A 288,358-nucleotide genomic window follows, 5' to 3' on the forward strand; every position below is an offset into this window, starting at 1 on the left:
CTGGAATTCTGCAGAGTTTAACTATGTGAGCTCTGCCCTCCCCTAGTTAAAAATATGAAATCAATACTTACGATGCTGAGTTACAAATACTAAATCTATACTTACATATACATTCACACCTTCATGCTTTAAGCTTGTCGATATTCCACCTGTGATATTGCAGCAGGGCGATATTTTTGCGCATGCTATCCTGGCGTACAACCCATGGGGCACCTCCATTGACATGCATTTAACCAATATCCATTCACTTAACAGTTCTTCAACTATCCGTGATTCCAAAACTGCACCAAAAGCATTGACTTATTATTGGAAGACCTGCGATCTGTATATTTTATGAACAGTGGTTTGTGAAACAGCACAGTGATTGTGAACAATGACTGCAAACTGTAGGTCTGGTGTTTACTAGATGAAGTGGTCTTGTGTGGAGAGATTTCTGGTTTGTGTTCCTTGTTCTAATTTGTAGAGTGTGACAATGTTAAGTTATTATTAAATTTGTGTTTTTTTTTTAAAGAAATAATCCTGAACTGACATTTCAACATTATTATGGCTATAATGTCTCAGTCTTCATATCAACTCCCATTCATTGCTCACAGAAGCTACCATGTGAAACTCAAGCTTGTTTAAGAGGCCCAACTCTCTGACACACTTTTCAACAAAGGTCCCTCTCTGCCCTGCCTTGCGATGTCTCTGTGTGTGGGTGTGAATAGAGTTATAAATATGAAGTCATGGTTACTTCTATGACGAGATCGTCAATAGTATCATGTTGTAAGACTGAAAGTCCTTCTTGTGAGTGCCTTGCAGAACGCTTGCCATTTGGTTTCTTTTCTCTCTGCTTGATTCCCTCTTTGCTTCACCTCTGTCTTCCAGCTACACCCTATTGATTTCCAACAGAATGGCAACTATGATCTCTGTCACAGATGGAGTCTTCAAACTGGGGGATGGGCTCCTCTAGTTGGGCGGCACATGATCCTGGGGGTGGGGGGCCAGACTCTGGCCAAAATAAGCATTGTGCTGGTAACAGGGCTTTGTTTAAGCTGAAAAAAAATGAGCAGCAGTAAATTGCTTTGTAATGGGCCATTACTAATATGTTTTGTCAGTTATATCCAAGCTCGGAGTTTGTGTCAAAAAGAAAGAGACTCCAAATACTCTTGAAAATCCCCACCCCTAATAATCACACTGTTGACACTTTTACACGGTAGTTTGGCCTGCCTGACCAGAACAGCATGTTTGGTATAATTTATTTGATTGCATTTTGACAGGGCAGAGAGATGTGGCTCTAAAATAACATAACTTAACTGCAACGTTTAAATATGTCTAGACATATTAAAACATTGCCAACTTATTAGATTAACTGTGAAAAATTTGGAGGGGGGCCCTAATGATTTTTTTTCTACTGGGAGGGCGCAGCTTTAAAATGTTTGAAGACCATTGCCCTACAGTTACCCTGATTGGAGGTGCCTGCTTTCTTAGTGAGTAATCTACCATACCTGGCACTATAGAATGTTGCTTGGTTGGGGGCAAATACTGCTACTTTGTCAAATGCACAACCTCTTTGCACCAATAAACCTCTGTCCAGTTAAATTTTCAGTTGAATGCAATTCAAGTTTTATTTTCATTTAAATATCAAAACCACTGTGTTCAAAAAAGTAAAAACAGTTTGTTAACATTTGGGTTTCTGGTTGGCAGAGGTATGTCCCCTCTCCGAACAGGAACCACAGTCCTAGTAAGTAAGTCACATACGCACCCTAAAATAACCTGTGCTCACCCTATGGTAGCTTGACGCAAAGCAGGCAGGCTTAACTTAACAGGTAAAGTGTAAAGGATTTGTGCAGCACTTCACTCAATAAAACAGTGAAAACACCACACAAGAAAGTCACACCTGGTTAGAAAAATGGATCTTAATTTAATAAGCAAAACAAGTCCAAAGTAAAATCCAATAAGAAGTCAAGATATAAATTTTTAAAGGATAAACTTAGCTGTAGTGCATAAAAGCCAGAAGCGCCAACTAGAGATATCTTTTCACACTAGACCGGGTCAAATTTGAAAAGTCAGGCCAACCAAGGTGGAGCGCAGGTTAGAGACAGGGACCAGCCTTGGACTGCTAAAACAGAACCTTGATTCTGAGTTATGTCGACGTCAAGATCAAGATGCAAGCAGCAAAGGAGGTGATGCTTTGGCATTGATCCCGAAGATGTAGGGGATGCATCAGCTCTGGGTGTGCAAAGTTGAAGATGCATCAGGAATGGAGGCAATGTGTCATGCCATCAGCAATGCAGTGTTCCGGAACTTCACAGCAGTAGTGATGCGCCAGCATCGACGGTGATGTGATGTCCTCAATCCTCGCAGTGATGCGCTGGCATTGATGGAGATGCGCCAGTTCCAAGCAGTGTAACAGTATCAATGTGTGGATTCTGGACTGAAGCAGCATTTTTTTATATCCACTTCCAAAGGCCCATGACAGGATTGGCACCACCTGGCAGGGCAATACTCTCAGATGGCAGAGTCCAAGTGCTGAAGACGATGAGTAGGAAGTTTTTGTGTCCCTGAGACTTTAGAAGAACTGGAGGCAAGCCAGCAAGGCCTTGGAGTCACTCTGGTTCTGGGCTCAAGTGCTGTGGGTCCATTCCTTCTCACCCAGGCAAGGAGGGCAGCAGGTCAGCCCAGCAAGAAAGCTGTTCTTTCTGAACAATAGTCCAGCACAGTAGCAACCCTTGTAGCAACACAGCAGTCCTTCTTCCTGGCAGAGTATCCACAGCTTCAGAAGTGTACTGAGTTGGTAGGGTCCAAATTCCAGTCCTTATACCCAGTGGTGCCTTTGAAGTGGGGGAGACTTCAAAGAAGGGCTCTGAAGTGCACAGAGGTCCTCCCTTCCTGTCCTGGCTCCAGACTCACTACAGGGGGGGTATGCTGTCCTTTGTGTGGGTCATGACACAACCCATTCATGTGTATGTGTGAGGCTGTGTCCTGCTCCTCCCTCCTATTCTGTCTGAGACGGGAAATCAGGATGTCAATGGCCATCAGTTGCACCTAGGCTCTCTTTGTGAGTGGCTGTCTAGAGGGAATGCACAAGCCCACCTGTTGCCCCATCCCAGACATGTATTGGAGACAGAACGCAGGCACACAGAGCCAACAGCAGGAAAATGCAAATTTTCTAAAAGTGGCATTTTGAAAATTTTAACAAAAAAACTGACTTTACCATAGAAAAAGGTTTATCACTCTAATTACATAGGTACTAAATATGACAGGTCTACCCCTTCCCTATCAGGAATTACACCTTATAGAATGTAATGAGGAATTCCCAATGTTATCCTATGAGAGGGGTAGGCCTCACAGTAGTGAAAAATGAATTTTAGAGTTTTTCACTATCACCTTGTAGAACATCAAAGTATAGGCCTGATTACAATCTTGGCGGATGGGCTTACTCTGTTACAAATATGACAGATATCCCATCCACAAATTACACTTCCATTATATCCTATAGAACCTGTAATACGGCAGACAGAATATCCATCGCGTTAGTGACAGAGTATTCCATCCGCCAAGATCATAAGCAGGCCCTATAAGCCCTGCCTTTTAATTACATAGCACCCTGCCCATGGGCTCCCAAGGGCCTACCTTAGCAGTGACGTATGTGTACTAAAAGGGGTGCAATGGCATACTTGGGTCATGTTTTAAAGTGCTACGTAAGTGGCACAAGTAGTGCTGCTGGCCCACTAGCAGTATTTAATTTACAGGCCCTGGGCACAGGTAGTGCACTTAATTATGGATTTATAAGCAAATTAAATAATCCAGTGAGGTAGTTACCAATCACACAATGTTTTAGGAAGACAGCATGTGCTCTTTAGCAGTCAGCAGTTGTATAGTGCTTGGTTCTAAGGCCAAAAAAAGAAAGTAGCAAAAATGTGAGGCAAGCAGGTAGAAGGTTTGGGGGAACACCACCGTAAGGCTGTCAGGTCTAACATAGTTCATCAAGAGGATTATACAGGGATAAATTAGTAGTTAAGAAAGTAATATTAGTGGTAGTTACAATAGGATGTGCAGGATCAACCAGCCTTTAAAGATGCAGAAAGCCTTAGCATGCAGATACGAGCTCCCTGTATTTCCATCTAGCACTGTTACAGCCTTCTGCATCCTCTGAGGAAGGCATTCTCCCCATCACTTTGTCAGGATTTATCTTTCTCAAATGTAGATGCTGGCTACAAACAGCTTTAGCTCCATGTTGGCAGAGCTATTGTTTTAAATACATATCATAAACTTAGTGCAGGCATGATTGGAAGGTTTTGCTGTCCATCTCTGGTGTCTGCTCTTCATTCAATGGATTTCCTTCCTAGTCATGGGTTTGTCGTACCTACAAGCATTTCAGTCTCACTGCATTCTGAATGGAGGAGTTGTACCCTTCCATTCCTACCTAGAGATGACTCTTTCTTCTTTATGTTTCAGCACTCCTGATTCATGCACTTACATGTAGATGGCTCTGCCTTTTTTGCAGCTGAGACCTATTGGCTTTGCCAATACTTGTTTGCATTGCATGCTCATTGACTGAGCTTCAGCAGCTATATTACGAGATTTCGTACACCAGCAACAATGTTAGGAGATGTCCTACTGTCCTGGTTAATCCTTTTGTTCTGCGCTCATGGTAATCTCAGGGGCTAACCGAGTCATGAAAAACGCATTCATGTTAGAAATAAGGTTGCAAAGGGCATAGGACATGCAAATTCATTTTCTCTTATTTTTGATCAATATAGACAAAATAAGCCCTTTTTCATGCTTTCATTTACTCTCTTGCATAACGCGATCCTCTAACGTTGACAACCTTCGTCTACACGTCTTCATCGTTGATTTTAGCTAATATCCAACTTTTGCTGAAGCATTACTTCACAGTAAGTATATCTAGGCCGGTAGTTGCCAGGGTCTCTGATAATGGTGTTCTAGAATGAAACGGGGTGTGGTGCTCCCATCTTTACAAGAGCAATGCCAGAGTGGTAGAATGGCCGGTCCAACCTCAGATGCATGTCCAGAATCTCCAGGTTCTGGGACACAACCAGATATCATCAGCTGAAGCAATATTTTTAAAAAAACATTAGTAGACCCTGGTGACCTCAGAGCAGGATGTACGTTTAGTTTTTTTTAAAAAATATCGGAGGGGCCCAAACTTTTCAGAGGACCCTGTCACCAATGCATATGTTATAGAATACCAAACGTGTTTTTCTTTACACTACCTCCTGTCCCTTTCATCCATAACTCTCCACTTAACTGTCTCTTCAACTCACTTTTGCAGATTATTTTTAATGGTGGTTTTCTCTCTTTGGCAGGGTGCATTCCTCTTTCTGCTCTTCCCTATTGCTTACTCTCTCCCGCCTTTCTCTCTCTCTCTCTTGCTCTGCGTCAAAGTATGATGATGAAAAATTAGCCCCAGCCTCTAAAAATGAGTACAGGTGCCCATCATCTGCAATAATCTGCAGCGAAGGAATCCAGATTTCCCCTCACCCACAAGGCAGGGCGAGCGGGTGGGGTCCCCGGAGTCCCAACAGGGAAAGCATGAACTTCCTTGGACAATATCAACAGCTGTGGTCTGTAGTTCAGCCAGTGTATCATGGGTCCTAGTGCAAGGAATGAAAAGGACCGCTGATTGCTGTTTGAATTATAAAAACCGGTAATAATCATGGTTCAACGAGCCCCTCGTACCTCTGGCCCCGGTGCCATTGCACCTGCATCACGAATGGAAGCTACACCCCTAGAAGTCCAGCTTGCCAGCAACAAAGCACCCTGTTTTGTGTGACACCGCCTGGCAGAGCTGTGCCAGGTTATCACTTGGAGGGTAGAGAGCACGTCAAAGATAACCCCTTGTCTCTTTTTGTCTTTCTCACTCTCTCCGTGGTATTATTGTCTTTTTCAATCCTTCCTCCTCTTTTTATTGCGTAATTCTCCTCGTCTTCCTCCTGCCTCTTCCTCTCCTTCCACTTGGAGCTTATCCTCTTCCTTTTCTGTTTCCTTCTCCTCCTTTCACCTCTTCGTCTTCTTATCATCCTTCTTCACCCTCATACACTATCACTGCCCCTTCTCGTTCTTTGCTTTCTCGTCAAATTGCAAATCTTCCTCCTAGTCTTCACTTTTGATGGCCAATTCGAAGCTTTTATCTGTGTGCGTCTCCCACTCCCCCCACTCCTTCCTCTTCTTCCTCCGCTAGCCCCCCTCCTCGCCTACCCTTCCGCCGAGTCTCTTTGGCAGTCTGCGCGCGTGCCTCGGTCCCCGCCTCGCGCTCCCTCTCAGCAGCTGCCAGGGCGCACGTGTGCCCACGGTAAGGCAGTGAGTGCGCAGGTGAGCCGCCGCCGGCTGAAGGGAGGCGAGGAGCGAGGTCCGGCAGCGCCGAGGGAGGACTGCAGGAGCCCCGGGGCGGACACTGCGCCCGCAGCATCCCTAGCTCACCCGAGTGGGTGCCGGAGCGTGGGGGGGGGAGCCTGGAGCCTCCGTGCATGTCTCCAGTGGGGCTGCAGAGGCGCGGAAGGGAGGCACCGTGCACCCCACAGACCGCACCTATCGCGCTGCATGAGGGGAGCGGGAAACCCCCATCTATCCCCACAACCCTGTGCCCTTCCGAAGTGCGGCCGTACTAGGGTGTAGGGCGCCCCTAATGCATACACAGAAAGCCTTCTTCACTGCCCCGGTGGGGTGGGGGGACCCCATAGTCTCTCACAACACCCACCCCCGGTCCTGACGGGAGAGCCTACTGGCCCACAGCACACACCGCCGGCAGTGAGTGCGGCAAAGTGCATTGGCTGCTCTTCCTTTAAATAACGGCATCAACGCAGTGCCCGGTGTCGCTGGCACTAAGACAGACCCTCTTGCCGCCCAACCCCCGTCACCTTTCGCCCTTGCTGGCGTAGGACCCCCGTACCCCCAGGCGCGAGTGAGGACGGCTCAGAGGCGCCTGCGGTGCCCGAGGCACAGTCCGTGGGTCTCTAAAGTCAGGAGATCAGACAACGAGAATAGAGGGGTCTGTACGGAGCTCGGTGTGATCCTCGGCGATATGCAGGTGACACCTGGTGGAGGGCTGCGCAGTCACGTCACATCGCTCCGTTGCATTAGTCACTAAGCCAAGGTTGCGGTGCTACCGACTGTAAAGGGTTACAGCGCCCTGTCAGAGGTAGTGGGCGCCACATAACTATCACAAGCTCCCCACGTATCTGCTTCTGCAACCAAAAAATGTGGGGAGTAGGAATAATTTCGGAACCCCAGTCAGGGGCATGTGGATGAAACTCAATGACGTAGCATGGGGAGGAGGGGTTTGGAGTTCACAGGTAAAAAGTTCACAAGTATTACCTTTCATTTTGGAAGGAATGTAGTCCAGTGGGTGGGTACCAAAATGGGTGGAGACAACATACACGGACGTATGTGTTCTCCCGTGCCCAACTCCCCGGTCTGGATATTCCACAGCTGTCACTGTTCTGTATTTGTGACAAACAACGCAGCCACCTGTCTAATAGGACGGCGCTTTTTATTACTAATAATTAGTATCATAAGCATAATGGTCGTAGTCCCGCTTCTTCTGCTAAAAGTCATTGTTATTATTACTAACAATACTAATTATACAATAATATTTCTGTTTTGCTATGGTTCGTTTTCCGCTTTCCCCTGATGCCCTGCCCCCGCCCCACTAAGTGTCCTAAAACGCCAACAACGTCTAGCAGTAGGGCTATTTGAGCCTTACTTCTGCAGGAACGCATAGTGCCATCTCCGGTTCGGACTGAGCTTTGAGGAGGGTCACAGCGGTTGCACAGAAGTGCAAGAGGCGCCGGGAGCTTGAGCTCCAATGTAGCCAGCGCAAACTTGCCTCTGTGAGTCGTGCGGAGGGTGGATATGGGTCCGTCGTTGACATGCGAGTTTGGCGGGGAGATGGTGGGTACCGTACATTTTTCAGCACCTGTGGAACATTCCGGCAGTGCTGCCTTGGGCTGTCAGCCCCGACTTTGTCCTATGGAAAGGTGGCCGTGGGTAGACAAGAGGTCTGTTTTCACAAGTCCTCCTCGGCACCTAACGCCAGACTGCTCTTTCAGGTGCGTGGTAGACGTATCTGCATGAAATCCTAGTTGGCCAGTTATCATCCAATTTATACCGTGACCGCCTGCGTCAACGTGTGTTCTTGGACATATGATTCTGAACTAAATGCGACGTGAGTAAAACGGCAATAGTACAGGATAATAATGCCTACGTAGAGTCTGCCAAATTAAAACTGTTTTCTATGGGGAGTGGGGTGTAGTCCATTTGAACAAAAACTAAAAGATTATGGGCACGCGAAAAATAGCTAAGTTCTGTGAGCGCTTCTTCCCGTGTTTCGGAGCCTCTGACAAGAGATGAGGCGGCTCTGACTTCAGACAGACTGTGTGTGGGGGAGGGGGGGAAGGGGCGGGGAGGCAGCGGACGGGGGTCCCCAGCAGAGGAGCCCTCCTCCTGCATCCCTCCCACCACCCTCACTCGCAGAGCAGCGTGCGGAGGAGACAGGAGCCTCCCCCAGCCCGCCAGCGCCCCCAGTCTGAGGCCGGAGGAGCCCAGTGCAGGCAGCATCAGCAACAGAGTCCGGGAGGGAGGGAGGAATAGGAGGACCCCCCATCCCACCACCCCTCCTCTGCCGCCAGGATCCCTCCCCTGCCCGAGGGATGCGGGAGGCCCGGGGACACAGCAGCAAGGGACCGTTCTCTCCGGTAAGGGGGTGTATTTGTTGTGCTTTCAGACTGTGGTCAGACCTGCAGGAGGACAAGTGCGCCTTGAAGGTCACCTCTGGCCATGCACCGTGGCAGGGACACTTCTGCGCTCACAGCGCTGGCTGCTGTTTCTAGTTGTGTTATCTGGTGTAGGCTGGTGCTGAGCCCGCCTGGGACTTCCAAAGTTGGATCGGAGCTGTGCTGAGATGCAAGGCGCGCCGTGGTACCCAGTGTGGGCTGGAAGCTGGCTTCCCTGCAGGCGCAGAGGTTCTTGTTGATGGAGTTAGCATCTGATCTCGGCGCACAGAGGGCACGTAGACTTCGCACTGTGTGATCTTGCTGTACTTGTCCCTGTGACTGAGCAGCGGTGTTTCATCTGAGGTGAGACCGGCTGCCGGATCGGCTGTTTGTGGGGGTAGAGGGAGTGCTGAAGGGGTTAAAGCGAGCTGTGCCAGCCTCCTCTTGATGTGTGGGGATGCCACACCAGTAATAACCCGAAGGGTGTGAAGTGAGTGGAAGGCTTGCAGTCGGGTGCTGCCCCGCATAGGGAGTGCTGGTCCCCCTGTCGCACTCTTAAGTTGCAGGGGGACTGTCTCACCGTGCCCCCCTCCTCCCCCCCGTAGGTCACCCTGGCTGCACCGCGGGTGCCGGGACCGTGGTAGTGTGGTCTTGTTTTTGTTCCAGGGCACCGGCCCTTTAATGCCGCAGATTAGAGCCGCAGCCTCGGCTGATCCGCGGATTGTATGTCCCCGGGAGACCAGGGCGCCGGGATGTGACATCTGTACAGCGCGGCAAAGTTTCCTGCTGTAAGTGGATGCGGCGGGGGACGCGGGGATGCCATTATACGGCGAGGTGATGCTTTATTTATACTCGGGCGCATGGATAGATAGAAATAGAGCACAGAATCGATAACACAAGAGTGCTGAGACTGGAACACACACACGCAGGCTCTAGCACTCTTCCTCCTGACGCCTCCCCTCTGCAGTCCGTCGGCGTCTTGATGTGAGTAGGCAGATGGATGGATGGAGAGATGGGTGAATGGATAGATATGATGTTAATTGTCATAATCTACAAAGAGCAGCACACACTGGGTATTCATCTCTGTGTCGATACAATCTATATAGCCTGTTTCTCAAATGACCTGCTTGTATCTTATTTGCTTTCTTAATGTACCTCCGTCTTCTTAACCTTTTTTTACCCCTACTCACACACTTCTCCAGTTCCGCCCTTTCTTTGGGGGTGCCCTCCTTCCCGTCACCTCATTTTTCACTCGTCCCTCTCACTGGAGGAGTGAGAGTATAGTGCCACACGCATGTACAGTCCGCGCTATGCGCTAGACAGCTTGCGGCTAATGCACCTGCCCTGCGGTGGTCTGTCCCGTCGCTGTATGCAGGAGTCCTTCCACTCCGAGCAGGTCAGTGGTCACCCACTGTACAGTGCAGGGGGGCCTGTCTGAGGTGGGCCGTGCAGAGGCTCACACTTTGCATCACATAGGGGATCCTGTACAATAGGGCTCCTGTTAGCCCCCGCACAATAGAGGGAGTCAGGGTCACCGCAGAGGTCGCCCCACGCGTTTTAATTTTCCGGTTGAGGGGTAAATCAGTCCAGTTTAAAGACGCCCCTTTCTGGGGGTACAGTGACATGGTCACCCTTTGTAGTACAGTGGGGTGACCACTAGCGCATTTCAGTTTTGAGGGTGCCCTGTCGGAGGGGACAGCACAGAGGTCCCCCATTGCAGTTTAAAGGTGCTGGCACAGTGCCGGGGTCACCCGCTGTGGTATAGGGGGGTCAGCGCAGAGATCGCTTCTTGCCTGCGGGGGTCACCCGTTGAGTGCGGCGCAGCGCGGGGGCCTTTTGGTGCAGTCCCGGCTGCGTTCTCAGAGCCTGCAGCGTCTGGCAGCGACTGAACTAACGGATATGGCTAGAATTAATGTGAATTGCTTCTATATCCCGGCGCATCTGCTTGTACCTGAGGAGGTGTGTGCGCGGGAGCCGATACTTAACAAAACCGCTCAGCCCTTGCGGTTGTGGCATTGTGACTACAGCTGTCAATATTGCGCTAGATAGGTGTGCGCACTTACGCGTGACAGAGCGAATAATGTTGTCATGCTTACGTTAATACGTTAAACTTGAAAGTCGAAATATTGGCTGCATAATTATTTGGGGGTGAAAACGCCGTCTTTGTTTTAACATGTATAGTAAATTATATATGAGGAGAATACGTGTTGTGGTGGGTGGTGGTACGCCGTGTGTGGATGCCCCCAGCTGTACGGCTTGCTGTTTTTGCCTGTAGGAAGGGGCACATCGGAGCGGGTGGTGTGTATCCGGGCCACGTGTTGTTAAGTGCTGGTCTGTCTCCTCCAGCTCTTCGGGCGGTGTGTGGGAAGCGCATCGCTGCCCTCACGTAAACTAGTTTGTGTCTTGGCGCGCAAGCAATAGGTGTTCACCTCACCGAGCTCGGTGATAACTATATCATGGACGCAGAATGTGGAGCTGCCCCAACAGGATTGAAACCTGTGACCCGCTGGTTCTGACCCCACTGAGCTGGGCGTGCTTGGGTGGCTCTTGGCGCGAGCGAGGAAGTTTGCCTAAGAAGCTAGCAAATAAAAACACGACTGGAAGGATGGAGGGCTCTGGCCTAGCCCCCTTTCCATATCAGATGGAGGCTAGGGGGCGCCCGCAGCTTCTCCAGCAGCGAACAATTCCTGGCCTGTGTGGCCCTCGGCGACCCCTCGGAGCTTCGGGGGGTCACCGGCCATTATACGTCTGAGGGAGGGAAGTTACCATTGATGCAGCAGGTTCAGTGGCGCCCAGACATAGAGCCCTAAAGGGCTCATTAAACCCAGACAAATATTGTATTTTACTACCCAGAAGCAGCCAAACGGTGAACTTTCTTTCATCGCATCACCCCACCCCACCCCCTCAAACTCAGTGCATACTTGCTGAGCTACTGTAGTCCGGGGTCCCATATAATCACCCAGGGTCTGCTCTCCAGCAGAGCTGAACACGCTGGAGGGGCGACAAGGCGCACCCCCAATAGAGACTACGTGAGTCCCGTTCACTCCACACTAACACCGTAGGCTGTGCACGAACGTTATTGGATCGAGGCATGGGCCTAGCGTACAAGCGTCCGTGGGGGTACGGCCCGTGTGCCCTCTCTATAAGATGTCTTAACTGAACGTGTGATTAATGGCAATTTATCTCACATCACAAGTGGCTGGGATTTTGCTCCCCCATAAAAACACACAATCTATCAGATGTGCAAGGCTCCTCGTAATTTTGCATTAAACAACGGGAACCCCGCAAACTCCTAAGCACCGGCCAGTGGCATATCCAGTGTGTCACAGGCATTAGTGCCTGGAAGGAAATGGGTCCCCTGGCCGCTGTTTGGATTGTCAGCTACAGTAATAATCTAGGTTCTCTGGACCCTCCTCTGACCTCTTGACCCCGGTGTTATGACCCCGGTGTTACTGCACCTGCTACACAAATGCTAACTGCACACAGTGCCACCGTCAAGAGCACAGTTACTGTTCTCTGTCTCTGTGCTCACATTTTTGCGTGGAAGCTTAGAGAACTCAGGTACATACCTGTTCGTCAAACCCCCTCCGAGGAGCTTTTTCTTCGAAGCTTCCTCCCCGATAGCCCTGTCAAGGTGTTCTCCGAGCACACTCCACAGTTACACACACGCAGACACATAGGCAGACATGGACACGTGCACTCACGTGCCTACGCTGGAGCTACGCACGCATACACATAAACTGCACAGAGTCCCCCTCACACCCCATGTCCTGGGAAGCTGGACAGTCTCTCAAAGCTATGACGTTTCCCAGGTCCATGTCTGACTAGTTGGGTCGTCTGATTTTTTTTTCTTAAAATTCTGGGCCTTGTAGTCGTTTTTAACACAGTAATAATGCTGGACTACAAGTTCCAGAATTGTAAGAAAAAAACAGGACTGGATTATAGTCTCGCATGGACCAAGGATATTTGGCAGTTTCCTCACGCCAGTCCCCTTTAGGGCAAGGGCAGCTTTATCGTGGCTTGGGGGCTCTTGACAAAATACAGGCTCTATTACAGTGACTGTGGAGGGTTTTATCATCCTCGAATCTCGCTCTCAGCTTTCGATTTTGTGCTTTAGAATTTCAATTAGGTTCCGAATCGGCGCTAATCTCTTAACTAATTTAATAAGCGCCATCTATAATGCACAGCTCTGCACATGCAGCAGGGTCTGCGCTGCGGCCGCTGCGAGCCCACAGGCAGAGCCTGCCTGGCGAGGTGAGAGTGGGGGGAAGGTGCGACCGAAAGTGAGAGGGGGCAGAGCTAGAGAGAGGCTGCCGGGAGGAAGAGCTCGAGCGACTGAAGGGGTGGGATTTGGGCTAGAGTGGGAAGAGAGGAGAAAGAACGACGGGGGAGCTGGGTTAGAGCGAAAGTCTGCCAGCATAAAGATAGTAAATTGGGGGGGGAGGAAAATGCGGTACCGAGAGAAGAGAAGCGATAAGTGGGAAAGGGGCCACAGATTAGAGATGTGGAGAGAAGCAGGCACGGTGAAAGGAGAGACAGAGAAAGCAGGAAGTAGGTGAATCATGACAAAAAGACAAAGTGTGTAGGTTAACGCGGAGTTGAGACGACAGGTCCCGTGCCACGGGGCTGTGCAACTATTGTGCAGTCGTGTGGTGAGGAGCAAGCGTATACCTTTTTCTCTTCAGTATCCATAAGGATAGTCGAGTGATGACTTATTTTCTTATAGCGCTATATGCCGCCCGATTCTAAGCACCGGTTACAACATCTGGCACTGTTATTCAAGTTAATGATGCTCAATTTTCCGACCTCGAAATAACGATCCGACCTACCTACTTTGGAACTCGTGACCTGCAGGTCATAGCAGATGTCAACAGTACTCACCGCGGAAGTAACCGAACGCGCCCTTGGGGGCTTCGCGGAGCTGCGAGGTGTGGCAGATGGAGCCACGCCAGACGGATATGAGAAACACGAGCACCAGGCGCGTGCTCACAAGGCCGCAGTACTCACAGAAGCTGCTGCGTCTGCACCACATCACATCTAAGCACGTCCCTCCCGAACACATGCAGACAAGTAGAGCTTTGGAAGACTTTCTGGTCAAAGAGGCTATGACCTTAGAATGAAGGTCTGACAAGAAATTCACGGGAGGAAAGTGTATCTGTGTTCTGGTTACAGCGCCAGCCTCAAACAGCAGTTGCTGAAGCCTGGACACCTTGGCCCCGGATGGTGAAAAACTAGCGCGGTGTGCCACTTATTCACCACAAGTGTCAGAGGCTGCATCATAGTTCAAGCAGGAGCATTTTAAATATCATGTTTTTTTGTTAAATGTAGGCGACTTATGGCAGTTTTGTTTTTGAAGTACAACGAAATGCCCAAAGAGTCATCAGAACCTGACATCTTAAAATGACTATTGAATAAAAGATGCGCAACTTTTAATTCCCAAATAAGATGCCGCTGCGCATTATGGAGTTCCTTTCATTGGCATCGTTTACAATACTGAGAATCCTTAATTGTTGAAGGTCGACGGGGTCTTAACATACAATTGAAGAGTAACTTGAAAGAAGCACAGGGGAACGTCATGTTGCTTATTCAGACATTATTTAAAAAACGGAGGTCAATTTTGAGGTAACACATTTGCTCCGAGCTATTAGACTAGAGAACACACTAGAGGGCCGTTCCTGATTATTTATAAATCAACTCCACGAGGCCAACATAATCACAGGATTTCTGAATACAGTTACACATGAACATACACTGGACAGAATAGTTAAACTGGTAACTGACTTCTATGATATTGCTGAGTGGGTTTCTGCTGGTGCTGTCCCTGCCCTTTCTCTTGAGATCAGTTCAATTAGGTAACTATAATTACAACAAATAAGAACAAGTCTTCCTGGATAGAATACAAGCCCTGAGAGACCCGGGTCGCTTTCAGCTTTTGATGCAGCTAGCCACAGCACCGCTTTCATCAATCATTTAAAAAATGTGCACGACCACCGTTTCCCCTCTCCACCCTTGAACTTGAGGCCCAACCTGTAAACCCACTCCCCTGGCCCACTGTCGGGGTTCTTAAGTGAATGCACCGGGCTGTCGAGTGGTTTGCAGCAGCTTGTGAGTGGTTTGTTCAGGCGATGAGGTGGTTGCGTGGTTTCCAGTGTACGTGCCCCTGCGTTGCCGAGGTTACGCAAAGAGCGTCCGTGGATTTATGGCCTAGTTTATCAAATGACATTTGCCATTCAGCCTCAGACGTCCTTGGAAGAACTAAATAATAAGCAGTAGAGACTGCAGTGTGCTGGAGATTCCGAGAAAGGTCACATTTCTGTAGAATGTGTGACTCGAGTACCGCACCGTGCACACAGTCGGAACCACCAATCCAGTCGTCTTCCGGTTGCTCTCAGCCACTGGTGGATCTCAGACAGCGCGGTTGCTAGTGCACCCCGCACTGGTAGGGAGGTGCGGTGCGTTCAGTGGTCTCGGAAGGTCACGTGTTAAGATAAATCTGGAGACATCAAAGGACCATGGCCTGGGACTGCAAACAGAGTAACACATGTTCATGGGGGCAAAGGTGAAGCTGACTAGGAGACACCATAATTTCAGGAAAGGTGGGCTTTAATAGAATATATGCTACAGGTGGTAATATTCAGAATCCTGACATCTGTCGAGGACCTCATGGGAAGTTAATGGCTCTTGTCTATGGACACATGATGGTATTTGCCCTGGTCAGTGGGTTGTGGATCATATTGGCTCTGGTCTGTAAATGATTGAAAGTATTGACCTTGGCATGTGAATGTGCATAGCAATAGCACGAGTCACTGGACTAGGCCTGTCTTTTCCTAGGTCTATGGATGGGCGATGGCATGATTAATTGGTCTATGGCTGACAAATTATGGTTGATGGTACTGGCTCTTGTCTGTAGATGGAGCATGGCACTGGCCTATGAATGGGGTGAGGTGAAATATTAATTTTGGTATCTGTATAACATATGGTATTGACTCTTCTCAATAGGTAGACAATGGTACCGACCAGACCTATGGATATTATCGGATCTTGGTAGTGAGTCTTCTCTATGGCTAAAGAATGATATTGGCAATTGCTTCCAAATTATTAATAGTGCTCACCCAGGAATGGGAATGTGTAGCAATAGTAAGAGTCTTTGAACTGGGACTGTATTGTCCTGGGTCTACAGACGGACAATGACATGTTGACACCTTGGTACGTCGATAGTGGTCCAGGCCTATGGTGGTGAGGGGGGTTATTTAGTGACTTTGGTCTATGGCTGGTGCGTGGTATTGTCTCTTGTGAATAGATGGAGAATGGTACTGCCCTCGCCTATGGAAGGGGTGGTTTCTTGGTAGTGACTAGAGGATGCTATTGACCATGGTCTGTGGCGGGGAATTGCCCGCCCATTCTGCGGGAACCCTTAGGTTGCTTCAGACCACGTCAGGACACTTGCCCTCGGTTCGCTGACATAACACCTTTTGAAACATGGTGTTCAGCTTGCTTACAGCAACTATCTTTATTTTGTGAACTTTCACATAATTTATTTTTTGTTTCTCTGTGCATACAGCATCCCAAAAGTGTCTTAAGAGGCCCAAAATGTGGTATTTTGACTGGCTATATAATACCCAAAATAATAAACATACTTGTTTTTTACACCAGCCACTCATCTAGTCTCCACAGTTTTCTCTCAGACAAGCACCTCCACTCCCATATATGCTCGCCAACTAATGCATAAATGTCGGCTCGGCAGTGGCCACATGCACATGTGCCCTCACAGACTTGAAAGCCAGCCACTAAAGTCCCAGATTTTGGGTGATGGTGCATTTTAAACTCAATTTTCTCTTGTGGGAGCTTTTACGTTTACAGATTTTAAATTGATACTTTAAACATAGTTCCCAAATGTATAGATTTAATGCGCGAGTATCTCACAATGTCATGGTTTGCGCACTTTGCATTCTCAATTTTTTAGTTTATCCCATTACGATTGCTAATAACATTTGGCACTGGGCGTTTTGAGAGACTCTTTACATTGAGTTATATAGTGGCTGTTGCCCCTGTCAATTAGTAACTTCATGTCCCTGCCTATCATAGTGCCACAAGAATTAAGGGACCCCATTGAATCTGTGCAGTTATTACAAGCCATATAATGCACAAGACATCATATTTTGGCCCAGTAAGTTATAATCATTACAATGGACACTGTTAGTATGAGTTAGGAGATAGCGCAGCTGTTATCTTTGCTCATCTATCTATCTTAAGGCAAGCAGCATTGTAGCTACATGTTCCACGTATTCTAAAACAAGCTGAAGACAACTGTTGGATACATCAAACCATGTCTGCCCCAAATGCTAGGTTGCAGATTGCTTTATTCCCAGTTTAAATTCCATGTATGTTGTACATATCTGCGTCCGAGGCTTTTTTAGACCAGAAGGAGAGACACCATATATTAAATTGTGTATAATGATGAGGATATCCATGTATGTTAAAGAATAACATATTTTGCAATATATATTATAAGGCATCTTGGTGGTATGTGACCTTCAAAGCAAAGTAAAATCGGGTCTGCTTCCTTTATTTGGTCAAGAAACTATGCTGTATTTGCAATGTTTAAATTAAAGTAAAGCTACAATGAAATTGTCATCCTTCCTGTTGTGTGACAACACTAGCAGAATCTCCTCCCACAAAGTCGTGAAACAATATCCACAGGCTGTGCCACCTGAAGCATTCACCTCACTCTAGTATCTATTCAGTCAGATGACAGTCCACTTAGGATACTTGCTCCCTGTTGACGCTGTTGCATTGTTGACTTAATGGTTGTGAATGGATATCTAGCCCAAGAACCTATGTCAACATGCCCACAGGGTTGTGTGTGTGTGTGTAAATGGGTACGCGTGTGTGTGCATGAGTGGGTATGGGTGGACCGGTGCTACCTGAGTGACTGTGCTTGAGTGCGTCTCGTGACAAGTGCTACTCAGTAGTCCTTAAGAGATAGCTCAGCACTATTTGGCATTAACCTTTAGTCGGAACTTATATCTCAAGGGAAGTGTGGGACAATCTGCACACTGAAGGGAATGTTGAGAGTAGCACAGTCAATTAGATTCCCGGGAATGCAGGCTTTGACTAGACAGACTCTTGACAAGAACAGCTCTCCAACAGAGAACAGGCATGTTAGAAGGCAGGCGATAGAGGGCATGAGGGTGGCAGAACTGCAATATTCGGGAGATAATAGGATTCGTGGTCTTTGGGACTGTCAATAACACTAGTGATTGCCCTTTGACCTCTGCTTCCCCAATGGAGCCCTCACCTGCATATCGGGCACCACAAATCAAGTGATGGCCAATACCTAGCATTATTGCCTAGCTCCTCCATCAGCAATGCTACATAACTGATGAAGTAGTTTCATAAACTGTAGATGGCATTGCAGTAGGGTACCACTGGCCATTCTCTAAACTTCTCTTTGGTTTAACCGGATATATCTAATATAAAACAGACAACATACTTCAACATCTTGCACCTCAATATTTCGCCAGTAGCAGACAAAATGTCTCAGCCTCTTTTGAGCAGCCCGAAAATCATTGTTTTGGGCTTCTGTAGAAATTAACCATAATTTGTTCTTGTGTTAGTTGAAAGTAAACAGTGTCTGGGTACGCTGCATGATGACAGCGATTTGACACATTGGATGCTTGGCTTCCTGCAGGCGCAACATTACCACGTGCAACCAATCACATTCTCGGAAAATCAACACTGTCAACTCTCTCGACAGGCATTAACCGAATCTATCACATTTCCGCCCATGTAATCCGAGGGTGTCTTTCGCCCCAGGCTTCTTGTTTAAAGAGAAGAGGCCCGCCTTTCTTCTCGGAGATCCAGCCCTTCTGGGGCGTCATAAATTACAAAACTGCTCCACATTCAGCGAGGCCATCTGTCGCAATATTTAAACTCGTTCGGCTAGTTTATATTGGACGGCCTGTTTCTGCTCACAGGAGCGTCTCTGGTGGTCGGACGCTTCTAGTGTATGTTTTAATTTCCGTCAACCGTTGGAGCCACCTAGTAGCGATGTCTGGCTCCCCCTGTGAGGCGGCTGAGTGTGAGGCGAAGCAGGACGAGGCCCTGGCCTCGCCCGCGTGGGTGAACGGCCCCCACAGGCCCACGAGGAGAGCGCAGGCCTTATTTGGGCCCAAGAGCTGCAGTCCGCAGCGGGGAGGAAGCGCTGGGGAAGGCAGAGTATGTTATGAATTGAAATTCTTCAGGCCCCTGGCACTGGAGGTGAGATTTAAATGTAGTGCGGGCTAACGGCATAAACCATATAGGGAGGAGACTTAGACTATAATCATGGCTCCCTGACTTGATCAAAAATATGCAATCCTGGGCATCTCGCTTTACCCTCCGATGCTTGAGTTCACAAGACTGCGAGCGTCGCAGACCAGGCCGGGCACAGGTATTAAGCGTGCCATAAAAGTGGGTACTACTACAATGCCACCTTCTGACACTGAAACACGAACTATCTGAGTCTTTCTTGATTGCGCAGTCACAGGCAGAAAGCTCTGGGTTCTTTGAGGTAAGGTCCAGGCCTGTACCATGCCACTGTCCTGAGGATGACTCACTTAGTAACTCTGCATGCAGTGGCAAAGTGCCATGAGCCTTGGGGCAAGGAAGTAAATAACCCATTGCCCAGCTGATATTTAAATTGAGAAATACAGAAACAGTCAGGATTCAAGGAGCACTGTAGGCCTCAGGGCCCCAGTACCACTGCACCTGCTGCACCAAGGGAAGCTACTGCACTGTCTGTATGTTCTTGGCTTTTATACATCCAGCTTTATCCGGTGGCCCAGTTGTCAGTTCAGCATTACTTCTGGACCTCATACTCAGCCAGTGTTTCAATTCTTTATATACTACCCTGCCTCTTGCCCTTTTCCTGGTTGCATACTGCCAGGACAGCTTTCAGAGCAGTCGAGGGTCATGCTTACACCACAGGAATGTATATATCTATAGTCTACTTTTTTTCTCCAATGCTTATAATCAGCGTTTAGTCTTCTTCAGTTGCCCAGTTTTTACAAAGAATGGAAATGAGAACCAGGGATGTTAAATCATGTATCTAAGGTCACGAGAAATAATTAAGCACCGAAGGATGTGGTAGGAGTAAGTAGTTGTAAGAATGTCACCTGACATTAATAGTTTGTCCTAAGTAGCGTTTACAAAAACATGACCTCAATAGAGTTAAGACGAAATGCAAGCCCAATGGGAGATATGTTTTAATTAATATTTAGGAAACACAATGCCCGACAATGGTTATGTGTACAGTTTTCTCTCATAGGGCTTGCAGAAGCCAGAAAGTTTAAGGACGGGGTTATAGAAGCAACAAGTTAGCCTCTACAAAATATCCAGATTCTGCAGCAGCTGCTTTTCTCGCATAATTACTTATTTGCCGCACTTGCCGCATAATTCATTATCTGCTACATAATCTGCAGATTTTCACAAAAACGTTGTTTCTTGCTCAAACAGATCAAAAGTTAGTAAAAACTTTGTAAGGTGGAAGGCCCTTCGCAAAGTCTAACGGTCATCTTTCATTTGCTTATTTCTGTATTTGGTTGTTAAACCGGTGCAATGAGGTGCTACCCGGCCACATAATTTGGTGGTACCCTGTCCCATAATTCCAGTGGCCCTGTAAATTTATACATTTTTCCAAAATTGTAAACTGAGAGCAAAGCCTTGCAGAGTGACTTGTTGGTTATTACCTGACTTGCTAAAGAAAGCGGCACGTGGCACCCAATGCAGATTGGCAAGTGGTCACTAAAATAGCCTGCTGTGGGGTGGGTCTTGATGCGGGCGTAGGATCAGCATGGTGCGCACTGCTGCTGGCGCACTGGGCAACGCAGATGGCACTTAAGAGACAGAAACTTCGGCGTAAACAGAAACACGACTGCTCAATTAAACCGTAATGAAGGGGAAGCGCCACTCTGCATTGATATGACGCTCTGGGTGCTCATTTAGCCATCGAGTGCGCCTTCCCCTCCATTATTCAATTAAAATGCAATTCTAAATTGTTTACTGTACACGCCTTTTATCTGCCTTCGTGTGGCAAAATGATTGTCTGAGCCCGGTAGAAGAACCAACCAGAGCATGAAAATGGCTGCACTGTGCTGTAATTAAGAAGAGCGCGACTGCGTCCATGACATGGAGGAGATCCGTGGGCCGAGAAGAGCGCCACTCCTGAATGCTAACCTGTGCCTTGTGCGTGGAGCAGGCAACTCACGTAGGAAGGGCGAGGGGTGACCTGCTAAGTAACATAATCTGCTCAACCATAAGTGTGTCACTTCCAAAAAGCTTCACTTTTAATGCCAGTTTCCAGCTTGCAGAGAGTGCTAGCGCCTAGAGTTCTCAGTTTTCAGGTTCAGCCTCCTGCCAGGTTGTGGGGCCCTCAGTTTTACTCCTAACAGATATGGTCTCCTGTCAGTGTCTGGGCCCTCAGTTTTAATGACAGTGTCTTTTTGACCTACTTTCAGAGTTTGGGAACCTCAGTTTCAAAAGGCAGTCAGGTCAGAGTGCTATCAAGGGCCACGGGCCTCACTTTAAATAAGAGTTGATTTTATCTTCTGCTAGGGACTAGGCCCTTGTTTTCAATGTCCTTAGTCTGCTGTTTGAGTCTGGGGCCCTGACTTTAAATGATACTGGACTTTGATAATCTGGCAGTGTCTGGTGTGAAAAAGAATGACTGCAGCAGGGCCCTCTGAAGTGTGGCACCATGCATGTGAGGTCCTGCCAGACTGTATGTAATGGCCCAAGGAGGAGTCTTGGAGACACCCTCATAGAGGAACAAGTATAGGATAAACATGTGGCTTCTGACCAATCAGAACTCAATTAGAGGCACAAGCAACATGAAGAAATAAACCCACCCGCAATGCAAATGAGTGTTTCAAAATCGGAGTCCTGATTGAAAGTTCGGTGACTGTGCCACTTGGACGAGGTATTTCGTAAGGGAGGGTGGTGAGAAAATGAAAGAGTGACAGGAAGGGGAAGGGAGGGAAGGTTGGGCGGGGCTAGCTATCTGGCTATTCCCCAATGCCTCATAGAATTCTGCTGAAGGTGGTCACCTTACACTTCACTGTTAAAGTCATAACTAATGTTCACCAAACATGGTGTAAACAAAATCAAATGGTACTAAAATGTAAGTGTAGTACTTTCTAGTAAGAGACCAATCAGTAAAAAGTCTCAATACCCTAACAACATAAGCAATTTAAATACAACTCCTTTTCACATTTGTCAATTTTACGGGCAGATTATAATGTGAATCGAAAATAGACAACATTGTTAATCAAACCCTTAAACATTTAGCCCGTTAGCAAACTTGTACAAGTTAGTCTTGCTTTCCTGTTACCAACCATCTCACCTGGCCCATGGGGATACAGCGGTACCCAGCAGGCAAACACTCGAGGCCCTCTCCTCCATTTGACAATAACAGATGAATAGCTGGCACAAATACAGAACACACCTGCAACAAGACTGGCGGCAGATTATGATGTATTTACAAAGCAGCTAAGATCATACTCTGAGGGCTGTCAGGTCTCTGCAGGCCTGATTAATCACAGGACACACAGCTTAGGGTTATACGTGCTCCTTTATTCCGGTACACTCTTCATCTGACCCCCGGCCCTTTTTCCTCCTCCCTCATCACCTCCCCTTCCTCTGTCCCTGTCCAGTCCATCTAATCTCCCATGAGAGGGGTGGATATCTCTCCCCCCTCTCTGTACCATCTAGTGGTATCCCCCGGTACTGGTGACGACACCACAAGGGCATACACTACATTTCGATAAAAAGCGCCATAGCATAATATTGCTTGATTCGAAATGTCGGTAAACCCTGATATTAATCCACAATGATTTTGACAGTGCTTTTTCATGATTACCTGTGCTGCGAGTCTCTTCTGAACTTTTCCTCTGGAGTGCAGATTAATACTTCTTGTTGACCCTGGCTTATGGGTGAGCTCAGACTTAATTGACAGTATTGGTCCCCATCACATTCATTTAACGCTCTGCTGCCAGAGGCGAGCACCATGCCATGCATCTATTACTGGGGTTGGGACTCAGAACTTTAGATTGGTCGTCTTTTTTGACGATCAATGCCGCTGTAGTTTTTTGATTGACCTTCTGCTTAAGCAAAACTTGCGCAATGATTTAAGATTCTCCAAATCACAATAGGCCGAATTCTTACAAATCCAACCTAGTTAGGTCTCAACCGCATTTTGATTTTATTTTATAAAGGTAATTGATAGAACACTAACCCGTCTGCACGGAAGGGTAGAGCACTGTACATTGTAAAGGGGATTTAAGCCACGCCTGCAAGACTACCATGCAGGCTAGTGCACATACACAATTCCTGGGACACACACGTGCGATAGGACTGAATTCCTTCCCTCTAACCAGGGTCAGACTGGAACAAAGGACAATGTGCTGTGCCAGAAGGGATGGTCTGACAGAAAAGTCTATGGTCCTTATTTTTTGGCTGTTTGTGGTTTCTTTTTACTGTTAACCACTTTTATTTGGGTTACTGGGCCTATTTTCTGTCCCAATGGGACCCTGTCTCTGACCCATACAGATTAATACAAACTCTGAACAATTCATGCCAACCTCAGGCAGGTAGCAAACCACTCATTCTGCTTCAAGCAGGCCACGGTGACTCACTAGAAAAAGTGCTAGCCTTGGTTGAAATAGTTAAAATAACAAACACTCCAGAGTGCCTTGGCAGCTCAACTGCAGGTAAAATTTAAAACTACTTAATGTTTGAATGAATCGCATATCCAGAGACAGATTGAAGCTTATCAGGAGCGCTGCAAAATGAAATCTGATTAATGTGTTTGCCAGCTAATCTAACAACCGAAAATTACTAAATAATTCAAGCACAATCATCAGCACAGCTTCCTTATTTTTGTGCGGTTCCTGCTCTTCCCTGAAGCATAATGCACGCGTTGTAGCGTTCCACCGGTTAATTGGGTGCAGGGTCGCTGTGTGGGCTGCTGGTGTGCACTGTTGGTGCGTGTGCTTCGTCAGTGCAGGAGTAGGCCAGTGGCACGCCAGACAAAAGATCACGAGGACATAGTGATTCGGGAATAGTGTGAGCTACATATGGCACTGAGGCTTGAATGTATTGCTTTGCTGAATGTGACAATTATTGTGTTTTGCCCAAATGGCCGCTTCACCAGTGTCATTTGTTTCCTGGTGGACAGAGGATGGGATGAAGGCAACCGCACATTTTCATGCCAGGCCCTCATGTGTTGTTTTAATTTATTGAAACATTCAGGGTTCACATGCTGTTGCAAACAAAATCACTCCGGGCACCTGTGGCAGGGGTGGGATAACATACACACACAGGTCTGTCAAGTGTTGACGCTTCAATTAAAACCCCAGGTTCCAGAATGAGCAACTTATCCACTATAGCCGCCTTCCTCACCATGTTTAATACTGAAGCTGAGGACCATTTCTGGGTGACACAACTTGGTGATAGATTGTTGCAAATGGGTAAAAGTATTTGTTGGTAATATTGGACACTTGCTTCAAGAAGCAAGACCCTACAAGGTAAGTTTGTTGTTCTCTTTGTACCCTTATCACCACCAGCATCAGTTAAACTTCACATGGCCTACATGTTTTTCTGAATATGGAGTGGGTTAAGTTTCTCAAATCCTGTTCGACTTTGTTTTGCGTTCTTACTTTGTGCATTTCAATGACCCTCCATTGGTGATAGCTTGCTTACTGGCCTTTGTTGGAAACATTTATACATGTTATACAGCTTACATTTACCTATTCAATTAGATAGTTACATGTTTTGCAAAGCGTAGGCATAAATAGCAGCCCATTCGTATTCCTAACTGTACAGTGCATGTATATCTTGGCTAGCCCTGTCCTCTCCCCCAGCAGAAGTATTTTCATTGAACAAATAAAAAGCAGTCGTTAAGTTGGGCTGGGGTTTGCTGGTGCCTGGCACTGGTACTTATTTCTAAACACAAGTAGTTCTTTATGATAGACCACCACAAGGTGGCAATGTCTTGCTTTAGCATATACTTAAAAACATAAGGAAGTTGTGCATCTAGGCCATTGCTGAATCTTGAGTTGGCCTGGAATTGTCCAAAATAACACACTTGTATGTGTGACGGTTAGGATTTAGCAGTGGAATTATCATTTGGCATAGTTTGCAAGGAAAGAGGATGGTGTGAGCTGCAATGGCTTCTTGAGAAACACATTGGACCACAGCACTTTCATGTTTACAGTTTTGGCACTAAAAAGGATTTACCAAAAAGTGACTTTTTTGCTCATTTCAATAATTGTTTGTGGCGTGATAGTAAGACACCTTGGGGCATATTTATGAAAAAGACACGCAATGCAGTAAGTAACTTTGCTGAGTACACCTCATGACTGCGAAACTGCCGAAATGTGTCATATTTAAGTCAATAAAGTACATTCCTGCCTTTTGCCCTGCACTGGCAACCTTTTGGCTGCCTTGCACTAAAACAGGCACCCTTGTACCATGGTGTAGGGGTGCCTCCGTTGCAAGCAGGATTGTTTTGGGCAGGAAGGGTTACCTTCCTGCACAAAAAACAATCAGCCGCAGCATATTCCTCTATTTATGTTTGCTGCAGAATGAAGCATACAGAAATAGGAGGTAACGAAGAGAAATAAAGATTATTCTCCTCGTTACGCCTCCTCTGGGAAGGCATAGCATTTGGTGCATTTCCAGGTATGCTAGTTTTGGTAAATCTGGGCATGCGCCAAAATCCATGGGACACCCAAACAAGGGAAGACTTGCAAATTGGGCAATGGGGATTCAGACAGTGGAAACTCCGCATCCTGATGGGGAAAACAATTGTACAGAGAGTGACTGCCCTAGGGGCTCACATGTGCCCCCTCGCGCAGCATTCCCTCCTGTTAAGCGTAGATGTAAAAGGCAGGTTTCAAGCAGTCAGCAGCCAGCTGACGCTACCACATCAGCTCCCCTTCCCGCGCAATCCCCTATGACAGATACATTACAAGTGTCTTTAAGCGCCAATACAGAGGTCCCTCCCGTAGAGCAAAGAGCAGTACCTACACTCGAGTTAGGGGACTTGGCAATCTTAACAGACATTCGGCAGACACTGTCAACCTTAACTGTACCACCTGCAATGGCAGTAGTCCACACTGCAGCACCAGTCCAGGCCGCAACACCAATTGTCTCCTCCCCGGCATTGCAAGGACTGGCCAGTTCTACTACCCGGGTTCCTACGCAGGATGAGACCATGCAAGCACTGCTGGCAGTGGCGCAGCTGTTGTCCATCATTAATGCTTCATCTACCACCGCTTCACCTATTACTCCATGGGCCACAAATGATAGGCTAAAGAATTCAGTGGCAGAACTCAAACTCCAGGTTGAGGCAATTGCGGCGGGGCGCAGTGCTACAGCAGCGCCTTGTGGGGCAGCTGGTCCGAGTGTCATTCCGTCACCGGGCGTGCAGTCTCTTGCCTCTAACAGCATTGACAAAGGTAAGATCACTGAGAGCAGCAATTATACATCTGGGGGTGGTACTGCGGCAGTAGTAGCCGGGCAAGACATGCTATTATCCTGTCCAGGTAAGCTCGTGGCTCACGTTGCGCCTGAGGTAAAAGAAAAAATTTGGAAGGGGGACTTAGTTGATATTTTTTCCCTCATTAGAGCAGAAAGAAGGGAGCTAGAAGTCAAAGACAAGGATGGGAATGCATCATACTCTAGTGATAAAAAAAAAACCAGAATGGAAGAGAACATAACAAATTGGTTGTTTGGGTTCAATGTGTATATGTCATGCTGGAGAAGAAGCCTGACGTAGCAATATCAATGATTTTCTGCGCCAATAGGATTTTGAGAGTGCACCATATGTTTGGGGGTAATTTGGTTTTTATAAATATGTTTTTTGAAGATTGTTTTTGCAGATGGGTTATTATTGTTTGTGTTTTTTTATGAAATAAATTTGAAAAATATATGAATAAAATTCCTTTCAACAAACAGGTTTTGTCGGTCTGCGTGTGGCAGGTGTCGGGGTAAGGGCTCTCTGGTGGCAGCCGGTTTCTACGAGGTTGATAAAATGAAGGCCATTAAGAATAAAGACATCTCTTATTTATAATACAAAAAAACGGCAGATGACTTGGGTATCAAGCGTTGCACTACCATTGATATTAGCCGTTGCTGAGGACCACAACAGGGGGGCTGGGAGTAGAAAATTATATATCTTGCCTTCCTCGCTGCTTCAGAGTAACATGCGCCTCTGTGTCCCCAATTACACGCTATTGCATGCACTGAAGTCTAGTCGACATATTCATACAGAAAGAAAGATTGCGTTGATGTGTTGAGAAAGGGGGCTGCTTTGCTGCTCGAATGGTTGCTATTCGAGCCTGGATCCATTCTATGCTTCTTCTCGCCCGCAGTGCTGAGGGAAAACTTGTTTAGTAAGGGTCAGTAACTTCCCTGGCTTGGAGGAAGAAACGTATTATTTCAGTTCGCTGAGCCCCACCGCTAAGTGCCACACTGAAACCTTCGGAGGCGATGGTAATATTTCAGTTTCTGCAGGGCTTTAAGTGGTACTGCTCTGGAATACATTGATGAAATCATTCTTTACCAGCAGCATAGAACAGGGTTTTGTTGTTTGTGGTGGAGAGCAGGCTTCTGCCCTGAGCATCCCAAACCACCAGTGCACACTGCTGTCTTTTGAAGAGGAATGTAAAAATAAGGGAAATAACTTAATTGAACTGTCAATGCAGCAGGTACAAAAACCCAGAGGACTTATGCACTGTGGAAATCTAAGTGTAAACTGAAGGTACTGGAGATTTGGAAATCTGTCTGTAACCTGAAGGTACTGGAGATTATTAAGATTTGTGATCAGTGCCTACATATTCACCCCATAGCTTGTGCTTCTAATAAGTGATATTCCTTTGTGCCGGACATGTGACTGCATGGTGGCGAGATCTCTCATTTGCCATGAACTATGCCTTAGGTGAACTATTACTTTCACTGTGTCACTTAATGTCACCTCGTGCAGAGATTAGTTCTATTTATGGATGAAATAATGACCGGGTTGCTGCTAGAAGGGGTTCTGCAGTCATGAAATGAGGTGGTACTTCTATTAAGAGAGTAGGAGGGCACATGCCAAAGCATATGACTCACAGGACTGATATTAAAGTAAGCCACATCCATTGTTCTTCCTCAAACTAGGACTTAATTCACACAGCCATTCAGGAAAGGACATCAAAGTGACTTGTCTGAGGTGACCTTCACTTGATGAAATCACACTGCTGTGAATCCTACGACTTTCTGGCTTGAGACAGCCCTGTAATCTCCTTTTTATATGTTTACATTAATTTTCTCTCCCACATGGGTGGTTTACAGGAATACTTTTGGCAGTCTGTGCTTTGCTGTTAGAAAATAAAAATTTAAAAGCAAAATATTTGTGTGTGCCAAGAATGTAGAATTAATCCCCCACACACCAGGGTAGTCACAGCTCCCCTGCAGATCAGAAAAGGTACAAAGATATATTATTTCAAGATGCATCTGAACCGAAAATGACTACTATTGCCCTTGTCCCCTGTTGCTGTCAGGTAGGTTAGCACTATACACATATAAATACATATAATGCTGACATATTTTTAGGTCTGGCGTTAACCTTGGCCTTTTGCTTTCACTAAAATTGCATATATAACATATTTACCTATGGATAACTATCTTATCTTCAGAAGACTACTCAAGAGTTGACTCTTTCCTTCATAACCACCATACTCAAACAGCAATGGACTGCGTATGCCTGTGTTGGTAAATATTTTTAATCTGATTATGTGTTTATTCTAGATATGTATAGTTCTTTAGGGAATATGTATTGCTACTATGTCACAACAATAAATTACACACATACTCTTTAAACCTGTTTACCAAATGTATATTTACTCACAATTAAATATGTATATGTATGTGAATATACATATCTATGTATATATATATATATATATATGTGTGTGTATGTGCGTGTATAAATAAAAATAAATGAAATAAAATCTATAAATAATACTCAAATTATAAATAAGTACATTAAAGTAAAACAAATTAATAATGAATAAATAAATTAAAGAAAAATAAAATAATGATTAAAATACATATATATATATATATATAGATAAAATTATAAATAAATAAACATAATATAAATGTACTCTCTTGTAAGCTTTACTGTGTCTGCTCATCACCATTAACATGTCTCTATTAATCTACTCTCCATCTCCACTCTGGCTCATCCCAAACCCATTCTACTACTTTCATCACCAAAATAACGCTCCCTAAGCTCTTCCCTCCTCTTCCACATCTAGCTCACCCAAACCTCACTTTACTACCATGATTTCCCAAACAACCCTAATAAAATCTCCCTCATTTATCTCACCTGGACTCATCCAAAACCCCTCCTGCTATTATGATCTCCCTAACCCTTTTCACAGACTCTTCCCTCCTCAATCTCTCTTTTACTCATCCCAAGCCTCATCCTGTTACTATAAATTCCCAATTAACGCTTCTAGATCTTCCCTCCTCTATCTCTCCTTTACTCTAGTCAATCCAACTAATAAACTCACATATCCTTTGCTCAAATTAACTCATAAAAATACTAAAACTGAACCTGTATTTCCCTATACTAACCCAACACTAATTCCTCTTGGGCTCCGTAGTAGCGCACTACTCGCCAAAAAGCGCTTCGACGCCTCGTCAGGGGTAGTAAGCTCGATATAAATACTATTACAATACAATACAATATGGGTTTTCAGACAGCCCTCTTCACCCATTACTCTGTTGTGTCACTCATATTTTTCTCTGTACACTACAGTGTACTGCATGGGGCTGTGACCCAACCTATTCCAGCCATCAGCTAACTTCATTGTGAGTGACAGCATTTTGCCCTTTCAGAAGGAGCACATATGAATAATAAAATAATTCCCTTCAGTGCCAGTGACAACTGTGGCAATATGAGCTTTTTCAGACTAAATATATTTTTGCTTTTAGTCATTTTTTATTGGCAAGTGTCATGCAGCTCCCACAAGAATAAAGTTTACAAAAACTAGGCATATCAAAACAAGCAATGACAAAACAAAAAATCTGGTAGTTAGTGCCTGACCTATTACTTTTGCCAATGCTTGTTTGCAATGTAATTGTGTTGGCTACACTGTAGTCCTAAAGCTCCACTTCTGTCATCTGTGAGTGGTAAACAAGGCTTTAAGTGCTGATGCCGTACCTACTAAGTGCTTTCAATCATAGGACGCATCCAATTTAACCCCATTGCCTTAATTGTATACCAGAATATTATAGAGAAAAACATTGCCTGGCATCAGTATTGTGTCCTAAATATTGTTCACAAAAATATTGTCCCAGTGTGAGCAGATTTTATAATATTAATTCCAATGAAGCAGTATTTTTTACAGATGATATTTAGGACACAATATTTGAAGATATTCTGACAATGATGTTTTCGTACATCACCCATGGAGTTTATTCACCTTTAGAATTGCTAGTTTCTATCCAGTTTCTTTCTACAAATGCACTTATAGGCAGCCATCCCCTTCATTTTGTACTTGTGACGTTTTCAGACTTAAGCGAAAAGAGATGTGCGAGAACCTTTTAAACTTCATGTGGAATTATTTTTAACAAGGAAATCTCACAGGAGCATATCCAGTGACAGCCTGTCACCACCTGCAATTGAAGCCCTGAAAGCCACAAGAAGAACACCTTTAAATGCCTCTCGTCGAAAGCTCTGGTACAGCGATGCCCCGGGAAAGCTACATACAATGAAGTATTTGAGTCCTCAGGGGCCATGGAGAAGACCCAACTGGGAAAAAACATGGACGGCACAGGCGGTGAAGAGAGGAAGAACTTTGAGCGAGAGACTGCTCTGAAATGGTCCTGGCTAATAAAAGAACACAATGGCAAAGATGAACTGGTGTCTGGCGAACGGCACCTCGAGAACGTGCTGCTTGACACCAGTTTGCAGAGATGCGGACATAACTGATGGCTCCATATTGTGCTGAGTCAGCGGAATTTTTCTCTTTCCCTTTATCCGACCGTTCATCATTGACTTGCAGTTGCAGGATTGTCAAAAGCGCCATGCCCCATAAGTGCCGGTGCATGAAAAATGTGCACTTTGTAATGCGAAAATTGTGAGGCTTACTACTTCACGCATCCTTCAATAGTGGATAAAGCACGGAGGAGTGAAGTAGGCCTTGAGCAAAGCAAGAGTTAGTGGTCATCTACTGGGGGCTGAGGTTGACAAATTGCAGTAAAAATTATGTTGGCGATCTTGGGTAAAGTTACTGCCAAAACACATCATTATCGAGTACTTTGACATGCTGATAGTGAGGAAATGTCGGTATGCTCAGGTATTGGCTGCATCATATGCTTTTAACGATGACAGCTGTGAAGGAGGTTGATCTTACCAGCGAGTCGCACTGTACCATGAAGACATATATTTTTTAACCTTATAATGGAGTAAGCACAACATTTAAATATGATATCTACGTTCCATGTACCGTGCTTTTTTCCCCTTCATGCACCAGTTGATGAATTAACAGTCGTGGCTGTGTGCCGCCAACATAGTATTGTGGAATGGAACTATCGAGGAGAAAATATCAAAACCGAAATATTCAAAAGTATGTATAGATTTTCTCTGCCTAGCTTCACATGTATGTACTTCGAGGATATATATCTCTTCAAGATACATAGATGTGAAGTTAGGATTAGTAAAACTGTACTCCCTCTAAGAAGTACAGTTTGGCCTCAATCTGTACCTTTTGATATTTTGGGCCTTAGTTTTTTGTTCATGATTCTTATATCAGGATAATTCTATGTCTGATATTCAGTAGTTCAACCCAGAAGATTATTTGTCTAAGATGTCTTTGTCCACAAAAAAGGTATCCTTGGCCGGAACAGATGACAGATAAGCAAGTGTTTTAATCAAATGCCTTTCCATGCCCTGTTTAAGAAATTCAAGGTGATCTGGAAAGTCAAAAGACTTCAACTAGGCGCTCATAAGACAGATGATTTTCTGTTGAACCAATTCGCATTTGGCATGGGTGTCATCAAAAAAGCTATTACAGAGCATGGTAGAGGGTCTGTGGCACGCAGCAGCTGGTTGACACCCTGCAACTTATGTCATAGGTATCAGTGAATCAGTGAATAGTCGGGGGGGGGGGCACATCTAACTCTCCAGCGAGGTGCAAAACGTTTAGCTAGTGAAATAGGAGGTGGAAATATGTCTGTGCACACATTTAGGAGGGGCCCAGGGGAGACGCATCTAAGGTAGGCTCAGTGGGATTCAGTTTTACTATATTTAGATTTTACTATCAGTAGAAACATTTTATCAAGACTAGGTCAAATAATAAATGCTGAAACCATACATGGTCTGTAGGTAAATCCCAGACAGAAGAGAGAAGAGTGGAAGTCCCTGGAGATACTCTCCAAACCGTTAAAGAGAAGAGCAGGGCACGTCATAGACTAAATCGGTGAAGACCACCAGATTGTAGACACAAGGCTCCTGTTAGGTGTGAAGGTGGAAAGGAAGATTCATGTTGGTAGTTTATGTGGTTGGCCACCTTGCTACGGAGTCTCATATTTGCTTAGCTAAACTACATATAGTTTTATTCTCAGCAGCATAGCATGGGTGCCACGGGTTAAGGCAGGTAAGGAAATCGGGCCTCCAATCTCCTGGTTTGGTAGTGAGCCCCTCACAGATCTGGACCACGGTGCCACTGCATCTGCTTCACTGTTGATTGCTCTGCCCCTGCGTATTCTACCAGTATGAAGTGTCAAATAGTTCCTAATTTGCCAATCTCTAAGATGTTAATATTCATCAATTTATATACATTTTGGAAAAAAGCACCCATGAAATCCTCCCACTTCCCTTCCTGTTGTAGCTCTTAGGGACACACATTGGTATCTATCTCTACTGTAGTGGACCCCAGTTGTGACCAGCCTTCATTAGTCTGGCTTTCGAAATTCTGTTTTTGTGCTGGCACCACTCCAAGACATCTTTCACACTTAATATCTGGATCACATCAACTGTTCCTTCTCTGGGCCTTAAAGCCATCTTACGGAGAAGTGCTCTGTGCAGAGGTCGCTTTGCACTTTACAAATGCTACAAACGATGCAAGAGCTGTGCAATCAAGGGCAGGTGTTTGATCAAACGCTGGTGAAAAAGGGGTCGGCTGTGATGCTTAGCACATAGGTGAACATACAAACATGTATAATGGAAACCAAAGAAAACAGTATGCAATGTTAACCATCCCTGTTGCTGGAGACCAATCAACATAGGCTGCTCTACCATTGGCTCAGGTAGCATGTGCGCGCTAGTATACTTGGGGACAACAGGCAGACCCTCAACTCATCAACTACCAGCTGTCAGCCCAGAACAGGCTCCGTCTCCACTATTTTGAAACTTGAATACCTTTGTCTCACTGTGCTGCAGCCTCTAAGGGGGCTCGCCTTCTTGCACACCTGACTGAAGAATCCCTCTCAAACCCCTGTGTGCAACCACCTCTGTGGTCCAAACTGCACCTCTTAAAAGTGCTTGTGCTGCACCCCTTGAGAAGCTACTGATAGACTACTGTGCATACGCATGTCTGTACACCAGAGGCCCAGTGTGTAGTAAGTGAGGGGTAGACGTATGACTATGCATGTAAATACACTATAGGCCCAATGCACAGTAATGGGGGGCAGGGGGCGTATGGTCATGCATCCACTATGCTTGCATACCCTGCTATGGCTGATCTCCGCTGGACAGCTTACCTAACTGACATCTAAGCACAATACCGGCTAACCCAACCGCCATCTTACTCCAGCAGCACTTGACTGCATTAACTGAAAAGGTTACTTTCGTCACGTCTCCTCCCAGGACAGAATTTCTTTTGTAGCATTTCATTGTCGTCAGTTGAAGTCAAAAGCGAACCACAAAGCCCTTTTGACTTGCGACCAGAGGGAGCGCAGCGAACATGACAGGCTTGACTCGAGAAAGGCACAATATGCATTGATGACGCAAATCAATATTCATTAAACCCTTTTTGTGCGCTCCCGTCCACATTTTTCAACAATGTATTACGTCCGGTCCATACCCCACCTGAGGAGCGGAGCCGGCCTTGCCATTCACTGTCACCTTCCTGTGATCAAGGCACAGCGCCGGTGGCTGCTGGCGCGCGGGCTTTGATGCGCCCGTGCGTCTGGCTGGCTCCGGGAGGGCATGGGATCCTTTTCATCACAGCGCGGTGTCCGTTCCGGTCAGCGCGCGCCAGTGCATGAGAACTCCTCGTGACCGCACACCATCTTCCTCGTGCATTGCATTTGAACTCGTTTCATTGAAATGCAATTGCAGAATCAAAGGGTTCGGGGGCAGCGGGGTTAGGTGATGGGACCGGGAACAAAAAGCGACTTGGTGCCGACCGCGCTCAAGGGCATAAGGCCATCTACTTATCTGTGATGATAACCTTACTGCTGAGCTTTGCATCACAGAACGCGATGAACACACACCGCTATTCATCATGTAAGGCACGGAAACACTTACAACACAGGACCAGAACAGACTAAAACCTCCAACCACACACCCTACATGGTTGTAGCTTGCTAAACATGTAGCCAAACACTTCAGTGCCCCACACAGGTGCAGTAAACACTATATACATATTGAAATACGTTACCAGTACTCTCGCCAATCTTGTGATCTACTCTGTGGCAAACTCAATAGTATTTCTTCTAATTACCCTGGGTGGTTGAAAGCCCAGGCCATCCTGTTATGAGTCAAACCCACAAGCTACATGCAGAATGCTGATACCTGAAAAATAGAAATTAACTCACTGAGCCATCTTACCATAGACTTAAGAGAGAGAGGAAAAAGGAGAGAATGCTTGTGGCAGGCATGTGTGTGTGCGCATCTATGATGTAATGCTTCTAATGCAGAAAAATCATTTATGTCCAACAGTCTTTCAGTCTCTGTAGGATTCACTCTCTTTTCAAATGGTTGCAGGCCCTCTGGTTTTGGTGAAATTACATCATTGGTCTGGTGTACGCTATTATCATTGTAACACAGACCAATTCATAACAAAGTGTCGTGTAGTTTCTTTTGCTAATTTCGTAGTTGCAGAATGAGATGCCCCTGAAAGCTCCTTGGTTACGTCATTAACATAGACCGAGTGGGTCCCTTCCAGTGGCCAGACCCAAGACATGAAACACACCCTCTTCAATTGCTCAACTACTACGACCACTTAAAATTCCATAAACCTTTAAAACGTGGGATGTTTAGTGGTAGCTAAGCCTGGTAAATGGAAGGACTGCCCTCCCAACGCATTATGCTTGCACGAAAGACCTTTATGAAGAGCAAGCATCTTCCTTGGCTGCTCCTGAAGCTCCTCTTCCTAAATATTGTTGGGAAAAAGAAAGTCTTGGGTGGAGCTTAATAAGAAATAAAGCCCTGCACTGATGGGACTGTACGGGAGAAATGTTGTGCTACCTCCATCATCTTCTTTTCCACCACCTTCCTACACGTCCACTTGTTGCCCAGATCCTTACTTTCATCTTTTGAGGTCTGGTGCTAGAGAAGATCTTTAGAAATTTGTAAAACAGTACTATAATATTCTTACTTTCAGTGGCTTCAGCCAGCCCTCTTCATTCAGGGGACTGTTAGTGCGTCATTCACATTTTTCTTCTGCCCTCTACAGCATAGGGCAGGGAGTCAACCTACTTCAGCCATTGGCTAACTTCACTGTGAGTGACAGTATTTTGAGCTTTCACAAACAGCACATCCACCCACAATAAGGTTCGCTCAAGTACCAGAAATTGCGGTGGAAAAGTATGCATTTTCACACCAAGAATATTTTTACTTTTAGACATTTTCTATTGAAAAGAGCACAACGGGTTCCACAACAATGATGTTTTGCAAAAAAACATGCCAGAATGAAATAAGCATTGACAGACCCAAAAAGCTGGTGGCCACGCCCAGATCTACTGCCTTTGACAATGCTAGCTCGCTATACCACATTACATTCAAACCCGAGGACAGAGCCGAACAAATGCATTCCAGGGAGAAACTAAGATCTGGATTTTTGCAGCCCACCTGTAATCCCTCGTGAGTACTGAAATTGTGATGAAGACTATCTTTCTGGACCCCCAACGCTAGTTAGATTGTAATTCCCCACGTTTCCTTTTCTCATTGATTGTGTTATAAAGCGCCCTGAAACACTCAAAAGGCAAGGCACGTTGTTGTAGACAACCTCTGAATAACTAAAGCAATAACAGATAGTGTGTGCCAGGCTGTATTCTGACAACCCCGTTGTATTTGCATGTTTGATGGAGAGAGACGCTGCAGTGCGTTGCTGCCAGTAATGAGCTGTCTGTATTCAGCGGCACGTCTCAGAGCAAGGGGGTGACGTCTGCTGCGGGGCTGCTCCAGCACGGTTCATGGAGCACAAAGCTTACAGTCGGAGCCTGCGACCTCTCTGTGGGGTGTCACCGTGTCCCTTCTGCCTAAGCTCCACCTGATGCCACCAGATGAGGAAAAAAGCATCTGCAGCAGCCCTCCAGTGTGCTCCTATCACAAGAATGTCGCCGACAGTCTGCCAGGTCCCACTGCATTAGCAATGCCAATGCATTTCCATTGTTTCTTTTTGTGCACACATCAGGGAGAGGCGTTCTCTTCTGTCCCTTTGAAGTTCTCGGCCCTTCCTCATATCCAGTGCTTAATTTGTGCTTGTTGTTTCCGGTGCTGAGCACCTGAGAGGGCCGGGGCTTATTCTTCAGCCTCAAGCAATTGTTGCGAGCAAAAGACACATGTGAGAAAGACGGAAGAAGGAAAAACTGAAAAGCGTCATTAAGGGAGAAAGTAGAAAGTTGCAGGATGAGCTGAAGGGGCAGGGGTGGCTGTAAATGGATTGAAGAGGCCCGAGATGGCTTCAGGATGATGCGGCCTCAGTATTCAGTGCTGGCACATTTAATTAAAGCAGTCTCCTGTTTAAGAGAAGGGCTTTGAGCACCGGCACCTCTTTATTTACAAATTAAGCACTGCTCATATCCCAAGTGATATCCTCATACTTTACCATGTGGGATGCACAGGACCAATAGTCCTCTGCATGGCTTTAAGTGGGATGAAAAAAGCCGTAGGGTTACTAAAAAGGGCATAGCCTAAGAAACGTAACTAGGATTCTTTTCTAAGAGACGTGGCGTGGCTTAAAACTTGTAAAGTGAAATCCTGTGCTTCTCATGGCGAACCAGCTGTCCAGCATTTGGGTGCCTCCTTGCGAGTTTTGTGTTATTGCATCCAGACATATGTCACACAGGAACGCATGCACGGCAAACATACTGGCTTTGCCAATGCCTTTTGCAGTACCAGGAAAATGAGTAACACCAGTGATTTTGTTGTGAATAACGAGAAGTGAAAATGTTTCAATTCCAAAAAATTTGACTGTTAATTAAACAATACTAAGGTCTGTATAAGGGTTACCAATCTTCCGCGTGTCTTCGCAGCACTTGCCTATGCACTCGCTGTTAGATATTTAAGCCCTTCCTCCCACATCATTTTAAATTCATCCATTATCATACCTAATACCGCTTCTCTTTCTTGTTCCACTCTCAAATGAATGCATTTCCTTGATTTTCATTCAATCCACTTCCCCCATACTCACCTAATGCACCCACTCACATGTAAGCACTGCATTTTCTTTCACTTTCACCCTGTGTTTTGACAACTGTGTGTCTTCTTCACAGACTATTGTGTAGCATAACAAATACAGTTAGCATATGTGATCATTGCTCTGCAATTTCCTGAAAGGCCAAGGAATTGATGAACATATATTTTGAAGACATTTATGGCCCACTGGAAGGCGCTATTTTCAACTCCAGAACTCTCAATCTTAATGGCCGGCTATAAATACCTACCCACAACCTGAAGTTACCCAGACACCTAGAGGTGACTCAGTTTACAATATGCACTAGACAAGAGTAATATGCTGCATGAAAAAACGAAGGAGCTGGAGAAGCACAGCATCCTGGAAAAAACAAACACTCGTCGGGAATGCAACATTTGGTAACACATGTGACACATTACACACAGCCAATTCTCATTCATTCAATACTGTGTATGGCAAAAATGGATCTGGTGATCCACAAATGGTTTAAGAATGCCTTTCTTTTCCTTCGTCGAACTTTCTTTCTTCCTTTCGTTCTCTCAGGTGAAATATATTCAGAAACTACATTGCTGACATGGATTAACTTAACAAGTTTTACACTCATTACTCAGAGTCCATCAGTGCTTTTCCTGCAAAGTTAAGAGCATGATTATAGGGCCTGAAAGGTACCGGTTTCAATGTCAGTCTTTAAATACTGCTGTGTCTGAGACCCAGAAGGACCCACCCCACTTAAAGCCCTGGTCCTCTAACTTTACCCTTGCTCTTTCTGCCACCTCTCTGTATATTCTTTCTAATTTTCCCGGATTCTGTCTTTTATCTCTCGCCTCAATTTATTCTTTCCTCTTTATGAAATATCATAAAGCTCTAAATCAACTCACACTGGGCCACTAAAAGCACAGAAATCACAGGAAAGGAGGTACCAGAACATAACTGGGTTAGCTAGGTTCCTAGAAGGCAAACAGTTGCTAGACTTCAATAACCAGAGTCAGTTAATTCTAGGCTGACTGCTAGGCTTGAATCTATTCTTTAGGTAGATGGGAGCCGGCCATCAGATCCGGACTGGGAACCAAATCCAAACCTGACAAACATGTTCAAATCAGCTCCACATTGCAGCATGCGAGGGAATGCTGCAAGCGAGTTCCCTTCCAGTGTGTTTGGGATGCATGCTCCCTGATTTCAAGACCTGGTCATGGCAGCCCACCTGGCCATAGAAACAGCCTCCTAGCTTTCAGAGCTTGCAGCTCAGTGGGGAAATGCCAGACTGCCCAAAGGGCTAGTCCTGCTCTGCTGTCTATAAAAAGTCTTATGACCAACTATCATGTAATTAAATTTGAGCCATGACAGCACTGACAGTCAATGCAGTCTGCAAGGTACAGGGGAGATGTGTTCTTATCTGGAGGTTCCTGTATCCATTCGCAAAATGGACGTTTGCAACGCTTGTGCTCAGTGCTTAATTTGTAAAAGAATTAGTGCAGGGGCCGAAACTTTTGCTCAGAAGCTTATGCTATTGAATGTCATCCCAAGGCCGCGTAGTCTTGATTCCTCCTCATGCCTATTTAATCCACCACCAGAGAGTCCCTGCTTCTTTATCTCTCTCTTGCTTATTCTTTTTCATCCCAGCTTACTCTCTTTGTTCTAGGTTTTCCATCGTTGACTTCCTTCTTCTTTTCTACTTGTGAGTTTTTCTCTCCTGTGTCAAAGCCTGTTGAGTCCCCAAAAATTAATGCCAGTGGGCCAATTTGCAACCTTGGCTTTTGGACATTTCTTTTTGTGCTACTGGTCATAAGAGCTTTGTCGTTGTTGATTTTGGCCATCACAATAAAAGTTTGGTGAGACTCTGAGAATAAGATGTGTACTCTATAGTAATATCAAATACAGTAGGCATCTAGTTATTGAAAAGGCATCAAGCATTGGTAAAGCCGATCACTGGCCTTACCAATGGTTTTTAGTGATGCTTCTCCACATTGCTGTGCAGCATGGTTAGAGAAGAATAAAAAAAGCCTATACCCTGTCATTTTTTAGCCTGTGGTGCGGGGGCTTTGTTTGTATTTTTATTTACCATGTTTGATAAGTAAATTTTAAAAAAGTGTGAAAGCTGTTTTTTACAGTTAATTGGGGAGTAAAACGCGGGATGGAAGCAACATAGAGAATCGTAGATCCTCTTTCCAGGGTAACATGCTAATTGGTAGAGTGTGGCTGTCAAACGTAACCAAATGTTGTTTGCAAATAAGTATGACCCATACTTTCCAAAGTTTACTTGTTGGGTTGCCAGTATCATATTTTTGGAGAGAGTTGTGGGGGAGCGGTGATCCACTTCTCTCCACTTCACAACCTATAAATTCATATTTATAGAACTGAGTAAATGAGTTGAGGGTCAATAGAAGAAAACACATTGCAAGGAAACCCTACATATGACAGCCCCTAGAAATATTGAACTCATATGTGCACAGGTGCTGGCATCCCCTCAAGTGACAATATTAGGTAGACTTTTGGCCATTTGTGATAAATTCTGTCTCTGTGGCCAAGACCCACACCCCTCGCTGTGTAGACTATAAGGGTTGGAGTCAAAGGATTGGTAGCGAGGTCATTGCACCACAGAACCCAAATGGGCCTTCTTCAGTATCCACAAATGGCAAAATCTAAACCTTCCAGACAATTCCATCTCACCCACATCATTCTAGACTCACAATCAAAGGAATCATTACCCGAAAACATCAAAATTGTCCCAAAAAACACACTTAGGCACGGTATCAAGAAAGTGATACATACAGGCCACCAGTCCAATCACATTCTGGTGGCAGCAAGTTATGGTAAATTCAGGTTGTCCGCAGCGGTTGGAAGTGACCTAATGACAAGAAACTTGTGCCATTCATTGAGGGAGCTCACTTGAGATGCTGCTCCAAACCATGCTATTTCCCAATTCGTGGAGCAAATTTATTGAGTATATCCCCACATCTACCACTCTGCACCCAAGCACCCCTTCCTGAATTGTATGTATCCTTCACCATCTCTCATTCATTTCACACTTGGGGAGCAGACAAGGACCTCCAGGACACACAGTAAGACTGTTTCTCTCCTAGTCCACAGTGGAAAGTCTTCCATGCTTTTGTCAGTGCTGTAGCTCTTCCTATCTCACTGCTGGCCTGTTTTTTAGTTCATGTACAGTTATGCTTTCGCTACCCCTACTGCCAGCCTGTGCATTAATGGCACTTTTCAATTAAGATTTCCAGGTGTTACTTCTGGACCTCTCCCACCTCAACAGTCTCATCTTGTGACTTCGAGTTCTAGTAGACCTAAAATTTGTCTCTTGTTTTGTGTCTGTCATTCCCTACACCAATCACTGTAGGTAAAGACTGGGTTGTAAGTCCAGGAATCAGCTGCGATCTATTGTAATTAGCGAAGTTTATAGAGATTAACAATGCTTCATTTGTGCTTCTTGTTTCCAGTGCGGAGCACCGGCACTTATTTTTGAGGACCGCCACTTATTTTTCTGCCTCAAGCATTTACTGCTAGCAAAAGACACATATGGGAAAGACGGAGGAAGAGAAAAAACGATAAAGCGTCACAGTGGGAGAAAGTAGAAAGCTGCAAGAGTGAGCTGAAAGGACAGGAAGTGGCTGTAAATGGATTAAAGAGGCCCGAGATGGCTTCGGGATTAGCTGCCTCAGTATTCCGTGTTAGCACATTTAATTGCAGCAGCCGCATGTTTAAGGGGAGGGATTTGGCCACAGGCACATTTTTATTTACAAATTAAGCACTGGCAGGGTATGTAACGATTATCACGTTTATTGCTGGGAAAACATGGATCTCTCAAGATTACTATGGGTCTCTAGAAATGTGCAATGGCTCTTTGAGGATAGGAACGGTAGTGCTGGCACAGATTCGAGACTGTATATTTTTATTTATGGTAATTGTACAGTGTAAATTATCACACGTTAATAGAGCCTCTAGGCGCTATTAGAACACCCGGACCCTACACCGTTGACAGACTTAGGTGGTTTGAAAGGTTTTCAGTGATAAAGATTTGTATGCCTGTTTTTATACAGAATATACCACTACGCACCACCGAGAGGCCTGTTTCCTCAACTTAGAAATGTGTTGTGCTTTTAAAAGAGATAAGAGACGTTCCAACGAAAAGGCTCATATCGAATCGCGCAGCCTGTTATCAGAACATGTTGTTCTAAGGCCAAAGCACGCAATATGGGAGTGGGAGTAGATTTGCTCAGTCCAAATGGAGCGGGGTGCGGTTGTTGAAAACGCAGTACATTTCTAAGTCAATTCAAACAAATATGGAGCCAAGAAGGAACCACAACAAAACAGTGATAGCGGCTGACCCCCAGACTGCCAGATACCCTCAGTGGGCCTGGCAGGGATGTCCTGGGCCTTGCCAGGTCCGCTGATCAAAGACCCGTTTGGTATCTTCAGCCAGGCAGGCCCCGTGTGGGACCAAACAAAAACAGGCCTGGCATTCACATTCCAGACACAGCAATCAAAATCGTCCCTTTGGGGCTGGCCAGGTTGAGGGTGTCAAGCCAGATAACTTGTTTTATAGACAGCGCCGGATGCTGCGAAAAGAAGATATGAGCGTCCCCACCCCAGCTGTAAAACGAATCTTGGAGACTAACTCTAGAGATGGGGGTCTCACATCACAAGAACAGCAGAAGACCTGGGCTTGTGCAGGTGGGAGGGTGCTGCGCAATGTGAACATTTTCCCTCCTCCCCCAGCCCCAGGGTGATGTTTTTAAGCACTCCAGATTTCTGCAGCAAGGATCGTTTACAACTAGACATAAAGTGAAGTCGTCCTTGCATCCTTGGTCCCCCTTGTACCACAGTTGACAACATGAAGAGCAGACCTCAGGCTCTGCCTCCAGATCACCAGCAGCCCCACAGTCCACTCCACAGACACCTGTTACGAGACATTAACCATACAATGAAGGTGCACTTAGGAGCTATGGCTGCGCACATGTTTGGTGTGTACCTGCGCATTTGGACATCATGCGTGGATCCTCGATTCTGTGGTGTACTATCGCAATAAAACAATGCACAGGCTTGGAAGTGTGATTAACATAACAACAGAAATACTACTGCTCCTACTAAAAATAATGATTAAAAAAACCGCAAAAAATAATAATATTGATAACTTGTTTCATAAAGTGCCTAATATCTCATGTATCTGTTTCTTAGCGCTGTACATAACTGGTGTTACCCTTAACTTGATTAATGGCACTAAATGTATGAAAACAAAAACAGAGGTGGCCTTGTCAGCTTTCTAATTTGTGAAATTGCCAAGCCATGTGGTGACATCAGTGGCATAGTCAAAGAAACGTGAGCTAGTTTGACCCCATCGGAGCCACATTGAATTAAAAGTAACCAGAAATTGACCTGGCTCATTCAAAATGGTGGACCTATGAGATTCTTGCAGAAGAAACAACCTAACTGCTTGTTCAAGGGTGAGGTCGTCTGGAAGATGTATGTCATGTTATTGAGTACTAAAGTATGATGATATCACAATATAATTGTCAAAGCACAGACAACTAAAATATCGAGGAGGCAAGCATAGTTTGGGAAATATACATTTACTGTTCTTAACTCTACACGTATGTTGATATATAGTTAGATACATATATCTGGAGTTAAGCATAGTAAATCTGTACTTTACTTATAAATGCTTATCTTTATGATATTTTGGTCACAGTAGGATCTTCCACTACCATATTTCTCAGAAGGGTGAGTGCATGCTATAGGTGTTGACTACATTAAAGATTTTAGGATCTACGTCAAAATAAATAAAATCTTTACTATTAAATGGGTTGCCCAGCCCCAGTACCACATTTTTCACTATGTTTGTCAACATAGCTCCTTCACAGCCCTTTGAGGTTTAACCCATGTCCATTTAGCACCTCTCATATTTATGGCTGTGATCTTCTTGGCAATTTTTGTTGGTGTCTTGGTTATGGGTTTGAAAGTGTCTCACTGCGATGGCCTTCGGATAAGCTTCACTGAAATGCAAAGTCCTTTTCTGAGAAGGGGACTCAACATTCCGTCCATCGATATTCTGATCATGATATTTTCACCCAATGATATTTTTGCTTCGATATTCCGTACCACAATCCACCTGAGACCATGCACGCCTAGTGCATGCACGCCTCGGAGGTCGGTTAACTGCACATAACCCTCTATATTTCTGTCTGGCTTCTTATTTTTGTCTGGCTCTACTTTTGTCTGGCTTTCTGATTTTATCTGGCTTTTTATTTTTGTTTCGCTTTCTATTTTTGTTTGGCTTTCTGTTTTTGTCTGGCTTTCTATTTTTGTTTGGCTTTCTCTTTTTTTCTGGCTTTCTATTTTTGCCTGGCTTTCTGCTTTTGTTTGGCTTTCTGTTTTTAACTGGCTTTTTTATTTTTGACTCGCTTTCTATTTTTGTTTGGCTTTCTGTTTTTGTCTGGCTTTCTATTTTTGGCTTGCTTTCTATTCTTAAGCTTCGTAGTCATGTTAGTTTGTTGTACATCAAATATATCTATAGTGCTACATTTAATGCATTACTTTACGACCAAGCATTAACATGCCCACTTGAAAGGTGGCGAGGGTCCTTCCGTAAAAGTAGCAACGGTTTTCATTCACGTGGGCTTGGGTGATAGAACTCACACACGGACCAGTCCTCCGGCTTGCTCATTGTTTCTGGTTGCTGTGTTTTTTATGCCAGCATCCTTGACTAGCTTAACACCGAGAGCTAGCAAAGAGATGAAATATGCTAATGCGAGCGCCGTTTTGTCGTGCTTGAGAGGCAGAAACACACATTTACATTTGAAAAAGGAAGCTGATAAAAAGTATCCTGGCTGGTGGGTGGCAGGTGACAGACAGCCGAGCTCCGCCCACTCTGCGAGGTCAGAATATCGTGACAGCTGGAAGCAGATTCCCGTGCGTGAAAGAAAACAGCACCCAGGTTTCATAGCCTGAGTAAAAGTGAGTTTTAAATTACGGTGGGAGGTGGGAATGGGGCTCCCAGCACCCTACAGCCTCATAGTAAATAGGGGCCTTTATTGGTTTACATTTGCTGATAACACTAAGGGAGGGAAAGAATCAGAGAGGAAGACATCTTAGTATAGAGAGAGACTGGGAAAAAAAAACACCCAGAGGCAGGTACAGAGGAAAACAAACACGAATAAATGCAGACAAGCCGAGAGAGAGTCGTTGACTGATGCAGACAAAACAGTGAGAAAGAGGCAAAAACATGGGGGGGAAATCTGTATAAATATGTAACATACCAGTTTTGATCACCACATAGGCCCCTTAAATGTAAACAGTGACAGCTTAGCTCTCAGAAAATGGGCCTGTGCGAACTAGAAAGCCCAGGTTCTTTTACATCTTTGTACCTCTTTCCTTTGTCTGAAGAAAGCTGTTGCTACCCACAATGTACACAAATAGATATTGGAAACAGCCATACACTGTTAGACAAAACAAAAATCAAAGCTGGAGATGAAACGACCAGTGAGGCTGAAGCACTGTTGTGAGAGATTATTTGTTTCACAGTTGGTGAAACGTGTCTGCCTGCGTGGCATGTGGGGCCGCACCTCCAGGAGGCAGCAGCTTAGTGCAGCATTGGGCTACTCATCCCTTCTCCCCCTGCTTCGTTCCCCTGTAGGCCTCAAACCTGGAGAGACAACAAATCCCCCGCCGGGTAAGTCACTTCCGGGACAGGAAAGAGTCCCTTTTAATACATTACAACATTCTGGGTCCTCCTTTCTGGTCAATGCATTGTGCTACTCGATATTTCCCCTTGGCAAGGCCATGTGGCCTAGATATGTTATAGAGGTTGTAGTCCCTGTGGCCATTCAGAGGACTGGGATTAAACCAATTGGGGCCAGTAACAGCATGCCACAGCTTAAAGAGGAGTCCTACTCATGTGCCCTGCCCTTATGGCCAGGGGATCTCTGTGGGGCTATGAGCATCCACGGTTCAGGGGTCATTTTGGGAGCATGCCGTGCCAAATTCAGCACGAAGAAACTAGGCAATAGCTAAATTTGGACTCCGTGATAAATTGGGGATACCTGCTGTTGAAGGGTGATTGAGCAATGAGGGGTCATTGTAATGCTTTTAATGTAAAAACTGAAACTGTTCGTAGGGAGCTTGTTCAAAAAGTTTCAAAACTACAAATAGGCCACCTCTGTCCAAAAGTTGTATTCGTTATCATTTATGCTTAAATATTAAAGAATATTCATGTTGCATTTTAAATTCATATCCCAACGTGATATAGATGCACAGTTACAGTGATTTCTAACACAAATCTTTGACCACTCAAATTCAAAACAAATGTTGACCATAAACCCTAATACCGGCCAAACGCCCAATTATTCTTGAGGGACCAGGAATGGGTGAATACAGGAAGGATGAAAGCTACTGCCACCAGATAATCAGAAAACATCCCAAACTCATTGCTGCCAAATGCAATCCCCTCATTATCTATGGGAGCGAATATGAACTCGAGTTCCAGATGGATCTACCGGCCACAGACGTTGTAGTGTAGGCAGACAAGCCGTATGAGTCAGGCATTTCCAAACATTGCATTAGGGCTTCTCTAGAAGTGCCTTCGACAAATATTGTCTTAATATAGGAGGAAGAAAGTCTGTTTATCCTTTTTTCTCATCTCAAAGGCTTGAAAAAGAGGAAAAAATAACATTAGCCATTAATTCAAAGAATTTCATGGATTCCGTTATGTTTAAAAATGGATTTGGAGTTTTGAGCAGTACTCCTTAACAGTAAACAAGTTTTTAATTTGTAAAAAAAAAAAAAAAAAAAACACGTATGGGTGCCGAACGCCGGGAGCCTGTCACCAGAATTGTTGATAAATTCTACAGCTGCGCAATGCCAGAGTTGCTCAATACCAAAATACTAAGGCTTCCTTATCTCACTTACAGGTTGATTTTCAAACCCTTCCTTCTCCTTTCTTCCCACTTCTTTCTCTATTTTCTTCCTTTCTCAAAATTGCTCAGGATCAAAGCCTGAAGATGAAAAATAAGACCTAGTCACCAGAAATTAATGCTGGCACCGGCACAAATTAAGCACTGAATATAGATGTGTATTTTTTTGTATTTAAATAGCATAAACCTATTTGAGGACAATGCAGCGAAGTACATGGGGGCACCATGATGAAAGAACTTAAGTCAGGGTTTCAAAATTGTGTGTAGGATTGGAGTTAGGGATGTTGAGGTATTGGGTAAATGAGTAGCACTGTATGAGGTCCTTGCCAACAGAGTGCCGAGCGAGCTATAAAGTTTTAAGTATCCCGTTGCAATGTGGCCTAGGTCGAATTTGCAGACATATTACCTCCAAATAACTAAGCAAGGTACAAGGCTTTCTATATTGAAGGTGAAATTGAGAAATGTATCTATAAGGTGAGTTGGTGGTGCTTGGAAGGAGGTGATGCCTGACAACCAACGAAGCCACTTGTGTGATGAGTTTAGTCTATTCTTCCCCTATGTTCTGTTTGTCTGGACACATCCTGAGATCAGTGTGTAATGCCAAATGATTATGACATTATCCTCAACATGAACGTCATTTCACTGGTAATAGAAGTAACATGAAACGCCATTTGACCTCCAATTTCACTCACACACACATACTTACACGTACACATGCATCGCGCTTACACACATTATCTCAGATAAACACATTCTCACAAACCATTTTTTACTTTTTTTCAGCTACATTGGATGGGCATATTCCAGCTAGTTGCACTCATTTTTTATTATACTAAGAGTGACTAATATATTCATATTCACTATTAGTGTGATAAATTGACAGAAAACGAAAAGCGCAGAGTCCCACCTGAAGAACGAGCTGCCCCTGTGTCCCTGACAGTGAATTTGCCACCTCTGAGGCCAGGGGTAGCAAAGGCAGTGCCAGGGGTAGCAAAGGACAAGCCACGGGGTCGCAGCTGCGACCCCTAAATGACGTCCATGATCCTCGATGGGCTACTTGACTTAAACCCTGTTCCCTCTCTCTAGGGTGCAAGTGCCATCACTCCTGTAGATATGCTTCCCCCAACAGAATAATGAGCCAAAAGACCAGAGCATGTGCAAAAACAAAAAAACAGAAGAGACAAAAACACGTTGCTCGCTTTTGCTCGCTTCTTACTTGGCTAAAGGCGCATCGAAGAAAGTTGCTATGACATCCCGGCTTTGTCAGCTTCAACAGCCTGGCCGGAGGAGCTATTCACCCCACCATGAAGACGCATGCCTTCCCAGTGAACATTTCAAAAGCTTGGCCATGAATTCAAGCTTTGCAAAAGCGACTGCCTATCCCCCCGCCCACTGGGATTGTGCGTGTCTGTAATTTCCCGCCAGGGGAGGCATCAGCGTCACCTCCAAGGTTTGAGTAAGCCAGGGCCTCACAATGCAGATGATGAATAGCGCCGCCGTGGCTGAGTCAATTCAAATACCCACGAACGGGCCCCGCGTGATACCTTTTCTTGTTCCCAAGATGCCTCGTCCTGATGACCTGGCTGGGTCTGATGGTCTCCGAAAGGGTGTCTCAAATTTTCCAGAAGCGACTTTCAAGCGAGAAATCCACTCTCGCTTGACACATGCAAAGCTTTTCATTGGCTGCATGGTTTCCACCAATGTGTTGTCTTATGGTGGCCTGAGAGGCTGCCACTTGAACAATCTGCACACTAATGAGACTAGCAGTTGTCGTTTCCGGCTCACTTTATGCTGGATTTCACTTGTCTAAGCTGAATAGAATGAGGAATTTGTTGTCATGTTTTTTTTAAATCTGGTTTGACGAGAACGTGCAAGGCATATTTTTGAATCACTGTGGGACCCAAGAACTTTGGCCTTTGCTGGTGACTGCCGGGCTAGCGCCTTAAATCACATGTTTGTTGCTTAAGTCTGATTGCTTGTCCTTCAACAGGCTTCTGGGTGTTTTTGCCAGATTTTTATGTGAATACACTCTACTGAAGTATTGCATTTCTAATTTGCACAGCCAGTCATGGACTAATCTCACACTTTCAGGGGAATCTAGATGCAGTGCTTAGTTTATGCAGGTGGTGGATGCTCTCATTTTTAGGGACCATTTTTTTTTTTCATCTTCAGAGTTTGACCCAGAACAAGAGAGAGAAAGACACAAAAGAGTGAAAGAGGGAGGAAGAGAATGGCAGGAAAACAGTGACAAACGAAAAAAACTGAGTTGAAAAAAAAAAAAAAATTGAGAGAAAGGCAGGGGGATGTTGGGTGCTGGAAAAAGACATGAGGCGGACTCGTTTTAACAGCATTGGCCAGGGCTTGCCAAGTATACGTTTGAGCGCCTACATTTATTTGTTTCCTCCAAATATAGTACTGCCTGGGCCCAACAATCTTAAGGCCGCTGGAAAAAGGTGAAATGTCCATCCACGTCAAAGCGACAACAATAATTGTCAAACTCGTGAAATAGGTGCTGTCGTGTATTGTTCTTTCTTCAAAATGCTTTAATTGATGGACTGAACGATTTCAATCTCAAATCGTTTTTTTAAATGTAGGGAACCTAACATGGAAAAACTTTGTAAAACGTGGAGAATTTGCCTTTAGATCATCATGGCACCCCCAGAATCAAAGCACAAAGAGAAGCGTCTTTATGCACATTTCTAGGGTAGAAATGGATGCATTCCACAAATCAGACCAATGTCAATGTGCACAAAATGTGTTTTCAGAGTCCGAGAAATTGGTACCTGTCGCTGCCCAAAGGGGATTCTGCCACAAAATAACCGACAAAAAATAGATATTAACCCCAAAGTGAAACAAATCTACTGTCCCCATCTATCTTTACATCTAGAATCAAAACTTTTCATAAAAAACTGTGTGACAAGCCTGTAATATAAAACAAATATTAAACATGCTGGTATAAGTGAAAAAAAAGAACAATAAGTGACACACACAGAATAAGCTAAAATACTTTTTGGGCGTTTCTGTATTTTGAGGGCTATAAAAAACTGCCCTTATGCATGTTTGGATGTAACCCCCTAAAATATGACGCACCACCTTAAACCCGGACTGACTGAGCGCACAGCTTGGAGCTGTGTTTGTACCCAAGAGAGGGTGAGTTTCGGTTCTGGTAGTGACAATTCAGCCTTTCATCCTTGAGAAGGTAATAACATAAAAACCATTGAATTGGGCAATGATCTATATTCAATATTTATAAGACCGTCCAAGGGGGGCTTCATGTCAAACTGCTCACTTGAAGTCTAAGTTTACCTTTGTGAATTTTGCCCTTAAACCTAAAGTCAAAATTTCAGCTCTAAGTTGACCTTTGGGCCCTCTGTGAGCATCCATTGTTCTGGATGCTGAGGGAAGAACGTTGGGGAGATGAGGTTCAGAGCTGAAGGCCTCAGCAGCCGGTGATCCAGGCTGAGAGATGATGACTGTTATAATTGTCCATAGAGATGGCATCTTTGTCTGTTTCTCGGTAACTGTTCCTTCTGCCTCCCCTTTGTCAGGTGGTTCTCAAATGTGATAGTTTATTTATTTAATTCGAACATTTATGTACCTGTCAGTGCAGAGGCAGAGAGAGTAAGCCTCCCTGCCTCTTCCCCCTGATCTTCCATTGAGAGGAACATTCAGGCATTTACCGGTGGCCTCCACAGTCCAGCCAGTGCGCAGTAAAAAAATCAGACGGGCAGAGAAGACGTCTCTACCCTCCCTCTGAGCTCTTCCAGTGCAGGAAGGCAGAGGTGATCTTCCGGTCCCTATCTTAAGTACCATAGACAAACAAATAATGCCCTCAGCCCTCCCTCAGAAGGCAGATAATAACTGAGGCGGGCGAAGAGACCTCCCTGCCCCACCCAAATCTTCCAGTCCATAGAAGAACTCAGACAGGCACGACATGCAAAGTAGGCCTCCCTAGCAGTACAGATACTGCTCCCCAGTACATACACATATTAAGGCTGGTAAAGGTGATCTCACTGGCCTACTCAGAGGACAGAAAAACATTCAAGCAGGCAGAAAATTCCTCTAAACCCATCAAGCACAGAGAATAACTCAAAAAGACTTATGTGGAGAAGATCTTTCTGTCCCCATCTCTTTTAGTGCAGAAAAACAATAATTCAGGGCAAAGCAACCTATCCACCCCTCCACCTCCCACAGCAATGGAGTACTCAGGCAGGCAGAGAAGACCCCTCTGCACCCCACCAACTCTTCCAGTCCAGAGAAACACTCCCTCAGACAAGAGAGCTTCCTCAGGCCCCTTCCGGTGTAGCAAATCACTAACGCATTGAGAGGAAAACTACCCCCCCCGGCCACACACCAATCGCCAGCCACATTACAAGAAGGTCAACACAGCAATGCAGACCTGGCACCGAGGACAGAAATACATTTGGCTAAATGGTTGTTTCTTCCTTTCTTTCTTCCTAATCGAAGAATATTGAGCAGTTTTATTATATTTTTTCATAAAGCACACTGGGAGTCATGTGCAGGGCGCGTAGCGTCGCTCGGAGGAATTCAGTCAATAACAATGCTTAACGTGAACACAGAGCTTCTTGGGATGTTTCGCCTATGTGAATGTAGAATGTGTGTGAATAAACATTATTTCAAATGCGACAATGGTGATTTAAACTTCGAATGGCTCTTCAATGGACCCCCTTAACCCCACACAGAATGTAAAGATGAGCCCCTGAGCCTCCCATGTCTCCCACTGGCCATATGTTGAATGAGGTCAAGGCCTCCCTCCTGCACCTCAGCGGGAGCAGAGTCCTGCGTTAAGCTCCTGGCCTGTAGGGGAGCTAGTGGAATGGTTGCTTGAGCGCTCTATATTAACAGGACATTACTGACCAGATTTAAGCTCAGATTTGCTAACATTGTGCATCCTGGGTGTGGCACTTTTTATGGCACAGCCACAAAGCAAAATGTATATTGGGATTTACAAAGCCATGCAAGGCTCAATTTGCGTCGCTTTGCGTGGCTTTGAAAAAATAAAGTAACATAGCACTGCTTTGCGTTTCTTTGCACCAGGGAGGCATTCCATGTGTGGAGCCTGGGTGTTCCGTGCATCCACTCAAGTATTTTGACTGAAACCCAGATTTAATAAAGTCTTTAAACCTGAGCATGCATAAAATTAGTGTCTCTACCTAAGGCCGGCATAACCAAGAGAAATATCCTCATTTGTCCTCATTAATTCCCATCTGCAACACCTCTGAGGATAGTTTTCGAGTAGGAATGTACACTTTCCTGCACAAAAATAATCCTGCCCACAACGCAGGCACCCTTGCACCATAGCGCATGGGTGGCTGAATTGGAGCTTGGCAGCCACAAGTGCACAAGTGCAAGGAGAGGGCTGTACTTTGTCAATCTTTGTAAATATGGTGCGGTTCAGCTTTCTCACACTCATGCAACACAGCACAGCAAACTGGCTTGCTGCACAGCATTGCATGAACTGTTAGTAAATCTGGGCATTCGTATGCTTCATGCAGCAGAGTTCTGTGTGAAAAATTGCAGCTCTGGATAGTGCGGAGGACACAAAATAGTGCACCAGAAGATGTTGTATAAGTAACCTGTTGATGACATCATTGGTGGCGCTCACGCTAAAAAAGGCTGTGCCTTAGAAGGTTCAGCTTTGGGCTACAGTGCAAAATCAACTCAGCAATGTCTAGCATAGCATTAGAACACGAGATCTAACCTCCAGTACAAATTCCTGCCTGTAGACCACCACACCTTGTAAGATGCATGCTCTGATGTAAAGTGCATATGTTACACCTAGGTGTGTTAAGTGATATACTGGCTGACCCCTTGATTGCACCTGGTTTCATTTGATATTAAGTAGATGTGTCTGTGTGCCAAAACCTATGTTTTTTTGTGCTCTTCAGCCCACATACGCCCCCTTTGCAGAAATTAAGAGGAGATTGTCACAAAGCAGTTTTGGCACTTTGTGAGTGTAAACTTTTGGTGCAAAACTGTTTTTGCACAGGAAAGTTGATTGTCGCTGTCATTTGAGTAATATTGCATTGCATCAATGCAAACATTCAGTAATTCAGGGCTCATGTTTCCAATTCAAATGTAGCCCCTAGTATCACCTGGTCTTGCATCATTGAAAGAGACCAACAGACCAGGCCTTAGTTCCCTATTCCTGCTTGGAAGTACCCTAGAGTCGTGCAATTAGTGATGGTAAACAGCAAGCAGGAATGGGGCAACAGACCCAAGTATGGGCGCATGCAACCCAGCACCCTGAATGCAAGGCATCCAATAAACAACATAATTGCTACAAAGTTACTTTACCAGTCCAGTAGCTGCATATTAATAGTCCCCTCTCAGAAGTACCCAGACACTGAACCACTGTGCCAACACTACTCTGTTTAAGTTATTCAGTGCAAGAAATGAGATACCTATAATTCTTCTGGTACATCTAGGGTGGCACCTGGCATGCTGTTATGACAAGGGAGAACACCAACCCCGACAAAGGGAAACAAACCCACCTGGTACCAGTGAACCCATATGGTTGGTGGGCCTCATAGTCATGGGGGCCTGAATATCTTTAACATTTAGGGGATTATTACAACTTTGGAGGAGGTGTTAATCCGTCCCAAAAGTGACGGTAAAGTGGCGGATATACCACCAGCCGTATTACGAGTCTGTTATATCCTATGGAACTCGTAATACGGCTGGTGGTATATCCGTCACTTTAGCGTTACTTTTGGGACGGATTAACACCTCCTCCAAAGTTGTAATAACCCCCTTAATGTTCTCCTCCAGGATCATCAGTGCTATGTCAAATGTCAGGTCAGCATGAATCCAACTTCTGGAACTAAGACACCTTAGGAATTCACCCACCTGTAGGGCCGTCTGGGCCTAGCATCCACATGTCTAACTCATGGGATCTTCGTTAGGACCTGTCTCACCGCAAGGTAATTATTCTCGGACACTGCCTTCCCATGGCTGATCCACCTGCATAACTAGAGGTGCTCTATCTCTCTTGAGTTCTCCACAACTAACTGTCTCACTCCCCCCAAAATTTGCCCTCTGGCAGGCTTCAGATACACAAATCCACCTACCTGCCCTATGGTTCCCATGCAGACCACCATTGTGTTGTAAGAGTTGTATCTGTCTATAAACCTGCTATCACTAGGTCTTGTGCAGTCATTCAATGTATGCGACGAAAAGGAGCATGAACCCAGGTCACAATCTACATCCTAATATCAGTATGCACACTGCTCTTATAGGTGCTGCATTCACCTCCTCACTCTCCAAACACACTGGGTTTTTCTGTTACAAATAAATGTTTGCAACAGCATGGATCCAATTAATTCAATTGATGCTTACCAAGTCTACAGCTCCCACATCACCCTAAATCACTAAATGAAACTTCAGAACTGGAAATATATACTGGGGGAAAAAGGGTAAAGTTGGCCAAAAAAGTTTGTTGCCATTTTAGCGCCCAAAAGTAAATTTGGCTCCTGCCCATAGCAAAAACTGCTGAATGAATTTATGCCAAACTTGATATGAACGTAGCACTTGATGTACATCTGTTTAGTAGTCTTTGAATCATTTGTAAAAGGTGCTGGGAGAGTTTGAATATGTTAACAGATTTACATATCTCTGTTATTTTGACTTCCAGTTTAGTGATTTTCAAATCATGTTGATCATATTTAAATTGTTTGGCAAATGTGATTGGTAGATGAAGGTCTCTTTGTAGAATTTCATATCACACATTTGATGCTGTGGGAAAAAACACAGGAAAAGGGGTGCACTATTAAATAGTCTTTTGCCTAAGTTCAGTTGTGGGATGACCAGAGGGTTGGAAATCTGAAGTAACACATCAGGAAAAAACAGAGAAAATTGGGTGATTTGTGACTCCAAACATGATTGTGATAGACACCGTTATAAGTAGTGGAATTGTCAGCCATTTTGTGAAAAGATTCTGAATCAGTTTTGATTCAAGACTTTCAGAAAAGGTTTTAAAAAAGGAAAGACAGAGAGTATATAAGGCTGACAGATAAAAAGAAAAAGATAGGCAGAGAAAACATGACAGAGAGGGGAAGACCCAAACAAAGAGAGAGAGGAACAGACGAAGAGAGAGAAAGAGAGAGGGGGGTGGGAGGTTAAAGGACATCCCCAGCAGGGTTTCTGTGCTGCAGGGAATGGGTACAAGCAGCGGGTTAAGTACAGGGCCTTACCAGAGACCAGGACCTGCAGCCAACACTTGCTGCACATGGTCGAAGACCATGCAAATGGAGGGTTGACACCCTTGGTGGTTGGCACAGTGCCTTGCTGCAGGCCTGGCCCTATGGCCAAACGTTCCGGCACAAGGCCAAAGGCCTTGTGTGGCGACAGTGGTTTGGGTATAAGGCGTATCTTCTACTACCAACCACCGATGTGCACAGCTGCAGGAGTTTGGAGAAAAGTGTATTATGAAAAAATGAAAAAAAACTGTTAAAAACTGACCTATGATTCTGGCTCAAACTCATAAAACCATTGAAATTTGCCAGGTATGATATGCGATGCCCACAACGCTTGCTATAACTAACAATGCTATATAAATCTGTGTTAACATATTACTTACATTCAGAGATGGGTGGATGAACAGACAAAAGCAGGAAATGTCTGTGTAGTATATTTGTGTGACTGAATCCTCCAGACTAAGGTGCGAAAGCTGCTCAAACCCAACAGAACTGGAAACACATACTAATGTCAATACAGTGCTCATAAATCTGTGCCTCATCCTCCTTGAACTGCTCACCACAGGCATACCACAAACATAAAACATAAACAGCATACCTATCGTGATTTAATCATACACAGCACTGCAGCAGGAGGTGAGGTTTGGAAAGGTCAGGGTGGAGGAAGATAAACAGCAAGCAATCATTCTTTGCAAATCAGCCATCTCGTGAGCCCTGGTATTCAGTTCTGCACACCTCCTGGTAACAGTGGAATAGCTCATGCACTCTAGAAAAACCATCTGCAGGTAGGTTAACAGACCAATGGGGGTGCCCCGCTCTCAAGTGATGCTAGCACACGGTCATTGTCTTATTCTTGGATATGTGTTATATTCAGTGATATTGGTCATGCACCGTGCAGGTATGAAGATGCACATTCAGGCTGAATTTGGATAGAAAAGGAGCCTGATTGCCTTGGGCAGGTGAATAGACTGGTGTGGCATTTAATTGTGTAGCTTGATTAGTGAAGCTGTGCTACTGCACGACCATTAAGACATTTTCACAAGGTATTCAACAATTGTTTCCTAGTTATATTGTTCCAACATCTCTAGCAAGCAACAGAAATGGTCTGATAGAGCTGTTACAATCACCGCTTGAGGCACCTTTGCCATTCTAGTTCACATCCCATCTCGTATCAGTTCCTTGTCCATTTAAGCTTCATAAGCTCCAGGTAGACTGTTTCCTGAGTACATTGGATGCCTTCCATAAGCCCATTTTTGTAACCAGATTCCATCTCATTGAGCACGCAGCACAACACTCCTGCCCTTGGCAATGTCCCACGTGGTCAACTTTCCACATGTCGGCTGACTCTTTTCTGTAAATTTCACGCCCTCACTTCTTTTCTTCAAAAAGCACTTTAAAGCCCACAACCATTTTGAATTTACACTTCATATACATCAGTGGGAAGTTAGTTCAGAAAGTTGAGGTCTTGTTGCGTGTATGGGCTACAGGTAAAATTATTCAACCTTGATGGTCATTCCATCTACATTTAGATAAACATGGTTTCTGCTAGGGCCAGTTGCTGCCCAGGGGTTTTAGATCCTGGGCTATTTATTTCAAAAGCAAAAAAGAGAAAATGAAATGGACAAATTAAACGACCAACTGAAACCAATACCAGCAGACAGAAATAACCAGTCACAAAATTCACTAGACCCCAAAAGCTCACGTGTTCTAAGCTTTATCCAGTTGACTCCATCTGTAACAAGACAACTGGGTTTTTGGCCAGGGTACTAGTCGATCCCATTCTCCACATCACGTGCAAACGCCCCCCTCCCCATGCTGGAATTATTTCACTCGCCATTTTTAGAGTATGAGTTGGGTTTTTTGTATACAGATTCCTGTTACCCAGTTCTACGCACTGATTCCGCAGCTGACAGACAGGAAGGGTATTTTCAACCCGACCCGCAAGCAGAGGTGTATGTCAGCAATGATGGGGTTGCTTGGAAATAAACTGAAACTATAAACCCAACCTCTGTAAGAGTAAAAAATTGTAATAATGTCTGCTTTCTAAATGGCACATTTCAGAAACAGAAAGTAACAGGGTAGGGAAGAGAAAGCGGAAGAAGCAGAGTGAAAAATATAATGGTAGGGAAAGAGAGACAGAGAGTCCTGGTTCGATAGAGGGGAAGGAGAGAGGAAGAGTAGAGAGAGGGAAAGTAAATGTTATGTGAGGCGTTACAGAGAGAGATTAAGAGATCGAGAGAAAAGAAGTTGGAAGACAAGAAAGAGAAGGGGAAAGAAAACGAGGCCAGAGATTAATGCTACAAGAGATCAAAGAGAGAGATTTCAAGGGAAAACAGTGTGGAAAAGAGGCAGATGGGGGGAATACAAGAAGAAAACAGGTGACGAAAAAAGAAGGAGAGAGTGTGAAATACAGAGAAAATGAAAACGAGATATAGATTGAGAAACACAAAGAAAGCTAGAGTCAGTGAGTGAGAAACAGAGAAAACAGAGCGAGGAGTTGCATAGGTGGACAGATACCTGAGAACAGAAAGCAAAAGAAAGAGGGATGTTTGCCAAGACAAATAAATAAAAATCACGAGCTGTCAAAGCTCAAGTGAAAACGAGATGTGTAAAAAAACCTTCCCTACAAAATAAAACATGTTCGAAAGGAAATGAAAATAGAACATGAAACAATTATGAATTTAAACAACATTCTCTCTAAAATGTTTGGGAGCATATTTACAAGAATCTGATGCATCACCATGGATGTTTCAGATTTCTTGTGCTGCCCTGAGCCCCTCCTAATGATGCCATGGTAGCTCTGTATTTACTATACAAAGCTCCATTGTGCACAGTGTCTACAGATGCATCAGAAATGTTTAGGCATCTGTGGCGCTAAACTGATGCATTGCTGGACTAGCGTCAAAAAATTACACTATTCCAGCAATGCCAGGAGGCCCACATTCAAAAAAGCCTTGCATCAGTTTAACGCCTGATCTGGTCTGTGAAGACGCAGAACGACGCACTGAAATATTGTAGACGTCACTGCACCAGTTCTGCGTGGTTTCTAACAGGGGAACGCCTACCATGCATACACTGTACCTGGTACAGGTATAATGTGGCGCAATGGTACCATTGTGCCAGTTTATAAATGTGTGTCACTGTGGGGAACAGCTTCGTGTCACCACTGCATCAAAAAAAAATGACGCAACTGTGGCGCAAGGGGCTTGTAAATAACCCCCTCGTGGGAAGCGGGAGATAAAGTCTACGTGCTGCTTGTTATTGGCTCAGGAGGCCCTGCATGCACTATTACTCATGGTGTCAATGATTTAATTAGGCGGCTGCAACACACGCTGTAAATCCAAGAATATGGAAACTACCTTCAAAGCAGGAGGCTGGGAAGAAAAGGGCAGTCTCTTTCTGGGCAAGAGACATTATAAATGTGCATTTTAGCTTGGGGGATTCGGTGTCTGATCAGCTCCGGCTGTAGGTATGAATGATGACACTGACGCGCAGGCAAGAGGCATCAGCTCAACTTCATTCTGATGTTGGCTACCTCAGGCGCTTATAAATAAAGATTGCCTTGCATCCAGGCTTGAAGTCTGATTTAGAACTGGTGATAACAGAAAGTCCTCCGATTTGTGCAGGAAATGGTAAATTCAACATTTACGACTTCTGTGCCAGTGGAGGATTCTTGAGCAGAGTACCCTCTGGTAGTTTAGTCCTTAAAATATGCCTTTTGTAAACTAGAAAAGAGCTAAATGAGGTCTGGGTTGTTCAAATGTTGTTATGTTAGGAGCAATTGGCTAGTTATTTAAATTATTTGAAAGTGAACAATTATCATGGGATAGGGAGGCTAAGAGATAAACATGCTGCCCAGTATGTAATTTCATGTTTGGATGGAAAAACATGTTTAAGAAGCTTCAAAGAAACAATTGATTTGTTCAGGGATTAGATTAGGGATCTCCACTTTTGGTGATCAAGAAGGCAAAAATGCATTCCCCCATCACACTTTCCGATTTTTTCGAAATCACAAACGTTCTGTGGAAAAAGAGCAAATGGTTTCAGAAGGAAATCAATGGAGGGAACAGTTTTCTGAAAGAAAGACCGTCTGCCATTAATGGCTTTATGGGAAAAGCAGTGACTTTTGAAACTGAAACACTTTGCTATAGGTAGGTAACATATCCAATGCACATGCGCAGAGATTAAAGCATGCTCGGTAACTAGAGAATACGGCAGGAAACAGGGTTTTGAGCATTCTGGGGACGAGAGATCTGACAGGAAAAAAGTTTAACATACAAAGTTTCAGATTTATTGATAATTTGTGCTTATGCAAAGTTCATGCGAAGTGAGGAAAATAGGTGCAAAGTCTTGATAAAGTATTTACTTTCAGGCGCAAAACTTTTTACAATGGAAAATTGCCCTAAAAGTAATGCAAATAGTGTGTTGTGCTACTTTCTGTCAAGGGGGCATCCCATGGGTAGTGCATGGGCATAACCACCCTACCACCCATGGTTTTTAATACAACGCTCTTTGTACCACAATTGGTACACAGGGCTTTGTACAAAAAATGAAACTTTGAGGCAGGTGTTTACAAAGAGAATCATTTTTATGTCTCATAAATTTTCACATTCTGCTTGTCTGCTGCACTGAACAGCACACATCTAATGACCTGGAAAGGTTTTAAGTTTGTCTAAGGATAGTACTTTGTACCTACCGGTACAAAAACTTTGCTAGAAATCATACCACCAGCTTTGCCCGGGTGCAAAGGTTTATGTGGCACTAGGCAGCCTGTTTGGTAGCTGTGCTACGCTATGTTTTTAGTAAATATGCACCAAAGAGGCACAAAACCGACCACAATCTGCAGTCTCGTAAGCAAGAGCTCCAGCACACATCTTTCTACTTGGTGGTTGGGAGCCCCCCAAGCAAACTAACATTTTGCTTTCTGGAGCGCTCCCCTAACATGCGAGTAGCTTCCATTCTGCAGCAGGTATAGTGGCACCGGGACCTGAGGTGCCCAATGACCCCTGATTGATTATTGCTGTATTTCACAGTTCAAACAGCAGCCAGGCCTCCCATTTCCTTCCTTGCATTATGGCCCATTACTCAGTTGCTACGCAACTGCCCCCAAACACAGAAAAAAGGCGTTTCTTCATTCTTTTTGGGTAAACAAAATGAAGACAAAATCGACACCACGAGAACGTGTGTAATTGACACACAGCTGGGCCTGACTTTCCGTATCATTTTGAAATAAAAACGTGTCTGTGAGATATGCTTTCTTCCAACATCCATAGCCGAATAATTGTATTTAAATGGGTAATAATGTTAATTTCATTTAATGGGTTGCTTTTGTCCAACATAGTTCTGTCTTTCCTTCACAATGTCTTAATTAGACTGACGTTCCCTTGGCTGCATTTTCAGAGGCAGGGGGGCTGCATTATCAGAAGCGCCTTGACAGGTAATTGTTCCTGGTTTCTTAAGGCATTAGAAAAGCCGAATCTTAACGCGAATTACAGTCCCCATAAATATTTTACCGTGTACTTGATTTCTGTGATTCCAGCTGAGTTGTTTGAAGATCAGATGCAGGCTCCTTGTTCGTATTTGAATACATAATTTGGAACTACTAAAAGGATTAGCCGCCCTCTACCTGTCACTTACTCTAAACAGTGAGGTGCCCCGTTTTAGTCCTTATTTTATGCTGATTTTTTTCGTTTCGGTTGAGAGATTATTTACACAGCCCTGTGTCCCCTCGGATCTGTAATTTGTGAGCTGCCAAGAGGCAGCTGGCGTGTCAGATCGTCCCCGGGCCCGCTACTCGCAAGGCCGCGTTCGCCCTCTAGCGGCTGGTTGCGAAAATCAGCCGATTGCGCTGCAACAGTAAACTCGCAGGGATGGAAGAACCCGCACGTTTTACACTTTAGTGGCGCGATGGATCACGGGTACAGAAGGAAGGCCATCGCAGGAACATAAAGGAGGGCCCTGCGCGCCTCAGGCCAACACTTGAATTCCCCCACCAACTCCCTCTTCAACCACAGGCCAAAGAATAGCTCTAAGGTACAGGAGACTGAGGGCCCCATTCACAGTATGCAGTGAGTGCCCTCCATTTCGTGTTACGACACTGAGCCATTGTCTCGCAGCTCAAATGAAAATTGGCAATTTCTGAGGCGAACAATTCCAGGATCTTTGTGGCTTTTAAAAATGTAAACCCAATCAGTCAATGACTGATTAAATTCTTAGACTGGCCGTGAGAGCAGGAGCGTCGATCGAAGCGTGCCCCTTTTGCACTCTTGCTGGTTCCGTAAAAACTTGATAGTCTAATAAAGCGCGAATACAATAACAGAGAAGTACAGACCGAAAGAACAGACGCAAAATCCCGTCTGCAAGAGTATATGGGGCAAGATTTAAGGAAACGTGGCACAATGTGGTGCTGAGCCGTATTTAAGTGAATACAGCACACCCCTGCGTTTCCCCCTGCACTGGCGCTAAATTTAGCTGCCAGCGCCAAGGCAGGTATCCTTGCACGATGTCTGTGTTGAGGGGTGTGATTGTTTATGTGCGGGAAGGTGTCCCTTTCAGCACATAAACAATCTCTAATGGCAGCTTCCCGCACATAAACAATCATATCTGACATTTTGCTTTTTCTATGTGTGCTGCAGAATGCAGCACACATAGAAAAAGCAAACAACAAGGAGGAATAAAAGTATTCCTCCTTGTTACGCTCTGCTAACGCCACCCCAGAGGGTGGCGTTATATTTTGGCGCTGCCTCAGGTTTACGAAATTTCATAAATCTGAGTCAGCGTCAAAATGCAATGGGTGTTGGTGTGGCACGCCCACAGCAACACCCATTGCACGCCCCTTCCATGCAGAGTGCTGCATGGGAAGGGGCTGTATTTACACCACCTTGTAGATACGGAGCAGTGCTTAGCGCCACAGGAGGGTCACAAAAAGTGACACTCCTGTGACGCTAAGGGCCTATAAATATTTCCCACGGTACATACATTGGCTTGTTTGCTTGCACTGACGGCACATGTAGGTGTGATCCATTGATGGGCAAGCTTATTGGTAGAGAATGCCTACCAGCTACGATGAATACACTTTTTTAGTCCAGGACTGGCATGAAAATTAATATCATGGAAAAACATCTTAGGCTGGTAGCGTAGGTCAGGAGGCTGATGTGCCTGCTGCAGAGATGAGTGTTTAAATTGATGATAACAGATAGGAATCAGTCATCAACTTTTTATCGCTCTATAAAAACTTTTGTTTGTGTGTCTTATCTTGAGTCTGTCAGAGAACAATCCTTTATGCTCTGTTTTGGCCCTCTGCAAGATGGGAACCAAAGCCCAGTTAAACTATGAAACAGTCAAGAAAGGGGTCTCTCGAAGGTGACTGTCAGGCTAAACAAGGAATATATGTTGTGGTAAGGTTTTTTTTTTTTTTTACCAAGTTGCATTTGATATTGAAAAACGGTTTTTAAATTCTCCTCCACAACCATTTTGTCCCCTGTGTTGGTGAATGACGACACAACAGTAGACTCTTCCTTTCCTCTGCGCCCTATTAATCGCCCCCTACTATGTTCCAGATTTAAGAAAAGTGGCGCTTCACATTATGAAGCGCCACTTTTGGTGCACCCCTCTCCACCACCCCCTAACGCCAACATGTGTGCACCGTATTTAAGATTCAGAGCACCATGGCGGTATTAGAAAAATAGTGTCAACATTTTTTAGGGTCGAGCCTGCGTTGCATGCGCTCGCGCATGCGTATCGCAGCAAGACGCTTTAGGGTTTAGAAAAGGGCTCGGAGCCCTGTCGACGTCACGGCAGTGTTTTTCATTGGTTCGTGGGCTTGCCTATTAAAATCTGCTTGCTTTCATTAGTCGAAGGCATGCATGCGTCATGCCTTTTCCGGTGGCTTGGCCTCCTCGAGCGCATCAACCAAGTACAGAAAACTTGCGAGGCTCGCTGTTTTCTGTCCGGCTCGTGAACTACTTTTTCTCTATTTTACCAGCGTGATTTCACTTGGCAGAAGTCGAGCGCTTTACACAGTTAATTGCACTTTTTCGGGTTAGGTACATAAATGCACTTTTGCCGATAGGTGAAAAGTCGGGTTAGGAGTTTACAATGCTATCGGGTCTAACATGAGCAAACGCGAGACCCGTTGCATTGCAAATGCTTGTTATTGTTTTGTGGTGCTTTGATCCACTAGCGTCAACAATACTGATGCAAGTGGAGGAAAGTGGAAGGAGGCCTATTGATTCTTAAAGCAGGCGTTAAAAATGATGTCAAATATGGCGCAATGAAATCTTGTTGATTTAATTACATCATTTTTGTGGGCCTCCTTGCGCCAGAACACCCCCTTTGCATACATTATGCACGGCCCACGTACACTGTGGTGCAAAGGGTTGCAAAGTGGCACAATGCATGCATTGCGCCACTTTGTACGTATGGTGCAGTGATTTTGCAAGCCTAACGCCACATTAGTATAAAAAAAAATGACGCTAATGTTGCGCTAGGCCTTCTTAATTTTGGGTCTATGTCTGTTTAAGATAGAATGCAAAGACAATGCAAATACAAACACAGGTACTTTGCAATTATTCAAACACACTTTTGATAAACAGGCCATTTTACGGCTCTATACTAAATGCCAATATCATTCTAGTCGCTGGCACCCCCAACCTCTGGGAAAGGTGCTGGAATTTTTTTTTTTTTTGCAGTTTTATATAGCGCGAAGTCGACCCGGGTATTGTGAAGCACCTTCCATGAGAACCAATTACCTTACACAAGGACACATTCATTTTGGTAGGTACAGGGAGATTAAGTGATTTGCCCAGAATCAAAGATGTTAAACTGAGGCCCAAACTCTAACCTTGTTCCCCAGCTTCAAGGTCAGTAGTTTTGGCCTTTACGCGGGGTTGTAGCATTCTGAACACCGATTCAGGTCCAGTTTGGAATCTGTTTCAGTGGGTTTGTGAGTGCCCTAGTGCTCATGCTGTACAAAACAGATATATGCATAAATGCACACACATGGCATATTGCAGGGATTACGTGATAGAATATGTTTGTGATTCAAGGGTGGATGCAGTCTTTCACATTCCCCTGCCGGCTACCTGAGTGTCATTCGTTAGGAGGCTGCGCCATCTATTGGTCAACCATTTGATATTTTGTTCATGGCATCAAGCTCGAGAAGTGACAGCCACGCATAACCCCTGAATTCCAAGCAACAGTATTCGTAACGTCTTTAAATACACGCCGCATGGATAATTACCACAGACCCCCCTCCCCCCATCCCTCCCTGCTTATCTATCACTTCCCTCAACATAAACTCTTTCCGTATCTGTTAAATTGTGGAATCTCAGGGGCTCCAGCACCATGTTCAATACACCATTTTGCTAAATGCACAAACGAAGAAGTCCTCTTGTATCCAGCAACTCTGTGAACTAAAGTGCTTCAGGGCCCCTCTGGCTTAGTGCGCTGACACGGAAGGGTTCAGAAAAGGGAAATAATACCTGTTCTTGGAGAGGTGCGTAGTCGCGGCAAGGATTCTACTTTCTGTTGCTGGTTCCCATGGCCTATGCAGTGTCCCCCTCATTTTTAGATGCAGCATGATTGGTGGAGCTCGGGTAGGTTTTGGCTGCATCTCTGCAGGCCTTTTCTGTGGCCGCAGTGTTGTGTTTTGTTCCCTAAGTATTTCTATCCCCCGTCTTTGCATTTTTGAGGTATGCAGATCAGAATATACAGATTAATATTTGAAACAAACACTGACATTTGACCGAAGAAATGCGCCTCTAGACTGCTGCACCTTAAAATGTTGAATGGGGAGAGGTAAACTGCAAGAGAATATAACAGTTATGACGCAGGACAGCAGTGACGTATGAAAAGGCTACTTGCTCCCACCCTCAATAATGTCTGCAAAAGTAGTGTGTGATGTTAGCAGCAGTAGATCGTTGCCTTCGCCCCGAAACCGAAGGCGAGCACCCCCCGTTTTTCTGAACATTGATCATTTTCTGTATCTGGTCATTACAATCCTAGGGCCAGATTTAAAGAAAAGTGTCGCAGCGCAGTGCTGCGCCAAAATTCCCTGGGCTGCGTCACTTTAGAAACGCAGGGATGTGACGAATTTAAGGGAATACGGTGCACCCCTGCGTTTCCCCCTGCGCTGGCGCTAAATTTAACTGCCAACGCAGGCATCCTTGCACCATCGTGCAAGGATGTCTGTGTTGAGGGGTGTGATTGTTTATGTGCGGGAAGGTGTCCCTTCCTGCACATAAACAATCACTAATGGCGCTTTGGAACTTCTGGGTGTGCTGCACAATGGAGCACACCCAGAAGTGCCAAAGCGTCATTTTCAAATGATTGTTTATGTGCAGGAAGGGACACTTCCCCACATAAACAATCGTTTCTGGCATTTTGCTTTTTCTATGCATGCAGCAGAATGCAGCACGCATAGAAAAAGCAAAAAACAAGGAGCAATAAAAGTATTCCTCCTCGTTGCACCCTGCTAACGCCACCTCAGAGTGTGGGAATAGATTTTGGCACTGCCTCAGATTTACGAAACTTCATAAATTTGAGGCAGCGTCAAAATGCAATGGGTGTTGCTGTGGCACTCCCACAGCAACACCCATTGCACGCCCCTTCCACGCACAGTGCTGCATGGGAAGGGGCCATATTTACAGGGTGGCGTTAAGCCACAAAAAGTGGCTTAACGCCACCTTGTAAATACAGCGCTGTGCTTAGTGCCACAGGAGTGTCACAAAAAGTGATGCTCCTGTGGTGCTAGGGGCCTATAAATATGGCCCCTAGTCTTTCATTGTCATTAGATGCACACTGCAGAACATGTATCCATTAATCTAGTAAAATCATAATTATGAGACTTGAGAAGGCAAATAAAGCATTTTATTGGCACCTGGCGCTGCAACTTTTAAAAAAGTAAGGGGGTGTGGATGCCTCCTCTCTTGTGGTGGCCCGGCATGCCCTTGAAGATAGCATATACTTCAGAATTTCTACCAACACTGTTTTATGGCTCAGTGGCCCTCAATCCCAGATTGAAGCATAAATACTGTCAAAATGGGCGGGGACTTGTGGAAAGGGGTATTGGGGAATACGGAGTTGAATGCTGTATGATTAACATGACCAGACATTCTGGATTTGAGAGGACCGGATTTTTAACATGATTCTTGCAAAATTTGTTTCAAAGTACCATATGTCACAGTTTTCAAGGAGGAAAGACGAGAGGCCAGATGTCCTAATAATAGTTTTTGCGATTACCAAATAGCAAATTTTTGTGATTTTGCTATTTGGTAATCACGAACATTAATGTACTAGAGAGTGTTTAACACTTTTTGCAATTCACAGTGGGTCGCAAGTAGACCTATTTCGTGAATATTAATGAGGCAGGTCTCAGTTTGCGACCCAATAGGAATCGCAAAAAATCACAGATATGGTGGCCTGTTGAGGTCAACAGGCCACCATGTCAGAGATTGCTTTTAAATAAAGCAATCTTTTTTTGAAATGCAGTTTGTTTTCCTTAAAGGAAAACAGGGTGCATTAAAAAAAAAAAAGAACATTTGTATTTTTATTCTTTAAGAGTAGGCAGTGGTCCATGGGACATATTGTCTGTGGGAAATAAAAATACTGGTCCGTGGGAGATAAAAATATATTCACAACCATTTTCAAAGGGGCAGTACCCTTGGGGATCCTTCTCATTTGTAAATGGGCTACCACCAATTTTGAGTTGGTGAAGTTTACATGTTTTGTGACAGCATTTCGGTTGCAAAACAGTTGTACAGACCATTCAGATTCTGTATTAGGAAGGGATGCCCTCAACACCCACCTCTTCCAAATACTGAATTGCGAAACCCAAATAGTGATTTGGTAACATGTTACAGAATTGTAATTTGGGCTTTTTACATACCAAAAAGCATTTATCCGGTCGCAAATGGCCCGATTCTGCTAATCGGGCTATTTACAACTGAAAAAATGCTGTCTACATCTGGGCTTGATCATTTGTTTGGCTTTCAGCCTCAACATAGCACCGAACCTGCACTGTTGGTGACAACAGAGGAAGTTAGATGGACACTAGGTTGGGGCAGAACTGCTCTTGTGATCTTTTTAGATTATAGGATCTTAGATAGATGCTGGGCAGGGGTGTAACCGCTGCAGTGATCTTTTTAAATTTCAGCATGGTTTTTGACACTATTTCTCCTAACATCCTGCCGAATCGTTGGATTAGGGATAATACCCTGACTTAGTTCAGCTCCTTTTTTAAAGTTCTGAATTCTCAGATCCTGCACAAACCCTATTTTTCTAAGACATTTACAACTGAATGTGGGGCCCTCCAGAGTTCATACTTTGGCCTGACTCTTTTTAATATATTTGTTTTTCCTTTGTCAGACTTGGTAGAGTCTTCTTTTAATTCTACTCCATCCTCATATACCAACTTCACTCACAGTGGGACAGATTTACTAAAAAGTGGCACAGCACTGTGCTGCGCCAAAATTTGCAGTGCTGTGCTGCATCACTTTAGAAACACAGGGAAGTGCCATATTTACTAAAATACGGTGCGCCCCTGTGTTTCCCCCATGCCGGTGCTAGATTTAGTTGCCAGCGCCAATGCAGGCACCCTTGCACCACAGTGCACCATAGTGCAAGAGTTTCTAGTTTGAGGGGATTGATTGTTTATGTACGTCACAAAAAGTGACACTCCGGTAATGCTAGGGCCTAGTATTTTCTCTCTTCCCGGAATATGGAGGCACTGCAGCACACCCTCAGTTTTGCCTCCTGGAAGTCACCAAATGATATATTGTCTTCAGCTAAGTGGAGGGGAAACAAAAGTGTTGGTTGTGGGCAATCAGCCAAGACTCGGGTCTCCAGCAAAGCATTGTTCAGGAAACACCTCAAAACATGGTTCTTTTTAGTCAAGATCACTGGTTAATTTGTACTGCATTAGCACTGGGAAGCACTAGTTGGGTAGCTATGCAGTTGATAAAAACTGAACATAAACATAAAATCATAACGGGACTGGAATCTTCATGTGCACCCAGACAGGATTAGTTAGAAGCACTTATAACCAGAAAAAAATAAGTGACATTATTAATGTTTTAAAGTCGTTTTTCATGTTCCCACTGTAATTACCACAAGAATACCCAGATTCATAAATTAGCATATCATTGTTGTCCATTTTCTATGGTGGTTAGAGCTGTCAATCAAATCATCCTGTGCCCCTCTTCTACTGCAAAAATGTAGTTTTACTTCTATATCTGTAGTATGTCCTATGCTTGGGCTTTACAATCTACCTTCCTAGGTTTGAGGCAATTAAGTTTGAATCAAGTCTTAAGTCAGATAGGGAATGACAATGGGGGCATGCATTATGTATGATTTCAAGCCATGGCAAGCACCTCCTGATGCCCCCATTACATTGATACATTATATACAGGATCACAGGAAATGAATTTGCTGACTTTTGAAGACATAGGGGGTCATTCTGACCCTGGCGGTCCATGACCGCCATGGCGGAGGGCGGCGGAAGCACCGCCAACAGGCTGGCGGTGCTTCCTGGGCTATTCTGACCGCGGCGGTAAAGCCGCGGTCAGAAAAGGGGAACCAGCGGTTTCCCGACGGTTTTCCCCTGGCCCAGGGAATCCGCCATGGCGGCGCTGCTTGCAGCACCGCCATGGGGATTCCGACCCCCCTCCCGCCAGCCTGTTTCTGGCGGTGTCCACCGCCAGAACCAGGATGGCGGTAACGGGTGCCGTGGGGCCCCTGGGGGCCCCTGCACTGCCCATGCCACTGGAATGGGCAGTGCAGGGGCCCCCTAACAGGGCCCCACAAAGATTTTCACTGTCTGCTTTGCAGACAGTGAAAATCGCGACGGGTGCCACTGCACCCGTCGCACCCCTGCAACTCCGCCGGCTCCATTCGGAGCCGGCTTCCTCGTTGCAGGGGCTTTCCCGCTGGGCCGGCGGGCAGCCTTTTGGCGGTCGCCCGCCGGCCCAGCGGGAAAGTTGGAATGACCGCCGCGGTCTTTTGACCGTGGTGCGGTCATTCGGCGGTAACTGCATGGCGGTCAGAATGACCGCCATAGTCTCACAACTAAACCATAGAGGTGCCTTTTCTCTAATTCAGTTTCAATTTGGAATGTTGGTCAGGGTCAGCATCCTGAAATATTTCAGGAAAGCAAAGTAGTAAATGGGTTGTATTTGTACACTTTTCTTGCCTTAAAGGGTGTGCACCTCATATTTCATATACCACGTGGACGCACTGACTTCTCTTGTTTGGTATAATCACACTCTTTATGGTTCATGCTTCGTGTATTTGTGCATCCCCACCACCCTGACTCCCCTCCCTGTGTGTATATATATATATATATATATATATATATATATATATATATATATAAGATGTGAAGTTAAAAATAGAAAATCTACACCTCCCTCGCTGCACATACCTTCTCATTATTTTGGCCCTCGATTTTCTGGTCATGATATTGTGTGAGCTCAATACTCCTTCCTCGATATTCCACACTACAATCTTCTGATATTAACGTAAACATTGCCTGCGGAAATCAAAAAAACATGCTGTCTCCCATACCTTACAAATCTCACATCCTGCTGGTCTTAAGAAGTTCAAAACTGTCCAGATTTGTGAACATGACCCGTGTTTTCAGCTATCTGATTCTCTGAGGGAGGGCACTTCATTTTGGTGACCAGGTCCATGTTTTGTCCCAGTCAGTTAAAAAGAGAGTCATAGCATTGCATACCAGAAGTGTCTAAGCAGGGTGCTGTTTTTGCAAAGATAGGATAGAAAACCTTATTCATGGGTTCCATGCTTTCCAAGATGTACTAACCACAATTATTGTGTGAGCCACACCCAATGCCATAAAGAACTTCTGAATGCTTGTATTTTAAAATGAATTGAATAATGCAGATTATGCAAAGGTTTCTTCAGAGATACTCATTATATTATTACTCATTACTACTGTTTATTTGCTACGCATGGCTTCTATTGAAGCCTCTATCATTTACACCAGATTCCAAACCTGGTCGTTCACTGCTATGACATCACAACATTTGCTAACAAAACTCGTTACCCACTGTTGCTATGTCATAAGGGAATTCTTGGCCAGACTGGCAGGACTCTCTGAGGGCCTGACAGTGTATCTCTGGTATGACTCAAAACAGACAGCACAGCTGCAGGAGATGGACAAAAAGCAGAGGTGGTTGTGGGGATTGGGAGGGGTGACAGGTAAGGCATTTTTTCACATTTGGGGTGTGGAGGCCCCCCATTACGCCTTTCCCTCAGCCTAACAGTTTACAAACAGGTGGGGATGGTTTTGCCTGGTGTCTATATGTAATACAAAATCATATATAGGTAACTGTGAGTTGTGGGATGTTTTTCACCTGGAGGTCTTGAGTGACCTTAAAGACAACTTAGGCCTTTTGTTCATTGCCTATTTGAAGCCACTCATAATCCCTTGGTGAAAAACATCCCCAAAACTCACAGTTACTTATCTATAAATCTATATACAAATGATATATAGTGGCATACCAGGGATCCTGCCACATGGTCACTGAAACACAAATATAAAGAAATCAAATAGAGTAGCAACTATGTTAGTCACTGGCTGGTGAGAAAGAATATTAATATTCCTTTATGTACATTCCTGTATTTAAAGTACACTTGAACATAATGTGTTTTATGTCCTTCACAAGACTAGCTTGTTTGGGATGAGTTCTCCTTGAAAGAAGGTTTTTGACTACTAGGGTCATATTTATGATGGTTTTGTGTCCAGGCGAGGTAGCACAAGGGAGACGCAAAACCTTAAATAACATTTATCAAGCCACACAAGGCCATGTTGCATGGCCTCATTGCTTAATAAATGTAGATTAATGCAAGGTACCGCAAGTCACTGCCTTGCATTACTCTGGCCCATGGAGGCATTTAATAGATGTAGCGTTGGTGTTCCCATGCACCCACCCATGGATTAAGGCACATTCCCAGATTTACCAAGAGTGCTAAACGTAAGAGTGTGTCAAACTACTATGTCTTCCAAGGGGATGCATAACAAGGTTCACTGTGCCACTGGATTTAAGCTAGCTGGGCTGATGAGGGGTGATACCCCGAAACCGATTCAAGGATGCTAGTTTCTGGTCCAGGGAGGACCTGGCCTGGCAGTTTGAGCTGGACTGTTTCCATGGGGACACGGTCAAAACTGATTTGCATATGGCTGGGTCCAAACTGGGTGGCATGGTGAGCAAAAGAATTGATGGATTAAACCCAGATCTGTGACTGGGGTGAATGTTTGATTGTTTCCGCATTCCGTCCATCATTTGTGCTTGTTTGCTTTTTTCGCCATAAGTGCGCTGGGTATGCCCAGACGTGGGTCCCAGGCTCACTATGCCACTGGATTCAAGCTAGTTGGGCTGATGAGAGTTGATACCCCAAAACCGATCCAAGGATGCTAGTTTTTGGTCCAGGGAGGACCTGCCCTGGCAGTTTGAGCTGGACTGTTTCCATGGGGACAGGGTCAAAACTGGTTTGCATATGGCTGGGTCCAAACCGGCATGCCATATTGGGCAAAAAAACAATGGATTGGGATGCACCCCGAGCAATTGTCACTGGCTGAGATTAATTCAAGCTTTCCATCCATTTTTGCATTTTATTCCACCAGTGGGCTGGAGCCCTTGGAGAATGATTTTGAAAGCTCAAGGCAACTCCTGTGTGCCTCGTTGCTTTTCCCAATTTTAATTGTTGAAGGCACAAGGAGGGTTCAAAAGAGAGACAGGGAAGGGGAAGGTAGAGAGAAAGTGATCAGGAAGGTAGAGGAGGGAAGGAGAAAAAGAGACACAAGGAGACAAAAGGACCTAGCTGGTTTAAGCACTTTTGTCAGGGCCACTTCTGGTTCCACAGTCTGGCCCTGGCTGCATAGTTCCTTGAAACTCAATGCAGAGTAATGACTTTTTTTCTCTAAAACAACAAAACACCTGCTAGTCAAGCAGAGGAGCCTTACACAAGGCAGTGTGGATCCTCCCCTGACGGTAGGGGTTCTCCCGCAAGTGCTGTCCCCCACCTTCCCCTCTTGTTACACTGATCATTGCCATTGAGAATCAGAGTGTTTCTTCGCTGTAACCAGAAAGAGATTAATTTAATTTGATATTTGCCTTTGAAAACCTTGGGCGCGTGACTTGCTGAAGCGGTCTGCAGGAAGGAGGGAGTGCTGAGCATACTAAGAGTCCCATGTTCCCATATGCCACCGGAGTCGATTTCACATGAGTATAAATGCACGTGCCTATCTGTCTCCCTTTAAAAAAAAAAAAAAAAATCACTTGATAAAAGACAAGCGGCAAAAAAAGGCTGCAACCCACTGCCGCTGAGACACCATAAATACTTTATTAAAGTATATATATTGATTAAATTTGAACATATACCAGATCTGTATTTTTCAAAATTCAGCAACGAGCTCCAACCGATACCCCAAAACAGACGTAACATTAATAAAATAAGTTCAATTTCTCATTGAAAATGACATATTGAAAACAACTCTGAGATGGAAACATCATATGTAAAACCACAATCAGTGGGTAGAATAGCCGTTTAGTCTCCTCTAAATGAAAACCATCATCCCAAGTATCTAGCCAATTAGGTCAGACTTAAATCACAATTTGTTCCTGAACATGTTTCTTTACAAAACTGCACTTTTGTCATCCACGTTTGCTTATTTAACCTCCTCGGTCTTGTTTAGTCCTGTTATTTTTGCAAACGTCAGTTCTTTTTACACACTGATGTCTAAAAGGAAAGGGATGTTTTAATAGAAAATGGTTGGTGCCTCTCTGCTAAAGTTGTAAGCGACATTGTCTTGAGTGCCTTGAAGTCAAGATCTGACTTTGCAGGGCTATGTAGGTGTAAAATGTGTTCGTACAAATGGAGTGGCTGGGTAAAGTACCTACATTTGCAATGAAAAATAAATAATTACACACAGCAGGGAACTGAGTTACCCGGAAGTATTGATGAGTAGAGCATGAGTTCAGGGGGTCCTGGCTGAAGGGGCGCAGGCACACCTGATTTCTAAAACAAACACACCCAGAAGGCCTCTAGCTGCCACCACCACAGACTACTGGTAAATGCCATCTTAAGAGAGTGTGTAGGTTGCCCAGTGCTGGTGTCAGCTCTGAAGGCGGGACATCCTGCAGGAAGATTATGAATAGAAGCACAAGTGCCTGACAGTAGCCCACCTCAGCCCACTCCTTACAGGGCCTTAACATAAAGGCTGAATTTATAGAGGAGATGAGATGGGCTTTGGCCTATTCCAGAACATTCCTGGTTAGATTCTTCCCATAAGAAGCGCCTTCAAATATCTGTAGTACTGCTCCTCTCTGTTTTAATGCGCATGCTCCGTATTGCATTAACACCAGTGATAGCTCAAAGACACAGTGACGTAGTGATTTTACTTCAGATTGTTGTTTCCTTCCATTTTTTGGGGCTTCCTGTTGAAGGCCATGTGGTATTCTGGGCGGTTTGTGGTTTTAGTGCCTTCTTAGGACCTGATTACAGGTTGCACGGTATTGGCAGCACAGAAACCCTGCACCTGCAAACACCAGTACTATGCGGTAACACTCCACCTGTACTATGCAATTAAAAGTAATCCCTATGAAATGGGGAATAACTGCGTGGACCTTGTTCTTCAGGGCGATATTTTGCACAGAATTCCCGTTTCTGTCGTTTCAATATATTCATTCGCCACCTGCGCTAGCGTCTTTGCATGTTTTCGGATAGGTTTATATATAAAAAACAATGTTTACTTCTTGTTGCGACTGAGGCACAACCGTTGATAAATATGGTCTGGGGTTTATTGAGTGGTTATTGTCAAAGGAGCAATGGCTAATGGGTGCCTGCTGCCTTCTGATGCGAGGCGCAAAGGGTTTATATATAGTACGCCGAAGCTTTCCGTTTTGTTGCTCACCTAGTGTTGTCTCTCTGTTTACCTGAGGTGATGTGAGGTAAACGTTTGCGTTCCTAATGTATTCTGTGTAATGGTTTCTTTTGATTGCTGGTGTTTTTGACTGCAGGCTATAATACCGCGTAATTGACAGTTTTATGCACTGCTGTCACTCATTTTTATGAGACAGTTTCCATACTTGGACAGATATGGAGCTACATTGCCTGTATTGAAAGGCATGAAAAATAGCTCCTCCACAGCAGCCATTACCCCAGCGCTAAAGCATCCATTTACTTTAACTGTCAATTGATATCAATACGAGATGATGCGCCTCTTTCTGGCAGTCATTACTGCGTCAGGAAGAGCTGAAATTCAAATCATCTATTCAGAGCCTGGAGTTGTGCTTCAAATGTTAGTTCCACAGCTCCTCATTCGGCTGCCGTCTCCTCGCAGACAGTGGTATAACACAAAATGATGGCCCGCCCTTGCAGAATGAGAGGATGGGCCCCTGACTCTCCCATATCTCACAGATATTCATGGGCTCTAAGCTGAATGGTGGCCCTTGAAGGGCTGCAGGGCTCCTTGAAGTGATGGGGGCTCTTGACACTACAGGGGTTGTAGGGGGCAGTGTTACGCCTATTCCTAATGCCCCACATTGTGGTGCCAAATAGGGAGCTTGCTGTCCAAGCTGGCCATCTCGCTTGCTTCCTATGTTTAGCTTCCAGGCAAGCATCGTTGACGTTGTCTTAACCACCATTCACCTCACATAAGAGTAAATAGCACCTCTAGGTCTACTGGTGTGTTGTTGGATGCACAAAAAACATTATGGTGTTGCCAATAAATGATATGTAAGTGCTTTAAAAACAACATACTTAAAAAATGAATAAGTAAATTATTGTGGGCTGGAAGGATGGGGTGCACAACCCCACGCCACTGACATTATTCCCTAGATGACAAAGTCAGGGACTCTGCCAGAATTCAATAATATAAAAAAATTGTATTGCGTGGAAGGCTTGAATTAATCTCAGCGACTGGCAATAAATTCTGGGGTACAAACTAATTCATCATTTTTAGGTTTTGCATGAATGAAAAGCAGGCATGCTATCAGCTAAATCTTTTGCTTAAAAAAATGGAATATAGCACACCCATTACTTACTAATACTTACCATTGGTTGGCTTCTATGTCTCTCTTGTTTCCTTGCTTCTTATTGGTCATGCCCCATGCTTCCTCCCAGCTGCTTGCTTCCCCCTGCTTGTTTCTTTCCATGCCGTGAATAATAGACCTATCACAACTTCTTGTTTGTGGCCAATGTCCTTTCACTGACTGCGCGCTGCTCCAGGGACTTTTTAAAACTTTTTTGTCATGCACTCTAAAAGAATACATGGCATTGTAGAGTCTCTATCCCCCCACCTCCTCCCGCTGTTTGCTGTTTGCTGGTGCTCCATCTCTCCTCTCATGCATCTCCCTGGTGTTGGTCCTCCCTACCCTCCACTGTCTGTTCTTTCTGTTCCCTTCCTCCTCCCACCCCTTCCAGCGCTTTTTGGGACAGATTGCACAACAGCACAGGCTGCTGTCCAACGCGGCTTAAAGAAAAAAAGCACTATGATGCGGTCAACGCTGCCCATGTCATAGCACTTTTTTCTTTATTTCAAGCCATGTTGCACAGAAGCCCGCACCAAAGCCAATAGATCTTGCATAGGCAAAACCTCTTGCCTTTGCCAATGCTTGTGTTTTTTGTTCACTGTCCCACCCCAAAGAGGGACCAGTCTTATACAAATCAGTTTGTTCTGCTCCACCTGGAACAGCGTTCATTAAGCAGAATAGGCCTCACTTCACACACAAATACAGGCTCTTTTGAGGTCAGGAAGTCCATATGTCTCTTTGCTCCAGCTACCCTTACAAATATGGGTCAACAGAAGCACTCTTGTTCGCGTCTTCTAAACCATGTCATCATAGGTTGTTGTTTTAGTGTGAGTCATAATTTTGAGCTGCCCCATACATAGGCCTTTGCTTGGTCCACTGGTGGGTGTGCGAAAGCATTTACTAAACACAGTGAGCGGCCCCTAGAATGAAAACATATTTTGTTAGCTAACTTACAAGAATACATCAGAGTGCTTAGTGAAGCATGTCACACACCAAACATTGGGTTCCTCTTGAAGAAATTGGCGCCAATTAAATTTTTGGAAACAGAAACAGCTTGATTACCATTTCACAAGTTTTGATCAAATATGTCAGCTAGCTTGCAACACATGAATGAGGTGAGCATAACCAATGAGAACTTACTCCCTTTAACCAATTATTAGTGAATTCAAACTGTGGCTACAGGAAAGAAAGAGGGTGAAGGGAATGTGGAGGAGGGACCCTCATTCCACCCTTTCGCTCTAACACCTTGACACAAGGTAGGCCACACCAACACCTCCATTCCACCTTTTCAATATCTCATTCCCAGCACCTCGGAAACATAAACAAAATGTCCAAGGAACTTCACACGAGACAAAAGGAAGAGGGTTTCATTTTATTTTTCCTGAGACTTCTCCAGTGCTTTAAGAAGGATCAAGAATGTGGTAGTTTGGGATTCCAAAAGGAGTGTCGCTTAAGATGCATATCTAAGAAGCCTCCACAAGAGATGTGGGCTATTTAACTGCGGACGTGGTCTAATTCCTTTGAAGTAGTATCCTGTACTTGACGAATTAAAAAATTGAGTCTTATTGACGAAAAGCAGCTGAAATCACCAGGTAATGGGAACTCATGTAACAGTTAATGTAGCAGCATTATCCTGGGTCATAATCATTAAAGCACTTGACAAGGTACATTTATACTATTGAGTTCCTTGAATACTTGCTGCTGCTAACCTCAGAAAGTCAAGCGAATAAAGTGAATAACTTGGTTATTTAATTGGCATGAAATAGTATGTTAGGCCTCGGGACACCAGTGATAAACTGCAGTACCCACTGTGTCGCTCGTTCCGGGGTCGCAAAGGGGGGCTTCTGGTGTCTTTTCATCGCAGCTGTGATGTGACAGCCAGGCCGGGATTGTATTTCAATGAATGACATTAACAGAGAGCCCCACGGGGCCCTTGTTCAATATCCATGGTTCAGCCCTGTCAGACCTTGGCCCACTAAGAGCACAAGACTCCCCCTTCAACATTACAGTACCAGGTTATGTTTTCATTCAGCGCATCTTATGTCGTTCAGTTGACTCCACTCTGAAAGGTAATATTCAGCCTTGGTAAGTGCCAAATTGTTTTCATATTAAAATTCTCTATGTGGCATACAGGGTAAAGCAACCCAAACACCCCCAAATAGCAAACATACACTGCCTATTCAATCAGCACTGGCCCCATAGGAGGCCGTTGGGCAAGTACAGAATTTCAAAGCACACTGAGGGTCATGACTGGGACGTCATTTCCTAGCCACTGTTGGAGGAGCACTTTCTAGCATACAAGCAAATGTGCATTTTCTCAACTCCCCGATCCACATTGTGGAGTCTTAATGACTGAAAAATACATACGTCTGTTCCTGCAAGCATTCAATGGGCAGTAACTTTGGGCCTAGGGTAGGGCTGAATGATCCCTGTGTTTTAAATCATTTCTCAGAAAGGGAAGTGCACTTACATTGATCCATAATCACTGCCCATCATTTTGGATAGTTTATCAGTGGTGTGCAGCGTGTTGTTAATTAGGATCATACATCCTGGCAGGGACTTTTGCAGCAGGGCGAAACCCATGCAATTAATACACGGTTGACGGTTGATTAGGATGATCTATTTCCTAGAATATGAGGGCAACTTATAGTTTTTAATTAATTTCCCTGAAATTTGAGCAGATAAAGAAGCCATGATTGTTGAGAAATGCAGAACCACACTCCATGCCATCACCATTTCGTAACATCGTGGACCTAGCTAATTGAACGGGAAGTACTTTGGAAAGCATGCCACAAACTTCACAATCTTTTGAATACACAAGACAAAGATGTCTTTCGATCAGAAACTTTGGCGGAATGTGGCCATTTATTTCTGCAACACGTAGCGCGCGAGTAGGGCCGCAACCTAGTCAGTCAAGTCCTTGGAAACCGAACATATAATGTGAGAGGTTTGCGAACTCTCCTGTCATTATGTGGCTTCCACTTTTTTTTATCCCGTCTAATTGAAAAGGAGTGGGCCTCGGTTCCTGCACACCTTTTGATCAACCTCCATCTTCGATCCGGCAGACATCGTTGAACTGGAAGCTCTGGAATGAGCTCGAGCCAAGGACAGAGCACAGGAAACGCAACGAAGGGAGCTCTGAGGCGTTCACGCAGTGCGCTATGAGAGCCCGGCCTTTGTATTCCTGAAGAAGGACAAGCTCACTAAGAATTGCACTGACAGCCATACATCTTGTTATAAGCATCGCTCTTGGCTTGAATATACCCGGAGTGTCAAAATGTAAGGTGTGCATGTAGACATACTTAGAGCAGGGGCATAATGCAGGTCCCGTCAGACCCTCCTGCACAAGGTGGTCCCCAGCCCTTCAGAGGCCCCCATTTAGCCCAAGGCTAATGAATATCTGTGACATATGGGAGAATCAGGGGCCTCTCATTACATTTTGCAGGGGGGGACCCATAATTTTGCATCGCACCACTGATTTAAGGGTAGTGACTGCTATGCGTATTGTACTGCCTGCAAGTTTTGTGTGCTTGCAGCAAATGGGGCAGATTTAAGAGCCGCTTGTGCCATCTAACTACACATTCGCGTCATTTTTAGGGTCAAGCCTGCGCTAGCATGCGCTTGCGCATTTGTATCACTTGTGAGACGCTGTAGTAGTAAGAAAAGGGCTCGGAGCATCATCCATGTCACGTCAGTGTCTTTCAGTGGTTCGTGGGCTTGCCTTTTAAAATCTGCTTGCTTTCATTAGTGGAAGGCATGCATACGTCAGGCCTTTTCCGGTGCTTAGCCATCCTCCAGTGCAGTGACCAAGTACTGAAAATATACGAGGCTCGCTGTTTTCCGTCCGGTTTGTGGACTACTTTTTCTCTTTTTTCGCAGCGCGATCACGCTTGGCAGAAGTCGAGCACTTTGCATGACATCGACCCTGTTACATAGTTAATTGCACTTTTGACAATAAGTTTCACTAAGAGTGAACTGTAGCAAAGCGATCGCGCTCTTTTTTTTCCATTTAATAATGCAAGAAAAGTCCAGTTGGGAGTTTACAACTGCTAATAGCTCTAACTCGGAGAAATGCGAGACCCGTTGCATTTCAAATGCTTGTTTTACGATGAGGTGGCGTTAGATGGCCAAAAATGCTGTACCAGGTCTACAAAGGGGCGCAATGCGTGCATTGTGCCACTTTGTAACCCTTTGCGCTACATCATGCATGCGCCATGCATAATGTATGCAAAGGGGGCGTTCCCCTTTTTAGGGGGGTAAAAAAATGGCACAAAGAAATCTAAAAGATTTCTTTGCCTCCTTTTTTCAGCACTTTGAACGCCTGCTCAGAGCAGGTATTAAAAGGAGGGACACCATTATTCATAAGGGGCCTCAATGGGCTTTACAGGGTTAGCGTTAAAATTGTTGATGCTAATCCTGCAAAGCTCCGAACTAGCATAAAATGTTTTGACACTAGTTCCCTAACTACTGCAATGGTGTGCCGTATCTTAGATACGGCACATACATGGTGGCGTTAGGGGGCGCTAAGAGGCACAAGAAAAGTGGCGCTGCACTAGGTGCAATAGAACTTTTCTTAAATCTGGACCCATGTCTTTAAGTCAGTCGGACTACTGCTTTTTCAGCACTAAGGGTAGTTTTTACTTTGGAGTCATTTAAGTAGCTGTTCCTTTAAGATTCTTGTCATTCGAGTTTTATTCATGCCCCCTCCCCCCCGAATTTTTAGTAGAGGTTATTTAAAATATAAATAAGTACATCAACTGCCAGCCAAGTGAAAGGGTGTGTGCTGTCACTTGCTAAACTCTGCCCTTTGTAGTTTAAGTGACGTGACACCACTTCAATAAGCCTGCTTGAGCTCCTGGGGCCAGGTGCATAAAGTGGTGAAAAAAGTCCAGGAGAGCCCAGAAAGGAAAGCGTTGCGCATAAGGGCGACAAGACCCAATCGAAGCAAAGCCACTTCGGGCACCCCAGTAAGAGTAACAGAGGCAAGCGCTGCTGGAAATCAAATTCAGAAGGAGCCTCCGCCTAGGAGTCCCTGAGAAATAGGTCTAGCTTCGATACAAATAAGAATGGGAACCAAACAGGTCAAAGAGGTTAAATGGCCGCAAAAACCCATAGATAGTGGGATAGTCAGGAAGATAATGGGGTGAAATTGCAGCACTAGAAAATACGGCATCTTTCGAGGTTTAATCACTTTGTATTTTTCGTCCAAACTTCCATAAGTTTATTCATGCTGCCAAGAGCCTGTCGTCCGGAAATTCCCACTCTTCTTAAGGGCTAAGTTATGTGCTCCCATCTGCAGCAAGAAAGAGGGGTTTTTGAACACCCAGCCAAAAGAAGTAAGTATCACAAAACATTTGGCCTAGAGAGGAGCCTTTGCCGCCCGAAAATGCCGAACTTTCGCTGTTACCATCTGACATTCTATCGTGGGACTCGTGGGGCGGGGGTGGGGTTGAAGGGGAGGTAATCTGGGGAATTCCAGGAAGCCACACCTGCCACAGACCTGTGCTCTGAATGTAGTGAGAATTATAATTTTGTAAGAGGTTGGAGGTCTGTTATTGTAAGGCAGGAGAGACAGGGAGACTACTCACTACCTGTAAATGCCCTTTGTAATTTCCCAAATTCAAAGTCGTAAATTATTAGGGTGTATCTGCATTTTGGGAAGTTCTTACCACAGAACACCACAAGTGTGTCCGTTTCAAAATTGTAATCCGTGCACGTCTGTGTGTGTCTTCTGAAATTACCATGGAGAATGGCACTACACGTGCAATACCTTACATCGTGAGTTTAAGTATACGTTTAAAAATAATTCATTGTGCCTGCTTGGATGTGGGTTTTCATAAGAATTTCCTATACAAAGCTTTTCTCCGCCTGGTCCCCTTCGGTTTTTATGCTTTTCTTTGTAGAATTGTTGAATTAATGTAATTACATGCAAGCCACTGTTATTACCCCTTTTCTCTTTTTATTTCTTCCACCCATCCCACTGTAGCAATTTATCAACCCTTTGCAATTTTGCCACCCACACTTGTGTTGAAAAGTAGTAGCATGGCGAATAGCAATGAAACAGAAACTCCAGATATTCCTGCAAATTGTTGAGAATTAGAAGATAATGGAGAAAAAAGTACAAGCAGTTGGGAAGCAACAAACCAAAAATGACAATTCGTAGAAGTTCGATAGAAGCCTGTTGCGGACTGTATTAAATTCCTATCAAAAACCAAGGGGTGGATTTTCCATACAGCACAGCAGGCAACTCCAAGGACCGCCGTTGTCCATAGGGCACATTATGCCAAAAGGAGGGGGTGGTAGATGGATGGTTGGGGAAAAATGGGTTGCGATAGAGCAAGCCTCTGAAGTTCTGGAATTCTTACCCCTGGAGAGCATGTTTGGAGCTACTGGTCACATCAGGAGTCTAGCTCAGCTAGGGTCGCACCGGTACTTTGTGGATGTTCCCCTAATTAGTCGTGTGGTGCTGTGCCACTCAGGCTTCCACCTGAACGAGTGTCCAGTCTTACTCTCTTAAGCCTGGCCTGACCAGCTCTTAACTTAATCCTCACTGCATATGAACCATCTAAGAGAAATGTCATCTTCTATCCATTCAGAGTAGCTCATTCTCTCCCATCCATCTCTGAAACAGCCTGAACAAACACCCACCCCCTGTCCTTACAATGCAGGCCTCTTCAGTTACTCTGCATCCAGTCCATGCCTTCCCTCCGCTGGCCACAGCATTTGCTTTTTGTTGTAAGCACCACATCCCTTGTTGGGAACCTTCTGTCTCACACCTGTACTTACCACCCACCCTGCCACAGTCCAGCGGCCCCAGAAGACATGTTGTCCCTGTTTCTTGCTACCAAGCCTTGCGTCCTTCCACCCTCTTGCCTCTTCCTGCCAGTAGACAATCAGGTCCCCTCAAGATCTGTGTGTGACAAAGGACTCAGCCCCAGACGCTGTGATGGCCTCTTTGACTTAACCTTGAAATCTTTGAGACATTTTTATGAATTTGAACAGGATATTCAGTTTTTGGGTGTGACCCATTCCTGCCTCCTTGTTGTGCACAAAAATCAATGCATCTTCTTAGTCTTTTTAACAAGAAATATCTTGCGGCCAGCTATGTGTTGCAAAGGTAGTTGGTTGACCTTCTCATTTCGAAAAATCGGACTGAAACAGGACACTTCTTTTCCCTCTTTGTGGTCATCGGAGGTGGAAGACAGAATCACGGGATGAAGGCGACTTAGGCAGTATGTGAGGAAGAAACGATCATCCAGAGAGGAAGAAGTAGGAGAAAATGTAAATGTTCAGTTTGTTTAACGTTCCATCTTTTGAAGATTTCCGAATTTTGCAGAAATGGGAGCAGAAGGGGCGATAAGGCTATATGGCTAGCAGGACATAAATATGGATGGATGGGTGGATGGATGGATGGGTGGATGGATGAATGGATCGCAGTGAAAGGGGGGAAAAGACACTGGAGATATAGGTGGTCATTCTGACCCTGGCGGTCTTTGACCGCCAGGGCGGAGGACCGTGGGAGCACCGCCGACAGGCCGGCGGTGCTCCAATGGGGATTCCGACCGCGGCGGTAAAGCCGCGGTCGGACCGGCACCACTGGCGGGGTCCCGCCAGTGTACCGCCGCCCCATTGAATCCTCCGCGGCGGCGCAGCTTGCTGCACCGCCGCGGGGATTCCGACCCCCCCTACCGCCATCCAGATCCCGGCGGTCGGACCGCCGGGATCCGGATGGCGGTAGGGGGGGTCGCGGGGCCCCTGGGGGCCCCTGCAGTGCCCATGCCACTGGCATGGGCATTGCAGGGGCCCCCGTAAGAGGGCCCCTACATGTATTTCACTGTCTGCTGCGCAGACAGTGAAATACGCGACGGGTGCAACTGCACCCGTCGCACAGCTTCCACTCCGCCGGCTCGATTCCGAGCCGGCTTCATCGTGGAAGCCTCTTTCCCGCTGGGCTGGCGGGCGGTCTGAAGGCGACCGCCCGCCAGCCCAGCGGGAAAGTCAGAATTACCGCCGCGGTCTTTCGACCGCGGAACGGTAATCTGACGGCGGGACTTTGGCGGGCGGCCTCCGCCGCCCGCCAAGGTCAGAATGAGGGCCATAATGTCTGCCAATAAGTGTAAAAAATAATTAATTTGAAGGAATGAGATGCAGGAGGGAGAAGAGCATTTGTTGAGGGCGAAGAGGTGGAAGAAGGAGGAGAAAGTAAAGAGTAAATTAGCAACGGGGCCTGCTTGAAAATGCAGATTGGCTGTGATGTGGAGTGAGAGGATGGAAAGCCAGAGAAAGCTGAGTTCCCAAAGGAAGGAATGAGAGAGAACAAAAGCGCAATAAAATTGACTTTTTTGAGCCAATATCAGAGAGGAATCACTAAGTAAGGAGCATAGATATTCCCACATCTCTGTGATTTAGACATGAGACTTCTCTACCACTTCTGATATTTGTTGCAAATCAAAGCAGCAGAGCGAATGCAAACAGATGGAAGTGCGTCCTGGGACCATGCCGCCGCTCTCAGACTAACGGGCTTCTGCTCCAATTAAGCGCGGTGTCATGCACAGGTTGTCCCAGCTGCAACAATCGGGCTCCCCTCAGCTGGAAAGGAGTGCCTCATTATCCACCTCGCAGGGAAGCATGGTTCTTTCCTCAACAAAAAGATCTTGCATTGAAGAAGAGTGGGCTAACGTATTCCCTCTTCTCTCTAGCTTGATGCTTCCAGAAGCGGACCCCCCCACCATGTGTCAATCAAGGTCACATGATGGGACAGTGGGGCTCCTGCTAGGTCTTGCGAACTGCCTTTTCAAAACAGTCATCTTCGCGCCACCATCCTACGCTGTGGAGAGCGACAGATCTATTTTGAGCTCGCTAGAAAGGGATGAAAGGACACCAAAGGATGTCCCCTACAGGCAGTGTTGTCAAACTCGACAAGGAGTGGGCCGGCACAGGATCAGGGTCGACATTGTTTCTGTGGGGAAGTGAAATATACCAAAAAAGGGTACAACACAACAGGGACTCTACCTCGTTCATTCTCTGAATCTGCATCAAGGGACAAAAAAATATCCAGTTCATCCGCATCCTCACTCCTCACTGCCACTATTAATAACATGCTCCTTTCTCACCAACACAGCTCCCTGTCCCTGCAGGGACAGTGGGATAACTTGTAAGCAGCAGGTGGAAATCCTGCTTAGAGTCTGGCATCCGTTCATATTGAGATAACTCTTGACAAATTGTGCGGCCCAGAGTGGCCCACGGGGTAGGCCAGAAGCTACATGTTCGTTCATGAGGTATAACACTGAGGCGGAATCACACAACTGCATGCAACACATTGTCTCATGGCCTAGGAAGGAAGGCACTGCATTGCATGCAGTCACATGATCCAAGTGGTTGAACAGCTGATGGTACAACCACCAAAGATTGAGTACATTGGGGAGCGACTCGTTCGACACACTGACAGTCACTGGGAAATGTGAGCAATATAGGAGTAGGTGATACTGAGATACATACATCACATAGGTTTCAACTGCATATATTTAATTGATGCATTAATCATACTCTTACTATCCACTCATACAGTCCAGGATAGAGAGTGATACATAGTACTAATGGCTCTATTGTTTGAGCTCCATCCTGGTCAAAATATGTAATATGAGGAGCATGGCGCTTAACTGTTTCATATGTGGTTAAGTGTTTTGGAATGTGGAGGACTGAACTGCTGTGAAATTGGGAAGTACTTAATAAAAATATATTATAATAATGAAATTCAGGAGTACTCTTGCCACCAGTAGGGAAAAAATGGAAAAATGGCTGGAGATTTATCTTCTCTTTCACACAACAATAATTAAGCTTGTTGAGTCTCCAAAAGTGTCAGGGGTAGAGAAAGTGACATTGGGAATCATTTGACACACTACGACATTAAAGCACGACCTCTCTTGTCCCAGACTCAGCCACTAATTCGCTGCTGAAAGGGTAGAAGAACAGGGGGTAGAATCTACAGAAAGTAATCGGGGTGCATAAAGGTTTGTACTTTCTTTTTCTACCCCGACCTTCTTGTCTTCTGAGACCAGAGATATCAAGCAAAGTGCTGAGGTTACCCCAGTGCAATGGACAAGGGTGCAAGGTGCCAGATCGCAAGCCCCAGAGACGGGTGCACTATGGATCAGACTGGTCAAAGGCAGTGGCCTATGGTGGTTGCATTTTGAATTTCACAGTCTCCCGTGGTCCACAACGATTGGTGGTCACGTGATGGATGTTCATCAGGGGCGGCAGGACATGTTAAATGATGGAAAGGCTACCTAATTGCCAAATCGCTGGCTGGCTGTCTCTGATGACTGCCAACGTCCCCTTGCCTTACCGGAGTAGCAGTCGCTTACCTTCACTATCTGTAAATGACGTCCTTGACAAAAACGTGAAAACGGTCTGCCTGATAAAGTGCTGGGCTGGGAAAGAAATTTGGGTAAATTCTGCATAAAGTCAAAGTTGCCTTACTGAAGGTAACTTCTGCGGCCTAATATTCTGCTCCTAATTCAGGGTGTTTCTGATCGGTTGAGATCAGGCACTTGAGAGGATGCAAACTACCTGCAGCTTCTTCACTAAAAAGCTATTCATTTTCCTTTTTAAAAAAAAGAAAAAATATTGCTCACTCTGTGGGATTTATGAGTTGCTTTTATACCAAGGCGCAGCACTTAATTTTCCAAAAGTGCAGTATAATCAATCAAATAGCAGAATTAATATGAAAAGAGAACTACAAAAACAGTTTACCAATTTATGAGGTCTGGGCTACATGAATAACGCAGGAGCACATATTCCATTCAAAGTGTTTGTTCTTTAACAGGAGGCTTTAAGTTGTGACTAACTGGGGACAACCATTCGTACCGCAGTGCAATTACACGGAACTGCTTCTCATAAAAGTTTGCGGGCGCTAAGTTAGAAAATTCAAACAAACACATGAAACCTTAAGTGGTGAGGGTCACAAGCCATGGGCCAAGAAGTACAAACAGACGAAAAGTGAGGTATGCCAGAATGGGGTAGATGGGTGTTTAATAGCAGATTCCTACAAATAGAGCCATTCAACCTTTCTTCATTACAAGGCGCATGTGGATGGTGTTTGACAGTTGATTAATGCACAAGGTCAGTAAAATCTGATGATTGAAAAACATTGAAAGCAGAATCCAGGAATACATAGATTGAGTTTCTTAAAGCGACCTCTTTAGGAAATATGACAAAGTGCTGCTGAAAAATATGGAGAAAGGGGTATTGGTCAGGTCAATGTGATGGTGGCTCTTAAAAGTCAAATGCAAAATATTTGTAGCGATGTAGGCTATGTTGGTGTGTGTGAAATACGACTGCAGAGGACAAGGAGACGCGTCTCGAGACTGGAAGACAATGTTCAATGGTGTAGGGAAGCTTGGCATGTATGGCTGTGGATGGAATTGTGCCATGCAATGAATCACCAATCATGTCTACAACGTGTGGTACACTGGCCTCTTGTTCTGAGGAACCTCGCACCACTCGCTTTTCCAACTCTTGCTTTGGTTTGCGAGAGGGTTGTGTTACTTCTCATGGAGTCCACTATGGATGATTTCTCAGTCATCAAGTTTTCATTTCAGGAATGTTTTAAAAAACAGGCATCAAAGATTTAAAAAGCTTAACTATTCTGGATGCCCCCATGTTTATTTGCTAAACTGGTGTATCTGCATCTATTAATGAGAGGTAGGTATACATTCACTGCAGTGCAGTAGAACTAACATTGATACTATTAGTAGTGCTAGCAGTTGACGCATTAGACAAAGCAATAATAGCAGTACATATAGTAAAAGAACCATAAAGTTCAGGACTACCTGTAGACGTAGTAGCTGTAGTAGTGGGACCATCCTTAGTAGTCCCCCGATCGGGAAGTAGAAGTAGAAGTAGTCATAGTAGTTCCACCACTAGCATGAGGGCCAGCAGCAGTACACATTCCACACTTTGTAGCAGTAGGAACCAAAGGAGTACCAGTTATAAAATAATATATAAGTAGTACCAGTATTAGTACTAAATGAGTAGCACTCCTGCTGGTAATAGACGGAGTAGCAGCACTGGTAGTACTGGGAATAGCAGTTGCAGTGCACGGCTAGTATTATTGGAGGGGCTTTTGCTAGTAGCCCCTGTAGCCATTGTAGCAGCATTATTCGGTGCAGTGGTGGTACTCGCAGACAGAGTAGCCTTAGTGAAGGTAGCAACAACAATAGCACTGAAAACAGCATAGCAGCATTAGTGACAGGCAACTACTACAAAATTAGTACAAATACTCCATTGGCGTGTCTACTTCATGGAATGTGATGTTTCATTGTCCATATTTCACCATATGAAACAGACAGAAAAGGTTTAACGAACTGGATCTTCTGTGGTTGTTTTAGATTCAATGAGAGTAGATGAAATTGACGCAGTGAGTTTGGTAGTAGATGATTTTGGACTCTATGATGTGCAAAGATCCACTATCACTACTTGGCTATTGATCCCAAGAAATCAACCAATAATTACTATGAAAAACTGAACCATAAATTATTTTTTTTTTTTACTTGAAGTGTAGATGTTCTTACACTCAGCAGCACTTACTTATCAGCTTTGGAAGGGTGAACGCCCGAGTCAGCCCTGCTGAGGTTGATTCCTTTAGCCTGTCCATTGCAGGCCTCCGGTCACCAATTTTACGAGCAGAGCCATGTGGATTAATTTGCCTCAAATCGCTGTGGCGATAGGTGGTGCAGGCATTCCAACAGTGGCCGACGAGAAAAGACACCAGCCTAACAATGCAAAAGTTCACAGGATGCCAGAGGAACCGCAAGCTTCTGCAGATAGCATCTTACAAGGAACCATATATTATTGCTCTGCACACCGCTCTCCCAATTACAGAGTTCCTACTTCACTGCTAATTGGCATGTCACTTTATGCAACATTAAATCAGGATTCCTCCTTTCGCGCCCGGCACCATCTGTACGACTGCGGAGTCGGTAATGAGTTGCTGCCTCTCTTCAGTACCCAAGGTTGCAATACCTTTACGTCCAAGGCACTTCTGGCAGAGTTAAATTTAGCAACTGCATCAAGAAGTAGTGATGGCGAGGGGCAGGGGCGTAACTCGGTCAGTAAAACTAGGAGTGTGTGAGCTTTTTCTGACAATCACACTGGCATATAATGTTAAAGTACATTATTCGACTAGCAGGGCGCAGGAGAGGGGCTTAAGAGGCCGTGGAAAGGGAGAGGTATGCGAACTAGTAGAAGTATACCAAGGGCCGAATTTAAGAAAAGTGCCACTGCATCCAAAGCAGCGCCACTTTCTTGCGCCCCCGGGCACCTGCCTAACGCCACCAAGTATGCACCATATTTAAGATGCGACGCACCATGGCGGTAGTTAGAACAATAGCGTAAAAATATTTAATGTTATTGTGGTGCTTTGCTACACTAGTGTCAAAAATGTTGACGCTAGTGTAGCAAAGTGCAAGGAGGCCCATTGATTTAAATGGGTGCGTCATTTTAACACCTGCTCTGTGCAGGCGCTACAATAACAGAAAAAAATGGAACAGTGAAATCTTTTACATTTCACTGTGCCATTTTTTCAGGCCTCCTAACAGGGAAACGCCTCCTTGCATACATTATGCCTGGTGCATAGATAATATGACACAAGGGGTTACAAAGTGACTCAATGCATGCATTGCATCACTTTGTAAATATGGTGTGGGCAAAAGGTCACCTTAGCGCTGCCTTAGCATAAAAAGAATGGTGCTAAGGTGGGGCTAAAGTGGCACCTGGGGTTCTTAAATCTGCCCCTAACTGAGAGAAGCACAATATTCTGTAAAATAATAAACATTTTTTAGGGCCAGTAAAACAGACATGAGAGAGAGTGTGTGCGTTTTTGTCAGCGTGCATGTACATAAATGGCAGGTGAAATACGACAGACACCCCACCATACCCGACTGGAAGGAATTGTACCCAACTATTCTGCAGAAAATACATTTGTTAGGGGGGTGTAACACCCCGAATGCCCCCCCCCCCTGAATCTACACCCCTGGTGAGGAATCAACGTAAAGACAGGCATTCTAATATATGCCGAACACATGGTTGTCATGCCTGGCCATTGGCTCTTCGAGAGACATTTGTGGTGGTATTAGAAGCTGTAGGTGCTGGTCTATATGCTCGTTTTAAGTAATTGCCACTTGCTGCCTTTCTAAAACCTTGATGCGTATAACTGCTTATTATAGCTTTGTGTGTGAGCATGTTATTCACGTACATTTAATTGAACATTAATGAACGTTCTAGAGTTTGTTATCAAGAGATAATTGCCCACCACCTAAGTCAATCCTCAGAAGATGGTAAGAGTGCATAATAATGGTGAAGGGCAATCAGCTCAATATTGGTGTCCTCTGGATTGTCTAGTAATGACACTGAACAATGCTCATTCGCAGCAGCAGTGGCTTACATAACCCATGAATATTTTCTTTTAAAAAAACTCACACAAGCTCTTTCTTTTACCTAATCTACAAACTCCGCAATGTCAGTTCATAGTCAATGTTGTGTGACATCATATTGGACGAAATGAGCCAAGCTAACAGAAGCAGCAGAAAAAAGATGGGTCACCTCCTAATTAGCTAGTGAGGTATTATTACATCACAAGCAACAGAGTTGTGGAAGGCAGGCCATTATTTCCAGTTACTGACCTCATTGCAAGAATTCTTACTGGCCATTCTTGCTTTTTCTGTCTTGTTTATTGTTTTGTTTGGTGAGCTCTTAAGTTGATTCATTCTCTGAAATTGGAAGAGTAGTGGTCATACATGCCCTGTACATTCTTTCTCTCCGAATCCAACACATGAGAGGTGCATATTTTAATATTTCAAGTATCAGTCCCCTACCCTCAGGAGTGTGACCCGATCAGATAGATGGGTGGTTCTTAACATTTGTGTTCTGTGGACCCCCACAAATGTTTTGCTGGGGACCCCAGCTAATTATTATTATAATACCAGGAAGTCCCTCGATGAATTATAATTGGAGTGTTGGAACACCAGCATAAGCAATTTCGATGATTTGAACAGACAAAATTACGGGAGCAAGCATTAATCAAAGAAACACACAGATGACAGAAATAATTCAATTCACAAACATTAAAAATAAAAACATTTAATTTTAATAGTAAAGTTGGAGCTTTTATACATTTAATTGAGGCCACCCAACATCCATTGTAGATTCTGTTTGATGCACTTGCACTGCTCCCACAAATAAATCTGAGGATACAAAATTCATTTTAAACCTCTAATTTCAAATTTCTTCACTTTTACAGAACTTTTTAAAAGTTTCGTTTTTTTATTTTACTTCTTTATTTATATACACTTTTAAATCTGTTAATATTATTTTCTTTTCTGAGCAGTTGCGGACCAGTTGAGTACATGTCACTGGCCCCTCAGGCGTCCCTGGGCCACAGGTTACAAACTGCTGAAATTAGTACTCTCAAATCAGGATAAACGACGGGAGAGTGCCTGACCTCTTGCTACATTTGTTCCTGCAATGACGTGCACATCATGCCTTCCGTTCAGCATTGGTAAAAATCATTGGCAATGCCAACAGGTCCCAAAGGGGAGACCTATTCGCTTTTCCAATGTTTGTTTGTGGTTGTTGTCTGTTTCACCGGTTGTGGAAGGAGTCAGGTGTTTAGAAGGAAGGGAATGCATTTTTTGTCATAAGGTTCTTTATTTACAATTTTTGTCATCCTACATTATGAATATTGCAATGTCACATTTTCTTTAAAACAGCTAAATACACATTTTCATAGTATAGATACAATAGCAATGATAATCTAAAATACAACTAATTGTTTCACAAATGATTTCCCACCTTTAACATAAGTGTGCCTTACAAACTGTGTTAAGGGTGTAGAATGGTTTGCAGATGCATTGTGCAATGGGTGCGGGGTGCAGCACACGCGCATCGTGTGAACAGAGTGGCCTGTTCAGCAAGCAGTGGATACAGTCCATGAAGGCTGTGGACTGTTTTGCATGTATCGGACGCATTGTGTGAAGGGTGTGGACTGTTTTTGTGTAAAGGCTATGCAGAGTTAGAAAGATTGCTATGAGTATCTGCTAGTACAAAAAAATAATAATAAAATGTTAGAACATGCCAATAGGGGAGGGCACTGAAAATTAGAGGCCGAGAACAGGTCCTTTTTTATACGTAAGTGGTCACCCATGCTGTCTTGTCTAGGTGGTACCTTGCTTGAAATAAATGGGGGAGCACAGAAAATGTACCTCACACATACCACCAAAATAATTCAGAGATCCACCTGCCAGAAAGTGAGACCTGAAGGTCCCAGACCTCGCCCTTATATTCTTAACCCAAAGATGCTCTGTACGGCTCAGAAAAACAAGCAAGCGTAGCTTGCAGAGTTGCATCTGTAGAGTGGGGCCAGGGCTGGGCATGGATGAAAAATCCAATATCCTACCCTGCTGCTCTGCTTCAGAAAGCGTGAACCTGTGTTTGTTCTCATTGAAGGGCACAGAGTGCTTTGGCTGGAAACGAGAGCCTTTGTATTCCTCCGCGCTCTCCTTGACACTTTTCAGAACATTGCTAAAACTAATTGACCCTGACTTCAATTCCAGAGAGATGATTGTTCCTGAAAGCACCGGCTTTCCAGTACATCTCTTCCCATCCGCCAGGACTGTTAGGGAAAATTTCCCTATTAAGAGCAGTTTGGTGCGGGCCACCCATCTCTCTTCTCATACAAATTCCAGATTAGCACTGCCTGATCACTCCTCCCAGGAAATAAAGGCTAACTCTGGTCATGTGGCCCATCTAATCCCCCAAACATCTCCCAAGGCCAACAGAGATGCTTGACATCATGTACCGATCGTGTAGCCCTCCATGGGGGTCAGCGCGGAGCTTGGCCGAGGACTCAGAAATGGCTTTTTTTCAGAACATGAAAAGAATGCTCACGTTGATTAATCTGATTGTGAAGATCGGTGTAGTGGATTAGTCTCCTGAGGCAAGTAATCTGTCCTTTGTTCCACATTGGCCGCCCCCGCCAGATCAGCCAAGGTTAAGGTTTCTAATCAAGTTACTTGTTACGGCCTTCTACAAGTGCACTGTAATTTAATGCCCCCGGTTGTCCACAGAAAGCAATAGATTCTCTGAAAGAGTTTGTGAGGCATGGTTGCCTTTCAATAAAATAAAAAAGAAACCAAGGAAGAAACAAAAACCAATGCGGCAAGTGTGTGTGAGGTTTGTACTGGAATAGGCTATAACCTTAAAAAAGTGTGTGTGTTACAAGAGGAAATTAATGCTTAATTGTGCACTTGTCTATCATCAATTGCTATTCCCTCTAAAACTACATCACATATTTATCCAAGTCAGTTTATCTTTCACTCGGGTTCTGGTTGCCATTTTGATTTGTTATGGAAGAGGTGAAAGGGCTGCTTCAAGAGTAAAATATTGTTTTTTGTTAAAGGTCAGAGCATCCATTGTTCCGTATATAACATAAGAATCTTTATGTAGCCATGTATATAATATTCAGTGAAAAAGTAAAAATACGAATAAATGAATAAATCATGTGACTCCAGTCTAAACCTATTATCTGTTCAGTTCATGAACCAGCCGTCTCTTTTTAGGGTTTATTAAGGATCATCAGCGAATTTTCATGATGTAGCCCAGGTTTTCACTGAACATTTGATTTAGGAAGATATATTTTGTTATTTGAAAGCAATATGAGGAAATTTCTGCTAAAAGTGCAGGTGTATATTGTCTTCACATAGAGCACAATATTTCAAAGACAAGAAAGAGACAAGTGATTGGCAGGTTTGTTGGCAGAACAACAAGGCCACGCCAATATAGTCAGCCCATTTCCCTGGCCGCTGCAAATCTGCTACTTATTGTCCAGCTTTGCCCTCATTCTTACTCAGTGGTTACAATTCTGTGTCTGTCAATGGTCGTTTTCTTTATTTCTGATGTGTGTTTTTTCTGGCTGGCTGCTGTGCATTTCGCTCTGGGAACTCAGAAAAGGACTCAAGACATGGCTGTTCGAATGAACAGACCACGGGAAGTAGCTAGCAACTCCAGTGCCTAGGAACCCTCACTGGTGCTATGCCACGCTTTATAAATCCTGATTGTTTGAAAGATTGAAGGAGCACTTCCTTTGGTTACTTCCCAGCGCCAGGTTCCTTAGCACCCTTTGTTGTAGAGTAGACCTGGGTCAATTAAACAAAACATATTTAAAGTACCCAAACATTTGTAATGATTTTAGATTTATCAGACACTCAAACTACTTTTGAGATTCAAGTTTGTTGTAGTTGGAAGAACCCCAAAAAAGGTGTTTTGATGCATATTCTGTTGAGAAATCAGCTCTTTCATAGATATGTAATGGCTCAAGCTTATCAGAGACTAAAATGCTATGTCCAAAACTACTCTAGATGCGCTGATATTTTGAAGCATGATCGCCCCTGGTGTTAGTGCTTAATTTGTGCTGGTGATTGCAGATGGTAGGCAGCGACCCTCATTTTTGGGGATAATGACTTACTTGTCATTATCAGACATTAAGCAAGAGATAGAGAAAGCAGAAAAAGGAGAACTAGTGAAAAAGTGAAAGAACCGAAAACAGTGACAAAGGGAGAAAGTTGGAATGAAAAAGAACCTGCAAGAGTGAGATAAAGAAACAGGAAGTGGATAGGCATATATCTATCACTGCTCTCCCAGGTTTTGTATTGATAAAAGTCCCTACTATCTGTCCACGGGTCAGTCTCCAGACTCTCACTGGCCTCAAGCAGATGTGGTCTCTAAAACTGGACAAGGTGCCGCAGGCAAGGCCTCTCAGGAGCAAATTGTTTTTTTTTATTGCTGGCTACACCTTTCCTTAAACCAAGTCATCAGGCCTACCTTTCATGTGTAAGGCTATAAAACAACTGTAAGGTGACGTTCTGGAGAGCATAATACAATGGAACGTGAAAAAGGATGTTGTTCCTATTTCCAAATCCAGTCTACTCTTCCTCTGGCGAATGTCCATTATTTCACTTTTCAGTTTGCACAAAAGGGGAGAAGGACTATGTTCTAATGCCAACTCCATCTCCTGACTAGCGAAACATGGCAGTCTCCATCTTATTCATTGCTTTCATACTGGTCACTGCTTTGGGCCTGCCCCACATCACATTTAGGAGTTTATTTAAAACATTTTGACACAGGGCAGCACAGCAAGGATTCTTGCTTGCCTGCCCTCTGTCAAACGAAAAGGGTATGTATGAAATACGCATTCCTGTTGTTTTCCACTGCATTGATGCACAATTGTCTGCCTTGCGCCAATGCAGGCACCCTTGCACTAAGGTGCAAGGGTTTCTGCATTGTAGGAATGTTTATTTTTGTGCAGGAAGGGACACTTTCCTGCACAAAAACAATCAATGGATTTGTTTTCCTCTTTCTGTGTGCTCCACAATGCAGCACACATAGAAAGAGGAAAAAGAACTAGAAGAAATAAAGTTATTTCTCCTTGTTATGCCTTCTCTGGGAGGCATATTCTTTTGACACATTCCCAGGTTTACAAATCCTTGTAAATCTCGGAAAGCATCATCTCAGGTGTTGCATGGGAGCACCCGACACAAATCCCATGGAAAGCATCTTTGACTCAGAGTATGGCAACACAGCGGCTTGTGCTGTTTTGCCTTACTCCAGATTTAAAAAGCCATGAAAAGCCATGCATAGTGGCTTCGCGTGGCCTTGCAGATATGTGTCTGCAGTTTGCACTGCCAGTGTGTCAAAAAAGCAACACACCATGGGCACAAGCTGCTTGTAAATATGCCCCTTAGTTCTTTTCTCATCGTGCTTCAGGATTTCACCACACAATGTGCCCCTTTAGTGAAAGTTGGTTTAAAGCATTCCGTATGGACTTCATAGGATTATCTTTTAGCAAATTTCATACAAAGGAACTGTGGCAGTTTATTGTCTGTCTGCATTATGTGCAGTCGAATCCTGGGTATGGGGCGGGATTGTTTTCCCCAGATCTCTAAATTAATCAACGATTATGCTCATAAATCCTTGAATGTAAGCCCAAAAGACTACACTCATACATGTTTCTTTATCAAATGCGTTTGGCAGAAAAAAGTTGATCCGCCTGTTCAGGCATCCAAACTATAGCAGCGTGAGCAGCTTTGAGAGCAGCTGCTTGACACCGCGCGGCACTGAGCGCGCGGAACAGCCGCTATTGTACACTAGGTGATGCTGCGGCGGCGGCCATGGCAGGTAACCTTTTGTAGGTTGATCTGTTGTTTTTGTAGTTATCTTTTGCCTCATTTTCCAATTGCTCAGGCATGGACATGACTAGACAGTCTTTGCCTATGGCTTCATTATCACACAGGGGAATATTTCACAGCCTATTGTTAGAGCGTTGAAACAGCTTCTTCACTTAGGATGGCAGATTTCTTACCACTGGGCTGAGGAAAAAAAAAGTGTAGCTCATCATTAGAGCACAAACTAAGTAGTGAATTAGTGTCAGATCATTTCCTTCCTTCCTTCACTCCCCCATCGTCCTTACATCATCCATTCAACCATCCTTGCTTTTCTCCTCTCGTTTTTTTACTCTTTCAATCTTCCTTAACACGCTTTTGCTCCTTTTTATTTTTTTCCTTTGCATCTCTTTTTGCTAATCTATTACTTATATGCTTGCTTCTTTTCCATCTTTTTCAATTATTTTCTTTTGACCGTCCATCAAATTCCTTTGTTCCTTGGTTTAGTCCTTCTGCCGTCCTTTCCTCCTACCATCTATCCATTTAGCAGTTCTTCCTTTCCATATCCTTCCAAATTTCAGCCGTCTACATCCTCAATTCAACACTGCTTGCATCGTTTGACTCGTTTTTCCTACCGTCCCTCTTTTTTCCGTCTCTCTGCCATTTAATTCTACCTTCTTTCTATTACGTGCTCCTACCTTATCTTCTTTCCTCTGAAGTTGTCCATTTCATACCCTTTATATCTCTTTCTTTCTTTTGTCCCTACTATCCTTCTTCCCATCACTCTTCAACTCTCTTTCATTCCATTTGTTTTTCTTTCTTCCTGTTCTATGGGGGTCATTCCGACCCCGGCGGGCGGTGGGCGCCGCCCGCCAAAAGACCGTACCGCGGTCAAATGACCGCGGCGGTCATTCTGACTTTCCCGCTGGGCGGGCGGGCGACCGCCAAAAGGCCGCCCGCCCGCCCAGCGGGAAAGCCCCAGCAACAATGAAGCCGGCTCCGAATGGAGCCAGCGGAGTTGCTGGTGTGCGACGGGTGCAGTGGCACCGTCGCGATTTTCAGTGTCTGCTTTGCAGACACTGAAAATCTTAATGGGACCCTGTTAGGGGGCCCCTGCAGTGCCCATGCCAGTGGCATGGGCACTGCAGGGGCCCCCAGGGGCCCCACGACACCCGTTCCCACCAGCCTCTTCCTGGCGGTGTAAACCGCCAGGAACAGGCTGGCGGGAAGGGGGTCGGAATCCAGCGCCGCCATGGAGGATTCCCTGGGGCAGGGGAAAACCAGCGGAAAACCGACGGTTTCCCTTTTCTGCCCCAGAAGCACCGCCAGCCTGTTGGTGGTGCTTCCTCCGTCCCCGGCCCTGGCGGTCCATGACCGCCAGGGTCGGAATGACCCCCTATATCATTCACTCTCTCTCTTTCCGTTCCTTTAATTTGTTTCTACCTCTGTCTTAACTCTAACCTTTCGTCTTTCTCCCTTTTTCAAACTTTCCCTTCCTTCTTTAGTTTCTTCTTTCTTTTCCCACTTCTGTGTTTTCTGTTTCTCGAAATCTCTCCCTCCCCTCACTTCCTCACAACTTTTATTCTTCCCTCCATTCTTTTCTGAAATTCACCTCTTTTATTTTCCTTTATGAACCCTTCTCTGTTGTCATTCTGTCTCTTTCCTTACTCTCTGACTGATTTCATTGCATCATTACCTCCTTCCGCCACCTTCTTTCCCCCTATATACACCCTATACTCACCCAGTCTGTCTTTCCTTCCTTCTTGCTAGCAGCAGTCTTTTTTCCACTCCATGAAATTTATTCTAGTGTGGGGAGCTCTCCAACCAGCCCTCGCGCCGTCTCCTTGTGTGTAAATGTGCTCATGCATATCAATGGCCCTGTCTTCTTTCCACTGTAATTGTACTCGGGAGATTAGAGCATCGTGTATTAATGTCATGGCGGATATAATAAGAGAGCGCGTTCACACTCTCGGTCATCATTACGTCTTTGGAGCACTTGCTGATTACACAGGCAGTTCTAGGACGCTCTTCCTGCTGAGTGAAAAATGGTTTGTAAAACATTACGATCATTAGTTCCTGATGGCTGCTGGTACATTTTATTCACCATCTTGACAGCACAAAGTCTTCGAAGACACAATTTGTTTGGAGTTTTGCTGCTGTCTTGGCTTCTCGTGGCACTCCTTAGAAAAAATCCACAAAATGGCTGCCCCCGAGGCCCAGCACTAAAAACTATGCTTGGCTCAGATGATATATTGAATGCACATGTATACACCATGTAATAAAAAGGACTTCCCTTGGCCCCATCTGAGAAAACACAAGAGTAAGAAGCTCAGGGTCAACAAATGTTTTGCTACATTTCACAGTCCATTTGTCCAGCTACAAATAGGCAGTTACATAAGGTTTCAGGTGTTAAAATCTGATATGAGTTCCTGTTGATAATATATGTGATTCTGGACATCTATTGAAATGATAGAAAGGAAATCTCAGCATCTTATAATTCTTATTGGTGTATAATGGTGTCTTTTGGTTTCAGTTGGTATTGTTTAATCTGTAGAACTTCCCTTATATTCTTCCTGCTGGACAAATATAGTTCCCTTTTTTAAAGCCCATCTGGCACAACACGATATAGTAGCAACCATTTTCAACCAGTCCAATTGATTTCCCATCAGGGTCATGTATTAGGGACACTATGCACCAACATTCGCTGCAATAAAGCAGGTTTTGTGAAGGTCAAATAAAGCACCAACAAATACACTGGACAATGCAATTAGCAGGGAATCTCAAAATCAGTGCCACAGTCACAAAGGAAGCTGCATCGTATGGAAATCCACATGCCTGCTTCGTCAAGTCCCAGTATCCATGATCTTCATAGTAACTCCGGTCAAGTCCCAGTATCCAAGATCTTCTTAGTAACCCTGGCACTGCCACTCCTAGCCTCAGTCATTATACCAGGCTACAGCACCAACACAAGTTCCTGCACTTTACCCTGCCTTAAAGTTTGGGTTGTAAGACCTCTCGTGCGTGGAATCTGATTTGTGTAGAAGTAAGAAACAGCACCAGGAAGTTTACTTCTAGATTGGGTTTGTCACTGTTATAGAATTTTTTTCTAAAAAACTTACTGAGAATTTGCAGGCTTGATATTGTGCCAGACCATACATGGAGATTATTTCTTTGGCTATTAACCACTCCCCAGGATTATGTTTCTAGCATGGAGCAGAACTACCCCATGGGGACTAGAAGCTTACTGATATGTACTGCCCTCATTCTCAACTGCCTGCCCACACTGGGTACTCACACAAGGAGTAAAAAGTCTGTATTTATGTTTCTTTTATGTTCCCAGTAAGGACTTCTCCTTGTTTATCGATTGCCCATCTGTTGGTCTTATAGCAGCTCTCTGCCTGGGCAGAAGTGCTATAGTCAAGCCTTAGGGTGATAATTGTTTAGAAGGCAGCGCTCACGTAATGCTTGATAGTCCCTTATGTTGTATGGGGTTCCGTTTCTCGTATCAGGGGTTCATTTTAGACTATATTCCTCTCTTATTTCCTAGGCATGGATAGGGTGTGGGTCACATCTCGACCTCAAAGAGGCATTTTCTAGCAGGGAGCACACCAATGAGGTATGGCTGGTCCAGATGCTCCCACCAGTGATATCACTTGATTGGTCAAGAGATGCACTCCAACAGGAAGTCCATAACCTGGTAAAGGCATGATTAGCTTCTTCCTAAAGAGAACACACTGCATCCATGATTCTGAGACCTTGGCCATGGCATGTACATTACGGTGAGAGTGAGACCAAGAGATCATAGAATCATATAAAAGCCAATGTCTAGCAAACAACAATGTTAGATGCTGCCCCACTTTGGATTCAGCTAGCACAATACACAGGGCTGCTTCAATTGGACGCTAGGAGAGAACCATTCTCCAGGCTTTGTTTGGTGGGGGATGTCCTGCCCAAACCATAAATCTCACAACATCTTTTGACTTTTGTGGACCCCTACTGAATCATTACTAGATGCCATGGACCCCAGCTTAAGCAATTTCTATAACATGAGCCTAAAAAAATACATACAAATACAGAAACAAGTATGCAGCAAATCTATACACAAATGATGAAATATGTTATTAAGTTCACCAAACAAATCGAGACTTGAATTTTCAATGGGGAGGCTGGAGTTTTTCCAAATGTATTTTTATTTTTAAAAGATTAAGTGATATGCTAGACTCTAGCAAATAACTAGCTCCTATTTCTGCTAACGCATGCGCTCATTTGATGGTGCATATCAGTGTTCAACTAAGGGCACCAATTTTCCCAACTAGATTCCGTTTGCCGTTCATGTGCTTCTCCACAAAATAAAGACGATACCAACTTACCTTTTTAGCCTCCAATTTAAAACGCCTTCTCATTTACATTGCGTTTAAAAAAAATCAATTTGGCTTTTTTTAGGAATATATACTTTATTAATATGCTAATATTATTTGATTTTATCAGTCTTGGGATCCCTTAGTAGATGTTGCGGACCCCTCAGAGGACATGGACGACAAGCTTAGAACTACCGACCTAAAGCTTCCAGGATACTGTGGAAAAATGACCATAACCCATATATTTTGCTAATTTATTTAGCCTGTTAGATGCGTATATCATCGGCCAGAGGGTGCAACACACAAGCCACGAGGGAGCATTATCATCATATTATATCCGCAGCCATAGTAGGAAGCATTGATGGCACAAGACAAGGCCTCGGCTGCACACAGGTTCATTACTCAATTGCATTATCCCAGCTTATACAAGAGCATTGTAACAGTATGAGCAGCTGGTACATGATACTAATGAATGAGTACAAAGGATGGGGTTGATGCAAAGAGAGCTGGTGTGCAGAGGACCGACAAAAGGTTGTGGTTCTCTGGGCTTTGAACATCCCGGCAGCTCAACTAGGGTCACTCAGACTCAGTCAAAGTTGGACGCGCATCAGGGACTTAGCTACCATTGCTGCAGCAGGTGCAGTGGCACCAGGGCCCGTAATCCTGAAGGGCCCATTGAACCTTAATAATTGCTGTATTTTACTACCACAACAGCAGCCAAAGGGGCCATTTTGCTTGCTTTGTCCAGGGCTCAAATCTTGCAAGCTACGCTTCTGGGTGGCCCACTGGAGGTGTCCATGCTTGTACAGGCACGGGAGTCTGCCTCTGAATGAGACTACCTACTGTACAGGGGCACAGGTCTTTGGCCCATCTAATTGAGAGTGGGGTTCCTTATTTAGAAGTGCTTGATTTGTAAAATAAAAAAAGGTAAGTGCAGGTTCCCAAAGTGTTTTTTAGAGTCTGATGTCATGCCGGTGGTGTTGAATACAGTGACTACCTAGTCCGGATTCAAACTCACGCCTCTTTCTTCCTAGTACCATGCACTTGCTGTCTTTTTAACTCATTCTTCCAGGTTCCTTTTCATCCCTGCATTCTTCTCTTAACACAGTTTAACAGTCTTTTCCTTCTTTCAAACTTTTCTGCCATCCTCTCCGGCTCTGGGTCATAGACCTATGATGGTAAATAACTCCATCACCTCAGAAAAAGGTTTTGGTGCCCACTAATGCCTGTGGCGACCAGAAATCCAAGCAGGGGTTGTGTAGGCAGGCCAGACACGCACATATGCACACTCACTCACAGCTATGCATTCACACATGTGCACACATTCACCCACCATTCACAAGTACATACATACACATAGAAACACACTCATTCACAGCACGCACTCAGAAATACACATGCATTCATGCATATACACGCATGCACCAAACATTAAAAAAACACAACTTACCAGGCTGCATCTGTGATTCTGACTAGAAGTAGGGAAGCGTTGGTGGTTCTTGCTGATTGGGACTTTTGCCTTCTCCCATTGGCTGACCTTGTTATTGGCCAGCCAATGAAAGGAGGCCTAAGCCACTTACTTGTCACACAGTGAGATGGGATCAGTGAGACTGCTGACCCCCACCGCACTCTGTGATGAGCGTCACTGATGGACACTTGACCCTTGGCACTTTGGGGCTTAAAACTGAAGCGGCCAGATCTGAGGCTTTCAATAGTACTCTCCCTCATCATTAGGGGAAGACAACCAAGCACTTTTCTAGGCTGAGGAGTTCAGGCCCACAGGGATGTGACATCTTCCGCCCAGCAAAGTTCAGCTCAGGCAGCCAGGTGTCTGCACGTTTAGGTCAAGTACAGCACTTGGTTTCCTGACCTGAACATGAGGAGTGTCTGTCAGGCTGGCCTTTGCCAAGCCTGACAGACACTTTTCACGTTAGGAAAAGGGTGGTGCTGGGGCCCCTCCATGTCTAAGGATGGGCCACCAGTGCCATCTGCAAACCTTGGCAAAAACTTATCACTGATGTGTAGTCACTTCAATTTGCATCTATCAGGTCTCTGGATTTTGTTCCCTAATCATTGCTACAGATGTATTTGTCTTCTCTGCAAACCACTAGTGGTTCACCTGCCGCAGACTCTCTTGTAGACCCCAGGCTCTTTTAGCTCGTTTATTGGCGCAGCTTCCTTGACCACCTCATGCATGTGCGTCATTTCGTTGCTGCAAGTTGACAATGTCTGAACTTTGTATCTTGCTTATCCAACAATGTAGCTTAGTGGGTTACAACATACTGAATATTATACAGTACATTAAAACCATTGATGTGGCTCGATACATTGTGAAATCTTTGCCAAACATGGCTTGTAGCAACATTGCTACAATGTACGATATAGAGTGTCCTACAATGGTAGTGTTGGGTGTCGTCTGAGGTCGAGAGCGTGGCACCAGTCGTGTAGCTGCAAACTTGGTGCAGATCGTAGGCATGTCTGACATGATGAGTGTCAAATTGTTAGGGTAGTGCCTTACATACAGACAAGTATCGGAGCAATTATTAGCCACCTAAGCAAACAGTTACTAGCCACCTAAGCAAACAGTTACTAGCCACCTAAGCAAAGAATAATTTGTGACTGGCAACTGATTCATCATCATGGTATGGTGGGTTCATGGCATAGATGTGCAATGATCGAGAAGATGGAAGAACCAAGGGCCTGATTTAGATTGTCGCAGATGGGTTTCTCCATCACAACGATGATGGATATCTCATCCACCAAAATATAAATCCCAGGAAATAATGGATTTATATTTCAGCGGATGTGACGGAGTAACCCATCAGCCGACATCTAAATCAGGCCCAAGTCTTTAATCAGTGCTTGCTTATGAGATCTCTATGTGGTTCAAAAGGTTCCTGCTGCAGCAGGGTTGGCACAGCCTCACATCATTTTTTGGTCATCAGGACAAGTATCTTCAGTGTGGTTAAAAATAACACAAGAAACAATTTAGTTTGTGGTATGGGCTACATAGACGGTACATTTTATTTATGGAGACTATTCACAAAGCCGTCTTCGAGTACGCAAAATAGAACGCTTGTAGTAGTATTTTTAAGTACTCTGTGAATTATCCCCAAACTTCTAGAATGGTAATAACTCAGGAGTATTCAGGGAATATTCTTATGCAATTAGTGCAACTGAAAGGACGGTGTCCCCTTCGCACTTTTACTAAAAGATTGTTGTACGTTTCGGAGTCGATTCACAAAGACTTGTAGGATTACGACAAAGAGTACTCCCGGAGTACTACTTCCCTTGCTGGTAAATGCTATTGTGAATAGGGCCAACAGTGCCAATCTCTGCATCAATATTGCTTACTTATCTTTATTATACGCCTGGCCTCTACATGTGGATCCCCCTCAGTTATTTTTGCTTCTAGTGGTCTTTGTTTTGGCTACAGCTCGATTGTATCGTTGAGAAAACATGCACATCTTATAGGTTTTACAGTTCCATTAGTATGTGGATCAAACGCATTCTGTACAGTAGGTTACCTATTTCATGTAAGAAAATAGTTTTGCTACTGTGAGTCTCAAATTGAGAATATATCAGAAACACCCATAAAATTACCCGAGGGGAGAAGATTTCAAATAGTGAAGATTTGCATTTTTTAACAAAATACACGTTAGTCAGTCACCAAAATGTATGAGACAAAATATTTTTCTTTACAAAATAATTATCTTAGGTCCACCTAGGGTAAGAAATTCAGTTCACAAGACTGCACCAAAAACTGTCAAATGTGTGGGCTTTTTTTCCCACTTTAAGACGAGTTGCCCCACATCAGTAAAAAGGATGAGGTGCTGTGATGAATCCAGGACCCAGACATAATGCCAAAACCCAGGCCGTCAAGTCTCCGATGCCATTGATTTTTCTTGAGCGGACTATCTCCCTATCTCCATCAATCCACCTGCAAACCACTCACAATTGATCGATGAAAAGTGAAGTGGTGCTCCCATGGCCAAGACCTCAACGCTTGTGCTTCTTTGCGGCTACATGTTCGCTGGGCACATGAAACGAGGTGAATGAAAGACGGCACCATACCTCATGGCCTGGAACCCAATGTCAAAGGGACATTTTCCCTCCATAGCGTTAGGCCAACATAAAACCCCTGTAGCAGAGAAAATTCTCCTTCAGATTTTGGTCTGTTGTGTTATCAGGGGAATGTCTTCCACTATCCTGCAGAAGACCATCGATCAAACGGTGGGGATCTCCATAACGTAAGCGGGGTCACCACAGTTCTGCTGGAGGCACTGAAGTGTTCCAGGGCAGACGCCATATTTAATGCACCCGCTCAGCAAAGAACTTTTTTTCAAATCAAACTCGCTGAAAAAATAGAACTTGGCTTGACATGCTGGGAGGAGTGGGGTCTTTTCTTTGGTTTCCTATTCCAATCTGTAAAGTTTGTCCTAAGTAGGGCAGATGTTCTGTCGTACATTGATGGATATCCTATTGCAGGCCGATCTAAGAGCAGAGCAGGAGGGTTTCGAGATTAGTGAACAAGACAGCCTATGCCCTTTGGCGAATATCCACATCCACCAAAATCCAAATAAACCCCATACCATTTAGTTCGGAAACCCATTAAAAGCAAATCTGTTTTTAGGGCCAGATGTAGCAAAGGTTTTTACCCATTCTGTGTCTATGGGAAAAAGTGTTCGTACATATGGCCCTTAATTCCTACGCCTTTACCAGTGCACTCAGCAGGGCACGGTTTTAAAGCAATACAAGCAGAGCTATTGCCGTGGTTCTATGAATAATAACAATGATTTAGATCCTTTTATAGAAAGAGCCTTTAATGCTATTCACTATACAATCACACATATAGGTAGGTAGGTACATCTGCCTGACAAAGGGGCTTTGCAAGCTAGCAATTAAGTGCTTCTGTTTGTTCAATTAATGTATCAACTCGTTTGTCTTCTGACAGACAAAATTTGTGGTGTGCTTGGCTAGCACGACACGCGAGACCTAAGTTACATGTGTTGCTTGTTATCAGCTAGTCGAAATGAGTGTACGCGAAGTCTACCATGGCTTGATTATAACCTGCGCCCAATAGGTAGAGCATATCACACAGGAGTCTGGTGCCTGACACAGCTGCGCTGCTAGAATGAATTACTTGAAGCTGGGCCTATTTTAGCATGTGGAAGGTTACGTACGTGATGACTAGTTGTTTACTTCAATATATGGATGTAACCCATTCTGTTCAGAGTAGGTCTCTGCTAGACAGGGAACACGCAGCTGCTACAAGCAGAGCAGGTTGCAGCTAGAAAAAAGCTCCTGCCTTCCATACACAGGTCTGGCTACTGCTACACATAGAAAAGACCTCAGCTAGGCAGAAAAGAAGCAGTAGTGTAACACAAGCCACTGCAGGCCCTGTGGTGCAGGGAGAAAGGGGTGGCCTCAACCCATCAGGGAGCCCCCTTTCAGACCAAAGTCAATGAATATCTGTGAGCTATGGAAGACTTAGGGGTCTCTCATCTCCTGCAATTGTGGGTGGGGGGGGTGAGGGGTGTTTGCGTTTTTTTTTGCGTTACATCACTGCAACCAGGAAAGTGCTAAACACAGGGAAGCCTTTTTCTGGTAGGAAGCGAATCTGCTCAAGAGAGGAAGCAGGCAAGTCTCAGCTATGCTTATAGCGTCGTTTTTTGTTTGCTGAGCATAGCAGCGCACTAGCGCTGCTTTTCCAACATGTTGGTATGTATCTGGGCTTTTAACCATGCCCACTGCACGCCCATCACTATCACTCGTTCGTGGGCTTGCCTTTCAAAAATCCTTTGTTTTCGTTGGTAAGTGCTTTACGTTTGGCACTCCTCAAGGCAGTTTTGTTACCGCCATGGCCATCTACCCTGTTACATGGATAATTGCACTTTTGCCGATAACTTTGACTGCACGTGAACTTCTTTTTCCTTTGTCTCTCTCCTTCGCACTCACGGCGGCGCTTTGAATGGGCTCTTTTATGTCAACTGTTTTTTACTTTTTAGTTTTTAGTTTGTGTGGCAAACAAAGTCCTGGTATGAATTTACAACGCTAATAGCTCTAACTCGAGCAAACGTGAGACCCATTGCATTCCAAATGCTGGTTCTATATATGCAACATATTTGGTGAGGCAGGTAGGAGGCCTATGCTAGACAGGGTGCAGATCGGACATTTTCAAGACAGAGAGCATGTGTCTGTTGCGCAAGGAGCAGGCCTTGTTAGATATTATCCAGTTCCCTAATAATGAGGAAACGGGCCCCTGTCAGACATAAATCGAGACTCTTGTCAGACAGGAGCAGGCTTCTGCTACACATGGAGCAGGTATCTACTGTCTGCAAGGAGTCTGTTCGTCGAACAGACACCTTGCAGACAGGCCGCATGCTTTTTGTAGGCAACCAGCATGTTTCTGCTAGGCCTGAAGCAGGTCCCTGCTAGACACGTAGTAGTCCTCTGCCAGATACAGAGCAGGCCTCTGACAGACAAGGGCCAGGAATCTGTAGACAAGGAACAATCCTCTGCTAGAAAAGAAACAGGCACGTTCCAGACAGGAAGAATTCCTCTACTAGACAAGGCGCATACACCTTCAAGACTGGGAGCCTGTCTCTTGTAGGCATAATTATGCCTCTGCCAGACACGAAGTAGGCAACGCCATGATAGGTAGCGGTTCTCTGCCAGACACACAGCAGGAATCTGCAGAACAGGGAGCAGGCCTCTGCTAGACAGAAAGCAGACCTCCGTCAGAGAAAGAGCAATGCATCTTATAGACACAGACAGTCATCTACTAGACTGAGAACAGCCTCTGCCAGATACAGACCTCTACTAGGAAGGGAGCAGGGTCTGCTACACACAGAGAAGGCCTCTGCCAGAGAGGGAACAGGAAAGTACTGAATATGGAATAGCCATCTGTTAGACAGAGAGCAAATATCTGCCTAACACCCACAACAAAAAATACAAAAGAAAAATGCCCAATACCCCATAAAATATTAGAGAAAGAGATCTTTTAGACTTGAAATTTGCTTTCTTGAAGAAGATTTCCATGCAGCTTCACGTGGACTGTATCGATAATAAATGTCTATATACATACATATCTGGACATGTCAACATATTTGCATAAACAAATCATCAGTAGTAGGCCTTAAATATTTACTAAATAATAACAGGATGCAGAAAAATCTTATGATTGCAGATGAATGTAGTATACCATTGAACTATGGGTAAGATTCAATTATGTGAAAGAGGTGGCAATAGAAAGAAGACACAGAATACACTAGTTTAGGAGATATGTTGTCTATATAAAAGACATGCTGCAGATCTTGTAGAAGTTACCAATGAGAATCAATAAGTTTCATACTACAATATAATTCAAACCAAACCTTCATCAGGACAATACTTACATGGCACAAAAGGCCACAATGTACTGTAAATATTAAGAAAGGAAGGAAACACTGGTTAAAAGATACAAAACACAGTCATTATGACTCTGGCGGTCTTTGTTGAAGACCGCCAAAGCTGCGGGCGCCAGAAGACCGCCAGTGCTGGCGGTCTTCCGCGCACCATATTACGGGTACTGCTGGATTTCCGCCACACTGAAGTGGCAATCCAGCAGTAGTCGTACTGGCGAGCAGAGGCGCTGGGCCAGTTCCACCACCGCCCCCCCCGAAGGACACCGCTCGCCATATTATAAGCAATAAAACGGCCTGCCGGTGTGCTGCTGGTCGGGGGCTGCCAGAGGTGGAAGTGTCCCTTCCTGTTCCATGCCAGACGACCTCCTCTCCGAACCAGGTAAGTTGATCTTCCGACAGGGTAGGGGGGTGGAAGGGTGGGGAGTGTTGTGTGTGCATGTGTGAGTGTGTTTTGTCTGCGTGTGTGCATGAATGTGTGTATGCGTGGTTGTATGTGTGTCTGATTGTAGAAGTGAGTGCGTGTATGCATGTAAGTGTGTATGCGTGTGTGTATGTGAGTATGAGTGTTGTGGTGATTGCGTGTTTGACTGCATCTGAGTATGCGTGTTTGGATGGGTGTGAGTATGCGTGTTTGGATAAATGTGAGTATTAGTGTTTGGATGGGTGTGAGTATGCATGGTTGAATGCGTGCATGAGTACTGAGGTGAATGAAAGTTTGGATGCACATGAGTGAATGCGTGTATGTAAGTGTAGGTGAATGTATGCACGGTGCGTGTGGGTGTCTGTGTGTGTTTGCCTGTATGCGGGGAGGGGGTTATTGTGTCTGGAGGAGGGTGGGGGGCGCTGTGTCTGTAGGGGGGTAGGAGGCCCTGTGTCTGGAGTGGGGGAGGAGGAGGTTTAGTGCTTGTTGAGGGGGGAGTCATCTACCGGTGACAGGAAAGAAATTTCCTGTCAGCTGTGGCCTTTCCACCAGGGTTTTCATGGCGGTGCTACCGCTGCAAAAACCCTGGTGGAAAGGCGGCTCCTGATACCGCTGGTGGTCTTCTGTGGACTGCCGGGTCGAAGATGCACATCTCCGGCCCAGCGGCTACGACCGCCCTGGCAGTATGAGTGGACATGTGGCGGGTTGGCAGAGGCAACCCCGCCACACTCATAATGTGGCGATCTTCACCGCCAGCCTATTGGCGGTGAAACCGCCACCTTTGCCCTGGCAGTCAGGAGACCTCCAGAGTCATAATGACCACCATTGTTATTTATGTGAATGAAAGCCCAATCTATACTTATCCATTTTTAGCTAACTGCTCGATTAATTGCAGTAAGCCAATAGCATGCATATCATTGATCTGAAGCACAAGGAACAATTTCTGTTTTGAAATTGTTGCTGCCTCCTCTTTGAGCAGAGGCTTTATTACAGAGGTCAGCCATTCATATTCTCGAGATAGACACGCTTAGCAATGCCTTAATGAAAACAAAGGGATCTTGATTGGTTGACTGTATATAACAAACCCTGCAATTCTTGTCTTACACCACAGAGAGAGTATATTTGGTGTTCTCCTTTGATAAGTGGTGGGTCATTCTGGCCTTTTCTAGTTTGCCCTAGGGCTCCAGCAGACTTTCCATAGGCGGTTTCCCATGTGTTTCCTCTAACACCTACCAGGTCTTTTCACAGCGGTGTAAATCCATGAATAGAACAAGCTCCAGAGCCAGAGGGAATTTTGAAGAATGCTTGTCGCCTTGGATAATGTCATGAACAAGTGCGTCTAGACTTGGGTTGATCTTCATGTGAAAAGTATGGTTGGATTGATCTATGAAAGCAGACGGCTGTGCTACATACAGGCATTTGATGAGGAGGTAGAAAGGCATGCAGTGTACAGGCTTGATATCAATGATCCATGTCTAGAAACAGACATGGATTTACATTTGTGGCATTAATTTAGAACAGGTTATTGAGAGGCGTTTTGTCCTTTTTGGTATACTTTTATCACAGTTACCCCTTATGACCTGTCTCTGCTTCTCTACCTCTCTTCCCAATAAGAGAATGTGAACATTGGGTGCATTAACTGGTGCACATTGCAATTACAAATGTGGCAATAGCGTGAGACTTTACATAGAGGAATGAATATATAGCCTGGAGTTTATAATTTTAGAAACCCATATTTTCACTTTGTTTTGAGCGATAAGATTTGCAAATATTTGAACATGACTCTGTCCCTGGGATTTCCTTCTTCAGCAGGTTAAGCTGTGAAGGACTGTTCAAGTGCTGGTGCTTGATCAAGTGGGAGTGAATTGATAATTTAATGTCTTTTTATACTAAATGGGGCAGATTCTTAGACCCTGAAGGAGTTCGATCATACAAGTGTACATTACATCACCCAAGGGGCCATACCATTTCAAAAGTAAAAAACACATTCAAATTATGCTCCAGGAGAGAGGGGCATATTTAAGAGCACCTAGAGTCACTGGAGCGTCACTTTTCGTGACGCTCCTAGTGGCGCTAAGCACTGCTCCATATTTACAAGGAGGTGAACACCACTTTTTTGTGGCATTACGCCTCCTTTTAAAGGAGGGGCGTGCAATGGGTGTTGCTGTGGGCGTTCCATCTCAACACCCTTTGCTTTTGACGCAGCCTCAGACTTATGAGTTGACATAAACCTGATGCAGCGCCAAAAAACTAAAGCCACCCCAGGGTTGGCGTTATCATGGCAAAACCAGGAGCAATACTTTTATTACTCCTGTTTTTTTGCTTTTTCTATGTGTGCTGCATTCTGCAGCACACATAGAAGAAGCAAAATGCCATGGATGATTGTTTACGTGCAGGAAGGAACTCCTTCCTGCACATAAACAATCTATCCCCTCAATGCAGACACCCTTCAATTCAATTAATTAATTCAGCATGCTCACAGGGGGAAATGCAGGGGTGTGCCGTATTCCTCTAAATAAAGTGCACCCCTGCATTTCAAAAGAGGCGCAGCATTGCTATTTTGGTGCAGCACCGCGCAGCGCCACTTTATCATAAATCTTGGCCGAAGTATGGAAACTGTTACAAGACATATTTTATTACTTTTCTGTAAAACCTTTTATTGCCCTTAGGGCTCACCTCCCTGTCAGTTTTATTGCCCTATTACCTAAAATGAGGATTAATCAGTGTTTTGTCAACAACATATTTCCTCCATTCATGACAGAGGCTGTATATGAATTTTGTAATTATTTTGAGTTGTGGGTTTGTTTTGAAAAGAAAGAGAAAAGGAAAAAGACAGAAAGAGAAAGGAAAAGAGAGTAAAAGGCAGATGCAGGGAGAGACAAAGGATGTATGTGTGAGAGGGAAAGAGTGAGAGAGTTGGAGAGACAGAAAGAAACAGTGCGACAAAGTGGAAAACAGAAATTAAAAGCTGAATTTCAAACATTGAGTTCAGTTTTGTAAAGAACATATTTTTGGGACTCTGAACTTAAGAAACTACCTTTCCAATAAACATAACACACATGCTGGTGAGCATAGCAACTCACAACGGAGTAAACAGAAAATTCAATTACCCCCACTTCGATCCATACCTCAGATGTCATCAGCTCCAGTGCTTGAAATTGGAAAATTAAAGTGCAGGTGCTCTGTGCCAGAGTACATGCTTGTTTCTGAGAAGTTCTGGTACTCTCCAATTAAATGTATTACGTTTTTCTTGAGATTTGCCCGTACTCTCCCTCTCAAAATAAAAAAGTGCTGGTACTCAGTACTGGCCCATTTAAAGCACTGATCAGCCCTAACCACCCTCGAAGAGGTCCCATCATCCCTCCATCCACCTCTCCAGCCTTTAAGCCTTTCATCCGTCTGTTCATCCATCTACCCACCTGTATACGTTTGCATCCATCCAACGTTTCAACATTTCATCCATCCTTCCTATACCATTCTGTCCAACCACCCTTCCATCATTACAGTCTTCAATTCATGCTTCCACTCATAGTTCCAACCATTCACCCATCCTTTTTCCCATCATCCATCGATCCATCTATTATTTCCCCCTCCTTTTATCAATCCACCCGTCCATCCTTTCACCTTTCAATCCAGGTTCCCATCCATGCACCTTTTCATCAATCCTTCCACTGTTTCTTTTGGACACCCATGCAAAATTTTTACCCTTCCGCTGTTAATGTATATTTCATGATATTTGTATTTTATTTTGTAAAGCAAGCACATTTCTTAATTTATGTTCATATGATACACCCTTAGAAAACCTCCGGAATACTGAGGCCTCCTTTCACCTGTACCCCACCGAGAGCGTCAGTAGTTAACATGACAAAATACCCTGCGTATGCAGTAAGAGCCAGGAATAGCAAACACAGCACACCCTTTTAAAACAATTAATAGGACTTTCTCAAAGAAGTTGCCAGTCAGTAGATCAGTGCTTAACCTGGGCCGGTGGTGTCCGGTGGAGGCCCCTGGCACTTACCTTTGGAACCAGCACTTATTTTTCTGCATCAGATGTTCACCAAAAGCAAGAGCGGGTAAAACAGACAAATCGGGGAGACGGAGGAAGAGAAAGATGGAGAAAAAAAACACAAAGCAAAAAAACAAGATCCTGCAAGAGTGAGCTAAAAGGACAGGGAGTGTCTGATATTGAATTATAGAGGCATGAGGTGGATTTAAGACTCCAAGCTTTGGTATTCGCATATTGACTTTTAATTGCATAGGCTTCTGAGCAAAGCTTTGGGCACAGCGCACTTTCTTTTACAAATTAAGCACTGCATGAGGCAGGTTATACACATAGTAAATGCTTCAGGACTAAAAAGATAAAGGCCTTTTCCTTGTAATTTTCTACATCTGAACACAATGAAGGACTTATGGGGGTGCTACATAAATCTGGAAACCGAGGACTAGTGAGCTGGCGATCACAACGTTGCACAGCAAAGCATGGCAATGGCCACTTTCTCTTCATGATCTATTTTAGCAGTGACTAACCACCTCGGGGATGGCATTTCTGAGCACTAATAGCCTTCTTCCCCTGTTGTGATTGCTGCTCAGTGATGGACATTTGGTACATTGCTTTAATTATCCATGCTTTGTTCTTCTTTTTTAAGGTTGACAGTAGTTTGAATTACTTTTCCGTGTCATTTACTTAAATGCAGGATTATGTAGATCGCAGAAATGTACCTTACCAATCATGGCTCTAGCTCCTTGAAGTTTTCTTCCAGTTTGATCTTCAACTAGCTACATTCACTGCAAGTGTTTTTAAATGTCCAAATTCCATAAAACACTTAGGGGCATAAATATACTCTGTTTGCGCCGAATGTGCGTCAAAATTTTTGACGCACAACTGCGTTGGCGCAGTTGTGCGTCAAAAAGTATAAATATGGGCCTTAGGGCCTAATCTAGATTGCGGCTGACGGGTTACTCCGTCACAACGGTGACGGATATCCCATCCGCCAAAATCTAAATCCCATAGGATAGAATGGGATTTAAACTTCACCAGACAGGATATCTGTCACCGTTGTGATGGCGTAACCCTTCCACTGAGTTCTAAATAAAGCCCTTAATTCCGTTTTTTCCTTTGCATATTGCTTTCTAGAGCTCCCCAATTTGGCAAATCAAGAGTGCCATAGAGATAAAATTATTTGTCCAGGATCACACATTAGGTGCAGAAGGCTGCCTTGGAAATATAGGCCCAGATTCATGGCCTTTGTGGCGCAGGGCAGCACAGCAAGTCCTCTTGCTGCACTACCCTGCGCCACAGGCAAAGGGCAGGAATGTGCCGTATTCATTCAATACAGCTCATTCCTGTTCTTCCCCCTGCGTTGGCACCCCTTTGGGTGCCTAGTGCCACCATGGTGCAAGGGTGTCTGTGTTTGTTGCATGTAGGATTTTTTTAATGCATGAAGGGGCACCTTCCTTCACAAAAAACAATCTTGAGTGGCTCTTTCCTCTTTCTATGTGTGCAGAATGTAGCAAACAGAAAAAAGAAAAAACGAGTAGAAAAAAATACTTCTCGTTACCCCTCACCTGAAGAGGTGTAGGATTTTGGCATATTCCCAGGTCTACCAGTGTTGGTAAATCTGGGATTGCATCAAAAACCATAGGAGTTGTGTGGGAACACCCACACAACGCCCATGGAATGTCTCCCTAGCACAGAGTAAGACAATGCAGCGATTTGCACTATGTTGCCTTACTCCATATTTTTTAAGCCATTCAAAGCCAGGCAAAGGGGCTTTGCATGGCTTCAAAAATATGACTTAATGTTTTACGCCATGCATATATGATGTTGCATGGTGCAAGCATGTTGCAATCCCCTCCTAAATATACCCATAGTTTCCCGGCTCCAGTGCCCACAAATAAGTTGTTAGACTAAGGAGTATATTTACTAAGATTTTGTGCCATGTTTGTGTTAGAAAGGTGATGCAAACTAGCACTAAATCTTTTTTTTCAATTTAATTGCCAGTGCAACCATTTTTGTGCTGAAAATTCTTTAGAAAATAGAGCAAAGTTGTGCCCAGTGCTGCTGTGCATTACTTAGCATCAATGGGGCGTTCCATGGTGGTGCATGAACATTCACATGCAACCATTTATGGTTTGTGATGCAAGACGCTATCTGCTAAAAAAATAGAAAGGGTTTTGCATAAAAAATAGTGCTCTTTAGAAATAGGTGGTATCAAGAAGAAAGGCTTTTATTCCTCCTTTCTTTTCTGACTTTGCATGTGTGCTTCTCCTTACAGCACACTTACGAAGAAAGATAAGTTTTTAAGTTAGTCCAAGCATAGTATTTTGTACTGGAAAGGTACTTTGTCAGTACAAAACCTATGCTAGACTCACGCAGACAACTTTGCACTATGGTGCAAAGATGTGTGCATGGCTCTCCGCCGCTTGGTGGTGTGCCGGCATTAGGTAGAGAAGAGGAGAATGCCATATCTCTGTATATATAGTACTGTCCTGCTCTCATTCTCGTGCAGCATTTTTTACTGTTGCGCGGCACTGTATTGCAAAGTAGTTTAGTAAATACACTTCCAAGTCTTCTCTCACAAAAGCTGGAGGGTGAATTAAATGGGCAATTGATGTTGGTGCAATGAGTACCATTGGTACGCAGTGACATGTTTAACTCCCTCCACCTTGCAGTCATTACATGCCAACCTGACATTTTGGCTTCCATCTTCTATAAGCCTTCCCTTCAACTCCCTTGCGTAACGTCTACCGCAAAGTGCTGTCCCTTCCCACTTCTAAACATGCAGGAGGCTGTCGCCATGTCACATTGCAACTAAAAAAGTTCATTCAAACTGAAGAAATGTAGGACTAAGCAGGTGACAAGTCCCAAAGCGCACGACTCTCTGCGACTCATGGGGCAGCAAATCAGTGATTTATAGACTTGATTCAAATTAAATGAAAAGGAAAGGGTTAGGGAGGAATAAAGCAGCATGTCTGATAGAGGGAGGCTGTACACGTCTCTCTCCTTGGCACAATGCATGCAGTACTGCTTTTGAAGGCCAATTATAAGAATTCAGAGTTGGTCCTGGGGTTTCGTGCAATTACATTTTCTGTCCTACTTCTTTTTGCCCTCTTTGCTGTCAAGCCGCATTACAAGTACCGCTGCAGATGACTAATGTGTTGCCATTGTTCCTTCCACAGATCCGCTGAGACCACAGACAGGCCCCGCGAGAAATAGAGCACGCACGCGTGAGGCTGGATACGGTGGAGTAGGGTCAGCCAACTGAGGGGCAGAAAAGAACAAAGGACTAACCTTGGCTTCAGGATGAGGACTTGCTACTGCTTCCTGCTCTTGCTAGCAGGGGTCAGTCAGACCCAACGAAGCCTTGCAACTCCAGTAGACCAAAGGATTACCGACAGCCTGCTGGAGTCGGAAGAGGACTGGCAGCATTCGGCCGACAGCGGCCTGGAGCTGAGCAGGTCAAAGAGGAGTTGGATGTGGAACCAGTTCTTTCTTCTCGAGGAGTACACAGGATCAGATTATCAGTACGTTGGAAAGGTAAGCAGCATGCATGAAGTAACCGTGCCCTGTCTGACTTCACACACCACTGATGATTTCAGCATTTACCCTAATTGCGGTAGCTAGGAGTAGCTTCTGCTTGACATTGAATGACCTTTGGTAACTCCAGCACTGCTCTTCTTAGCCATAGTTGTAATGGTTATGAAGACCTTGCCCATGGCGAAAGAGATTTTTAACATCGGTTTTTGGAGTGATGTTTACTTTCTCCACACCTTGCCCCATCCCTGGAGCCTCTCCAGCTCATAGGCACTAATTGAGAGGCTATGGGTAGATCAAGGAGTGAAACCTGTGATGACATGAGCAGTTAGAGGGTGTGTGATGTCACATCAGCGACCTCAGGCACTTTGGTGAATTGTTATTCTTGGAGCTGAGTAGATGAGCATGAGGAAAATGCTAAATACTTTTATCTTCAAATCACCTACACATACATCATCTTCCTATTTAACAAAGTAATATGCATATGTGGTTGTGGCGGGTAGATGGCATGATTTGCCAGCACTACTTTCACACAAGACTCTAGGCCGCACACCTACTGACATGATATATAAGTCGTTATAAACCTAGAAATGACCAGAGGTTAAGGTCCACAAGACAGATATTTTATCTAACAGTGTTGTTGCAAGGGTCCCCTGGGCCCTGAAAGAAGCAGGGGAGATGGGTGGTTTTAAAAAAATGATAATTTGGGTTGAGTTTGCCACTCACTCCCTGGATCACATTGCACCTACACGTTCTACCTATAACTATGCCTGTGAGGCCTACATTGGTAGAGGATTCTCACCACAGCACTCCAAGTCCTAACGCTCAGCCTGAAGTACCTTTTCAAATGTACAGACCGTGTTCACAAGTGCACACACAGTGGGAGAAATGTGGGGGGGGGTGGTGTCCAGTCCGTTAAACTCGTGAAATCTTTGTAGTACAGTGAGGGCCACTGTAATTATGCTCCAGTGGAGGACCAGATTAAGTAGCAGGGTTGACTAAAATATCCATCAAGAAAAGGCAGATTATATGGTGTAATGCACCACATTTTGTGATCATATTATATTACATCATTATTTTGGAATGTTTATACATGTTAATATTTTCTGGGCAAAGCTTCTGCCTCATTATTTTCAGCATACCACCCAAATACAGAAGTAAGCAACAAAAACACACCTAGTCCACCTTTGAATAGTGCCTTTCACTGCGCAGCAACACACGTCATTGCGATCTTAGTCACTTTTAATACTTTTGAGCTAGAAACAACCCTTTTTTGTTAAAATCTGAAAATTAGGCAGGACATGATGGGTTATGTGGCAACTGCAGCACGTTATTAATTAGGTGGAAAATGCTGTGGCCGCGTAATGCTTAACTCCAATGGCCCTGGGAATAGTGCAATTATACAACCAAGTATTGTCACAGCATCCTCACACTAGCAACCTTCGAGCAGTACCACGGTGTCATACATGTGGCCTATTGCGTCATTCACACATTCCTCTCGGACACATTTGCTTTCCCATCCAAGGATATCTAAGACATGTGGGCCGGTATTTATACTCCGTTTGCGCCGAATTAGCGTCGTTTTTTTCGACGCAAATTCGGCGCAAAACTAACGCCATATTTATACTTTGGCGTTAGACGCGTCTAGCGCCAAAGTATGGGCAAATAGCGGCATTTTTTTGCGTGAACGCCTTCCTTGCGTTAATGAGATGCAAGGAAGGCATTCCCGTCTAAAAAAATGACGGCGACGCAAATGCGTCGTATTTATACTCCCGGGCAAAAATCACGCCCGGGAGGTGGCGGGTCAAAAAACCCCGCATTTGCGTCACTATTTAACGCCTGGGTCAGGGTAGGCGTTAAGGGGCCTGTGGGCTCAAAATGAGCCCACAGGTGCCCTCCCCTGCCCCCAGGGACCCCCCCTGCCACCCCTGCCCACCCCAGGAGGACACCCAAGGATGGAGGGACCCACCCCAGGGACATTCAGGTAAGTTCAGGTAAGTATAATTTTTTACATTTTTTTTTTTTTTTTGGGTGGCATAGGGGGGCCTTATTTGTGCCCCCCTACATGCCACTATGCCCAATGACCATGCCCAGGGGACATAAGTCCCCTGGGCATGGCCATTGGGCAAGGGGGCATGACTCCTGTCTTTACTAAGACAGGAGTCATTTAAATGGCGTCTGGGCGTCGAAAATAATGGCGCAAATCGGGTTGAGGCGATTTTTTTGCCTCAACCTGACTTGCCCCATTTTAAGACGCCCTAACGCCATTTTCCCCCTACGCCGGCGCTGCCTGGTCTACGTGGTTTTTTTCCACGCACACCAGGCAGCGCCGGTCTGCTAGCGCCGGCTAACGCCATTCCATAAATACGGCGCCCGCATGGCGCTTCAGGATGGCGTTAGACGGCGCTAAATTTTTTGACGCTAAACTGCGTTAGCGCAGTTTAGCGTCAAAAAGTATAAATATGGGCCGTGGTGCTTCCATTTTCTGCTGATAAGAATATATGTAATAGGCATGTGTTGAAGTGGTGCTAACATGTGCTCAGAGCCACTGCTGCACAGTAGAAGGGAGGAAGCTGGTGGAGACGAGAGGGGGTGGGCTGCCAAAGCTTGTCTCGGGGAGCTGTCGCCCAGCACCTGAATGCCGGGGTTGTCAAACACCAAGGATATCTAGTCTTGATTTCACCTCTGTCGTTCCTCACCCTACAAACCCTGCCTTTTACCTCCCTCTTGCAGGTTCGTTTTTTAACCTGCCTTGTCCTTTTGCTTTTGTTTTACCAGGTTTCTCTTCCTTCTATCATTCTCTCACCTCTTTTGCTCAGGACCAAAGTCTGATGATGAAAAATACGTCCCAGACCCCAAAAATGAGTTAATTTGCCCATCTCCTGCATTGACCTGCACAAATGAAGCTTTGATGGGGCAAATAAAGTGGCAGGGTACAACACCAAGGCAGCCCTTCTATTCTGTAGAAGCACCTCAGACTTTGAGTAAACACATGATGTGCTGGGGAAATACATATCATGCTAGATTAACCTACATCCCCGGTCCTCTGACCGAAGGCCCACATCATGCCCGGAGCTACTTTTCCTGGACAGTATAGTGATCCATCCCAGTACAGGCTCACTGTTCACAGAGACAAAGTGGTTTCTACCAGTGAAATGCCACTGTACAAAAAATGTATTTTGACCATCGGTGCAGCAGGTGCAGTGGCACTGGGGTTCTAAGGCCTGAGGGGCCCACTGACCCGATTATTGTTATACTTTATAAATCAGACATCAGCCATTTCCTTCCTTGGCCAAGGCCCTTGACACATTAGTTATGCTGCTGCTTTTAACCCCTTTTTCTTAGACTCCAGTTTCTATTGCAACGTTATGTTACCCGTCATGTCACAGAGCAGATGCTGGTGTGATGGAGCAGAATGGTCATCCCTCCCCTTTTGGACAGTGAGAAGCTGGGTGTGCTGTGTAAATATACCACTGCATTATCTCGTGAGCGTTCGTATGGGTACCCACACACTAGTTAAGGGATCTTCCAATTTGCACTCATCCATAATCTACACATGGCAACAGATTTCACGAATTGTGAAAGATTCCCATTCTACTAACAATTTCTTGAGGGATTGAGACTAATTCCTATAGCGTCCATATTCATAGAAATAGCACTTTGTTACTGGAATCAACTAAATGCTCCAGCCACTCTGACGTAACCTTGTAGAATTTCCCAAAATTCTTAGCATTGAGCAGTTAGTCACTGTGGTCAGTCTTGTGAGCAAAATAAAAATGAGTAGGCATACTTAAGGTCATGTATTGGCTTTCACTAGTTGAGGAAAGACATCAGCCTTGGGCCAAATAGCGATTCTGCCAATATACAATAAAAAGCAATAATAGGCTCGAAAATAGTGCTTTTTGTCAGTGGGTGGGGTTGCTTCATGGGCAAAATGTTATTTTGCCTGATGCACTGAACAGCACTGGGCCGCTCTTTCACAAATTGGAGCTATGGCACTCATCCAAGTCTACGTTTGCTGGAAGGGGTTTAAAGGTAGCTCTTTTGTGCATGGAGATCTGTTGCTTCACAGCAAGCCTCGCCCAGAAACATCTATAGGGAGACAAGTCTGCGGAAGAAAAGAGGACTGGAGTGAACTGAAGTTTCTCCCCTTTGAGGGCACTAACTATCAAAAATCCAAAGGCCAGTAAATTGTACCTGTGTAGCTGGTGGTTTTACCAGGGCAAACACCAGGCAACATATCTGACCATTCCCTCCCACCAATATGTCGAAGGTCACCTAAAAGTCGCACTTTGACCTTTGCCCTCAGTACCACACAGATCACACTGCCAAAAATGATGGTCAGCTGGTAAAAACTTGCATCGTTTGTGCTTTGTACTCTAAGTCTATACAGAAATAACCTCAGGTAGGAATTCACTGTGCTTCTGTTTAGGTTACTGTTAATCCATGACATCTAAAAAATAAATTCAAACTTGTAGTGATTCTTTTCCAGTACAAGCATGGCCATTGGGTTTATACAATTCTGTGGCTTCTATTTTTCCGCATATTTTAGGATTTACTACACCTCCCACGTAATCCTACATTAGCTGCATAATTTGCACAGCTCATAAATTACTGAAAAAAACGCCACACATGCTTCCGCGTACTGGCAAACCTTCTGTAACAGTTACCCGAACACCTTTTAATCATTAATTGCTGTACTTAGATTTTAAACGCGTACGAATGAGGTGGGAATCTTGTCCAGATAGTGTTAATGTATGTCCAAAAGACGAAACAGAATGTGCTGCGTTATGCCTCATATTTGTCCTTTTCTTCCTGCTGCATTAATTCCACCCTGCCACATAATTTGTGTTTCTATTGCTCCACAATCCCAGTGGCCCTGAGAATACCTTTGAACATGTGCGTGCACAGCCAGTGCCAGCTGTTTCAGATCTTGGGCTGATAACTGATGCCAAACTCACTCTGAAGAAACAAATAAACGTGGGGGTTCAGGTAGTTGTTAATTCCAGGTGAACAACCTAAAGTGAATCTTCTACCTTGCCCACTTCACACCAAAGGACCATATCAACAAATGCCGTTTTCGGGGTCCCGGCCGTTTCCATGAATATCATAGAGGAGGGATCCCCACCGGATCATGCACCATTTATAGCGTGTGCAAAACGTCCAGCGAGAGCTATACTAGGGGTAAGAAAAGCCGACTGTATATCATCATCAGACAGCCTTCCCACATTGGTCGCTTCAGGTTTGGTCCACAAAGCAGTTTTGGGCATACTTACAAGCCCGTACCACTGCCTTGCGCCACATTAGCTTCATATTTTTTTAATGCTAAGGTGGCATTGGGTAGGGATTTCAGACATGCCATATTTACAGAGTGGCGCAATGCTTGTATTGCATCACTTTCTAAACCCTTGCACCACATTATGTATGTGCCAGGCAAAATGTATACAAGGGGGGGGGGGGTGTTCCGACACAGGAAGGCCCTAAAAAATGGCGCAGCGAAATCTACAAGATTTCATTGTGCCATTTTACGCACCATATTTTTTAACGCCTGCTCAGAGCAGGCCTTAAAATGACAAACCCATTGTATTCAATAGGCCTCCCTGTGCTTTGCCTCACTAGCGTAAACATTTTTGACACTATTTTAGCAAAGCACCACAATAGCATAAAAAATGTAACACTATTGTGCTAATTGCAGGTGTATTGTAAATATGGTGCAACCATGGTGTCGCTAGGGCCACTGGGGGGGGGCGCAAGAAAAGTGGCGCATCATCTATGATGCGCCACTTTCTTGTAAATAATGCCCCTTTATCTTCTTTTCACGGCCTGGCTTCTGAACAGCAGAGGAATTCACTTGTGTCAGTCCAAGTTGCCTTCAAGTCTCGGCTGATTCCCTATAAATAAATCTCATCCTTTCACACGTCTGCCAGTCCAACCTGAGGCGCCAAGAAGCAGCAGTGTGCAGTAGCTCTACACATACCCAAAACACAAATGAATTTAATTAGCTGACAGTTCGTTTTCACTTCAAACTCTTTTGCAATGTTTTGTTCTGTGGCATTTACACTGCGACAATGCGCCATCTTGTTAGCGATCATTTCTGCAAGGTGCAATATTGTCCTCCAGAGTGCTCTTCACAGCACACACAAAAAGTCCACTCAAATTAAAGATAAAACATGCCAAGCTGGTCCCTGACTATGCCGCCAATCAGGGTTGGAAATGCTCGAGATCCATTCAGATCCCACATCCGACAGCAATTATTGACCCTGGTCCGGCCAACTCTAATGAAATGTGTGAGCCTTGTCCCGGTGTAATCTTCTGACATCAGGACAAATTCAGCAGCTCCTGCTGAGCAGCAACCTCGAGTGGGTGGTGGAGGGCTCTTATTGTAAGCACCTGCTAGGCCCAACCCCTTTGGAAACAGGCTGTAGCTCAACACATTGATGCCCTTGCCATCATGCCCTCAGATAGTTGTCACCTCACTAGTGCCTAAGATGTGTAGATTTTGAAGTTAAGTATTGTACTTTTCAAAGCGTTATAGGAAAGTCATACGCGTGTAATATAAGAATGTCAGGTGTATCTAAATACTATTGTGGCGGGAGGTGGTGGGGGAGGAGGGGGGGTTGCGATTGCATAGGCCTCACCGTAAGGGACCTTTCCCAGAAACAAGAAAAAAATAGAAAGCTGTAAAGTACTTTCGAGTCTCAGCATCCCTCAGAATCATGTGTGCTTGTGGGCAAATCAATTACTTTCTCGGGGCCTAAATAAAACTGAATTTGATCTTCTGCAGTGTAACTAGTGGCCATGTAAATGGCTCCAATACTTTTGAGCCGCATTCACGCTATATAAAGCTACACAAAGAAAAATAATCAGTCAGATTCTGCAAAGGACTGAGCCGTGTTATATGTAATGAGGACTCTTTACATAAAGACATTCATATTCCTTTTTAAATTGGCTTTTCTGCCTTTGTCTAGGACTAGTTATAATGTGGTTTTGCATTAAGTTTGCTTTTAAAGTATGTAATGACCAGAATTAAAAAAATACCAGATTAGGGTGATTTTCTTCATTTCCGTACTACCTATGACTTTAAAGTACTGGTCATGCTGTTTGAAAAAACAACGACCAGCTGCTGTCAAAAATGAAAAAACGGCCAGCTGGACATTAAAATACCGGTCATGCTGTTAAATGAAAAACGCCCCTAGTCAGAAAGGTGGTTGCGGCCGTTTAATTTCACCTTGCCAGCCTGGAACTGCGGTGCTTCTAGTTGTCACCGACTTTACCAGTTCTATAAACTTTCAAATGCTTAATTTAACAACATTTCTCTAAAAGTAAGTCCAATGAGACTAGGCAAATGGTCATCAATGAAAGGGGCAATCCTGGAAGTGGGCCACTTTTTATGGGAGTGGCCGGACCTAATTGTGATCCCAGTCCGACCCTGCTGGTGTTCCCGCCACCAGGTCTATGCAAGTGTCAAAAAGTGAAACTGTAGCCCGCATGCCTCAACGCACCCGTCATGACGTGTGTTAAAGGCTACTCTAACCATCCTCCGTGTAATTTAAATAGTACTCTGTGAAACAATAAGAAATACGTGATTTGTGCCATAGTGGAAATAGAATTGATGGCGAAAACGAATATTTTACCTTGGAATAAATTGACAAAGACAAATTGCCCTTGCTTGTGTCAGTAGAATGCACATTTTGTATGTATAATATGTGCGTCACATGTTCCAAAACCCACCATGAATGGTCTTTCTAATCCAGTGGGCGTTGGAAGCGAACGGAAGCTATTTAGCGCAAATGAAGGTTTGTTTTAAAATGATAGTGACTGATAACACCTGACACAGGGCGCATTAACCGTATTATTGCAAGAGGCGCGCGCGATAAATATTTCTTGCATCTGTGGCTATTTTCGTACATGACGAATGTGAGCGTATTTGAAATGTAATGTGCAAGTGCAAGTCAGGAAAAAGGTAAATTACAAAAACTGCATGCGAATGTAAATGGGGTTGTCAAAGCTGGGTGTTTGAATTTCCAAGTATTTCAAGGCCGAGATTTGCTAGCAGAACCCTTGTACCGATTTATTCGCAAGCGACAAAGAAATTTGACCGCGCTGCGTGTAGAAGAATCTGTTTGCTCGTTCTTAATTTATAATTAAACATTTCAGGGGAAAAAATATGCATCCTCCTTCCCGCGGCATTGTTTTTAATGTTTAACTTAGACGAGGACTGTCGCTTCAATGAAGGCAGTCGCTGCCCTCTAGCGGTGACATTTAGAATGCTTTTGGTTCCAATTATTTCAAATCCATTGCGGCGAGCACATCCTACCCTGAAAAACATCCTCACTGTTATGACCTGAACAATTGAAATGTGCAAGACTTTCAAAAGAAACTGATGCCATTAAGAGAAGGCTAGAGGTATCTCCTATTGCCCTTGGCGATGGCAAAGCATATTGTTTGGTGAGGACATTTAAAGGTGCCGTCTTAAACTTGTGAACACGTAAAAACAAGTCCATCTGAGCCCACTAACATATCTTGGATTGAAAGTTAATATCTCTGGAATTAAGTAAGGACTGCCTCTGGAATTCCCAAGCTTCATATGACAGAGGATCAGGAAGTCATCTTTCTCTGGACATGCCGAAAGCTCTAGAAACTCTCTGCTCCTCTCCAGAAGGAATGCATACTCTATCAACATCTTTAAGACTAAGCTCAAATATTATTGCAGAGTAAACATTCTTTGTAACTCAGAGGCAGCTTTTCTTTTGAGGGTTTTGAAAGTTTTCATGGAGTTCCCCGCACATTTAGAGGTTACTAGTATCAACTGTAATAAATAAGTGTTTTTTACTACTGTTTTCTGTGGCCACAATGCTGTTTTACTCAAATGGATTGCCCTAGTACTCCCTTTTCACACTTCAGTCCTTTAGGTAACTTGGCTGCTCAGCCTAAGGCTTATGCAATGACAAGGAAAGGATGGTGATAGACATAAGGATACCCTGTCACACAGAAATGAGGATAAAAAATGATAACTATATGTTTCTAAAACTTCCTTGTCAGAGATAGATCCTCAAACACTATTATAGCTCCTAAGAACTAAGCGCTATAATTTCAGATAATATGCAGTCTATGCCTATAAGGTCCAATGAAAGGTATTAGTCAGGACTATTGCGATGCTGTGCAGGGCAAAGGAGCCAAGACTAACGCTTCTGGCAGTTGGTTAATGCAGAAAACACAGTAGCTCAATTGACAGTTTTGAAAAGATGCCCTGCAAAGAGTGGAAGTTTACAGTGCTGCACTTCAAATACAAATAGCAGGTTCAGCGTGTACCTTACAGCGATTTCCTCTGTTACCCCTGATGAATCTTGCTGAGTTTTCAATGCACCTGTCATATCACCCTTCCCAACCCCCCTGGACTAATGCAGACCCTCCACTCGAAGGATAGTGTCCACCCCCAACTTGGCAATCGAAAACAACTGATTCTGAGTGACATTGGTGATGTCTTGTGCAGTGAAGGGTGTAGGTTGTCCAGTGCCTGGTGTGATTGACACATTCTGCTGGGATCCTCCAGCCGAGTAGCCACTCGATCACATCTGATCAGGGCACCAGCACGCCTCAAATACCCTTTTCTAAGATCTAAGATGATGGTTAATACATTGACCTGTGCCTCTAAACCCACAATTTACAGTCAATATTTTCTGGTGGTCCAGGGGGACTAAATATGGCCTTCGGTGGTGCCAAGAGAAACCTGGAGATTAGTTTAGTATGGTGGTCCTGGGTTGGGGTTCAAATAATATATTTCTTTTCTGCGTGGGCTATAAACAACATTCTGAAAGTAAGTAACCCAACAGATCTAGAAAGAAAGGTACAAGCTCACTGAAGAAGGCTATGAGATTCCTCTTCTCCCACATGTCATCATGCAGCTCATTTTTTGTTCTGATAGGCAGACTGAAGGTGGCATCCTCTTTCAGGGCAGATGCAGTCCACCTGGCTGCCACGCATAGGTCCATCTTGGCAGTAGTAGCTGTCCAGCCCTGGTGGTCAGTACCTCCCTCTTACAGCCAAAGTTCAGTTGATTCACAGCTATGTAGGTTTTGTTCACCACATAATTCAGCAACAGACGTACTTCCAGAGACTTGCCTGAACCATCTGCATTCGAGACCGAGGCCTCCAACAAAGGCCTCCCTCCCTGGATCTTCAAAAATTTCTTAGCTGTACTGGTGCACAACTTCTCCTTGGTAGCAAAGTAAAATGCTGTTCGCGTGTACCAGTGGTGTAACAATAGCACCCGCAGCCCCTGCGGTGTGGAGGGGGCTCTGAGCTCCAGGGGGTCCCCGGGCACTGTGCACGGCTGCTGGCCTGAGAGCTCCTGACTGGATCTGGAACGTTGGGCAGGACCAGCTTTATGGTAGTTCCCACTGATTCCTTTCTTTGCAGGACCACGGACCTATCTTTGTGCTCGTAGTGGTGGCTGACGCTTCATGACATGGATGACCAAGTGTCATTCTAGCCTGGTACCGACAGCCATGAGAAATATCTGCCCAACGTGGGATAACAAACATCAAGGTTCTTCATGTCCATTTGGTCATTATCCTTGGGAGGCCGGATGTGCTCTGGCTCAGGATGTAGCCGAGATCAGTGGCTGCTCCATGCACAAGGTTGACCCGAAGCAGTGCAAAACCAGGTGGAGCACAGTAACATAGGGAAGTGCTAACAGGATGAGAGAAGCAGCTGCGTCTTGGGTGCAATCGTGAACATAACCTCTAAACAGCCAAATCAATTGAAGGCCCAGGCCTGAAGACAGTATGTTGAATTTACAACATAAAAGGGGAGGTGTATATCACCCTCTAGAGCTTGGGCTTATACCATAAACAGAAATCTATTGGAGGGCTTTAGCCGGATGGATTTAACGTCACTGTCATTAAGATGTTAGTGTTCAATAACTTATAGCTTGTTATTTTGAACACCAAACCATTTCCATGGATTGTACCATGTGGAAATTACAATTATTCGTGCTTATCATAAAAAAATCTTTATGTATTTGTTTTGATTATTAAATATATTTTATGTATGTCTGCATTGAGCTATACAATACAGTTGGGAGTACAAAGAAAACTGAAAAATGTAAATTTCAGTCTATACAAGGTATTCATTTCACTATGCATAATAATGAATATCCCGAGAGATAAAAAATTTTTTTTTTCTCCAGTAAGTAGTTGAAGAAGCCATCAATTGAGCTTGGTATTCTCAATAACAAGTTACAAGTTATAAGAACACTTATGACGGTGACGTTAAATCCATCCCGCTTGACCCTCCACTTGATTTACATTGAAGACAATATGTTGGTCACGGACATCCAGATGTCTGTCAGAAAGACATGGTGCAACTGGTGCATGTAAGCAGTGGCGTAACGAAACTTGAGGGGGCTCCCCCACAAAGTACCTGGAGGGACCCCTCCTGCAGACTCACTCACGAGCTCTCAGGCTAGGATGTGGTGCTGAAAGCCCCCCCAAAAGCTCAGGCCCTGCCTCACCACGGGGGCTGCAGCGGCCTTTGTTATGCCACTGCATGTAAGACACCAAGAGCTGATAAAAACTAAGGCCAGACTAAATTTAAAAAGTGTTTTTCCAGGGATGAATTGGCTGTTGGGAACAATATGTCAAGAGCCTAGCATTAGGAGCTGCAGAGAGACCCTCCTCTTTCTGAAATCTGGTACCACCCTGCCGACGGAGCACTACATGGTCTTGCTAGATCGTCACCCATGAAGATAATGAGAAGATAACTATGCATTGAAATGAATACTACCAAGCTGCTCTCCCTTGTGGATATTCATGAGAAACTAGGGGCTTCATTTATGAGACCCTAGCAGCACACTGCGCCACCAGAATGTAATTGTTTGATGCATCGGTAGCGCAGTGTTCCAGCCTATATTTACAAGGCTACTCAAAGCCACCTTCACCTTACTTGGCTTTCCACGGCCTTGTAAATATGGACCCCTTTTACGCATAACACTGTGTGAAAGGGGCGTTCCTTGGGTGTTGCTTGGGGTGCTACCACACAGCACTCATGGAACCTGAAGGAATCCGACGCATTCCCAGATTTACAAGTCTGGGAATGCATCAGATTCCTACGCCACCTCAGGGGTGGCATAAGAATGATGCAGTGGGGAGAAATATCTTCATTTCTCCCCATCATTTCCTCTTTCTATGTGTGCTGCATTCTGCAGCACACGTAGAAAGAGAAAAACACCTCTTGTGTGCCCCTTCCTGCACAAAAACAATCGTCCCCACAATGGAGGTGCACGCATGATGGTGCAAGCGTGCCTGATTTGGTGTGTGGCAGCAATATGTGTGCCCGTGCTGGGGGAGAGAACTGAAATGCACCGTATCTTGTAGATATAGCACATTTCTGCCCTTTACCAGTGCCACAGGGTGGCGCACCAAGACACTTGCTGCACCACCCTGCACCACGGGCCTTGTAAATGAGGCCCCAGGACTGTTCAGTGCTGCTAAGGGGTAAGTGGCTATTCAAACAATGAGGTAATTCATGCCATGTTGTATGGTTTTATTATTTTGTGTTGTGTGGAGCATGGACAAGGACGTCATTGATGCTTCAGAGCGCTTCCTGAGGGAAAACAGGAAGAGGCTAGTCAAATGCTTAAAGAAATAATAATGCTATCCGTTAAGCTCCGAAAAGCCTAATTTCCGGTTGGAGACTGTGGCAACCAAAGAAACAGTGGACTGCCAGCGTAAAGTCTGGTGCCTTTTGAAATCATGGAAATATCAGTTGCCTTTCATAGGCTTATCTCAGGGAGCGGGATTGTTTCTATTCTAATAAGCGCTGTGCAGCTGGCCTAATACTTAACTTTGAAGCGTGTTTTGTTAAATAACATGCAAGCCGCAGATTTATCACGACTGCACCAGTGCAAATTCAAAACAAGTGGCACAAACTGTTGCTGAAGGTTGATATAATACATACTTTCCATCATAAGTGGTTGTTTGAGCTGGACATTAGCGTTGAAGTAGCACAAATAGAGGTTTGAGATATTTTGCATCAAGAGATCATCCCACAGTTAGCACATGGGCGTTCCCACAGGCAGCACATGGGTGTTCCTACACTATCAACAATGGTTTTTGATGAAAAGGCTGTGCCAACCTTGGGAAACAGGGCTTTCCTCCAAAAATAATGCATCCTTGACGCAGGTGTTAAGTTGGAGAAAACTTGTAATTTCTCCAAACATTTCCCACATGCGTGTGTGTGGCACAGTACAGCACACATATAGTCTAGGACACTTTTTAAAGTTAGCCTAAGCATAATATTTTGTAGATGAAGGGTATCATTCAGTACAAAACCTATCCTAGACAGCACACACACCTTTGCACTATGGTGCAAAGGTGTGTTTGTGGCGTTAGGCAGCCTGTTAAAGCTCCAGTGCAGGGATTGACAACAGAAATACTATGGCCCATATTTAAGAAAAATGGCGCACAACTCCACTAGTGCAGTTGTGCGTCATTTTACTCAAAGCGAGCTAACGCAGTCCGTTCGCCATATTTAAGAAATGATGCACGATGGTGCTAAAGAATGACTAGCATCTCAAAAAAAGACGCTAGCTGGTCATGAATGCCATTAGGGGAAATGGCACTAGTGGGTCGAAAATGACAATAGGCTGATTAGCGGCAAAATATCTGCCGCTAGTCAGCCTAGTGTCATTTTTTGATGCACAAGCAGCCAAAAAATTACTCCTGTCTTAGTATAGACAGCAGTCATTACCACTACCCCAATGCCCACTACAGGGCACATTCACTTACCTGCGATGGGCTCCCTCCTCCAGTAGTGTCCCTGTGGTGTGGGTGTTGGTGACGCTGGGGGTTGGAGTGGGCATCTATGTGCCATTCCATGGTATTTCCCCATGGAAATGGACCTACCAGCACTTTAACGCCTGGTCGGACTGGGCGTTAAATAATGATGCTAATCGGGCTTAGCGCCATTATTTAGGTCCTCCTCCTAGTTGTGTGTCGTTTCAGCGCCGGGAGTTAAATATGGCGCTGAGGGGGCCAGTGTCATTTTTAGAAAGGGAATGCCTACCTTGCATCTGCTGGATGCAAGGTGGGTTGGTGCTTCCTAAAAATGGCGCTAACTTCAATATTTTGATGCTAGACATGTCTAGCATCAAAATATAAATATGGAGTTAAGTTAACGCCGCTTTAGCGTCAAAATAATGACACTTAGGCGACGCTAACTTTCCTTAAATATGGGACCATCTCTTTGTGGATATCGCTCTGTGCTGTTTTGCTCCTTCTGCAATGAAGCACAGCAACTTTGGTTGCAGCTCTGTCTTGCATAACTTTCTAATAAATCAGCCCCAAGATGTCATTGCTGAAGCCCCATGACACTGCATTCAAGGCAGTTGCAGCCACATCACCCCAAAAATAAGTCCATATGTGGAACTAACACAGCATACAACATAGCCATAAATGAAAATTGATCGTCCATTTTGTTAGGGAAAATGTGTTGCTGTCGGCATCCAGGCCTGCAGAGAAAAGGGCACCATTTGTAATTGCGAAGACAGTGTTGCAGGGGTCTCCCGTGTGCAGATCGCAAGCATAAACACAGACTGCTAAACCTCACCCCGAGCAAAGTACTAGACTGTTCCGCGGCAGTAACTGGGTAATGGAGGGCTCTGCAAAGCGTAGCCCTAGGAGGTGTGTAATTCTTTGCCCTGGAAAAGTGGTGACTGCAGATGACTCACTCATCCTTTGGGCATTATTTGTTTTTTTTACATCAGAAATGCTGACAAAAGTTGAAGGACTTCCATTGCTGAAAAATTGTTATTGCAGAAACAAAAAAATCTCTTAACATCTGAGCCCTGCTCTCCGAAGAGAGCTTTGAGTGAGAAGGCATTTGCTGTACCTGCGTTCTGGGACTGGAAAACAGCTGTGCCAGCGCGACAAAAACATATGGCCAATGCCGCTTTCCACGACGGTCCGATTGTTTCCTTTTCCTCAGAGTAAATTGCGTAAATGTCTCTATGTACTACAAAATGTATTCATCTGATGTCTTCTTCGTGATGGAGACTTATTGCTCAGAAGTGAACCCTCTTAGATAAAGTACTGGTTGTTGAAACGGACGCAGGTCAACAGTTCAGTGGCATTTTTAAAGTGATTCTAGAGATCAGGGCATACTTGGTACATATGTCGGGCCCTGTGTAGTTCATGGCCAACTCATTGCCATGGCAGCAATGTTGGCAGTGGATGCTTTTGGTCCCAATGTCTTGCTCGTGTGGGAGGCCATTGATATGAAGCAGTGACGTGTGGCTCCGAGAGCGCTCCCTCGCCACATCGTGATCCCAAAGTCGCAGTGGGGAGAAAACAAGTGGCTTTATTCATTCCTCTTGTGGGAAGTTTGGTTCCAGGGAAAGCCAACACTAGGTGGTCAACAAGAGTAGGCAGTGGAAAATTCCCACTAGAGACAGCAAACTTTGTCCCCATGCCTGGAGTTGTGAGAGAGACAGGTGGCAAATTGTCGCGTGAACGAGGGCAGGTAACATCCTTTCACCTGCTCTGCTCCTACTTCCTGTTTGAATTTACATGGTGCTGATCAGCGCCTTCATGATCTCGGTTTAGAAGGTAAAACACACTTGGCTTTCGATGCTGAAGTGGCTTGAGTTCAAACACAACACTGTACCACTGCCTTACTATCAGTGATCGCATACTTGCTACGCACTCTGGTTGATAATCCTGAGAAAAAGAGTGCATGTGAAGACACCATACACACCACAAGAGACAATGGGCCAGATGTAGCAAAGGGTTTTTCCCATTCTGTGTCAATGGGAAAATGTGTTCGTACATATGGCCCAATATCCCCGCTTCACCTGAATTGAAACATAGCAGTCTTGTCCAGTATTTCTTTAACACCCCCTCTGCTGTGTTTCTGGCATGTAGGCCATACTTCCTAATGGGTTTGCTGGCACTGTTCATGTGGATGCTCCTTCTCAGTACTAACATGGAACTTCCCAAAGACAATAAGAACCATCGACAAAAGAAGAGAAAAGAAGGACCTGCTTTATCCACAAAATAGGACGCAACTGACTCTTGGACCACAACCCCAACTGGTTTATACATGCAGCTTACAATCCTTTCCTCACATTCCTTATGCCTACAGCACACACTAGTGAAATATGTGTGCATTTTGCAGCACAAAGGGCCTATATTTATGGGGATTTGGCACAGGACAGTGCAGCAAGTCACCTTGCCGCACTGCCCTGCGTGAAAGTGAAAGGGCAGGAATACACCATATCTATAGCATACAGTGCATTCCAGTCTTTTGCCCCTGAGCTGGCTCACAATGGGCTGCCTAGCGCCAATCCAGGTACCCTTCCACCATGGTGCAAGTGTGTCTGTGTTGTATGCAGGACTGTTTCTGTGCAGGAACTGGCAATTTCATGGAAACAACAGTGATTAAATTGAGCAGACAATTGCTGGTGGTGGGCACTCATTTTAAAGAGCCATGACTTTATTTGCTATCATCAGACAGACCCAGAGCGAGAGAGAAAAAGACAGGAAATAGAAAAAAAAATTAGAAGAGTTAAAACAGTGATAGTTGAAAATAGAAAGAAACTACAAGAGTGAGATAAAGAGGCAGGGAGTGTAAGGTTGTGAAAAAAAGAGGCATAAGGTGGAATCAAGACTAGACATTCTTGGCATTCCACAACTCCAGCAACTCAGACAGAGGGCTCACAAAAAATATTTTTGACCCAGAACACATATTTCTCGATTTACTTGGGGTTGTAGGAGTGCTCGCATGGTGCTGTGCAATTTTATGCTACACCCACAGAATTTTGTAATGATAAGTATAAATCAAATTAATGTTTGCTTTGCTTTGCACCACACGGGCTCTGGCCCAACCCATTAGTGAAAAAAGCCTTATGTTTTACAAACTAAGTACTGGATAACAGATGAGTCCATATAATTATCTTTGATAAATATCTCCTTTCCCTGTTTACAATAACAGGAATGGTGCCCAAGTTTCATGCAGCTGGGACAGGAGCTAAGGTTAGTACAAAAAAGGAAGGGCCTGGTGGAAAGTCCTCTAGTGCGTTATATTGCACAATCCTTGAATTAAGATTTTATAGAGCAAGGTCTGAACATCTGTACAAGAATTCCAGTATGTGCTGCATGATGGCATCATTGAAACTCCATATTGATCTACCAACTGGTGCCACTGAACTTCAACCTGAATTGCCTTATTTAAACCTCCCCTCACTGTTCTGCTCACATAGTAGAGCTGAGTCTAGGTGCCTGACGGTTTCAGGCAGGAGATATATGTGTTCAAATCATGACCTGGAGTCCTCTTTCACTTGCCTTTTCTGCCAAAAACAGACTGACCTTGAAATGAGGTAACCCAGTCTTGTTCCAACAATACAACTCCAGCTTTTGCTATTCTGTTAAATATGTATCACAGGTACAGGATCAATACTCAGACATTCACTCAGATTTACCAACTTAAAAAAATATTTCTCTGTGTGATGAAGGGAGGAGGCCTTCTAAGAGATAGGGCCTCATGATGAGAACTAGAAAAGAGACACTTGTGCCCCTCTCCTCATGTAACCCCACCCTCAAAGGAAAAAACATTTTGCTTAGGCAGGTGCTGACACCCTGGAGTGCTGTTTCACTCTTTACCCCTTAGCTTCTGGGCCTGGTCCACTCAATGCTGAGCCCTTTTTTGACTGATTGGTGAAGTTCACACTTAGGTCTCCATAACTTTTTTTCTACATAAGGTATCCACACCAAATTTGTGTCCTTTTTTATCCAAAATTCTGGGGATTCTACTTGTACCTATGCTTTGTGGATTCCCCTGGAGGTGACTGAGAAAATAGGCAAAATATAGCTAAAGTTTGACATTTTTGAGAAAAATAGAAAAAAAAGTGTTCTGGATAAAAGTGGCTGTTTTTCCCATTAAAAATAGCATCAATGAACGGTTTGCTGTGTTAAAGTCTCCATCTTCCCAGATTTTAGAAACATGCAGAGTTGATTTAAAAAAGCCTAACTGTACAACTGCTTTAGCATTTTGTTTTAAAGAAGTAGCCCATTTTTTCCTTATTTTTTGCACTCTTAACCTATATCCAGTTTGTGGTGGAAACCAGTATGAAACCCAATAACCCCGGCCCCCTGATATACCTCCGCAAAAAATCGCTGCCCAGATATTTTCATTTTTGATTTGTGTTTTTGGATCAGAAGTAATTTAGCTTGAGTAGGCATTGCTGATCAGGGCTGAATTTTTGTGGACGGTATTTTTAAAAAATGGCAGACGTGTTGCAGTGATGATGTAATATTTCAGGAACCATGAGACCTATATACTTCATTTTGGTTCTGGAGGTCAAGTAGTCATATAGATACAGAAAATAACTCATCAGAGCAACCCTTTGGCCATTTTCCAAAATGGTGGCTATAATAGAAGAAAAAGAGACATGTATAGAAATGAAACAAATAATCATGTTTTTTCATCCTTTTATGTATACACCAAAGAATGTTTATGATCTGAATATGAAAAAAATAATGTTTATCACTCCTGTTTTAGGCACATTTTCATAGGTCACTTAATTTATTTGTTTCGGCAATCACTTGTGACACATTTGCAGAATGCTGAACATTTGAGAAGAGCACATCGGCAGGGACATCTTTTTGTATCACATGTTTTGCGAGTACATATAAGTTCTGTGGGTAGAGGCTTTAGAAATTTAGTAGGTTTTAGCACCTCATCAATATCTTCCCAACCAAATTCACATGGATCTTTCTTACATATGCATGGTCCAAAACTTTTACACGTCTTCTGATCAAGAAGCACGCTTAAATTATGACATTGGTGGAATGTCACTTAGCGGGACTGATCTCTTGAACTCACTGTACCAAAAATCCTCAAATGTGTGACAGTCAGACTTATTTCCACACACACAAAGTATTTTTCTATGTCTTAAAGGTCACATTATTCTTCTGTCTCAGCAAATCCTTTTAGAAACTTCACAGGTTCAGTAGTTAAAGCTCCAGGCTTTGTTCCAATTTTGCTCATAGTGTCACCACCTGTAAGAATATGTGCCTTTTTGTTGCAACTTGATCATATGTTCTATTTGTGTATGACGAAAATCCAAATAAAAGAAAAAAATAAAAGAATGTGCGCCTTGATCAAAACACTGGGCCTCTCTGGGTCAAGGGTTTTGTTCAGAATATGAAGCAAGATTAAGGGGGTCATTCCGACCCCGGCGGTCAAGGACTGCCGGGGCCGGGGTTGGCGGGAGCACCGCCAACAGGCTGGCGGTGCCCCGCAGGGCATTCTGACCGCGGCGGTTTGGCCGCGGTCAGAACAGGAAAACCGGCAGTGTCCCGCCGGTTTTCCGATGCCCTGAGGAATCCCCCGCTGCGCCGCCATGGGGGATTCCGACCCCCTCACCGCCATCCTGTTCCTGGCGGTTCCGACCGCCAGGAACAGGATGGCGGTGAGGGGTGTCGTGGGGCCCCTGGGGGCCCCTGCAGTGCCCATGCCATGATGGGGTCCCACATTCTCGGCTGTCCCTCTGGTGTGGGTGGGGGTGTCCCTGGGGCCTGGGGAAGGCACCTGTGGGCTTATTTCATGGTGTTCAGGAATGGAACAACCCCCGGTCAAGTAAAAGACTTCTATGAGGTCATGCAAGCTGACCCCTCCGGAGCGCCTTCGGGCCCACAGGGTCGGAGGAGGCCCCATCAGGTTCCATGCTTGTGACTTCAGCCTTGGCTCCGATGGGGTCTCATGGATCATGGATGGTCTCATGGATCAGGACCGGCGCCGGCCATACCCGCATGACTTTCTCCGGCACCGTCATGATGCCAATTCTCCCTGCGCTGCCACCTCCCACCGGCAGTGCCAGCACCATTCTGATTCCGGATGACTTGGAGCCAGAACGATATTGCACAACATAAATTCTGACACCAACAGCACCCAGAGGTGCCAGATTGTTGCCTGAGCCTTAATTTCAGTAGCCAGGCATGGAAGAAGATTGGGAGGGGTCATTGGACCCTTTAGAACACCCGTTAGAGAGATCTATGGACTGGTATGAGGAGCTAGGAGAGGCCAGTGAAATGGACACCTCTCCAGATACTGCCTTACTCTCTGCCCCCACTGTGGCTACGGAGGAGGGAGTTTACTATGCAATGGTGGTGCATAGGGCAGAGGAGGTCCTTGACCTCTAACTGCCCTCGGTGGCTGCCGAGACAAACTTGACTGAAGTGCTTTAACCTGGGGCTCCCACTTCCGAACCCCTTCTCCCCTTTAATGATGCACATACTGACATCCTGCTGGGAACTTGGTCCAAGCCCAGCACAGGGGGTCCTGTAAATAGGATGATTGCCCGCCGCCATCTCCCTGCACCGGTGACCTTAGATTCCTCAGGCAACACCCCACCCCTGAGAGCTTGGTAGTCCAAGCCTCAACTTCCCATGGTGCATTCCCTTCCACTCCCACGGACAGAGAATCCAAGAGGCTGGATAAGCTTGGGAAGAAGATTTTTTCTTTCACCAGCCTGGCATTGAGGTCGGTGAACACCTCATGCTTATTAGGCAGTTTCTCGCACATCTTATGGGATATGCTTGCTCAGGTGTTGCCACAGGTCCCAGAGGAAGCCTGTCCATCCTCTCCCAAGTGGTGAAAGATGGGAGGGATGCAGCGAAGTTCATTATTCAGTTCGGCCTGGATATGACTGACTCGCTGGGCAGAGCGGTTTTGTTGATAGTGGTCTTATGGCGTCACACCGAGCTGAGAACATTTGGCTTTTCAGGAGATGTTCAGGCAAACTTTATGGACATGCCCTTCAACAGGACTTGCTTGTTTGGCGAGAAGGCAGATTCGGCACTGAAGGGCTTTAAGGGCTCTCGGGCTAAGGCCAAGACCTTGGGCCTTTCGGCGACCCCTTGTCCACTTTTGTGGCCACGGAAGTAGCATACCAGCCCTATACCAACCACTGGTATTCACAAATTCCCCAAGCTATGCGAGGATGTGGGCACAGTGCAAGTTCCCCAAGCTATGCGAGGATGTGGGTGCAGTGTCTTCAGACCTAGAGGGTCTGGAAGCCAGAAGTCATCTACCACCAATCCCCCGGTAGCTGCAGCCTCCAAGCCCTTCTATTTTAGTTCTGGGGACCATGCTTGCCCGGTTAAAGGGAGAACTCAATATCATGTCCTCCACTGGCAGTCCATTACATCAGACACTTGGGTACTGCAGACCATGCAGGAGGGCAATGCCCTGCCTTTCTAATCCTTTCCTCCCCCAGTACCGCGAACATTTGAACGGCTGGAAGAGGAACATTTATCTCTGCTCCCAGAGGAAGTTACGGCTCTCTTGTCCAAGGGAGCCATAGAAAGGGTCCCAAAATCAGTAGGCAGTGGTTGTTATTTCCACTACTTTCTGATAACCAAAACGATCAAAGGCCTTCACCCTATTCTAGACCTACAGACCATCAATCTCTTCCTCAAGGAGAGGTTCAAGATGCTCATGTTGACTCTGGTTTTGTCTGCCCTAGACCTAAAAGACTGTTTGGCTGCGCTGGACTTACAGGGTGCATATTTTCATATTCCCATCCTGTCTGCTCACAGGCATCACCTGCGGTTCAAAGTAGGCCATGAGCACTTTCAGTTCACCGTGCTCACATTTAGCCTTACCAGTGTCCCTTTGGTGTTCACCAAGGTGATGACGGTGATTGCAGCTCATCAGCACAGGTTAGGGCTTTCAGTCTTCCCCTACCTCAACAACTGGCTATTGAAGGCGAGCTCACCCCCGGCTGTCATCTCCCACCTTCAGACTACGGCGAACCACCTGCATTCACTGGGGTTCACTGTAATTCATGCCAAATTCACAACTGACTCCTTCTCAGATGCTCCCTTTCATCAGAGCAGTTCTGTACACAGTGCAGTTTCGGGCTTATCCTCCAGAGCAGCAAGTCTATGATATTCAGGTTATGATACCGATGTTTTGGCCTCTATCCTGGGTTTCAATGAGACTGCCTCTGAGGCTGCTGGGCCTCATGGCCTCCTGCATCCTGCTGGTGAATCATGCCAGATGGCATATGCAGGCTCGGCAGTGGTACCTGAAATTCCAATGGGTGCAGCATCAGGGAAATTTCTACAACATGGTCCGGATCTCAGAGGGAACCTCAAAAGACCTACAGTGGTGGATTACAAACTGCGATCAGGTCAAGGCAGACTCTTCTCCCTTCCCAACAAGATTTCACAGTAGTGACAGATGTGTCTCTCCTGGGACGAGGCGTCCATTTGGGAGAGGTGTAGATCAGAGGAATCCGGTCTCTGGCTAAATCTGGGCCCCACATCAATCTGCTGGAGCTTCAGCTGATCCATCTAGCATTGAAGGCCTTTCTTCCCTCTGTCAAGGAGACGTTTAGAGCAGGTGTACATGGACAACACCACCGCCATGTGGCACTACAACAACCAGGGTGGGGTAGGGTCAGGGACCATTTGTCAAGACGCCCTGCGTCTCTGGACATGGCTGAAACAGCTGGGCATAACCCAGGTGCTTCAACACCTGGCAGGTTCTCTGAGCGACAGAGCAGACAAACTCAGCCGTCGATGCCTAGTGAATCACGAGTCTTGTCACCAATCGGAGGTGGTGCAAGAACTCTTTCAGCACTAGGGAGTGCCTTGGTTAAATCTGTTGGCCTCCAAAGAAAACACACAATGTCAGCAGTATTGGAGTTTCCAAGACGACAATCGCTTTGCGACTCCTTTCGTCGTGACACGAGTGGAGCTCAGTCTTGCTGTATGCTTTTCTGCCCATACCACTCCTGCCCAGAGTTCTCAAGAACATTAAGAATGACCTGGCCCAAGTAATCCTTGTGGCTGTGGACTGGGCACGAAGAGTCTGGTATCCCGAGCTTCTGAAAATGATCATTGATCCTCAGTTCAGGCTGCCTCTTCGGGAGGATCTTCTGTCGCAGCAGCAGGGGAGGGTTCTCCACTCAAACCTGTCAACTCTGTGCCTTCATGCGTGGAGATTGAGCGGCGACAGTTGAGAGCCTTCAACCTTCATCCAGAATTCTGTAATGTTATTTCGGCAGCCAGGCATTCCTCCATGAATAAGGTATACTCCTGCCGTTGGCAAAGATTGGCAAGTTATTGTACAGAGAAGTCTTAAGATCCTCTTTCTGCTTATCTCTCTGATGTTCTTCTTTTCATTCTGTCTCTTGCCCTGCACGGTTCTGCTCTGGGCACTCTGGTCACTCTTCAGGATATTTGTCTGCTTCATCTGCTTTTCTGCCTTACCAACCCTCTTTGTTTAAGTACCATATTATAAATAGGTTTCTAAAAGGACTTATACATATATTTCCCCCTTTGCCCTTTATTATGCCTCAGTGGAACCTGAACCTGGTTCTCACGTATCTTATGTGTGATCCATTTGAGCAACTTTACAACTGTCCCCTCAGGCTGCTCACCATCAAAACAGCCTTTCTTGCGGCCATAACATCTGCCTGGAGGGGGAGTGAGCTGCAGGCCTTGTAATCCAAGCCACCATATCTCACAGTGTTTCCTAACAAAGTATTGCTTTGCACCTGTGCCTCTTTTCTGGTGACCCCATTTCATTTGGGGCAGACTGTCACCTTGCCTGCCTTCTTTGATTCTCTGCATCCCTCTAAGGAAGAGGAGCAACTCCACTGACTGGACCCAAAAGGAGCGTTGTTTTTCTACCTTGACCGCACAAAATAGTTCTGGGTCGATGGCCAACTCTTTGTGGGATATGTGGAAGTGAATAAAGGTTATGCAGTACAGAAACAAACCATTTTGCACTGGGTCATTCTGCTAAGCTCTGGTTTGGTCTGCAGGGATGGGCATTTCACCTGTTCGGTCCTGCAGGACTTTCTAGTTGAGAAAATGTGTCCGTAGCCCACCACCAGGAGGATATTGCTTGGTATCTATTCAAAGGTAAGGAATCAACAGGTAGAAGTCTCTGTCAAATGAGCAAGTTACTTACCTTCGGTAACACATTATCTGGTAGAGACTATATTTAGCTGCAGATTCCTTACACCCACCCATGCCTCCCCCCTCTGCGGACTCATTTGTTAGGGTCAGGGTGATCCCTTTCAGGGCCCTAGTTTGGACACACATTTGTTAGTTTGCTTCATGACTCTGCACTCCCGGCGTGGAAAGTTGTGAAGAAAGTAACTGACGTCTGCACACCTGGGTGTTGCCTATATAAATGACCGTCACATCACATCCTGTGCCAACAATGCCCTGTGGAACCGAATGGAGCCACCCGATGGCGTGCGCAAGGGTATTGCTCAAGCAAATGTTTCCAGATCCGGCCTGATGCCTGGAAAATTCAAAGATAAGGAATCTGCAGCTAGGTATAGTCTCTACCAGATAATGCCTTACCAAAGGTAGGTTACTTTTTCTTCAGTGCTGAACTAAATTGGGGGCTGTCAAGAGAGCATTCCATGTGTGCTTGCCGCCACACATATCTGCTCTCTGGATTGATCTAACCTCCTATGGTCACTCTGCTGTGCAGACTGTGCTTGCTAAGGGAGAGCACAACTGTCATCATCATGTCCCTCTGAATCACTGGAAGATGAGTCATCAGATGGAACTTTATCGACTGAAAAATCACTTACAGATTCTGCTCTATTTTCCTCTCCCTCAGTCGTGGTATCAGTATCTGCTGTCTCAGTCTCTGATCCTGCCTCAGAGCTGTCCTCCATACCCGAGTTAGGGCCTAGGTAGCAGTCATCCACCTAGATGCTATCTCTGCCACTGGCTAAAACCATCCTTCTAAAACACTGTCCTATGTAGAAGGCAGAAGTATTTTTCTTAAACAACTGGTGGACGTGTGCATGTGAGATGTGTGCAACAGTCAATAAAAACAAAGTTAACTTACCTTATCTTCTTTCTGAATCTTCGAACTCTCAAAAGAAACTAAAAAAAGACAAAAAAGACACAGCATTACTTCACTTTGGCACATACCCAATACTCCAGCATACTTTTGTTAGGGCTTATGCGAAACTATATTGTTGGGGACCTGCCGACCACTGCCAGTATAAAGGTAATTTCCCAAAGCCACAAATCTACCTCTACTTCTCCTCAAGAAACACACATTCACATAGTAGCCCGTGCAACTTTGTGCGCAGACTTGCTCCTTGTGAACTCTCACATTGCTATCACCAAGGCCACTGCAATTATAAGTAAGACCACTACATTATCGGACAGGGTTAACTAAATTATGCAGCATAATGCAGCACTTTTTTATACTATTATTTTATTATTTTATTGATTTGTAAACTTGTAAACATGGCAATACTCTTTGGCCAAACATTTCACCTCATTCGTACCAGTTTACTAACCAAATGCAGAAATAAGCAACTGAAAGATGACCAGTCAACCTTTGTGCAGTCCCTTTCACAGTGTTAACATATATGTACTGCAAAATAGATGCATTATATGCCTTCTGCTGTATAATCTGCAGGTGGTAGACATATGTTGCATATGCAATACATGTATATTTGATTTAGATATGTGTACTTTCTCCTGGGTGCCCTATCTGCCCCGAAGGGGAAAGCACACATTAAAAAAAATATATATACTGACCCCGAAAAGGCATCGACCCATGTGATGAGGGTCAACCCCCAACCTTCATTTTATTTTTTTAGTTTAATGTGTGCTTCATTAGGGAGTCACACATTTCAAAAGTATGCATAGAGCCCCAAAGGGGTTGGCCTGTGAACAAGGCGGGCCAAACCCCTGTCAATTTCTCTTTTTTTTATATATATATACATATATACATTCCCAATCACACCCCCAGAGGAAAAACATAATTAAAAATATATATATTCTGACCCTAGGACGGTATCGGCCCAATAGTCCATCAATTTTAAATGTATTATTTACATACATTCCTCTGGGGGTGCAATTGCTCCCCCATGAGAAAAACATTTTTTATTTTATTTTTGTGCCCTGAGGGGGGTATCAGGACATTACCACGAGGTCTTAGCCTTCCAAACAAAGATCCCTGGTGATCTAGTAGATTCCTATCTGTGGATCATGGCACAGCCATGATCTACAATGAGGAATCAGTTTCAGGAAGGCCTCAAATGAAAAGGGAGGCTCTCCCCTTTCAAAAGAGACCTCCCTGAAACCTTTATTTTTTCCTCACCAGAGTGGAAAGGGAGCATTCACCTGCTCCTTCTACCACTCTGGGGGGGAGATTGGGACGTCAGTGCTCGTTCCAGGAGAGGGACCGGGGGCTGACATGGAAGCGATTCTGCGTCTCCCCCACCCTTTAAAAAAAAGAAAGGAATCCTCTGGTGCTTGCACCGGAGGATCCTTTAAAGCCCTCCCAGGTGATGGCCAATGGCCGACAGATGCATAGATACGTGTGTGCGGGTGTCAGCCAATGGCTGACACCCAATCTAAAGGTGTTAATGGACATTGGTTGTCCAAAGCCACCAAAGACTAGCTAGAAAGCCACTCTTTGCAGTGGTTGCCAGTTCTTTTTCCCTCCACTAGGTGATATGCAGGGCGACTAGAATTATGTGATTGTGCTGCCACAGCATTTTCCACATAATTATAGATTTGCCGCATTTGCCACATATTCCACCATCTGCCACAAAATCTGCAGATTTCAACAAAGATAAATTGTTTCTAGCTCAAACGGTTCAAAAGCTACTAAAAATGCAGCTGCAACCATTGCAGCTCATTTCTATAATTGGATGTTAATCTGGGCTAATTAGGTGCAACCAACGCCCATACAGTGTTAACAAGTTCTAAAATGACAAAATAATGAAGTAATGCTATCACAAAATATGCTGCGTTATGCTGCGTAATTTGCCTTTTTCTGTTGCATAATTTACCCTACTGTATAGTTTGGCCCTCCCCTCACGCATAATTCTAGTTCACTGGTGACATCTGCTCATGAGTTAATCGTGACAAAGGAGCCAATATAGTGTGGCACACGGAGGCACTGTGTGAGTTGACAGATCTGTTTACAGTAAGATTTGTCTTACTGGCACTAACATCTCTACTTTATAGATTTCAATAGCATGACACCTTGTACTGAATCTTCTGCTTTTGAATTTGATTTTGACTTGCCATACCTTTCAACCACATGTCCACATGATCTTTTTCCATCTTACCTTTGTCTAAAGTGGAATTGCACCCACCATGGACTTTCCTTCTACACGAATAAAAAGGTTGTTAGGAAGAAAGGCCACCCTTTGCTAAACAGCTGAAAAAGATGTCTGCCAGGAAGCGCCAAGAATGGCAAGCAGACCTGCCCACCGCATTTGAAGTATTTAAAGCATTGATGCTACAGTAGAATAAAGCTCTCTATGTGACCACTAGTCCAATAAAGTTCAACAGTCACTTACTCCACCATTCCTGCTTGTGCTTGCACCTCATAAACGGCCGACCTAGACTCTCATACTAATCGACAAACTGCCCGGCTTTCGTGAGGTCAAGCAACGTTCAATGTTTAGGTCCTTTACCTGAAATTGTTGCCTGCTTTGCGTCAGATTCTGCAACTGAGAGACGCTGCTGTAGGTCAAGCGGAAACACGAAGAGCTTATTCCGCAGAGCGGATCAATGGGGTATCTTCAATACTGCTGTCTGCTCCAATAATGCAACGAGATAGCCAAGTGACGGCTTCTCAAATGCAGCTAATGCTCCGAAGGTGTTTAGAAGCTGAGTCAATTGTAGCAGATGTGGCGGAAATGACACACAGGAACCCCCAGCGTGAGTTGACGTCCTCCAGCACTTCGGATTTCAAGGGCTCGCTTCCATCAGAAGGCGGAAGATTTGAGTTGTTTTTCAGGGAAATCCATCATGGTGCCCAGGAGGCTGCTAGTACCTGCTGAGGAGTGTGCTTTTTTATCTAGTTACATCCCAGGGAAAATCTGTCTATTTTGTTTTTCCTTTAAGATAGAATGGTTTTCTCTCCATTACAAGCTTAGATTGGCGACCCCCAACTGGGAATTCTCTGCTAACTGCTGATGGAGTACCAATAACTCAAGAAGATGAAGGATGTCAGACACAATCTCCATCACGCGCTCTTCGGAATGTAGTACTCTACAAGCACAGGGATTTCCAGAGCTCCTTGACGATTCGCGCGCGCCCCGCGCGCGCCCCCTGTTACGCTCACAATGATAACAAGGTTTGCTAAGATATTCAATCAAAAGATATCACAGCTGCTCCAAGTGGTATTTGAAGAGCAGGCGTGACAAATGACATGCATTAGAAATTCTTGGCAGGCGATGTGTTCGCAAAAAGTTAATATTGCCTTCGGCAGAGAGGAATGTTTTTCTGCCTCTATGACGTTGACGCCTATATGCACAATCCTCTCAATGGATGATCCTGTCAAATGTATAGGGAAGATATTGTTTCATGGAAAGATAAATTTACCCAACACTTCTAAACGGCTAATATGCTATGTCCTGCCTGTGATCACCACCATAGAAAGGCAGAGTTTGGACAAATATGAATTATCTTTCTTAATAAAACATCTCATGTTAAAGAAACATTCTTATTCCTTACCAGAACCTAAAATGCCCTTTAAATGGCTGTAAAAGTCAGTGCTGTCAATTCAATGGCATAGATATAGATGTGTTGTATTTAACTGCAGCCATTGTGTCATCCCAACCTGCTGCATGCCTCACAAACCCAGAGAATGCTCAGGAGATGAGGTTTTGAATGTATAGTTCAAGTGCAGCAGGGTGGGCTGCCGGACGAATGCTTCTAGGGAGCTCACCAGCACATCTTCTGATGTCTGCTGTTTGTGCAAATTATTGGATGCATACATTCCACCCTGTTTGGGTAATCTCATGGTTCCCCTTTCGACTCATTCGTAAGGTATCCATGTTGTAATCAGCGCAGAATTCTTTATAGAATTTAAATATGACGGTGGCACACACATTTTTAAACCATATGTGTGCGTCATAGGCACTTTTTCTAGATTAAAAATTCTTAGGGTTGGGTACATTGCGGAAGAGTAGTTTGTCATTCCTGTATCAAAATAAGTGCAACGTACCATACTCCACTTACGGAAAAAACTGGGCTAAATGGTGTAGGCTTCCTCAGCTCTGTGTGCCAGTATCGTCTAAAGTGCCCAGGAATGTGCAGTCACGTGCATCTAGACTTTTTAATACTTAGTGGTTACTGCTTCATCGATGATATCCGATTATGCATTGTCTTTGACAGGTAACTCCTCTGACGCTCCACCCTCGAGGCCTGATGTTGCACATCTAATCAGAATTCACCTGGTGCAACATCGGGTAACGTGCATTAACTTATGTAGCCAGCACACATATGCATTCTTTTCAAGCCTGTTCACTTTTGTTGCTCAAGTAAAGAGTGATGTTTTTTTTCAAGCACTAGTAAAGTTTGTATTTTTAACAAATTAATGAGAATCACTCCTGTTGTATGGAAATCAAGCAGTCTGCAGTTTATCAATAATATCTCAATTAGGAACACCAATATTGAAGAAACCACCCTGCAGAGAGAACAAGTTTTAGACCAGTCTCCAAATTGCTTCCCCTTAGAACTGACAGAAAAAATGGTGATTAAATAACTTCACAAATTTGTTGAAAAACGTTGGTTTTTGGTTATACACCAAGCTGGATTTCCCCCCAAAGGAGAGGAACCATTTTATCAGTACTGGATGATTTACAATTGTCAGAAAAACTCTTAAGACCCAGGAATTTTCATTTTTTTTCTACAGCTCCTTCATAGCATATTTCTACCATTTGTATGGTCTCATAGCGCTTTCAGAGTCTAGGCACCATTGATAGTATTCCCGTTGACCAGAGACAACATGGTCTACTGTAATTCAGTTTACTTAGAGACAGTCTGTTTCCCCAAAGTAATGCAGACCCACCAATTCACACTGTACCACCATGTGTGTCACACTTTCGGCTCCCTTCACACGGTCACCCAGTGAGGAGCTGATATCACACAATGGCAGGAAAGGACAGATGGAAACCACTCAACAAATTGGCTTTCCAGCTTGTCTTTGGAGATAGTAAACAGCCGATGTCCATTAAGGGATGTGAAAACACCCCAGAACATCAGGCACATCCTCAGCGACCCTTAGGGACATATTTATAGGCCCCTGGCACCACAGGAGCATCACTTTTTGTGACACTCCTGTGGCGCTAAGCACAGCGCCGTATTTACAAGGTGGTGTTAAGCCACTTTTTGTGGCTTAACGCCACCTTGTAAATACGGCTCCTTCCCACGCAGCACTGCACGTGGAAGAGGAGTGTAATGGGTGTTGCTGTGGGAGTGCCACAGCAACACCCATTGCATTTTGACGCTGCCTCAGATTTATGAAATTTCGTAAACCTGAGGCAGCTCTAAAATCTAACGCCACCCCCAGGGGTGAAGTTAGCAAGGCGCAACGAGGAGAAATACTTTTATTCCTCCTTGTTTTTTGCTTTTTCTATGATTGCTGCATTCTGCTGCATGGATAGAAAAAGCAAAATGCCAGAAATGAATGTTTATGTGAGGGAAGGTGTCAATCATTTGAAAATTACACTTTGGCACTTCTGGGTGTGCTGTATTGTGCAGCACACACAAAAGGGCCAAAGCACCATTAGTGATTGTTTATGTGCAGGAAGGGACACCTTCCCGCACATAAACAATCACACCCCTCAACACAGACACAGACAACATAGACAACCTTGCACAATGGTGCAAGGATGCCTACGTTGGTGCCGGCAGCTAAATTTGGCGCCAGCGCTGGTAGAAACGCCGGGGTGCCCCATATTCCCTTAAAGACGGCGCATCCCTGTATTTATAAAGTGGCTGCACCACTTTTCTTTAAATATGTCCCTTTTTTATAGGGGGGCCTTGGTGGAGGGCAGAGTGCATCTTAAATAGCTCTCAGCGTGAGGCCCCGCCACCTCCAGTCCCTTCCCCCTCCTCACAAAGTGAAATTTATTTATAAGTTGGTAGTTCTGGTAACTTATTAAAATGGTTTGACTTGAATAATGTGATGAACAGGATGTAAACAATCGTGTCAAGGATCTTTGTGTCATTTTATGTGTATGAATTTGTGTGCTAAAGTACCGTTTATTTCATTGTGCTTGGATGGGTGAGGTCCATTGCTCGGCCTAAGAAAGCTGTTGCACATATCTGCATGCTGTAGTAGTGGGTGTTGCTTAGAGTGCAGTATTAACATTCATTTGGGCAGTATGTGGCTTTGGAAAACACTATCTAGAAGTCACAGTGATACTTTCTAAAAAGAGGTATTGGGTATCTTTCTTTTACCTTTTGAACTTCTTATGCATTGAGTTCCCTCTCGGAAGCCCATGGTACCACAATAGAAGCTAGTATGTTGCTAAGCAACGTAGAGTATGGATGGCAGCCACTAAGATGTACCTCCTTGCCAGTACATGCAGCAGTGAATGAGTGTACAACTGTAAGCATCAACGTTACCTCTCACAACCCTAAGGTGCAGTATAGTACTAGGAACTACATATGTAACTGTTCTCCAACAATCATGGTGCCATCCTGACAAAAATCAATACAGTTATCACCCGCACCTTCCAGTTTCAGTAGGACGTAGCCGAAGTCAGGGCCACTCCAACTGCAAGTCAAAGGTTGCCTGGATATTTCACCAACTAGCTAGTCCACCATCCCAGACTACCTTCTGTAAGGTGTAGCACTGCGCTCTCACAATCGTGTTGTACTTTAGTTTTCTGCTTATATTTTTGTGTGTCTCTGTGTAGAGATGTTTGTGTGTCTGTGCGCCACAGAGAGAGCGAGAGAAGCTAAGAGAGAAAGAAAGAGAGAGATAAAGAGGGGGACAGAAAGAGAGATAAGGAGGGACAGATAGGATAAGAGAGAGCGAGAGAGAGAAAGAGGGAGAGAGAGGGAGAGAGAGCGAGAGAGAGAAAGAGAGAGACAGAGCGAGAAAGAGAGAGAGAGATAGCTAGAGAGAGAGGGAGAGAGAGCGAGAGAGAGAAAGAGGGAGAGAGAGAGAGGGAGAGAGGGAGAAAGAGAGAGAGAAACAGAGGGAGAAAGGGATAGAGAAAGAGAGAGCTATCTATAAAGAGAGAGAGAGGGGGAGAGAGAGAGAGAGAGAGACATAAGGAGCGGGAGAGAGAGAGTGTGGGGTGCGTCCGTGCATTTTCTGTGTAGCCATGTTTCATTACAGAGGAGCACCAGCACTGCACTACAATACTGTTGCAATTTCATATAAACCACCAGGGTTAACACACAAGTGGAAGATAGTATGCAAATTAGTGCAAACATTAACATGAGTACACAAGGTTTCAGAGGCTAAGGCCATACCCTCGAAACTCCTGGTTCTGATAATTAATATGTGTAATGCTACACAATTTGCATCAGCTTTCAATTATTTCCACCGAAAGCAGGCGGCAAAGGCAGAATCTGCTGGGCCATAGAGGGGCCAATTAGGCACGATATATAAGGTTGTGGCAGCCACTTGAGATGTCAACCTGAGTTATTTTAATTCCTTAATTAATCCCTTAAGTGCTAAGGGTCTTCAGCCACAGCGATAGGGATTTTGTACAGGTGTTTTTTCCATGTGCAGGTTCAAACCTGTTTAAAATGTGTTTGCTTTTCTCGATGGAAATAAAACAGGCAGAGGTTTTACAATATTATGCATCTTTTCTCTAGTTTTCTAAAACAGATTGACTTAAAAATCAGTGTTCACAAGTTAATGATCACTTTTATAAGAGTCTGACCATTTTTAAATTACGAGAGCTCATACAGGCCGGCAATTTGAATGTAAATGTGTAACAAAATATATAAGATCCTAGAAAGTATTCGGTGTTAGAATTGCTAAAACTAAACATGGGTGTAACCTCCTAGAAAATGACATATAATAATCTACAACATAATCCTTGATTTTGAAGTGTAAAGTATTTATACATAGGTCCTCATTACAACACAAAGGCTAAATCCCAAATCCCTGCACAATTGGAATTATGAGTTTTGTGATAATTATCAAACTCTCAAACTTTTTCCTTGAGAAATTCTGGCAGGTCAAACCTTGGGAAATCAGACGGAAAGGACTGGAAATAAGGCAAAACCTGTGGAATTGTGTGTTAAAATTCAACTTTTCTGCGTTTCATAATTTCCTACCAGTCATATCTGTCGTATTGCTTTGTAAATGCAGGCAAAATTCCTAGTTTTGGAAGGCCATGTCTCTAAAAAATCTACATAACTTGATATGTTTCAAATTCAGATAGCTTAGAAACTGAGCTGACATTAATGGTACAGTGTAAAATGGCTACACCTGTAACGTTTGTGCAACCATGCAAAGGAATTAGCAATAAAATCCTACTGGATATGCTCACTATTGATTCTAATGCCAGTCCAAGCAAAATATGTTTTTGACAATGAGATCGGATTAAGAGTTGAGAGATAGGTGAGTACTGACTGATAAGAAAGAAAACTGAATTATGCACAATGCACTGAGATTAGGATGTAAATTTGTAGTTTTTAAGAAAGGTCGTTATCATTAGAGTGAGGTCGAGGTTACCATTTGACATATCATGCAGGAGTGATCTGAAGAAATTGGGATCAGCTGGAAGGCTACTCTGGGATGCAATCCCCAATACACTGGGTAACAGCCAGTGTGGGATGTCTAGGGTGAGTATCTACAGGCTGAAGGAAGCGATAGGGCATACATCACCAACAACTTAAAAGAAGGCAGTAAATTCCTTTCTCGTGGTGTTGAGTTCTGGAAGCAACCACAGTTCTAGATTGGGATCCATTTATACTTATATGTGGTACATGACCTGGGTGACTTTAAAAAATAGTCATGGAAGAAACTGGAGACAGGGTGTTGTGACAGAGGTGATTTATCCTGTAAATATGTTACTTTGTAACTATTGATTGTGCTGATCATTGAACATACTTGCTTTGTAGATTTGAAAACTACTATATCAGAGAGTTAAAAAAGGAAATTTTTTTTGTCCTCATACAGAAGTATTGTATTATAACTGCCTTTATGCAGCGCTTACTACCCCAGATGGGGTGCTGAAGTGCTTTACGTATGGCAGCACCCTGTTCCAGAACCCAAGGTTAGTGGTCCAATAAGGGGTTGTTTGTTATTGGGATTAGTCTTGTGCTTTCAAGGTGACCATTCCATGCATTTACTCCAATGTCTTTGTGTTAGATTAAACTAGTAAAGTGTGATCATTAGTGGGTGGGGTATTTGAGTACACGCAGATGAATGGTGGGAATTGTAGATGAGCTAGAGGAGGTTAGGTATTGCTAGGTTGCAGAGTATGACTTTCAAAGAAGGATATGTTTTGACATGTGATATGAGGTGTGAGTAATTTGCAAAAATGCAATAAAAACGTATAATGCATGCATGCGCATGACTTAAAGTAGGCTGTACTCAGACAGAGAAACATGCAGAGGAAGGAAAGCAAAGAGAGGTGGCCATTCAAATAAAATTAAATGTGACAATCTGAAGAATTACGACATGGTCCACATTTTCATGCAGGGTTTTGGGCACATAGAGTAGTCCTTTGAGATAGTATGTACTCTGAGGATTTAAAACGGTAGAAAAACATCATTATTTTTGTAAGGAAATGCCTCCTTGGCATGGTTGCCCCCTGACTTTTTGCCTTTGCTGATGCTATGTTTACAATTGAAAGTGTGCTGAGGCCTGCTAACCAGGCCCCAGCACCAGTGTTCTTTCCCTAACCTGTACTTTTGTATCCACAATTGGCAGACCCTGGCATCCAGATAAGTCCCTTGTAACTGGTACTTCTAGTACCAAGGGCCCTGATGCCAAGGAAGGTCTCTAAGGGCTGCAGCATGTCTTATGCCACCCTGGAGACCTCTCACTCAGCACAGACACACTGCTTGCCAGCTTGTGTGTGCTAGTGAGGACAAAACGAGTAAGTCGACATGGCACTCCCCTCAGGGTGCCATGCCAGCCTCTCACTGCCTATGCAGTATAGGTAAGACACCCCTCTAGCAGGCCTTACAGCCCTAAGGCAGGGTGCACTATACCATAGGTGAGGGTACCAGTGCATGAGCATGGTACCCCTACAGTGTCTAAACAAAACCTTAGACATTGTAAGTGCAGGGTAGCCATAAGAGTATATGGTCTGGGAGTCTGTCAAACACGAACTCCACAGCACCATAATGGCTACACTGAAAACTGGGAAGTTTGGTATCAAACTTCTCAGCACAATAAATGCACACTGATGCCAGTGTACATTTTATTGTAAAATACACCACAGAGGGCACCTTAGAGGTGCCCCCTGAAACTTAACCGACTGTCTGTGTAGGCTGACTAGTTCCAGCAGCCTGCCACACCAGAGACATGTTGCTGGCCCCATGGGGAGAGTGCCTTTGTCACTCTGAGGCCAGTAACAAAGCCTGCACTGGGTGGAGATGCTAACACCTCCCCCAGGCAGGAGCTGTGACACCTGGCGGTGAGCCTCAAAGGCTCACCCCTTTGTCACAGCCCAGCAGGGCACTCCAGCTTAGTGGAGTTGCCCGCCCCCTCCGGCCACGGCCCCCACTTTTGGCGGCAAGGCTGGAGGGAACAAAGAAAGCAACAAGGAGGAGTCACTGGCCAGTCAGGACAGCCCCTAAGGTGTCCTGAGCTGAGGTGACTCTGACTTTTAGAAATCCTCCATCTTGCAGATGGAGGATTCCCCCAATAGGGTTAGGATTGTGACCCCCTCCCCTTGGGAGGAGGCACAAAGAGGGTGTACCCACCCTCAGGGCTAGTAGCCATTGGCTACTAACCCCCCAGACCTAAACACGCCCTTAAATTTAGTATTTAAGGGCTACCCTGAACCCTAGAAAATCAGATTCCTGCAACTACAAGAAGAAGGACTGCCTAGCTGAAAACCCCTGCAGAGGAAGACCAGAAGACGACAACTGCCTTGGCTCCAGAAACTCACCGGCCTGTCTCCTGCCTTCCAAAGATCCTGCTCCAGCGACGCCTTCCAAAGGGACCAGCGACCTCGACATCCTCTGAGGACTGCCCCTGCTTCGAAAAGACAAGAAACTCCCGAGGACAGCGGACCTGCTCCAAGAAAAGCTGCAACTTTGTTTCCAGCGGCTTTAAAGAACCCTGCAAGCTCCCCGCAAAAGGCGTGAGACTTGCAACACTGCACCCGGCGACCCCGACTCGGCTGGTGGCGATCCAACACCTCAGGAGGGACCCCAGGACTACTCTAAGACTGTGAGTACAAAAACCTGTCCCCCCTGAGCCCCCACAGCGCCGCCTGCAGAGGGAATCCCGAGGCTTCCCCTGACCGCGACTCTTTGAATCCAAAGTCCCGACACCTGGGAGAGACCCTGCACCCGCAGCCCCCAGGACCTGAAGGACCGGACTTTCACTGGAGGAGTGACCCCCAGGAGTCCCTCTCCCTTGCCCAAGTGGAGGTTTCCCCGAGGAACCCCCCCCCTTGCCTGCCTGCAGCGCTGAAGAGATCCCTAGATCTCCCATTGACTTCCATTACAAACCCGACGCTTGTTTCTACACTGCACCCGGCCGCCCCCGCGCCGCTGAGGGTGAAATTTCTGTGTGGACTTGTGTCCCCCCCGGTGCCCTACAAAACCCCCCTGGTCTGCCCTCCGAAGACGCGGGTACTTACCTGCAAACAGACCGGAACCGGGGCACCCCCTTCTCTCCATTCTAGCCTATGTGTTTTGGGCACCACTTTGAACTCTGCACCTGACCGGCCCTGAGCTGCTGGTGTGGTGACTTTGGGGTTGCTCTGAACCCCCAACGGTGGGCTACCTTGGACCAAGAACTGAACCCTGTAAGTGTCTTACTTACCTGGTAAAACTAACAAATACTTACCTCCCCTAGGAACTGTGAAAATTGCACTAAGTGTCCACTTTTAAAACAGCTATTTGTCAATAACTTGAAAAGTATACATGCAATTTTGATGATTTGAAGTTCCTAAAGTACTTACCTGCAATACCTTTCGAATGAGATATTACATGTAGAATTTGAACCTGTGGTTCTTAAAATAAACTAAGAAAAGATATTTTTCTATATAAAAACCTATTGGTTGGATTTGTCTCTGAGTGTGTGTACCTCATTTATTGTCTATGTGTATGTACAACAAATGCTTAACACTACTCCTTGGATAAGCCTACTGCTCGACCACACTACCACAAAATAGAGCATTAGTATTATCTATTTTTACCACTATTTTACCTCTAAGGGGAACCCTTGGACTCTGTGCATGCTATTCCTTACTTTGAAATAGCACATACAGAGCCAACTTCCTACATTGGTGGATCAGCGGTGGGGTACAAGACTTTGCATTTGCTGGACTACTCAGCCAATACCTGATCACACGACAAATTCCAAAATTGTCATTAGAAATTGATTTTTGCAATTTGAAAAGTTTTCTAAATTCTTAAAAGACCTGCTAGGGCCTTGTGTTAGATCCTGTTTAGCATTTCTTTTAGAGTTTAAAAGTTTGTAAAAGTTTGAATTAGATTCTAGAACCAGTTTTAGTTTCTTAAAAAGTATTCCAACTTTTAGAAGCATAATGTCTAGCACAGATGTGAATGTGGTGGAACTCGACACCACACCTTACCTCCATCTACAGATGAGAGAGCTAAGGTCACTCTGTAAACTAAAGAAAATAGCAATGGGCCCCAAACCTACCAAAGTACAGCTCCAGGAGCTTTTGGCAGAGTTTGAAAAGGCCAACCCCTCTGAGGATGGCAACTCAGAGGATGAAGATAGTGACTTGGAGGGAAATTCCCCCCCTCCAGTCCTACTTAGGGAGAGCAGGGCTTCTCAAGCCCTGACTCCACAAATAATAGTCAGAGATGCTGGTTCCCTCACAGGAGGGACCAACAACTCTGAAATCACTGAGGATAACTCCAGTGAAGAGGACATCCAGTTAGCCAGGATGGCCAAAAGATTGGCTTTGGAAAGACAGATCCTAGCCATAGAGAGGGAAAGACAAGAGATGGGCCTAGGACCCATCAATGGTGGCAGCAACATAAATAGGGTCAGAGATTCTCCTGACATGTTGAAAATCCCCAAAGGGATTGTAACTAAATATGAAGATGGTGATGACATCACCAAATGGTTCACAGCTTTTGAGAGGGCTTGTGTAACCAGAAAAGTGAACAGATCTCACTGGGGTGCTCTCCTTTGGGAAATGTTCACAGGAAAGTGTAGGGATAGACTCCTCACACTCTCTGGACAAGATGCAGAATCTTATGACCTCATGAAGGGTACCCTGATTGAGGGCTTTGGATTCTCCACTGAGGAGTACAGGATTAGGTTCAGGGGGGCTCAAAAATCCTCGAGCCAGACCTGGGTTGACTTTGTTGACTACTCAGTGAAAACACTAGATGGTTGGATTCAAGGCAGTGGTGTAAGTAATTATGATGGGCTGTACAATTTATTTGTGAAAGAACACCTGTTAAGTAATTGTTTCAATGATAAACTGCATCAGCATCTGGTAGACCTAGGACCAATTTCTCCCCAAGAATTGGGAAAGAAGGCGGACCATTGGGTCAAGACAAGGGTGTCCAAGACTTCAACAGGGGGTGACCAAAAGAAAGGGGTCACAAAGGCTCCCCAGCAGAAGGGTGATGAGACAACCAAAACTAAAAATAGTAAAGAGTCTTCTACAGGCCCCCAAAAACCTGCACAGGAGGGTGGGCCCAGAGCCTCTTCACAAAACAATGGGTACAAGGGTAAAAACTTTGATCCCAAAAAGGCCTGGTGTCATAGCTGTAAACAGCATGGACACCAAACTGGAGACAAGGCCTGTCCCAAGAAAGGTTCCACTCCAAACTCCCATCCAGGTAACACTGGTATGGCTAGTCTCCAAGTGGGATCAACAGTGTGCCCAGAGCAAATCAGGGTCCACACTGAAGCTACTCTAGTTTCTGAGGGTGGGGTGGATTTAGCCACACTAGCTGTCTGGCCGCCTAACATGCAAAAATACAGACAGCAACTCTTAATTAATGGGACTAGAATAGAGGGCCTGAGGGATACAGGTGCCAGTGTCACCATGGTGACAGAGAAACTGGTTTCCCCTGGCCAATACCTGACTGGAAAAACTTACACAGTCACCAACGCTGACAATCAGAGAAAAGTACATCCCATGGCAATGGTTACTTTAGAATGGGGAGGGGTCAATGGCCTGAAACAGGTGGTGGTCTCCTCAAATATCCCAGTGGACTGTCTGCTTGGAAATGACCTGGAGTCCTCAGCATGGGCTGAGGTAGAGCTAAAAACCCATGCAGCAATGCTGGGTATCCCTGAACTGGTGTGTGTGAAAACAAGAGCACAATGCAAGGCACAGGGTGAAAAAGTAGAGCTGGAGTCTGGAAAAATGGCCCAGCCTACCAAGAGAACAGGAAAGTCAGTTGGGAAACCAACTGCAACACAGCAAAAGAAAGGGAACCTCTCTTCTCAGGAAGAAGTTCTGCCCTCTGAGGGAACTGAGCCTTTGGAGCTTGAACCTTATCAGGTTGAGCTCTTAGGCCCAGGGGGACCCTCCAGGGAAGAGCTGTGTAAGGGACAAGAAACCTGTCCCTCTCTTGAAGGCCTTAGGCAGCAAGCTGCTGAAGAGTCCAAAGGCAAGAAAAATGGAACACATAGGGTCTATTGGGAAGATGGGCTCCTGTACACTGAGGCCAGAGACCCCAAACCTGGTGCCACTAGGAGAGTGGTAGTGCCTCAGCTGTTCAGAGAGTTCATCCTAACATTGGCCCATGACATTCCCCTTGCTGGACATTTGGGACAAACCAAGACGTGGGAGAGGTTAGTCAACCACTTCTACTGGCCCAATATGTCCAACATGGTTAAGGAGTTTTGCCTCTCCTGCCCCACCTGTCAAGCCAGTGGTAAGACAGGTGGGCATCCAAAGGCCCCCCTCATTCCACTTCCAGTGGTGGGGGTGCCCTTTGAAAGAGTGGGTGTGGACATAGTTGGTCCACTGGAACCTCCCACAGCCTCAGGAAATATGTATATCCTGGTAGTAGTGGATCATGCTACCAGGTATCCTGAAGCTATTCCCCTTAGGTCGACTACTGCCCCTGCAGTAGCCAAGGCCCTCATTGGTATCTTTACCAGAGTGGGTTTCCCTAAGGAGGTGGTGTCTGACAGAGGTACCAACTTCATGTCAGCATACCTAAAGCACATGTGGAATGAGTGTGGAGTGACTTATAAATTCACTACACCTTACCATCCACAAACTAATGGCTTAGTTGAGAGATTCAACAAGACATTAAAAGGCATGATCATGGGGCTCCCAGAAAAACTCAAAAGGAGATGGGATGTCCTCCTGCCATGTCTGCTTTTCGCTTACAGGGAGGTACCACAGAAGGGAGTAGGGTTCTCACCCTTTGAACTTCTGTTTGGTCATCCTGTAAGGGGACCACTTGCCCTTGTTAAAGAAGGCTGGGAGAGACCTCTCCATGAGCCTAAACAGGACATAGTGGACTATGTACTTGGCCTTCGCTCTAGAATGGCAGAGTACATGGAAAAGGCAACCAAAAACCTTGAGGCCAGCCAACAGCTCCAGAAGTTTTGGTATGACCAAAAGGCTGCACTGGTTGAGTTCCAACCAGGGCAGAAAGTCTGGGTTCTGGAGCCTGTGGCTCCCAGGGCACTCCAGGACAAATGGAGTGGCCCTTACCCAGTACTAGAGAGGAAGAGTCAGGTCACCTACTTGGTGGACCTGGGCACAAGCAGGAGCCCCAAAAGGGTGATCCATGTAAACCGCCTTAAGCTCTTCCACGACAGGGCTGATGTCAATCTGTTGATGGTAACAGATGAGGATCAGGAGGCAGAGAGTGAACCTCTCCCTGATCTTCTGTCATCAGACCCAAAAGATGGTACAGTAGATGGAGTGATCTACTCAGACACCCTCTCTGGCCAACAGCAAGCTGATTGTAGGAGAGTCCTACAACAGTTTCCTGAACTCTTCTCCTTAACCCCTGGTCAGACACACCTGTGTACCCATGATGTGGACACAGGAGACAGCATGCCTGTCAAGAACAAAATCTTTAGACAGTCTGACCATGTTAAGGAAAGCATCAAGGTGGAAGTCCACAAGATGCTGGAATTGGGAGTCATTGAGCGCTCTGACAGCCCCTGGGCTAGCCCAGTGGTCTTAGTCCCCAAACCTCACACCACAGATGGAAAGAAAGAGATGAGGTTTTGTGTGGACTACAGAGGGCTCAATTCTGTCACCAAGACAGATGCTCATCCAATTCCAAGAGCTGATGAGCTCATTGATAAATTAGGTGCTGCCAAATTTCTAAGTACCTTTGACTTGACAGCAGGGTACTGGCAAATAAAAATGGCACCTGGAGCAAAAGAAAAGACAGCATTCTCCACACCTGATGGGCATTATCAGTTTACTGTTATGCCCTTTGGTTTAAAGAATGCCCCTGCCACCTTCCAAAGGTTGGTGAATCAAGTCCTTGCTGGCTTGGAGTCCTTTAGCACAGCTTATCTTGATGATATTGCTGTCTTTAGCTCCACCTGGCAGGATCACCTGGTCCACCTGAGGAAGGTTTTGAAGGCTCTGCAATCTGCAGGCCTCTCTATCAAGGCATCCAAATGCCAGATAGGGCAGGGAACTGTGGTTTACTTGGGACACCTTGTAGGTGGAGGCCAAGTTCAGCCACTCCAACCCAAGATCCAGACTATTCTGGACTGGGTAGCTCCAAAAACCCAGACTCAAGTCAGGGCATTCCTTGGCTTGACTGGGTACTACAGGAGGTTTGTGAAGGGATATGGATCCATTGTGACAGCCCTCACTGAGCTCACCTCCAAGAAAATGCCCAAGAAAGTGAACTGGACTGTGGACTGCCAACAGGCCTTTGACACCCTGAAACAGGCAATGTGCTCAGCACCAGTTCTCAAAGCTCCAGATTATTCTAAGCAGTTCATTGTGCAGACTGATGCCTCTGAACATGGGATAGGGGCAGTTTTGTCCCAAACAAATGATGATGGCCTTGACCAGCCTGTTGCTTTCATTAGCAGGAGGTTACTCCCCAGGGAGCAGCGTTGGAGTGCCATTGAGAGGGAGGCCTTTGCTGTGGTTTGGTCCCTGAAGAAGCTGAGACCATACCTCTTTGGGACTCACTTCCTAGTTCAAACTGACCACAGACCTCTCAAATGGCTGATGCAAATGAAAGGTGAAAATCCTAAACTGTTGAGGTGGTCCATCTCCCTACAGGGAATGGACTTTATAGTGGAACACAGACCTGGGACTGCCCATGCCAATGCAGATGGCCTTTCCAGGTTCTTCCACTTAGAAAATGAAGACTCTCTTGGGAAAGGTTAGTCTCATCCTCTTTCGTTTGGGGGGGGGTTGTGTAAGGAAATGCCTCCTTGGCATGGTTGCCCCCTGACTTTTTGCCTTTGCTGATGCTATGTTTACAATTGAAAGTGTGCTGAGGCCTGCTAACCAGGCCCCAGCACCAGTGTTCTTTCCCTAACCTGTACTTTTGTATCCACAATTGGCAGACCCTGGCATCCAGATAAGTCCCTTGTAACTGGTACTTCTAGTACCAAGGGCCCTGATGCCAAGGAAGGTCTCTAAGGGCTGCAGCATGTCTTATGCCACCCTGGAGACCTCTCACTCAGCACAGACACACTGCTTGCCAGCTTGTGTGTGCTAGTGAGGACAAAACGAGTAAGTCGACATGGCACTCCCCTCAGGGTGCCATGCCAGCCTCTCACTGCCTATGCAGTATAGGTAAGACACCCCTCTAGCAGGCCTTACAGCCCTAAGGCAGGGTGCACTATACCATAGGTGAGGGTACCAGTGCATGAGCATGGTACCCCTACAGTGTCTAAACAAAACCTTAGACATTGTAAGTGCAGGGTAGCCATAAGAGTATATGGTCTGGGAGTCTGTCAAACACGAACTCCACAGCACCATAATGGCTACACTGAAAACTGGGAAGTTTGGTATCAAACTTCTCAGCACAATAAATGCACACTGATGCCAGTGTACATTTTATTGTAAAATACACCACAGAGGGCACCTTAGAGGTGCCCCCTGAAACTTAACCGACTGTCTGTGTAGGCTGACTAGTTCCAGCAGCCTGCCACACCAGAGACATGTTGCTGGCCCCATGGGGAGAGTGCCTTTGTCACTCTGAGGCCAGTAACAAAGCCTGCACTGGGTGGAGATGCTAACACCTCCCCCAGGCAGGAGCTGTGACACCTGGCGGTGAGCCTCAAAGGCTCACCCCTTTGTCACAGCCCAGCAGGGCACTCCAGCTTAGTGGAGTTGCCCGCCCCCTCCGGCCACGGCCCCCACTTTTGGCGGCAAGGCTGGAGGGAACAAAGAAAGCAACAAGGAGGAGTCACTGGCCAGTCAGGACAGCCCCTAAGGTGTCCTGAGCTGAGGTGACTCTGACTTTTAGAAATCCTCCATCTTGCAGATGGAGGATTCCCCCAATAGGGTTAGGATTGTGACCCCCTCCCCTTGGGAGGAGGCACAAAGAGGGTGTACCCACCCTCAGGGCTAGTAGCCATTGGCTACTAACCCCCCAGACCTAAACACGCCCTTAAATTTAGTATTTAAGGGCTACCCTGAACCCTAGAAAATCAGATTCCTGCAACTACAAGAAGAAGGACTGCCTAGCTGAAAACCCCTGCAGAGGAAGACCAGAAGACGACAACTGCCTTGGCTCCAGAAACTCACCGGCCTGTCTCCTGCCTTCCAAAGATCCTGCTCCAGCGACGCCTTCCAAAGGGACCAGCGACCTCGACATCCTCTGAGGACTGCCCCTGCTTCGAAAAGACAAGAAACTCCCGAGGACAGCGGACCTGCTCCAAGAAAAGCTGCAACTTTGTTTCCAGCGGCTTTAAAGAACCCTGCAAGCTCCCCGCAAAAGGCGTGAGACTTGCAACACTGCACCCGGCGACCCCGACTCGGCTGGTGGCGATCCAACACCTCAGGAGGGACCCCAGGACTACTCTAAGACTGTGAGTACAAAAACCTGTCCCCCCTGAGCCCCCACAGCGCCGCCTGCAGAGGGAATCCCGAGGCTTCCCCTGACCGCGACTCTTTGAATCCAAAGTCCCGACACCTGGGAGAGACCCTGCACCCGCAGCCCCCAGGACCTGAAGGACCGGACTTTCACTGGAGGAGTGACCCCCAGGAGTCCCTCTCCCTTGCCCAAGTGGAGGTTTCCCCGAGGAACCCCCCCCCTTGCCTGCCTGCAGCGCTGAAGAGATCCCTAGATCTCCCATTGACTTCCATTACAAACCCGACGCTTGTTTCTACACTGCACCCGGCCGCCCCCGCGCCGCTGAGGGTGAAATTTCTGTGTGGACTTGTGTCCCCCCCGGTGCCCTACAAAACCCCCCTGGTCTGCCCTCCGAAGACGCGGGTACTTACCTGCAAACAGACCGGAACCGGGGCACCCCCTTCTCTCCATTCTAGCCTATGTGTTTTGGGCACCACTTTGAACTCTGCACCTGACCGGCCCTGAGCTGCTGGTGTGGTGACTTTGGGGTTGCTCTGAACCCCCAACGGTGGGCTACCTTGGACCAAGAACTGAACCCTGTAAGTGTCTTACTTACCTGGTAAAACTAACAAATACTTACCTCCCCTAGGAACTGTGAAAATTGCACTAAGTGTCCACTTTTAAAACAGCTATTTGTCAATAACTTGAAAAGTATACATGCAATTTTGATGATTTGAAGTTCCTAAAGTACTTACCTGCAATACCTTTCGAATGAGATATTACATGTAGAATTTGAACCTGTGGTTCTTAAAATAAACTAAGAAAAGATATTTTTCTATATAAAAACCTATTGGTTGGATTTGTCTCTGAGTGTGTGTACCTCATTTATTGTCTATGTGTATGTACAACAAATGCTTAACACTACTCCTTGGATAAGCCTACTGCTCGACCACACTACCACAAAATAGAGCATTAGTATTATCTATTTTTACCACTATTTTACCTCTAAGGGGAACCCTTGGACTCTGTGCATGCTATTCCTTACTTTGAAATAGCACATACAGAGCCAACTTCCTACAATTTTCACATGAGATACTGCTATGTTAGGTACTTTTTGAAAGGAACTAGAATCAAACAGGTTGATCACGGCCCGCCTACTGTTTGCCCACCGCTTCAGCAAGGACAGCTGATCAGCTCAGGGGTTGGAAGCCTAAAGCAATGGCTGGACGCATATGTAGAGAAATATCAAGAGCTGTGGGCTGCACCTCTTATATCAAAGTGAATTTAGGTTCAGACCAAACAATGCTACCATTCAAGATTTTCAAAGGCATCCTACCAGACATTCAAGTCATGTAAAGGGTGACCTTTGGTAAAAGGGTTAAATTCCTTCGATTACAGGTCAACCATTTCTTACTGTGGAGGGTCTTGCACACTAAAACACATCAGGCATGTTTGAAGACTGGTGATTCAGGAAAGGAGGTCATGCTTTGGTCACAGAAGATTTCATAGCTGTAGGTGGAAAAATTGTCTCTGACATCTCTCTTGAAGTTCAGAAGAACCATCGAGCCCACGGGTGATAGATACAGTTACAACTAGATCATCTGAGCTGTTTCAGAACCTATTTGCCTAGGGTTAATAAGTTAGGATTTGGAATCATGAACAAATGAACTTCGGAAAGTACCACCACACCAGACCGGATTTAGAGAGGGGATCGGAGCATTGGCACACCTCATGGCTCTTTCAGTACATATGGCGAAAACAAACAGAGCCAAATCTTTGACATACTTCGGCTTTGTAGACTTCAAAGCTGCTTTTGATTCCTTTTCTAAGAAGTATTCAATGGCAAACCTTGTTTAAAGGGGAGTCTGGCTGAGACTGCTCAGGAGTGTCATGCTATAATCCACCAACACATGGCTCTGTGTTAAAATTAAGGACGCGTGCACAATCTATACTGGGTCAGGCTTAAAACAAGGTTGTGTATTGGCGCCTTTATTATTCAACATATAGCAGACTTATCATTGGGATTGGAGAAGGTTAATATGCATTCTCCCAAGCTCTGCAGCCACCCAATCACATGCATTTTTTATGCTGATGGTGTCCTTCTGATATCTAAGGCTATGATCAGGCTACAACGTTTATTAAATAGGTTATATAAATATGATGGAATAAATTGGTTCATGTTCATATGAACAAAACTAAAATGATGGCCATGGGCAAAAAGTTCAAGAAGTCCAGAACTTGGCACTTCAATGGTACACAAGTCAAAAAACTGTCAAAATATAAAAACCTAGCAGTAGTAATTGACAGTTGTCAGCATCATCACTGCTGCACGCTTTCTTAAGTCTCCATTAAAAAAAACTCTAGGACCCCTCTCTAGATCCAAATGCAAAAAATATTTGCGCAAAGTTGCTCCCAACAGCAGTGGCGTAACGATACTTGAGAGGTCCCCCCCTGCAAAGTACATGGAGGGGCCTCTCCATCAGAGTCTCTCAGAAACTGGCAAGCCAGAGTACTGTGCTGAGGAGCCCCCTGGAGCTCAGCCCCCCACACCATAGGAGCTGCGGGGGCCTTTGTTTCATCACTGCCCAACAGCTTGTTATGGCTCTGAAATCATGGGTGGAAGCGCAGCTAGGCTCTGGTATCAGCTTATAATATCTCTACACAGGTCCTTTGCCTACCGATATCTAGTTCGCCTGTGCAAATACAATTTGAGTCTGGGGTAATTAAACAAACCATAGATTGACAAGGGCTTTGCAACGTATTTTAGCAAAGGATAATTCAAAAGAACACTGGTTTGGCTGGAAATTTCTAACACAAGCACAAAGACAGCAGCACACACTTTTCTGGAATCATTTGCAGAACCTTCACATTGAGAATGTATGGACTGAACCTGTCACTTTTGGCATATTTAAAAGATTGCCATTCAAAATACATGCCGTACTTATCATGGACAGAAGACAAACAGCAACTAGATGAAGCATGCACATGATTGGTTGTTTATCGATAACTATTCAAAGTCGGGCCTCAGCCAATGTTGATTCTATATTTTTTTTAAAATATCAAACACAAATTTCTGCAATACATGCTTAGAGGGTTGCTGACCCTACACCTTCTCCTGAAAGGAAATAGTAAGATGTCACCCAGCTACTGCAGAGTATGTAGCAATTACAAGGAAACCATTATCCACTTGACTGCATATGTCTCTTACTACTACACAAGATGCAAATTCTTTTAAAGCACTTTTAGGGTCGAGCTGGCAAATGCATGCGTCTCGTATGCAAGACTGTTGTGTTCAGTAAAGGGCTTGGAGCCCGTCTGTTGCTCCCCATTTGCTGATTTGCGTGGTACTCTTCTTTACAGCATCGTAATTCATCAAGGCATGTCTGGCATAATTTCCGTTCCTCTGTGCGGAGCAGGGACCAAGCACTAATTGATTTCAACTTAATTAGTGCTCGTTCGCTGTTCCCAATGTGATTTAGGTACTATTTTGTTCTAGCTTCCAGTGCCCCACAAACAGAAGGCTTGTGACTGGCAAAAAACGTGCCCAGCAGGACAAACAAAATTGCAAAGTTTTATTTTTTTAAGCTAACATTATTTTATTTTGTTAAGTCATCTTTTCTCAGTTTCCACACATGCTTTTTTTTGTTTTTGCTTGTGGGCGCTGTTGTCAAAAGATGACAATTAACTTGTTTGAAATATGCGAGACCTGTTGCATTGCTAATGCTTATTTTAACTTGTGAGGTTACCACTTTTGCAGGCAAGTGGTCATAGCCTACCACCAAGCGACCCATCTACACTGGTGTAACAAATGCCCCCACAACCCCTGTGGTGCAGGGGGGTCGAGCTCCAGGGGGCCCCAGAGCACAGCACCCGGGCCTGAGAGCTCCCGAGTCTGAAGGGGGACCCTCCATGTGCTGTGCAGGGTGGCCCCCTCACTTTTGTTTATGCCACTGCCCATCTATCTCTGGCCATACGATTTGTGAAATTTATGGGTATTGCTGAAAATAAATTAGGATCTGTACCTATTGAAAAAAAATGTTGAACAGTTAAAAAGGCACAAATCGGTCATCTTTAGCCCATGATGCCGGCGTTGTGTCACCCTGTTAATAACTGCACACATCCCATGAGCCCGGCGTTGTGTCCTCCTGCTTATAACTGCAGACAAGTGAGTGATGATTTTCTGAAGAGTACGTTGTAGAATGTCATTTTTAGGAATCATATTAGCACTTTATTACTCTCCTATTGATACTTTTTTTTATCGGATAATCAGATATAATAACTAGAAATTGATTACTGTTAAATTATTCGATGTTATTTTCATGCAAGGTTTTAGTTAACTAAAGCATGAGCTAAATAATAAAAAAAACAAAAAAAATTTAGTAAATTTTTATACCTAAAAATGAATACGCCTAAATGAACAACACAATAATAAAAATGTAGACCCAGTTAACACTTTAATAGCAATAAAAATCACTTCACAATAAAAGAAATTAAAAGTAGGAAACGTCACAATTTTCCGAAATTTCTAAATCTAACCTTCATTCAGTTCAGAGGCAAAAAAAATCTCATAAACTCCCAGTGCTCATGGCCTTCCACCACAGGGAGTGCACCAGTGGTGAGAAGATTGCCCAGGATTGAAAAATCTGTGATTATATGTAAAGATTTCTCTTAATGAACGTAGGCCCATATTTATACTTTTTTAGCGCCGCATTTGCGCTGCTTTTTGACGCAAAAACGGCGCAAACATACAAAATACAATTGTATTTTGCAAGTTTGCGCCGTTTTTGCATAAAAAAATGACACAAATGCAGCACTAAAAAAGTATAAATATGGACCGTAGTGTCTTGTTCCTATTATTTAATGCATTGTTCATATCTAATATATTAATATATAAGTAACAAAACAATTAATATTATACATTAAAACATGGTGGTTGGGAGGCTTTCTGTTTATTAGCAGAGAGCACTCCAGGTAAGTCCAATGTAAAGATTTAAAGCCTGCGGGACCTGTGGCACCTTCCATCACATGATAATGTATTACCATATACCTGACTACAAACATCAACATCAAGACAACCTATTATCTATATAAATGACAATGTTGGTGTTAATATAAAGTAGCTGGTTAAGTTAGGTACATGAAATTAGTATCACCTAGTGTTCGCACAATCTCCCACTAATCCACATGAGAAGAACATTTCAAACTGCATGGCTCCAAATGGAAACAGCATGATTATAATCCTTACACTTGCAACGCAGGGCTTCCACAGAGAGGCATGGTTCCTGCTCACACGCGCTTCAATCGGGGGTAGCTGCATGTTGTAACTTGAATTGTTGCAAGGTTACAAATAACGCCCCATCAGGAACAGCATCCAATCTGCTCAGCCCACTCTCACCAACTTACCATTCACTCCAGCCAGGCACACGTCCGCATTCCTTGACCTAACACACACCTGCTGAGCAGAAGAGAACTGGTAACTAAGGAGAGAATGCATAGCAAAATTTCAAGTTACACGCTGCACTATATAAATACCCTTACCCAGAGCTTCAAATGGGCAGGAACTGTCCAGTAGAGAGGAGCTGCACTTCATCGATTTGAAAGGGAGTGTACCTGCACTTCTTAGCACTTCAGCAATACATTCAATGGGAGAGTACCAGCACTTCTCAGAAGCAAGCGCGTAATGTAAGCATTGAGTACCTGCATTTCCCCGTACCATCCCCAGAGAACATACGTGAGCTTTTTTTTTTTTGCATCCTGACAGTCTCTGTCAATTTTTCTGTCAGATTTCAAATCTGAACTCAGCATCAGTGCCTGTCACACGCCACACACACAAACAAAACCGAATCCAATCTGCTCTGTCAATCAATCAGAACAACTCAGTGTGTAATGCAGGCATTCTAAGCTGGCTCAACATATCATACGAAGCTGCCTATCAAGTAATCAGAGTTTCCCATCATTGGACCTTTCTTTACAACAGGAACCTGACACTGACCATTGCACAACAGCACGTGCGGTAGAACATTTGCAGTAACCTGATTACCACTCGGTTCTACCACTTGCGAACTTCTCAGAAGGAGCATGACAGACTGTTCGTGCAGAATTCTGCATTGTTATATCCTGAATAATTATACTTTGACCGTAAATCACAACGAATTTCCACTGCTAAAATGTTTCGATAAAGAAGGGATTTCAACAAGGTCACAGTCTGATTTAGTTGTCTAACACACGTCACGCTAATGCAGTATGTGTTGATTGCTGCCCACTTCGGAAAGAAAAAAAATGGAGCTTGTGATAGCACCGATTCAACTTTTAGCAACTTGTTGAGAAAGGAGCTGTGAGAAAGAATAAAAAGATTAAGAGGCCGCTTAAGGCAAGTGCTTCTGACAGTGTTAATCAAACATGTAAACACAAATCAATGATGTTTTGTATTAGATTTCTTTCTCGAACCTTCTGGCTCAATCTGTGACCGCCATGTTTGAAATGCCAAATCTTGCATACCTTCAAAGAAACGTAATAGGAAGTGAGGTCTTCGCAGCTCCACATTTTGTGCCTTCCACTATTTGTTCAGACTAATACCCACTTGCAAAAGAAGGAACCAAGCATTAGCAAAGCCAACATAGCCGTAAATATTTCTTTTTTGTGTGCGGCATTTCAGAAATTATATTGCTCGAGACTCCTACGTTCTCACATTTGCTGTCAAAAAGAAAGGTATATTTACACATGAGAGGTCTGATGTTTTATCCTAAACACCAGAAATGTGTAGAAAAATCATGTAAGGACATAGCTTTGGCAAATGGCTCATTATTGAGCAAACCACAGAAGCTTAAGCCATAATTGACGACATTTGTGCCTTATTACCCCCATCATGTGTTGAGACTGGCACAAAGCGATTTGCGTTTGTGTAGTGACACCAGTGTATTATTGTCATTCCATTACCGTTAGTTGTGGAACTGAAAGATTCTGTACATAGTTGACTTCAAGCAAATAAATAGATCATTGATCACCCAAAGAAAATATGTAAACATAATGTCATAGTGAGCTACTACGGACCTTATTTAGAGTTTGGCGGACATTAATCTGTCCATCAGTGTGGCGGAAGACCGCCACCTCGACAGACTACCTTCCACCAAACGTAGAGATCGCCTCTGGGATTTCTGAACCTGGACAGGAGCCACCATGATGGAAGTTCCTCTCATGATGCAGAAAGTTTGGTGTGAGACCTACATTGACTTTCAAAAACAAACTCAATGAAAAACAAAAAAAATAATGACACCTACACCAGGGTTTGGGGGGTATTATTATTCTTTTCTGTAGCTCACTGCTAGGTATATTCTGACAGTAATGGGCAGAAAAACAGGATACCACAGTGTCTACCCTAAAAGAGTGATTTATATAACACCATTGCTTCAATGGTCCCCACGCCGCTGGGCCATCAGGGAAGCTTTCCCTCTATGGAGCCAACCGGGCTCTGTCAATGGAAAGCTGGTGGTCCGTCCCACCCTAAATAGGGCAGGCAGACCGTCAGTTTGGTGGATGGGTTACTCCCTCACGTTTGCAACGTAGTACCTTGTCCATCAAACTCTAAATCAGCCTATGTAATATATATATAAAAAGGCAATTTCTGTTTTTACCCTAATGTTTATAAACAAGACAAATTGACAGCACTTTATTGATAAACTAGCTTAAGTCTTTCTGGGGCACAGTGAAGCATATTGAAATCATATTTTCTAAAATTACAGTGCCTCTCAAGTACACTGAGTCACTGACCCTTACAGTGGTGAGAATTTGTGACCCCTGCCCTCTCCTGTTCACCCTTGTGGCACTGTCACCTTTGTCATACGGATTAATGAGTCACCTAGTACAGCATTTAGAAGGCAGAACAGCGCAAGACCACTAGAGTCCTCGCTAGCTGCTGCCACTGCTACTCCAAGATGGTGTAACTGCAGAGACGCGTCCTCCCTTTCTAAATCACTGTATACCTTAAGGCGAGGCAGACGTCACACTCAGAAACAATGTACTCCAAAATCTGGACCCAAGTGGCTACAATAAGTCTGACTGAAGATGCTGATCAAATTGTCACCGGGACAAAGTCAAAGCCAACTGGGCTAGGTTCAGTGAACATTGAAGAGTTTCTCCCTAGGTCAGAGGGATAAGGTCATTAAAAACAAGAGCTAGTCAAATGACGTTTAAGACGCAGTACAAATATTTAGTTGACAACACGTACTATTTTTTATATATACAATACTCTGCATCCAGAAAAAGAAAACTTGACGAATGGGTATCTGGCAGGTGCTAGAGAGCCTTACGGGAAGATTAATTACTAAACACAACGCAACCCAATAACCAAAGTAGCTGCACTGTGGTACACTAAGAAGAGAGAGCTACACAGCTCAATATGTACTAAAAATGGCCTACTGGAGTTCTCTTGCCCTGCACTGGAGCAAATACAACTGCTCAGTGCCACAAACATACCTTTGCATCTTAGTGCAAAGGTAGGTGTGTGTGTGTGTGTGTGGTTTGTTTTAAAGGATACCCTTTGAGTACAAAATCCTATACCTGGGCAATTGTGTTAACATTTCATGCATCAGGTGCGTGCTGTGCGGTCTAGTATACAATCAATGGGCGAAACGTTTGGGGGAATTAAAACATTTCTCCAACTTTGTACCTATCTCAAGGAGGCATTTTTTATGCAAAGCCAGTTCTGATAATCTTTGTAGATCTTCCTTTGCATCAAAAACCATGGATGACAGAACCAGAACACACACATACCATCCATGAAATGCCCCTGATCACAAAATTGTGTAAAGCACTATTTGCACTACTTTAAGGGAAACTTCCTAGTACAAAAAGGTTTTGCTATGGAAATACGTTATCAAGACTTTCCACCACATTGCGTCATCACATTATGCCTGCGCCAGGCATAATGTATTATAGGAGGCATTCCGGCATTAGAAGGCTCGCATAAATGGCACAGTGAAACCTACAAGATTTCACTGTGTCATTTTTGGCATAATTTTTAACACCTTCTCAGAGCAAGCCTTAAAATGATGCACCCATATTAACCTATGGGCCTCTTTGCACTTTGCTCCACTGGCGTCAATTTTTTTGATGCAGGTGGAGCAAAGTGCCTCAATAGCATCAACAAGTTTAATTTTTTTGCCCTTGCCAAAGTCTTGATTAATTTGCCTCTTACAAAGGGAGATTTCTGGGACGTTAGTGCCCCAGAACTTCAGCCAAAGATGGCCTCCAAGCAGAATAACTACAACTGATTGATGACAACTCAGTATTATACTCTTTGTGTTCTTCCCTTTCCAGCTTCACTCAGACCAAGACAAAGGTGATGATAAACTCAAGTACATCCTTTCAGGAGATGGTGCAGGCGACTTGTTCATTATCAACGAGAAAACAGGAGATATACAAGCCACACGAAGACTGGACAGAGAGGAGAAGTCTGCGTACACTCTCCGTGCCCAGGCAATATACAAGGCCACAGGTATACCAGTGGAACCCGAGTCTGAGTTTGTCATCAAGATCCACGACATCAACGACAACGAGCCCAAGTTTACGAAGGACTTCTACACTGCCACCGTGCCAGAAATGTCTGAAGTGGGTATGTGATCATTCACCTATATTACATAAGAAAGATAATTGCGGGCAGTGCCTCACATGCATACCCATACACACACATAGATGCTGATACACTTACACACAATGTCTCTCCCATACATGTACACACTCATGTCCATTTTGCACTTGCAATCGTCAAAAGGTTACTCTCCCAGCCAGATTGCATGCTGCTTTGGATGGAAGATAAATAAGGTTCAATTAAATTCCCAAACCCGGCCCTATTAGAAGTAATTACCAAATAAACATTCATACAATTTCCAGAGGCCTATTGCATATTGCATAGTTTGATCTCAAGCAATGAGTTCATTTCAATGTCTATCTAGCAAATGGTAACAGATCTTTCGTAACAAACCTGTTAGAGGATTTTGATAAATGTGCTGCCGTCTGAGGTTTGACCTCTATGCGCTATGTTTGCATGGATGCATTGCATTCTTCAATAACTGACTTTTTTGGGAGGGATTTGGTGCCCACTCCACTTATCAGAACACTAGACCCAAGCCTCCTTATGCATGCTGACGGTTCTTATATGCACCCTGGATTAGATTACTGGGTATGTGCTTAAAGTTTCCTGTAGCAACAGATCAATTGTCTAGTCTTTAATGCCAGTAACTCACCAGGACGGAAAGGGTATGGTTCAAACCACTTTTGTTTTTTTTTCTCCACTTGAGTGCTCCCAGTCGTAAATGAGTAAACCGCTACCCTTGATTTCTTCATTGAGTGTGTGTTTGATGAACTATTGTGCTTCTTCCTGTACTTTGCTTATTTGTGCGTGGAACTCAAGGTAGGCGTTTTCCAAGATGAAACTAGCGAAACAGGAAATTTCCTATCATAAAACATCTATGTATACAGCAGCAATGCCACCATTATTTAAAGATAGGTTGGACTTTTTTATTTTACTCTCTCTTTAGCTTTGTGTCCAAGACTTATGAAAAAAAACTACAAGTCCTCAAAATCGAAAGACAGCGGCCACCACCTTTTGCAAACACACAGCTTAAGCACTGGTGATCACTGCGCTCTTCTGTTGGTAATAAACCCTCTATATCACATAAGTGTGGTACCACCCTGTTGCCACCTCTCATGATGTTTCTCTGGCTCCTTTCGCACAGTTGTGTTCTGCTGCCATCCAGTGCCTTGATGCTTATCCTTCTCAAGGTGATTCTTCATGGGACGACCACCAAAGAGCTCACATGGTGTCACCCATATGCCTACCACAGAGAACCTTTGTTGAGGATCATTGGCAGTAGCTCCTGAGAAGTGATGAGGTTCTTCACAGAAGCATGTTGTTAGGAGAGGTCTCTAATTTCCACGCTGTCTATCTCTGCATCTAGACCCAGAAGAAGGAGCTTCCCTAAGGTCTTCTGAAACTTAATTTACTCTCAGAGGGTCACAGGTTCTTCATCGATGCTGCTGGTCCCTCATTCATTAGGGCCACTTATCTGAAAAATCTTGTTGCGGGGGTTAGATGCTCTTCAGGCACTCCTACATTCAAGAGCCTGGTGGTAATAAACTAGAATAGCAACATAATGCGTGCCAGTCTCAATACCTCTACACCAGTAGTTATTTGAAAATTTAAAATGGGTTGAAAATAATAATGGAGAATCAGCCACTGCTTTTATTATCATTGGTGATCTAACAGAGACTTCTACATCTATCAAAGGCTTTCACTAAAGAAACATTTTGCCCGGCTGGCACTTTGATGAGCCTGGGACTACTTGTAATTGGTTAGCTTTCTCACACGACCTGTCGACAGTTATATTTGAGGGTGAAGATAATTTTGACAAGCACCGATTCACCTGAACATACCTTAATATTGAGCACTGGGCATTTTCATTGCACCATTACCTGCTCTCCTTTGCATCATATGTTATGCTTGACTATTGTAACATATCCTAAAGTACTTTACGTTGTTCGGCCTCATCTAAACTAGCGCCTGTTGCCATCAACTTTGCACATACAGTTTAGTTTGGACTTTACCTGAGTCAGCCATTTCACAAGGTTGTGTATGTTAATGAACATCATTTAGGGGTAGGAGAGGAAACGTCTGTTATAGCGTATCCACATTACTTCAACTCCATTACTTCAAACTATCATCACTTTAATTCAACTACATTACTTTTTTCATCAAAGTGTTTTGCCTTCAGCTTCTTAGGCACGTAGCTAAGTTGAAAGCCCATTTAAAAGCAATACGTTAAAATAAAATAATCACAATATATTGAACATAATTGACATCTTAGACACATTTTCAATTTACTTTTATATCCTCTTTTGTAATTTGATTTAAAAAAGAGATAGGATCAGGGTTTGGATAGGGTCTTCTTCAGTACCAACAAAGATTCAATGATTCTTGGTGTCACCATAGATATTCATTGGGTCATTGCAAATGATATTAATGGGGAGAAGACTGACTTAGAGTTCGGCAAACAGATTAATCCATCACAAATGTGATGTATAGCCCGTCCGCCCTATTACAAGTGCCATTAAATATAGTACACTTTTAAATTTTCATTGATGGGGTATCCGTCACATTTGTGACAGAGTAACGCTTCGTCAAACACTAAATCAGGCCATCAGAATGGTGTACTAATTCTTAAATGTTGCCTTTGACTAATCAGGATATTCATGAAAGTAAGAGAAGCTCCAAAACCAAGCACTGGGTGCACGCCTGCAGACACACCATCTGCATGGTTTTAAAATTGTTGTCCATCTTGATAAGATCCTTGTAAATTTAAAGCCATGGAGTTGAAACATCAAGAGATTAATTGTGGACATACAACAGCTGCTGCACTACTGTTAGGTCTGAACTGACAGCAGGACTGCAACGTGACCTTATATGATCACCAAAAAGGAGCTTTAAGAAGCACTACTGGGAGGGTAACTTTCTCTCCACCAATAAGTTGATTTCCTTGAGGACAGTATTTGAATCGGCAGAGGGTGTGTGCGTCAGATGGAAAAGAGTGCTTGTGCTGATATTGTGGCTTGTTGGAAAGTTTACTCAATACAGCAAGGCTGAGATGATAATGGCCACAAGCCAATGATCAAGCGTAAGGTCCTGATCTGTGTATTAAGAAAAGTTATGGGAAAAGTTGTACGCCTTAATTAAATACAGTGAGAAGCATATAATAAAGCCCCTTTAAGAATGGACCATTATTACACAGTGTTAAAGCCTGCAGACAGCTACTGTGTTATTGATTTGCTCAGATTATTGTTGTGGGCAAATGTGTGGTTGAGGGTAACCCATTTGGCAAACCCAGGGGTAGATTTAAACTTTGATAATCCTGGTTAAATCTTTTCAAGAGGAGTTGTATATTGTTTTGCCAAATGTAATGTTATACATAGTTTAGTGATGGCTGATGATTGTCTTGTTGGAAAGCATACACTCAGTCTAGGAGGCCTGAGTTACTTATGGTTAGAAGTCAATGGTAAAAGCAATAGGACTGATTGGTTTGTTTGGGAAAATTATATCAGACACCAACGGTCTGATCTGTTTAATATGAAAAGTTATGAGAAAAGCAGTAGGTCTGACTTATTTATTGAGAAAACCACATGTGGAAACCAATAGGCCTTTCTGGGTGGATTGTTATTAAAGCCTGCAGACAGGTATTTTGTGAGGGGTTCTGGTTTGGTTGCTCCTTTGGGAAGCCTTGGAGGTTGAGGATGTGTATTTTAATAATCCTTTCTAACCTCTCTTAGAAGGGATTCTATATTCTTTTGTCAAGTAAAATTTGGTACACATTTATCATTTTATTGACAAGCTAATGACACAAAGTATAGGGCTTTAGGATATGTTAAGTCAAATATGATAATTTTATTATAAAAAGCTACAACAAAGGCAGTAGGCCTGACTAATGTCTTATGAGAGGGACATGTTATAGGAACTATCCTCTTAAGGTTGGATTATTATACCACATAAAAAGTTTGTTACATGGATTCTCACAGATTACTTTAGTAAGGAAGGGGTTTGGTGTTGGTTGCCCCTCTGACAAATCCTGGAGTAGAAAATTTGCAATGTGATAATCCTCACTAGTCTCTCTTTATCGTCTGCCAGCCTCTTGCAATAAAAACAATTATAAAAAAAATCCTATATATATATATATATACACAATGGGGGGCTTTAGGTTAGTCTTCTATTAGCATTTATCTCTTGCTTTTTCATGTGGCTGTTTGTTTGTTCACTGACAGCATGAAACAAATTCTGCTTTTGCACCTTGAATCTTTTCTGGATTCACATGCTGTTCGTTATTCTGCCAGCTAGTAGTTGGGTTCGGAATTCTACCCTTGGAGTAGTAGTCCTTCTTCTCCCTTTTTTTCTTCTTGTTGTTGGGAGCTGAGGGTTCCACCATTTTGTCCCTCATCCAGTCTCCTGTAATGTCATACACCCTTCCTGGAAGCTTCCCTCATGGTCGCCATCTTCAGATTTTTTTTTCTGCCATTGCGTCTGGATGCATAGCTGAAGGCTGCCCAGGCCACTGAAAAAAGCTAAGTTTGGATGTAATCCATTGAGGAATTCAGAAAGAAGACCAATGAAGACTACCGAAGAAGGCACCACTGAGAAATACAAGCGTCGGAGGGATCGTCATGAGGATGTAGAGAATGCCGGGACAGGTGGATCCCTGTTCCACATGATGGAGAAGACCCCGTTTCAATTCTGCTCAAAGTGCCATCAAACATTCGGTTAAAAAGACAAGCACCAGGTGTGTAATCTTTGCCTGCCACTCAGCCACCGAAGTGAGGACTGCAAGTCCTGCGCTGAGTTCAAGGCACAGACATTAAAGGCGAGGCAGAAACAGAGACAGTCACACTATTCCATGCAAGATCAGAAGCAAAAACCATCCCTGATGGATATAGGTCTCTCAAGCGACAACGACGATAACATCACTGAAGGGGCATAGGGAGAATGCTCGGATGTGGAGCTGAGCATCACTGACGTTGAACATTGGACTTAATGAGAGAAGACACCACAGGTAACCTGGAAAATACATATAGGTGGGGAAATTATGACTGCAGAGTCAAAATCAACAAAAGCTGCCTTAGCGCTGAAGAAATTGCTGACCGAAGGCAAGCAGACTCAGAAATAGCCCCGCAGATCCCACTACAAGGATACCACAAGTGGTGGAGTAAAAGAAGAGACATTGAGAGACATTGAAGTTGAGAGGTTTTGACATTGAAAGAAACAAAAGGAGGGAAGTCGGCGAGAAAGTCGTTAAGCAAGACACAATTGAAAGACACTTTGAAGTTGAAAATGAATGCTTCGACAGTTATCAGCATCGAAGACCGATCTTCCAGGATTCAAAGAAAAAGAGACATCTCAAGGCAGGAATAGAGGCACTTGTACAAAAGAAAAAAGATTTCGATGCCTCAATACAGGAGTTCAGAATCCGGCAAAAGCCTCCAGCACAGAAGGGGAAGCAAGAAAAGGAGGTCAAAGAGTTAGAGCCCTCTTTAACTCAAGAAACCCAGGAGGAGGAAGAGAAAGACCACTACTTCTTCAAAGAAGAAGGGACCAAGAGCATGGATGTGACCATGTTCCAGAAATATGAGGGCTCAAAATATGCTAAGACACAATGGGAGGACAAGGAGCTAGACTCTCCTGAGGTGACAGTTGACACACACCCCTCTAGACCATCACCTTCTGACGATATCACAATGTATGGACCATTTATCAAAAGAGCTGCGGACAGTACATTGACTCTATTTCTCTGTAAGTGTCATTTTGTGAGAGGACTGGTGGGTCAGTTATTTAGTTTCAGACCAAAGGGTATACTGTACCAAACATGTTTCACGTCTGACGGTCCAAGCGATTCCAATGACGCTTCATCAGGACCAACAAGAAACAAAAAGAAAACTTCTCCTGAAGTACTAAAAATATGGACACTATTAGGCCTCAATAAGGACAAAAAGGAGGAGATTTAAACTCTAATCACTTACATTCAAGTCTATTGTCCATCTGGTCAACTAAACAAAAAGGTCACCCATCCCCAACTATAGGATTAGGCTTCCTGGGAAGATAAAAGCCTAGGACCGTTGCTGATTCATGTCTATTGTCCGTCGGGTCAACTAAACAAAAAGGTCGCCCATCCCCAACTTTAGAATTAGGCTCCCTGGGAAGATAAAAGCCTAGGACTGTCGCTGAATAGTCACAGCAGTCCGTGCCTCTTGAACCTTCCCTGGCGTCTCTCCCCGCTTGGACCGTTGGACGCGAAACATGTTGACCCTTGTTTAAGAGGCGATGTGATAATTTCCTTGCCCTTACTCATTAATAGAAAGTGGCTGAGCCTTACCTCTCACATTATCACTTTCCCTTTGTTTTTAATCTTGGTCTAATGCCTCTGGTTTTAAAAAAAATTAAATGCTTTGGTTGATGGAGGTTTAGAACCAATTTTAATATTTTCTCTCCTGTTTGATGAGTGTCTGCCCTTAGGTACCACCTTAGACATTCTTCCTCAGCAGCCTCTACAAAAAATCTCCGTCAAAGAGCCCGCTCTTGGGGAGCCCGTCAGACATTGCAGCGCCGGTCTGACGAGAAGCATCCCCCGATGATGAAGCATGACATCTAAATGGGTGTGTGAGGGCTCTTGCTCTTAAACTTGCGGGTGCCCTTTGTTTCCTTTGGAACAGTTTACCCTTTGGTCTGTTACTCGTATTTTGGGAGACAGTACACTGGACCATTAATCTCCCTGTTCCTCCTTGTTGATATTGTCAGTTATTTAGTTTGCCATTTTCTTCTTTTTTAGGTCCCATTTGATTTTTTCATCTATTTTTCTTCTACTTTTTGGTTTGCTTTTTTTTAGAGCATCCTGCAGTGCTGCCTGGCTGTTCGCTTGCCATTACTTTATATGTAGTGTGCCGCATCCTGCATGTCCACAGTTTCTACAAATTGTGGTCATCTTGGAAAAGTATTACCTATAATGCATTATTATTCAGATTTCGAAGATGAATGTCATGTTTAGATGTATTATGTCATCCATCTTGCATCAGTGCAACATTGATACACTATAGACAATACATTCCAAGATGGATACCATTGAGATGTTTACTGAGCAGCCATCTTCAGGCTAACATTGTTTTAACACTCTTAAGATTAGCAATACGTTGCTTTTAAATGAGGCAGCCATATTACAACTATGAAACAATAATACACTATATACTTTACCATTGCAAGGCAGCCCTTCTACAATGTTTACCTATATTTTTTGCAAGCATTTGTCCACCACATTTAGATGGTGAGATTGTTTTCTATTTTAATTCTTTTAAGTTGTCTTACATATGCTTGTTGAGTTTGTATGTGTTTTATTTTGGACGAGTAAGTTGGTAAATATACAAATCTGCCAATAGGTGAATAAATGGATGCATGAATGCAAGAATGTATGACAGAGTGCACGTATGAAGTGAGTTCCTAAACTGACCAGTGGCTAAAGAGGTGCTTTCTGTTATAAGCTAGACTTGTTGCATTGCCAAATCTCGTTTTTTAATGTTGCTATATTGTTTTGTGAATTATTGTAAGTGTTACATATCGTTACTACAACCAATCACTGCACTCTTTGCAATTTATTCTAACTCATCATTGTGTTACCATATTCAAATTAAACGATGTGTTAACACTAACTACACTACACTGTTAGAAGTAAAGAAAGCTAACAGCGGGGCCCTAAATCGCCACCGTTGGGTCAAAATTAGCAGCAGTAGTCACTCCCCAGCCAGAGACTATCTTGCCAGTTCTTTACCAACCCTTGGATTAACAGAAGAGTAGGACACAGTTTTCTCATACTCTCAAAGCAAGGCCCCTCTAAACAAGAGAGTTAAAACATACTTGCTGTTGGCTGACAAGGAGGATTTTGAACTGAGGCGACATGCTTGGCTTACATTGGCATTTTACGTTAAGATAGCACCCCAACCACATCTGGGCACTTTTCTTAAAACCGAGATTAAAACAGAGTTTCTGAAATATCCTTTGGGCTGCTTACCATCACTTCTACACGTACTACCTTCGAAGTGATCCATCACAACTGAGCTCTGCCAACTATTCGGAAACTCTCCAGAGACAGGGGTCCATCAAATGTGTACATGTGAAGCAAATATAACAGACCAAAGAACCATTTTAAGACCAGCATGGAACCAGAGGGAGATATGCTGCTGCAGGTTCACGATTATAGCTTGTTTTAATTCGACTGACAGACATCTAAATTGCAGGCTTGCAAATGACTTGATAAGACTAGACCAGAAAATAAATTGCCAAACTGATGCTACAACTCCTGCAGCTATCCAAGCTCCCTGAACAAACTCTTGCATAAGATTTCTTACTTGGTTAGCGCCACCAGTTTCTCAAAACTGGTAGTTCAAGACTGATGCTGCATTTTTTAATGTATGGATTCAAATTGTCACACCAGACATTTTAAGCTTGCACTATTCTGCACTGGGCAACTCATTTGACACTTCTTTGCTTTACATTTGGACGTTGGCATCTTGCTTATCCACCTTTTCTTCTTTTTTTTACGTTTTATTTTGTAAAGGTTTTATGTATACACTTAGTGCACTGGTTTTAATTAACTGCACACTTTAATAAAATTAAACTTGAAACTTGAAGTCTGAGATGGCCACTAATAGGAGTTACCAGCACTTTGGAAATTACAAGGTCTGCAAAAAATCGAGGACATGGTGACTTTCACTGAGAGATTTCTGCTGCTAGAAGGATCCAAAATCTTCAGAAGAAATTCCAGTGGAGAATGTGGAATTACAAGGGGAAGTATGACTGGAATTAAAGACCATCAGTGTCTCATTCATAATCCCTTGTTAACTCTGCATACTCCCCTGGATTTACTGTTTTTTCTGTTATAGGTAACTTAAACGTGGGTATTTGTAATGAGGCTATAAATATCTCCATAGGAATCATTGTTCTCTCAGCTCCTACTTTGTTTCCAATGCTGTTGTTATTCCCACATAATTATTAACCCCCACATAGTTTTCAATAATTGCTTTAACCCCTCTTTCACCTTGCAGAACAGCCACGTACAATTAAACCACGAATCCTGAGAATTTTAAAAGATGAGACAAGCACATATTTGAGTTCTAAACCACAGGTAGTATAAAACATGAAAAAAAGGCCGAGCATGTTTAGTTTCCGCTGGCTCCTGGTACTTCAAAGACGGAGGGCAAAGTTACACAGCACCGCATGACAAAAGGTCTCAGTGTGAATCACTCATCTGACTGTGGTGTCCATAGATGAATGCATTCCATCACCAGCTCAGCTCAGAAACACTCAGACAATCGCTCCCCTATCTTTTTATGTGGTTACCAAATTTGGTAGGTAACCTGAAATAGCTCAGTGAACCGAAATTACCATTTTGATTTAAACTTAATTTAATGGGAAGGATGTGGCAGTGCAAACTTGCGTGTGCACATCCATCTAATTGTGACTTGGAAACAAGGCTGACAAGAGTCTGTTACCCAATTGCGGCTAATGCAGATTTAGTTGAGTGGATGCCTTCTTTCTATGTGTGAGGGTGCTACACCCATGCTTTGCAGTTAAAGACATGGGGCCTGATTCACAAAGGATATATGGATCTCCACATAGTTAAATATAGGGGACATTTTTAAGAAATTATTTAACTTGAATATAAATATTAAACACAGTTTATGTTGAATATCAAAGGAAATTCTTTCTAAATATGCATTGTAAATGTAGAACAAAATAAAAATATGCTACAACTTTATTAACTTAATTTTGAAATAAATCTTCAACTAATGGAAATATACTAATTGAAATTAAAATTATATTTCCTGAAGACTATGTTTAAAAATATATTTCCACCTAAAGAAAGAAGCATTATTTTTATTATGTATTATTAATAATTATAAGTGATGTAACAAATTAACTAAAATGTTGTAATATTTCAATAAATGTTATAGTCACCTTAAATTTAAATTCAAAATAGACATTCAAATATTTTCTAATTAAATAAGCACTTACTGTTTTTATTTTTTGACTCACATTAAATCATATTTATTTATATTTTTCTCTCTTTTAAAAAATGTAATGTAATTTAACATAACCTGATTTCATCATCAATTTTATTTTAGCTCCCTATCTCCATTATATTCTATGGGAGAGTGTTGCAGTTACCTGTGATTGGCCATTTGTGGTGCTGGACTTACTACTGTTTTTTAGCAGCAACGTATACTTGGACTTTGTGTTTGTGAGTAAGCAAGTAGTAATAAACTTGCTCAAAACTGTGAACTACTCAAAAGTGTAAATTACCTTTGTGAATCAGGCCCATTATGCTATTAATGATGCACTTATCTGGCGCAGACTTTTAGTAAGTGCCGGGAATGTGGTTATATTTCATAATGACTTTGGGGATATGCTTGCCGTGCTGCAGAAGAGAGGCAGTTAGCGAAAAGGTGGCAAATGTCAATTCTTGAAATAAAGGCTCTCTCGAGTCAATCTGAGGCTGAATTTGATTTCTGCAGTTAGCAGCTAATTGGTAAGATGTGCTTAAGCAGCATTTTAACTTGAAGTCACTGAATAATTTCCCTTCGCTTGTACTACCAATTGTAAGCACAATTTGCTAGCCAATTTTGCAAACTGCAGAATGAAATGCATGTCACAAAAGCCAGTAAAAAACATACCATCTGGCCATAATAACATTTCCAGAATACAGACTACCAAAACATTGTGAAGGTAAGTATATGTAGGCAAGTAACTCCATATCTAAGTTGTCTATTTTGGAGATATACGTGGTCTAGGTACATAGATGTGGAGCTAAGTATGGTAAATCTATATATACTTGGGCATATTCACGAGCCTCGTGCGCCTCAGTGCATTCCTGCTCTTTCACTTTGGCATAGGGCAGCGCAGAAAGATGACTTGCTACAGTACCCTACACCAAATCCCCATAAATATGCCCCACTCTGTATACTTGCTTTCACACTATTGTGGTAGTTGATATTCTGATACTAATGCAGGATTTAAATCTCACTATTGTGGTGGAATCCTTTAGAGTGAGCCATGTCTTAAGATGTTTTAAGACAGTTCTTTTGTTTCCGGTATTGTATTGTATTTTATTGCAACATTTATAGCACTTAATACCCTTATGAGGGGCACTGAAGTGCTTGCCTACATGGGTAGCACGCTACACCATGTAGGTTGTTTGGTTGGAAGTGTGTTGTCTTTGTTTTGATCCTGTGTGGGAAGTATTTCCTTGTTGCGTGTGAGGACCACTGAGATGCAGTTATCATATCATGGCATGCAGCATTTAGCAATGTGATGTATAAAGAAGTGTGAGAGATAGGCACAGATTTTACGGTTTTCAGTAAGCTGGCAGCTTTGGGCAGCTCTGCAGGTCTCTTTTTGATTTTTCTTATGTTCATAGTCCAATTAGCATGTTAATACACTGGAATGTCCATTCTGAGATATTTTATTTGAAGTTCATGGTCCTAAGCAGGCATAGGTTAAAGAGAGAAGTGATGGAGAGATTTTTCTGTGATGGACTTCGTTAATATTCTCACAAATCGGGTTGTCATTGTGAAATGCTAAGAAGTCACTGTAATATGTTGCTAGTTGGGACCTGCTGTGTTGAACTAAATGTGATTCCTCCTTTGGCCAGTGGTATGTGGCAAATCTTCTCAGCCATTCTGTGCCTGGTCAATTGGTGATTTATTACTGTGGACTGGTATGGTACTGGGTGATGGATATGGCCCTTAACAGTTTTGTCTTATGCGAGTGTAAGAATGTAAAGCAGTAGAAGGGAATTATTAGGTAGCCTGTTTGAACTACAGTCACCTGACTGATGAATATTAGTTTAAGTGTGGGCAATATATTGTATTGTATTTGCACTATATAGCACTTACTACCCCTGCCAAGGCACTGTTGTGCTCTTACACTGGGCACACTGCTCCAATTCCCAAGGTTAGTGTTTTTTTTTTCTTGTTGGCAGTTATTGTTGGTTATTGAAATTAGTGCAAGAACCACTCCATACCTTTAGCTTCGATTACATTAGTAGGAATTAGGTGTGATCTTCAGTGGCATTGGAGGATATGGGAATTTAATGCATTGGTTGGGGTCACTTATAGATGAGCTACAGGAGATTAGGTATTGTTAGGATGCAGGGAATGACGTTTAAAGGAGAGGTTGTGATCTTATGACAAACTGATGGAAGTAGAGACTTCCCTTTGCTGAATTCAATCAATTAGCCCCACACTTACAGCAATAGTATGGAGTATTAACAACATGCAGTGGTCTATCTCATCATGGTGGTCTTGCAAGATCACAGAAAAGGCATGCCAAAGACAAGCAACAAGAGAGCTCACTGTGCCCTCGCCACGTCTTAGTCATGTCTAGATGACGCAAGCATAGCTAACGTGCTACATCTTACTGACAGACCACCTGTCTCACTGCACTTGTAGCATACACAGTATTTTGAGACATCTACTGTAGATGCCTATTCAGAGCTTTTTAGAAGACTGTTAGACAGAGGGACTGGCAGAGGTCCTAAATTGAGATTGCTGCATGGAAAAGGCCCTGCTGGATTTAAGATTCCGGGGGGGGGCATGTAAACAATAGATGGGTTTAAAATATTTTCTCTACATGTCCTACCCCAACATCCTGACAGTTCCAGCAGAGTGGGATGATCTTGTGTTTTACCTTGCGTTCTCTTTTCCTAGGTACATTTGTTGTGCAAGTCACCGCAAACGATGATGACGACCCTACCTACGGAAACAGCGCGAAAGTCGTCTACAGCATCCTCCAGGGACAGCCATACTTCTCCGTTGAGTCTGAGACAGGTCAGGAATCCTTGCTCCAGTGCTTAGTTTAGAAAAGAATAAGCGTGGGGCCGAAAGTTTAGCTCAGAACCCACAGCCAACATTATTAAATGTCGGGGTTACCGAGTACCAAGCCTGCACAGTCTTGATTCCACCTCATGCCTCCTTCTTCCTTTGCCAGACACTCTGTGCCCATTTATTTCACTTTTTCAGGTTCTTTTCATCCCTGCCCTCTTTCCTTGTCACTGTTTTTCCTTCTTTCTCTTCCTCTTTATTTCCCCTTTTTGTTTCTCTCTCTATTGTACTAGGTGAAAGCCTGATGAAGTAAAACAAAATGCTGGTCCTCAAAAATGAGTGGCAGTGAGCCCCAACTGCAAATTTTCGGCTCAAATTAAGCACTGCCTACCTCCTTCTCCTGACTGTCACTGTCCCTTCTTAGCCTGTAAATTGATACGACACATTAGATCCAAACTGGGAGAAATTAAACTTTAAACTTAAGAGCAATTGCTTTTTCCTTCCCTGTGCTGCTTGCCAAATTCAGTACAGTGATACATCTGTAAATAGTGCATCTACATTATTATAAGCTGAGTGTCAAGCTTAATAAAGAAATTAGAATACCACGCAGGCACATGCTTTTTCAACTGTCTATCAACATGGAACAATCAGCAAGGGGGGCTCAGAAAAACAGCCTCCAGGAAGGCTCTACTATGATTTTTTTATGTCCGGCCTAAAGATAGCTTTATCTGTCAAGCCAGCCACATGTTTTCCAAAGAATCATAATAACACGTGTCCCTTAGGACACACCTCATAATCATAGTAATACAGCTTTGAGACAAGGGCTTGTGGTGGAAGCACATCCTTTTTGTTGCATGTCCCACGGTTACATTTGTCTGCTGGGCAAGACCAGCATGACAGCAACTCTGGAGCTTTGTGTGGCGACTTTACAGATATCTTGTGGTGGTGTATTCTTTGAAATACTTACTGAACTGAGTTTTTCTCCCATTCTATGACCACCATGATCCCTTCCAAACCCCCCTCAGCATTTTGACATTTTCTTCTCAGTTACCATAATCACTGACTAAATAAAAGCTGGGTGAATTCCTTAAAAGGATGTTTTACCTTGTTCAAACTCTTGAAAAGCAACTTACACAAAGGAGAATTGTGTAAAAATTAAAAAGCAGCAAACAGTGACACTTAAATGCTCAACGCAAGGATCTCAAAACACCAGTACTATGGAGGGATGAAAGGGCTACGAGCTTTGATTGGAAAGTTGTTAAAATGAATTTCCAAGCAATATGGAGTCTACCTGATTGATGTTCTGAGTAAGGAGAGCATTGTTCACTATCCATGAGAGAAAAGGTGTGATAGTTTTAAAATAAGAAACAGGCCTTGCTGAAATGGGTTTAGGAGGGGGGGGGTGGAATGTGAGGTTTTCAGTGCTGACCAAGAACACAAATCGTGACCTCTAGTGTTTTATCATGTTGCTTGTTCATTTAAAGTGTAAAAACCAGTGTCAAAAGTTAATCTATTTTAGCATAATATTAGGTAATAAAACAAACAAAATAAAAGTGATAGATGTTTTATAGAATTTACGAAGAGGGTTTGCCAGAAAAATTATCTTAACATTGTGGTTCTCATGCAATAAGAAACTCTGCTTAAAATCTGGTTACAATCCCCGAATCTCTGGTGGCACATCATGTCCGCTTACTGAAGCTGGATCTTTCACAAAGTACTCTCTTCCTTATCCCATGTGCTTTTTTAGTCTATTCTCAGTAAATAATTCTTCATGTCTTTCCAGGCATCATCAAAACCGCCCTACCCAACATGGACCGCGAAAACAAGAAGAAGTACCAGGTGGTCATCCAGGGCAAAGACATGGGCGGACAGATGGGTGGCTTATCCGGGACCACCGTCGTGAATATCACGCTGACAGACGTCAACGACAACCCGCCAAGATTCCCCCAGAGTAAGAGGCTGCCACAGATCTGCTTTAATGCCCACAGACAGATGTCTAGACTGCAGGCTGATGTTTGTTTACACCGAGAGATGTGGACCCAATGACAGACTTCCCTGGGGGCGGGGGCGTAGGGGTCATTGAGCACAGATTTAAGTCCCCGAGAGAATGAGAAATCTTCCCTTGTTAGTTCTTCTTCCACCATGCATTGCTATCCCTGCACACGGCAGTAAACACTGAAGTTAGCTGCGAATTACTGCACTAGGTCCCTCGTTTGTTTCTCTTGTATATGATGCTGCTTGCAAAGTGCTTGAGAACGTACCACAAAGCTAAGTCAAGACAGGGGTGAAATACATAATGAACACAGGTCCCAAGGCTCCACGGGCTGAAATGTGGAGTAATTACAGCACTAACAGTATTGATCGTTGCCTTTGGAACTTTCTTCACTGTGTCCCCATTCCACTGAATGTCACTTTGTGAAAATAAGATGCTGTGTCTCCTGTCGCTGCCTGCTCTGGCATTTACAAAGTACGTCTGATTTGTTTTCATATTGAGATTACATTTTAACCCTTACTCTGCTGCCTTCCAAAATGGACGCTCCTTAGGCACCTATCAGTTCAAGACTCTGGAGACCACACCGGTGGGGTACCCCATTGGTAGCATAAAGGCCGACGACGCAGACGTAGGCGAGAATGCCGAGATCGAATACACCATCACCGAAGGCGACGACGGTGGCTCATTTGAGGTCGTCACTGACAAGGAGACACAGGAAGGAATTATTATGGTCAAAAAGGTGAGGGCTTCTCTATTGCCTTTGATTAAGGAGTCAAACATAGGAGGAACAGAGTCCTTCGTTTGTCATAATAATTGAATACCGTTTGGCCAGTGACGTAGCAAAGGTGCTATGTGCACTTATACAAACAAAGAAAATGCCCCTCACCAAACTCCAAGGTTGTATACTAAAAAGACATCAGTGGGCCCAAGTGCCACTCCTTTACTCATGATGACTACGACCCCTGTGATTGGTGGCAGCATGTTTGAACCATGGTGTGTACTATTAGTATTCTGAAGAGCTCACCTGTTTCTTTGATTCACTGTTCCATTGATTGTCCTCGGTCCGTGGTGGCTGTATTAGACAGAAAGGAAAGGTTCCAAAGCAAAGTAGGGCAACAAGGCAACTGTCTCGATTATTTTTATGGTACAGAAGGTGTAATTTACCTGGTTCAGTAAATGTTTTACTGCAGCACTTCTGGAAATGCCACCAGCATTTAAGAGATTGTCCATAAATCCATTCTTCCTCCTTTATTTACTCAAACCCTTCGTCCTTTTTCCTATGCTCCTATGTCCCCGCCTCTCTGTCCTCGCTCAAATATTTTTGGCCCTCATTTGTCCTTACCATCTTCCCATCTCTTCTCCACCCCCCCTCCCACATATCAGTACATATTGTTGTGATGTAAAATGGCTGAAGGTGTGGAGGCTACATAAAGTGGTTTGAATTTCTAGACTCTGCTCGTTATTAATGGCAGCTGCTGCACTGCTTCACTCAGTGAATATTTGGTAAATAAATGGGAAAAAAACATAAGTATCTGGGGCAATGTTTTATTAGTGCCTGACCACTGGCACTGCCTAATGCTGGGGTTGCAGGATACCAGTGCTGCTTCGTCCACCTCACTGTTTTATTCCACCACCCTAAACCTCCTGTCTCTTTAGGACTCTCTTTCGGACTTTTGTTTCTCCAGTATTGGGGTATCTTTCATAGATTCACATGCTTGAATCATTCCCCGTCGTCGAAGTGGGAGTCCCACGGTACATAGAAAGCAGTAAATAGAGAAAAAACTCTTTTTTTTTTTTTTTTTTTACTGTAATCCATAGGAAAAAACACATTCAATTATAGAACCATTAGCCTCTTTATAAAGAGCCCAAACTTCAACCAATCAGGCATGACCACCTCCTTAGAACCCTCAGCACAGAGGCTCAGTCTGTCAGATTTTCTACCGCACGTCGTGTGTAAGGGAGTCTCCCTGAGCTCTGCTCAGTTTTCCATCTCTTCAAGAGAAATCCTTAGAAATTTTTCACTTCACTTTTTGCTTTAAGACTTTTTTCCATCATGTCTACAAGAAAAGGCCTTTTTAGACCTTGTGGGACCTGTGGCAAATTGAGACTTCACTGTGAGGATCCTCACAAAGAATGTATCTATTGCTTACATCCAGAGCATAAGGTCAGGGACTGTAAGATCTGCAGGACCTTTCCTAATAAGACTCTGAGGGACAGAGAAGCCAGGCTCCTACTTTGGCTCCAGAAAAAGAAGGCAAGAGAAGCTCTTTCTGAAGAGGAGAGTGACACTTCAGTGACCTCAAGGAAAAGAAAGAGGTCTGTGGAGAGCCTATCCCCTACAAGCAGTAAGTCAGCCAAGAAGCTGCATGCTTTTAAGGACACCGGGGATCTACCTTCTACATCTAAGGTAGCAAGTGGCAGGGTTCACTCAGAACCAGCAACACCTGCTTCTTCTTCAAAGAAGCTTAAGAAGCCTTCAAGTTCACTGCCTCCGTCGACGTCCAAAAAATCTACACCGTCGACGACACCGTCGACGAGCGCTCCGTCGTCGACAGGTCTACCTGTGACAACGACTACGATGACGGCTACGTTTACAGCTCCTCCGTCACCGATGATAGTGACTTCGTCTCCGCTGTCGTCTACGACGATAACATCGGTGAGTCTGAAGTATGGTCCGTCGTCGTCGCACACTTTGAAGATCACTAAGAAACCGTCGACGGGTAAGAAGCTAAAATCTTTGCCGTCGACGCATTCATCGACGAAGAAATTCAGGAGGTCGCCGTCGGTTTCGCCGATGAAGATTCCATCGATGCGCCTGATAGCGAAAACCCCGTCGACGGATGACGCAGTGACATTAGCTTCGTCGACGGGTCCTTCGTCGACATTGGTACCACCAACTACACCGACGGCCCCGTCGACACCTGCTCCGTCGACGCCTGCTCCATCGACGCCTGCACCGTCGACGCCTGCACCGTCGACGAGGACACCATCGACGAGTGCTCCGTCGACGACAGTTCCGTCGACGGTTCATTTTCCTGGGGCATCTCCTTACCTGCCGCAAAGAATTTTACCTGTACAAAGCAGGTCCTCTTTATTACTACCATCGCATACATCGCCCAGCAAGGTTGCACCCGTTCCTCCACAGCATCTTTTTGCTGATGATGATGATGATGGCGATGGGTACTCTGATGACGGATTTTTTCCAGTAGCGCGTAGTCCGTCCGAACTACGTATAAAATGCCAAGAGGAAGATGAAGAAGAGGATCTGCAGTCTTTTCCTCATCAACAGGATCAAGGGCATTTCGAACAACCAGAACAGACAGTTCAAATGCCGGTATCATTAATTAACAACCTTCAGCAAATGATGCAGGACTACTATGCGAGGTTTCCCCCGCCTGGTTCTTCTACACCGGTACAGCCTCCACAGACACCAGTGTCCACTCCAGCTAGACCTTCCGGATTCCCAGACCCTACCACAGCACCTCCATCGGTTCAGGGTATAGCGTCACTGTCATCCGAGGAGGAACAGGAAGAAGGGGAGATACAGGACTCAGACTCTTTAATACCGGAATGGGATGAATATCAGATCCAGACTCCACCTCCGTCCACACCACCGCCAGTAGACTCTCCACCGCAGGACATTGGGGGTTTCCATAGTGTCATGGAGAGAGCTGCTAAAAGATTCCAGCTACCGATTACATCAAAACAATCAGATTGCTTTCTTTATGATTTTAAAGAAGACACTAGAAAATCGGTAACGGCCATTCCCATTGTCGATTTCATCTGGGAAGAAGGCTTAAAAGTCATGCAGACTCCGTCCTCCATTCCTGCAGTCTTGCCCAGACTAGAAAAGAAATATAAGGCTCCTGACAACTCCCCAGCATGTCTAATCAGCCATCCTAAGCCGGATTCGGTTATCTCACAAGCAGCTCAGAGAAGATCCAGGAATCCGTCAGCTTCTCTGACTGCTCCTCCAGACAAGGAAGGACGGCGTCTGGACTCCATAGGTAAAAAAAATTCAACCATGGCTGCCACCACTGTTAGAGCGTCAACTCTCTAGCGATACTTGGGAGATACGATCGTCAGATGTGGTCTGACATGTCACAATTTATTGACATGATACCTGAATCCAGTAGAGCAGAGGCACGCAGAATTCTTCAAGAAGGAGAAAAGATTTCGGCTGAAATCATAGACTCTGCCATTGATGTTTCCTCTACAGGTTTTCGACAATTGGCCGGGGCGGCGGTTCTCAGATGCCAGGGGTGGCTAAAGGCTACCTCTTTTAGGCCGGAAGTTCAGTTAAAAGTGTTAGACATGCCGTATGATGGCGAGCTTTTGTTTGGAAAACATGTCGACGATGTATTGCAGTCTATCAAGGCAGACACTGAAACAGCCAGGTCGCTTGCAACGCTGCAGTACAAGAGGCAACCCTTTCGGGGAGCGAGAGGGAGAGGTACTTTTTCACATAGAGGAGGTTTTCAGCAATATCGACCTTACTCCTCTTACCAAGGGCAATTTCGCTCAACCTATGGCCAACAACAACAACAGCACTCCTTTCGCCAGCAATCATCAGCGCGCTTCAGGCAACAAGCGAGAGGAAAGTCTGCTTTCAGAACCAAGGAAACAGCTAGAAAGCAGTGACCCTCATCAAGTGCCTGCACCCAGCCCCTACACCGACACTCGTATAGGGGGCACAATTTCCGGATTTCTACACCAATGGTCCAGAATAACAACAGACAGATGGGTTTTGGATATTATCAATCGGGGGCATACACTAGAATTCAACCAGCCTCCTCCTCAAGTACCACCAAGAGGCCCCCCGCCAGCCCATCTCAACGAGCTTATGGAACAGATTGCTATCTTAATGAGCAAGGGAGCAATAGAGATCGTGCCAAGAAACCTGAGGGGGACAGGTTTTTACTCCCGTTTTTTCCTTATCAGGAAGAAAACCGGAGACTGGAGGCCTATTCTCGATCTTTGTTCGCTCAACAGATACCTCAAGAAGGAATCTTTTCGCATGATCTCTCTTCAAGACGTTCTGAGCCTCCTCAACCGAGGGGATTTTATGACCTCGTTAGATCTTCAGGACGCATATTTCCATATTCCAATTCACCCCAATCATCGGAAATTCTTGCGGTTCAGGGTCGCAGGCATTCACTACCAGTTCAGAGTGCTTCCGTTTGGCCTCAAGTCGGCTCCAAGAGTGTTCACCAAGGTTTTGGCGTCAGTGGCAGCCCACCTCAGACAATTAGGGGTACAGGTGTTCCCATACCTAGACGACTGGCTAATAAAAGCACGTACAGCGTCGAAGGCTGCCAGAGACACGGAAACATGTCTCTCCCTTTTCGGAGCTTTGGGTTTGACGGTCAATTACCCCAAGTCTCACATAGAGCCCACTCAAAACATCACGTTTCTAGGAGCCATCTTAGACACTTTACAAGCGAAAGCCTTTGCTTCACAGGACAGAAGACAGAAACTTCGAAACTTAGCAACACAGCTCAGCAAAAAAAGGTCCGTTTCAGTGCGGACTTACAAGTCTTTTCTAGGGATACTATCGTCTTGCATTCCATTGATAAAGAACTGTCGCAGGCACATGAGGACTCTTCAGCAACAGCTAGACAACCAATGGAAACAGACAGAAGGCTCTTTCGACGAGCTAGTACAAATCACCCCTGCAGCGAAGCAGGCTTTCAAGTGGTGGAAAGAAACTCCCCTAGTCTCAGACGGACTGTCTTTTCTGAAGGACAGGACCATGCACATAGTAACAACAGACGCATCTCTGGAGGGATGGGGTGCTCATTTACAGGATCTCTCCGTGAGGGGCAAATGGTCCACTCAAGAATCAACTCTCCACATAAATGTTTTAGAGTTAAAAGCGGTGGCTTTGGCACTCAAATCCTTCCTCACGAACATCAAAGACTCTTCGGTGTTGATAAGGACAGACAACACCACGGTCATGCATTATATCAACAAGCAGGGAGGCACAAGATCTTGGGCATTATCCCTGGAGGCGCAGAAGCTGTGGCATTGGGTGATTCAGCATCGAATCTCCATCCGAGCAGAACATCTCCCAGGGATCACCAACATCTGGGCGGATGCCTTGAGCAGGAATCGAACCAGCTGCCACGAGTGGGAACTCAATCAATCGGTTCTCGACAATCTCTTTGATCTTTGGGGCAAGCCCGCTCTAGATCTGTTCGCGACCAAAGACAACAAGAAATGCCGACACTTCGCAAGCTGGCGTCCGCAGAAGGGTTCGAGAGGGAATGCGTTTTTGATCTGATGGTCAGGGATTTATGCATACGCTTTTCCCCCGCTTCCACTCATCCCGAGACTTCTGCTAAACATGAAGAGGGAACAATGCAGGATTCTTCTAATCGCTCCCAGATGGCCACGCCAGTTCTGGTTCACAGAACTTCTATTGCTATCGGAGCAACCTCACATTCGGCTAAAGGCAATACCGGATCTGTTGACAATGAGCCAGGGTCAGGTTCGTCATCCCAACCCGACATCTCTTCGTTTATCAGCCTGGCTCCTGAATTCTATGAATTCGATGGATTGAATATTCCTCCGGATTGCAGAGAGGTACTTGCCTGTGCCAGAGCTCAGTCTACAAATCGCACATACAAATTCAAGTGGAAGAGGTTTTGTTTGTGGTGCGCAGCTTCCAGCATCCATCCTCTAACATCATCTCCTGAGCAAATTTTGCCATATTTACTACATTTGGCTAAATCCGGTCTTTCGCATTCATCGATTAAGGTACATTTGGCTGCCATATCTCGTTACCGACGGACCTCTCAGTCGCCTTCACTATGGTCCACCAGAATAATAAAACAATTTCTTAAAGGTTTGTTCAGAAAGTATCCACCAATTCATCGTCCTGCACCACAATGGCATCTGAACATTGTGCTCTCCCAATTAATGAAACATCCGTTCGAGCCTATTCATAGAGTGGATCTAAAGTTCGTCTCTTTTAAAACGGCCCTTCTTTTAGCCTTGACATCGGCAAGGAGAGTCAGCGATATCCAGGCCTTCACAATTTCTCCACCTTTCCTTCAATTCAAGCCAGAGGTGGTCATTTTGAGAACAAATCCAAGGTTTATACCTAAAGTTCCATCATCTTTCCACTTAAACGAACCAGTAGTTCTAAGAATTTTTTTTCCAAATCCTCAGACGGCAGCTGAACGAGCTCTGCATTCATTAGACATTAAACGCTGTTTAAAATTCTATATAGAGAGAACAAGTGATTTCCGTAAGTCTGAACAATTGTTTATCAGCTAAGGAAAGGTAAATCACGGTAGCGCAGTTACTAAACAAACGATAGCGCGCTGGATCTCTTCTGCCATTCAGTTGACTCACCAGTTGGCGGGGAAGCCATTATCATCTAATGTCCGGGCGCATTCCACTAGAGCGGTATCCACCTCCACAGCTCTGTTCGCTGGAATACCTTTGGACCAGATCTGCAGGGCGGCGACATGGACACGTCCTCATACTTTCACCCAGCATTACTGCCTGGAAGCTACGGACAAGGTGGATGCTGCGGTAGGACAAGCAGTTTTTTCGCAATTTGTTCACATAAGGTGAGCCTATAAGCTTTACCCTCCGTCCTCTGTATATTGTTTGATGTATAATTTAAGGTATATGCTTCCATATGTGTAGTTATGGATACACATATTTTTTACTAGATAGAGGTGTATGTATTTATATAGATGTGTATATATATATATATATAATAGATGGATACTACATGTACTTAAAATGATTAGCACTTAATTTGCAGATGTTATTTGCTTATATGCATTCAGTCAACATGCATTATGTTTATGCATTCTGTTGGTACTACAAAGAAATAACAATTTATCCTTACTGCTGGCTATTCTGATTCAAGCATGTGAATCTATGAAAGATACCCCAATACTGGAGAAGAAAATAAGTTACTTACCTGTAACTGTGGTTCTCCAGTATTGGTATCTTTCATAGATTCACATGCGACCCACCCTCCTCCCCAGAGAAGCTCACCTTCTAGGATTTTTTCCTGTGTACTCTAGTGCGGAGAAATCTGACAGACTGAGCCTCTGTGCTGAGGGTTCTAAGGAGGTGGTCACGCCTGATTGGTTGAAGTTTGGGCTCTTTATAAAGAGGCTAATGGTTCTATAATTGAATGTGTTTTTTCCTATGGATTACAGTAAAAAAAAAAGAGTTTTTTCTCTATTTACTGCTTTCTATGTACCGTGGGACTCCCACTTCGACGACGGGGAATGATTCAAGCATGTGAATCTATGAAAGATACCAATACTGGAGAACCACAGTTACAGGTAAGTAACTTATTTTCTTATCCCCGCTTCTCCCCCTTTGTCACTGTTTTCCCATTTTTCTCATTCCGGTTTTTTTCTACCTTTAAGCACTGCTTTCACTGCATATCTAAATGCTCTGTAAATCCCCTTTGGTCTTGCAGGCTTTGGACTTTGAAAAGAAAAGGTTGTACACACTGAAGGTAGAGGCAGCCAACACCCACGTTGACCCGCGTTTCCTCTACTTGGGTTCCTTCAAAGACCAAGCCACAGTCAGAGTGATGGTGGAAGACGTAGATGAGCCCCCTGTCTTTAGTCGGCCTGCTTACATATTTGAAGTGAAAGAAGATGCCATCCTGGAGAGTATCGTAGGGGCGGTGAGCGCCCAGGACCCCGACGCAATGAGAAGTTTCATTAAGTAAGCCACAGAATATGTTCCAGTTCTCTCCACATGTCAACATCTGCATATGATTTTATTTTTAAGAAATCCTTCACTGCTATTTGTTAATTAGGCACAATTACTACAGCTATTGCGAGTGCCTGTACAATTCAGATAGTGCTGAACATGATATATATATTATTATATATATATATATATATATATATATATATATATATATATATTTTTTTTTTTTTTTTCTTTTTTTCTTTTGGCCTACGATTTCTCCAAAACTACTGAATGGATTTCCACTGTAACACAAAAAGCATGATCTGTGCAACAGGATCTAGCTTCCCGCCAAATTTGGTGTAATTCTGTTCAGTGGTTTGGGCTGTAGGTGTGTCTAAAGGTCCTATGGAAAAATGAATGGGGAAAACGGGTTTTGGGACCCCCCTTTTTATCAGTCCCTGCTTGACATATCACAACAAAACTTTCAATACAGCAGCTGCACTGACCAAAGTATAAGTTTAGAAAATTTCAAGCGGCACCAAAGTTATAGGGAAAACAAAAAACTCTCCATCTATGGAAACTAGGTCCTATACCTATACCACTCAACTCACCAAGAAGTGGGAAGCGGGATGATACTCCTTCCCCCACCATGGCATCATCTACAGGAGTAGGGACCACTTCCACAAACACCTGCAGCCAATTTCCTACATTCAAAGACAGTCAGAGGGAGTTGGCAGCGTAGATCAATGCTCATCCAATATTCCTCTCATTCGCTCTATCCACTGTTAATGGAAAGGTGCATCCGTTTCTGACACTCTTGTGGCAGAGGGCTAGCTTCCTACTTAGGCATCTACACTACATATGATCTTCCCAAAGCAAAGAGAGCACTTTACAATGAACACATTGCAATATTCTAAAACATCATATAACCATATCATCTTAGCACTAACCCACTACATGAATATTGATTCGCCCCTTCTGACCTGATGTCATTCAGATGTGTCAGAACAAACTAGTTACATAAAAAACAGTATATAATTTTGAATTAATGCAATACAGTGAAGTCAGAGCAGGAAGGCCCTTGGAAAGTAGCAAAAACGTTTTCCTCCAGTGGGTTCTTCAAGAAAAATATATCACCCGAAATAAAAAGTGCACATCTTGCTGCTTGTAGTGTCAAATGAGAAAATATAAACCCACAGTAGACCTCATAGTATGGCAGCCATTTTATAACGATGGACTCGAGACCTAACTGAGGTCTAATTTAATCTAAGCCAGGAAACACATTAAAACACATCTCAATGAGTTTGTTTCAATTGAAATAGCTTTATGTTAATAAATATGTGGGAATTTGAATATGGAGTAAATAATATTAATGCACATACATGATTTATATGTGGAATAACTTTGACAGGCTCAATCAAGACTGCGCCAGACTTTACATTATAACAATACAAACCTTACTGGGAAAGGAGGGACAGGCTCATGCCATTGTGGATTTTGCTTTGAACTGCATATATTGTCGTAAAAAATAAAGGAGGGAGGAGGCACATGTTAAAGGAATTTCACCCCTTAATGGCCCAGGAGCGTAAAATCATGATCTCTTTGGTGTAGAGCTTTACCTGGGCACAAATGAATCCATATCCCTCTCCCCACTAGACATGGCCAGAAAGATTTTGCCCACACATTCCCTTCATTCCAGATGGAGTAAGGAGTACAAAGATCACATATTATAAGGGTTAAAATACATACAACTGTACATAAAAAAGGATATTGCAAATTACAGCCCGGTTCTACAGCCCAGGGCTATTACCGCCATTGTTAAGCATACTTGTTTCCCAATAGCTGCATATGGAGTGAAGCATAACTGCAACGCCCACAACACACAAGTTGGTTAAATGAGTCTTAAACTAGAAAATACCGTCACAGATTCATAAGGCAATATGGTTATACTACATATTGAAAATCTTCCTACTCTGGTCTGAAGCCTACCATACAGAATGGCAAGTGCCTTTGAGAATGAGGGTGAATGAGTGGGTATGAGGTGCCAGGGCAAAGGCTCAGAAGTGTCCCTTGTTACCACCATATATGAAGGGTCAGTGCTTCAGTCACACGGCCTAGGGAACTATATGCACCCCCTCTCAACGTAGAAAGAGAGTAGACAACTACTGGGGGTATCAGGATGTCAGTACGCCTGAAGCATGTCTGTGATTGGTCTTGTAAGTGCTCTGATGCTGTGGGTGTACCAGCATATATGTCATTCATTTTGCCCTGAATGAGAAACAACAGCTGTAATTTAAGATTCCCAGTACACAATTCCTTGAGTCTGGCAATCAGTACTGGCATGAATTTGTTTTTACCCTTGTGAGCTAGAAGGAAGAAATTCGGTTTTCAGAAGATTTAGCCATATGGAGTTGTCTATCATTTAGGTGTGTAGGCTCGAGAGGGTGCGACATAACATGTCCATATGAATGGATGAGGTTTTGATGTACAACTGTGTAATATGTATGTGAGATGTATGACACACATTGGAGCACCATCAACATATCTGCTGTTGCCACACGTGCAACTGATTAACTAAATAAAGCTGACCACGCGAGGAGGTAAAAAGTCATGACAAATTAGTTGAATATAAAAGAAATTCAAGACTATTGCGTTAGTGTCTTTGGTTAGTTTTTTTTTCCTTGACACTCATGGTGACAGGAGAGCCTTGAGGCTTGCAAGCACTTATTACCTTTACTTGTTAACAAAGAAACACAGGGCCTGATTTATGAAAGGTTAGCACCGCCTTTGTGTCATTTTTTTACCCAAAAGCGGAGTAAACTTACAAAATGTAATTATATTTTGTTGGTTTGCACCGCTTTTGCGTCAAAAAAATAACATAAAGGCAGCTCTAACTTTTCATAAATCAGGCCCACAATGTCTGAAGGCTCGACTGGCAAGTGAGCAGGGCAGAAGCGCTCAAAGAAGCTGCGTTTTCTTGCTGCACCCTTGGAAGCAGAGTGAAACAGAGAACAACGAGGCTCCCAAATGGCCTGTGGTTGCTCGTCAACACTGGCTATATGTCACAAAATTGAGGACAGGGATACCAACCTGCTCAAATATCGACACCACAAGATTAACTACGCAATGACAATATATAGGGAAGTATATATTTAACATTCTAACTACATGTATTCTTACAATGATGATTTAGCGCAAGTCAATATTGTGGAGTCGATAGTTGTGCAATCAGTACTAAAAAGCCGATATTGTGAATTCCCACCCTGGCTTTTTCAAATTATTGCAGTTTCATTTTGTGCATTGTTTTCTTGTTTCAGATTATTGTATTGATCCACTCAGTATAATATTTTTGTCAACCAAATACAATATTTCAATTATTTTAAATTTCCTTTCACAAACTATAAAAACATATACAAAAACTTAACCTGAAGGTACAATGTTAAAGGCACACCCAATTATGCACCATAATCATCATCATGCCGCATATTAGAAGCAAAGGAGGCACACCACTGTGCGTCTCTTCGCAGAACAAAAACAGATGAGAGGGAAGATTTGATTGGCCTATAGCTAGCATAAGTTCATCTGGCATATCAGCATCATTTCAAAGCTTGCAATGGATGCTTCAGATGAAAAGAACATTGTGGAAAATTGCCAGCAATTTACACCTCTCAGTTTGGCAGCCGCTTGCTCTCAGAAAATGATGCCCCTCGTCTATCGCGTTGAATATGTTCAAACACTGATATGACATAGCTATTAAGTCCCATACAGAAGACCTAACTACAGAACCAACAAATTCGAATGTGTTCAGAAAAAAAGAGCCAAATTATGCTCTCACTTGGATCCCAATGATAGGGTGCGTCACATCTGTGCAGGTTTGCTTCAGCGATGTTCTGCAAACAGCCCTCAAAATACACTCTTCTTTCTAAGGCAAAGGGGGTTATTAGTATAATACAGAATCCTACATTGTGCGTCTATACTTGCAGACATATCGTCCACTATGCTAATATTGGCATATTATGGGGCAGCATTATTATATATATATATATATATATATATATATATATATATATATATATATATATATATATATATATATATATATATATATATATGTTAAACTGCATGTAGCTGCATAATATCAAGTGCCGTCCAGCCACCAATCAAGGGTTGTACATTCAGGGAAAAATGGGTAAATGACCCAACGTAATTGATTAACAGGTAGGTCATCCTATACTGTCCTAGGAAAACAAAAATACAAACAGTGCATGGTGACTCCAGAGGGTAATGTGAAGAAAGAGTGCATAGTGTAATAAAACAGTGGAATAGCAGTTATTGTGACCCCCTAAGAGAAGTGATGTTATTTTTAACAGTATGTCTTGACATATGGGGGCAGATTTACTTTTCTTTCAGGTAACACAGAGTATCAAGCAAAGTTGCTGCATTGCATTGTGTGAAAGGGAGAGAACAGAAATGCTCCATATCTAAGATATAACACATTTGTTCTGTCTCACAGAGCTGGCACACTATGTGTTGCCTCAATGCAGGAATCATTGTACTATGGTGCAACGGTGTCTGTGTTATAGTTAGGATTGTCCTTGTGCAGAAAGGAATGCCTTCCTGCGCAAAAAACATTGTTAGTGGCACAATCTTCTTTCTATTTTTGCTGCAGACTGCAGCAAACATGAAAAGAGGAAGTAACAAGGATAACTAAAGATAGTTCTCCTCGTTTTACCTCTGTCAGGTACACACCCCATTTTGGCGCAAAATCTGGGCATGTGTCAAATACATGGGTGGAAGCATAGGACCTTTGCTCTGTCCACGCTTAGCTAAGTGCTGCCTTGTGTTACTTGGCTTTTACTAAACCACACAAAGCTTCACAAATCAACTTTGCGTGGCTTAGTAAATGCCAGAAATAATTTTTCATTGCGGCCACACCACAAAAGTGTCACAATCTGGGCCTTGGTGTCTAACTTCAAACATATCCAACATGTCTGTGCTTGTTTAACTCCCTTTGTGCTGCACAGATACAGGCCTGTCAGAAGCTTTTGTGGGCCAGGGCCAAAAGCTTTATTCAAGGAGCAAATAGAAAAATGTTTTCTGGGAAAATAGATTAACTTTACCAGGCTGCTCAAGGTTTGGGTGCCACCTAGTGATGCAACCATCTTTCTGTTTTACCAAGAATGAACAGGCCAGGCCAGTGGCATGGGCCTATAACTCATGTTCAGGGCATTTATCAAACAGAATAGTCCTCATCAACGGGCTATAAGGCTATATTAGAACATTGGAATGTTAAGAGTTCCATGAAGGCAATGACGTGGCTAAGGGCCAATCATGGCTGGTACAGTTCTTCTGCGTCAGCATTCCAATGTTTGTCTTTCTGTTTCTCCTTGTTTATTTGACATCATTCTACCCTCAGTGAATGAAAAATGTTCTAATAGCTTTTTAGACTTTCAGCTGTTGGCTTTATTGGTTGTTGCAGTTTGTTCTGCAGCACTCCTACCAATCTACAGTGCCATAAATATATTATTTTCTAACCACCTAACCACTTTAAACTCTCTACTAACATCAGTGACGTTTGTGATCTAATGTTTGGCTTTCTGAATAGTGTTGCACGAAGCTGAGTGTGGCATGAATTCTATGCCAATCGTTGACTAAAAGAGGTGGACTTTGGCAAAGGTGGGCCGTCAGGTTCATGATTCTTTTTGTTGTTGAAGGGGAAAATTAGACATAGCTAAGATGCATAAGAATCCAATGTTGAACCTTCAGTTACTATAGCTTTAGGTAAATACAGTATAGAGGTTGAGCCCAAGATGGGTCTTGGAAGAAAGGTCTGGTGAGCAGAATCTCTATGTTTGCTGTACAATTTGGTCATGGCCATTGAGAGATAGCTTTGGTAAGGTACCTGCAGATGTCTGCACACGCCCTTTGCAAGCATTGATGAGCTGATATTTTCTTTTAGGCACTGCTTTATGTCTAATAAATAAGTAGAGGTGCCCAAAGTTTTTCTTGAAAACGTAATGGTGCCAAACACCGGGGTTGCTGAATGATAGACTGCCTAAACTTGATTCCACCTCATGCCTCTTTTTTCCGCCACCCTGTACCTTCTGTCTCTCACAGTTGCAGACTCTTTCACCCTTGTTTTCTTCCTTTGTCACTGTTTTCATTTTTTTGCTTTCTTGCTCTGGGCAGAAGTCTGATGATGGCAAATAAGTGACCGTTGCCAAAAAATTAGTACTCATTTCCACCTCCTCAAACCACATGTACAAATTAATCACTGCCTTTGGGAAAAACAAATAATCCTTAGAAAGAGACCTCGTCCAGGAGGGATGACACCTGGGGTAAGATTTATCATAGTGTTGTGTCCCCCTATGGATTTTGGTGCATTCCCAGATTTACCACTAGTGATAGACCTGGAAATGCATCAAAATGGTATGCCTCCCAAGGAAAACCATAATGAGGCATAGCAAGGAGACATATCATTATTTCTTCTCATTTTTCCTCATTCTAGAACACAAAGAAAGAGGAAAATACCTCTGAGCGTTTTTTTGTGCAGGAAGGTGTCCCTTCCTGCACACAAACAATCCTACCTGTAATGCAGGCACCTTTGCACCGCGGTGCGTTGGCACTAGGCAGCCAAAAGTCTGCTTGCACAAGGAAAGGAGAGGAATGTGCTGTATAATGTTAAATACTTTGCATTCCAGCCCTTTCACGCAGTGCAGCAAGTTGACTTGCTGCGTTGCACTGCATAAACGTTTGATGAATCTGGGCCCTGGTGTTCGCCTGTATTGAGAACATATGCGCCTCCTGTAGAGAGTCAGTAAATAATTGCTCATGGGTGTTGCCTTTGGATGATTGTAAGACACCTTGACATGCCGGATATTTTGGGAGCAATTTCCGTTTTTCTGGCAGAACTTTAAATTTCCTCCTCACTAGCGGTCGAAAATCTATTGCCTTTTGAGCTGTCAAGGTGACAAAGATTTCTCCAGCAAAGCAGCTATCTCTGTAATGGGAGCAACCACTCTTGGGGCTGGAGGGGGAAATAGGTGCAATTTAAATAAAAACTCCATCGATGTACATGTGGGATGATGGGCTACAATAACCAAATGTGGACCCTGGAAATGTACCTCCAATGTGTACCATGTCTGGTTTCCTAAATTGGGCGGCAAATCGCATGCTTTTTGTCAGATTATCTGTTGCCACCCTCCTCTAAATCAGACCCTCAACCCTGCCAACTAAAGTGGCCCCAAATATGAATGAAATGCATTCACTGGGTGATCTCCAGGGGGAAGCGTAGGATGGGTTGCAGACAGTGTTGGAAGTGCTGCAAAGGGAACGTCTAATCTGTGTTCTTACTGTAAGAATTCCCCTGTAAACGGGGTGAAGGAATTTAGGCCCATATTTATACTTTTTTAGCGCCGCATTTGCGTCACTTTTTGACGCAAAACCGGTGCAAACTTCCAAAATACAATTGTATTTTGGAAGTTTGCGCCGCTTTTGTGTAAAAAAACAACGCAAATGCAGCGCTAAAAAAGTATAAATATGGGCCTTACTTTCACAGTGGTGCTTATTAGGCTGTTTGAAGAGACTGTGTGTGAATGAACTTTACAGTTATCACATTACCATCAATCAATATTTCCTCTGCAAAGTTCTAAAAAACATTGTAATTGCGGACTTTATTATATTATTGATCGCAACAACCTCGCTAATTCTTATTTACCCCGTGGGGGCAGAAGGGGGTCCTATAATCATGCTATTTACCTCCACAAAGATAATGAGAAGTAAGCAAAGATGAGCGTTGAAAGCCAGGAGTGTAAATTAAGCCAAATGGATGATGTTGTAATATTAGGGAGCCAAGAACCACAGTGGTGCATCTGAGGGCGCGTTGCACCTCGCAGAGGATATTGGCGTCTTCGGAAGTGAATTCCAAACAACTACACTCTGCCATATTCGGGGCATATAGGTGTGAGTCTAGGTTTGCTATGATTATGAGGGTGGACTACGGAAAGGGCAACAATGTGAAATGGATAGGAGATGCACCCACATTCTGTAGATCCAGGATATGTAACTAAGCGTCAGTGCTCTACCAAAAGGGAAGCTGGAGGCAGTGTTTTGCCATGAAAGGCTGGTGAGGAATACTACCAGAATATTGTCCTACATATATTTTGACTCCAGAATATTGACTACCACAACATGGTGTACATAAATATGTGTAAAGAAATGGCTCCCTGTTGCAGTTACCCCCCACTTTTTGCCTGATACTGATGCTGACTTGACTGAGAAGTGTGCTGGGACCCTGCTAACCAGGCCCCAGCACTAGTGTTCTTCACCTAAAATGTATCATTGTTTCCACAATTGGCACACCCTGGCATCCAGGTAAGTCCCTTGTAACTGGTACCCCTGGTACCAAGGGCCCTGATGCCAGGGAAGGTCTCTAAGGGCTGCAGCATATCTTATGCCACCCTGGGGACCCCTCACTCAGCACAGACACACTGCTTGCCAGCTTGTGTGTGCTAGTGGGGATAAAATGACTAAGTCGACATGGCACTCCCCTCGGGGTGCCATGCCAACCTCACACTGCCTGTGGCATAGGTAAGTCACCCCTCTAGTAGGCCTTACAGCCCTAAGGCAGGGTGCACTATACCACAGGTGAGGGCATAGGTGCATGAGCACTATGCCCCTACAGTGTCTAAGCAAAACCTTAGACATTGTAAGTACAGGGTAGCCATAAGAGAATATGTCCTGGGAGTCTGTCAAAAACGAACTCCACAGCTCCATAATGGCTACACTGAATACTGGGAAGTTTGGTATTAAACTTCTCAGAATAATAAACCCACACTGATGCCAGTGTTGGATTTATTACAAAATGCACACAGAGGGCATCTTAGAGATGTCCCCTGTATTTTACCCAATTGTTCAGTGCAGGACTGACTGGTCTGTGCCAGCCTGCTGCTGAGAGACAAGTTTCTGACCCCATGCGGTGAGAGCCTTTGTGCTCTCTGAGGATAGAAACAAAGCCTGCTCTGGGTGGAGGTGCTTCACACCTCCCCCCTGCAGGAACTGTAACACCTAGCAGTGAGCTTCAAAGGCTCAAGCTTCGTGTTACAATGCCCCAGGGCACTCCAGCTAGTGGAGATGCCCGCCCCCTGGACACAGCCCCCACTTTTGGCGGCAAGTCCAGGAGAGATAATGAGAAAAACAAGGAGGAGTCACTGGCCAGTCAGGACAGCCCCTAAGGTGTCCTGAGCTGAGGTGACTCTGACTTTTAGAAATCCTCCATCTTGCAGATGGAGGATTCCCCCAACAGGGATAGGAATGTGACGCCCTCCCCTTGGGAGGAGGCACAAAGAGGGTGTACCCACCCTCAGGGCTAGTAGCCATTGGCTACTAACCCCCCAGACCTAAACACGCCCTTAAATTTAGTATTTAAGGGCTCCCCAGAACCTAGGAACGCAGATTCCTGCAACTACAAGAAGAAGAGGACTGCTGAGCTGAAAGACCCCTGCAGAAGAAGAAAAGAAGACACCAACTGCTTTGGCCCCAGTCCTACCGGCCTGTCTCCTGCCTTCTAAAGAACCATGCTCCAGTGACGCTTTCCCCAGGACCAGCGACCTCTGAATCCTCAGAGGACTGCCCTGCTTCAAGAGAAACAAGAAACTCCCGAGGACAGCGGCCCTGTTCCAAAAAGACTGCAACTTTGTTTCAGAGGAGCAGATTTAAAGACCCCTGCAATCCCCGCAAGAAGCGTGAGACTTGCAACACTGTACCCGGCGACCCCGACTTGACTGGTGGAGAACTAACACCTCAGGGAGGACCCTCCGGCGACTCCGAGACTGTGAGTAACCAAAGTTGTCCCCCCTGAGCCCCCACAGCGACGCCTGCAGAGGAAATCCCCAGGCTCCCCCTGACCGCGACTGCCTGACTCTAAAATCCTGACGGCTGGAAAAGACCCTGCACCCGCAGCCCCCAGCACATGAAGGATCGGAACTCCAGTGCAGGAGTGACCCCCAGGAGGCCCTCTCCCTTGCCCAGGTGGTGGCTACCCCGAGGAGCCCCCCCCTTGCCTGCCTGCATCGCTGAAGAGACCCCTTGGTCTCCCATTGAAACCTATTGAAAACCAGATGCTTGTTTGCACACTGCACCCGGCCGCCCCAGCGCTGCTGAGGGTGTACTTTTTGTGTGGACTTGTGTCCCCCCCGGTGCCCTACAAAACCCCCCTGGTCTGCCCTCCGAAGACGCGGGTACTTACCTGCTGGCAGACTGGAACCGGGGCACCCCCTTCTCTCCATTGAAGCCTATGCGTTTTGGGCACCACTTTGAACTCTGCACCTGACCGGCCCTGAGCTGCTGGTGTGGTTACTTTGGGGTTGCTCTGAACCCCCAACGGTGGGCTAACTTGGACCCCAAACTTAACCCCATAGGTGGTTTACCTACCTGCAAAACCTAACAATACTTTACCTCCCCCAGGAACTGTGAAAACTGCACTGTGTCCACTTTTAAAACAGCTATTTGTGTTTTATGTGATAAGTATATATGCTACTGTAATTATTCAAAGTTCCTAAAGTACTTACCTGCAATACCTTTCAAATGAGATATTACATGTAGAATTTGAACCTGTGGTTCTTAAAATAAACTAAGAAAAGATATTTTCCTATAACAAAAACCTATTGGCCTGGAATTGTTTCTGAGTGTGTGTTCCTCATTTATTGCCTGTGTGTATGTACAACAAATGCTTAACACTACTCCTTTGATAAGCCTACTGCTCGACCACGCTACCACAAAATATAGCATTAGTATTATCTCTTTTTGCCACTATCTTACCTCTAAGGGGAACCCTTGGACTCTGTGCATACTATTCCTTACTTTGAAATAGTGCATACAGAGCCAACTTCCTACAATATGTATTAGGTAAGAATAGATTTACTATTCCTAGCTTCACATCTACATACTTTAAAGGTATATGTATCTATTCTGGCCTACTATTAATAGTGAGTGTTAGCCAAAAGCACTCTTATCCCCCTCAGGTGCTGAATGAGAATAGAGACCCACTGCTTTGTAGTTATTTGGCCAGACAGAGTCGATTTGGGGAATTCCATTTGGTTGATAGTGTAACAGAAACTTCGTAGCTGACTTAGAAATTTCTGTTTGATCCTCAAAGCTTGAGGCATTTTTGAAAGGTAATGGCAGTGAGAAGAAATGACGTAAACACTTCTGTTTTGTGTTGTTTTCAGGTATTCTGTAGATCGGCACACTGATATGGACCGAATGTTCGATATTTACTCCGACAACGGCTCGCTCTTTACTTTGAAATCCCTTGACCGGGAAACGTCACCGTGGCACAACATTACAGTGGTAGCAACAGAGACCAGTAAGTGAATCCCAGATGATGCTACTATGACCTATGTTCTGGAGTATGAGGTCTACCTGCTGAATGCGGTCAGTCAAGGAGACCGAGCAGTGTTGCTATGACCTTTTCTGCTGCGCTCTTTCTGAGAACCGCCATCTCCACTAAAACTAAGGCCCATATTTATACTTTTTAGCGCCGCATTTGCATCATTTTTTTGACGCAAAGTGGTGCAAACTTGAACGCATATGTGCCCTAGTTTTAGTGGAGGTGGCGGTGCTCACTCTCCCTATTGAAGGAGTGCTGAATGGTTGAAGTTTTGTATCTCATGATGTAGGGGACATATGCAAAAAATACTTAGTAATGTGTTTTTGAATTCATTCATGTTATTTCTTTGTAGTCCTCAATTAACCAACACGTTTCATAGATTATTTTGCACTTTTCAAGGCTTAATTAATTTAAAAGAACTGTGTTAACCTTTGTCAATCAGACCCATAGTGTGTTGTTTCAAAAGTCATCAGTAGTCCAAGAAGAAATAGCAATAGCATTGAAAATAGTTTTAGGGTAACCAATTGGTATACCTCAGAAGACTGAAAGCGTTAATAACCCTTGAAGGACTTGAACTCTGCTCTGCTGATGAGAACAGCAAGAACAAGACATTCTTATAGTACAATTATCGTACACACAGACCAATGACGGTGCTCAGTTATGGGAAGGGCAGGCCATCTGTATAGCTTACAATGTATACTTTCTTCTCTAGCATACACCTCAGTGGATCTTCCTGAAAAACAATATGACAAAGAAATGAAAGTGTCCCCCTATTTACAATGCCAGCACGTATGTACACCAGCGTGCAATGCGGCCAAATAATATGGAAGCACACAGATGTTAAATGAGCCCCATTAACACTAAAACCACACCCTTAGAGCCTATCTTGCCATGAACCACTACTCGGTGATCATTCCTGCTCTACATATTGTGTGGTGTCCACAGAATGCCGATGTGCCTGCCCCCAAAGGTGCTGTAACTCTGCCACCCCCACCCCGCCAAGTCATGTATGTTGCGATTGACTACAACCATAAATAGAACAGGCAAAATGTCTTCCAAGCTTGTCATAGGCTTATCTCTACTTTGTAAAGGAATGCCAATCATATGTTGACTTAGTTAAGATTGTAAAGGCATCAATAACCCAGTGGTAACACAGCTGGCCAACCAAGTGAGATCACTATTTGGCACACTCACTGTGTGATGTTGGAACTAAAGCTCTCAAAACCTGGCCAGTAGTCATCGTACATTAGAACATTTTGGAATCCTTATTGTTGGTGATTGTTGGTAAGGCAGGATTGGGTAACAAGAATTGAATTTCTTCTCAGTTCTGGGGATGGCTGCTTTAATTGGAAAGCACTGGAGTTAGGTAAGCAAAAAAAAACTAAATTCAGGCAAAGCTGGTGGTTATCCATTTCCGCTACAGTGGAAGCAGCATGGGTTTTTAAATCTGAAATAATTATTCTGTGTAGTGGGATGTAATGTTGCATTGGCCCTGCCAATGAAACTAACCCGTCTGCCAAACACATTGCAAAAGAGGCCTGTAAGCAACATGAGAGTCCTGGACTAGGCGAGATTTTAAGTTAAAACAATAACCAACATAATTCAGGCAGTATTGTTGATGTAAAATCAGTATGCCTCTTGGTAGTAATTCTGTTGTTAGATGCCTCGGTGCTCGTTTTTCAATTTCACAAATTGATACTAGCCCAAAAATAATTTTGCCTGCTGGCTAGTAAGAAGGCAGCATAAACAGGAGTTAACTCCTTCCACTGAGACAAAATCTCATACATGGATTTAGAAACTGATTACAAAGTTGTGCCCGTGGCCAGGGTAAAATAGGCCATTACTATGCAGTCGCAGAGGGCACCGTGAGCTAGAGGGTGCCTTCTTTTCTCTAGAAACATCGACTGTTGTTCCATTTTTAGCCATTGCTAGGGTAGGACACGGCGAAATTTAAGGTTGCCTTATCCACCAAAAATCCTTAAACTGGCTCTACAAGTGGTGCCAGGTGTATAAAATGGTGTCCGTATACATTTTAAGGAATGACGCGATTGTGGGTTACAGAAGCAGCTGTGTTTCATTGCATGCACATAGGACATTGGTTCACCCACTTTACAAACTGCAGTAAAAAAGGCAGAGTCAACATTTTTAAAAAATCGTAATTTTTGTTGCAGGTGGTATTTGACACTGTTCTGTATGTTGCAGATGACTGTCGTATTGGAGCAAGCCTACCCTGCAAACGTAGACTTGATTAATCTGCACTGGTGGCACTTTAGTTTTCCGTTGACAAGACAGATTTGTCAGATCTGTTGTACATCCAAACCCAGCTCTCAAGCCCTGCCCCAATTGCCATTTCCTCCTTACCTGTTCCCCCAGTGTATTGTTTTACATGCTCTGACATGGTTTATGGCTTCTTGTCCAGATCAGGGTAGACAAAAAAGATTGAATACCACAACTTGGTTTACTTTTCTGTATTTTGTCCTTCAACCATCTTCCTATTATAATCAATATTTAACCTAAACAAAAGACTATGGCCCATAGTTGTACTTTTTGGCGCCACATTTGTCATTTTTTTATGCAAAAGTGGCACAAACACAAAATATAATTGTATTTTGTAAGTTTGCGCCACTTTTGGGTCAAAAAATGATGCAAAGGCGACGCTAACAAAGTATAAATCTGGGCCTATGTGATTACATTTTAGGAATTGTTTGTATTTTGTGATCACTTATTTTGTCTACCTTCTGATCATTAATTATTATTGTAGCAGTAGGGTTTTGAATACGTTCAGTGATTTTTAAATATGGGAAAAATGTCAGGTCCCCCTTCTTGAACAAATGACATGCTGTCACTTGGTCAACTTGAATCCCCCTATTTGCCATTTACTAACTTTACATGGATCCATTTCAGACGTTTTGTGTTAAATCATACACACCTTCGGTCCATGGGCGGAGGAGATGTGCGCAGGAGTGTAATTTATAGTGCCTGTTGGCCCTGTCCCGAAGCATAGATATTGGAAACAGAGATTCCTGAACAGATGACGAATATTGGGGGATATATGCATCTATAGATGTTCTAGTGATTTTATAGAGGGCCGCAGGAGAAGATCAAATGTTATCTTGGAAATTTGATACTGGAAACTGAAGTAACACACTGTTCCATTGGAGTCCACAAGGACCACGTATACGCCAGATTTTCAGGACAGGAATGTAATGTATAAGTAATGTGAATTAAAAACATTAATGTAGTCAGTGGTTATAATGAAAATCAGTGATGGAGCTGATGCAGCATGGACCAGTGCTGGATACTACTATTCCAGAAGATGACAGCAGCACATATGTGGAACTCAACGGAGTTCTCATTAATCAATATATGCTGGCAGACAACACAGATATACTCGCTGTGGAAGAACGTAGCCTCTGCTATTAATGCCACATATCAAATGAACCCAAATGATTGGTTTCTAGTAATAGACTATATATCATTAGACGTAGATGTTATATTCAGCTTACTTGGACAGGGGATTGATTTTTTCCTTTAAATACTCGCTCTGTGTTAGTTCCACAGATATGTGGGGTCTGATGAATACTTTGAAAGGAGGTATTGAACAATTTGGACACTGTGAATTATGATGGTGGTATGTTAAAATGTGGGCGCTTTCCATCACTTGCTATAAGGTTTTACACTTGTCATACTGCCTCATAAAATTATAACCTACTTATTGACTTATTGGTATCATCTGCGAAAAATTGATGTATTTTTTTCTTCAAAAAGTACGAAAAGCCGAATTCAGTGTAGGACTAAATGGACTTAACTAGATACTATTTATTACAAACTAAATCATGAAATAACTAGGCTAGAACGCAGAAGGGTCATCTGGGTGTTGCAAGTGTAAATAATCATGGCTCACCATCTTCACTATTAACTTTTTTTAAATCTTGCTTAATCATACACCCGTTTGACTCTACAAAAATCCATTCTGTTGGCCATTTCATTGCCATACCTCATAAATATGGCCGCAGCCTCCTGCTATACAGCCGGCCATCTTTGAACTTCTCTTTTGATTTCCATCTGGAAACCAAATTAGGCTACAGGACAGCAGAATTGTAGGGTAAATATTATGCTATTGGCAATTTTAAATACGCCTTTGCGGAATTCAGTCCCGCACCTCTGAAACATCGGAGTGCGCATTTTAATTTAATCGGAATATTGACTGAATATGTGGTTTTGTTAATATGTCCCAGGAACCCGACTCCTACACTGTGTTGTTAGATGTACATGCACAGGAAACAGTATTTCACTATTTTGATGTTGTTATTTATCCATTTAGAACATCTAAATGAAATATAATGAGCTAGTATCTGCATCGCCTCGGCTGATTTGGACAACATCAGTGGTGGCACCTTTAAGTACCCATCTATCTACTAACTACAGAAGGGAGGGTAAAGAAATCACTCACGTCTTGGTAAATTCTCATAGAAGAAAGCCTACGGCAAGCAATTACATGCGCAACAATATAGATTCTAAGGGGCATATTTATACTCTGTTTGCGCCGGATTTGCGTCGTTTTTTTTTACGCAAATCCGACGCAAAGCTAACTCCATATTTATACTTTGGCGTTAGACCCGTCTAGCGCCAAAGATCTTGGAGTTTGCGTCATTTTTTAGCGTGGACACCTACCTTGCGTTAATGATATGCAAGGTAGGCGTTCCCTTCTAAAAAATGACTCTAAGGCATGTGCGCCTTATTTAAACTCCCGTGCAAAAATGACGCACGGGAGTGGGCGGGTAAAAAAAAATGACGTCCAGCCGCTTTTGCGTCATTTTTTAACGCCTGGTCAGGGCAGGCGTTAAGGGACCTGTGGGCTCGGAAGGAGCCCAGAGGTGCCCTCCCATGCCCCCAGGGACACCCCCTGCCACCCTTGCCCACCCCAGGAGGACGCCTAAGGATGGAGGGACCCATCCCAGGGAACATAAGGTAAGTTCAGGTAAGTAATTTTTTTTTTTTTTTGTGGCATAGGGGGGCCTGATTTGTGCCCCCCTACATGCCACTATGCCCAATGGCCATGCCCAGGGGACAGAAGTCCCCTGGGCATGGCCATTGGGCAAGGGGGCATGACTCCTGTCTTTGCTAAGACAGGAGTCATTTCAATGGGGGTTGGGAGTCGAAAAAAATGGCGCAAATCGGGTTGAGGCGAAAATTTTGCCTCAGACCTGACTTGCCCCATTTTTTGACGCCCAAGCTCCATTTTCCCCTACGCCGGCGCTGCCTGGTGTGAGTCATTTTTTTTGACGCACACCAGTCAGCTCCAGCGGCTAACGTCATTCAATAAATAAGGCGCCCGCATGGCGCTTTGGAATGGCGTTAAAATTTTTGACGCACAACTGCGTTGGCGCAGTTGTGCGTCAAAAAGTATAAATATGGCCCTAAGGGGCATATTTATACTCCGTTTGCGCCGGATTTGCGTCATTTTTTTTAACGCAAATTCGACGCAAAACTAACTCCATAATTATACTCTGGCGTTAGACGCGTCTAGCGCCAAAGTCCATGGAGTTTGCGTCACTTTTTAGCGTGGACACCTACTTTGCGTTAATGATATGCAAGGTAGGCGTTCCCGTCTAAAAATTTGACTCCGAGGCATGTGCGCCGTATTTACACTCCCGGGCAAAAATCACGCCCGGGAGTGGGCGGGTCAAAAAAAATGACGTCCAGCCGCTTTTGCGTCGTTTTTTAGCGCCTGGTCAGGGCAGGCGTTAAGGGACCTGTGGGCTCGGAAGGAGCCCAGAGGTGCCCTCCCATGCCCCCAGGGACCCCCCCTGTCCCCCTTGCCCACCCCAGGAGGACGCCTAAGGATGGAGGGACCCATCCCAGGGAACATAAGGTAAGTTCAGGTAAGTAATTTTTTTTTTTTTTTTTGTGGCATAGGGGGGCCTGATTTGTGCCCCCCTACATGCCACTATGCCCAATGGCCATGCCCAGGGGACAGAAGTCCCCTGGGCATGGCCATTGGGCAAGGGGGCATGACTCCTGTCTTTGCTAAGACAGGAGTCATTTCAATGGGGGTTGGGAGTCGAAAAAAATGGCGCAAATCGGGTTGAGGCGATAATTTTGCCTCAGCCTGACTTGCCCCATTTTTTGGCGCCCAAGCTCCATATTCCCCTACGCCGGCGCTGCCTGGTGTACGTCTTTTTTTTTCATGCACACCAGGCAGCGCCACCGGCTAACGTCATTGGCGCATGGCGCTTCAGAATGGCGTTAGCCGGCGTTAACTTTTTTGACGCACAACTGCGTTGGCGCAGTTGTGCGTCGAAAAGTATAAATATGGCCCTAAGATTGGTATAGTAAAGGGTGCGCCAGAAAGCATTGCCATGCAGGTTTACCCGTATTTATACTTTTTTAGTGCCTCATTTGCGTCATTTTCTGATGTAAAAGCGGCGCAAACTTGCAAAATTCTATTGTATTTTGTAAATTTGCGCCGTTTTTGCGTCAGAAAACGGCGATAATGCGGCGCTAAAAAAAGAATAAATATGGGCCAAGAAGAAAAGTTGCAATTGAACTGAATTTAATTAGCCAACCGGCCACAATCCGTGGAAGGCGGGCTAGTTTCACCTGACTCGGATACATTAAAACCTAAAGCTCATGATGGCACAGCTCTTCTTGCCAAAAGGGCCTGCGGCCATCTGTTGCATGGTTTCAAAGTAGAAGCTTGAGTAGCCGCCGCAGCAGGTTATGTTTTCTTCATTCCTTCAGAAATTGACATAAATGAGCCCGAGGCTACATTCATGTTGTTCCAACTTTGGGCAAGTATTATACCCCTCAGGTGGATGGAAGTGAGAAATGTCGTTGACTCATGTTCGCCAACAGGTAGCATAAATTGTTTTACCTGCCGTGCCTTGTAAACTTTCCCACCTCTGGCCCACCTCTGGCTGCCCCAATGCCCACCTCGCAAATCCTGTCTTGCAGCGTCTTTGTTTCATCATTTTCCTCATACATTGCTTGACTGCCAGCAGTCATTCAACCAGCTCATTCTTCTTTTGTATGTTTTCTCTGTCTTTCAGGCAATCCAAAAGAAAACAGCCGGGTTCCAGTGTTCATTAAGGTTGTGGATGTGAACGACAATGCCCCGGAGTTGGCCATGTTCTACGAGACTTTTGTGTGCGAAAAGGCAAAACCAGAGCAGGTAAGCTGACGCTGTGTGCAGATCCCCCACCAAGACGTGTTTGACAGCTGGTCCTACTGAGGAATGGAGCCTCTGAATCTCCACACAAGAAGAACGCTCAGTGGCAGATCTGATCTTGTGCACTGAATGTGGCATTGTGGAAGCTAGGCTCACGCGGCTAGGCCCATGTTAGCACAACACGAGGCAGATTTATGGTCGGTGCAGCGCCACTTTCCTTGCACCCCTTAGCACTCCCCTACCACCACCATGTGTGCGCCGTATTTAAAATACGGTGCACCATGGCGCATGATCAGGGGCAATAGTGTCATTTTTTATGACGCTATTTATGTACTCTGCAGGCATTAAAAGTGCTGTAAAAAATGGCGCAAGGAAATGCCATAGATTTCCTTGCACCATTTTCCCGGCTCCCCTAACGGGGGAACGCCCACTGAGCATACATTATGCCTGGCACAGGCATAATGTATCGCAAAGGGTTACAGAGTGGCGCAATGCATGCATTGCACCACTCTGTAAATAGGGCCTGGGGATTTTGGCCTCGTTGCGCACCAGTAACGTAAAAATAAATTTCGTTAATGTGGTGCAAGGTGGCGCTAGGGGCCTATAAATAAGCCCCACATGTCTCCAGTGTTCAGTGAAACGTAATTAGGTACATTTGTATCAGACTAATATTTCAGACAACAATGATAATATCAACAGCAACAATGAATTGTCATGTGTAGTTAAACATAGTAACTGGTCATGAACAAGTGGTGGGGTGGACAACAGGTCTTGGCATGAATAGGGTAACGTAAACAAATAATATAAATAAGGTGCTGGGCAAATAAGAAAAGAGAGGGGAGAACACGATTAAGAATACCAGGTCATACTTGAAGCATTTGTACCACTTGTAGCCAGAGGAGTGATCAAGAGCTCTGACAAGTGTTGAGATAAGGGGAATCAGAAGGCTAATTAGGGGTAAGAGTGATGGCCCAAAGAGTGGTCTGTGGGTTGGACAGAGGACTAAGATGTCTGAAAACAGCCTCTTTGGAACTGAAATGCCAACAAATGAACTGTGGGACTGAAACTGTGATGTGTTCAAGGAGGTTATTGGTCATCTCTGGAGGCATTTTTTAAGTAGTCCAAATATCATCCCAGGTGCTAGCCATTTACACAGACCGCTAGCTTCTTCCAATGTGAAGGTATTTACTTTCTACTTGTGCCCGTTGTGGAAGAGCACACCCCTGAATAGCGACTGGGGGAAGGGGCCGTTGGGGTGTGTGTTTTGACCGCTGCTCTGTAGCACAAAGCAATCTACATTTTGCTGTGAGTAGACGCAGAAGTATAAAGCAGGTTGCAGCTCTATTCATTTTAGGATGCCTATATAGGTTCAGAGCACAGGCTAAACAAGTGTCAAAGGCAGGGAGTGCTGCATAGGGGGGGAGGGGACTGTGCACACCAGCTCAGAATGTAGAGAGCAGTGGACAATTTCATAATGTGATGAAAGTCAGTGTGTAGGGTCGATCAATTTGGACAGTAAGCTGCAGCATTCAGTAATATCCTGTTTATCCTCCCTAGGGAGAGGTAGACCCCCTGTAGAATAAAGAATGTGATTACTTTCAATGTGACATTTTGGAAGTCTTCTTGAGGTATTCAAGTTCCTCAGCCCACTTCTTGTAATGAAGGGGTCTCCCTAGTTCAGACTCCCAAACATCTCAAAGTGGATGGAGTGGGTCAGATATTTATGTAAGTAGGATAGAGCCATCAGAGGCATTATATTCTGGCACCAAGGGTCTAAAGTGTTTGTGTCAGTGTGTGCATGGAGGGCTGTATGTCCATAATCTCCCAAGTGGTTCTTACTCATCCATAAATTCCATAATCTTTGAAGATGGTTTGTGATCCCATAAGTGAAAAATTGTTTCATGTGTACTGTGTATTGCTCCTAGAGGGATTGGAAGGATAGCAGTTGGTTATTTTAAACAAAGGTGTCCCAGGGTTTTGATGCTCCCTTTCGTCCACGAAAATAGGCTTCCACAATCAAGAAAGCCCCAGGTCTAGGAAGGCCAAGTAGCAAAATGCAGGGTTCCTAGGGGAGGGGTGTTTTCCAGTTCTATGGTAACATTCTAGGCAGTGATGCGCCAACAGTACTGATTGAGAGCAGTTGGAACCAGGTCTAAATTCAGGCAGCGCCAAATGATTTATTTCAACAATCTTCAATGGCCAGTCGTTCGGTCCTCTTTCTTCGAGGGCAAGCCCCAAAAGCCAACAGCTTGCCCTTGCGTCTGGGCAGATTTGTGTGTTCATTTTTAAGCACAAACATAAATAAATTGTGCTATTACTGAATTCGGACCGGAAAACCAACTCAGTAATGTCACACATAAATATATTGCTGAATCCCAACCCTTGTATCATGCCCATAGTACGGCAGGGGAAGTGAGGACATTTTTAGAAAAGAATCAGTGACATTAAATTCCATGGAGAGTAGTACTATCACCTCAAATTGTAGCTGGAAATAGTTGATGGCCCTTTAATATATCTGCCCTGTTGGTCAATTGTTTTGCATTAGACACTTCCCACAAAGCTAACCATCTCTTCAGCATTTTCACCTTTGCATGAAACACTGTTGATTAATTGAAGAATAAGCTGGAAAATAGAAATCTGCCTGTAAGCTGTACAGTGGTGACATCATTTTGTTTTTATGTCTCCTTTTAGCTTATACAGACCATCAGTGCTATTGATAAGGATGAATCAATCAGAGGCATCCCTTTTTCTTTCTCTTTACCCCTGCAATCAACAAGCAGCTCCAACTTTACAGTTCACGACAATAAAGGTAAGCTTTCTCTCAGTTCTTTATAGAATGCCTTGAGGCTGTTTGTGTGCCCTATAAATGATCAAAATAAACAAACAAAATAAATATGTTGCACAACACTTTAATAGTTTTGTGTTCTAACCTGTTAAAACACCCTCAATGACATACCTGGGTTTTCCTAGCCCTGCAGTGCTGGGAGATACCCACACTCCCTTACTAGGGGTTTTTCAGTTCCCGACCCAGTAATTTACTTCTAGGCAGTGCAGGCCCTGTTTAGCATGCTGTGGTACCACTCCCCTCCATGGGTGCCCCACCGAATGGCAAAGCGAGTCATGATTACTGTGGATACACTTCAAACTAAATTGGCAGTGAGAGCAACTTAGGAAATGATCACAGTTGGGATAGCCAAAGCAGCGTGGTATGACCTAATGCTGCTACCTGGTTTTAGAACTTAGAACTCCTCTAACCTACCATTGTTGGCAAATCGCACCCTCTGTTAGACTTCGTAGAAAGAACTCCAGAAAGCCCTGGTAAAGGCTTAAATGAAACAGAAAAATCAGCTTTATTGTCCTAAATTGAACAATTGCTGTCCTAACCCAGTTTCTTGAGAGTAGGCAGACCACAGCACTTTATGCAGTCATGTATTACAGGCTAAAAGCAGGACATGAAATCAAGAAATCCAGAATCTACCAAGGGTCCAGCAGCATTTGCTTTGTTAATACAAATCACCAGAATAGCTTTTAAGAGTTTTGCTGCTCTGCTGTCCAGATCTCAATAGGATCGGACCTAGCAGAGACTCTCACTGATAACTGCAGTGAATATTTCTGCAGACAGACTACTCTTATTTTTGCAGTGTGAATCTTTTCTGAATTCACATGCTGTGCATTATTCAGCCATCTAGTGGTTGGGTCCGGAATTCCTACTTTTTCTTTTAAAAACAAAAATCATTTGTCCTTCTTCTTTTTCTACTCTTGTTTTTGGTTGGCATCAACGGATCCTCCGTTTGGTGTCTCTTTGTGACATCATTGCATTTCCTCCAAATGTTCCCACCTTGGATCGCCATCTTCAAATTCCTTTTTTCTGCCGTTGGGTCTGGATGGTTCTGCTGTGACGTCTCCAACTTGTAGGGAGAAGTTTAAAGATTCCCTGGGATAGTCATAAGAAAGTTTATGAAGACTTGGAAACATCATCCACTGATAAAGGTCAGCAAAAACAAATAAGAATGAGCGGGTGAAAATATCCAAACTTCTATGAAGGACCAAGAATGCCCAATGAGGAGCTCCCCAGTTGTCGTGAGGGAGAAAACTTGTTTCCAATTCTGCAGAAATTGCCATCACAAATACGCACAGAAAGACAAACTTCTAGTGTGTAACCTCTATCTTCCAATCAAACACCAAAGTGAAGAGTGCAAATCCTGTACAGTTTTTTCGCCGAAGACACTCAGGGTGAGAGTGAAACAAAGAATGGCTCACAACTGAATGCACGGTCAAAAAGCCACTCCATCCCTGAAGGATTTGGGCCTTTCCAGTGACAAAGAGGAAAATGTCACCAAAGGAGCAGAGGGAGAAACCTCGGAAGGGGACAACGAGTTCACAGAAATCAAGGAAGGGCTGCCGAAGAGCAGAAAAGAGGTGAGAGAGTTGACCATCTCCGGTATAGACCCCGAGTTGAGAAAATCAGACTTGCGGGCTCTGAAGAGAGCCTTGGCATCAAAACGCTCACCGACCACAGGCATATCCCTTGAAAATGAGTGACACCAAGCCCTTAAGAGAGCCTCCAGTGTAGAATAAACTCCCAAAAAACACACGTTGACGAAAGAAGGAAAGACAAAGGATGTATCAGGGTCCATGAGCCATGATCCTCAAAGGGTTAGTCGAAGCCCAGATAAAGATTACTCACCAAAGGAGGCTCCTTCGTCAAAGAAGAAACAGGATATTTTAAATACTGAAGACAATTCCTCGAAATTGAGAATAAAAGGAAGAGGTTCGAGGCAGAAATGGCTGTGATAATTCAGAAAAAGAAGGAGTTCGACGACACCTGAAGTAGTTTCTGAATTCCACTGAAAATTTCGAGGACTAAGGAGGTGGAGGAGATGGGGGTCGAGGACATTCACCACCACCTTACACCAGAGCCTCTGGAAAGGGAAGAGGAAATCTTCTATACAGTGGAGGAAGAACAAACATTAGATCAACCTTCAGAGGAAGATGAATACATCAAAATGGAGTGGAAAGCGTTAGGAGGAGACTCACCAGAGGAAGAAGTGGGATCTTATCCATCCAAGCCCTCTCACCCAATGACATTGGTATTTACAATATGGTAATCAAAAATGCTGCAGACAGATTTAATGTGCAACTGAAAGAGGACAAGCCTCAGGCATGCTTTCTTTTGGAGACACTTTTGCCTAGTCAGGCAAAAATCAGTACCTACCACTGTTGCCAGGTATTCTGGATCAGTGCAGGTAAGAGTTGAAAGAACTGGCCTCCTGCACAGCAGTCACACCAAGAGCTGAGAAAAAATACAAATTTTAATCTAAAGACCCAGCCTACATTAAAGGTACTGTTCCAATTGATTACCTTAATACGGGAACAGCTAGGAAAAGGGTGAATATGCCATCAACTTCTGGTTTTTCCCCAGACAAAGAAAGTAAAAGGATGGAACTAAGGGCCACAGGACGGAGGAGATTGCGGCTAACCAGTGGAGCATTGCAAACTCCCAGTGCCCTACTTAACAGACACTCACACCACCATTGGGTGAGATAAACAATCTAATGAAACATCTCCCAAGAGCAATACAAAAAGAGGGCCACTCATCTGGTGGGAAGCAGGAAGAATATAGCCAACACCTGTTTAAAGTTGGCGTTGGATGTGGCTGACACTTCTAATCATCAAATAATGATGTGGTTACCGTAAGGCACCATTCATGGCTACCAATTTCAGGATTAAGCCAGATGTCCAGGCGGATATAATGAATAGCCCTTTTAATAGCCAGCAATTATTTCACAATATGGTTGACAAAAACCTCAACCATCTCAAAAAAGACAATGAGACTGCACAGTCCATGGGGGCTTTACAATTTAGAAGAGGAATGCGAAGGGGATCCTTCACATCGAGAAGCAAGCTCAAGAGCCACATTTCAATCAGGGAGTTGTCACCAGGGATTCCACAGCAGTGCTCAGACATCCTCACCTCAACAAAGCTGACAATACCAACAACAGCAAGGAAGGGGATCCTTTCAAGGTAGACCCGGAGGAAGAGGATAATCTACAAGAGGAAGTGCAACCCCATTTAAGAAATGACTCCATTACGGAAACAATAACATCCACAAATCTATCAGAGGTAAAAGACATCAAACACTCATATGATATTCACAAATCACTGGTGGGTTGAAGATTAAAACATTTCTCCAGGAGCGGAAGAAAATAACTTCAGACAAGTGAGTATTAAATTTAATACAACACGGATATTGCATAGAACTAGACAGGTTCACTCCATCAATAGGTCCAAACAAGAGGAATCATTCAAAGGAGGAAACAGATCAACTCCTCAAGGAAGTCACAGAACTGTTAGATAAACAAGCTATAGAACAAGTCCCAAATCAGGAAATCAACAAGGGAAATTACTCAACTTATTTCTTAATTCAAGTGGTAGACGGATCTCTACGTCCAATTTTAGACTTAAGGTTCATCAACAAATTCATAAGATGACAACCTTACAGGAAGTAATCCCTCAGTTGCGGAGAGGAGATTTTATGGCAACAATAGACTTAAAAGACGCATATTTACACATTCCAATGAATGTAAAATACAAAAAATATTTAATGCTTGTGATAAACAAAAAACATTATCAATTCAAGGTTCTAGCATTCAGAATAAAGTCAGTCTCAAGAATTTTTACAAAATACCTGGCAGCAGCAGCAGCTCACCTCACAAGAATGGGTATTCATGTATATCCATATCTCGACAACTGGCTAGTGAGGGCACACTCCTACCAAAAATGCAAGCACAACATTGAAATTGTGATGAAAACATTGCACTTCTTGAGGTTTTCAATAAACCGAAAGAAGTCATCCCCAGAAATGGAGCAGGAAAACGTTTTCTTGACAGCAAGACTGAATACAATCCTGGGGGAAGGTATTTCCCAGCGAGAAGAGGAATCAGTCCCTTTTGAAGAAGGTTCACCAGTACCAGAAGGGACAAGCTCTGACAGCGAGGACTGTGGGGAAACTGTTAGGAGAGATGGCATCATGCATTCCCTTGATTGCATATGTGAGACTGCACATGAGAGCAATAGAGGAGTGGCTCCAAAATCAATGGATGTAAATGACAGGGAGTTGGGAAGATCTAGTGGTTGTCACGCAGAAGGTGCAAGAGAAGACTGCGTGGTTCAACAGAGAAAATATTACACAGGGAAGACTTCTTCAGCAGCCAACTCCCTCAGTGACAATAACCACAGATGCATCACATATGGGATGGGGAGCTCATGTTGGCACACCGAAAATACAGGGAATCCGGAAGAATCAGGACATTGTACAACACATCGATCTCCTGGAATTAAAGACTGTTTTTTAAGCTTTGAAAGTGTTTCAGAAACACATTCAGGGAAAGGCTATATTAATTCAGACAGAGAACATAACAGCAATGTTTTACATCAACAAACAAGGGGAGACTCAATCCCCCTCACTTTCGAGATTAGCACAGCTTTTCTGGATATGGGTAATTCAGAAGAATATAGAAATACAGGCAATACATCTACCAGGAAAGAAAAATGGTGAGGCCGACCAACTAAGCAGACAGGCCTCACGGTTACAGGAACAGGAGCTCAATCAGAATGTGGTACAGAAGATTTTCAAGATGTGGGGCACACCAACAATAGGTCTGTTTGCAACTCCTGGCAAAGCAAAATGCCAAAGCCTTGAGGCGACCACATCCTCACACTCAAGGGAATGCCCTTCCAATAAACTGGTCAGGGGCATGTGCATACACTTTTCCCCCATGCTTCACAGTGTCATCAGCAAATGCAAAATGACCTTGATCTTAATTGCACTGTTATGGGCAAGACAAACATGGTACTCAGAAATAGCACAACTAGCTCAGGGAAATTTCAAAGATTACCAAATTGTTAAGATCTGCTGTCAGTGGAAAATGGGAAGGTGCTTCACCTAGAACCCGCATATTGCAAACTGACAGCATGGCTCCTGAAGACTTAGCATTTGGCCACATGAAATTACCAGAAAAGACGATGGCAGTATTGACGGAAGCGTGAAAACCAAAAACAAGGAAATGTTATGTGGAAAAATGGAAAAGATTTTCAATGTGGTGTGTAAAAAATAAGTTAAACGAAAGGATTACAACGAAGAAGACAGTGTTAAAATATCTGACACACATTTCACAAGGGGGTTTAACATACGCATCTTTAAAGGCCCATCTGGCAGCTATTGTGGCATACACAAGAAGGCGAATGGGAAGAAGGTTCTTTATAGCACCAGTAGTCAAGAGATTCTTGGAAGGTGCAAAAAGAATAGCACCACCAAGAAGATTACCAGCATCCACATAGAACTTAATCTTGGTTCTTACGCAGCTTATGAAGAAACCTTTTGAACCAAAACACAAAGCCTCTTTACAGATGTTAACCCTAAAGAGTGCCTTTTTGGTAGCTATTACTTCGCCTCGCAGGTTTAGTGATCTTCAAGGACTCACAATTCAGCAACCCTATTTACAAACCCACAAGGACAGAATTGTTATGAGGACAGATCCACAATTCTTACCAAAGGTGGTTTCACAGTTACATTTTAAACAATCTATTCAAATCCCAGTTGTTTCCCAAAATCCAAAGACGCAAGCGGAAAGAACATTACACACATTGGATGCAAGATGCTCTATAATGTACTACATTGAAAAGACAAAATTGTTTAGGAAAACCCAGTAATTGTTTGTATCTTTCTCAAAATGTTACTGAGGAAAACCAGTTTCAAAGAACACAATAGCAAGATGGATTGCACAATTGATTCAGTGGTGTCACACCAACGCAGGAGAAACGTTATCCATAGCACCCGGAGCACACTCAACTAGGGAAAAGGGTGCAACTATCGCTTCTATTTTAAATACTCCACTGCAGGAGATCTGCATGGCAGCAACCTGGTCATTGTTGCACACTTTTACTAAACATTACTGTATGGACATTCAGATGAATTAAGGAACCTCAAGTAGGACAAAAGGTGCTAAAACATTTATTTACAAGTCAATGCTCATCTTCAACCCAGTCTCCTCAGTAGTTAAAACCACTTTAAAATCAATGCACAGCATGTGAATCCAGAAAAGATTACCTGTAGGTGTAGTTTTGCATCTAGAAGAATTTTCTGGATTCACAAGCGACCCACCCACCTCCACCAAGAAGATGGGTGAAGGAAAAAAAAAGAATCTGAAGATGGCGGCCCAAGCTGGGAACATTAGGAGGAAGTGCAACAACATCACAAAGACACACCAAATGGAGGTTAACGCCCACCAACAACCAACAATAGAAAAAGAAGGACAAAGAATTTGTGTTTTTAAAAAACAATAGTAGAAATTCCAGACTCAGTCACTAGATGGCAGAACAATGCACAGCATGTGAATCCAGAAAGTTCTTCAAGCTGTAAAACTACACCTACAGGTAAGAAACGTTATGCTCATTGTGTAGCAGGCATAAGCTATGCATTTCAAATTCTTGCATCGACTTTATAACATATCTGTATTTTTGCACAAACTAGACCCGAATTGTAGCCAGGAGTGCCGTATATGCAAATATCAAGAAGTGGATTTTGTACCCTAACCTGGTTCTGCATACACAGATAGGTATATTGCAGGGATGTTTTCACTATGCTAACTGAAATATGGGGACGGCAATCCCGACAACACCATTGGTGGCACTTCTTGGCTATGCATCAGATATCCGTAAGATGGCTAGTAAGAATGCTGCCTGTCGTTAACACCTAGCTAAACGAAGAACTGTTGTAACCTGGATGCATAAGCCAACCCCAGAGTAGACGGATTAGATCAAAGACACAGCAATGTGTAATGCGCATGCTAAGACCTATGCCATGGTCCTACCCCCTATGGGCCATTTTACAGATCTCCAGTTCCTGTCAGGGCTTGCTTCTCCAGTGTATAAGGAAGTGAAAGAGAAGGACATAAACAGGATGTAACGCAACAATGTATCTAAAAGCAGAGACCATTGAGTGGTGGTTGTCTGGCTTTGTTAGAGGATGTACCTGTGACTTACATGTCTGTCTCTCTCTTCTTTCTTTTATAGTATGACTGGGCACCACATGGCGTAAAACCCTTTATGAAACTCTACTGCTTGCATGTGTATGGCCTAGTCTATATGTTTTTACATAATTGATGATGGCTATACTATTGTGGTATTATGAAACAAATTGAAATTAAAAAAAAAACCTTTGATTTTCCTTGTAGACGGCACTGCAGGAATACTCACCAGAAGGAATGGATACAACCGCCATGAAATTAGCACCTACCACCTTCCTATTGTGATATCGGACAATGGCCACCCTGTCCAGAGTAGCACAGGCACACTGACCATTCGTGTGTGCGGCTGTGACAGCTGGGGGACTAAACAGTCCTGCAATGCGGAAGCGCTGGTCCACCCAACCGGGCTTAGCACTGGCGCACTCATTGCCATCCTCCTCTGCATCATCATACTGCTAGGTAAACGTAGAGTTGATTTTGACTCGTTCGCACCATTTTTATTTTGTTATTCTGGAATGTGATTGGTGGAAGTTAAACATGAAATAAGTGTAGTTTTGGCTCATTCTTCTTGGCACTTGTATTCTAAATTGTACTGATGGTGCCCTGTTTGGGTGCTGCGTAGGTTGGAGTACAGATGCAGTGGTATGGGCCAGCCTCTCTCAAATGACAACTCACCCTTCTCTCTATTGCCAAGTGAAAAGAGATGTGTTTTTTCTCAAGAAAGGATGGTAAAATGGCAGCCTCAAACTAGAGGACAGAAAGAGTGAAATTTTGAGATACTCAATCGTATTAATGTACATGTGCATATCTTTGTGGTATGTTTGTAGCACTCTAAGGGTATTTTTTCTATAATTGTTGAGTTTAGGGAGGGGCCGTAACTCATAAGAGGAGAAATCCTTAAGTGGGTTATGGTAATCATCCACTCCCTCAACAATGGTAATAAATAGCATGTTACATGCACAAAACTACATGTATGGTTTATGCCATGTAGACTGTTATAAACAAAGGTGTTTAACCATAACCCGAGCACTAGAGGGGTTAAATCAGTCCACTAAGGTAGAATCACAATAACCAAGCCTTGTGAGTTATTTTCTTTCATATTAGAATGGAATCCACAGGCCGTGCTCAGCATGGACTTGACTGACCTTCGGGGGTCATCAATGATGTCATTTAACATGTCACCAGTGATGTAAATAGTGCACGATGGGGGCACAGTTATAGTTATGTCAGTAAACTACAAGTGAATTTCAGTGTTTCTTATTTTTTAAATATTAGTTCTTATCTTATTTCAATACCTAACTATACCGTCACTTTAACCTTTTGTTGTTGTTTTTTTAGTGAATATACTAGATATAGAGTTACCTTTGTAGGAGATGCACGTTTTTTTTCAAAAACCGGGAAAAGGTGAAGTGTTTAAGTGACTCCCACAAGTTTATTAGTCCCAGAGATAGTTGCACAAATAACGGAATTCCAGAACCGAGAACTTACAAATGTTCTAGCAATTATCCATTGCTCCACTAGAGCCTCAGATAAACTTAAGATTGCCTTACAAAATACATTTGGACTATTGAAACTTTTGAAATAGTCTCTGGTGGATATTTATAACAGGCACTTGTGGTTTCCTGGTTATTCATTTTTTGGAATTGAAATATTTCACCACAAAAAGTAGCAAATTAAAGTATCAGATATTAAGGGGCAGATTTTTGGAAAGTGGCGCTGCACAGAGTGCAATGCCACTTTCACTGCGCCCCTTAGCACCCCCCTACCGCCACTATGTGTGCGCTGTATTTAAAATACAGCGTACCATGGCGCAGGGTAGGGGGCAATTGCATCATTTCTCATGACGCTATTGATGTGCTCTGCGGGATAATGCCAAAATATTGGCACTACTCCTGTAGAGTACATAGGACCCCATTCTGAAGAATGGAAGCCCCCTTTTAATGCCTAATGAGTGGGCGTTAAAAGTGCCGTATAAAATGGCACAGGGAAATCTCATAGATTTCCTTACGCCATTTTTCTGGCTCCCCTAATGGGGGAACGCCCCCTTTGCATATATTATGCCTGGCGCAGGCATAATGTAGCGCAAAGGATTATGGAGTGGTGCAATGCATGCATTGCGCCACTCTGAATACGGCGCAGGAATTTCGGCTTCGTTGGACCACATTAACGTAAATAATAATGATGTTAATATGGTGCAAGGTGGCTCTAGGGCATTATAAACATGCCCCTAAGACTGGCTAACTATCCCCTTTGCTCCTGAGACTTTCTTCCAGTTGTTTATTTCCATCAGTGGGCTGAGACGAAGCAGTAGAGCACAAAAGGACACAGTAATAGCGAGGAATATTTGAAAACTCTTTAAAATGTCCATTTACATATATAGGCGGTCACCGCCATTTGGCCGTTCCGCGGTCAAAAGACCGCGGAGGCCATTCTGGCTTTCCCGCAGGGCCGGCGGGCGCCCGCCAAAGGAGCGCCCGCCGGCCCAGCGGGAAAGGCCCTGCAACATAGAAGCCGGCTCCGAATGGAGTCGGCGGTGTTGCAGGGGTGCGACGGGTGCAGTTGCACCCGTCGCGATTTTCACTGTCTGCTATGCAGACAGTGAAAATCATGCTGGGGCCCTGTTAGGGGGCCCCTGCGCTGCCCATGCCAGTGGCATGGGCAGTGCAGGGACCCCCAGGGGCCCCACGACACCCGTTCCCGCCATCCTGTTCCTGGCGGTAAAAACCGCCAGAAACAGGGTGGCGGGAAGGGGGTCGGAATCTCCATGGCGGCGCTGCTTGCAGCGCCGCCATGGAGATTCAGCCCAGACAGGGGAAATCCGGCGGGAAACCGCCGGATCCCCTTTTCTGACCGCGGCTTTACCGCCGCGGTCAGAATGGACAGGGAAGCACCGCCAGCCTGTTGGCGGTGCTTCCGTGGTCCTCCACCCTGGCGGTCGATGACCGCCAGGTTTGGAATGACCCCCATAAGCCTTAGAATGTATTTCCTTTGTCCATTCAAATTTAGATACCACAATTATTAAAGCGGAAATTCTCATGAAGACAATTCATTCATGTTACAAAGAAGCTGACAACAGCTACGATAGTCAAAGTAATATGTGTTTGCTAGAAATATGTAAAGGAGCAACACGGAGTTCAGTTCAGTCTTAAATGACAGAGACAAACAAAGATCTGAAGGTGGTGCCAATGTGTGGGGGGTTTGAATTCCCATTCAATTACTAATTATAGTCAGTATCTGACTGTATCCGGGCCCAGCATTAGATGACAGGAGCTTGCAAAGCATGTGAACCTGTCCCAAATAGCCCGTTGAAAATCCTAAACTTAAAGTAACGGTTCTTAGGTATATTTCACTTTTCCCTTACTGTTCCTATAATGAAAATGTTTTTAATAACTAGGTTACACGCTTCAGCTCAGTAGACAGTGACATGTAAGTTGACTATTAGATTCTGATCATAGCATCAGGTGGTTCTATATAAATCTATGGATATTGGGGTTCTTGCCGATGCCTTAGTGACATTTCCCTTCCGTAGCTGAAGAATAGAGTTGTATTCCAGACTCTTTAGTGTGGTCGGTGAGTATGTGCAATCTTTGAAAGAGCTTGCTGATGGGATTAAGCCTTTTTTTTATTACTCCTAATCTTGTTAGGAAGTAGAACTGCGGCAAAGGAAATATAGTGATTTGCTCCGGATCACTTGATTTGGTCAAGTGGAAAAGTCAATATTAGAAGTTCAGCCATCTGTGTCTGCACTGAGAGAATGAAACAACCTCTTCTTCAAGGTTCTCTCATCTGGAGGCATTCTCGTCCTCCATAAATGTAGTTGAGCACTGGATTTTCAGACAATCTGTTGTTGTGATAAGTCAGAAGTGACAGTTTCCATGGATCCTGCTAATAAAAAAATGTTGCTGTTTACCATAAAAATCCTTTTTTTCATGTTCTCTGTTTGTGAAATACGAATTTCATTCACTCCGTAATGATGAATTGTCATCAAAATGCATTTCTAATTATCACGAAGTGTCCTCTCTTTACTAGTTGACTGGACTTTGCAGTGGAGATCGGATGCCAGAATTAAATTTGCTGGTGTGGAACTCTGTTGCAAAGTCCAGCTATTTCAAGCTTTTCCCCATAAATAGGGAGTGAGTACTCACACCCAGGTTTACCAGGTGTTTTACTTTGCAGTTTTTCATCCGTTCAGTGAAAATGGCATCCATTTTCTTTCTTTCCTCTTTGAGCAGGCGCAAAGGGTCAGGTGAGCGGGTGAGGCAAATGCACAGTAGTTCAAGGCACGCTCGTGGTTTTCAGAGTGGAGCATGGTATGCTCCCCCAGACTGCTGCAGAGGGCAGCGGCGTAACATGGAGGGCCCACCTCCTCCCCACCTGGACCCAGTCAGAGGCCTGCCACCTATGCACAGTGTATTGTGCTGAGGTGGCTCCCTAGAGCTCGGACCCCCTCCACCCCACACCGCAGGGAATGCAGGGGTCTGTTGGCAGGAGCTGAGCAATGCTGTTCCCCTCAACCCCTGCTCTGCAGCAATTGGCTCAGACACAGTGTTTGTTGGAAAGAAATGATCATGTCCAGCATTTTCAGACCTGATAATTCTGGTGCCTGACACACTTGTAATTTTGACTGGCGTTGCTTCACAGGGAGTTAACACTTCCGGTGAAATAACACAACTCATAATAAATGTTTTACTGGGCACATAAACATCTTTCATATGAATAAGGAGGTTTTTATGCACAGCACCAGATCTACTCACAGAATAGATACAAAGTGTTGGATTTCATTCTTCGACGTCCATGTTTATTTTTAATATAGGTATCTAAAGTGAGCATACTTAGAGCTACCCTTAAAAAAAAATATCTTTATTCATTTTCATATGAAACAGTTGAAAGTGCCGCCCGCTATTCTTGCCGAGGATCCCCTGGTGGCGATGCCGCACCTACCAGTGTGTGTTAGTCCGTTAACTCTACAGGTCTACTAAAGGAGATTTTCATCTGATTCATCTATTTTGAATACTTATCTGCTCACTTTAAGTGTTCGTTACAGTACAATATCAAGTGTCAGGCATATTTTACGGATTCTTGAAAGTGTCTAGTTTCTCTTCATTGCCTGCTCTCTTTAGCTCATTTGAAGTCGCTGCACAATTCAACAACTCCTTTTCTCACTTGTCCAAACTCTAAGCTCTCAAGCATTTCAAGCTCGTGATCCTAGGACACTCCAACATCAGCGTGATGAATTTAGTTTCCACCTTTTTTAACCAATACCTCCCATAATAGGCACGTCTCGGTGACTGAATAATCTTTACTTAAACAGGTTATAGATGCCATAAAGTATGTAAAGTATGGGAGTGTGTGCATGTATCAATATTAATCTATAGCATGACACAGCTTGGAGCCATTACCTAAATATTTTAGGGTCTATAAACAATAGACTAGTGGAAAATAGTGACTTTGAGCACATATTATTGGGCTTATTTTCCAAGGATTCACACAACGCGGCACAGCAAGTGGGGTTTCTGTGCCGCGTTGCGTGAACTGGAGAGAACAGAACAGCACCATGTCTCCAAAGATGCGGGTTAGTTCTGTTCTCTCCCTGCGCTGGTGCATTTGTGGCTGCCTATGGCTAACAAAGGCACCCTGGGGCCATAGTGCAAGGCTGTCTGTGTTAAGGTCCAGGTAGTTTTTGTGCAGGAAGGGCTACTTCCCTGCTCAAAACCTATCCTTTGAACATGTTTCCTCTTTGCATGCATGCGTGTTGCACATGCAGAAGAAAGGAAAAATAATAATATTCATCTTTGTTAGGCCAAGCGCACCACTTTGGAAAAAACTCATGTCTACAAGTCTTTGAAGGTATGGGTTTGTGTCAAAATTCATGGGTTGATGTCCAGGAACACCCATGCACCACACATGGAACATCTACTTGACGCACGTCGGAGCATGACGTTGCATTGCATGACTTTTTTTTTTTTTTTAAACAAACAACAATAATAACCATTGCGGTACCTTCAAAATACCACAAAACATTTTGGGTCAGAGGTGCATCAAAACGAAAAAATAACCTGATGCAAAAATCTTTGAAAATATTGCCCTACATTTGCAACTAATGGTAATTTATCTATACATATATTTCACTGAGCAAAAATGCCCCACAAGTAATATGCTTGCCTTTCTGTTGTTTTGCAGTGACAGTAGTGCTGTTTGCAACACTGCGACGTCAGCGGAAGAAAGAGCCCCTGATCGTTTCCAAAGAGGACATCAGGGACAACATTGTCAGCTACAATGATGAAGGTGGCGGAGAAGAGGACACCCAAGCCTTCGATATCGGCACCCTCCGGAACCCTGAAGCCATAGAGGACAATAAGTTACGCCGGGACATCGTTCCAGAGGCCCTTTTCCTGCCTCGCCGAACTGCAGCAGGCCAGGATAATGCTGACGTCAGGGACTTCATCAACCAAAGGCTGAAGGAGAACGACTTGGATCCCACAGCACCTCCCTATGACTCGTTAGCAACCTACGCCTATGAGGGGAGCGGCTCCGTGGCTGAGTCCCTCAGCTCCCTGGAGTCCGTGACCACGGACGGGGATCAGGACTACGATTACCTCAGTGACTGGGGGCCGCGCTTTAAAAAATTGTCGGACATGTATGGCAGCGTGGACAGTGACAAAGACTCCTAATAGGTTGCCTTCATTTTCCACCCAAGCAATTTTAATTTCCAAAAAGACACTCTATGAAATGTGGAGCAGCAAATTCGTTATATTTATCCGTAGTCCCCTCCAGGACCGGGGCTCACTAGTCAACAGAGTCAAATCGTCTCAAGGTTGCAGTCTTGTGTGACTTTCATGTCGGGAGACTTTTGTAATATACTGTAAGAGCTTCCAAAAGGCAATTTTGTTTTCGTCATTGTGTTATTTTAGTGCCATCTCAGCAAAACCAGTGCCCTACTCCCCATTCTAAATGAAAGGCAGAGGGCACTGAGTGTTCTGCTTGCACCGAAAGGATGGGTGCATGTTATGCTTTCATATCACATCACCTTCTTGTGTTCCGGTTTTTCTGCTCCAATGACTGTTCCGACTCCTGGAGGCCTACACGTTGTTCTAATGTAATGAAGAATTATGCTTTCACCTCAGTATTATGATGAAAGTCACTGGCTTTCCAGGCAAATAAGCTGACAAAGCAGGAGGAAAACCTTGTGTCAGTTTATGATTTCTTGAAGGACTTCTAAAGACGTCTTAATGGCCATTAAATGGTGTGGAAAAACACGTGCTCCAGCTACTTCTGCCAACGTCAGTCCATCTGAGCCACCAAGGATTCGATTTGGCTGCTGTTTGTTAATGCTCTTATGCGGGGTGCAGCGCATGCCTCTCCTCCGGCACAGGGGCCGCCATTAAGCCCAAGGGCAATGAATATCAGTGAGATATGGGAGATTTGGGGTTGGCCCCCCTCATTTTGCGTTGCACCTCTGCACTTCCTGTGTGGTGGAAATGAATACGTAAAGCGGGGGCTCAGTCATGCCAGTGCTCGAGCTCTGCTGTACCCGGGGGAAGTAAGCAGTACTTTGTATGTACGCAGACATGGAAGCAAAAGTGACACCCATACCAGTGTACAGCCCTCCTACCCAATGCATGCCACGCAGTATTGTGTAAGCCTGAAAAAAAACTTCCCCTGTGGCTGAAGGTCTGAGCGCTACCACCTTAGGAGAAGCTTAATAAACTCCAGGGATAAAAAGGACACGAGGATAAAAGCAAATTTGGCTTATAATCTACAACAGACACATATCCTCTGGGCCCCAACAACACATGTGGCCACCTTTAGCCAAACAGGTTATTTCCCTTTTATGACGCTTCTCAAAGCCATTTCTCGAGTGTCAGAAGTTGTTGGATTTTTTTATATGTGTCAATTCATAAGTGTTATTTTTTACCTTTTATTTTTTTAAATGGAAATGCATTTTCTTTATGTGAAAACAAAAAAAACATTTTCCCTAGACTTTCTCGCAGCAGCATAAACCGGAGTCCAGTTTATTGTTATTCTTCATTGGACGGGTCTGACTTTGATGGCAACACCAGCTTTTTCAGAGAGCCTTGGAAATATAGGAAACCATGAAATTTGGAGCTTGAAAAGACTGGGTGAAACCCAACATCTGAACTGAGCAGCTTTACCAGTTTGTACATTATTAGATTATGTGCACTAGTAAATGTCTTTTTAAGACGTGTGCCTTTAAAATGTAATCTTTGCTTTTTTTTTTAAGACGTGATCAGACATGTGACTTCCTCGGGGGTCTCATTTACAGAAAAACATTGACATGTCCTTGTATTGAGCTGGGTGGTGATGGGTGGGTGTGGATTTTTTGGAAAATTGAATTGAGCTCGTTTACGGAACATCGGCCTTAAGGTCTATTCGTGACGTCACACTTGTATACTCCCAAAGTCCTCCAGGTAAAATGAGGCTGTCTGTACCATGAATCCCACGTCCCGTGGAACCAAGTGTTATGGTTATTGCAATGTAATGAAGGCTGAGTGTATGCCATGACGTCAACGACAACACCTTCACATTTTGTAGCTTCCCTACAATCCTTGTCCGGGGTTATTTAGTTCTGTGGAGCATTTATCCCACCGTGGCTCACTGTTATACTCAAACTGATGTGAGTTATAACAAGCTGATCAGTATTATGAAAGATTTGCATTTTCTGGATGCACACAGAGAGCAATCAAACATTCACCCTGTCCACTTTCAACAGGACAGTACAGGATACAAAAATAAAAAATGATTTGTATAAAATGAGAATGGTCTACGCCCTGTTACTGCCTATTGTAATTTGGAGTCTTGACATGAGTGTAAAGTGGTGCTGGGAAGTCAATAATACCCAGCACATAAAAAGGAATGTCCCAATGTTCTAGAAAAATCACTGCAGATTCTGAGGTGTTTATGAATATCATCGCCTAGTGCTTAATTTGTGCACCTGTGTGCATGTAGTGGGCAACAGTGGTCAATTTTGGAGACAGGAACTTATTTTAGATCATCAGACTTCAACCCTAAGCGAGAGGGAGAAAGGCAGCAGGAGAGAAAGAAGAAGGAATTAAAAAATAGTGACAAGTGTGAGATATAGGCCCATATTTATACTCTGTTTGTGCCAAATTAGCGTAATTTTTTTACGCTAATTCAGCGCAAACCTAACTCCAGATTTATACTTTGGTGCTAGACATGTCTACCACCAGAGTTATGAAGTATGCGTCGGTCTTTGCTTGTGGAAAACTACCTTGCGTCAATGAGATGCAAGGTAGGCGTTCCCGGGCAAAAACTCATACTATGGCCCTAGTGCCATATTTATCCTCCCATGCTGAATTCAGGAGGAGGGCCTTAAATAAGGCCGTTAAGCCTGCTTAGCGCCATTATTTAATGCCTGGGTATGGGCAGGCGTTAGGGGACCTGTGGGCCTTTTTCCATAGAAACAGCCCACAGGTGCCCTTCCCTGCCCCCAGGGAACCCCCACCCACCCGCACCCACACCTGGGGGGCATGACTCCTGTCTTAACTGAGACAGGAGTCATGTCCACGGGGTTTTAACATCAAAAAAATGACGCTAGTATGGGCAGAGGCATTTTTTTTTATCTCTGCCCGTACTAGCGTCATCCTCTGACGCTAAACCTTCTTTTCTTCCACGCGTCCCCCACCCGGCTAGCGTCCTTTTCCATGACGCTAGCTGGGCCTTACCACCAGCTAACATCATACCATAAATATGATGCCGACCCGGAGTCTTGGTATGGCGCTAGCTGGCGTCAAAAAGTATAAATATGGGCCATAGTGTGTTGGAAGAAAGAAGCACAATGTGGAATCAAAACTACCTCCTTCTTCCCCATTTGCATTCAGAAACATCACAGTTCAACAGCTTTGATGGCAGCAGTGCTTAATTTGTAAATTAAAACATGCCAGCATCTAAAGCTCTCTTTTGAAACACACTGCTGCTGCATTTAAATGTGCGAGCACGGAATACTGAGGCAGTGTAATCCTAAAGTCATCTCAGGCCTCTTTAATCCATTTACAGCCACTCCCTGTCCCTTTAGATCACTCTTGCAGCTTTCTACATTCCCCCTTTCTGACACTTTTACATTTTTCTCTTCCTTGCCTTTCCCATATGTGTATTTTACTCGCAGTAATTGACTGATGCTGAAAACTAAGTGCCGGCCCTAAAAAAAAAAGTGCCAGTGCCCAGCACCAGAAACCACTGGCTCAAATTAAGCATTGGATGGCAGGCTCCTAAGAAAGACTTTGGGTTCTCACACATCAAGCAGTGTCTTCATGACTAAATAACAGAAGAGAATTATGCAAAGGTGATAGGTGCTATATCTAGTTCATAGCAAAACCAAGGAGCTACTTGGGGGTGCATTCAGCAGTGGGTATTAGACTGCTTCTAAAAGCATCCTCTGGATGCCAGAGGACTGGGCAAGTCAAAACGGACGCAGAAATCATTGCACCAACCCTAACAGTGGATCAGTAACCCATTTCTGTGGTGTCTGTGAATATGTCTGTGTGTTGCAGCTGATGGGCCATGCATCTTGGATCCTCTCCGCTATTTCAGTATGTCCAAATTGTTGCATTGTGTGCTTCCTTCAAACACTCTCTTACACCGCCCTCAAAACAAAGCTATTTGAAGAAATATTCTGGGACAGATTTATTCATCTTTCACTCAGCGCAACGGAGCAAGACACCTTGTTGCAGTGCATAAAAGGGACAGGGCAGGAATGTGACATATTTAACATTATATGGCACATTCCTGTCCTTTCTTAGCACTGGAGCACTCTTGGGTGCCTTGCGCTAACGCAGGCACCCTTGCTTCATGTTGCAAGGGGGCCTGCAATCTAGACCGGATTGTTTTTGTGCAGGAAGGAGTACCTTCCTGCACAAAAATAACCATGAGAGGTTTTTTTAGGAGGCAAAAATGAGGAGAAATAAAATATTTCTTCTTGTTAAGCCTCACCTGGGGAGGCGCAGCGTATAGACGCGTTCACAGGTTTACCACTAATAGTAAACCTATGAATGCACTAAAATCCATCAGAACACCCACGCTTCACCGATGGACACCTCCCTGCCACAGAGTAATGCTAGGCAGTGACTTGCGCTGCCTTGCGTTACTTTACATTTATCAAGCCATGCAGGGCTATGCAAGGTGGCCTTGCGTGGCTTGATAAAGCTCAACTAGGTTATGTTGCGCTTGTGTTGGTGATGCAAAACCTTGATAACCATGGGCCCCAGGGGCAGATTTATCAGCCTTTCCGCAGCGCAACACAGGAAGACACCTTGCTGCGCTGCATGAAAGGGCAGGAATGTGCAGTATTTTACCATCACATATGGCACATTTCTGTCCTTTCCTAGCGCTGAGAAACCTTTGGCTCTCTAGCGCCAGTGCAAGCACCCTTGCGTCATGTTGCAAGGGTCCTGTGTTGTAGGCAGGATATCTTTTGTGCAGGAAGGGACACCTTCCTGCGCAAATACAATCCTGAGAGGCATTTTTCTCTTTCTCTGTGTGCTGCAGAATGCTGCACATGAAGAAAGAGGAAAAAACGAGGAGAAATAAGGATATTTCTCCTCGTTACGCCTCACTTGGGGAGGTAAAGAATTTTGACGCATTTCCAGGACTACCACTAATGATAAATCTGGGAATGCACTACAATCCAGAGGTGGGTGCTTGTGACCACCCAAGCCTCACCCATGGAACACATATCTGTCACATAGTAATGCAAGACAGCGCTGCCTTGCGTTACTCTAAATTAATTGAGCCAGGCAGGACTACGCAAGGTGGCCTTGTGTGGCTTGATAAAGATCACTTAGGTTTTGTGTCGCTCTTGAACCTCCTTTCGTGGTACAAGGGGGACGGAAAACCTTGATAAATATGGTCCCCCTTTTGTAGGAGCACATAAATGCTAAAAATAGATCCTTAGTTGTCCTTTTCCTTACCCACAGTCTAACTCCTTATGCCCTTCATTTAGAATGTACAAAGTCAACGGAAAAAGAAAATAAACCAAAGTGGTTCTTGAGAACATAGCTGCCAATAATAACAGAGTAAGGACTTTCAGCAATAAGCAAATTTTCATTTTGCCCGTTGGAGCACTTCCCATACACGAAAAAAATGTTCAGGCCTCACCTAGAAATTTGGCGGTAACAGTAGGTGGCAACCTAAGGGCGCTGTCTTGCCTCTTTTTATGAAAGCACAAGTGTAGCTACTAAGAAGCTATGTATTATAAGCAAGAAAATCTTCTCAAGCCGCACTAACATCGAAATCACCAAAATACACCCTTTTTGTATGGAATTGTAGTATTTATGTAGCTTTGAGGTTGCCTGTACAACAGGTGGGGAAAAGAGGTAATTCTATGGGTTACTAAGGCATAAGTGCTGAAACAGTGTGGTAACTGGCCAGATTCCAACTTCCTGCAGCTATTTTTGAGTTGGCACAATGTTCCGTACTGACCCCCAGTAAATCGGCCCAGCAGTACCCCAGGGGCATGTGCTGACACTGTGACATAGGCAGTGCGGCTTGAATAGATTCAGGGGCATATTTATGAGCCTCTAGTGCCACCTTGCGCCACATTTGCGGCATCTTTTTTTACGCGAATGTGGCGTTAAGATGGTATTTCCCACATGCCATATTTACAAAGTGGTGCAATGCTTGCATTGTGTCACTTTGGCGTTTCCCCGTTAGGGGGGCTGAAAATATGGCACAAGGAAATCTATAAAATGTCATTGCGTAATTTTTGTCGGCACTTTTAACGCCTTCCCAGAGCAGGCGTTAAAAGGGGACTTCCTTTATTTTTATATTTTGTCACTACTCCTGCAGATTACAGCAATAGCGTCTCATAGAATGACGCTTTTGCCCCCTACCCTTCACCATGTTGCGCCATGGTGGCGGTGGGGGGGGTTAAAGGGCACAGGGAAAGTGGCGCTGCACTCGGTGCTGCGCCACTTTCTATAGATCTGCCCCTCAGCGTGCTTCGCCAGTGTGCGCTGCAGACGGCTTCTATTTGCCTTTCCAATGCAACAGGTTGCACAATGCCTCACTTCACAGAAACCTAATTCATTTTGTGTTCAGGCGATGTCTTGGCTGGGAGCAGCTGGAGCTCATAAATAAACACTGCTAGAACCACAAAAGTGATCGGCAAAGCCAGCAGTCCATAGCAGTAAACAAAGATACGCTCCGTGGCCTGCCATTTTACAAGTTGTTAAGAGATAAACAGAGATTTTTTCAATGTTTTTGTCTTTCTCAGTTTCTGGATCTATGTAAGACGTTAATTTATAGAAAAAGTAGGTATGTTCATCTATGTTTGTAAGTACACTAATTATAATCGTTTATATAGCACACAGTACAAACTGCAAATGTCGGCACTTATGAATAACGTTTATATATTGCTTAGTTTGAAGTAAAGGGCCAAGTCTTCAGTTTCTTGCTGAACTGAAGAATTGATTGAAGAGGTGGCTCTGCTGTTGGAAGTGGGAACATCACTCAATGAGCTAGTTCACCAGGATTGTATCTTGTCACCTGCTGGTAGCACAAGGATCTCTGCCAAAACCAAGTGAGATATCTTACATAAAATACAAATCTCTGACCTTTATTTGTACAGTCTGCTCTTCAGCAGGGATATTATCCCTCGTGCTATTTCAAGATGTGTCAAACCTGGGACACACACAGAGCTTTCCAGCAGATACCCTGGGCATCAGAGTTATCCTAGCAGCATTACATCCTGACACTTGCTAAAAACACATACATCTTTGAGAAAGATGCTTTAGCTCTATGCCACATTAAAACACTGTCTCACAAATAAAGTACATTCAACTATATGAATGATTCCATTTCACTCTGTTTCCAATTTCTTTGTGGCAGTGTTTGTACAAATAATTCATAGGCTGATTTTCATGAACTTTGCTACTCATACGGCCACCCCTCAAGTCTCCACACCCTTTTAGGGCCAAGGGTAAACGTTTTCCATTTCAAGCACTGGAGATCATGGATGCTCCAAGTAACACAACCACACAATTGCACTTAAACCAGCCCTCTGAAATGTCATTTACAGAAAGTGACCTCACAAAAGAGACCCTAAATGAAAATACAGCAAAACACGGGGGCTCCTGGATACTGTGGCTGGAGTGGTGGAGTGAGGAGGAAAGAACTCACTGTCCCATAATTCACCTTTGCCTAGTGGAAGGACTGTTCCTGTGCAGCACGCTGATAAGCGCCCACCGCGACGCAGGATGCCTGGATACTGTGACCGGAGTGGCGGCGTGAGGAGGAAGAGACTCGCTGTCCCATAATTCATAAGCGCCCTCCGCGGCGTGGGACACAATATAAGACTCTCACTCCCCCTCTGCCCGGCAGACTGCACGCGCATATCAAGAGTCGAGGACTGAGTCCACACCCACAGTGACTGTTTTGGACTATCAGGAACCTCCTGGGGAGATTGATGAAAAGGTGCAGGAAATATCCTGTATTACAGCTGTTAAAAGGAAGTGTCAATCTAAGTGTGGCACTAACGCAAGGCTTAAAGTCAAGCCTTCAACTTGTTCTTGTACCTGCCAAATTCATTTACCTCTTGCTACGCACCAGGACTTTGCCCCCGAGCTGGATGTGTCGTCTTTAGATTGGGCTCATATAATGGGCAAATTTAAAGCCGTGCTCCCTCAGAGCATGGCATCACGGGAGAAGAGACTGTGTAAATTAGAATCCTCCTTTTTGTCGTTGCTTAAACTCCCAGTGTATCAAAACTCCGCAACCTTAGGGGAGCAGTCAAACTCTCGGGGCCCAGTGGGGTCTGCTCACACAGCCTTTCATACTGAGGTCATCATCACTTCTGTGGCTAACACCACTCAAGGAGTTGTTCAGCAGTTCACCCACCAACGGTTCCTGGGGGATATATGGACACTCCCTCGAACAATGAAGCTGGGTGTAGGGGTCTTAGCTAACTCCCTTAGGGCTTCAGGGGCGAGTTGGAGGGGGAGCAAAGGCAAAGGGAGGGGCCTTACCACCTGAGTGTAGCCCCTACGTTGCTGTCATGGCAGGGGTCCCACAGTTTATTTCCCTCCCCCACAGAGTCTACATAAGCCCTGAAAACCAAAATCTGTCAATGGCCGTGTTCTAACACTGTTTTTAATGTTTGTGAATACAATTATATTTTGTTTGTGAGAAGAGTGGGGTGGATTGGGATTGTGTTGTTATTAACTGCAAAACAGCCAGTCTAGCCAGGCCCCTGGTCACCATTCAATACACACTTGCTCTTTGGGCACTGGTATAACTATTAGGTATTTGTTTTTTGATAGGCATCTACAGCGAGGCAACATGGCAGGACATGGGAGGGGCCCTCAGGGGGTAGTCCAATAAACTCTCCCCACATCTAATAGGTTCCTTCCTTTATCTGGTCTGGACGACAACGAATGACTGCCAGTCGTTGCGACCCCCTGTTCACCCTCGCCTAGGACTATGAGTCCCCGTGCTTAGATGAGGAGGTGACCTGCTCTCTTGGAACTATTACAAGGTTTCTTAGCTAGAATGTAGCAAGTATTAAGGCTAAAACAATCAGATCCTGTGTGTGTAATGTATGTTACCCTGTTTGATGTAATCTTGCTGCAGGAGACCTGGGCGCAGGAATATTTTTCCCTGGATGGCTACAAATCTTTGTGGGGCTGGCCCTTCCCTCTTGACTCTCGAGCCCGAGGAGGCCTTGCTGCTCTTTTTCGAGTTAATACATTCTTTAGAGAAGCCGCCATCCTGGTAAGGCACAATGGTATTCAAACCTTGTGGGTGTCACTTTATTGTCTTTCAATGTATTGTTGTTAAGGGCAAGATCGGCTTTAACTATATTAATCCAAACCCCTACTTGGCTGAAGACGTCCCGCTTTGCCCCCTGTCATCAGATGCTAGAGGGAGACAGCTGTCTCATGCTGCTGAGATATTTGGTTTGTTCAATGCCCTTGCAAGGGGGGTGGTACCTGCTGGTCAACAACCAACTTTTATTGGGCGGGGCAGAGGAACGATCATTGACTATGTCTTTGTTACAAGACCCCTAGATAGGAGGCTTAGATTTCGGATGGTTCATGAAACTTGTTTTAGCGACCACAACCCTATTAAGGTTAGATTAGCCATACCAAGGGGAGGTCGGGCAGATTTTAAAGAACCTGGCTACTAAAGATGAGGGCTGTATAGTTAAATGGCGCCACTTCTCTATTCCCACCATGTTGGTGGCTATTGTTATCTTCAACTTCCCCCTGATTTTGGTATCTTGGAGTCCTCTCTCTTGCTAATCATTTCTGTGACTTCTATCATGGACGAGATACCTAGACCTAGTAGACCCATTGAGAGGGGTTGGTTTGCTAACAACTCTACGCCCTTAATGCCACCCCAGAGACCCACAGGCCATCACCTTGCCAGAGCTGTCTACAAGAATGGCATTAGGGCCAGGAAGCTGTCCTTAAAAGAGGATTGATGGGAGCGTCTTTTATCTACCTGTCTCTCTGGGAACGCCAAGGGTTTGGGGGAAATTGTTAACAGCAAACAGATTGTCCCATACCCCAATGAGGATAATGGTTCTACAACCACCCCCTTCAGTGGGTGGAACTCTTCACCATGGTATATGCTGTAGGAACCAGCTGTGGCTCGCCTGACTCTGTGGAAGTATCCTCGCCTTTTTCTTGTATCCTGTTTGAGATAGATGAAATTCATGCAGCCATTTTGGCCGGCCCCTTCAGTAAGGCGCCAGGGACAAACTTCGTACCTATGGACCTTTATAAGACAGATATCTTACTCTGAGCTCCGATCTTAACTAATATTTTTACATTTTTAATGCAATCTCGGCAGCAATATTCCCAGCTCATGAAAGCTCTGCAGTAATTGCTCCTGTTATTAAAAAGGCCAATAGACAAGACCTGACATGTCACAGACCTAATTCTTTACTTGATTCAATGGTCAGAATTGTGGGCCAGGTCGTTTTGCACCCGATAGAGGACTGAGTGCAAACTAATAATATTTTATGTCCATCCCAGTATTGGTTTAGTTAAGGGAGAGGCACAATGGTGCAATGCCGGAATCTAAATTTCATAATTTGTAAATATATGGTTGCTCAAAAGGGAGCACTATATTTGGCATTAATGGACCTAAGCTGTGCCTTTGACTGGGTTAACCTGTCTAAACTTTGGGGTATATTGTTTACCAGGGGTGGCTCCTTTGCAATGGCAAAGGAGCGTCGCCCCACTAGCTGAGCCAGCAGCTGAAAAATAAAACAATATTTTACTGTCATTTTATTTTTCAGCTTTTGGCAGACTAGCGCCAACGCAGGCCTCCTTTGCACCATTGTGCAAGGCTGCCTCCTTTTTCATGCAGGATTAGTTTTTGTGCAGCAAAAGGGCACCTTCCTGTACAAAAACAATCCCCTGAGACATTTTCCTCTTTCTCTGTGTGCTGCAGAATGGAGAAACCAGGAGAAATAAAGATATTTCTCGTCGTGACACCTGATGTGGGTAGGCGTAGGTTTTTGGAGCATTCTCAGGTCTACCGCTTCTGGTAAATCTGGGAATGAGTCGATGGATGTTGCGCAGGAACACCCACACAACATGCATGGCAATGCCTCGCTGCCACAAAGTAATGCAACGCAGCAATTTGCGCTGTGTTCAATTACTCAAGATGTATGAAGCCACTGGTGGCTTTGCATGGATTCATAAATCGAATTTTTCAGTTGCGCTACTCTTGCACCACATTGTGTGGTGAAAGAATGACACAATGGGGCTCATGAATATGCCCTGCAGTACGTACGTACTGGGATGTTGTCATGCTATGTCAAAGATGCATCAATTGTAGGGGTCAGCCATTTTATACCAGATGATCATGTTAAGGTGCCACATTACAGCCTCAAATGTCCAATTGCTACCCACAAATAAACAGGCACAACTTTCATTGCAAGGGTCACCCCGTCACTTACATCAGGAACAGAGTTGGCTGTGGCAGTACAGGCTGCCTTTATATTCACAGAAGTGGCACAGAAGAGCCAGCAGCAGTGAAAGCTTTCCCCACCTTACAAAGCACACACAGAATAGTAAGTAGTACAGCAAACATTCATGCTGTAACCTAGACAATAGCTATCTCACTGAGCAGGTCTTCCTTGACTGACATTAACAGTAGATAAAGCTATAAGTTTTGCAGGAAGTCTGCCTTTTCTGTGTGGTCACCCTAGATTTTTCACCTATTGCTGGACCCTATATTTTTGCTGACTTTAGAACTCTTTACCTGCTAAGCAGTAGTAAAGTGCTCATGTTGATAGAGCCTTGCAACAAACTGTTGAAAGCATTGCCAGGAGCAGCCTTGATAGCAGTTCTTGGCAATGCCAGGTTGACAATCATTTATAAATCTGGCGGGTGGTCCCTCCATCAGGGTGACAGTGTAATGTACTCCGTTGCCATGGTGGAACAATGGGCCGTCCAACAGAATATAAATTGGGCCCTAAGTCAGGAGGTAAAATCCTTCACCAGGATGAACCTAGCTGGTGTATCTGACACAGGTTCCGCAGTGGCCAGCCTCAAATTTAACCTAGGTCCTAGTCTATCATGACCATTGACTGTCATTGGCCCTTTGTGCTTTTTGAGGCTATTTCTACTTAAGACTTTAGACATTCCTATCCCCAGCCCCCGTAATAGATTTTTGACATTTCGGTTTCATTTTATTACATTTCTCTATTTTTCTAATTCATTTTTGCATTTTGACTTCATTTCTGTTTTGGTACTGCATGCATACTTTAAAGACTGGTCTAAGTAAACCCTCTCTGCTCGTTGCTATAGCTACTAGGGGTTGAGCTGAGGTTAATTCACCTTTGGAGGCGGGGTATGCATGTGGAAATGCAAGGCGTGTGTAAAGAAAGTAAAACATGCCTTACAGAAAAATTGGAGTTTCTCTAAATATGGAGAAATCCTTGCCAGCACCCTTGAAGGAAGTGGTTTTCCTACTGGGTTTGAATTAAAACAAGGGAAGGGCTCTCCTGGTGTAAAAGAGAATCCATCCATTGACATAGCAAGTTCACGTCTACCAGAAAGGACAGTCTCTAACTGTGAGATTTGTGATGAAGGTACTGGGAATACAAGAGAAATGAAATGAGCTACAACTAGTATTCACTGTTGTCCACAGTAATATACAGAACAACTAAGAGATAATATTAACAAAGATACAAAAAAGGATATTTATTACATATGTATGTAGAACAAACACAAAGCACCATAGTCAAAGTTATATAAATATATACATATTCACAAGGAAAAGACAAACACTTATTTCTTTAAATATACCTACACATATATACAATTGAAAGACAAAGCAAAGTGTCACACAAGATGAGACAGTGAAGATAGTAGAAGCACAACACTAAACAAAAATAAAATTCAAATTTACAAAAATATGATGAAATACAAGCTGAGTATACACTTTCCTTTCTGGAGCTTTAATAATATTCACAATAGTACCATATTGTAATTCAAATCTTGACTGCGTCTCCGTCTTACTAATTCATGAGAGAAAAAGATTTATACTTTAACACTATAAATTCATAGTCCATCCAAACAACTGTAGGAACCAAGCCTACGTGCGTTTCGGCGGTAACCATCCAATATATAAGGCCGCCTTCATCAGGGCAGTTCCTTTTCAATATTTAATAAACAATATCGCCGGTCTTATAAGTTCTCATCCTTCCCGTACGTATAGAGGGTACACCTAAAGCCAGTGCAAATGAATTAAAGCAATAAATGCATGCAACAGAACCCCACCATATATGTGGATACCCCCCTGGCTTTAGGTGTTCAATCATTTTTGTTTTGTTATTTCATCACTTTACTTTTTTTTTTTCATTTTATTTTACCTTCGACTCTCTAGATCTGATTTTGGTTGTGGTATTATCTCGGTGTAAATTTCTGGTGGTTATTTGGATCTCGAGGAATTGGATCAAATGTATTATTTCGTTGTTTTTTATGTCTGTCAGGATATATACGTACGGGAAGGACGAGAACTGATAAGACCGGCGATATTGTTTATTAAATATTGAAAAGGAACTACCCTGATGAAGGCGGCCTTATAAATTGGATGGTTACCGCCGAAACGCGCGTAGGCTTGGTTCCTACAGTTGTTTGGATGGACTATGAATTTATAGTGTTAAAGTATAAATCTTTTTCTCTCATAAATTAGTAAGACGGAGACGCAGTCAAGATTTAAATCACAATATGCTACACAATATTGTGAATATTATTAAAGCTCCAGAAAGAGAAAGTGTATACTTAGCTTGTATTTCATCATATTTTTGTAAATTTGAACTTTATTTATGTTTATTGTTGTGCTTCTACTATCTTAACTGTCTCGTCTTGTGTGACACTTTGGGGCATATTTATACTCCGTTTGCGCCGAATTAGCGTCGTTTTTTTCGACGCAAATTCGGCGCAAAACTAACGCCATATTTATACTTTGGCGTTAGACGCGTCTAGCGCCAAAGTATGGGCAAATAGCGTAATTTTTTTGCGTGAACGCCTTCCTTGCGTTAATGAGATGCAAGGAAGGCGTTCCCGTCTAAAAAAATGACGGCAACGCAAATGCGTCGTATTTATACTCCCGGGCAAAAATCACGCCCGGGAGTGGTCGGGTCAAAAACCCCCGCATTTGCGCCACTTTTTAACGCCTGGGTCAGGGTAGGCGTTAAGGGGCCTGTGGGCTCAAAATGAGCCCACAGGTGCCCTCCCCTGCCCCCAGGGACCCCCCCTGCCACCCTTGCCCACCCCAGGAGGACACCCAAGGATGGAGGGACCCATCCCAGGGACATTCAGGTAAGTTCAGGTAAGTATACATTTCTTTTTTGGGTGGCATAGGGGGGCCTTATTTGTGCCCCCCTACATGCCACTATGCCCAATGGCCATGCCCAGGGGACATAAGTCCCCTGGGCATGGCCATTGGGCAAGGGGGCATGACTCCTGTCTTTACTAAGACAGGAGTCATGTAAATGGCGTCTGGGCGTCGTTAAAAATGGCGCAAATCGGGTGGAGGCGATTTTTTGCGTCAACCTGACTTGCACCATTTTTAAGACGCCCTAGCGCCACTTTTCCCAACGCCGGCGCTGCCTGGTGTACGTGGTTTTTTTCCACGCACACCAGGCAGCGCCGGTCTGCTTGCGCCGGCTAACGCCATTCAATAAATACGGCGCCCGCATGGCGCTTCAGAATGACGTTAGACGGCGCAAAATTTTTTGACGCTAAACTGCGTTAGCGCAGTTTAGCGTCAAAAAGTATAAATACGGGCCTTTGTCTTTGTCTATCAATTGTATATATCTGTAGGTATATTTAAAGAAATAAGTGTTTGTCTTTTCCTTGTGAATATGTATATATTTATATAACTTTGACTATGGTGCTTTGTGTTTGTTGTACATACATATGTAATAAATATCCTTTTTTTGTACCTTTGTTAATATTATCTCTTAGTTGTTCTGTATATTACTGTGGACAACAGTGAATACTAGTTGTAGCTCATTTATTTTTCTCTTGTACTCAAGTATTTTCCCTGGATGGGCTACTTATTATACCAGGGACCCTCAATAGTCTTTCTTCTTTAAGGTACTGGGAAGGACAGCCTCATGCATATCACAAATTCCTCTTTCCAGATTTCACAAGAGACCAATTCAAGAGTGGTTACACAACCAATTGTCACAGACAACAGAGAACAGGGATAACCTATTTACAGAAAAGGTACAAAAGGAAATGCAATGGTGGAACATTCACAATGTCCCAATAGGGAAATTATTCAAGCAACACCCCCCTCTTTGACCATCACAATAGCTGCATGCCACACAGGTTGAGGCACACAAATGGAAAAAATGAGGAGTAGACGGTAACAAAGCACTCAAGAATCAATAAAATCTGAAACTCAAGGCAGTATTCCTGACACTGAAAGCATTCTATATGCATGTCTGCAAAAGGTCTGAACGGATCCTAACAGACAACAATGTTTTACCTGTTATGTTATTACATGGTATGTTATGTTGTGTATGTTATGTTATGTTGATTTGTATAGCGCACTAATCACCTGTGAGGGTATCCAGGCACTTCAGCAGGTGTGTAGGCTTGTGGTCCTCACTGAGTTAGTTGAAGGGCCAGGTCTTTGGCTGCTTGCATATCTCAAGGAGTGAAGAGGAGGCTCTAATGTGTTGTGGAAAATCGTTCCATGTTTTGGGTGCAATGTAGGAGAATGAGTGACCTCCTGCTCCAGTTTTGTGGATGGGGATGTGTGTGAATGAGAGAAAGGCCGAAGGTATCTGTTGGGAAGGCTGGTGAAACTGTAAGAGACTGTTCAGGTATGCTGGTCCGGTGTTGTGCAAGGCTTTGTCCGTGTGCATGAGAAGTTTGAATTGGCTGTGTTTGTGGAAGGGGAGCCAGTGGAGCTCTCTGACGTGGGGTAAGATGTGGTTGTGGCATGGAATGTTAGTTATGAGTCTTGCAGCAGCATTCTGGACAGTCTGAAGTCGGTGCAGGTGCTGCTCAGTGATTCCAGTGTAGAATGTGTTACCATAGTCAAGTCTGATTATGATGAGTGCATGCATGATGATTTGGCTTGTGTTCTGTGGCAAACACTTGCAAATCTTTTGTAGCATATGTAGGATGTAGAAGCAGGCAGCAGTCTCTTGTGATTTGTACTGTCATGTTGAACTTGCCATCCAGGATAATCACCAGATTTCAGGATCGATCGGTGGGTGTTGCTTCTAGCTCCCGCTTGGGTCCCATGGTACGATCTTGTTTCCAAAGACCAGTAGTCCTGTTTAGCTGGAGTTGGACTTCAAACACTTGGGGGTTCTCATCCAATCTACTACCATGCTCATGCAGTCAGTGAAGTTGGTTCTGGTGGTGGTTGTCTTGTCCATCAGAGAGAGGTTGGGATGGGTGTGGTCAGTGTAGGATATGATGGCAATGCCTTTGGATCGGATGATGCTGGTGAGTTGTGTCATGTAGTCACTGAACAGGGTTGGGATGGGACGCTATCTTTGGGAGACTCTGTAAATCAGGTTCTTGGTCTCCGATATGAAGAGTGGCAGTCTGTCACTTTGGGTTCTTCACATGTGGAAGGAGTAGATCCAGTTAAGTGCATGTCCCTGAATGCCAGTCTTGTGGAATCTTTTGAAAAGAATGTTGTGGAAGACTGTGTTGTATTTCACAGAAAGGTCGAACAGGATTAGGGCTGCTGTTTCTCCTCGGTCCACAATGGTCTGAATGTAATTGGTGGCTGCGATGAGTGCTGTGTTTTTTCTGAAACCTTATTGAGTGTTGTCCCGTAGGTACTGTACTTCAAGGTGGCTTGTGAGTTACTTGTTGATAGCCTTCTCTATCACTTTGGCTGGGAAGAGAAGCAGGGAGATTGGTCAGAAGTTGCTCTATTGGCTCAGGCTGGCTCGGACGGCAGTTTCTTGAGGAGGGCAATGACCGCTGCATGCTTCTAGTCTTCCAGGAATGCAGCAGATGTGATGGGGGTGTTGATGATATGGGTGGAAGCAATGCTGATTGGCGATGATCCAAGGTTGTAGACGTGGTGGTGCAAGGATCTGTTAGGGCCCCAGAGTGGGTGGTCTTCTTGATCGTCATTGTATCTTCTCCGGTGAGAGTTTTCTATTCAGTCAGGTGGTTGTCTTAGTTGATGATGGCCAGGTTGGTGATGAGATCGCTACGGTCTGGCTGGTATGCAAAGTTGCTGTAGATCTTCGCTATTTTACTGTGGAAGAAGTCTTATAGGTTGTCACAGAGTTCTTGAGTGGATGTGATGCTGTTGACAGAGTCCGAGGGTATGGTGAATTCCATGATGATCAAGAATATCGCCCTGCAGCTGTTGTAGCTCCCTTTGATGCATTCTTCTATCGCACTTTTCTTGGTGGTAGCATTTAGTGCAGTCTTGTAGGGGGTTCTATTGGTGGTCTCATGGGATGGCTCTTCATTTTCTTTCTAGCTGTTTGCAGTGCTGTTTGGAGTTTCAGAGATCCTCTGTGTACTACCTGTCCTGCTTGTTGGGTGTTCTTTGCTTGGTGGATTGATGGGATAGAGGGAGTCTGCACGGTTCTTGATCCAGTTGTTGAAGTTGGTCATGTCCTTGTTGAAGTTGTCCATTGGGTTAGGTTGACCTGAGCTAAGGTCATTGAGCCAGTCTGCTCCTGAGATTTGACCCCTGCTGCAGTAGGGTACGCTGATGCTGGTCAGTGCATTGTCTTGCAGTTTGTTGATTTGGAAGTGGATGATAGAGTGGTCTGTCCAAGTGAGTGGTGAAGTGGAGTTGTACTTGATGCTGTTGCTGGTGATGAACATGCAGTCTAGTGTGTATACTGCAATGTGTGCTGGCTCTGTGATGAACTAGGTTAATTAAATTACATTCAGGCTTTTAAAGAGGGCTGTGAAGCAGGGGCCAGTACTGTCTTCTAGGTGGAAGTTGTGGTCGCCGAGGAGTATGAAGGCTCCGGAGTCGATGTTGAGAGGGGCGATGAAGTTGGTGATGAGGCTGCTGAATGTAGCTTGTAGCCCATGTGATCAGTACCAGGTTTCCATTTAGGGTGAGGTTTTTGGGGATTTGTAGCTTGAAGTGCAGATGTTCCAGGAATAGGGTGGCGCTCTCCGTCAACATTGAGCACTTGATAGAGTTATTGAAGATGACTACAAATCCTTCTACTGGCTTGTGAAGACAGTCCTGTCATGCAATCTTTTAACCCGCTAGGATCACCACTGCAAAGTTGGGTGTCAATGTGGAGTTGAAACTGGTTTCCTTGAGGAAGAGGAGGTCTAGAGCATTGCTGCTAAGAAGGTCCCAGACCTCTGTTGCATGTTTGTTGAAAAATCATGTGTTGAACAGCATACATGAGTGTTGATGTGCGGGTGTATTGTGGGGTGGGGTGTGGTGGTAGGTGGGGTTGTTGATGTTGTTGCTGGTGCATGTGTGGGATCTGTGGGTAGACTACTGCAGGTGAAGCAGCAGTGCATGCAGGTGAAGGTTCCTACCATGGTGTGTGGTGTGGTGCAGCAGCTGTGGGAGAAGAGGTATCCCAGGTCAAGCGATCAAAGTAGCTCTGCAGAGTATCGCTGAGGGGTGACTGGGCCAGGATTCATGGCACTGTGCACGATCTAGGCACCAATGAGTATACACAGGCTTACCTTTGGTGCGCCAACTCCGCCTGCAGCATGAACGAGCAACAGCAGCCATTAAGTAGGTCCTGGGGGAGCGGAGGAGCACCAGGGTCAGTGGGCCGTGCTACACTGAGATGCAGGAAGAAGCAGGTGAAGAGCGGGGGTGCTCGAGGTGGCAAATGGCGTAGGAGGGGTTTGAGCCTGTGGGTAGAAGGGGCCTGTGATGGGGAGAGTGGAAGCGTGACACAGAACAGCACAAAATGGGTGAAATTAGAAATAGCTGGCAGAAAAGGCACAAAAAGGAGATAGGAGGTAGCAGAAGAGGTACAAAAGGAGATAAGAGCTAACAGAAAAGACGCAGACAGGGAGATAAAGTTAAAAGAGCTGGTAGAAGGCAAAAAATGGGGTGAAGATTAAAAGGAGTTGGTCGAAAAAGGTGCAAAAAGAGGTGAGCTTTTAGAAACAGGCGCAATAAGTGGTGAAGGAGAAACAAGCTCCAAAAAGGACCAAAACAGGAGAGGATGAAAAAGAGATCTAAGAGGAGCAAAAGGAACACAAGAGCTCCAGAAGGAGTGATACATGACTGAAAGTGAGTAAGACAGCTGAAGAGAGATGAGAGGTTTGAGAGAGTGGGAGAGAGAGAGAGAGAGAGCACCATGGAACGAGGCGGGAGCCTCAAAGCAATGGAGAGCTGTGTCTGAAAGGGCCTTAACTGGTTAGAGGCCCAGTCAATGTAAGTGGGGCTGGGCCTGGAAACTAACATAACATAATATACCACATAACATAACATAACATAACATGTTTTACCTGAACAAACCGGGAGATACAAGATTCTAGGTCCTATCTAGACTTACACAATATGTCCTTTTGTGTTGCCTTTCTCCAAAGTCAGGCATCCAAATCTTAAAAGCAGAAAGGCTAAGTAGACAAGTAGGCTCATTCCATCAGTGGAAACTCAAACAAGAGGTGGTTCACAAAAGTTTTCAAAATGGGGCATGCCACATAAAGACCTGTTTACAACACAGACAAATGCAAAATGCCAAAACATTGTTTCCAGGTACTCCCAACATCTGTCTCTGGGGAATTCCTTTTGTATAGACTGATCAAAGACCTTTTCACAGGCGTAATGATAAACTCTATTACTAGTATGAGTAGTACATCAACAATACAGTGGTTAGTCCATCAACTGCACCAACAATTAACATTACATATCCATACATCTCACAAAGTGCACAACAATCCATATTGCAAGCTCATACTTCGACACACCCGGCAAATACAAATCACGCATCAATCAGTTTGCCCCATTCATACTTACACTCCAAATAGCTTAGGAATACACCGGAAAGTCGGCTTTCCTGGGAAAACTCCAGTCTCTGGAACCATCAGTGGCAGTTCTGAAAGGCCCATCGTTCTCAGAGAGGGGCATTAAGGACCAGGACATTTTTTGAGGACCCCTTACAAAGAGGAGGTGCTCTTACGGAACTATCCTCTGCTACCAATAGTTAAAGTGACACCCATACTCAAATAATTACAAGTGAACCCTATTAATCATTACACCCCAAAAATTTCTGAACTCAACAGTTTACCTCAGGAGGTTCCACTACGGGTTGAACTTACTTAAGAAATGCACACCACCCAACATCAGTTTAGCAAAGCTTAAAAAATAAATAACTAATGGCTTGATTTAGGACTTAGCGGACAAATTACTCCGTCACAATGGTGACAGATATCCCATCAGCAGAAATCTAAAACGTATGGTTTATAATGAGATTTTGATTTCGGCGGACGGGATTTACATCACTGTCATAACAGAGTAACCTGTCCGTCAAGTTTTAAATAAGGCCCTAAGATCACTAAATAATTGCATTCAGTTTCATGGAAAACTTATAAGGTTTTATTACAGAAATCTCAAAATCAAGTGATACTGAATAAATGTCACAAAGGCTTAAACTGCTCAGTTAATACAGATTAATAAAAAAAAACAGAAATCATTCTAAATCCCAAACAAGCAGCAAACTCAGGAAAAGATATGGCAGCACCCCATAAAGAATGAGAAATAAATCTCTTAAAAAAATCTAGCTCATTTCCAAAACCAAGGGGTTCTTCTGCTCAATTCATGCACAGAAAATTAGCTAAACCACAAATTCAGCACAGTATGATCCCATGTAACAATTCGTTGGCAAATCAGAATAATTCACGTCAGTGGCATTATATGTTAACACTATTGCATTTCTAAGAAAGCATATTACTTTTTTACGTCACTGTCATCCAGAGATGTTTTGAACAAAATATGCAAAATTAAACAAAGACAACTCATGAATGTGAAAAACTGAAGTAGGCTACAGAAACACAGCGGAAATGTCCTTGAATGTTGTAATCCATCTAGTATACTAATGTCCATATTTAAGAAAAGTTAGTGCCGTCTTCGCGCCATTATTTTTGATGCAAAGGTGGCGTTAACCTTTCGCCATATTTATATTTTGTCACTAGACCAGTCTAGCAACAAAACTCTAGACTTTGCTTAATTTTTTCAGAGTGTCACCCAACCTTGTGTTGTATGACAATGATATGCAAGGTAGGCGTTCTCTCCCAAAAAATGACACTAACCTGCTAGCGCCATAATTACAACCCAATGCAAAAATGACGCACACAAATGACCCAGTCCAAAAAATTACACTAGTTCTGATTAGTGCCAAAATGTTAATGCGTAGTCAGACCAGGCGTTAAAATGAGGCCCACACACTACTACATAAGGGAAACTCACAGAAGGAGCATTGGCCAGTTACTGCTCCAGCTTGGCACACACAGAAGTCGACCGCGACAACAACAAGTGCTACCAACACCACCGCTGCAACCCCTAACACCACTGCAGCAGCCACAAAGGCAGTGCAGAAGGTGGGAGAGGATATTTCACCAGCACACAGCCATCCTTTCCCTCAGGGAAGAAGATGTGATCAGACTCTACCGTCTGACGTGGGAGTCTATTGTACGCCTGCTGCACCACATAGTGCCAGACATCACTGCAACAGTGGAAAGTCAAACAACAATTCAATCCATGACCAAACTACTGGCCCCACCTGAATGTTTTAGTGTAGATCCTTACAAGGCTCAGATATTTTTAACCCAGTGCTCCTAACACTTCCTTTGTCGATCCGTTATTTTTACAGAGGAGCAGTCAAAAACAGCGTTCATTTTGTCTTATTTGAGTGGAATTGCAAGTTCATGGTCCATGCCTTTGGTGTCATGAAATGACCCTATATTATATAATTTTGAATTTTTTAAAACCGAATTCCTTCAAATTTTGGACCGCAGAACAATTTCCCAAGCCACAGATAATGAATTACTAGACTTAAAAAAAGGAAATAGGGATTTGATCTCTTATCTGGCCCAATTCAACTAATTAATTGTGGAGACTGGTTGGCCTGAGAGCAAAATGGTTGCGTTTTTTTTACCGAGGTTTACGAGAAGAACTGAAAGATGGGCTAACCTAGATTCCAGTTCGACCTACTGATGTGTCAAAATGTATTGATCTAGTCTTACAGATTGATCAGCGTCTGTATGAAAGAAAAGCTGAATGAAAGAGAGAATTTCATCCTATCCCACCGCACTTAACAGGAGTAAAGGGGAAAGTGTCAATACCTTCGAGACACACTCATCGGAAGAACCGATGCAAATCGTCAGTCTTAGAGGTTCCCTGTCTAAAGAGAAAAAGGACAAGCGAAGATCTAAGAATCTATGGTGGTCATTACAACCCTGGCGGATGGTGTTAAAGCGGCGGTAAGACCGCCAACAGGCCGGCGGTAAAAAAATAGCAATTACGACTGTGGCGGAAACCGCCAACAAAGACAGCTACTTTAACACTCCGACCGCCACAGTGGTACAACAGCGCAGCGGTCACCGCCAACAGACAGGCAGAAGACAATGTACCACCCACACTATTATGACAGGCCAATCCGCCACCCTTTCCGGGGCGGATACACCGCGGATAAAAACACGGCGGAAACAGGAATTTCTAGGGAAAGCGCTCACCTCTACACACTCCACGAGGACACCATGGAACCGGAACTCCAAATTCTACCTGCAATAGTCTTCCTGCTCCTCTACCAGGAGCACGAACGCCGGCGGCGAAGACCACAGTGAGTACTGCACCTACTACACAGGGGAGGGGGGAGGCAAAAAACATGGACACACACATGCAACACCCCCACTCCAACCCCCACCCTCACCCACTGCAACACACATACTAATGCATATCAATACATCACAGTTACACCCCCCAAACTCCCCCGGAAGAATGCAAAGACCAAAGAAAATGAGTGTAACCATCGGAATATATTACAAACAAGCAGGCAGAAATATATGCCCAAAGAAGCCTAAACAAGATAATTCAGGAAAAGAGAAAACTCATTCTACTAAGAGACTAACCCTGGTTGACTCACAACACCAACCAGCCCCTGAATCCTAATTAGTGGCAAACACCTCAAAGTCTGCTTCCCATCATTTCACCATCTCCTTTGGCCTCAACTTCAGAGAAAAGAAGCTGCAGGAGGTTTCAGTGATGATTGACTCAGGAGCTACGGGAAATTTCTGCGACATCCAGTATGCCACAAAAATGGGAATACATTTTGTCAAAAAAAAAGAATCACAGAGCCTGTTCATGTGGTGGATGGAACAAACCTGTCTTCAGGCCCTATCACAGATGAAACTGAACCTATAGTTCTGAAAGATCATCTAGGACACCAAGAAAATATATCTTTCAATCTCATAGATGCTCCTCAATTTCAGCTGATCTTGGGCTTACCGTTGCTTATGGAGCGCAACCCTGAAATTAATTGGGAAAAGAGGACTGCCCAATTAAATTCAAGGTACTGTCTGAAACATTGTTATGGTCCTCAAGAGATAAGTAGTGCACCTTGTCCCTCTCAAGTTTTAGCTACTAAATCCAGTGTGGTTTGTGCTCTGGAAAAGGTTGTCATTCCCCCAGAATATAAAGAATTGTCTGCAGTGTTTGACGAAGCAGAGGCAGAGAAGCTGCAGGAGGTTTCAGTGATGATTGACTCAGGAGCTACGGGAAATTTCTGCGACATCCAGTATGCCACAAAAATGGGAATACATCTTGTCAAAAAAAAGAATCACAGAGCCTGTTCGTGTGGTGGATGGAACAAACCTGGCTTCAGGCCCTATCATAAATGAAACTGAACCTATAGTTCTGAAAGATCATCTAGGACACCAAGAAAATATATCTTTCAATCTCATAGATGCTCCTCAATTTCAGCTGATCTTGGGCTTACCGTTTCTTATGGAGCACAACCCTGAAATTAATTGGGAAAAGAGGACTGCCCAATTAAATTCAAGGTACTGTCGGAAACATTGTTATGGTCCTCAAGAGATAAGTAGTGCACCATGTCCCGCTCAAGTTTTAGCTACTAAATCCAGTGTGGTTTGTGCTCTGGAAAAGGTTGTCATTCCCCCAGAATATGAAGAATTGTCTGCAGTGTTTGACGAAGCAGAGGCAGAGAAGCTACCTCCCCACAGATCTTATGATTGCAGGATCGAACTTGAGCCAGGTGCGAATCTACCTTGCAGTAGAATCTATGCCCTTACTGAAAAAGAGAACAAGTTCCTAAAAGAATATTTGGACAAATATTTGGCAAACAGTTTTATTTGTCCCTCGCAATCCCAAGTCTCTTTCCCCCTTTTTTTCGTCCCAAAGAAAAAGAATGACGAGTTTAGAACTTCTATCGATTATAGAGCGTTAAATCAAGTTAGAGTGAAGAATCAATATCCCCTGCCCTTGATTTCAGTACTGCTAGATCAGATAAAAGATGCAAAAATCTACACCAAACTAGATCATCATGGAGCGTACCATTTAATTTGAGTTGCTAAGGGAGACAAATGGAAAACGGCCTTCCGCACCCGGTTTGGTCAATACGAATACCAAGTGATGCCTTAAGGGCTATGTAATGCACCGGCCGCTTTCCAGCACTTTGTGAACGATGTTCTGAGACAGCTTTTAGATCAATTTTGAGTAGTCTACATTGATGATATTTTAATATTCTCCCAGAATTTGAGAGATCATGTAGATCACGTGAGAGCAGTTCTAAAGAAATTGTTGGAAAATAACCTATATGTGAAGTTGGTAAAGTGTGCCTTTCATGCGAAGGACGTAGAATTCTTGGGATTTGTCTTATCGGAAAATTGAGTTTCTATGGAGGATCCCGCTAAAATTCAAACAATCCTGGATTGGCCTTCTCCTAAAACAGTGAAGGAGGTGCAAAGTTTTATTGGATTTGCCAATTTTTACAGCCGGTTTATAAAAGTTTTTTCTAAAAAGGTGGTTCCCATTACAAAACTTTTGAAAAAAGTAGTACCCTTCCATTGGTCAACTGATGCTGAAGAATCTCTTGAATTCCTAAAAAGAGCCTTTACGACAGCCCGATCCTTCTCCATCCTAACCCTGAGGCGCCATTTTTTGTGGAAGCTGACGCCTCCGACCAAGCATTGGTGGTGTATTGTCTCAGAGGCACAAGGAAACTGGTCAACTTCTCCCAGTGGCATTTCGATCCAGGAAATTAACTCCTCCTGAAAGAAATTATCTAATTGCTGACAAAGAGCTATTGGCAGTGAAGGATGCCTTTCAGGAATGGCGGCATTATTTATTAGGGGCTCATCATGTAGTCACTGTGTTCACCGATCATAAAAATATTCCGTTTTTAAAGACTGCTAAGACATTAACTCCAAGGTAATTGAGATGGTCCTTGTACTTTGCAGATTTTAATTTTGCCATTACCCATAGACCTGGATCTGACAACGGTAAGGCAGATGCGTTATCGAGAATGAATAATATACCTCGAGCTGGAGAAGCTGAAAAGATTCCAATTATTCCAGCAGAAAAGTTTGTTTGTACCTTACATTTTTCTGAAATAAAAAGGAAGGTTCGAGAATCTGTGTCTGACCAAGAAATTTCAGATTGGGCCAACAAAAAAGAAGGAAGAAAGGTTCTAGAAAATCTCCCTTTTGTTGAAAATGCTTTATATTTGCCCACTCGTGAGTTGCAAGAACTAGCGCTACAAGCGTGTCATGATGATCCTTTAGCTAGCCATAAAGGAATTTTGAAGACTACCGAATTGATCAAAAGGTATTTCTGGTGGCCTGCCATGATCCCTCAAATAAGACAATACATTCAAACCTGTGATAAATGCATTCAAGGAAAGACAACACGACTAGCTCCTGAAGGTGAGTTTCAGCCTCTTCCCATTGCACCATATCCCTGGCACACCATTACTATGGATTTGATTGTAGATTTACCTTCAAGTCAAGGTTTTGACACAATCCCTGTAAAGAAGGTTCCTAGAGCCTCTCAGTTAACACAGTTATTTTCACAGCACATAGTGAGAGCTCAAGGCATTCTGGTGATTGTAAACTCATATCGAGATCCCCAATTTGTTTCCCAGTTCTGGAGGGCCTTTATGAAACAACCTGGAATAGACTCACGTTATTCTACTAGTAATCATCCGGAAACGGATGGACAGTCAGAAAGAGTTAACCAGGAGATATAGCAGTACCTACGCTTATATCTTCTGGACCAAGGTAATGATTGGCCAGATTTCATTTGGGCAGCAGAATTTACGTACAACAATGCTATTCATGCCTCCACAGGTTATTATCCTTTCTATTTGAACTCTGGTAAGCATCCAAACATTATATTAGGGAGTTCGGGAGTCTCAGTCCCAGTTGCGAATGAGTTCAGTAAGAAAATTCAAAAGACCTACCAGTCCGCCAGAGAACATTTGACCAAGGCGAAGGTCTCTTACAAGAAGCTTGCTGACAAAATGAGGAGAGGCAATCCTGGTTATTGCGAGGGTTAGAAGGTCTGGCTATCCACTCGACATTTACGTTTAAGAGGGAACAAAAAATTCCAGACTAGATATGTAGGACCTTTTAAAATAAAGAAAATTGTAAATCCAGTAACAGTCAAACTCGCCTCCTCAGATTAAGGTTCATCCACTATTCTATGTCTCGCTACTTAAAAGAAGCCCTCCCAATGTTAGGACAACCACCCCTCCAGATTCTATCCAAGTAGATTCACATTTAGAATATGAAGTGAATAGAATTTTAGACTAAAAGTTTAAAAAAGGAACATTATATTACCTTATTGATTGGAAAGGTTTTGGCCCAGAAGAAAGGTCCTCGGAAGCCTTCCAAAATGTGCATGCTCCAAGGTTGATAAAGCAATTTCACAACACTTTCCCCAACAAACCTTCTGTGGGAGGGAGTTCTTTGGAGGGTTACTGTCAGGAAAAGTATTGTCAGTGTTCAGTTCTTCCTTCAGCAAAAGCTATTCCCCTTTCCTTGTACCCACGTTGGTTGCAGCGGCGTCCTCACTCTCAGTGGCTCTTGCAGAGGCTGTTCTTAGAACTAGCTTCTTCAGGTTTAACTGCCACTCAAGATGGTGGCCGCAAATCTTTGTGAGATCAGAGCTCTAGTGTTTCTACCTTAGTCTTGTGCTGAAGTTTCCCTCCAGCTGTTTCTCAATGGGAGCTGTGCACTTCAACTGTCATCCTGAGGAGAATGAGCAGTGTTCCTGAGGCAATTCGGTTTATAGAGATTTTTTTTTTTCTTGTTACGATGTGCACACCTGCTACTTTTTCCCTTCTGGAGAAGCTGAATTTCTTCCTTCTTCCAACAACTGGATATCAGCTTTCTGAGGAGAATTTGTTTTGGCTTAACAGAACTTCAAGCAACTGCAGTAAGTAATCCTTTTGTATGATTTCCAGACTTGCCAATATATGTACATATATATTCAAAAACTCTTCGCCTTGCAGATTTGTCAGTCTTAGAGACAAACCTCAGTGCTCAGACTAATTCCTAGAGACTGTGATTGAGAAAACTGAACCTTGAGAAGGAGTTTATGTTTCTTGTAAAAGACATTAGTAGATTGTATATTTGTGAACCTTTGAACTGAGAACCTTGGATACCTGACTCCTGAAGAAAATAAGATATTAAGTTAACATTGTTCTCTTGGAGAGAGGCTAGTCTCTCAAAAGATCCAGGTTAGGAGAACAATAGAATTGGGTGAATGTGAATGGCTGAACAGTTGAATGTGCAGTAGGAATGTACTTATCTATGCTCTTATCACCCGACTGCAGGTCATTCCCTTAAAGAAATCCCAATAAGAACAAGGTGCAGGTTACAGAAGCATACACTGAATATCCTATCTTCAAGTGGGAAACACAGGCTGGAACTGGATCTGGAGGCGGTCTATTTTTTTCTATTCCCAATCCACTTTCCCCCTAGCGGATGCAGGGTTCAGATAATCAGAAAAGTCTGAGCACACGTCTGTTGGAGGGAGTTGGGTAAAAGGCATCTGCTCCTGTGGAAGTTTGATTTAATGGGTAATCTCCTGACACCCATCACCTAATTTAATACGGCCCCATAATGGCACCCAGGAACACTGAATGAATACCCCAGTTTTGTAGTTTGGCTCACAGGGCACTCCTAGGGATATGATCAAATGCTGCCTTAAAATCAACAAAACAGTAATGTAGCGTAAAGCCTGATAGAATCGCCCTATCGGTCAAAATGGAAAGGGTTAATAGGTTCGTCGAGGTGCCAGAAGCAGAGGAGATCCCTGTTTGAATAATAGGGATTAGTCCCTTCGATTCAGTCCAGGCATGAAGCTCTTGCAGCGGAAGACTGGCATAAAACTTGGCCTCATTGTCAAAGCAGGGCTATCATCCTAAAATTAGCAGGATCCGACCTTGAACCACTTTTATATAGCAGATGAAGAATGGCACTGCGCCAGGTCTCAGGAATTCTTGAGGTCAGAAGGCAATACTCAAACAGATGTGCGAAATGAACTGCCCAAAAGGAAGAATCCTGTTTGAACGGCATCTGTGGAAGGCCATTGAGACCTGGGGCTCCATCTTGCTTTGCTGTTGAAATGATACAAGGGAGACGCAATTGAAAATAAGTCTTCTCTCCATGAGGGAGAAAAGCAAACCCAGTGAACTGGGAGAAAGACTTGACCAGAGCAGCAGTGGTGCAATAAGCTCCCTCATTCAACAATTTCCCATTCTGTTCACTTGCAGAGACAAGACTAATCAAGTACGACGTTCAAACTCCTTCAGAAATATTAACAGTGCCAACACCTCTTTGATTACTTTGTAGGTTATTAATAAGGGACCAGAATTGTTTAGAATTTGGCTCCTTACCCGCACTTAAAAGTTTAGCCCAAAACTGATTAAGATGATTCTGATGGTCATCATAAATAGCCTTCCTACAGTCTTTCCATAGTTCCTTATATCTAATTAATAGACACTCAGAATCAGGGCTCTTCCTAATTGCCCTTGCTAATCTGTTACGCACTTTCTTTAAACTCCTAGTTTCCCTAGAAATAGCAAAGGGCCGGAATGAGGTGCAATTACGAGCGGGTTGATGAAACCTTCATCATAGGAAAGAAGAAAATTTATCCCATAACTTAATTGGGGACATACAACAAGATCCTTCAAAGTCGAAAAAATTAACACATTCAACCAATACTGTGCTGCTAAGTTCCATTTTATACACTTTAGTGTCTCGGAACTAACTCCGCCACCCACAGCCCTCATGACATCATGAAAATGAAAGCTAGACTTTACAGTTACAATTTGGGGACGGTGATCACTCTCACTCTGGGAGGAAATAAAAAACATTTCAATAAGGGGAAACAATTTGATGTTACAAATGGTGTAGTCCAAGTAGGAGTGGGATCGTCCGTCTGATCTTGTTCAACAAGGAGGGGCATCATCATGTGAATGGCCATTCAGAACTTTAAAGCCCATGCTATTTAAATGCATTGCCACGTACTCTCCCAACTAACAGTGCGGGCAACCCTGGGGCCTCAGTTGTTCAGGGACTAACTGGCAGTTACAAAGATCAGGACCATCAAGAGCTTCCACAGTGTCCTGAAACAGGTTAGTGTTAAAATCACCAGTTATAAGGTAATCAGCACATGGATATTCCCCAGCTAGATCACCTAGAATCTGCATCAGTCGAGACAGCCTCCCCCTTTTTTCCTTTGTTCCAGGAGCAATGTAAACATTAATTAGTATGAGGGTTTGCTGCGAGCTCCCATTCCTAATCACAATCCCCTGAATCCAATTGTCATCCCAAGCCAATGGCAAAATACACCCTTTTAGTTCAACAGTGACATAGGGGGCCAACCCTCCCTTAGCACGGCCATTCTTACCCTTGCTACGAGCAGGTTTCCATATTTCTAAATACCAGGGCAACGGGCAACTGATCTCAGCCCAGGTTTTCTGAAAGGTGATTACATCATAACTGTTTAAAGAAAATATTAATTCAACCGAGTCAAACTTACGCATAACCCCATTAATATTCTACGAATATAAGGACAAACATCCAAATGTTGGCACTAATCCCCTCACCCGCGGAGGTCATTGGGGGCGCCCATACAAAAGAGCAGAGGGCAACCAATCCCAATTGATTACCCGTTGAGAGCTGGAACATGTGCTGCTAGTGCCATTGGTGGTAGAGGTGCTGCCCAGAGCACTTTTCAAAATTGAAAAAGGTTTTGGTGCCTGGGAGCCATTACACATTGGGATTCAGATACAACACAGGATAGCCCAACTCCTTGTAAAGAATAGTTATAATACCCCAAGAGTGGAATATGTCTTTCGTGGCAAGAATGGGCCCTAACCCTGCACAGTATATCAATAGCTTGTAATACCTTGAGCACTATTGGCCCCAACCCTGCAGCATGGTATGCGGTTTCTCAAATACGGGACGCAGTGGAGTGCACTGAGGCCCGCAAAACAAGTGGGGCAGCAATGGGTGCAGCTCCACTTTTCTCACATATGCCCCATATCCATGATTGATTAACAAATTGGGAGAATGCACTACCATATGAATCTGTGGGTGGAATGTAGGCATAGTCTGTAGCACTTACAATTTACATTGTCAGACACATATCACACAAGTGTATAGGCTTCACATATGCCTTCAGCAAATATGGAAATACACGTGAAGACTGCTGTACCGGTGTATGGCCTAGGTAGGAAAGGGGTAGTAATTACCTACAATGGCTGGATTGTGTCTGCGAGTTGGCCAAGCAAAGTCTGTATGGCACTATCACACGTGACATCGGAAAACATACCTCTCAATGACACTCACATGTCTAACCAAGAGAGAATGACATACAGGACCCAAAACATGTAAATGTCTAGGCCTCCCATAGCAAATCCTGTTGTGAATGTGCATGTAAGTCTAGCAATGTCCAAACATGTCACAGACTCTAACAAAGCTGTATGTGTTAAGATGGAGATAGAAAGGTTGCATGTGGCATTTTCTTTGCTTATAGCTGAGATGAGTCAACACATTAACAAAGTACACTCATGTTGAAAGTTACATAGGTTGTGGAATGCAGATGTGAGTGCATGCCCATGTACACTAAATGATGTGGAACAACAGCTGAGAGACTCCCTTAGACACTTGGAGATCCAACATGTGAAGGTCACTCTGACGCTACACAAGTGCTGTGGCTGGTGTACTGTGATGTGTGGATTGCAGTTGTGTGATCTTGCAAAGCCTAGAAATGGGAGGGATACTATCACTTAGCCTGTAGAAGAAGATGTGTCCATCTACAAAGTACACATGTTTGACTTAGCATCCTGTGCATGTATGAAGAGACAATGTTGTTGTCAAAGATGGGTACTAAGGGTAAGCAGCAGAAAGAATGCCAGCAATGTAGGACTAGATTCATACCAGACAAGATATGCCATTAATGTGGGTGAACAAACACACATAGATCAATACTCACTGTACAACACAACAATGTTACCATGAAACTTCAGACACATATTCACAGAAAATGTCTAGGTCAGTACATAACCCATTCACATTGGCAAAAACGAGTATGTGCTTGGCCAGCACATACTAGTCTGACAGAAGTTAGTGACAAATTACAGAATCTGCCACCTGGGTCTGAATACATGACAAAGCTACACAATATATAAATGCTCTAACCAAGCATCATATGGAAAATTCCCACCTATGTATGCCAATTTGTGTGAAACCATGCCAAATGAAGAGACAAGTCCTACAGAAACAAACTGCCAGTCCCCAGTATATGATATGGCAAGCCTGACATCAAGAGCCCAAAGGAAACAAAATATACTAGGCCCTGCGATCACATTTGTGCAAGTGTGTGTCTGCTGGTGATTGTGCAATGTGCTGCTGAAGAGCGATCATGAGGAAGGACAACCAGACAAACAACAAAGATGCTTAGACCTGTAACTAGGAATGTGAATCTAGATGCCCTGTCAGCTTCCCCTCAAAAAAACACGCATACCTGTCATGCATAAAACAAATTGTGCATACAATAGTATTCAATACATCGCATATCACTAAAATGATGCATTGCACCATGCGCGTCAACTCAGAATCGTCATGCCTTGTCAGTCTTCACATGAAAACCGACGCATTACCGTCAAGCATAAAAAACATGATGCTTACGTAGTTCTCTGTTAGAAATGGGGTCTTTGGTTGGCAGTCGGGTTACCCCCTGTCCAAGCAAGGACCCTCACTCTAGTCAGGGTAAAGGAGAATCACCCTCAGCTAACCCCCCGCTCAACCCCTTGGTAGCTTGGCACGAGCAGGCAGACTTAACTTCAGAATGCTAGATGTAAAGTATTTGTACCAACACACACAGTAACTTAATGAAAACACTACAAAATGACACAACACAGGTATAGAAAAATAGAAAATATTTATCTAAACAAAACAAGACCAAAACGACAAAAATCCAACATACACAATTCAAGTTATTAATTAAAAAGCAAAAAGAGTCTCAAACCCTTTTGTAAACAGGTAAAACACTGTTAGAGTTGAAAACTACCTGGGTAGCATCAAAATAACATTCACGGGCGAGTGTGCGTCGAAAAAGGTAAGCGGTGCATCGATTTCTCACCCGCAAACAAGCTTGTGTATCGTTTCTCCTTCTCCGGTCGGGTCGGCGTGCATCATTTTTCCTCCCCGAAGGGGAGCGATGCGTCGATCCGGGCAGCACTCAGGTCCGGGCAGGCGTTGCGCCATTTTTCCATGCCCAGAAAGGTTTGCTTCGAAAATCCTGCCGCACGGTCTCAACAAAACCACGCAATGTGGGTTGCGCCGTTAACAGCCTCCTTCAGCAGTGTGAGCGTCATTGTTCCAGCTCCATGCCCCAATTTTCCAGCCGTGATGCTGGTGGTGCGTCGCTTTCTGCTGTGAAGCCGGCAGCGCGTTGTTTTTCAGTCGCGTCTCGGAAGGTGCATCATATTTTTCCCCGCACAATGGTCTGTGCATGGATTTTCAGTCTTGGTCTGCCAGCTTCACCTTCCACGGCCCCAGGGACTGGATAGGGCACCACATGACAAGGCAAGCGTATCAGCAGAGAGCCAGGTGCTGGCAGGAGAAGTCTTTGATGGCACTGAGACTTCAACAACAGGTGGCAAACTCAGGGCAAGCCCTTGGAGATTTCTTCACAAGCAGGAAAGCACACAAAGTCCAGTCTTTGTCCTCTTGCACAGGCAGAAGCAGCAACTGCAGGATAGCTCCACAAAGCACAGTCTCAGGCAGGGCAGCACTTCTCCTCAGCTCTTCAGCTGTTCTCCAGGCAGAGGTTCCTCTTGATGTCCAGAGTTGATTTAAAGTCTGTGGTTTTGGGTGCACTTCTTATACCCATTTTGGCCTTTGAAGTAGGCTTACTTCAAAGGAAAGTCTCTCTTGTTTGTGAAATCCTGCCTTGCCCAGACCAGGCCCCAGACACACAGCAGGGGGTTGGAGACTGCATTGTGTGAGGGCAGGCACAGCCTTTTCAGGTGTAAGTGACCACTCCTCTCCTCCCTCCTAGCACAGATGGCTCATCAGGAAATGCAGACTACACCCCAGCTCCTTTTGTGTCACTGTCTAGAGAGAGGTGCAAACAGCCCAACTGTCAAACTGACCCAGACAGGGAATCCACAAACAGGCAGAGTCACAGAAATGGTTTAAGCAAGAAAATGCACACTTTCTAAAAGTGGCATTTTCAAACACACAGGGGGTCATTCTGACCCTGGCGGCCACCGACCACGGGAGCACCGCCAACAGGCTGGCGGTGCTCCCACGAGCATTCTGACCGCGGCGGTTCAGCCGCGGTCAGAAGCGGCAAGTCGGCGGGCTCCTGCCGACTTACCGCTGCTCGGGGGAATCCTTCATGGCGGCGGAGCGCGCTCCGCCGCCATGAGGATTCTGACCCCCCTACCGCCATCCTGTTCATGGCGGGAAAGCCGCCATGAACAGGATGGCGGTAGGGGGGGTCGCGGGGCCCCTGGGGGCCCCTGCCGTGCCCATGCCAATGGCATGGGCACGGCAGGGGCCCCCGTAAGAGGGCCCCGCAAAGTATTTCAGTGTCTGCCTTGCAGACACTGAAATACGCGACGGGTGCCACTGCACCCGTCGCACCTTCCCACTCCGCCGGCTCGATTACGAGCCGGCATCCTCGTGGGAAGGGAGTTTTTCCCTGGGCTGGCGGGCGGTCTTTTGGAGACCGCCCGCCAGCCCAGGGAAAAACTCATAATACCCTCCGCGGTCTTCTGACCGCGGAGTGGTATAATGGGGGCGGAATTCTGGCGGGCGGCCTCCGCCGCCCGCCAGAATCAGAATCACCCCCACAATCTTTAAACCAACTTTACTAAAATATGTATTTCAAAATTGTGAGCTCATTTTTAAAGGTAGCCCCCATGTTAACCTATGAGAGAGATAGGCCTTGCAACAGTGAAAACCAAATTTGGCAGTATTTCACTGTCAGGACATATGAAACACATTTGTATATGTCCTACCTTAAACAAACACTGCACCCTGCTCATGGGGCTACCTAGGGCCTACCTTAGGGGTGTCTTATATGTAAGAAAAGGGAAAGTTTAGGCCTGGCAAGTGGGTACACTTGCCAAGTCGAATTGGCAGTTTAAAACTGCACACACAGACACTGCAGTGGCAGGTCTGAGCTATGTTTACAGGGATACTAATGTGGGTGGCACAACCAGTGCTGCAGACCCACTAGTAGCATTTGATTTACAGGCCCTGGGTACCTCTAGTGCACTGTGCTAGGGACTTACCAGTAAATCAAATATGCCATTCATGGAAAGCCAATTACAAACACATTTTATACAGGAGCGCTTGCACTTTAGCACTGGATAGCAGTGGTAAGGTGCCCAGAGTAACAAAAACAGCAAAAACAGAGCCCAGCACACATCAACAACCTGGGAAACAGAGTCAGAAAGTTAGGGGAACCACGCCAAGAATGAAAAGTCTAACATTCTCCATGCATCACTATCTAAAGTTTGATGCATTGAACCTGCATGGCGAAACTATCTCAACAGGCTAAGTTAGCCTTCATTGGAAAAACCGTGCATGCCGGTCATGCATCAAAACAAAATGACGCATATCAGGAAACATGGTGAGGAGTGTTGGATTTGGAGTGTTTTGTGCTGTGTCCTGTCTGAGTTTTGTCACATATTGTGAATTTTGTAAGTTTTTAGCCTATAGTTGCACTATCATTGTGTTTGTATTTTTCGGGGTCTTAGGGTAGATGCGTTTGTGGGGTTTATTTAGGGTTAGGTGGGGATATAACATATATTTTTGGGGGTTAACTGGTAGCTGTGGAGGGAAAACAGCAGGATGTCTGGGAAGGGATGGGCACAGCATATGAGTCCAGGTGAACTGGGGGGTTCATATTGTTAGTGTGCCACTACCTCCCCCAACATGGTGAAAATGAGTGGCTGTGTCATCATGGGCTATCTTACGGAAGCCAGGAAGCTGCGCCGTGGGAAGGTGCTGTTCCAGCTACTCAGGATCTTCAAGGTTGAGCACACGGACCAGCAGATCAAGCACCAGTGGGCAGACCTCATTGCCAGGGAAGGAGCTCTCCTGGATCATCTGGTGGTTCGGGTTTGCAGACCTGTAACATAGCAACATCCTCCTTTGCATGTGCATGATAGTAGGGCATAAGGATAACTGCAGCATGTTATGAAAAAGATAAGGACAGCAAGGGGCAGATTCAAGGAAAGTGGCACTGCAACCAGTGCAGCGCTACTTTCCTTGCGCCCCTTAGCACCCCCCTACCACCACCATGTGTGTGCTGTATCTAAGACAGTGCACTATGGCACAGGTTAGAGGGCAATTGCATCATCATTTTTGATGCTATTGATGTACTCTTCAGCGTTATTGCCAAAAATTTGGCACTAACCCTGATCAGTACATAGTGGGCCATCAAAATATGATGGTGTGCCCCCTTTTAACACCTGCTCTGAGCAGGGATTAAAATGTGCTGAACAAAATGATGCAACGTGATCCTTTAGATTTCTATGTGCCATTTCTTCACCCCCCCCATGGGCAAACGACCCATTTGCATACATTATTCACTTTGTGAGCCCATGGGCAACATTATGCCTATGCCATCCATGATGTATGCAAAGGGGACATTCTCTCATTAGGCGGGCCAAAAATAAAAGGCACAAAGAAAACTAATAGATTTCTTTGTGTAAATCATTCTGGCATTTTCTATGCCATTGCCCCGTCCCCTGCGCCATGGTGCTCCATATCTTAGATATGGCGCACACATGGTGGCAGTAGGGGGTTGCTATGGGGTGCAAGGAAATTAGCCCTGCACTGGGTGCAGCCCTACTTCCCTATTATATGGCCCTAAGCTTCTGACAATTAACAGTGTCCTGTCCCCAAGTAAATATGATGCCTGAATCTGAGACATGTATGTATTGGTGAGTCACATTGCTATATATGTTTTTGGGTGCTACCTATGTCTGTCTGACTGACATGTTGTAGATGGCAGTGGGTCATTCCTAACACTAAGTTGACTGGGTCACTCAGCTAAACAAGTGCAATGTGTAGCAGTTGTCAATGCTAATCTTTGTTCACAAATCACATAGCAATGTTTTCCTGTCATGTCTTGCAGGTGGATCTCCACGCTACACCATCGGTGAGGTTTCCACTTTTGAAGACCCCAATGCAGCCAGTAAGTGTCACCTTGTGTAACACTTCTGTACATACAGAGTTGTGTCGGAGAGGGTTTGATGTGTGTAAAGCCATGTACAAATGGCATGTGTCAATTTAGACACCATCATCTATCCTTGGGTATCGACATCATGTTTGATGGTATACTGAGGATGAGGAATAATTTGAATGATGCACAGGTGCCAACGTGTGCTGCTATGGATTAGTGGGTCTCAGGAAATGCTATGTATGCCCACAAAGACAGTGATATCAGTCAAAATATGTGTCAGAGGTGCTGACTTTCTGCAATCTATGGATGTTTCCAACATATTTGTCACACCACCCATTCCTGCACTGTGTGCCACACGTTGCACAAACTTAGTCAGGACATGGTAAATATATGTACCTTTGTAGAGCTCTCTAAGGGCCTTTGGCAAGGAGACACTTGCACCACTGGTGCTTCACTGCTCTTCAATAATGAAGTGAGGCACCGGCCTTCAAGGAGCTTTTTGAGAAGGACAACAGTCAGTTGAGCACACTTAGATATTTGCGCTCTTCTCCAAACGGTTGTGGGACAAGTCATTGGATTGTAGTAAATAAGATGTGTGCAGATGAAATGACAAGTTTTAGCCATTGTGATAGTTGTGAGCAAGCATGATCGCATCACGTGTGCATGAAATGTGCATGGTGAGTGTTTTCTTGGTAGTTAGGAGGTGTATCAAGTTTGTGCATAGATAGGGGCAGATACAAGAAAACAGGTGCTGCACCCAGTGTTCCACTACTTTTCTTGCGGTACTTAGCTCCCCCCACCCGCCACCATGTGTGTGCCGTATGTGACATACGGCGAACCATGGCACAGGGTATGTGCTAATTGTGGTGAACTTTTTTGGCAAAAATCATCTACTGTTCATGGTTAGTGCAAGAGAATCCTATGCTAACCCTGCACTGTACATAGTGACCCATTGTGACCAATGGTGTGTCCCCTTTTAATGCCAGCTCTGAGCTGGCATTCAAAGTAGCCAAGACAAAAAGATGCAGCTGAATCTCTTAGATTGCAGTGCGCCATTTTGGCAGTCAACCAATCTGGGGAACGCCACCCTTCCATACATCATGCCTGGCACAGGCCTAATGTGGCACAAGGGGTGACAAAGTGGTAAAATGCAGGGATTGGACCACTTTGTTGATATTCTGCTGACTATTTGGCCTTGTTGTGCCTCATTAGCGTCATACTGATTATGATGCTAATGTGCTTCAAGGAGGTCTTAGTCCCTCTCAAATCTTGGCCCTAGTGTGCAATTTTGGAGAGCCATTATCCCTATGACATGCACAAAATACTGTAGCTGCTTGCTAGGCAAATTTGTATAGACTTGGGTCTTCCCCTTATTGCTGGCTTACTTGTTGACAACATGTAATCAGAAAATGCTGTTTACAATGCATGTTTGTTCTTCCTCTACCCAATGCAGTTACTGATGGCATGTTCTTCTCATGTTTTAGCTGCCACAATGATTCCAGCCCAGAAAGGCCAATTTGAAAAATGTGTTGAGCGGTTCAGACACATCTGCAAGGTCCTGGCTGGTTTCCGGAAGGTGTCTAGGAGGTACAGACACAGAAGTCATCGGGGTCAGGGAAGGCTTTTCCACATGGTGGACCAGCTCAACAGCCTGCAGCCACCTCAAAAAAGGAGTGTCCTCAGCACCCAGAGTCCATGGTGCTCCATTAGGTACTACACCATCAAAATCCACTGCACATCTGATGCCAGCAGCACCGCAACAGCCACCACCATCTGCCACTGGCTACACCTTTGAGGCAAAAATGCGACAAGACCTGGCCGAGGTCAAGGCTAGGTTGGCCAGACTTGAGGCTGACAATGCCAGGAACTACAAACTTCTTAACTTCATAAAGAAGAAGCTGAAGATGCTGTAGATTGGCCACTAACCACTTCCCAGGACCATCCCTTCCCTAGTCTGCACTGTGTATAGTTTTGTTTCCAATGCAGTGCAATGTCCAGTTCACTAACCCCATTAGAGATCATGAGCATTTAGTGTTCATTCAGAGTCCAGAGCTGAGGGACATGTCATGAGACATGTGTAGGAGAAGTGTGCATTAATGAGAAGGTCTCCAAATTGACAATAGGTAGGAATTGATACAATGACAGTTCATACAAGATAAGTCAACAGTGGTAGAGTGAGGAGGGCACATTGCCAGCTGTCGCAACACTGGCATGATCTTAAGCACCGAACTAAAGAAATACTGTCCATGTGGCACAGACTGGAGTTACTGCGTGGTTTTACATGTGAATGTTGTTCCTTCCACATCTTCATCCTCGGATGTGTGTGGTGCCTCCTGTGCCATGGGTTGTGCTGTTGTTGAAGATGAGGGGGCACACACAGAGCAGGGGATAGAGATGTGGAATCAAAGGTCTCAACAGCTGCCATTTGTGGGAATACATAAGGCATCACTGCAGCAAGGAGGAACTGCTGATTTTGCAACACTGCTGCTACATCATGGTGGTAGACAGCCATGTTTTCCCTGAGGGAGGCCACTTCCCACTGTATGGAATCCAGGGCATTTTGTATAGCCCCAGCCTGTTAGCTATCATGCTGCTGCCACTTTCGAAGGGCAACTGGTCAAGCCTCTACCTCATGACAGCAGCTATGTCAGCCAGGACTCCTGGAGTGCACGTAGTTGGGGGTGGGTGCCTCTGATGGCAGCTGAGTTGTCCTTATTCGAACTGAGGCACCTCTGCACTCCCTCTAGACTGCCTGACATGGTCTCCATTTCCATCTACACCTGATGTCCTCTGAAAGGTAATGTGTGGGTCCTCAGAATCCAGGGCTGTGGCAGGACTGGTTGGTGCTGTGTATTAGTGTTTGGTTGGTTCATATGGAGACCCCGCAATACTGTGTGTCCTCTCTGTGACTGGAGGTGGTGTCTGGAAGGAACTCAGGACATCCTGGATAGTCTCTTCATTGATGGTCAGCAGCTGATCATCCATATCATCTGTAAAATCCAGGACAGGCAGGTCCACAGGGGGTAAGGCATTATCCTCTGCAATGGGATAATGAATGGTCAATCTTTGACCATAGTGGCTGTTGACATGGCTCATCATTTACTTGCTACTGGTGGCTCAGTGACATGTTACAGCCGCCCACACATCAAGGCACACATTTGTGGACCCCTAATGGCACACTATTCCACCTGAACATCATTTGTGTGTAGTCGCCATTCGCACAATCTGCCAGTTCACAGTGTGTTACACCTGCCTTGATTTGTAAATCATGACCTTCAACATATGTACCCTGTTCATTGACTTGACTGTGTAAACTTTGCAAGGTTGCATGTGTGTTATTCCAGATGTGTGCTCACTCCACAAGTGGGGATGTTCTGATATATTTGGAATTTGTTCTTACAGATAATTGAGTTATTTTGTGATTTCTCTGCCACCCTGCGTGTGTTGTTGGAGTTACAGTAGGGAGTGAGCTGTCCACATGCATCCTTCTAGACACTTTGAGTGAAGTGTCCAGCATCCTGCACCACCCATTGTGAGAGTCAACCATATTGAGTGCGTGTGAGCAAACAGGATTTTCTCCCTCACTGCAAGACAGCACTCACCCGTGCAACTCAGGTTTCCTTGTTGCATAGCTGCAAGGATGACTGCTTTGCCGGACTGAGTGTTGTTTTGGTGGAAGGTAGACCTTCCTGTTTGCACACATACACACAAGATAGTTCTATGTTATGTTATGTTATGTTATGTTATGTTATGTTATGTTATGTTATGTTATGTTATGTGGTTCAGGATGCAGGTTACATGACTCTGGGGGCGAGATTTAGAAAGGCCCTATCACCACCAGAGATTCACTTTTAGCAATGCTCCGGTGGTGCTTTTCAGTGCTCCATTTTGTGGCATTAAGCTCCCTTGTAAAAGTTGGCCCCTCCAATGTAGTTTTCTGCGTCAGAGGGGCATGAAATGGGTGTTGCAGTGGCTGTTCTACCACAATCTCCATAACTTATCATGCCGCCCCAGAATACAAGAAATCCTATATTTGTGGCAGTGGCAATTACTGATGCCAACCTAGGGTTGGCTTTAACATGGACAAATGAGGAGGTATGCTTTTATTCCTCCTTGTTGTTTGCTATTTTACGAGAAGCACAAAGCCATAGATGTTTGATCATGGACAGGAAGGTGTCCCTTCCTGCAAATAAACAAGCAGTCTCCTCAAAGCAGACACCCTGGCACTATGGTGCAAGGATGCCTGTGTTGGCGCATGCAGCTTAAGTTAGCACAAGCACAGGGGGAACAACAGGGGTGAGATGTATTCCTGTAAATAAGGCGCATCCCTGCATTTCAAAAGTGGCAAGGGCAGCACTGCTATTTTTGGTGCAGCAGCGCTCTACACCTCTTTGTCATGAATCTGGGCCTAAGTGGCTAGGAGTATGCATATGGAAAGCCCACCCACTTCCATCACTCTGTGAACCCACGTGTAGTGGGAGGCAGACCTGACACATTTTGCGGCTTGTTGATGTGTGGATGCATCATGTTGGGACACCACATCAAGGGTGGCATTGTAGTTGTGGTACTGAGATTAGACATTGTAGTTATCCTATTGTGGACTACTTTCAATGTGTTGCAATCATCGTCAAACATTATTAAGTGACAGACAGAATTCCTGTCAGAAGATTTAGCAGGATGTGTTCCTTCCTGCAAATGTGCATTAGGACTGACAAGAGGGACACATCTACACCATGCAGGTTGTGTGGTAATTTTGGTATGGTCCCTCATATATTTGGGAATTACTAAGGTTAGTATAGGGATGCATTGACTATCTGTGACAAGCACACACCCCTGGACATTTGAATTGATGCTGCACAGCAGAGCAAGCAGAGCTGTTGCACTGCATGTTTCTTCATCAATGGGTATATATGTGGCAGTATATCCAGACATAGACATCATAGTGCTGTACTCAAGCATCTAACATTTCTGAATTGTTCTTGAGTGGTGGATAGGGATAGGTCATACTGAACATGCCAAGGTGAAGCACCTTGCATTCCTTATCCTGGCATATTTTCCATGTGCCCCCCTCACACCTGACACTGCATGTAATAGGCATTCCATGTGCCTATTTGTGATCTTCCCATGCAACACGTGTGACCCACCCAGCTTCTGATGCCTTTGAAAAGGTCAGCACATTTAGATTAGGTTTAGTGTAGTCCAAGAACTCAGGGTGCTGTGGGGTAAAAAGTGGGTGTGTGCCAAGTTTGTAATTCTACAGGTTGTGGTTATTTATTATGTGTCAAATTGTGCATCACACATAGGGCAACCTTTCAAGGTATTTGGGGCGATATTTATATTTTTTGCTGCAAAACTGCGATAACGTAGTTTTGCGGCAAAAAGTTTAGCGCTGGCTTGCGTCATTTCAGAATGCCAGCCAGGCGCCGTATTTATGAATGGCGCAAGCCGGCGCCAAACTTGGGCTAGGGTCTTGAAAAAGGCGCTAGCCAGGTGGGGGTGGTGGTAGGGAAGGAGGAAGTTGTGCATCAGAAAATGACCCTACCCTGGTTAGATGCAAAACAAACGCCTCTAACCAGACTAGCACCATTTCCTTAGTAAAGACAGGAGTTATGGCCACCACCCCAATGGCCAGCACAGGGGACAAGTGTCCCCTGGGCATGGCCATTGTACCCTGGGCCATGCAGGAGGCCCCAAGTTAGGGCCCCCAATGGCAAAACAAAATAATAATAATACTTACCTGGACTTACCTGGGATGGGGTCCCCCATCCTCCAGTGTCCCTCTGGTGGGGGTGTTCCTGGGGCTTGGGAGGGCACCTGTGAACCTATTCCATGGTGTTTAACCATGGAAATGGGTCCACAGGTCCCCTAATACCTGGTCTGACCCAGGTGCTAAATAATGGTGCTAAGGAAGCTTAGCACCATTATTTAGCCTATCCTCCCACCGGTGCGTCATTTTAGCACGGGGGGATAAATATGGGGCTATGGGGATAGCACCATTTTTTGGATGGGAACACCTACCTTGCATCTCATTGATGCAAGGTAGGTTCACGCATCCCCAAAATGGTGGAAACTCCTATACGTCTAACGTCAAAATATAAATATGGAGTTAGGTTTGCACCGAATTTGCATTAAAAAAATGACGCAAATGCAGCGCAAAAAAGTATAAATATGGGCCATAGTTTTTTACAGGTTTATCTATATGTAAAAAAAGGAAATAGCTTTTTCTGGCTTTCAAAACCTTTCGAATCCATTTTGAAGCTTTGAATGACCCATTCTTGTTACAATAAGCAAAAGGAGTGCCAGGGGATTCACTTGGCTATATTCCTGGACACACAAGCATTGTGAGGTACTGGGTCCTGGGATATTAGTGATAAGGGGACAGCTCCCACATCAGCTAAATCTTTGCACCTGACAATTTTTGGATAGAAAGTCCCTTGATACATGTCCCGTGTGCTCTGCCCTCAGCCAAAAACATCTCCTCAAAAGACCCAATTACACTGCTTACTGCAAACTGAGTTAAACATTACAGCTATTAAGGGGCTAACCCCCATCTTATATGCCCCCCAAATCCAGCCCTTCTCACCAACCAATGCATTTCTTTTTAAGCTAGCTGTATCATATGCCTAACAAAGGCTTTCAATAAATATTTTCTATCCTCATAAGACCCTGAGTTCCCTACCACCCTCAGAGTTCCAACAGCGGACAGAAGGGAACCTGCAAGGTATTATCCCAAGTACACATTGAGCCTCCACTCATCTGAACAACCACTCTAACACGCCAAAAGAATTTTGCACAGGAGCCCTCCTCTCTACGAACATAATCCTCTGCTCAGCCAGCATCACCTCAGCTTTACCCCTAGCAACAGTATCTGTGATCCAACTGCATTCACCTCCCGTCCACTGAGTGTGGCTGTCTACCACTCTGGAAAAATAAACAGCGCTAATGTGTGGAGAACCCTAGGATTTCCGAACTGTCTGCCCCAGGTTCAGTAATAGCAAATGCCAAAAGGTAATTTGGAACAAAGTATATTAATAAGCTTGAATATTTGTATGCACATTTATTTCCGTGGGGGATTTATGTACTGTGGTTCTGTGTGTATAGTAGAACAATGTGCAAGAGAATGGAAAGACTTCGACATTCTCAACTTGTTCCTTATCGTTCAAGATGGTGTAACTTTGTGTACATGTAAATCATGATATTTAACTGTGGCAGCTACCCTTTAACTCCTCAGGAGTAATATCACCTGGCATGGATTTTGCCACAGTGGGGCCTATTTACAGATGCATTTGGAGTATATAAGGTTGTGCTCATGTAGTACTCTTTTACGTACTCATATATGCCTTTGCAAATTGCCCTCCAAAACATCTAAAATGGAAAAAAACAAGAATATTCAGATACAATTAATACAAATACAAGGGGCAGTGGCCTCCTTGCACATTTACTAATAGAGAATTTACATAAAACAAAATCTGGAGTTTAAACACCTCTCAAGCCAAAAAGACACACAACACACACACACCCTACAATTTAGTCCAGGTGATATCTATGAAAAAGAACTGTACCGAAGAACTAATCAGACAAATGGCAAAATTACATTAGAAATTGTCATCTTTTGAAATCCAAACTCCACAATGGTTTAACGAGGGCAAAAGGGCCCCAGAACAACTACTCAACCAAAAGATTCATATTTAGTTATATTTATACTAGTGTTCGCCAGAAGAAAATATCCTCATCAACAAACACCCCTTGAAATAAATTCCAAGGTAAGGGCTTTGGGGTGGCCAAAGGGGGAGGTCCGTTCCCTGGGTAGCTTTGGGCAATTGGTAGGGTCCAGGCAACCGTACGCGATTAGACTAGGTTAGTAGTGTGGGGGATGGAGTGACGGGAAAGAGCAGCAAATTAGGCTCCCAGCCACCAGTTTAAAGAAAAGTGACACAGTGGGTGGTAGCAAGTTAGGACAGGCCAAGGGTTTTAGTGTCGAGTTTGCGAGCGCAGGTGTATTGCTTGAGAGACACTGTTTTTAGGGTCGAGCATGCAACAACATGGGCTAGTGTAAGTGTATTGCTTGAGAGATGCTGTTGTATTTAAAAAAGGGCTTTGAGCCTACCTGTTGCTTATCATTTCTTGGATTGCATGGCACTCTTCTGTACAGCCTCGCAGCTGGCATATCATCATTTCCGTTCCTTTCTGTGGAGCAGGGACCAAGCACTGATTGATTCAACTTAATCAGTTCCGTCCGCTGCTCCCTACGTGATTGAGGTACTGTTCTTTTTAACTTCTAGTGCCATGCAAACAGAAGGCGCATGACTGGCAAAAACATGCTCAGCTGGACAAACAAAACTGCAAAGTTGTATATTCTGTAGTTAACATTTTGTTTTATTTTGCCAAGTCTTCTTTTCTGCCTTTGCAAGTTTTATTTTGTTTTTGCTTGTGGATTGTTTTCAAAATATGACTATTATCTTGTTATAAATATTGCAAAGCAACATTGTTTCTTATGTGTAATTTTCGAAATTATGCTTTCACACGTAATTGTGCAATATGCCCCAATCCACCCCACTCCAATTCGAACAACTCACCCCAATACACTCCAATTCACCACACTCCATTCCTCCCAACCCACCTAACTCCAATCTGCTCCACTCCAGTCCAAAACAATCTGCCCCACTCCAGTACAGCAATCCAATCCAATCTGCCCCACTCCAATCCACAACAATCGCCCCACCCAGTCCGAAACAATCTGCCCCACCTCAATCCAAAACAATCTGCACCACCCCATTCCAAAACAACCTGCCCCACCCCAATCCAAAACTATCTACACCACTCGAACCTGCCCCACTCCAATCAAAAACAATTTGCCTCACTACAATTGAAAACAATCTGCCCCACTCCAGTCCTAAACAATTTGTCCCACTTCAATCTGCCCCACTCCAATCTATCCCACTCCAATCCAAAACAATCTGCCCACTCCAATCAGCCCACCCCAGTCCAATTCGCCACACTGTAATCCAAAGCACCTCACTCCATCCCAATCCACCACACTCTAATTCTCCCAATCCACCCACTCCAATCTACCCTGCTTCAATACAAACCAATCTGCCCCACTCCAATCCACAACAATCTGCCCCACCCAGTCCGAAACAATCTGCCCCACCTCAATCCAAAACAATCTGCCCCACCCCATTCCAAAACAACCTGCCCCACCCCAATCCAATACTATCTACCCCACTCCAACCTGCCCCACTCCAATCGAAAACAATTTGCCTCACTACAATTGAAAACAATCTGCACCACTCCATTCCTAAACAATCTGTCCCACTTCAATCTGCCCCACTCCAATCTATCCCACTCCAATCCAAAACAATCTGCCCACTCCAATCAGCCCACCCCAGTCCAATTCGCCACACTCTAATCCAAAGCACCTCACTCCATCTCAATCCACCAAACTCAAATTCTCCCAATCCACCCACTCCAATCTACCCTGCTTCAATATAAACGAATCTGCCCCACCCCAAACCAACAATCCAAAACAATCTGCCCCACCCCAATAAAAAAAACAATCTGCCCTCTACAATCCAAAACAATCTGCCCGAACCAACCTGCCCCACTCCAATCTAAAACAATTTAAGCCACTCCAATCTGCTCCAGTCCAAGAAGTCTACCCCACTCGAGTCTAAAACAATCTGCCCTACTCCAATCTAAAACAATCTACCCCACTCCAATACAAAACAATTTTCCAACTCCAATACAAAACAATCTTCCCAAATCCAATCTGCCCAACTCCAATCCAATCCACCCCACTCCAATCCAATTCAGCTCCCTCCAATCCACCTCACTCTGCCCCACCCCAATCTGCCATAATCAAATCTGCATCCACTCCGATCTGCCCCACTCCAATTTGCCCCACTCCAATCTGCCCCACTCCAAGATGCCCCATTGCAATCCAAAACAATCTGCCCCACTCCAATTTGCCCCACTTCAACCCAAAACAATCTGCCCCACTTCAGTCCAAAACAACCTGCCTCACTCCAGTCAAATACACTCTGTCCCGCTTTAGTCTTCCTTACTACAATCCAAAAAATCTGCCCCACTCCTATCCAAAACAGTCTGCTCCAGTACAATCCAAAACAATCTGCCCGACTCCAATCTGCGCCAGGACAATCCAAAACAATCTGGCCCACTCCAATCTCCCCACTATAATCCAGAACAATCTGCCCCACTCTAATCCAGAAAAATCTGACCCACTCCAATCCCAAACAATCACCCACACTCCAATCCAAAACAATCTGTCCCACTCCAGTCCAAAACAAACTGCCCCACTCCAAACCAAAATAATCTCACACTCCAATCCAAAACAATCTGCCCACTCGAATACAGAACAATCTGCCCCACTCCAAAACAAAACAATCTGCCACACTACAATGCAAAACAATCAGCCCCACTCCAATCCAAAACAATCTACCCCACTACAATTTGCCCCACTTCAATCTAAAACCATCTACTCCACTCCAATCCAAAATAGTCTGCCCCACTGTAATCCAAAACAATCTGCCCCATCCTAAGACAAAACAATCTGCCCCATTCCAATCCATATTAATCTTCCCCTCTCCAGTCTGCCCCACTTCAATCCAAAACAATTTGCCCCAAACCAATCTGCCCCACTACAGTCAAAAACAATCTGCCCCGCTCCAATCCAAAACAACCAACCCACTCCAAGCTGCCTCACTGCTAACCAAAACAATCTGACCACTCCAATCTGCCCCACTGCAATCCACAACAATCTGCCCCACTGCAATAGAAAACAATCTGCCCCACTGCAATCCAAAACAATCTACCCCACTCCAACCCAAAACAAACTGCCCACTCCAGCCCAAACAATCTGCCTCATTTTAAACCAAAAAAGTCTGCCCTACTCTAATCAAAACAAATCTGCCCCACTCCAATAAACAAATCCTTCCCTCTCCATCCTATCTACCCCCACTCCAATCCACCACAATCAAACCCAATCCAGTCATCCCACCCCACTCCAGTCCAACCCACCCCACTCCAGTCCAACCCATCCCAATCCAATCCACCACATTACAATCCACCCCAATCCAACCCAACCCAACCCAACCCAACCCATCCCACCCCAATCCAACCCACCCCAATCCAATCCACCCAAGTCCAACTTAATGAAATCCACCCACTCTAATCCACCCACCTCACTCTAGTCCATTCCACTCCAATTCAGTCTACCTTAATCCACCAAACTCCGATCCAATCCACCACAAACCACCTTAAACCACACAATGCAATCCACTGAACTCCACACCAATTTAATCCACCCTACTCCAATCCAATTCATCCCACTCAATCCAGCTCACACCTCTCCAATCCAATCTACCCCACCTCAATGCATTCCACCCCACTCCATTTCACTCTAACACATCCCAATCCAAACCAACCTACCCACCCCAATACAATTCACTCTACTTCAATCCACCTCACCCCACACTATTCCAATCCACCCTATTCTAATCCAATCCACCCCACTCTAATGCAGTCCCACCCACTCTAAACCAATCCACCCCACGCCACTCTACCCAATCCACCCCACTCCAATCCACCCCACTCTACTCCAATTCACCCCACTCTACCTCAATCCACCAAAATCCAATTGACACCACCCCAGTTCAGTCCACCCCATCCCACTCCAATCCAATCTGCTCCACTCTACTACAATCCATCCCACTCCAATCCAGTTCACCTTAATTCACCCCACTCCAGTGCAATACAGTCTACCTTCATCCATGCCACCCCTGTCCAATCCACCCCACTGATAACCACCTCAATCCAACCCACCCCAACCTACACCAATCAAATCCACAAAACACGAATCCAAACCACACCGTTCCAATTCACCACACTCAATCAAATCCATCACACACAATTCAATTGACCCCACTCCATTCCAATACACCCCAAGAGTAAGTACCAGAATCCTGCATGGAACATAAGGAAAGTAAAGTATGACAGCAAATACCAGAATGTCAAAGACTAAATGGCAAATGTCCAGAGAATCTGGATCTGAGATTAAACTCTCAAAGCAGTGCGGTTAAGTTAAAGTTGTCCCATGTTCTCATTGGTCAAGAGAATTGTCCGATAGCCATTAGTCCAATAAAAAATATTTTCAGAATCTCAGATATAATGAAGTCTTTCACAGGTTGATGATTGGTTCTTCTCCTTTTACGCACATTGTTCAATACATCAAGAATCAATTTTAACATCTTTCCATCCTTCCGTCAGTGCATCCATTATTAATTCCTGGGAGCATTGCTTTCCCATACGCTTCGAGTTAACATTTGTAACAATTTGAGAACATTCAGGTTTACACACAATTCCTCACAAGAACAACATATTGTTACTGCAAGACCCATTCAGTCGTCAGTTAATACAATGCATCTTTATTATTCAGCAAGCATGAGATCATTTTATTCTGACATAGCATTTTTCAATATTTGGCAGTGCATCATTAAGGCCTAGACCTCGCTAACTAGAGGCCTACAGTTAATATAAGCAAATACATAACGTTTAACTATAAATATGACACATTACTGCATTTTAACATTAATATAAGCTCTGAATAAACATTAATATATTTTTAATAAAATGTTTTCGTATTATATGGCAGCCATTCAAGTGGGCACATTTTCAAGTTGCACGTTATTTTCTATGTTAATTCATTTTCTATGCAGAATCAAATACAGAAATACATGAAATAATTATTAGTGGTAATTTCAGCGGTCACAATCCCTCCTCTGATGACTAAATATGTCATCACACTTACATTTCCCAAATAAATGTATTTATTTTAGTATGCAATTTTTCAAAATTCTGTTTCCTTAACATTTTTATTTGTCCTTTATCTCCTTACATTTTCCCTAAATAATTTTTCCATTCTAATTTCTTCCCTCCTCTGATTTTTTTTCATTATTTTCAATAATATCTCTTTTCCCAGGTTGCCAAGCCAATTTCCCACAGAAGCACTGCCTTTGCCAACATTTTCCCACAAACTAGGTTCAGTTAGTTCTTTCAAATCAGCCTTACCTTTGTGTGAGATTGTTAATAAAACTTCTAATTGCTTTGCTATTATCTGGTATATACAAACAACGATGTTGTAGACTAAGCAATTTACAAGCTCTGCCCTCTTTTGCTAAAAGGATGTCTAACTCAAGGTGGTTCTGAAGAGTCATAGCTCTTACCACAGCCATGTCTGTCTGCATTAGGATAATGGCTCCTGAAAAATCTGTCAGCATGTTATCCACAACAGTAGACAACTTTCAAATCTTAATAGAATTCAGAACAACTCCCACTGAAGGAATTATTGCTCTAAATGTGTCTCCAAAAATACCAGAAACTGATTCTCGCTTTTGTCTTTTCAGATGTAATTCAGTCATTTTAGGTAATGTACTCAAGTCTTCAAGTTGGTACATTTTTGGGAAAACTATCCCCAAGTAGCATGCTCCATTCCAACCTTTAGGAAGACGGTAATAAGCATTTGGCCCATAGATGTAATAAACTCCTGGTACTGTAGGATCCTGTCCGTTAAACATGAATGTCCATTTATACAAAAACACATGCCTACATTCACTCGTTCCCCAAAACACTTTGTCAACTCTAGATTGAGGCCTATATATACAAAATTATCCTACATGTTGCACATCTAAAGCTAATCTACCTTATTTTGTTATATCAATAAATGCATGATCATTTCCTGGCTTTCTTAAATCTAACCCTTTATCTATTGTCGCCTTTAATGCTCTTCTTTTATCTTCTGTGTGATCTAAGAAGCTCTTTTCTACTGGTCTCAGCAAGCATGTTAAATTGTTACGGTGGTTAATGCAGGTTCAAAGAATCCTCTCACTAATTCTATGTTATTATCCTTAGCTACTCTACTCAAGTACTTAATTATAGGGCCAAATGAAAACACAACATCATAGTTGGAATAGAAATATTGGATGTACTCCTGGTTATAAAATCTTGTTATTAACAAGCTACAACTTATGCCATATGTAAGAGGCAAACTATGATACGTCACTCCTTCCTTGACTGAGGCAGGAATGTGCATGGAAACATATCAATCTTTTGCATCAATTGTCTCAAATACTCACTTAATAAGTGATAGAAAACATTAGAAGAAAGTTCTCCTTGTGTGTCATCTGCGTGTAAATATTTCTGATCTAACTTAAACTTATCTACCTTTGTGAGTACATTAGTTTCTAAAGCTGAAGTATGGTTTGCCTCACTCTTGTCATAAACAATCACACCTACAATCATTATCAAACATAATATCATGCATACCATGGCCAAACCAATACCCATGTATCTACAGCACCTATTCTTCCTACCCTTCTGGTTGTGGTTACTCATGGTCTGTAGAGAATCAGAAAGTAGAAGCAAAGAAAAACTTACAGCCATGCAGCAAAAATCAAAACAAAGAAATATCTTCAAAACCTCTGCAATTATTTACAGCTTTCAAACTTTCTTCGAGGACCCTTTGTCAAAACTTGGTAATGTTTGTCAAAAATCGGCTAGCAGCTTGTCAAATCAGGTTATCAAAGTCTTTTCCAGTAAATTTTCAACAGTCTCTTTTTCTCCTTTTTCTCAGTGTATAGGAATTTTTCAACAGTTCCGTTCATTGGTTTCCTTCAAGTGCCAAAATATTGACCTGGAATATCTCGATCAAAACAAAAAGACAAAAATGATTTCTGCCACTCACTGGTAGTTACATAAGCCCATTCAAGACCCGAGTACCTTCGATTCGCAATTCTTTTTCTTTTCAGCTTTTGATCACCACTCAGTTCTCCATCGCTCAAATTTTCTTTTCTTGTGGTGTCAACTTCTTCTTCGATGGTTGTTACTGAGATTGATTTCTTTACTTTTGGCTGGGATTCTGGCCACTTGTCTCCTTTCAATGACCTCCTTGTCAATGCTATTTTCAGTATTGGACATGCAACATCTTCTTTTGACGTTCCTAATAACCAGTTCAGGAGGAGTCAAATTGTTTTGCCTTTGACCCGCCTCAATTTCTTCTCCGCTGGGGTCAGTCATTTGTTTTGTCAGACTTTCAAGACCGTCTGCTTTTGAGAGAGCCCTCCTCTGACTGGACTCTCTTTTTCCTTCAGTTGAGGTGGGTTCATTGTCATTCTCCCGTATCACCTCCAATTCGCCTCTTTCAAAGGTGGATATGCTGGATGTGGGTTGCTCAGGCACCGTCTCTAATTCGTTTTCTCTTTTCTCCAGCCCTGGAGTGTGTTTGGACGTTGTTGCTATTTTCAACTACTCTTCTTCGCAGTCTGAAGGACTTGGTACTTTCCAAGTGTGGCTGGAGTGGATCCAGTTTGGAAGTTGAGCACAATTTACAGCTGTCGTTGCGATCAACACTATCTGATAAGGGCCTTTCCACTGAGGCTCCGAGCACGAATTCCTCACGTGCTTTCCAATCACAACCCAGTCACCTGCTCCCAGGTTGTGTCCTTGGTTTTGAGATGGTTGCAGTGTGGTAGCATCCACCTGATGAGAGAAAGAGCTAACCACATCAGCCAGACCTTTGCAGTAGTCCAATACCATATTATCTGCAATGTTCACAAGAGCATTTGCAGGGACCACCGGCAACCTCATTGTTCTCCCCATGAGGATTTGTGCGGTGACATTCCTGTTTTCTTGTCAGGTGTACTCTTCATTGACATCAGAACTAACGGTAGTGCGTCAGGCCATTTCAAATTTGTGGACGCACACGTTTGCCATTCTCGATTTCAAGGTACCATTCATCTGTTCTACGAGTCCTGAGGCTTCAGGGCGGTAACTACAGTGCAGTTTCTGTTCAATGTTTAAAGCTGAACATAGCAATTTGATTACTGCATTGTTGAAGCGACTTCTTCTATCTGATTCTAAAGAGACTGAAACCCAAAACATGGTATTAGCTCCCTAAGCAGTAATTTTGCTACTGTGAGGCTGTCATTTCTTCGTGTAGGGTAAGCTTCAATCCAATGACTAAAGATACACACAATCACCAACACATATCGCAATCCTCTGCACGCACGCATCTCAATGAAATCCATCTGCATTCTGTTAAACGGACCTCCAGCTTTTCTAGCATGGCCAATATTGACTACTGTTCCCTTTCCTACACTCATCTGTTGGCAATTAACACACCCGTGGCAAATTGCTTCAGCAACCTGTCTAAACTTCGGATTGAACCAAAATTGTTTAAAGGTCCGGACCATAGCATCCCTTCCCACATGTGCTTCACCATGATAGGGCCAGATGTAGCAAAGTTGGAAATTGCGACTTGCAATTTGCGAGTCGGAGCGACTCGCAAATTGCAAGTCGCAATTTCCAATGCAGAACGATGACTCAGACACCGTCTGCGACTCGCTATGGGGTCGCAATGACCCACCTCATTAATATTCATGAGGTGGGTCGCAAATTGCGGCCCCATAGCGAGTCTAGGCACTCTCAAACATGGAGGCCTGCTGTCGTCAGCAGACCTCCATGTTCGTGACTGCTTTATCAATAAAGCATTTTTTTTTTTTTTAAGTGTAGCCCGTTTTCCTTAAAGGAAAACGAGCTGCACTTAAAAAAAAAAAACGAAACCTTTAGTTTCGGTATTTTTTGAGGGCTGCCCCGAAAAAATTGTTTTGGGTCCATTCGCAAAGAGGAAGGGGTCCCATGGGGACCCCTTCCAATTTGCGAGTGGGTTACCATCCACTTGAAGTGGATGGTAACTGCGATACCATTTGCGACTGCATATGCGGTCACAAATGGTATTGCATGCCACTCCGAATCGCAAATAGGAAGGGAACACCCCTTCCTATTTGCGATTCTGAAATGCATATTGCGAGTCGGTCCCGACTCGCAATATGCATTTCTGCATAGCAAAGAGGCATTTGCGCCTCGCAAACGGCGATTTTTGCCGTTTGCGACGCGCAAATCCTTTGCTACATCTGGCCCATAATATCTAGCCATTTGAGTCAGAAAACTATTGGGCAAAACCACCTTTCCCTCTCCTGATACCCAAACATCATCTTCTCTCTGAAAACATTTCATCTTGAGCCATTCCCTCCGTTCATCCTTAGATACGTTGTCCTCTATTGTTTTCAACTCATTGTGTCTATAACATGCAATGAGTAATTTATGTACATTTCATTATGGTTAGAAATGAGGTCTCTAGTTGACAGAGGTATACACCCTTGTCCAAGTAAGGACCATAATCATAGTTGCACGGCAGGATCTGCGTCGATTCCCCCTGCAGGAAGTCGGGCTGCGTTGTTCCGTGTTCGGGGATGCGCTGATCCAGTGGGCTGTGCATCAAAGTTCCGGTCGCAACGTTGGCGCTGCATCGATCTCCACTCGGGGAGCCGGGTTGCGTCATTCTGGTTCGCCGATGCGGTGAGTCTTTCACCGCTAGGTAGGCTGTGCGTCGATTCCGGCAGGCTGTGCATCGATTTTCACTGCACAAGGAGTTCCTTTGCAGAAATGAAGTATTTTTGGCCCTGAGACTTCAGGAAAGAAGTCAATCCAAGCCCTTGGAGAGCACTTCTCAGCAGAACCAGAGGCCAGAAAGGCAGCAAGGCAACAGCAAGGGAGCAGTCCTTCACGGCAAAGCAGTTCAGGTGAGTCCTTTGGGCAGCCAGCAGCTCTTCTTGGCAGGTTGCAGGATTTGGTTCAGAGTATCTGTCCAGGAAGCGCCTAAGTTGGTAAGGTCAGGGACCCAGTTTTTATACTCAAAAGTGCCTTTGAAGTGGGGGAGACTTCAAAGAGTGGTTTTCAAGTGCACAAGGTCCCCTTTCAGTACAACCCTGTCGGCCAGGCTCCCAGTAAGGGGTTTGGCAGTCCATTGTGTGAGCGCGGGCCACTGTCCTTTGAAATGCAAGTGTCAGGCCCTCCACCCTTCCAGCCCAGGAAGACTCACTCAGTATGCAGATGAGTGCAGGTGTGAATGAGCATCCTGTGTTTGTGGTTGTCTGGGTGAAATGCACAAAGTAGCTGTCAATCAGCCCAGCCCAGATGACGATTGGAGACAGGCTGTAAGGCACAGAAGGATTTTAAGTGCAGAGAAATGCTCACTTTCTAAAAGTGGCATTTCCAGAATAGTAATGTAAAATCCAACCTCACCAGTCAGCAGGATTTTGTATTACCATTCTGGTCATACTAAATATGACCTGTCTACCACTTTCTGATCAGAAAATTAATTTAGGACTTTTCCACCACAGAACATATAAAACACATGTATTTGTCCTGCCATTTACCTACATAGCACCCTGTCCTGTGGGTTACCCAGGGCCTACCTTAGGGGTGACTTATATGTAGAAAAAAGGGAGTTTCAGGCTTCAGTACTTTTAAATGCCAAGTCGACGTGGCAGTGAAACTGCACACACAGGCTTTGCAATGTCAAGCCTGAGACATGGTTAAGGGGCTAGTAATGTGGGTGGCACAATCAGTGCTGCAGGCCCGCTAGTAGAATTTAATTTACAGGCCCTGGGCGCATGCAGTGTGCCCCTAGGGACTTACAAGTAAATTAAATATGCCAACTGGGTATGAGCCAATGTCACCATGTTTTAAGGGAGAGAGCATGTGCACTTTAGCACTGGTTAGAAGTGATAAAGTGAGCAGAGTCCTAAAACCCGCAAAAAAAGTGTCAAAAAGTGGAAGGAGGCAGCCAAAAAGTTGGAGGCGACCAACCTAAGGCTGTCAGGTCTAACAATTATCATCAGATAACAGTTCCCATTTTTCTTTGAATGATATACAGATCAATGCGCAAAACCTTGCGACTTGATCTTCAAATCCATTTCCATTGACACAAAATCTTGCAATCTCTGATGGCCACTGCATTTCACCACAGCAATCTTAAGGGGTAACTGGATGGCTTGTAACAGTTCATGAATTCTCTCACCATTTCTCACTGGTGAACCAGAAGAGGTCAGGAAACCTCTCTGTGACCACAATTGGCCAAAGTGATGGACTATTCCAAATCTATATGGACTGTCTGTATAGATGGTGACCTTAAGCTGTGTGGAAACATGGCACGCTCTAGTAAGAGGTACCAGCTCTGCCACTTGTGCAGAAAATACTCCTTGAAGCCAGGACGCTTCTAATATACCAGAGATAGTACATACAGCATATCCTGTCCTCAATACGCCCATGTTATCTCTCAGGCAGGAGCCATCAACAAAGACAATTTGGTTGTTCTCTTCCAAATTAGTATCACTAATGTCAGGTCTCGGTTTTGTGCACAATTTAGTTACTTCTAGTCATCTTCAATATCATCCATTTCATCAATTTCAGCATTTTCTTTTGGAAGCAAGGTTGAAGGGTTAAGCATTGAACATCTTTTGATTGACAAATTTGGAGAACCCAGGATCGCGGTCTCATACTTCATCAATCTTGCACTAGTCAGATACTGTGTCTGGGGTCTAGTGATGAAAACTTCGATGAAGTGTGGGACCATAATGGTTAATGGGTGTCCCATCACAGTGCCCTCACTCTGAGCGAGGCTCTGTTCAACTGCTGCGACAAACCGCAGACAGCCTGGTAATGCTGCTGCAACTGGGTCCAAAGTGGCTGACAAATATGCTACTGGGCGATTTACACCCTCATGTGTATGAGTCAAGACAGACAAAGAACATGCATCATGTTCATGACAAAACATCAAGAAGGGTTTTGTGTAATCAGGCATACCCAAAGCTGGGACTTGACACAGGCTCTCTCTCAAATCTGCAAAGGCTTCCATATAGGCTTGGTCTAACACTAGAGGATCTGTGACCTCTTTGTGAGTCAGCTACTGCAAGGGCTTTGAAATGACTGAAAAAATTGGGATCCATTGGCGGCAGTAGCTCACCATTCCCAAGAACATCCTAACATCTCTCTGTTTAGTCGGGGTAGTCATCTGTAATATGGTTGCAACCCTTTCTCTGGATATCTTCCTAAACCCCTTTTTGATCAGATGACCCAAATATTTAACTTCTTTTGGGCAATTTGACTGGTGACACTTTGTGAACATTCTCCAAGTGATTTAGCAAAGCAATTGTGTCATATTTGCACCCTTCCTTTGTTTTGGATGCGATCAGTAAATCGTCAATGTACTGCACCAGTGTCAACTGGCAAGGCATTTCCAGTGACCCTAAATTATTTTTCAGGATCTGGTTGAAAATGGAAGGTGACTCTGAGAACCCTTGTGGAATCCTACACCAACCTTAGACCCAATTTAAGAATTTGAAACAGAAGAGAAATCTGCTATCCTCATAAAGAGGAACAGAAAAGAATGCTTGTGACAGGTCCACTACAGTGAACCACTCAGCGTCGTTTGGGATTTGAAACATGATCACTGCAGGATTGGGTACCACTGGGCAACATTTAACCACAATGTCATTTACTTTTCTCAAATCTTGAAAAATTCAAACTTTCCTACATGGCTTACGCAATCCCATTATTGGTGAATTACATGGACTGCTCAGCACTTCTTTGTCTAGGAAATCTGAAATTATTGGTGCCACACTTTCAATTGTCTCTTTTGTCATGTGGTATTGCGGAATTCTGGGAAAAACTGCATTTGGCTTGACTGCAACTCTAAGTGGCTCAACCCCCTTTATCAGACCAGTGCCTTTTCCTGAAAAATTACACACCTTCATCATAACAGATCCCAGTAAATCAGAAGGAAGATCTCTTACAGTGAAAACTGGAAAGAAGCTAATCAGAGGGTATTCTTCATTTACAGTGTCACAATTTATCTCAGAAGTTGGATTGTCTTCATCATCACTATTTGTGTGAATCTCAATGCCGTCATTTGAGCAAGTAATTGAACATTTTGTTTTGCATAACAAATCCCTTCCCAGTACGGACAGATGGCTTGAGTCACAGACTAGGAATTTGTGCAATCACCTGTAATTGGCAATTTTTCCCAGGACTGGTTCTGTAATTGGATTTGACAAATACTGGTTTGCGACTCCTACAATCTGGACTGTTTTCCCTGAAAGAGGCAGATTTGGGACTACGCCTGAACTCCCTGTAGAGTGTATAGCTCCAGTGTCAACCAAAAATGAGACTTGTGGCCTAACACCTTTCCTTTTACATAGGGACCTTTCTGATCTATCTCTAGTGATGTGGCCAATACGCATTCCTCCTCATCTGAACTCTCATTTATCCAATCATCGTTTATTTCATCCTCACTGTGTAAGGGGAATTGGTGTACAGTATTATTACTCTGGTTTAACCTTTGATCAATGACCGTCTAAGAAAGCATCACTTGCTGCTGTTCCATAGGGGCTTGAGGTATTTGAATTTGTTGTCTAGGCACCATTTAAACCCATGGTTGCATCTGCTGTGTCTGGGGCATCTGTAATTGCAGTGGCTGCATGGGCTGCATGGGCTGCATAGGCTGCATAGGCTGAAAACCTTGCATCGGATTTGCATTATTTGGAAAATTTTGATTTTGGTCTCTCATTCTTGGCCCTCTCATGTTTTGGAAAGAATTGACATCATTCATTTGCTGAATAACACCTTCCTGACTTTCCATTAGGCACTCCTGTTTACAATGCCCGAGGCTCCCGCAAGCGTGACATGACAACATTCATTTCATTCCCTGCACCTCGCCTTGCACTACTGCTGTGTTTACATCAGGACCACCCACAATTCACACATCCCATTCCTCCACGACCTCTACCCATGCTTTGGCTTTGAGATGATACGTTTACCTAGTGATGCTGAGGCGGAAAACTTCCCAGTCTGTGCCGCTTTAATCTGCATCACCATTGCCTTTTCTTTCAACTTTCTCTGCTTCAACTCAATTTCATCACTACAGTATTTCGCATACTGTAACACTTCATCAATCGGCTTTGCTTGCCAACAAATCAAATGGCTCTTAATCATCTGACTAATTTCAGGTCTCAGTCCTTAGACGAATCTGAACACAAAATTAATCATGTCCTTCAGCTCAATTATTTCTGTACCACTTGTAGGAAAATGGATCCTCGTTGCAGTTACCCCCCCCCCCCCACTTTTTGCTGAATTGACTGATAAGTGTCCTGGGACCCTGCTAGCCAGGCCCAGCACCAGTTTTCTTTCACTAAAAATGTACCATTGTTTCCACAATTGGCACACCCCTGGCACACAGATAAGTCCCTTGTAAAAGGTACCAGTGGTCCCAAGGGCCCTGTGACCAGAAAAGATCCCTAAGGGCTGCAGCATGTGTTGTGCCACCCTAAGGGACCCCTCACCTAACATATGCACACTGCCATTGCAGAGTCTGTGTGTTGGTGGGGAGGAAAAGGCAAAGTCAACATGGCATCCCCCTCAGGATGCCATGCACACAAAATACTGCCTGTGGAATAGGTAAGTCACCCGTCTAGCAGGCCTTAACGCCCTAAGGCAGGGTGCACTATACCACAGGTCAGGGCGTAGCTGCATGAGCAATATGCCCCTACAGTGTCTAAGTCCATTCTTAGACATTATAAGTGCAGTATAGCCATATTAAGTATATGGTCTGGGAGTTTGTCAAAAACCAACTCCACAGTTCCATAATGGCTACACTGAATACTGGGAAGTTTGATATCAAACTTCTCAGAATAATAAACTCACACTGATGCCAGTGTTAAAGTTATTAAAAAATGCACACAGAGGGAATCTTAGAGATGCCCCCTGTATTTTACCCAATCCTTCAGTGCAGGACTGACTGGTCTGTGCCAGCCTGCCACTGAGACAAGTTGCTGACCCCATGGGGTGAGAGCCTTTGTGCTCTTTAGGGCCAGAAACAAAGCGGGCACTGGGTGGAGGTGCTTCACACTTCCCCCCTGCAGGAACTGTAACACTTAGCAGTGAGTCTCAAAGGCTCAAGCTTTGTGTGACCATGCCCCAGGGCACTCCAGCTAGTGCAAGACACAGCCCCCACTTTTGGCGGCAAGTCCAGAGGAGATAATGAGAAAAACAAGAAGGAGTCACCCTCCAGCCAGGACAGCCCCTAAGGTGTCCTGAGCTGAGGTGTCCCCTGCCTTAGGAAATCCTCCATCTTGCTTTGGAGGATTCCCCCCCAATAGGAGTAGAGATGTGCCCTCCTCCCCACAGGGAGGAGGCACAAAGAGGGTGCAGCCACCCTCAAGGACAGTAGCCATTGCCTACTGCCCTCCAGCTCTAAACACACCCCTAAATGTAATATTCAGGGGCGACCCTGAACCCAGGAAATCAGATTCCTGCAATCTGAAGAAAGAAGAAGAACTGCTGACCTGAAAGCCCAGCAGAGACGACGGAGACAACAACTGACTTGGCCCCAGCCTTACTGGCCTGTCTCCTGACTCAAAGAACCTGCACAGCGATGCATCCAGCGGGACCAGTGACCACTGAGGACTCAGAGGACTGACCTGCACCTAAAGGACCAAGAAACTCCAGAGGACAGCGGCTCTGTCCAAAACTACAACAAAGAAACCAACTTTAAAGAAGACTCCAGCCTCACTCCGGAAGCGTGAGTCTTCACACTCTGCACACAACATCCCCGCCCAGTGTCCAGAGAAACCAACACCTCAGAGAGGACTCCCAGGCGACACCCTGAGTCGACCTCTCTGCACTCCCACAGCGACGCCTGCAGAGAGGATCCAGAGGCTCCCCCTGACCGTGACTGGCTGGTAACAAAGGAACCCGACGCCTGAACAAAGCACTGCACCCACAGCCCCCAGGACCTAGAGGAACCAACCATTGGTGCAGGAGTGACCAGCAGGTGATCCTCATCCTAGCCCAGTCAGTGGCTGGCCAAAGAATCCCCCCTGTGCCCTGCCTGCATCACTAGAGTGACCCCCGGGACCCTCCATTGATTTCAATACAAAACCTGATGCCTTGTTCACACACTGCAACCGGCCGCCACTGTGCCGCTGAGGGTGTAGTTTTGTGCCTGTTTGTGACCCCCCCAGTGCTCTACAAAACACCCTTGGTCTCCTCCCAGAGGACACAGGTACTTACCTGCTAGCAGACTGGGACCGGAGCACCCCTGTTCTCCATAGGCACCTATGCTATTTGGGCCCTACTTTGACCTCTGCACCTGACCGGCCCTGTGTTGCTGGTGCTGGGTGTTTGGGGTTGACTTGAACCCCTAACGGTGGGCTGCCTATGCCCAGGAGACTGAACTTGTAAGTGCTTTACTTACCTGAGAAACTAACTATCACTTACCTCCCCCAGGAACTATTGATTTTTGCAGTGTCCACTTTTAAAATAGCTCATTGCCATTTTTGCCAAAACTGTGTACATTACTGTTTTAATTCAAAGTTCCATACTTACCTGTGTGAAGTACCTTACAATTTATGTACTTACCTAAATTCTGAATCTTGTGGTTCTAAAATAAATTAAGAAAATAATATTTTTCTATATTAAAACCTATTGGGCTGGAGTTAAGTCTTTTAGTGTGTGTTCTCATTTTGTTGCCTGTGTGTGTACAACAAATGCTTAACACTACCCTCTGATAAGCCTACTGCTCGACCACACTACCACAAGACAGAGCATTAGTATTATCTAATTTTGCCACTATCAACCTCTAAGAGGAACCCTTGAACTCTGTGCACACTATCTCTCACTTTGAGATAGTATATATGGAGCCAACTTCCTACATTGGTGGATCAGCGGTGGGGTCTAAGACTTCGCATTTGCTAGACTACTCAGCCAATACCTGACCACACGACAAAATTCCAAACATTGTCATTAGAAATAGATTTTTGCAATTTGACTATTTTTCTAAATTTTTAAAAGTCCTGCTAGGACCTTGTGTAAATCCCTTTAAGCATTTCTTTTGCAGTTTAAAAGTTTGTAAAAGTTAGGATTTAAGTTCTAGATGTAGTTTTTTAGATTCTTAAAAGGTAACCCCAACTTTTAGAGTTATAATGAGTCAAACAGATGAGACAGTGATGGAACTCAACCTCACCCCTTACCTGCATCTAGGTATGTCAGAGTTGAGGTCTCTCTGTAAGATAAAAAAGAAAAAAAATGGGTCCAACCCTACCAAGGCAAAGCTTGGCAGAGTTCACAAGGGACCACCCCTCGGATATGGAGGATACTCCTTCAGATGGGGAAATTATTGAACAGGAG

General features: G+C 44.3%; 1 protein-coding gene across 6 annotated transcripts; it reads left to right on the top strand.

Annotated features, from left to right (window-relative positions):
- Positions 1 to 8,467: 8,467 nt before the first annotated feature.
- LOC138268644 (cadherin-6-like) lies at positions 8,468 to 228,868 on the top strand. 6 transcript variants are annotated; one of them, XM_069218496.1, is made up of 12 exons: positions 8,468 to 8,699; positions 114,150 to 114,507; positions 167,748 to 168,042; positions 180,717 to 180,836; positions 182,614 to 182,781; positions 183,375 to 183,562; positions 191,279 to 191,532; positions 202,731 to 202,867; positions 209,944 to 210,065; positions 212,754 to 212,871; positions 220,298 to 220,549; positions 226,271 to 228,868. In XM_069218496.1, exons 2-12 carry the CDS (start codon positions 114,274 to 114,276, stop codon positions 226,759 to 226,761), a joined length of 2,379 nt encoding a protein of 792 aa, XP_069074597.1. In that variant the 5' UTR covers positions 8,468 to 8,699; positions 114,150 to 114,273; the 3' UTR covers positions 226,762 to 228,868. The 6 variants fall into 6 exon arrangements, with proteins under 6 accessions (XP_069074597.1, XP_069074607.1, XP_069074615.1 ...); XM_069218506.1 differs by lacking the exon at positions 8,468 to 8,699 and adding an exon at positions 8,712 to 9,080; XM_069218514.1 differs by lacking the exon at positions 8,468 to 8,699 and adding an exon at positions 9,223 to 9,505.
- Positions 228,869 to 288,358: the final 59,490 nt, after the last annotated feature.

The sequence above is a fragment of the Pleurodeles waltl genome, chromosome 2_1, assembly GCF_031143425.1.
Source record: "Pleurodeles waltl isolate 20211129_DDA chromosome 2_1, aPleWal1.hap1.20221129, whole genome shotgun sequence".
NCBI classification, from domain to species: domain Eukaryota; kingdom Metazoa; phylum Chordata; class Amphibia; order Caudata; family Salamandridae; genus Pleurodeles; species Pleurodeles waltl.

Coding starts and splice junctions, on each gene's coding strand:
- LOC138268644 (XM_069218496.1), top strand. CDS start 114,274: ATGAGGACTTGCTACTGCTTCCTGCTCTTGCTAGCAGGGGTCAGTCAG. Junction 180,837..182,613: donor CTCCGTTGAGTCTGAGACAG/GTCAGGAATCCT, acceptor ATGTCTTTCCAG/GCATCATCAAAACCGCCCTA. Junction 220,550..226,270: donor CTGCATCATCATACTGCTAG/GTAAACGTAGAG, acceptor GTTGTTTTGCAG/TGACAGTAGTGCTGTTTGCA.